The following is a 243,793-nucleotide window of genomic DNA, read 5'->3' as shown; positions in this document are numbered from 1 at the left end:
AAAAAAAAGTTATTCAAAATATATGTATCTATATATTGTACAACATTACAAATTATCACTCCAAAAGGCAAAAGTTTTGAACCCTTTTTAGGTATTGCTTTACAGAGAAGACTTAACTGTAATTTTCATGGAGGGTTTTGTGGCTTCTATCCATGTGCAAAGGCAACAGAGGCTTAGTAAAGATGTATTTTATTTGACCATTAAGTTGGTCAAACCTCAAAGATATTAATTGTTAAAGGGAATGGTGATGGGGGCCAAATTGCAATTTGGCTAATTCTCTAGAAGGAGAGGGAGAGAGAGTAGAGAGAGAAAACAAAGGTGGTCCATGGGTGTGATGGAGTTGAGTCTGCATTCTTCCATTTGATGATAGATGCTTGTGGCAAGTTTAATCTCAAAAACTTTGAAATAGTGGGCTGGCCATTTTCTTAATAGGTTTTAGGGAAAAACATGGTTCTAAGCTGATTTAATACTGCTTTTAGAGCTATATTGCTTCAAATAGTTGTTCTTGGCTGAGAATTAGGAACCTTTTGCAACATTAAAAACCATGTAAAATTAATGCAAGATGGAGAGGAAGTGGGAAAAGGAACCTCTTAATTAATTAAAACACTTGAACTTAGCAGCAAACGATGGCACTAGTCGCAGTCATATTAGTTAGAGCTTATGTGCTTTCTTTATGTACTCGATTTTGAATTTTCTTTCCCGCAGTTTAGATTAGTCTAGAATAAGTAATGCTTGTATAAGAAACACACTTAAACATAGCCCGGTGTGTAGTTATGCTTGTATGATCACTAATTTTTCTTACTTGTATGTAAATAATATATGATAAATGGGGATATGAAAATAGATAGTTGAACTTGATCATTGGATTAATATGATACAAAATAACTCTGTGGAGCTTCAAAAAAGATAAAAAGACAAAAAAGAAGAAAAAAGAAGCCTTTTGGAGTGATAATCCGGATGATGCACTGAAAGTTCGAACATAAATCTGTAAGGAATGAACTATAGAGAGAGAGCTCGATAGAGAGACCAAATCTACTTTACGGGGGTAGGAAATACTAACTAGGGCACATGCATAGGTATTTGTAAAACTAAATAATTAACTGAAAAAAAAAAAAAAAACAATGCAAACACCCACCCAGCCAGATTACTTTGATGCTTGAAAGTTCAAAACAAAAAACTAAGTAGATACAATTCCATCCAATCCAGCGCAAATCAGTTGGATCAAAAATAAAAATCCCACAAGATACATAAAACAACAGAAGATGGATATTATTTGCATAAACAACAGAAATAAAACACCAAAAACGAAACCAAAGAAATATAAAACAAATAAATCAACACACCATCATAACCAGCAGCAAAGTCAGGACCAGGATATGAAACCTTCACAACGAATGGTCGTCTTAGGAGTCCCGTGTCTGCAAATTTTCAAACACCGAAAGAGTTAGCAAAAATTGAAAATTAGGGTTTTCTTTTGGTAACTGAAGAATGGAATTGATTGCTTGAAAAAAGTATAAGATTACAATCAATCATCATATCATCGATCTACAAATATATCTTATCATCGGATCAACGGATAAGAAAGTGGAAGGGCCCAACCCAACAGCAAGCCAGACGACGCCGTTTGTAGGAGTCGGTCGAAGAAAGAACACTATAAATAGAGGGAAGATAGATTGTAAATTGTAATTCGTAAACGAAGAAGGAAGACGACGGTTCGATTTGGAATATCGGAAAGAAGAGAAGGGCAAAGCAAAACAGGTCTGGCCTGGTATCTCTCTCCCTCTTTCAGTTAATTGTTACTTTTCGCACGCAGTTCTCTCGAGCAAATTCCATTCTTCAGCTACCAAAAGAAAACTCTAATTTTCTGAATTTTGTTGGCTCTTGATTTTATGCTTATATGTCGACATAACTGTTAACTACATTGTAGTGTTTGAGAATTGAAGGGAAAATCAAAAACAAAGGATGAGTAAAAGGAAGAACACAGAGAGTTTAGAGAGAGAGAGAAAGTTTTATATATTTGAGGAAAATGACAACTTACTACATTTGTAAGTGGAAGTGCATTATATACTAAACAATACAAGCTTACTTAACCACAAGTAACTAATTAACCAACTAACAAACATTATAACAACTTAGGCTGATGTGGCATTGATTACACAGTAACCAATAATCAAGAGACATCTGTCTTCATCCCCCCTCAATCTCAGCTAGGTTACCAAGCCTGAGATTGCAGCAATGTGAGCATGAGATAAACTGTTGAGTCCTGCAAGTTGAGACATCTGCTTCTTATTGATCTTTGCAATCTCCAAACTGGCCTGCCTTGCACCAGGTCCAGCATATGGCTCCTCTGCTATGCCTGCCAATCATCATCCCTGTAGCCTTTGTATGGGGGAGAGACATCTGAAGGGTAACGCCATTGGCTCATCTGCAACACTCTAATAAAAAGCAATGGATGAATTCCGAATATACTTGAAGGAACTGTGACACCCAACACCTTCTTGGTACGCTTAGTGGTTGTTAAGTCTTATAGAGCCTTGAAGTGTTAGGTCTGGGAGAATCCAATCACCATAAGCGAACGGGCCTGAGTTTCCCAAGAGGCAATCAACAAGACCCCTCACACCCACTTTCTTCCATGTGAGGTTAAAGTGATCAAATCCGAAGTTGTAATAAGCCTTCAGCCAGGGAATGTCAAACCAATCATGTATCAAAGTGTTTGGCACTAATGTTTGCTCATTATCCTTTTGTTTTAATCAGACAACCACAGTGGAGTAGCAGCAAACGGCCTGATCATAACATAACACACACAAGTGTACCCCATAACCTCTTTGTAGCTGTTGACCAAAAAACCTCTGTCTGTCAGTCCAAATTTCTTCCACTGCCTTACAAATAAAGACACCCTGTATGCCTCTGCCTCTATCAGGAGTTTTACACAAGAACAACCTTCTATAAAGTAGTTGTAGCACACCCTCATGCCGGTATAACAACTTCTTACGGGATTACCCTTCGTGGGATTCACCGTCAACAATCTCATTCAACTTGGCTTCGGCCTTTAATATTTACAAAAACAGAAAATTAACAAACTATAGTGTGGCATCGGCCTTAACTATAGCACCACGGGATCGCCCTTTGTGGATTTTACCAAAAACAACTTCTTTGAACAATGGCATTGGCCTTCACAATTTCAACAACTGAAAAATCAACATTTATGTAGGATTACCCTTCGTGGGATTTACCTACTCAAAACACGGGATTACCCTTCGTGGGATTTACCGTTAACAACTTCTTCTACCCTTCGTGTAACCAGACTTACTGTAGATTCATGCTAACAACTGAGTTGGTTAGACTCTGAAATTATAGGCTAAGATAAGGGAAACATACTGCACAAACTCCTCAATAAGCACCTTCACATGAAACTGTTGAGCTGGGCATTTCGACAGACACATGAATTGCGCATAGGTTTAATCTTTCTTTCATAGCAGAGAACAGAGTACAATCAAAGAATCCAATCACACAGTTCTTCAAGCAATTAAAATCTAACTTTCAATTCTTACAGACTTATCAGACATCTTGTTGAACAATTTCAACTTCAAGATTAACAATATTCAACACTGGAATCTTCAGAACATCAATCCATTGGCATCGGCCTTATCATTCAATTAACAAGAACTCATATTTCATCATCTTTCAACATATGACATCGGCCTTCACACTTAATCATGCATAAAATCCCACAATATATGTGTTGACCCTAAAAACTACAAAGCCTACGTGGCGCGCAGGCCGAGTAATCTAAAGGCTAACTACGTCCTTCGGTGATTGCGGGGCGTGCCAACTCGTCGGCCGAGCTCGGCCGAGAAGTAAATTTTTGTTGATGTTGCATTGGGTGCGCGGCTGACTTCTGCGTCTTGCGATTGCGGCCGAGAAAGGAACACGTCTCGGCCTCTTGGGCTCTCGAACCTGAAGACAAGGTTACTATTCTTACGAAGTTCAATATCAAATTCGGCTTTCAATGTGCTGATGAGATGACCTCGACCAATAAGGATTTAGAAACCCTTCTCGACCGAGACTTGGATAGGTAATCAACCGTTCTCGCCGCAGTGTTGTTGATGCCAACGGAAGATACTGCGAGAACGACTAATTCTACGGTGACAGAGCTATCTATGCCGACTTAAGGTATCACCGGTTACTTCCACAGTGTTGTTGATGCCAACGGAAGATGTGTCAGCGAAAAGGAAAAAGAAAAAAAAATCTCAAGTTGTTAAGAGTTTGCGCAGGGCAATTTTGTATTGATTTGCAGGGGTCCTTCTTCCGTTGCCACTACCTCTGTATTTATAGGAGCAAATGTTGTGTGACGCGGCCAAATAATTTTGTAGAGTCCAAATGCAACTCTATTTTGTGGAATTGACCTTGATCCCGTATCAAATATGCCGCGCATATCCTTCAGATAAACCCTGATCCCGTATCAAATACGCCGCACATATCCTTCAGATAAATAAAGCCTACCTAGGCTTTATCACATCTCACTAGAGATCTAACCCACCTAGGCTTCTTATTAAAAAAAACATGAGAAACCTTTAAACCCATATTGCCATCACCATGCAAAACCATCATCTCCATTGTCGCATGCCACGTGCACAAAACCAATCCCAAAAAACCATGCATTAGGATAGAATCTCCATATTGCACAATTCTTTTGCAAATTACACGTTTTGGCATGTTTGGATTTATCCCCTATCACTTCATTATCTTTACATCCCATGCATGCATGTCCAGCAAAACAAACCAACCTGATTCAAAGCTCACGTCCCCATCACAACTCTACTTGCCTCCATCCCATTTATTTTGCATAAAAAACCGAGATAACTTATTAAAAAATAATTATTATGATTAAAAATCATAATATTATCTCTTAACAATAATATCTAAACTTTCTTATCCAACGGTTGAGAACCATGCTTACTCAACGGCCTCGATTGCTTAGGCCGATGTGTAAAATCAGGTCCAAACAATATGTCTAAGACATTTTCACAAACACCATATATGACATCGGCCTTTTGAGACATCACCATATCACAATTCTATCCAGAAATCAAGAACCACTAAATCTTTGCTTCAAACAAACCAGGAAATCAAGAATAAACACATACCACGACTTCAGAGAATAAGCAACATATAGAATCGAGATTCGAGAAATAGAAACAAATTCACCTGAATCACCACACAAGCATCACCAGATCGTCAAATAGCACTGAACTCCAGACGTCCAATCGATAAGCAACCCAGATACCTAATATTCGAGCAACCCAGATTTGCAATTCTGAGCTGGGCAATTCGTCAAGCACTTGGGCTGCACATAGGTCTAAACGTTCTTCCATACTAGGGAACAGAGTAGGGATCAAAATCGTAGAAAATAGCATTCAGAAATCCAAGATCTCAATCAACAGTGCAAAGAATTAGTCCTGCATCGATCTATTTCCCAGAAATCCAAACAACCCATCTCTCCAAGAAACCAGAGGATTCCTCCATTACCAAATCACAACATGAAAGATATGTCACCACACATTCACCATCTCCGCTGACACGGCTCGCTCACGTTCTGGTCCTTCGTCTTCCTCGACATGATCTTGACCTTCTTCTTCCGCTCGCTGTCCTCCAATTCTCTGCCGTTCCAGCCAAGATAAGGGAGGACACGCGAAGATGAAGTACCCACACAGTAAGATTACGGTGCCGGACGTGAAGTCGATCAAGATTCACCACGCAGGTACATAAAACTGGGCCATAATGGACTCGATTCAAGACCCATTGAAGAACTTAGATGAAAATTTGAAAAATAAAATCCCCAATTCAAGAACCGAGAAGTTCCCACTTCTAATTTGGCCCAAAGGATCAAGATTCAAGCTTACAGATGAAAAAATTTCCACAATTCCAAAGACCAAGATATCATATCACTGATGATCTCTGGTAACAACCCAGAACGAAAATTTACCCAGAAATTACAGAGCGAACTAAACAGTTCCGGAAGCATTGAAGAAATTATCGAAATACCTAATGAAGATCGAAGAGAAACTAAACTAGAAAAAGATGAAAAACTAATGAAAATGGAACCACCAGAATCCATGGCGTGAGCCTGGTGGCTCTGATACCATGTTAACTACATTGTAGTGTTTGAGAATTGAAGGGAAAATCAAGAACAAATGATGAGTAAAAGGAAGAACACAGAGAGTTTAGAGAGAGAGAGAGAGAAAGTTTTATATATTTGAGGAAAATGACAACTTACTACATTTGTAAGTGGAAGTGCATTATATACTAAACAATACAAGCTTACTTAACCACAAGTACCTAATTAACCAAATAACAAATCATTTAACCACCTAACAAACATTATAACAACTTAGGCTGATGTGGCATTGATTACACAGTAACCAATAATCAAGAGACATCTGTCTTCAATAACTGATCCGTTGTTTGAATATTTGCAGACATGGAAGGACGAGGAGAGTTCTATTTGGAAATTGACTATCCTGATGGTTTGTTGTTTATTTCTGCATAATATTACCCATGTCTATATAATCTAATTCCCTCCTCGTGAAGAAATTGATCTCAATATTAAGGGGTTCTCTCACCTATGGAACATAAGGTCTTAAACGAGAAGAAGAATTACATTTAATTTCAAAAATGGCTGCTTCAGGTATCATATATAGTCGCACAAATATAATCTGGGATACTTGTTATACTACATCAACAGTATGCATGAGCATATATTACGTTCTACAAACTTGTAAAATTCTAACACAGGAAAGGTGACAAGCACCAGGAGCAGGAGGAAAAGCTTCCGAGTTCTCAAACCATGGGGTTGGAAACCACCACATATTGTAGAACCGACCGACTCGAGTGGTGATCCTTTTGGAAAGGGTGCGGAGGGACAACCGACCCTAGTGATGCTAGGAAATGATCAAAACGCTTGGACGAAGTGCGAGATACCCTAGCGATGCTAGGACATGATCAAAACGCTTGGACGAAGTGCGAGATATATTTTAGACGAGGATCAAGTCCGTGCACGAAAGTCTAGAGTTGACCGTTAGAGCGTAGACTCGTCCTCGTCCTCTTCCTAGTCGCTGCATTAGACCTGAATCCACCGCGAACTGCCGAACCTCAGGGGTGGCGCCTTGTTCCGACGACTAGCTCGAGACTTGTCTGCAATGTAATGGTTTCCCGACGGTTACCAATCAAGGAGGTCAACGGACTGCTCAAAATCTCAGCCGTCCTGATTAGTGAACGACATGTAGCTGCGTCAGAGTTCGCTTGTTTGGCCGCGACTTTCGTCCTCCTCTATTTCTCTTGGGGATTTTAATTTTTGGAGAAAATTTGCCTCGTATTCCGGATGCAGGTGTTCTGGTTGTTAATTTTTTTAAATAAATATCTCATCACTTATATAGTGATATATAATATACTATCATGTGTGTTCCGAATACAATGAAAAAATCTCTGACACTTAAACCAAGCTAAGCTATAATTTGAAAATCCCAACAAAAGCAAACACTAAACCAAGAAACTAGAGGGAGAAAGATAAATTTAGGCACGAGTAGCATATATAGCATAACAAGATGATTTACTTTTAGCATTTTGTTATTTTATATAAAGTTTTTAGTTGAAATAATCAACTTCTTGCATTCAGTTGCTAAAATGATTTAGTTTTAGCCTTGCATTGTATATTATAGTTGTGTTGTTGATGTTATCGATATCGGTGACATATATCAAAAGTGACAAAATATTAAAAGTGAATCATTTTAACTAATTGACATTTATATTATACAAAAGTAATTTTTTTTATTCCCAAATAATGTTTTAATGTTTTATAAAGAAATACATAAATCATAGGTTCTTTTTCATAAAATACTTTCAGGATTTTTCAAGGAAGGAACTTGAATTTATGATAAAATTTTGGAATGCTTCTTGGAAAAATGGGATTTTACATCTCCGCATCGTCAACTTCGATATTGAAACGCTTCTTGGAACGTCTTATGCGATGCAACGAAACTTAGTACGTCAACAAACCTAGAAAAAGAAACTTGCCCAATTATCCTGTTGTAAGAAAAAAAAGATATATTTCACATCCAAAAAACGATTAAAAAAAAAAAAAGTTAATCTCAGTTTACTACTCTAAATTTTTTTGGTTTTCAACATTTCATATATCAAGTTTTTTTTTTTTTTTTTTTTTTTTTTAATTCTAGCCTGATACCTAAAGTCATAATTTTGGGAACCTTCGTACATCTTAAATTTTTCGTTGACTAACGACGTGGTGCCCACGTGGATAATGACTATGCACCACATGTCAAGATGGGTCGGAAAGATAAATATATAACTAAAACGCACGTGACAATAAAAAAACAAAACCGCAATTTGAGCTAAAAGTCGGATTTGTTTGAAGTCCCCCCCCCCTAATCAGGTTTCTGGCTTCTCTTAATTTAGTTTCAGATTCCGCCACTTTTGCGTAGACGACGAGATTTTTCAATGTAAGGAAAACACAATCGATTAGACCATCACATGTCATGATACAAGTTGAGAGACATTGAAAATATTATATCTTCTATACTACTTTTATAATAAGAAACGGAGCTACATAGCCTAGCATAGTCCTAGGCCTATCCTGGCATTTCAGCGATTTGTAAGTTAATTTCTGCAGGTTTTAACAGAAATGAGCATGTGGCTCATTGGTTAGTGGGTTTTTGCAATTCTGAGTGTCCACGGTTCGAGAGTTGCTGGTATGCCAACATTTTTCAGATTTTTTTTAAACTGAAATAATAAAAATGCCCTCATAATTTGCCTTATTTTTTTATCATATTAAAACTAAGGTCTCTTTTTTTGTTATAATGGTCATCTGTTTTACATATAAAAATCATACCCTATTTTTTAGCCAGTTGATATAAAACAAGGGCTTATACAGTCTCGAGCATGATCTTATTTTAAGTAACGATCTTAATTTTTTGTTCGAATATGATGTGTTTATTTTTTTTAATCAAAACTTGTACAGGTTTTGATTTATTATATGATTATTTCAATACTAGGTTTTTAATACAATATATAAGGCTCCACCATTCTTGTTTAATTAAAAACTTTCATGTCAATACAAAAAAATAAAACTTTTAATTTTTCTCCCATTAATTATATTGCAATCTTTCATTTGGCTTAAATGCCTCTTTTAATATAATTTTCTGACTTCTCCATTATATATAATGGCACATAATATTAGAAAATTTACCGGCACATTGAAATTTTTTTGCTGCAAAAGCCCTTTTTACACCAAGTTACATTAAAAAAAAAGAAAAAAAAAAGAGGTAATTTAGACTTAGGACTTGGCCATCACACAACCCCTGCCCTCCCACTGCAGAGGACAGGCAGAGCCTCGGGGTCCCAGCAACTGTACTACTACATTTTGCCCTCATTTTCTCTACCTGTACCTCCACTTTCACCTCTCTCTCTCAGATTGCAAAGAAGCCCAGCGGCGGTGCATTTGGGTTTTACGTTAGTGGGTTCTTTCTCTCAGAAAGCCGGTGGTGGATTATGGGTTTCAGGTTGTTCGGTTCTTTCTCTCCGCCTTCACCTCTCTCCCTATCAGAGTGCAAAGAAAGTCGACTGTGCGTTCTGAATTTTAGGTTAGTGGGTTCTTTCTCTCCACCGCCATCTCTCTCTTGTCAGATTTTAACCCACAGTCATGCCATTTACAATGTATGCTTAGTTAGGCTGCTAGAAATTTTGATGGAATGCAAATTGTTCTCACTCTCTGGCAATTATTTGTATTAAAGTTTTGATGGAATGGGCTTTGTGGTTGAGCAGGTCTTGGGAAATGGAGTTTTTAAATCCTGAAGGAGTTGAACTTCCTCCACCTCCACCTCCACCCATGATTCCTCCTCATGTTGTCATGCTTGTAGCAGAAGAAAAGCCTGTTGAGCTATTTACAAATACATCAACTCCAAAACTTATTCCCATGGCAAGGCCTGCCAATGGAACAAAAGGGGCAAAGGATTCTGACCAACCATTTCAAAGTGGCGGTGAACAAGTCCTATGGAGAGAAAGAATTGCTTACTGTGGCGGTGACCAACCATTTCAGGTACTAACACGTCGTTTATTATGTCATTTTCTTGCTCTTTTATTGAATAAGGACATTGTCTCATTGCTCCTTTTGCACAAATATCTTGGAAGAATGCAAGCCCTGGGAGGGGCTCTGAGCATGTTGGGAGTGAGGGAGACGGGACGAGAGTTGAGAAGCAATTTCATTCCAAAACGTTAAAGCTGCAGGTCAACCTTGAGACTAAAATCCCAATGAAAGCAATTGTGGTTGAGTTTCTTATTAGTTACCTGTTGGTCCTATCTGAATTCCCTTTTCTGTTATTTTTAATATTTTTCTGATGTATTATATTTACATGATCTAGAGTTGCAACCAAAATTGAGCTTTAATCATTCTCCTGTTTCACAGATCAGTTTTGATTCCTCTTCATTGGAGGCAGTGTGGGTTCTTGATATCATCCTAAGGCAGAATGTAGCAAAACAGTGAGTACTTACTGTTGTTCTTTCCTCAGTCAGTCATCAGTCTACTCTATTGCATTTGTTCCTTCTTATATCCATGCCATCTGTAAAGTAGGCTTAAAAGATCATCTCAATTTCTGGTTTCTGATTTAATCGAAGAATTTACCGCAACACATTTATGTCTAGGTTCTTTCTGAAATCAAAACAAGAGCAGTATGGTGATGGAGAAGAAATTACATGTTCTGAATACTTTGCCGTTTATAAAAACCTACCGGTGTGTGAATCAGCAGATTTCCCATGCATCACTGTTGCGAAACTAAAGAAGCTAGCTTACTTTCCGCTTGAGGTGATACTTTAACCTCAACTGTTTGTTGTTAAGGTTTATGTTGTATTTACCTCTGTAGCTTTGCACCCTGATTCCATTGCAACGCTATACCAAAACTTGGCACTCCTCATCTCCTTTGATTGCAATACATTTGACCAACCAGGGTCAGGTTTGTTTGTCTGTTTTCTTCTGTTTTGGCTTTTAATTTGGTTATTGTTTTGGGCTCTGCTGCTTCATCAGGATAATGAGTGTGATTGCATTAGGAATTTGCAGAGGGATGGAGTTGAGCCTCTTCTAAGTATGACTCAGCTTCTCTCTTAAATATAACATGTTGCGTTTCAGATATCATGTTTTAAGCCTCTGTTAGGCAGCCCCATCTGTTCATTTGTTTTACAAATTCAGCATGTGTTCTAGAAATGTTCTGGCTTACATGGTGCATGTCTCTGTTTTTTTATTTTCTTTATTAATAATTCGATTTGTTGTACTAGTCAATCTCTGTCCTTCCCCTGCAAATGCATCCACTACAATGATTGTAAAACATGGCCATGTTTTGGACTTGCTCACTGCTTCCCAGATTGATTGGATGAAGGTAACGCTTGCTTCTTACATTTACATTGGTTTGAGCTTATAGTATTTTGTTCTTATTTCATGATGCTCACAAATCTTCGTGTTTTTTTGTCACTTTCAGTAATGAAAAGTCAAAATAAAAAAGCAGGCAAATGTGCAGGGCCATGGTCAAGGAGGGCCTATGGCCATAGGAGTAGGAGGACGTGTTGGAGGTGGCACACAACTGGGTCCCCGCCGCTGCCGTCCCATTGTATATGGCCAGTGGTGTGGTAATGACATTGATTTGATGAGGGAATATCACGAGGCAGTGGCTGCTGCTAGTTTGAAATATGTCCTCACACTCCCTTTGTAGGATTATGTGAGAGTTAGGTACATGATTTCACACACACGGAGAGTTGTTGATGTCGACGGGAATCATACATTAACTGTGCTGCACCGAATTACCTTTATGATAAGGCGGAATGGCCAGAAAGTCCGATGGATGGTAGAGGAAGCTAGAATAGCTGCGTGGGATGATTTTTGCCGGACTGTCCAATCAGTAGAAGAAATTGCTTTTCGTGTTGTAGGAACAATAGAGGTCAATATCCACGTTCATGTGAGGCAGCTGGCTAGGAGAGAGATTCTCACCTTGACCGAATTGGTAAACCGGATTCGCCTTTGGGGAGCCGTAGATGGTGATTGAGAGAGGTTTGAGGTGCAGATAGCCGAGCAGGTGATGTATTATGACTCCGATGAGATTGAGACTTATAACTACATGGTAGGCTGGGGGACGGCAGTCGTTGCTTTGCGGGGTGTGCGGGTCTCGAGATAGAGATCAGTCTGTAAAGGAAGGAAGGAAGGGGCTAAGGCTGTGACTTTGATTTAACAGTAATACAAGTAAACAATTCAAAAGTATAGGATTGTAGCTGACTTGTCGAACTAAACAATCTTTGCAAGGATAAGAATTTGGATCTAATCTGCTTTTGTTTTCAAAGTGATGAGATTTTTTGTAGTTGACTTGAACAATGTTGTGGTCTGAGGGCAGGCCTTATTTTAAGGGGTCAGGATTGCTCATTTCCAAATTCAGTCAGCTATAAAAAATCTGATCACTTTGAAAACAAAAGCAGATTAGATCCAAATTCTTATCCTTGCAAAGATTGTTTAGTTCGATAAGTCGGCTATAATCCTATACTTTTGAATTGTTTACTTGTATTACCGTTAAATCAAAGTCACAGTCTTAACCCCTTCCTTTATAGAGTGATCTCTACCTTGAGACCCACACACCCCACAGAGCAATGACTGCCCTCCCCCAGCCTACCCTGTAGCTATAAGTCTCAATCTCGTCGGAGTCGTAATTCATCACCTGCCCAGCTATCTGCACCTCAAACCTCTCTCGATCTCCATCTACTGCTGCCCAAAGGCGAATCCGGTTTACCAATTCAGTCAAGGTGGGAATCTCTCTCCTAGCCAGCTGCCTTACATGACCGTGGATTTTGACCCCTACTGTTCCTGCAACACGAAAAACAATTTCTACTGATTGGACAGTCTGGCGGAAATCATCACACACAGCTATTCTAGCTTCCTCTACTGTCCATCGGACTTTCTAGCCATTCTGCCTCATCATAAAGGTAATCCGGTGCAGCACGGTCAATGCCCGATTTCCGTCGACATCAACAACTCTCCGTATGTGCGAAATCATGTCCCCAACACTCACATAATCTTGCAAAAGGAGTGTGAGGACATATTTCAAACTAGCAGCCACCGCCTCATGATATTCCCTCATAAAATCAATGTCATTTCCGCGCCGTTGGCCATATACAATGGGGCGGCAGTGGCGATGACTTAGTTGTCTACCACCTCAGCGTCTTCCTTTCCCTTGGGTATAACCTGCTCCAGGGGCGCCAACCCCCCCCCCCCCTTATTCTCCTCATATGGCCATGGGCCTTCCCAGGCCATGGCCCTGCACATTTGCTTGCTTTTTTATTTTGACTTTCCATGATTGAAAGTGACAAAATATGAAGATTTGTGAGCATCATGAAATAAGAACAAAATACTTTAAGCTCAAACCAATGTAAATGTCAGAAGCAAGTGTTACCTTCATCCAATCAATCTGGGAAGCAGTGACCAAGTCCAAAACATGGTCATGTTTTACAATCATTGTAGTGGATACATGGGGAACAAGGACAGAGATTGACTAGTATAGCAAATCGAATTATTAATAAAGAAAATCATAAAACAGAGACATGCACCATGTAAGCCAGAACATTTCTAAAACACATGCTTAATTTGTAAAACAAATGGGGCTGCCTAACAAAGACTTAAAACATGATATTTGAAACGCAACATGTTTTATCTGAGAGAGAAGCTGAGTCATACTTAGAAGAGGCTCGACTCCATGATGCTCTCTCTGAGTACTCACAAATTTCAGTGCGTGCGGAGGCTTATGTGCCAGAGCTCAAGGAGGAGGGCAGGTAGTTAGTCTGCCAATACCTTTTCATTAATTACTTTAAATTTGTCTTGATTTTTGTTTCTGTCGACAAGGGAATGGATTTGCAACACGATGCATGCTTCCCCTTTCATTTATTCCTACTTTTTTATTTATTTTCAGCCGCATATGGCCCATTCAGGTGTTAGACCCTTGGAATAGTGCATCCTACAGAGGGGCGGTGGTAAGATACACTTTAGCTGAATCATATATGTATGTTTACATCCTTGCAGGGTCAGGAGGAAGACTACTGCTAATAAAGCTGCTGCAAGGAGTGACATAGCTCCTGGCAGGTTCAAGAGGGGGAAGTTAGTTGTCGATTCCCTTGTTCATTAATTATCATATTTTTTTTGCTGCAATGGAAACTAGAATAAAGGTTGTTCCCTTTTCATTTATGCTTGTAGGAAAATCGGGAAGATTCAGATTTCAAGGTGGATTGGTCCGTTGGACCCCTGGAACCATTATGTATACAGGTAGTTAATTTGTTGCCCTTTCCCTTGTGCTTTAGATTATCTTGATTTGTATTTGCTACAATGAAATGGGATTGCTGTTTTTTCATCTATGCTTTGGATATTTGTTCAGGGATTACCCGGGGACGTACACACCAGTGTTTTTAAATGCTTGGGAATTGAGGGCAAGGGAACCGGATCATATAACTGTAAGACTTTCACTTTATTAGCTATGTATGCCTTCGGTGGAGTTAATACGTAGGATGCTCTAATTTGAGCCTTTGTGCAGGTGAGTGTGGAGAAGGATGTAAGCAGTGACATTCCTGATATTGACATGACAAAGTTTGTTTCTGATTCCTTTTTGCTTTGATTATAGTGATTTGACGCTCCCACCCCTCGTTTTTTACATCATATGTTACGAAACCTGTCAGAAACAAATAGGAGGAAATAGAGATGAAATAAGATGTACATGCTTGTGTTGGATGAAGGGTTCTCACATGTATTCTGTCACCTGTCCTATGTTTTTCACTGCAGATACAATGTCCACTGTGATATGCCTCTCAAAGAATTTGTTGATTTTATTCGGTTAAGGATTCAGCATGATTTTCCATGGAAGAAGTCGATGTTTGTCTACTTTAAGAACACCGAACCTCCCATTGGTGAGCATAGCTACATCACATTTTTGTTGTAGGCCGGAAGTAATAATATCCATCATTGTCCCAACATAGGTCCGGATGTAGTCACTCTAATTGTTCCAATGTTGCGCAGGTACTACCTTGATGTCCGAAGTCGATGAGAAAAACAGGGACAAAGACGGGTGGGTTCGAATCACCTACAGTGGAAAAGAGAAAGGAAGCTGGACCCGCTGAAGAGCTCTGAGCCAATTATCTGAGCTGCTTAGATAGTACGTGGTTTGAAGACTTGAAACTGATCTTTGAGAATCAATGGCATTGCGTGAGACTTCAATGTGAAATGTTCTGTTGCCAACTTTTATTAGGTATTTTGTATATATAGTTTTAAGACTTAAAAACTGATCGGGAGATGAATGGCATCATTTGGACTTAAATGCATGGCATTGAAAATTTAATTTGTTGTTTTGGCAGTCGGTTTATGTCTAATTCTTGAACGTAATTCACTTGGATCTCCGGGTTTAAAAACATGAAACGTTTTAAAATCTCTGTATTTATGTCTTGAGAAATGCTAAGGAGACTCTCAAAGTGGACTCCGGACTTTTTGCCACCTCATTTGTTTGGCTGCTTTTGCACATTGTTTTATGAGTTGGCACGAGAATTGTGCCACAAAGATGAGCCGACCGAGAGTTCATGGAATGTCCTACTTTTAAGAGTCTCCTTAGCATTTGCTAGTATATCTTTGTTGACGTTTAGGTTATGGGTGGATCCATGATAGATGAATTTGAGGGATGCGATTGTTGCTCGGACATTCGCTATTGGGCTTTGTAGCTGATATTACAAGAGCTTGTATATTTTTTTTCTTAGCTGGAAAGCTCTCCAATTACGGGTGGTAAATTATTGATCTTCGATGGGAAGATGTAAATAGAAAGGTATATTTGCATCTTTCTTTTACGTTTTTGGAAGTTGGGTTACATCTTTTTCATTGGAGTAGAATTCTCAGAGATGTAAAATAAAGGGAAAATTTGAAAAAGGTTCAATTTTATAGCCCATCTTTTGAAATAGGTCAAATTTTTAATGACTTTTGACTTTTGAAATAGGTCTAATTTTTAGTCCAATTGGACCCATATCAAAAGAAATGTGGGACAACATCACAAACTTGTGGCTCTCTACCCCAGCGCGGGGCCGCCGCCGCTGCCGTCAGGTAGCTCTCCAAGTCCAAATCTTCCCACAAATGTTTGTTTTTTAGATCTTTCTTTCTCGAGTCATCTGAAATAGCAAACCAATGATCAATAACGTATTTAGAACCTCTGGAATGTAACAGAGTTAGAGAGATGTTTGTTCTGCAAGACCTTAGAAACCCCTTACGTTTCATGAAATGTAACATAGTTAGAGAGACGTTTGTAACCTTACCTTCGATAATAAAGCCAAATAGTTTATAATTGCATTGCCATGGTTACTTGCAATTTCACATCCGGAAAACTTTCTTTTGATATTAATGTACAGTGGAACTTTGGAAAGGTTTTTACAAACCCAAGTAGTCACATCGTCATTGTCACATATCTCCACCATATTGCACAATCCCAAATTTGTCTTGTAATGATAAAATACTTCGATTTCACAGTTTCTTGCATCAAAACCTAATCGTTGAAGTATGACATGCACTAACTCTTCATAAGTGACGTTATCTGGCCAACCGTTGATTTCACTTGACCATCAATGTATTTGGTGTCAACCCACCTACCATTGCAATTCAATATAGCACCAAACCTAGTCATTTTCTGAAATAATACAACCAAGATAATCAGTAATAAACAAATTTCATATAACCATCGAATGATTCTAATGACAAATTTTACGTACGTGGAAGGTGGTGACTGCTCGTTGGTGGTCTTGACCAAATGTACCGTCATGTATTTGTTGTAGTCGAAGAGGGAGGAGGAAGGAAAATAGGAGTAAAAGTGTGATCGGCGTGTATTAGGGAGCCATACACAAAAATATAACCAATATTACTTACAATTCTACTTTTTAGGATTAGGATCAATGGACAAATATTATACATCTAATGGTCGAAACTAAAAGTTAAAATGATTATCACTGAATTAATAGGTGATGTGGCAATGACTTCTCTTTTTTTTCTTTTTTAATATATAATATGAAATCGACTCATCAATGAGCCAGCAATAATATGGCAATGACTTTGCAATAAATTAACATAAATCTCAATTAATTAAAAGATTATTTTTCCATTGCAAATAGAGCCTCCATCTTCCTATACACCATTGTCCATCAAATAGAAAAAAATCAGCATTGTTAATGAGTTCAAAATAAACATAAAAAGACGAGAAGATTGTCATTAACTATTTGTTTTATATTTCTTGTTCAGAAAGCTTCCTTGGTCAATGAAGAACATGCTTAAAAAAACTTATGTAAAACCAATTTTTAGGGTTTAAAACCCCAATATTCCATCCTATGCAAATTCTGTATCTCCGGTAAAATTCCTGTAATAGTGACGAAATTAATAGCCTCAATGTTTGGTTACTAAAGTGCCTTTCCACATAAGATCATTCAACTTGTTTGACAATCTAATTGGTTTCATCCTCTTCGTCTTTTTTTCTTTTTTTAGGACTACACATGCTTTTCAAACCACCATCATATATTCTAGTATTTAGTTTCCAAGTGCTTTTCCAAATCAGAAGTTAAGTTTGTCCAACAATCATCCATGGATATTTCGTTCTTACTGTAACTTTAATTTAGAAGGTTTTATTTTGTTGAAATTTACATCGAGGACTATAAGTTGGTGCTCAGCTTGAATAGTGAGTCATGTCAGAGCGGTACGAGTTGAGCGCCTCGTTCGGCCTTGTTTATCCAACCCTACCCAGAGCACCATTCCACTACCTTTACGTCTTGTCCTATGTCTTTGTCACTGAATGGTAGTTGTCATGTGGCGTGATTGGCATCTGAGTACACCTGTCTTTGGGAACTCTGCCAACGTGCTCTTGGCGGGCGTGAGATTCTTGCATCCCCCGGTCGAGCTAGGCTCATGAGCAGTCGGCTACTACGCTCAGATATATCCTCCTGTCAGCTCTTTGAGCATTGGGCTTCTCAAATTTCTCTTGAGCTTTCTAAGACACTCTTCCCAACCCGCATCACTATTCGGGCCTAAAATTGCTCAGCGTTAACAACCGTTATACACTCATAGGTCCACATGTACGAACAATTTATGCTATTGTCGAAATGTACCAACTAAATAGCTAGAATTGGTGAAGTTGTTGCTCCAAATATATAAATTGATTAATTTTGTTAAAATTCCCAAGTCAAAGATTCCATTTGCACATCTATGTTCACACTTCTCGTCCGATCCCAAATATGCCATTCCAAAGTCCCATTCACACGTTGAATTTGAAAATCTAAGTAGCTAAGCTAGCCAGAAGAGATCAAGTATATATAATATAATATTTCCTTCGAACTGCTGCAGGGTTTGACCATTCCAGTTAATCTAGAAATATTTCTCAATTTCGTAGAAGCCATGCAAATCACGAGCCAGCCTGCTCTCGGCTAGTCAGCCAGCTACCTACCCTCCACACGTATACTAGAGATAGGGATTAAACGTGAGAATTGTGATCGATATTTTAAAAATCTCATTTGACATTTTAAATTTTTTATAGTTAAAAAAAAATACATTTATGAGGAATGTAGAATGAAAATTTTAAAGTACTAATAACAGTTTCCTTAAACATATACCATTTTTTCTCTTTTTACACTCTCGTTTGATTTTTTTGGATAATAACAAGAATAAAGTGTAATAAATAATTAAGATGCTAAAATAATGTGTAAAAATCAACTTTGTTAGACATATTAAAGAATGTAAAGAGTAACGTGTTAGAAATTTAACAAAATAAAGGTGCAATATATAATAAACGGCTACTATTAAAATTTTATTAAGATCTTTATGATAAAACTCTAGTAGGTAATACGCATGTTAAGTATGAGTACGAAGGTGATTAGTAATGAGTTGTTGGTTTGTGTGTCTGAAATCTTGACAAGCCACACTAATAAATTAATAACCAATTTGAAGAGATATTTTGTAGATATTGAGAATACGAGTCCCGTGGGCACCATTACACATATTATAGTAGGAGTACATGATTGAAGATTCATATGTTTCACTTTGAAAGTATATTAATAAAAAACATCAAAAGTTAATATGTCTCACTTTTATACTTTTATGGCTCGTTTACTAATCTGTAATTTGAATGAGAATAACTGAATTGAGGAGAATCAAAATCAGATTCCTATTGAAACTGTTCACAATTTTTTTAGGGAGCTTTAACGAAAAGCACCCGGTACTGTTCACTTTAACGAAAAACCACATTTTTACACAAAAAAGTCAATCCTGGTACTATTCACTTTACCCTTTATTTTGTCCTTATCATTAAAACTCAAAGTTTTCAAGCCCTTTTCATTAGTTTTCCTTTTTCTTTAGAAATTGAAGTAGGAATAGTACTGAACCATATAAGTTGTTACTAATTCACATGAATCAGACTGAGTCGTTTACTAATTAACATGAATCAGAATGAAATTCAATGTGATTACGAAAATGCTCATATTCTAATAATCTATTTTATATGCTAATCATTTTTCATTTATTATTTATTTTGGTAAAACTTTATTTTACTATTTAACTTTGTGAGAAAAACTTTGATTTTTTTATTTTGTTGATTTTTTATTTTTTTAGCTAAGAGACCAATTTTGGTGGGTTAATCCGAAGGGTAACCTTGAAATTTTAGAAATAAGTGAGTGTGGGTAATCTTGAAATTTTAGAAATAAGTGAGTGTATAATGGGGAGAAAAAAAAATCATTCCAATTATGTGGGTCCCACTAATTTTTTTATTCTCGAATATTTGGTGAACAACGGAATACTTTATAATCAAAATCCACTTCTGTTTTTTTGTTCTAATTACATTTACGTAAACGTGCCGTTAGAGTATATATATAAGGGGGCACGGTCAAACGTTACTTCAACTTGTAAATTGAGCTTCTAAATTAAGCCGAGCCGCTGACTTTGTCCTCTTCACTACTTTTCTAAATTGAACCAACTAAAAATCGACCTTGAATATAATATTGTTCGTGCATGCAGGTTCCTGGAGGCTGCAAGTGTCATATTATAACAATAATATTGTCAAGGTCTCGACCCAATCCCACCCACCTTTTACAACTTTGCTAGGGCTCCTATATATAACACAAACTTCCCCCATCGTTAAACTCTCTATTCTTTCAGCTCACTTTGAGGGCCTATTTCTCAACAACCCTAATTCTTAAGCTTGTTCGGCTTTATAAGCTACACGTAGCTGGAATGGGAAACTGTTTGAGACGCGATTCGGCGATGGTATGGGCAAGAGACGACGACTGGATTGATGTTTCTGAGCTTGAGCCTGATGCTAAAATGGCACACAGCCCAGAAAGGCATAGGCTTCTTGGCGAGATAAGATCATATTCATCGTCTGCAGCCTCGACACCTTCATTTTCTACTAGCACTAGTAGTACTGGAGGAGATCAAGTGAAGATCAAGATTACTAAGAAGGAGCTGGAGGAGTTGGTAAAAGGAGGAGGAAACATGCAGGGTCTGTCGTCTGTGGAACAGCTATTGGCTCGGCTCAGGATCAACGGCCTTGATGATCATGATCAGTACTATGATGATCGTGATGAGATGGACCATCATCGACCCTGGAGGCCTGTTCTCCAAAGTATTCCGGAGGTTAATTAGTTCATCATTCATATTACCATGCAGGTTTGAACGCCGATCATGATCAGAAATACCTCTAGACGACAGAATTTAGGCCTGAAATTAAAATTCTTTTGTTATGATTTTTTTTAATTCATACTTTCTTGTATCTAGAGATTCAAATTTATCACTATGCGTTTCCATTTTATGGTCTATGTACATGTGAAGGTGAATATTTCTTTTCTTATTTACTTATTTTTATTTTTTTAAGTGCCTAGTGATTTTGGAGAAAATCCTCAATAGGACATCGTAATCACGTCATTAGAAAGGAAACTCTCACAAGTGTTAAGCAGGGTACGAAACCTAAATGCATAGAATCTTGTTTGTTTGTGAGCATTACCTTACAGACGATGTGGTCAAGCAACGTGTTGAAGTTTTCTCTTGATTTTAGGGACTTTTCAAAAAATAAAAATTTATGAGCGGCCAAGTCAATATCTTTGTGGGCTTGATCCCAAGTAATCCTTCACCTGATGTTTGTTTGGTTGGGACATGCCACATCAATTTAAACCAAATTTTGTGAATCATATGACGTAGCTGTTGATGATTGAATTATTACTTACGTGTTAATTAACTTTATTTTCTATTGGTGATACAACATATAGTTTGCAAATGTGATATAAAACGTTGGTCTGCCTAGCATTACTCTACATAAAATATGAGCAAATTTTTCCAAATACTAATATGTTTTGGTTGGAGGGATATTGGAAACTTTATTCCATGCGTTTCGCTTTGTCACTTGGAAGGATATTGTTCATTGGCAGCCTAGTCTACCTCCAAGCTCTAGGAGTCCTCTTGCTTCACCTTTTTTATATTTTATCAACGTTAAATTTCTTAATCATGAAATGCTTACCGTTTAAGACAAGGTGTGGATTCCGTACCTAAACGGCATAATCCACATCATTAGGATTCTCCTTCACATCTATTATACTAATCATTTTTCTTTGCTTTTCCAAACAAACCATAACGGATCATATATCATAATAAAAGTTAAAAATGACCCAATACCATGCTTGAACTTTACTCTAGAAACCCAAATCAACATTTTAAATCAAATTAGTAGTTATGCAATATCAAAGTTTGTATGTAATAATACCATGCACACAAAGTTTTCTTTTTAATACAATGATATATTTACGCTAAAGGAGTGTGAGATATAAATTGATTTCAAACTCGTTATTTACGAGATTTAAAATTAAGATTTCTTACTTATAAATGCAGATACTCTTACGTATAAGTGAAGTAGAATACAACCTAACCGTTTATTAAACAATGTAAAATAAAAAAATCGAAACAATGATGAACATGTAAAAAATTTGACACCATCATAATATCTTTAATAAAAAATATTGATATTTTACAACTTCTCAATTTGATTGCCTACACAAATGAGCACCAGAAATTTTAGAGCAACGGCCACATTAATTATCCCGAACGACTGCCATCATGCACGGAACTTTCACACGTGTCACATGTGCCAAATGGCTGGTGTAGAAAGCAGGTGATGGCCAGTTGTGATTGTTGTGGAGTGGGGAGGGAGAAAAAGGCGATGGATGGCGTTAAATGCGCCAGTGCTCTTCCAACCAGGTATAAAATATCGATAATATAAGAAATATCGGTAGTTTAAAAATACAAAAATTTAGATGAAAATATCAAAATATTATTAATATCGATAAAAATTGAATAAAAACCACGAAAATTGTAAGAAAAACATGGAAATTTTTATTGAAACTTTGCAGGATGTTTATTTAGTCAATTATCTATTAGTTTATCACAAAAAATTGAAAGGAAATGCATTGCATGATAGATATAATTGATTTAGGTTGATTATATAGCGAGCTGGGAAACATTGTGAGTGTAGAAAATATGTAGTAATTAATGAAAGAAGTTTAAACACATCATAATCATTTATATATAATGAATTAGTACAATATTTTATACTTTATATATTGCATGGTAAGATACATGAGTGACTTAGCAAGGTCTAAAATATCAATGATATCGGAAATATCGGTAGTCCAAAAACACGGAAATTTCGATAGAAATATCGGAATATTATGAATATTTTAGACTATGCTTCTAACTGAGTCTTCTGCTCAATGTGGGACCTACTCACGACAGCTATTAATGCCTCTGAGGGCCCCACCCCACTTCCAAGCTCATTCATGGCTTCTCCTACTCTGCTCCCCCTCTCCCTATTTCTCACCTTTTCTTCCTTTTCCCTTCCCACAATGTTTCCTCCTCCATTTCCTCACACCTGCAAAACCCTTCTCTGAACTCCAAGCCTGAAGCTTGAAAACGCTGCGTTTATCTCTCTCTCTCTCTCTCTCTCTCTCTCTCTCTCTCTGTGATGGTTTCACTGTTTGGAGGGTAAGGAAATTGAAGGCAGGAAGGAAATGGCGTCTCTGAAGCTCACTGCCCATGTCTTTATCCTGTTCCTGAGTGAGTTTCTAGCTTATTTTTTTGTTGATTTCTTTACTGGGTTTTGTTTAATTTTGCAAATAGTTTTGAGTTTTGCCTTCTTGGTCATGGTTATAATTGCTTTAGTTGTATTAGTCCAATGTGTTTTATGAAAGATTTGTGCTTTTTTAGCTGGCCAGGGAATTCGTGTTCCTAAAAATGTCATCTTTGGTATGGTGTGCACCTCAGATTTTGTGAAACATTCTTGATGTTGATTTCAGCTTTCAAATAATATATGGTGCATTTGGTATCAGAATATTGAAGTCCTATTGTTGTTCTCAATCTTTGAATCTAATGCTTAATGTAAGGCATAGCGCCGTTTCGAGTAACTGTTTAGAGTGAATTAAGATATCCCAGGTTGTGTTAGGGTCTTGATTGCTGTTTGAGTAGTATAGGCTTGCCCTTATACAACTTTGTAGGACATACATTAGCGCAAAATTGTGGATTGAAGATTTCACCGTAATTGCCATTTTGCTACATTATTGATTCATTGATGCTACTTGTGTTTATGGAGGAACATACTTACTTTTGGCTTAGGGTTTATAATGCACATTGCTAAATAGTTCTAGGATTTATAACTAAAATTCGTTAGTTGCCATTGGTGCCGGACTAGTTTGTCTATGGCTTTAGAACTGCTCCCTAAAATTTATTAGGAAATTATGCATCTAAAACTTTTCCGATTGTGATTTGTGTTATTACTTACCAATGTCCTTTGTTTTTCATTTTATAGGTCTCCATGTATGTTGTTGCAGCACCATAGATTATCCTAAAGATCCAGTCTTGTCGTTTAAACAAAAAGATTCTATGTTACCAATGATCTCTCCTACTGTGACTCCTCAACCCTTTCTTCCCCTTCTTGCTCCTTCACCATTGGCACCATATACTAATACCACCGTCCCAAAATTATCAGGTTCCTCCCTCCCTCCTTATTTGCTCAAGTTAAACTAAATTCGCCTAAGCATTCTGTGGCTTAGTTCACAAGTTCCATACTTTTCTCATTGATCTGTGTGTGCAGGACTCTGTAGGCTAAACTTCAGTGTTGCTGAGAGTTTGATGACTGTGACCTCAATTGATTGCTGGTCCGTTTTTGCACCATTGCTAGCTAATGTTATGTGTTGTCCACAGTTGAAAGCCACTCTCACAATTCTCATTGGTCAATCCAGTAAAGAGACCAATGTTCTGGCTTTAAATGGGACAACTGCTAAACACTGCCTATCGGATATCGAGCAGATTTTGGTGGCCCAGGGTGCAAATGATAGTCTTGCACGATTATGCTCAGTTCATTCATCAAATCTGACTGGTGCATCTTGCCCAGTCATTGGTGTTAATGAGTTTGAGGATACAGTTGATACTTCCAAGTTGCTTGCTGCTTGTGAGAAGATTGACCCTGTGAAGGAATGCTGTGCTCAAACGTGTGAGAATGCTATATTAGAAGCTGCTACAAGGATTGCATCAAAAGCTTCTGATGTTTTGAGCACAGATGGTGCTCATGATCTCTTACCTGATAGATCAAGTAAAGTCAATGGCTGCAAAAGTATTGTCCTCCGATGGCTGGCAAGGAAACTCAGTCCTTCTCGTGCCAAGGAAGTTCTAAGGGGACTGTCTAATTGCAAGATTAACAAGGGTGAGTTTATAGTAAAACATGGTGCTACATAGAAAATGAAAAATTATACTTACTATATTAACAGGTCAAAGCATGGGATATTCATAAATATATTATTTCATATATCTTCTTATAAACCGTCTCTCAAAATTTTTATGATGTTATCAGTCTCATTCTTTCTGTATTGGAAGGGATTTTCTTGGAAATTCTACAGGTGGATTGCCATTTTTATGAATATGGATTATAGTCATATAAGAGATATCATTGGAATTCTAGCTGTATACCTTCCTCGTATTCGGGGCTTACTCCCGTATTGTGAAAGTTGATTATTAAATGATTTTTTTGTGTGAGAGACAGAAAAAGAATGAGAAAGATTAAGAATACTAGTAAATGTTTTTCTCTGTGTGTTATACTTGTTTGATTTTACTTGAAGATGCCACTCTTCGATTGGAGTATCTGATCGTGTATTGCGTCTGGTGTTGACTTCAGCTTGTCCCCTGGTTTTCCCTGACATGAAGCATGTTGCAACGGGTTGTGGGAATGGGATAAGTAACCGGACTGCATGTTGTACTGCCATGGAGAGCTATGTGGCCCACTTGCAAAAGCAGAGTTTAATAACCAACTTGCAAGCTTTGGATTGTGCTGCATCACTGGGAATGAAGTTACGAAAATCAAATATTACCGAAAATGTGTATAGCCTATGTCATATAAGCCTGAAGGATTTCTCGCTTCAAGGTTAGTGCTTTCCTCTTGTCCTGTTTTTTTGTTAGCTAACTATAAGTAACCTATAATGGTACTAATATGTATTGTGTGCTTTATGCATGTCAAAATTATTGGGATGGATTCGTACAACTCAGTTGGAAATCAAGGTAATAAACTTATTTCGTTTGTATTATCCAATTATATTAGTATAATCGAAGAAATTCTTAGCATTATCAAAATGTTTTACTGTATCGAAAGAAAAGGGTACATTTTTTGAATTTATTTTCAAAATAACTACTTTGACTTTGCCAATGGTGGTAGAGTTGTCAATAATTTCATACCAGTGCTTTTGCTCTTTTCTTGTTCTAATCTTGTAAACTGGTCATTCTTTTTACTTTTGCGTGATAGTGTCTGGATGTCTTTTGCCAAGCCTGCCTTCCGATGCCACATTTGACAGTTCAGGTGTCAGCTTCCTTTGTGATCTGAATGATAACATTCCAGCTCCCTGGCCCACCTCTCAAGGGGCAGCTTCATCTTGCAGTAAACGTATGTGCAAGCAAGCTGTTTCTGTTTATTCATTTCCATGGAGTACCCTGCATGTTGCAGTACTTTCTTATGCGGCTGTATTTTTCATTTAGTAGTGCGCTCATGATTTCTGCCTGACTTTGTTGGACTTTCAGGTGTCAAGATTCCTGCACTTCCTGCAGCAGCATCTGCTGAAAGTGGTGAGTAAATTCATTCATTAATTAATCTTCGTCGATGATGATTTAACTTATTTGAGCGGTCCCCAATTGGAGTATGTAAGGCATTCAAAGTTGTGGTTATCCTTAGGAACAAAACTTAGGAACTAGTCGCAGAACAGTTTGAGCATTATGTACATACAAAACCACAGTGTATGCCGACACTTATACCACGCACATTAAAGGCTAAAGCATATGCTCTGATGTTCTCCAGGTCTATACCATGATGGTGTGATGCTTTCTCTACTCCTCGCTTCGGCCATGGTTCTTATGACGCTTCTGTAATTAACTTTTCCCTCGAGGCAAACATGTCAGTCCTTGAAGGAGAATTCGTGAAATGGTTCGTTGTTTATGCAGATCACCCCAAGCTAATCGACACAAGACTGTCGTGAAACTATACCTGCGGCGATCTGACTTCAAGTTTGTGCTTCCAATCCTACAGATTCATGATTCTTGCTTGCTTCTGTAATAAGTTTTTTGTAAAAAAGTTTAGGAAATCGCGCGTGGTTGATCATATTGTAAGTTGTAACCGTCACCATTATAAAGATTGCATGTAAATTTAGATTGCAGCCAAAATATATTCTTGTTTTGCAAGTGATGAACCTACTCCGCCATATATTGTACTCCTTTACCAAATTTAATCTTACCAAATTTGCGTGTATTTCCTCATGTCGTAGTTTTTCATGGTGGATTAAACTTATAGTGGTGGCACCACTAAAAGTACTTCGCAGATGCCCTTCGAGTGCATTTTTGTTCATCATCATTTAGTGTGGTGTATGTTTATCATTTTATTTATCATCGTTAGGTGAGTTGAATTTTGAGATTTGTGCCCATCCATTACATGAATTTTGAAATTCATACTCATCTAACTATAATAAATAGGATGATGAACATACACCATACTGTGAGCAAAAATGCTCCCGATGCCCTTATGCCCCTTACGCAGTACAGAAAGCAAGTCAGGCGGGCTAAGGTCCATTCGAAGTAATGCGACAGGATTTGATGTTGCACCATCTTCAGATCCTTTGGATCTGGAGTTTTTTCGAGAATATGTCCCATCTTCAATATCATGATTGGGTCAATCAGGCCAGATTAAGAGTCAAATATAATCAATAGAAAATCGAAAACGTACATAGCAATTCCAATAGAAATACTTAGAATAATTCCACCACAGAAAATTGGCCATACTATTCAAATTTTAAATTCGTAATTTCTGAAAACTTCAGCTTTTTAATGTCTTCAATATATGACACTTATGTCGTCAATATATGACACTTATGTCGTCAATTTTTGATCTCTACATCGTTGATGTTTAATACTAATTATTTTCTGTGTTCGACCTAAATTAGCAGATTAATAGAGAATGAAAATCAAAAATAAAGAAAATAATTAGTATAAATTAAGAATAAGATGGATGTATGCCATATAAAACAAGAACAAAGAAAAAAAGAAAAAAAAGTAGATGCCTGGTCCGACAATATCTACCATTCTCAACAGGTTCATACACCTACCATTCTCAACGACATTGAACCTGTTTTGTCGGGTAAGTAGAATTTCACGTTAAACACATGGGAACAAATTTTTGGAATGAGGATGCTCTTTATGAGGATTATTAGAATCTTCAAATCGTGTCTGTTCATCGTACATCGTGTGATTAAAAATTATTTTAAATATTTTTATTTTAAATTAAATATAAATAGTATCTGATGAAAACTGACCGTAGGATATACAATGAATGGACACAATTAGAGGATCCTCAGGATCCTTATGGAGAGTATCCGTTTGCATGTCCATTTTCTTATTCTGTACTTTTTCTTTTGTTTACGTACCTTAATTATTATTTAATTTAGAGTAATCTTAGGAAGACTAAATTATAGACAAAATTTGCAAACTAAATAATGTGTCACCGATAGGAAATGAGCACGTTTATCAGAAGTATGATTCTCTCATCTCCTATTCACATCCCCTTCTCCCTCCTCTCACATGTTGCTTTTTATCTTCTTTTGACTATTAAAAAATTAATACAAAACGTTGACGTGACTTAACTGTAACATAACCTTTCAAATAGGAGGGGAGGGAAGGGGAAGGATACTAGGAAGGGAAAAAATCCTACTCTCGTTTATCAATATTTAAGTAATAATCCAATAATTACTTCTATGTCATTTAATTTACAAAAAAAAAAAAAAAAAAAACTTCCTACAAATTTAATCTCTTTAGCATTACTCTTTTAACTTAAGTAATATGCAGCTGATCCTTGCTTGCATGGTTGATTAACTTGATTGGGAGAATCTACACCACAACAATTGACAAATATTCTGTCGGTTTATGTTTATCACTAAAGCAAGACTTATTAATTGAGTACTTATCTTTGTTTGATCGATAATTGACACTTATTACGTACGGAAATATTTTTTCTTTGTAATTGAAAAGTCACAGTTTCGAATTGTGAAATCTTCTTTACAAATTAAAAAAGAATAAAAATGGGTATAATATACGTCCTTTCCTCCATCCTCACAAAATAGAGAACTTTGTTCGCTTGGAATCTCCCTCTTAATTCTTAGCTATTTCTCCCTCTGAAAGAAGGTGGTACCTGATGATGCAAAATCTTGTCCTGTGGCTGCTTAATTACTTAATTAGATGGTACCGATCTTCTCCTACTACTCAGCATCACATGTTGGTGGTACTGGTAGTTGAACATTAAAATCGTACGTGGTCCAAATTAAATTATTTTTTGTCTCTTATACTGTTCAGTTGCAACGAATATCCGTCTTTTCCTTTTGGTGCTTTTTGATTTGATTTAAGAGAATTTCAATGAAAAACTTATAGTACTGTTTATTTTAATGAAAAATCATATTTTTACATTAAAAAATCAATACTGGTACTATTTGATTTACCTTTTATTTTGTTCTTATCGTTTAAACTTAAAATTTTCAAATCATTTTTATTAGTTTTGTTTTGATTTTTAATTCATTTTTGGGATGCAAATAAAGGAGTGGCTGTTGGGTGTGGATCATCGACGGCAAAGCATTTTTGGCATAGTTAACGCGGGATGCCTACTACATCACTGGCTTTCCGGGGTTGAATAAAGCAAAATGGGTCACATCGGTCATTTCTTAAAATAATTTATAACTTATATTAAATAATTTTACTTTTAATAGTATCAATACTTTTGTATAAAAATTTAAAATATCCCACATTGGTTATCTTACAAAATAAATAATAACTTATATTAAATTATTTCACTTGTAATTGCATCATTGCCTTTTATATAAAAACTCGATATTCACTGATTGCACAAATAATTAAGTGGAAGATAGTACCAATACTACTAATGTTGCATAGCTACCCATCTCTTTGAAACTTTAACATGGGTTTGCCTTTAGAGCTCAGGTATACATGTTTGTTTCAACTTTTAATGTCATTTTTTCTTTACCATTTCTCCTCTTGTATCTGTTTTTAGTTACAGTTTATATATTTCTTTTCTCAGGAAATATGGAGTGGGATGATAGGAGGTACTTCTATATAGATTGTTAGGCCATCTCCAACTGAAGGAGGGCCAGAGGGCCCTCAAAAAAATTAATTTTTTAATGAACAGTTGTTTGGGCAAAAAAATACTGGTTTGGGCCGAGTTTAGAATTGTTCTCGGCCCAGAGGCCGTGCTTAGGGGTCGTTGGGGGTTATCCAACTCATGGGACATGCAGTCAAAGATGGCCGTGTCCCATCGGGAATCTGTAGGATGTGGGTGAATCCTATTACGAGAAGGAGTTTCGACAAGATAAGGATGTTGGAGTTTGAGATTGTATGCGGCCTGATAATGAGTTAAGTTCAAAGTCCTAGTAGGAGTAGGATTGGCCAAGATAAAGTTGGATCGGGGAAATGAGTTCTAATCCGAGAATGATTGTGATTCAATGCAGGTTGGCTACTATAAATAGGGGAGGGATGACATCAAAGAAGCGCCCTCCAATTCAACACAAAAACTACCCTGCGCAAACCCTCGCTTTCGCGAAACCTCTCAACGATCTTAAGATTTTTTATTTTCTTCTTTTGCAGACATATCTTCAGTTTGGATAAACAACATTGTGAAGGCAACCGGTGCACATCTTCAGTTTGGATAAACAGCACTGTTGCCTTAGAATCAGGTGACCGCGGAGCACCTTCAGTTTGGATAAACAGTACTGCGTCAAGACCGATTGGTTATCTATCCAAGTCTCGGTCGAGAATGATTTTTGAATCCTTATTGGCAGATGTCATCTCATTAGCCTTCTCGGCGAAGTGAGGTGTTACGAATTATTGAGCTCGGCACATTGAACGCCCAGTTGTTTATGATTGGGTATTCACAAGTAGGTTTTAGAGTTCAGCATTCTGACGGCTGAACCACTTTCACAATCAAGACGTACATTTGTTTTGCGTACTTGTGCCCATATAGTCTGGTGTCGATTCGGCGTGCTTATACTTTAACGAATATAATCACAATGATCGAATCCGGCGTCGACGATTTGTGAACTTCGCAGAACTAGGAGCCTTGTCTTCAGGCTCTAAAACCCGAAGGCCGAGAGTGTTCCTTCCTCGACTGCAGTCACAAGATCGAGAAGTCAGCTGCGCGCTCAACGCAACATCAACACATTTTATACCTCGGCCTACGAGTTGGCACACCCCGCATATTACCGAATGACGTAGTTAGCTCATTAGTTACTCTGCCTGCGTGCCATGTAGGCTTGGTAGTTTTTAGGGTCAACAACAGTGCAGGACCATATTTCTTATAATCTCCAACCAAGAGCCAAAGGGCCATAGGGCTCGTTTTAGCCTTGTCACAAAGAACCATCTCCAACCGAGGGCCAAAGGGTCATAGGGGCAAATATAATTTATTATTTAAATTTAAAAACTACAACAACTTAAATTTATAGGGAAAATGAGATTTTATTTTTAATTTTGGCCAAAAAAAAATTCAAATCCAACGGTAACTAACGTTTAATATTATTTAATGGCTGAGGAAGTTATAGAAAAAAAAAATTGTAAAAAAAAAACTGTAAAAAATAAAATAAAATAACTGTTAGTTGACGTCAACTAGTTACCGTTGGAATTCAAATTTTGGCCGGCCTGAGGTCGACTAGCTGGCTGGTTTGGGCCGGTAGGTTGGTCCTTTGATCATTTTTTGTCAAGTGAGGCCCATGAGCCATTTGACCTGACCCTCAATTGAAAACAATTTTCGACCCTCTGACCCTCTAGACCCTTCGGTTGGAGATGACCTTATCTTATTTTGGGTCACATTTCGAATTGACTGGAGAACAGAGGTTAGCTTAACTAAAAATAATTAACCATCTTGAGTTTAATTGTCAATTAAACTATTAAACCATAGCATATATATGGTGCATTTATGAGCAGAACGGATTCCTGCTCCTAAAGGGCTTCCTATATATATTGGAGTTCACAAATGTGTGTAGTTACGCATGCATGGAGATATGATCATGCATATATTATATAGGCCTAATCAGATAAACGGTTCTCGTGTTAATAATTTAATCAAAAGACTGTTTATGTGGGAATAAAATTAAAATTTAACATTTCGTAACGTAATCTGGTACCAAATTTAGTTCAAAAGTGATTATCATATCAATAATTTTGATAGAAATCGAATTTTATTGGGAGAATGACAGAGTCGGGGCCTTACAGTGGTCGCCCTTCATGGGTGAGTCTTCTTTCACCTGTTCACATAGTAAGTGAAGTACAGTGTACACCTACTTTTCTGATGCTAATTAACATTTCTCATCGTGTCGGTTCAAGTACCATGACCTTAAGAAATTTGTCCGCTCCGACATATTAACTTTAAATCTTTCATAGCCAACGTTCTCTCCACATTTGCTTTGTAAATTTCAATTTTGTATTTACACCTTTGTTTTTTAGGAGACACGAGATTCATATTTAGCGCATTTTCTCTCCCAATAATGAAAAAAGAAATATCTGCACGATTGATTATAAAGTCTTCCTTTGACCTAAAAAACCTAATCAATTACACTCCCTTTTTTTTTTGTCGAATTGGAAAAACTAGAACTCTAATTCTATCATAATTTGCTTACAAAATAAAAAAAGAATACTAATAAATTAATTGAAGCCTAAACACTTGTGTCCACGGAAAAAAGTGTGAGAACATGAAATCGTTATCTAAAGTGGATTATTAATGCCCTCAAAGCATATACTTTCGAAATTCCAAGCACCATTTCTCTCTATGCATCCAACTGTGGCACACTGCTACCCACATACACCACAACGTTTCCCGTCCAGAGATGTCTCAAGGCCAACTCCACCAACCCATCTTAGCCTCCGAACAGGAACCGGCAGCAGAAGCCTCCAGCAATGGAGACCGTGTGGACTTTCTACTCGAGACGGTGCTGTCCGACACCCAATTGCCCCCATTCAAGCGACTCCGCATGGCCACATGGATCGAACTCAAGCTCCTCTTTCGCCTTGCTGCCCCCGCCGTCTCGGTTTATGTCATTAACAACTCCATGTCACTTTCCACTCGTATCTTCGCCGGCCACCTCGGCAATCTTGAGCTGGCCGCCGCCACTCTCGGCAACAGCGGCATCCAACTCTTGGCCTATGGCCTCATGGTACAATTATCAATATAACTTTATGTGCCCTACGGCTTGTGTTATAAATTAGAATGTCAATTATTAAGATTAGAATTCAGTTGATGAACGTTTTCAATCTCCTCGAACGATCACATGCAAAAACATTTTAGATTGACAGTATAACAACATAACATGCGGTCGTGTGTTGTCATTCTTATCTCTTTAATGATTTTTTTGGTTTGGCTCTTGTTTCTTGCAGCTAGGCATGGGAAGTGCAGTGGAGACTCTATGTGGGCAAGCCTACGGTGCCCAAAAGTATGACATGTTAAGCATATACCTTCAAAGAGCAATCATAGTCCTCTCTCTCACTGGCCTCCCACTTCTGGCAGTCTTTCTCCTCGCAAAACCCTTGTTGCTTTTACTCGGCGAACCAACCGCCGTGGCCTCAGCCGCCGCCGTCTTTGTCTACGGTCTCATCCCTCAAATATTTGCCTACGCCATAAACTTCCCCATTCAAAAGTTTCTCCAAGCACAACGAATTGTGGCCCCAAGTGCTTACATATCAGCAGCTACTTTTGGGGTGCATTTATTGCTGAGCTGGGTTGCTGTGTACAAGCTGGGTTTAGGGTTGCTAGGTGCGTCTCTTGTATTGAGTTTGTCGTGGTGGATAATAGTTGGAGCCCAGATTGTTTACATCTTGGCGAGCAGTCAGTGTAAACTGACTTGGCAGGGTTTCAGTGTGCAAGCCTTTTCTGGGTTGTGGGATTTTTTCAAGCTATCGGCTGCATCGGCGGTGATGTTGTGCTTGGAGGTTTGGTACACTCAGGTGCTAGTTTTGATTGCTGGGTTGCTAAAAAATCCTGAGCTTGCACTAAATTCTTTGGCCGTATGGTAAGGGCTAACACCACTCTGTCTTTTAATTAATTATTATCTAATGTTATCCATTTTAATTTAGTGTAATACTAGATAAACTACTTTTTTTAATTAAATTTGTAAATTATATGATGTGTCATCAACAAAAAATAAACACGTAAATCAGCATTTAAGTGATAATACAATCATCAACAAATTATGCTATATAATTTACAAAATTTGATCTAAGAAGTTGATCTCAAGAGGTCAGTTAGCAAGTATTATAGTTTATTGCTATTTTTCAGTCATAAGTAGAAAAATATTAAATTTAATTCTTATAAATTGTGAGTTCGATGTCAAATTGATTTTGCATTGTGTCTTAGCTTTAGGTTTCACGCTACCTAGTGCAAATAAAATCCTTAAATTACACAAAATTACTTTAATTATGGATCAAATTATAATTTCATACCATATTTTTTAAACAGTACAATGCCATATATTCTTTAAATTTTCTATTTAATTATTAAATAATAACGTTGCAGGCCCATTACTTCTCCAACTGAAATATTAAATTAATTAATTATTAATAATTTATTGATTTTTTATTTAACAATTAAAATTAATTAAAAATTAATAACTCTCTTTCTCGCTCACTCTCTCCTCTCACATGTCTCCCTCACTCACTCTCTGCTCTCATTTGTAGGGAAAATATTTAGTTGTAACGGAAATACGGATGATATCATTTGTTTTTATGCAAGTGATGGAAACTTTTAATTTTTAATTTATTAATCTTTTTACACACTTAACCCGTCATTTATATAAGGACATATGGTATATCACTTTGTGTAACCGGAACACTGAAAAATCTCCACTTGTAGAGAAACAATGGCAGCCATGGCTGCCGTGGCCATAGACACCCTTCACTCCCACTCCTTCCACCCAAAACACCATCTTCCACAATCTGCCTCCCTTATACTATTCCAGTTCTACCCCCATCAACCATATGAATTCCACCATGAAACCCTGCACATTCTGCGACTCCATCCAAAACCTCTCTAAATTTCCAATCTTTTCTCTTATTCTTCTCTGCCACTCTCCTCATTTGCTTCACTGAATCCGAACTCCAAACTTCATCACTCATTCTACCCTTCAAAACCCAACAAATTCCATCTGGGTCCCTCCCAAAAGTCCCCGAACAAGCTTCCTTTCCACCACATTGTCACCCGCATAGTCACCGTCCCAGTCGGAATTCGATGGTTATCGACACAGGAAGCGAGCTCTCCTGTCTTCACTGCAACAAAACCCGGAACTATAACACATTCGATCCGATCCGGTCCACCTCCTACCCCCCCGTTCCATGCTCCTCATCCACCTGCACGAACCGGACCCGAGACCTCACCATACCCGCTTCCTGCGACTCCAACAAGCTCTGCCATGCCACGCTCTCCTACGCCGAAGCTCTCCACGCCACGCTCTCCTACGCCGGCTCCACGAACCGGAATTCCGGATTTGGTATTCGGGTGCATGGATTCAACTTATCCGGCGAGATTCCCGCAACGGCGAACCATTTGACCCATCTCTTCACATCTTCAGTTCGAGGCGAACCGTTTTTCCGGTTCGATCTATGGCCACGGCAGCCATGGCTGCCATTGCTTCTCTGCAAATGAGGAGCAGAGAGTGAGTGAGGGAGACAAGTGAGAGGAGAGAGTTTTTTAAAATTAACGTTAATTGTTAAATAAAATATTTCAGTTGGAGAACGAGTGGGCTCTGTTTCTGCTAAGTTATCATTTAACAATTAAATTGATAAAAAATTTAATAAAAATCTGACATTACAATGAATTTATAAATTAAGCTAAGATATTGTAATATTTAAAATATAAAATATAAAATTTTGATTCGATAATTAAAATAATTTTGTATAATTTATTCAAATAAAAAAAGCTTTGTATAATTTATTCAAATAAAAAAAGCAAGCGGACGAATCAAAATTGGGTTTGACTAAGGGAATATAAAAAATAAAAGTAAGTGGACGAAGCGAAATTGGGTTTGCAAACCTGAGGAGAGCGAGTCCACAAGTGAAGGAATATATACATTGTCCCTATCTCAAAAGGACATCTCATTAGTCACTACCAAATTTTTATCAAATAGAAACATTAATCAAACATATATGCTTAAGCCTTTTCGAAACTGCCATATTTAGCTTTTACCAAAAAAAAAAAAAAAAACTGCCATATATAGCTCCAATCGACATAGAGATATCTTCCACCCATCGTATCCTAATATTAATGAAGGAGGAACTTACATGTTGTGTCGTTATTGTCTTTTTTTCATTTTATTAAATAATTATGTGACGAGTGATATAAAGTGAGAATATACACATCTCGTATAAAAGAGAAGCGGAAGAAATATATGCTATGAACTGAGACCCCGTTACATGCAACTATTCCATTCCATCCCACAAATGGAGTATATTTAATTACTTGCCAATCATATAATACAACGTCTACATGAACCTAATTATGATCAACGGCAATAATTTTACTATGCATAAACTAAAAAGAAACAGTTGATCCTAAACTTCCTTTGTTACATTTCATTTCCGACTAACCTTGACTGTTGGATATATATTAGTTCCTTGCCTAACTCCATTTTGAAGTGATGTTTGAAGCTCTTGTGTCCACATGATGCTGCACATTATAAACTTAGGAGTGTGCTATCCACACACCCCTTTTTACTTCTCACAGACCCCTTGTTAATTTATGTTCGTTGATCTTCTTCATTTTATCTGATCTGATGGCCGAAAATTAGAAGGGTGTGTGAGAAGTAAAAAAGGGTGTGTGTGGATATCACACCCCTAAACTTATTACTTAATTTGTATAAAAGAAATAGTAAAGGGGTTTTACTGTAAATATGCAACTATGGTTTCATGATTTAAACAAGACAGCTGACAAACAAGAACATGACTTGGCTGCTAAAAAATCAGCGATAGCCCCTACTGATGATCAATCACAGTTAGACATGTGTTTAAATTGTTAATTTTTCAATTCAACTTAAAAACGTATTCAGTTATCATTGGTCATCAGCAGGTTGCTGCTTATTTTTTCAGAACTTCTTTCCATTATATAATTGTCTGTCGGAAAGAACTTCGTGCTTAAAAAATCTGCAGCTAAAGTTTTTTTTTTTGGTAAAATCTGCAGCTATAGTTTCTTTTATTTTTTTGGTAAAATCTGCAGCTATAGTTTCGTGATGTATACAAGCAGACAAATTATTTTGTCATCATACATTATATAGTGCATGTAATAAGAAAACCACGTGGCCAAATCAAATCCGTACATATGTCATATAGTATACACGTCCCTTTACCTCGTTAAATTTTATCGATTTCAAACCGTTTATTTTCAATCGGTTTATTTTTGAAGTTTCACTTTATAAATTGATAAACATAGTGTTCTAAATATGAAACATTGAAATTACATTGTGATAATCATGTTGGCGAAAGACTTTGGATTAAATTCCTTTGTAAGAACGAACAATCTATTATTGGAGATTTAAAAATAAATAGTTCGTATTGTTGCAAAAGAATGAAAGTTCTTCTCTCATTTGAGACTTAAAAAACATATTAGTTCTTCTCTCATTTGAGATTAGTCATCACCAAAACTTTATATCACACATAGAAACATATATGCTCAATGCTTTTGAGAATTAACAGTTCGGTTTGTTGCAAAAGAATGAAAGCGAACCCCATTTCTTCGATAGGTATAAATGCATGATTAGCTTGTTCGTGGTTTTACTCAACGGTGCATGGTTTCCCCTTGTGCAGCATGTCGTTAAATGGAGTGTTCTTCATGGTTTCAGTCGGGTTCAATGCAGCTGCAAGGTACGTACATATATTGTTTTGTAAAATATTGGTTGGATTAATTAATCTAGCTAATATGTTGAGCCATAATTAATTAAAAAGTTTAATTGATGGATAAGTAGATCTATAATTACAAATTAATTGATGGGGAATTAATCAATAAAATACATGCATGCACGTATGCAGTGTGAGGGTGAGCAATGAGCTAGGTTCTGGGAATCCAAAGTCAGCAGCATTCTCGGTTATAGTAGTAACTTCGGTGTCCTTGGCTTTTGCTGTTGTGGAAGCTGTGGTTGTGCTCTCCCTCCGCGACGTAATCAGTTATGCCTTCACCAGCGGTGAAACTGTGGCCAAGGCAGTCTCGCACCTCACTCCATATTTGGCCGTCACTCTAGTCCTCAATGGGATTCAACCAGTCCTATCCGGTATGTGCTATCACACACACACACACACACACACACACACACACACACACATATTGTTGGAATTTAATATTTGTTATTATATTAAACTTATTAGTTGAATAAAAATTCGAAGCAGTGTCTTTGGGTGGAAAAAACGTGTCTCTCCAAATAAGGAGTTGCAATTATAAAACTTCATGAATAATCACATCAAAAGAGGCATCTCTGTTTCTATAAGTAGGCAAGTCCTACTGAACACATATGATTGCATTACAATAGTATGTAATGTGAGATATGTACATATATATATATATATATATATGTCTTTAATTATATTTGGGATGAGACATGATAATTCTACCATGCTGTCATTGCTATCGCTCTACAAAATAATCATATTAATAGTGCACATATATGATACAAAGAAAGTTGTGGTTGCCTTTAATGTCCTAACTATGAAATCTCGGTAAGTTCAGAGTCTAAAGGCAACAAGTGCTAGAAGTGCTTCTCATAGAAAGGACTAGTCATTAGGCTTCAAAGCAATCACAATGAGGGAATTGTGGGAGTAGATTAGTTATATTTGAGAAACGATCACTTCAAAAGAAGAAAAAAATTGCTTTTAGAAAAAGATAATGTTGTGAATTAGTTTACAAGACGGGTTTCAAATATCTCTTAGAGTGAGTTAGTTTAAGGTATTGAAAGGTTAGCGAACTTTGAAAAATACCTTAAATGTGGGGAAGTTTACCCAAGCATATAGGCAAATTACTTATTAAGTCTCAATATGTGTTTGGAGGTCTTTATGTTAGAGATAAACTGCTCTCGGTGAAATCAATTTTCATGCATGGATATGAAGTTTGTAATGGCTCTAGATTGTAAATAGTCAACCTAGTGGTACCAATTGTAAAGGTTCAACTAGAGATTACGTATGTTGTATCATCAAGGAGAATGAGATAAAATCATAAAAGCCTGTGATTAGAGTAGTCATAGTGAAAACCCAACTAGTTAACTAGAGATCTCAAGATCTAGGTTCAAAAGGGACGACAACTAAATTATGACAACTCGGAGTAGCACAAAGGAGATATACTCTCCTACCCATGTCCCGTGTTGATAACAGTGTTGTCTGGCATTGAGAGTAGGTTGAACTTTGCTTTTAATGATTCTTATAGCTTGGAATACTTAGAAGTCCAAGTGGGTTGTTGCTGGATATTCTTAAAAGAAAGTCACCTATCTTGAACGTAGAATGAGACCATTTTATAGCACTCATGATGAGCCAGAAACTATTCAACGCTGAAATACACACAAGGAGCAACCACGGGGCGTTTGAAAATATGTCGTGTGATTATTATTTAACACTAGTTCTTGTCTGTATGTAATCATTAAACCTGTATTTAAATCATTTTTCATGATAATTGAACTTGTATTTACATAATTATGGATATAACATATATGGTGATCATTGTACTAGGGGTGGCGGTTGGGTGTGGGTGGCAAGCATTTGTGGCATATGTGAATGTGGGATGTTATTACGTAGTTGGAATTCCATGCGGCTGTGTTCTTGGATTTGTGTTCGACCTTGGTGCAGAGGTACAATTTACCAACTCAATTATTGCGGAATACATAATATTTTACAAAATAAGAAGCTAAATGAAGCAAAATATAATCTTGCTCGACAAGGAAACAGGGGCAAGTGAACATCTTCTCTAAAAATGAAAAAGGAATTAATTAGATTTCGATATACATATGTATTATACAGGGAATATGGTCGGGGATGATAGGAGGAACTCTGATGCAGACCTTAATTTTACTGTGGGTAACATTTCGTACAGACTGGGATAAAGAGGTAATTTCAGTAATCACTATGCTCACTTCATTTTGTGTAGGCAGATTTAAGATTAAATATTAAATATAACATTTCTGTTTTGTGTTAGTACTATAAACTTACCTTAAAATCGTGACTACCATGTAAAATTACTATACTTGTACTGTGTACATCTTGAAATTGTGAATGAAACGCAAGATATTGATATGTCAAAACCTGTGATTGGTGTCCTGTATACAAAACAAATGGGCTCGGAGAAAATTTTTATTATATATCAGGAAATTTTATTTGAACCCATTTAACCTCTTTCTACACCCAACTTAAATTTAAATGGTTAATTGTCTATTTTACCCTATTGCTTAATTACTATTAAGTACAAAATGAAATTAATAATAAAACTCAAATTTATCAATAAACCCATTAAACCCTACCATGACTTCTTGTTTATCCTATATTCATTCTGGCTAAAATCCTAATAGGTTTTGTAGAGAAAAACAAGCTTTTTTATTGATGAATGATGATTTTAAGTTTTGAATCCTCCAAATAAGGTATGGCTCAATTTATGAATATTTTGTTCGTTTGATTTCAATATTTTTAAAGTTTAGAATATGAGTATTTGGGTTTCAATTTTTTCATCAATCCTGAATGGTTTGTTAAACTTTCTGCAATTGGAAAATTCTAGGGAAAAACTTCTTACCAATGTTCTTAGATTATAAACTTCCTTGCTTGTTGATAAATATAAGGGGATGAATTGTTTGATTTGTTGCTTATGCATATCAGTAGAAAGGAAAAAGGCAAATATCTAGGTTTGGTAGCAGAAAAAAAAAAAAAAAAGTGGCCATGCTAGTGGGAAGAGGGGGTGGGGCAAGGACGCCATTTTAAAAAAAAAATCAATTACATATGTTATTTTATAAAGGGAATGAGTGTAAAGATAACTTAATCTTTTGAATTGGGTTTGAGATGATAGTTTAGGTAATAAATTTGGATTTAAAGAGATATTAATTTTTCAATAAAAAACAATATGGATGAAGAAAGTAAGTTGAATGAGACGCAAGATATTGATATGTAAAAATCCGTGATTGGTGTCCTGTATGCTAAACAAATGGGCTTGGAGAAATTTTTTATAATATATTTGTGCAGATTATTTAATAAGCCCCCCTAAGCTAGCCTCCTCAATAGTTCATTTACAAATCTTAATTAAGATGTATTTTTGGGGCACTGAGTTATTCAGGTGGACAATGCCAAAAGTCGCGTGGAGAAATGGGATGACAAGGAGCAGCCTCTACTAAAAAGTTGATGGCGTCACAAGTTTTCAACAGGCCACGAGTTTTCAACATACCATAAAAGCCACGAGTATTCAACAGGTCACAATTGCTGGCTCGGCACACCCAATATCATTGGGCGGATTCAAATTGTTTTAATGCATGCTTTTCAACTTCTGATAATATTCATTTTTCCCCTTTCTTGGAGAAAGATGTAGAGTTACAGAAATGGGTAATCTTCATAAACAGATACAAATAGAGAAGAAGAAAATGGGTGTCTTGTTCTTCGATCGAATCTCAGAAGAATACATAACTTTCGGGATTCACTAATTTTAGTCACTAAGAAATTAGGGCTTGACCCATTCGCACATAGAATACATATCATGGAGTGGAGCTTGTTATATTTTAATATGCTATATAAAAGACAAATAGATAGCATATTGCACAAAAACCACACCGAGCGAACCCTTGGCACATTTTTGTACTTCACCCATCCGCTAGAGGTTTTTTTTTTTTTTTTTTGGGGGGGGGGGGGTGGGGGTATTATCAATAGTTACTTCACCCATCCTCTAGAGTCCGCTTTCCCTAATCAATAGTTACTTTATTGGGGACCCTAATCTCTTAAAGTCACTCATAAAGGAATGGGCGTAGTCTACCTGCTTTTTCATAATAGAGCTGTTATTCCCTTTAAATTGAAAACTCTGAATAATTCCCTCTAGCCAGTCGCCCCTATTTACATGAAAATACAATAGATGAATACTTATTCGGGTCATCCAATAGCTCTTCATTGGATTAATCACGTTAATGCTTGTCTAAATGCATGGATGATAAATGCAGAGACTTGGGATTCTCGTGGGTCTGAACAAAATTAGGAGCACCTCGGGTGATCCATGATGCTAAAAGAGATCATCTACTTGAACCATATTTGGATAGTTGGACTCCTCTATTTCATTAAAGGAATAATTCAACCATCAATCTTCACATAATGTGGTCTTTAAAAAAATAATCTAAAAACATGGTCTCCAAGCATTTTCTGGAGCACAAACACAAGTTTCATTAAGAATTGTTACCTACCAAACCTATATGTCATGTTAATTTTAACAGGGGCGCCCCCACCCCCCCCCCCCACCCCCCGGCGGCGCGCGGGGCTAGGATTCGTGTAATTAGTAAATAATTAAAAATCCAAACAAATACATTTCTTTTCTTATTACAAACGATATTATACACTAAATTACAGTAAAGAAAGAGAAGTGTTTTGAACATGAAACACAATGATTTGAAGCGAAAATACCTAACCTACCTGGACAATCCAACTTGTAAATTTAGTTGACTTATTTGTGGACATTTTTTCAGACACTAATTAATTAGGCTAATTGGATTTAGTGGCCACTTCTCCAAGATTATATGAAATAATGGTACTAAAAATGACAGTTAATTAGGACAGCAGTACTACTACTGCAAAGCATCATGGGAACTTGGAATTGGATGTATAATGTGTAAATGCGAGGAGTGTCTTGAGGGGAAGTTGACTTCTTTGCACAAATTATGAATATCTTTCTTGTCGATGGGTTAGTGGACATTAATAAGTTATATATGGCTTAATTTGGTGCTTAACTAATTACTTTGTGCTTTGCATATCATTTCGAAACGTACAAAACGAAGGATAAAGGACCTCCTGAATTGTATTGTTGATTAGTATAACTCCATCATTTTGTATAGGTAAAACTTTAACTTTGTCACTCTTTTAAACTGTATTGCATTTGGGGGTGCAGGATTAGTAGTCAGAGACTCAGACGGTGTTTTCTTGGCTGCGTTCGTCAGAAAGTTGGCCAATGTTTTCTCCCCTTTGCAGGGTGAAGCTATAGCGGTTCATGCGGGGTTAGCTTGGACGGCGGAAAGCGGTTTCCAAAATTTTATCTTTGAGAATGATTCTCTTCAGATCACTTCGCCGTTGCTGGAGCCTTCTCTCAATTCGAGAATGGTTGGTACAATTGTAGAAGATGCTAAGGCCTTGCTTAGGAGAGATTTTTCAGTGTGACCGGTACACGGGGTGGTACACCACGTGTTATTATACAAATTGTGGGATATGTGTGCAAAAAAAGTTAATAACTGAAAAATTAAAATTTTTCACCCCTCCTATTAAAACACATGATGTATCACTTATGTTTCCGTTACAACTAAAAATTTCTCCTTGCTTAGATCAATCACTGGAGTCACACCTTCCCACGTTCGCCGCCAAGCTAATGGAGTGGCCCATCGTCTCGACAGGATTGCTCTTCAGATTGATGAGAGTTGTGTTGGACTAGGGATCCTCCTCTAGTTATATCAGGCCTGATTCTGGAGGAGAGTCTTCCTCATTTCTAACTTTGCCGTTTGGCTTTTGTTAATTAGAATGTGCCGCTTCTTTCAAAAAAAATAAAAAATAAAAAATTTACATGCCCGTTTAATTAATGTACGTTTTTTGGTGATCGCTCGAACACAGATGATTGAATGAAATTAACCCATGAGATCGCTTTAAGTCAAACCAAACTGAGAGTCGTCTCATATGACATTCTCAAGTTGTTCTATATAAGAAAATAAGCAAACTCTATGGTTTTATATTATATATGGGAACAAAAATCAAACGCCGATCGAAATTCCAAGTTGGTATTTATATGAAAAAAGATGGATGAGAAGAAAATAAAGAGACATGATTAAAACTATTTAAATCAGGTAAGCAAAACTGGAAGAGTTGCATTGACAGTTCCCTGATCTCCGCGGCCAAACAAGGTCATGCAAGTTTTTAGTTGATTAAAAACTCGCTTATAAACACAAACCCTGGCGGCAGATATACCTAGAAGCATGCTCTTCCTCAACTTCTTTAATCTCCTCCCAATCTTCACCTTCAGTTTACGTATCCGAATCCTCAAATTCGAAGGCCTTCGCCGCATTTCTGCTTGCAGCAACACTTTGTAGATCAGGAACTGCGCCCGTCGATGATTTACATCTTCAGGATCTTCCTTGTCCAACTTCGAGTAGCCGCCGTACGACTTTCTGATCATCACATCCATTTGCTTCAAAGGAAAAAAATATCTGCTCACTCACTCTGATTGAGAGATGAGAAAGAGGGAGTGAGAGAGAGCGAGAGCGAGAGAGAGAGAGAGAGAGAGGTGTTGTAATATCAGTTATGCTTATGTGAGCTCAGATGGGTTATAATTAAGTGACGTTTTAATTTATAGAGAGCATTGAAGAGTTGGTTTGCTGATGAAGCAATGCATGTGCACTACTAATGTTTGGTGCAAAAATAATGCAGAGAAAAATTGCAGTCACTGAGCTGGCCTTTCTTCATCATCTCATTTGTGTGAATTAATTAAAAAACCCGTTTTTTTGTTTTTTTTAAAGAAATGAGGTAAAACAAGAAACCTTGCGAACAACCAGGTCCGCACCAAACTAACCTTTTAATACCATATAAACATATTCGGAAGAGTAAGACCTATATTAGTAAAACCAGTTAAACTAAACTTTTTTGTTTAATTTATGATCATAAGATTTAAAAAGGGGAAAATGTTAAGTAATTACACTACATGCGAGTGTGCCACTATGATTTAATATTCAAGTGTAATGTCAATCCAAGATTAATGGGGAATCCAAGGATCTGGGCCTTTGGTTTTGGATCAGATGCCAATGGATGCGAGTTAATTAAAAATTAGAAAAAGGAGTACTGTCACTGTGAAATCATGTGGGTTCAATCAATTGGATGATCAAGAAAATCACAGCGATGATTATGGAAACTTGGGGGGACTCATTTCAAAAAAAAAAAAAATTTTAAAAATTAAAGGACATGAAAATTGATGATTGATTTATTATTTAAACGTTGATAAACATGCTCCTTTATATTAACAACATATCATTTAGTTTGTAAATTTAGTCTTCCTAGCATTACGTAGCTTTTCAGAAATTAAGAATTAGTTCATGCATTTACTTAATTAATTAGGCATATAATTTATTGAAAATTGTGTAGTTTACACTTTGAATCAAGATCAAGGAGCTTTTCAGTAGGTACATGAATGTGGAGGATATATGAAGTATTAGGTTAAAGTTAATTTTTTTAGTTGGCAGAGAGTCATTTTTTGGAGAATTCTCTTAACATTTCTCCATGATCAATAACGGAGTCATGAACTCTTATACAATGGGGTCCCGTTGCGATTATTTAAAAAGCTCTCTCATAAATCATAACTTTAGTTTAGTTTTGTGCTTTTGAAATGTCGAAGAGGCATTTTCATCAAATATCTATAAGATCAATATTAAATAGTGAAGTCAAAATTGAATATTAAGATGAAGACTAGTGAAAGAAAAAGAAAACATATTTATTCAAGTTATTGGAACCCATTAACCATGTATTGTTGTCAACTCGTGATAACTGTTCTTAATCAATTAATGTACAAGTCTCTAGTATGGTTAAAAGTAAAATCTAATTAATCAAAAGTTTACGATTATTATTTTATTGAGATGAAGATTAGGAAAACAGAAAACATATTGATTCAAGTCATTTGAACCCATTAACCCGACCTTGTCGTCATCACTACTTATCGATAATGTTCTTGTCCAATTAAGTTACAAGTCCCTTATTCAGTCTCGTAACGTTATCTAATTATAAGTACTATTATATTATCTTATTTTAGAATATAAAATTCAATCATCAGTATAATTATTCATGGCAGACCAGCTCTACAAACATGCAAGTACACCGCCAAAATTAAGAAATGAAAGGGTGATGCAGGCTGGCCGGCATGGGATCCTTAGGGAGGTGAGAGCTCTCAAGTCAAAGGAAGAAAGAGGGAAACATGCAGCTTACCGTGTTTAAAACAGACAAAAACCTCCACCGGCGTCAAGGATCTTTGAAAAATACAAAATAATTGCAATTATAATATGCAGAAAAAAATTTTGGAGAGTCAAAGTAGAGCGAGAAGGGCCAAGAGGGATAAACATGTTGGCTTCCAAGTTGGTTTCGCAGTGGCATTCCATTCAAGTCAACCCTCCACCGGCTTCAGCCTGACAAATGCAAGAGTGCTAGTTTTATGATTTTTAAAGTCGATGATTTGTAGTATTACGATTTAGTCGTATATTTATAGGCTAAGAAGTTTTGACTTGATTTATAAAATAATACGTTTGATATCTAATTATTATGATTGATTATTGTGCAATTTAGATCAAACCTCCACCCTCGATAAAGTAAAATAGCTATGCATAAAAAAGAGTATATCAAAGGGCATCATACTTTTAAGTTCGAATCTCCCTTATTGTAAAATAGCTTAAAGTATCGTCTTATTAAAAAAATCGAAGCTACAAATATATATATATATGCCTATATGCGTCTTCTCAGACTCCAGAAGGATAAATTGCTGTGACAAAATTACCAACTGATCTATTTTTTTATATTTAAAATCGAAGCTATAAATATATTCATATGTGACCAGAAGTCAATGACGTTTTCATCGATTAATTGAGAGTATATTATCAGACCATGCTTGCATTTGGGAATTGACATCACACAGACATTTAACGTAATATTCATGTTCAAATTATTTGGTTCAGTTTCATATGTCACTCCTCCCAATTCATTTTCTCATTCTTTAAATGGATAACACCAAACAATAGGTCAAATATATCAATATCATCAGTTTCGTGTGACCTAAGCATTCAATTATTTCATATAAAAAATTTATTATTTTCTTAAAAAAATTTGGCTGCAATTGTAAAACAATATTTTTTTTTGTTTAAATAACATATTATAGTCATTGTTTAAATTTGTGTTGGAAAAGAATTAAGAAGAATTTGCAAGAATGATCATTTTTTAACATTTGGTTGTATAAATGATCAACTATCTTTATGTCACCGTTATGTGGATGTTGCATGATTAATATTTCATTGTTACTAAAAAATAATCAATTCTACAACCAAATGTAAAAGTGATCATTCTTTGCTAATTGCCAAATAATTAATCAAATTGGGTACTTTCATATATTTTTTACAATGTAATATTCTAGGCTTCTCAATAACCAAGAAAGAGAATTCAAAATTAGGTGCAAAGAGACAGATACAATATCATAAGAACTTATCTAACCTACAATTCGTCGATACCTTATTTTCCAATAGCCTATTCGATAACCATTTCGCTTTTAGTCTTTATTTTCATTTTTTTGAAAATTGAAAACTGAAATCTTGTCTGATAACTACTTTCAGTTTTAAAAAAAACACAAAATGAAAACTAAAAACCAACAACCGAAAAGCATCCTTGAGTTTTCAAAATTTGACACTTTTTTGAAAACTGAAGATAGTTAGAAAACAATGTTTTCATTTTTTTTTAATTAAAAAAAAGTGAAAACTAAAAACGAAAAATTTATCAAACGATTTCTAAATTAATCATGTTTTAATAAGATTTTAAATGTCTAACTTTGTTTCAGGTAAAAGCACAACTCCTCACAAGGGCAAGGCCCTCCCATGCCTTGGTGGCCAGTTGCAGTCCCAGCTCCTCAAGGAAGGGAAGGCACAGACTATCTGGATCCGAGAGATGCCGTTGACAAGGTTTACTCAAACTCTCCTCTTTATTTTTCACGTCGGAAGTGTGTAACCTTGTGGGCGCAATTTTTGTTTCTTCTAGCTTTAGCTGGAATTTCACTTCAATTGGCGTGATAGCCAACTATATATACACAAGAAAATTATACCATTTTAGATAGTAATTACTATTTTTCACAATTGTAGAATTTAGTTATACATCTGTCAATTCTCAATAATCTGGAATTATTACGATGTTGGAGAAAATTAAAATATAATCTTGGACGATACAAATATACGTGAAATAACTCAAAAGAATTATCTGGAATAATCGAAGACATGGACCTAGAAACTTCCAAAGTAACCATGACTATAAAAAAACATTAGGTCGGCCTAGCGTCAAAGTACTAATGTCGAGGCTGAGTTGAACTCGAAGCGGACAAGGGATGAGGAGGGAATTGAAGGAAAATGATGTGAACAATACGGTAGTGGAGAATTCACAAAAAAAAAGTGCATTCTAATTTAAAAATAGTTGTGTATTCAAATGAGGCGTATAGTTGAAAGAAAAGATATCATTAAAGTATTTGGTAGAATTAGAGAAGGTGGATTAATGTTGTGGGTACAAATAACAAAACTTAACATTCATTAGACAAACCTACTTACTAACAATTGGTTTAATATATTTTCTCATCTAATTTTTTTTTTCTCACGATTAATAAAAAAATGTTAGAACTCTTCTATCTCCATCCAAAAGTAAGTATAAAAAACTTTTTTTCTTCTTTCAAAAGTACTTAAAATTTAGAGTTAATTATATTTAGTACACTTTTAATTTTTGTGGCGATTCTCAAAATGAATTATGAAGTTGTAATTTTCTCACATTGCACTTTAATATTTTAAAGTTGTACTAATTTACACCTTCTGTCTTTATGAATTTCAAATTATTTATTAAATTGATGAGTTTTTTTTTTGTCAATGTATTGCAAGTGTAGCTCCCTTTCATAAATTATTTCATAATTAATCAGACCAAAAACACAAATGGATAGAAAATCAATAATCTAAAATATGATATGAAATCAAAACTTTGTCCTCCATTTTGAAAATAACCAACTTAAAATTTAAAAGTTTGACAAAAAAAAAAAAAAAACTTGAAATTTAAAAGAAAATAAAAAACAGAAAAAGCCTCTAAACCTTAGATCCGCTAAATCCCATGGCTACCAAATCAGCGGCCGTCGACCTCTCCTCCTCCGACACCCCATCCAAACCCCCACCCACTCCACTTCCGATCCCCGTCAATCCGGAGACTCCGACCACCGCCACCCCACGCCAAACTGAACCGCGTCCCACCTCTGACGCCTACGTCATCCACGTCCCCAGCTATTCCAGCTGGTTCTCGCCGGACCACATCCACCACTGCGAGGTCCGATTCCTCCCCGAGTTCTTCGACTCTCGATCCCCTTCCAAAAGCCCTAGCCTCTACAAGTACTATCGCAACATCATCGTCAGCCAATCCAGGGCCGTCAACCCTTCTCGGAAGCTCACCTTCACGGAGGCCCGCAAGGCTCTCGTCGGCGACGTCGGCTCCGTTAGGAGGGTTTTTGATTTCCTGGAGGCGTGGGGCTTGATCAATTACACTCCTTCCGCACCCAACAAGCCCCTCAGGTGGGAGGACAAGGACAGCGGCAAGGCCGCCGCTGCGTCCTCTAATGGCGGCGCTGAATCCCCCGCTGGCGGTCCCAAGGACGGGTCTTCGGGGACCAACAAGGAGAGCCCAAAGAAGAGGACTTGCAATGGCTGCAAGTCTGTTTGCAGCATTGCCTGCTTTGTTTCTGAAAAGGTCTATTCTTGTGATTCTTTTGCTACCATTGATTTATTTGAAATTGAATTTGATTAGCTTAATGTAATTGTCACTCTATTTGAAATCACTGTTTCAAAAATCTCTGCGCGCTAGGTGGCTGGTTATCGTTCCGATTAATGTTTAGGCCTTTAAAAATTAAGAAATGGAGCCTAGACCGCCTAGTTACCCATCTGCCCAGACTTGCCATTTGCTTAGGATGCACCTCACTTAGATATAAAATAGATAACTTTTCTTTTGCATTTTATTATTTCCAATAAATTGTAAGAGGCTTATTGAACACTTAAATAAATACACATTATATGTTTGTTCCCCATGTTTTCATTATGTTTCAATACTTCATAATATATATGTTATTCTATTTTATAATTTATGATAAAATTATATATATTTTAAGTGTAAACAGACACTTATTTACACGAAATACAATAGATTTACTTAAATCCGCCTAGACGCCTGTCTAGGCTCCGCCTAAACGCCTGTCTAGGCTCCGCCTAACTGCCTAGGTGCTAGGTAACTAGCTCCTAGCGTCTTTTAGAACTTTGTTTGAAATTCATTCATAGGTTTCGTTTGATCGTGTTTGAATTGACTAATTTAAGGAACATTTGATCTTCTTTGAATTGATTAGCTTCGATTTTGCTTTGCAATCCCATGAAGTGTTTTATTTGATACTATGGTTTGCTGCAACTGATGTTTTTAATTTGTTGTTGGGAACAGAATGACATGACCCTGTGTGCAAGGTGCTATGTTCGCAGCAACTATCAGATCGGCATAAGTTCTTCCGATTTCAGGCGGGTTGAAATCAATGAAGAGATGGGGAGTGGCTGGGCTGATAAAGATACTCTGCATCTTCTAGAAGCCCTTATGCATTATGGCGACGATTGGAGGAAGGTTGCGCAGCATGTCGGGAGAAGTGAGAAGGAATGTGTTGCTCATTTTCTCATGATTCCTTTTGGCGAGGAGTTTACTGGGGATCTGGATTACAAGCAGACCAGTGGAATGAAGGAAGATGCAGCTGATGCTGAATCTGGATTGGAGGGTGATGGTGATGGTACAACACCGTCCTTAAGTAAAAGAATGCGTCTCACGCCTCTTGCGGATGCAAGCAACCCAATTATGGCTCAGGCCGCCTTTCTGTCAGCACTGGCGGGCGTACAGGTTGCAGAGGCTGCTGCTTCTGCTGCCGTAACAACCCTGTGTGAGGCGGATTATGAAACAAGTAAAATGAGTGTTCCATCTCTGGCTTCGAGTGCAAGACAGCATGAAGCCGATGCTGAATTAAATGGAGACAATAAAACTGACCTGGATGCACTGGGGGCAGCTTTTGTAGATTCAAATTCACAGCTTGAGAAGGAATGGCTGGATGTGGGAAGATCAATATCAGGGATTACAGAAGTACAGCTGAGAGAGATCCAGAAGAAGATTATTCGCTTCGAGGCGTTGGATTTGCAGATGGAGAAAGAATGGGAACAACTGGAGCAAATGAGAAGCATGCTCTTCGTCGATCAGATGACGCTTTTGTTCAACAAAAGTTCTGCTCCAAAAACTACAGAACGGGCGGAGGAGAAGAATGTAAAAGCGAATTGATTTTCCATCATTCGCGTATGTTTATCGTTGCCTCAATGCAAGTTCGACACATTTGATAACCTTAAGCTCAATTTATAACAAGCATTTTTAATGTTATGCCTTACGTTACATTGTATATTTTGACAGCAGAGCGTACACATTTACAGCAAATATCTATGTACATATACTTTCCATATTCTAGCCATTTCACAACGTAGCTATCAAGTTAAAACGTCTTTGCAAACTACTCGGATTTTAAACCCGTTTGACAAAAAGATCGAACTTTCATCGACTCAGCTTATTTACCTAAACCAGTGCTGTTTTCTAACCGACTGAATTTTCAAGCTTCAAGCCAATCAACTGGTTCACCTCAGACCCAAACTCGTCAGGGAGCTCGTTGAATACATCCCGGCAAAACCCAGATATCATAGCGGCCATGGCTTTCTCATACTCGATTCCCCTTTGTTGAAAGTAGAATAGCTGGTCTTCACCAATTTTGGAAGTACTTGCTTCGTGTTCGATTCGAGCTGAGGGATTCTTTACCTGTTAAACACAGGTGAGGAACTCATTAACGAATAAACGAGCACTCCATTATAGTTACACATTATACGGGCGCTAAATGGACGAAAACCATTCAACATATTGGAAATGAATTGAAGTGGAAATCAATGCAAAACAGCCAAATCAAGGTTCACACCAGATACAGAAAGTCTTGAATGTACTGAAAATAAATCGATCGCCCACTGCAATAAAGACAGTAAATGATACTACGCAATTCATATTCGATGGAAGCATCATATGAAGTACCAAGGGCAGAGTAACACAAAGTCATATGCAATCCAATGAAGGATCAATCTAAAAAATCATCACACTAAATAACCATCAGGCTAAGGCAAGCATAACAACAACAACAACAACAACAACAACAACAAAGTCTTTTCCCACTAAGTGGGGTCGGCTATATGAATCCTAGAATGCCATTGCGCTCGGTTCTGTGTCATGAGGATTAAAAAACAACGTACGTAATCTCATGCCCAAAAAATAAAAGACAAGATCAAATGAAGTTACCTGGATGTATGGGTAGGTGTTGGCAGCCGCAGTATCTCCAATAAGCATTGAATCACACTGTGAGGAATTTTTAGCATTCTCTGCCTTGGATTGAACCTGCACAAGGCCCCGATAACAGTTCCTTGAATTCCCAGCTGAAATGCCCTTTGAAATAATTCTACTTCTTGTATTTTTGCCCTTGTGTATCATCTTTGTACCTGTGTCTGCCTGCTGATAATTATTAGTCAAAGCGACTGAATAGAACTCGCCCACAGAATCATCGCCCTCCAAAACAACACTCGGATATTTCCAAGTAATTGCAGACCCTGTCTCCACCTGTGTCCAAGATATTTTCGAGCGAGCCCCAGCACAAAGCCCTCGCTTGGTAACGAAATTATAAATCCCACCCTTCCCTTGCTCATCCCCGGCATACCAATTCTGCACTGTGGAGTACTTAATTTCCGCCCCCTCACCACAATACAACTCTACCACTGCAGCATGAAGCTGGTTTGTATCATATGACGGCGCAGTACACCCCTCCAAATACTCCACAAAACTCCTATCATCAGCCACTATCAAAGTCCTCTCAAACTGCCCCGTCTCCAACGCGTTTATCCGAAAGTAAGTTGAAATCTGCATCGGGCATTTAGTGTCCTTTGGTATGTAACAAAATGATCCATCACTAAACACCGCAGAGTTCAAAGCAGCATAATAATTATCCCCAGTAGGCACCACTCTACCCAAATGCTTCCTAACTAAATCCGGGTACTCCCTAATAGCCTCCGATATCGAACAAAAGATCACACCTTTTTCCTCCAAGGCCTTCCTATGTGTGGTGGCTATCGACACACTATCAAGAACTGCGTCCACCGCAACATTAGCCAATCGATTCTGCTCATTCAACGGCACTCCCAACCTATCAAAGTACTTAAGAAGCTCCGGGTCCGCCTCATCGAGGTTCTTCAATGTGGGTTTCTTCTTGGGTGCAGAGTAATAACACATATCTTGGAAATTAATTGCAGGGTATCGATTATCAGACCATTGGGGCTCCTTCATGGTCAAAAACTTCTCAAAAGCATTCAATCTAAATTCAAGCATCCAATCAGGCTCGCCTTTCAGCGTCCAAATCAACCTAATCGTCTCCCTAGAAAGCCCTTTCGGAATCGAAAACGAATCTATATCGATATTGAACCCAAATTTCTTATCGTACTCGCGATTGCGAAGAAATTCCTCAATCGACAGCTTACCTGAGGTGCCCGAATCGGATTCAATCGGTTTTGGGTCGTACCCGACATCTGCTCGAACCCGGAAGACCCTTTTCGGAGCAGGGGTTTTCTGACCCGAAAGCTTCAAAGAATCGAGCTTTGGGTGAACCCCCTTTGGGAACTTGGGCGGTTCTGCGGCGGATTGGGGAGAGAAGCTGGAGATTCCGTTGGCTAGCAGAGACGCCATGGTTGCTGTGGCTCAGGAACTTCAGAGAGAGTTGGAGAAGACGCGACGACAAGAAAGGCAATACGATTATGGCAAATTCGTGGCCATAGATTTTCATAGCTGTCTCGTGTGCAGCACACGTACCTCTCTTTCACTTTGGGCCTCGTAGTTTTCATCGGCCCATAGTACTTGGATGGGCCGGTCAAAGTTCTGGCCCACTTAACCAGTGAATGGTGGGAAAGTATTTCCCGCGTCCAAACATCCGGGAATAGTCGAAAACCTATTCGGGCCCAAAAAACAAGAAAATAAAATAAAATAAACCAACAGAAAAATTGATTTTCCCACCATTGCCGCGGATTTGGATTTCCTTGATTTGATTCCGCCTCTCGTTTCCTCGCCGTCGCCGGCCGCCGTCCGCCGCATGTAAGTGCTTCTTCCTCGTTTGTCGACATTGCGGTGGTTACAATTCCGCCGGCGTTGCATTATTGTTTTTGATTTCATAAAATGCATCGCTGGAGAAATTACTATGATTTGATCGAGGTAGCGTTAGGGTTTTGATCTGAGGAACCAGAGAGAGATTTTTATATGTTTGTACGGGTTGATTCATGACTGAGCTGAAATTACATGATTTTCTTTTTCCTTCTTTTTCTCGAGTGAGATGAGTGATGGAGTGACAATAATGACTGTTTGTTTCCATCAGAAATTGTTTTCTATTTGTTTTATTTTCTCAAAGATTGAATCTTTTTTAATAAACTCTAATCAAGGAGGGGGATTCGAACTTAGGTGTAAGGGTCGGGCCGCGGGCGCACTCTGCTCGGACCAACTCGCATAACCCATATCTGCTAATGCTTTTTGGGTTCATATTTTGTCTAGTTTTGGGTTTATTATTACTACATCAAGGTTTCTGTAGCATGGGGCGCTCTTCACACAACATTGGAATTTAGATGTTTTGTGAATGAGAATGTGCCATGCATAAACGGAGAAACAAGTATGTAGCGGTGAGAACGAAGAAAACATTTTGAGAGAAGGAAATTCTGACATCTTATTTACTTTATTGCAGTGCACAAAATCAAACCATGATAGTATCATTTACTATGTTTGGCTCAACTGTTGTTTTTGCAATAATGTATGAATCTAATTCCACTCATGGGAAAATATTTATCAATAGTTCCGTCATAAGAGAAAAGTGTTAGTTAGTAGGTGTTACATGTGGAAGGTTGGAAATCGGTTTATCATCTGTTATTACATTGTCATTTAGCCTGGGAATTATGGGGTTGTATGTTAATATATGGTAGTTTAATTAGATTATGCCAGTATGTGATCACAACTCTCTTTTATAATGGCGGTATAGCTTTGTGGGAAAATCTGATAAGGTTGTACTATGTATTATGGGTGCATGTGTTTCGGAGGAACACAAAAGCTTTTGCTGCTTAAGGATAGTCATTGCTGGAATTGGGGTCAATTGTTGAGATGGATTTTGATCGGTCAAATTCTTTGGTATATTTAGTTCGTTCCTGTATTTTTTTTTTAATCTCTTGATTGCTGCTTTTGTACTTGGGTAGTGTTTATATTGAATCTAACTTACAAGATAAAATTATTGAACTATGAGCTCCTATAATAGTTTCTTAAACCTCTTTAATGCTTCAGCGTCTTTGGGGATACAATTAAGTAAACTCTTAAATCTTAGCATTATCATGTTGGTAGATTCTTGGGACCAAATAAAGAAATGAAGGACATGGTTATGATTGAAGTTGCTAAGTTGCTCTTTCTATCTCTCTCTTTTCCCGTCTTTCTTTTGCTCTAAACATTTGTTCAGAACATTCTAAACTTTCAATACCTCCCTCAGAACTCAATAGCATCAATGATTTGTATAAAGCTAGCATGGTTCTATACATACTTGAAACCATATATATTATCTCTTGGTCGTATAGTTAAGTAGAGCTTCCAATGCTTTTGCATTGAGCCTGAAGTTTAGGGTGTCCAGGAAGGAAAGTAGATACTACTATGACTGTTGAAGTTTGGGGCGAGGGGAGGTTTGGACTGTGCGTTTAGGAGGACATTCCTGCTCCTGAGGTTTCGATGGATTGGGCTATGATAAGTTTGGAGTAACCGAAATTTGGATTACTTTACGTTTTTCCCTAGCTCTTGGCCCAAATTTATAATTGTTACAATCCTGACATAACGTAAAACTGTTACGGTCCTGACATAACGTTTTTCTCTCTATCCAACGCTTCCCCCTTTCTCCTCTCTATCTATCCATTAAAGATTCCTTTCTTAGCACAAGCGTGAAAGAATCGAGGTCTACTGCTCAATCCTTCATTCCGATCATAGACTTGGTGAGAATTTCAAAACCTTGGCTCTGATTATCCATTGAGCTTTTTTCTTTATTTTACTTTGTACAGAAGCAATGGCAATCTGATGATTCAGAGATTTCTATCTGAGTTTCATTTTCCTTTCAAATTAGACTTTCTTAGCATCGTTCTTTCATTGTGAATTTGATTAGACTAATTGTTGTTTTGTGTGGTTATTGCATAAACTTTAAACTTGATATGCTTGTAATTTGATTGAGGAGTAAGAGTCTAGGTGGAGATCTGAACATCCAGAAGGATCTTTATGTGATCTTTTGCAAATTAGACCTTTTAGCATTTTCTTGATTGTGAATTCAGATTTAATAATGAATTGAATTTAAGCGATATTTGTTTGTTATTGATATTAAATTTAGGGAATTGCTATTAGCACTCCAAAAATCTCATTCTACACTCCTCACAAGTGTATTTTTCTTTCTAATTATAGAAAGTTTGGAGTGCCAAATGAGATTTTTGGAGTGCTAATAACAATTCCCTAAATTTAAACGTCTGTTTCTAAGTTGATTGAGCTAAAACAACTGCATGAACTTTAAACTTTTGATTATTTGTAAATTGATTGAGGTATAATAGTATAGGCTAAGATCGAGAGATCTATCTGTGGTCTTTTGCAATCACACTTTTGTAGCATTTTCTGAGTGTGATTGCAGGTATAAATTAATTGCATTTGACCGTATTTGTTTGTTTTTGTTATTAAATTTAAACCTCTATTTCTAAGTTGATTGACCTAAAACAATTGCATGAACTTTAAGCTTTTGAGGTATTTGTAAATTGATTGAGGTATAACAGTTTAGGTGTTGATCTTAAGATCGAGAGATCTGTCTGTGGTCTTTTGCAATTAGACTTTTGTAGCATTTTCTGAGTGTGATTTCAGAATTCAGATATAAATTTATTAAATTTAAGAGATATTTGTTTGTTACTGTTTTTCAAGTTAAACTTCTATTTCTAAGTTGTTGAGTTAAAAAAAATATCATGCTGATATAAGAACAGCTTTGTCTCTCTGGGTCAGGACTTTATGGTTATCATTGTTACTCATTTCACTTTCTTTTCCTTCCCTTTGTAGTCATATCATATTATAATTTGGTAAAACAATATTTGATAATCATGCTCATCTTATATGGTTTTCAGTTAGCGTGTGCTAGGAAAGATTGTGAAATTACTTTTTCCATTGCAGGGGAAAACTTTAAAACGTGAAATCTGTCATCATGAATCAACAGATTCAGGGAACAGGCTCTCTATCTTCGTCAGACCCCCCTATGAAGCGAAAACGTGGACGTCCACGTAAGGATGAAAACTTGGCTCCTGCAGAGAACCCAACTGTGATCCCAGGACCTGACAGTTCGAAGAAAACCAAACAGAATGCAAGTACAAGTGATGATGTTGAGAATGAAATGGTAGGCCAGGTAGTCACTGGCGTGATTGAGGGGTCATTTGATGCTGGATATCTTCTGAATGTTAGGGTCGGAGACACTGACACTCAGCTGAGGGGTGTTGTGTTTCTACAGGAGAAAATCATTCCCATTACTCCAGCAAATGACATTGCTCCTCATATTATGATGTGCAAAAGAAGAGAAATTCCCATACCGCCTCTCAACCCACAATCTCAGCGTTATGAGTCTGCCCGCCCATCAGAACAAAGTAATAGGCAACCTGTTGAGGTGAAACCCCAAATACCTACTGTTCCTAACCAAATTCAATCCTCTGTCCCTCAGTCTGGAATCCTGGAGTCACTTGAAAACAATCCTTTCTCTTTTGTGACTCCGCCGGTTGTGAACTTGCCGAAGAATGATGCAGTCCCGCCCTTGGGAGGAAAAGTCATGCCACAGCAATTTCCGGAACCTGGAACTGATAACCAATCTGCCCCTACTATGCCCAAGCCAGAGCATAATAACGTTGTTGAACAGGAGAAAGTGCTGGAGGAAGTTGAAGCTGCCACAATAATGGAAGGGCCAAATGGTGTAGAGGCCAATGAGGCATCAAAAACAGAAACAGCAGCTGAACCAATTGCTGCCCTACCAGGTGTTGAACCCGTATGTAAGGCTCCTGAAATTCAAATTCAGGCTGCGGGTTCTGAAAAGAGTGCATCGGCTCCTTATGAAGTAAAGAGATTCAGACTTGAACTCAACCAAATGCCTGTATTCGGTGAACCTAGAGTGACCACTGTCATGCCAGTTGTTGAACTCAACCACACGCCTGTATTTGCTGAATCCGCAAGAATTGCTGCCATGCCAGTCATCGAAACCGAAGGTAAGGATAATCAAATTCAACCTCAGGCTGTGGATTCTGAAAAGAGCGCATTGGTTCATGATGGTGCAAAGAGCCCGAATCTCGAGCTCAACCAAACTCCTGTATTTGCTGAACCTGCCTCTGTTGCTCTTATACCAGGCATTGAAACCGTATGCAAGGATTCTCAAATTCAACCTCCAGATGTCAGTCCTGAAACGAGTTCATTGGTTCATGATGCGGTAAAGAGCGTGGACATAGAACTCAACCAAATTCCTTTTGCTGCTCCGGTTACTATACCATCCGAATCAAAGATTGCTGCAGAAGGATCTATTCTGCTGGGAACTGCCGAACCTCAAATCCCTACTTCTGATGGCATTAGCAACATGGAGTATGACGTCGAAGATGTCATTCCAGCTGCACAATCGTAGATCCATGCGGCAACATCGATCATTTCGGTTTGTCGGTATGAGAACGAGACAGTTAATAGTGTCAGAGGTGGTTTTTTTTTAGTATTCAACATTTGAGGATGTTTTTAGTATCAGTTTATGCATTTCTGCTCTGGTTTTAATTTGTACCTTTCGGATAATGTTGCAACTATTTACAAGTTTCTGCATGTTTTCGTTACTCTTTCCCAAATATTGTTTTTAATCGGTTTTTGAGTATTCCAATGGTAACCTAATGGCAGCATAACATCAGCTAGCTGTGCTAGCTGGCGTCATGTAGACGCTAGGTAGTCGTTGACATTCAAATAGTTTGAGCTAGAAGGTTGGCAAAATGTCAAACTTGATATTTTGGCGCTGAAGGATTGGCAAAATGTCAAGCTTAACATTCTGGCGTTGGAGGGTTGGGTTATAGGGTTGGCTGCTCTTGGCTAGCCCTTTGGCCGGTTCTCCCATTTTTGGCCGGATGGGGACCACGAGCCCTTTGGCCAGATCGGTTGGAAAAGGCACTGCCAAGATGACTTGTGATAGTCTTTTTAGCTAAAATTTAACATACGCTCAAATTTAGGAATATAGTTACAACTCAAATATCTTTGATCTTCTATCAACTTTCAAATGAAACAACAAATCACAAAGAGTTCACCTCTTTGGGCTTTAGTCATCAGTCAGTTAATAAAAAATTGAAGCTGTAGAGATTACAGCCTGCAGATTCTTTGAACATTTACATAAGACAAGGGACCCAAACGAATCGAAATAGCGGGAGAACCATACGATAGTCACGTTGTCTTCAGTCAGGTTTCTTCAGGTTCAAGCAATTTTCTACCGATTGGCCGAACAATTCGCGGACCTCCCTTAATTCTTTCTCTGGCACCAGAATATCATTGAGATTGTTAGTTATCACAGCAGCCAATCTACTTTTATATCAAGTGCAGGGAGTAGTTCTCAAGAGCACAAGCATCACAGAATTAGAAAGGCGGAAGGGAAAGATACACCTGCAGCTTCGAGTTGTCTCTGGAGTTCTTGGCCGACAGCATCATTTTCGGCCTAAAAAGTTTCACCAAAAAATTGGAGGTACCGTATGAACTTATGAAGCCCAGTCAAACGAAGTAACATGAAAATTAAGATTTTGGATGGAGAAACAAATGAACCCCATACCTGCAGTTCTGCAATCCGTTTCAGCTGCCCTTCTTCACCTCCATCGGCTAATGGAAGTGCTGCAACTAATGCATCAAACTGTGCAAGAATCAGGCACTAGTATCTTAGTTGAACAGCACAAGAGCATAGCGAATTGATAAACTAGATATTATTGACACATTCAACTCATATCAGCAAAACATAAGCAATTACGATGCTAATAATTGGACTGCAAACAAGCTTAAACTATCACATTATGCCAAACCCGGTGGAAATGTAAAAGTACACTTTGTATTAAAACAGAAGAATTCATTCAGGAAAAGAGCCATGTGCACGAATGCGCTGTTTAGAATATGGTAACTTGGGTCGCCATAAGTTACAAAATTTTGAATACTTGACATGATTCAAGATAGTAGGGTTATCAAACACGGAAATATGCTGCACCTGCTTAGCAGCCTTAACAAGAGCTGCGCCCATGAGCTTGGGTTGTTGGGCAAAATCAGCAGCATCCTCGGTAGGATTAGCTGGTGGTTCTGGGTAATTTGGTGAAAGTCGGACTGGAGGAGAATCCCTTTGTAGTGTCCCAAAGGTATTGAAGGTAAGAGAAGCAATTGTGTTCACTTGTCCCTGTAATTGGGAGATTATATCCATCGAGCAAGCTCGCCCTGCCACGAAATTTACAGAGATAATAGGTTACCCAACTCTAATACCCCATACATAAACTCATGAAAACCGAATACAACACCGTAATGTGGCTGAAGAAAACAAAGAATCATAGAGCTAGTCACTACTAAATCTCCAACATTACACTTACACCTATCAAATAAGAAGTATCCCAAACACAGGATAAAAGATCGATCCTTCAGCAAGTTACCAACACAAAGGCATCAATCAAGGTTCATATAACAGAGATTTCCGACCACATTGTCAAAACCCACTAACGCCCCCACATGAAAGATAAAATTTAAAAAAAAAAAAAAAAATCTTGACAATGCAGTTATTTTCCACAATGTAGATACTCTCTGTCTGACTAGGGTCAATAAAAAGGAGAACCCACAAATTTTAGAGAATCGAGAAGTAAATAGCAATGAAAAGAGCCTAAATTTCTGTTTGGAAAGAGAGAAAATCGAAGCTCCGATGAACAAAGAGAACACGGCGGAAGTGCAAGTGTATGGCGGCAGCATCGGTGAGTATTTCGAAAATCTTTGGGGGCATATGACACTAAATTATACCAATTGTATCAGAGAAGAGAAGAGAAATTGTACCTGGCTACTGAAACGTCGTCGTTGGAAGAGGTGAGCGTCGTAGCGACGGAGGTCTCTGCAACTCAGAGAGAGAGAGAGGGGCTACTAATTGAGAAGCTGGCGGTAAGTAGTAGATTGTAGAAGCTTCCAAGTCTTTGGGCCAGCCCACAAAAATTAGCGATCAACATTTGAGGGTCTTTGGGCCTGTCATGTAGCCCACAAAGTTGAAAAGAAAGAATGAAAAAAAAAACGACGAGCCGTTTTAGCCCTTGAGGGCGTTTTTGAGAACGCACTAACAATTTCCTGATATGACATCTCCCTGTGACCGTTGGATCTTCGATCGTTTGGTTTTTGGTGCACATCCGACGCTCTATTTGTGAGGTGCATATTGTAACCCAAAGTATAGTAGCATTTTAACATTTTTCTAAGGGATTTGCAATAATATAAGACTTAATTCATCAAAACAAAAGCATAAAGAAAATTGTTCGATTCAATGAAATATGTTTGCTCGCCACCCTTACGTTGTAGAGATCATCACCGCTGCATCGATTATATGAGTTTAAATTTTGAGATTTGTATAACAAGTAGATTAAATCGCACTCATCTACCGTAATCATTGCGGTGGTGATGCTCACCGCACCTGTAAAGGCCGTGGTTCATCAAAAAACAACACACGCAAAACTGCAGAAACCAAAATATTCGAGAAGGCTTTCATGAATGCCATAACCTCAGCAGTACAAAACTACATCCAAAAGTACTTCTCCAAGAAAAAACCAAAAATACTCGGTCTCAATTCAAAAACAGTATCATAATATTATTATCGGTCTCTAGAGTCGAATACGGAAAAAAGCTCAACTCAGCTGTACCCGATTTGCTGCTGCTGCTGCTGCTGCTGTGGCTGCTGGTAATTACCGTACCCGGCAGCAGGATAGCTTCCATAGTACAAGTTAGGGTCTTGGGAAACTTGTGCGTACCCATAGCTATCGGGGGTAGGTGCATATCCATAGTAGCCGCCTCCACCATTCCATTGGCTTGGATCTGCCTGATGCTGAAAAACCCATCGTAAACATCAGTCAAGTTCGAGGGCATCTACAAAGTTAAACAGCTTTATGTTCGAGTAAAGTACGCACCTGCTTGTTTGAAGGACTGCGCCCCCATGAAAGACGGATATTTTGTGCACCCAGCTGAGATCCATTTAGCACACGCAATGCTTCTTCAGCACAGCTTCTGATGACGCATTAGCACAAAACAGAAGGTTTGGTTCAGTGATATCCATGAAAACAATCCCCAAAGAAGACTAGCAGATCCGCTCACCTGTCTGCAAACTGAACAAACCCACATCGCTTGCCCATTGGTATCTTGACATGTACTAGCTCACCGTACTTGCTGAAAACTTGTCTCAAATGGTCATCAGTAACATTACCATCCAGATTACCTACAAATATCTGCAACAAAAATATTCAAAGTCACAAGCATGTGGCTGAAAAAGTAATTTAAAAAATGGAATAAAACACAAAGTACCCACAGTTGTATTGTTCGGATCACTATCATTCTTTGCACCCTGAGAATTTTGATATGAAGCTGCATATGAAAAAGTTCAACTAACAGCTGAGATATGCAGAATAACATTTCACGACCCCCTTATGCTATCAATAAAAGAAACAAAAGCAAGTGTAGACAATCAGACATATTTTCTGGCCATACTTTCTCCCAAAAAGAATTAAATAAAAACAATGTAAACTATTCACTGCCCATATGCGTTCAGACCAGACAAAAAAACAAACCACTGCGGTAATGCAGTAATCTTAAGGCTTATCAACAGAATTAAGAACGTCTAACCACATTGTGCCACATGTTAAGGGACCCAACAAGCATTATGCAAATGTATAGCAGCCATATGCACACATAGTGCCAGCCTTAATCCCTAAACAAACACAATCTGCAAGGTCTAACCAAAATATAGTATGGAAATGCAGATTAATCCTGGTGAGTAATGCCAGTATCAAACCTTACTCAGTAGTTTCCATCAGTGTGGATGACTCTTACACTCACATTACCCTCACATAACAAACAAATATTACTGACAAAAAAAATTTGGTCACAAATACTTCCCTATGCTAAATCCGAAACAAAACAGACAAAACAGAGAGACCATGCTTGGCCTACATGCGAACTGTTTGAGCTGACTGTGCTTTAATTGTAAGAAGTAAAACAAGGAATAAGATTGTTCAAAGGCTTATCGTCATGGTCGTGCCACATTCCTCTGTGCTCCTTGGTCAGAGGTTTGAAATTTAGAATGTACAACATTTGTTGTCAAAGTTGCTTAACTGGTTGGACAGACTGGTCCTTTATCAGTTTCCTAAGTGCCATTGTTATCTACATGGAATTATCAAGTTCACAAATTTAGTCCAATCAATCAATCAACTCGAATTAAGTATATGTGCATAGTTATCCAGTTGAACCAACATCCAGCCCAGTCTGGTTTAAAATATAATGGTAAAACCTAGTCAAATATCATGGAAAGTCTAAATTATGAGGTACTGACAATGATGGCCAGCCAACTAGATAAAGTTCCAGGAAATTCCAATGGGTTGCAACAGGAATTCCTTCCAGAACCCTTCCTCAGGAATTGAAGACAACAGGATTAACCAGCGTCAATCAATATGTGGACCACAAGGAGGAAGTAAAAGTGAACGAAAATGTAAAGGGCAGATGGGGACGATACGTAAGGAATTAAAGATGTAAATATTTTTTAGGGCACTTTTCTAGCCAAATAACAAGATAACTTAACCACCAGTATACAGGTATCATACTCAAGTGAAACTAGAACAATCACAACATGTAACTTCACTGAAAGCTGAACCACCAGAACGGGCTGGAAAAGAAAATTTAAAATTCAAAAATGCAGCATAACAAATGCCACATAAGAATAAAGGCCAGTACGTTAAATTTGAAACTGACCTAGCGAGGCCACGCACTAAGGGGAGACCATTTCAGCTGAAATCAGTATCTGGCCCTTAGATGACAGAGCCTCCTGACACCCTGCTTTGAGACAACGGAGTTCTATAAGTTGTCAAGATTTTAATATCATTTACCTTTGCCCAAATTTTCTATTGAAATTATATGAATCAAATGAATTGGAAAGCACTGCTCATCGTGGAGAGTAAAGCTCAAACGAAGCAAACTTAGCCAACTGAAAAGTAATGTTTCGCACATTGGATACCATATCAGAACCAGAATACACTACCTTACTATGGCATACTAGTAATTCATATTGGGAAAAATACAAAAGGGAACACACCAGTCATACAGAAATAACAACCAATTAAAGTTCTTATACTCTTCTCCCAAAATGCAACACAAAGATATTCGCATGCAGCCACAACCAAAAAGCCATACATACATGAATGAAACCATATAGAACATACCATTTGAATATTGCTGACTGCCCCCGGCGTTTTTGTTTGCTGCTGGTCCAATTCGCATAGGCCTTGTAGAACATAGAACTCCATTCATCTCAGTCATGGCACGCATCTGTTCAGACTCATCTCCAAACTTAACGAACCCGTACCCCTTGGTGCGCCCTGTGAGCCTATCAATGACGACCTTGGCACTCTTACATGATGGATAACGGGCCCTGAATGTCTCTTGTAGCACATAATCCGTCACATCAGCAGCCAAATCTCCAACAAATATCGTATAATCCGGGGTATCATCAGAACGTTTCTCACCGGTAGATGCCCAGTTCAATCTAAAATTCTGGGCACCATTTGGCATTGGAGTACCATTGAATGCCTGAAGCACTCTTTCCGCAGCAGCACGGCTATTGAATTCAATGAACCCGTAACCCTCTGATTGACAAGTTTGCTTATTGCGGATGACTTTCACAGAAACAACCTACAACACATAATTAACAAGAAAATAAATATAAATAAACGCTGACCTCCAATTACATAATTATAATTCCAAGAAAACACTTGTATATCTATATCCTTAAATACACGGAGATAAAAATCAGAGCTTTAAACATATACGTATATGAATGCGTATGTGTATGTATATATATATGTATAATTGGGTGTGATTATAAAGCAAAACAAAAGATCTAACAATGACTAATGAGAGAAGCAAAGAACCTCGCCGGTGTGAAGAAAAATATTGTAGAGATAGTTCTCCTCCATCCAGTACTGCAGGTCGCCGATCCAAAGCGTGCGGACCTCGTCGGCGGAGGCGGGCTGGGGGAGCTGAGGAGCCGGAGGCGCCACATGCGACTGCGGGGCCCACATGGCAGGTGCCTGGGCAGTCGGCGGTGGCATCATCATGTAGGGCTGCGCGGGTTGCTGACCATACTGCTGGGCGGGCTGCTGGCCCAATGCCGACGGAGCCACACCGCCTGCACCCGGTTGCATCATCATGTGAATGTAGAGAGAGAATGGGAGGAGAGAGAGAGAGAGAGAAACCCTAATCGAGAGGACGAAAAGGTCCTGTGAGAGGGAGAGGAAGAGAGAAGGGGACAAAAAGTCAGACGGAGAGATTTTAAATGTAGATTAGGGATTTGGATTTCCTAGGAGCAGACACGTAAGCCGTTCGCGTGGTAATTTTTTAATAATTCGGGCTTGTCGGTTGATGTGGCCCATTATTGTGGACCCTATTTTATACCACGTCGGCAAAAACTGGGACCAATTGAATAAGGCCCCCATTAAATGGACCCATGTTACATGTGTCCGCAATGCATCGGCTCCCATTTTTATGGCTCAAATTAATAACTTTTTCTCTTTTTTTGGTAACAAAAATGTTTAAGAAAAGATTAGTTACTCTCACCACCAGCGTCAGGCAAACCCACAATCTCAAGTCAGAGTGACTTAAGCTTGGCATCGAACAGCTACCATTGACATGGATTTACATATAGATCGCACATCAACAAAAACTGCTGGCAACGCAAATTATACCTTTTTTTTAACAAGTACCCTTTTTTATTTCTTGTCCAAATGGTACAATTAAAACACTAATTTTCTAAGTGATGATTATTTATCTCATCTATTGAGCAATGTTTTGCGTCTTACTATTTCCTACCACGTAATAGTCCACATCAACGTCTTTTAAATTTGTAAGAGACAAAATGAGAGGCCATATATCAATCAACAAAAACATTTAAATAAATCTCTTGTATCCACTAAATCAGTGTCATCTCCATTTGTAGGAAATTACCTAGTGCCCAGTTGGTTTGGCCAATAGTGGGTCAAGAAATATCGAATGATGATCTAACCCGCTTGTTGTCTCATTTAACTACATTTGTTCCTGTAATCCATAGTCTAACAGAACGCAGAACAACATAGCAAGCTAACTAATCAAGAATTATCACAACATACACAAGAGCCGTTAAATTCAATTATCATCTAATCTCGTATAAGTACAACTCGCAATGCACACAGCTCAACGAGTTTGATGAGGGGCTTGACCCACCCTAGTGAATTTGAGAATTCGTCATACTTTGGGCCAATTTTCTATGAGCCCAAAAACCGTGAATACTTGACGAATGAAGACCGTGAAACGACAACACATATCGCTTGCATTGTAAAAAATTTAGAGTAAATTGTAGCAATGGTCCCTCAACTTTAATCAAATTGGAGCAATGGTTCCTCAACTAAAAATTCATTACCATTGGTCTCCCTTAACTTATCAAAATGTGTAGCTATAGTCATTTTCATCAATTTCATCAAAATTTTGTCAAAATAAGTTATGTTGGATTGACCATTTATACAATTAGGGTCTCTCAACTCAACAAAGTTTGTGATTATGATCATTTTCGTCAATTACATCAAAATTTTTGTCAAAACGAGTTATGTTAGAGGACTATTGCTACAATTTGGTTAAAGTTAAGGGACAATTTTTCCAGTTGAATTAAAGTTGAGGGACCAATGGTAATAGATTTTTAGTTGAGGGACCATAGCTGTACATTTTGATGAGTTGAGGGACCAATGGTAATAGATTTTTAGTTAAGGGACTATTGCTCAAATTGAGTTAAAGTTAAAGGATTATAACTACAATTTACTCAAATATTTATGTTAGTTTTCAGCTTTACTCTCTCACTTGCGAGTGTTGCCCACAAAAAAAAAAAAAAAAACTTCAAATGCTGCAATCTTCCGCGATGCTCTGGATCTGAGAACTCGAAAGAGAGAAGTAAAGTCCTCAGCTTTTACTGGTACGGATCACTAATGTTTTCATCCATCAAGTTCTATAAGTTAATTTGATCCCCATTTGCTTAATTTAATTGGGATTTTCATGTAATTTAGTAGCTTTTGAAGTGAGTTATCACGCCTCCCGTACTTTGGATTTTGTAGAGTTTCTGGGTTTTTTTGTCTTGCAAACAATATGTATGAATGAAGAGAAATTTTGGGTTTGACTGGATTTGTTTGATATTTACGTGAAGCAAAGAAAAGGGCAGTCATTTTTTGAATTGGGTTTTTACTGGTGTTATCAAGGAGTTGGTTAGATCTTTGTACTTGGGTCGAAATCGAAAATCGAAATGGATTTGCATTTGAAGAACTTGTTCGGTAGATTCCAGGAGCAATTTGGGTCCGGTCCGGGGCTTGGACCCGGATCAGGGACATGTCTTATGAAGGTGGAAGGCATTGCTCCAAATTTTATCAAGTCCATCTACAAAGCTTCAGCAGCTCTTTATAGGACCGATCCCTGGAAAAGGTTGTGTCCCGGGCATATTTTTGGTGTCCGGGTTGGGAAAGATACCGATTGGTCTGGCAAGAAACAGCCTTTTCCGTGTGTTCAATTCGTTGGAGGGGATGGTGGCGATATAGGGTTTCATATGTTTCGGTCTCAAAGTGATGCAAAGAAGATGACTGGCTCGAGAGAGACAGTTCAGGTGCCAAATGTTGAGCTTTTACGGGTCACATATGAACGCGAGGCATTGATGTTTCCCTCGAATAGGAAAATGATCAAATCCTTGTCACTCGAAGTGTCAGGGAGTGATCGCTTCCCTGTCATTGATGTTGCCAGATGCACTTCATCGGGGAGTCTTAGGTTTAGGCATCCGAGTTCTGAAGAGCTTAGGTTTGTGTATGCATTCATGAAAGCCATAGCTCTGGTGCACCCATTGCTGCAGGAAGACAAAGAAGGCGGTCCAAAGTGGTCAAGGTTAATGCACTTTGAACCCTTTATTGAAACAGTTGATGTTCAGTGGCCACAAGAAATGGCCAAGGGTTATGATCTTGTTGCAGTTACAATTTCGCACCCACCTGGCCAGGCATACGAAGAGAGGGCTAGTGCAACGGCTAGCTCAACGCCAACCAAATATGCAGAACTGTCAAAAGAGGAGAGTTTTGTTGATATAAGAGTCTACTTAAATGGCAGCTTGAAGCAGTGTGCAGCATGTGAGAAAGAAATCCACAGTGAACAGGCTCTCTCTTGTGGACGATGTCGAGCTGTGGTCTACTGTAGTTCTGTCTGCCAGAAGCAGCATACGAAAGAAACACATAAGAGCATGTGCGGTCTTTACAAGGCTATGATGGAAAGGGAAGAAGAGCTTGAGATGAACATCTTCATGTTCGCTTGTGATGCTGATCAACCTTGTAAATGGCTTGAATCATTGGGCATCCATCAGAAGGGCATGTGGAGGAGAAGGTGCAGTTGCTATTCTCATTGCCCTTTCGGTCTTCTTCCTGTTAAAGGCGGACTCTGGGATGCTTGGGGAGGGCTTGATGATGAACAGTTTCCACGCGACTCATCTTTTCAACATCACGTAAGAGATGGTTCGTCAAGTCCAATCCTCCTCTCTGGTTGGTCGGAATACTACAACCTTCGGTCACTGCCATTGTCAAGCCCTGTTGCTGATATCCTCTCTCACCCATTGACTGTTTATTACATATTAACGACTCTAAACATAAGCTCAAAGAACCTACTGCAGAAGGGCAAGGAAGTGATTGTTCACTACCTAGGGCCAGAGGGAGAGTTGGATTGGATGCCGGCATTTGCAGAGGTTGGTCATTTGCTCAATGGATTGGGGAACGTGCAAATTGTTATGGTAGGTTCTGAAGTTCCAACAAATTTGTCGGGGACAACTTCAGGAATCGGTAGTAGGGTGAGGGTGAATCTCGTCAGGGGTGTTTATCAGGAGGAAGCCTCCTACCTACCTCCACCCCATGTCATCGTTGCACTGAACTGTGGCTTGGATAGCTATGCAAATTGGGGTGGAGCTCTTAATTCAATCAAGTCCATGGCCGTCCCAGCATTCTTCACTGATCAATCTGAACTCTCGTGCGCAAACGCTAAACAGGCTCTACGAAGTGCTGGACTGCATATCACACATCCTGTGACTCCAAATCCTTTCCGCTCGCCGGTGAAACATCACGAGCCTTCCAGCAGTCTTCCTTCGTACAGCAATGGTTTTGTGCTTGGAGTAAATACATGAGTTGGCAACCATGAAGTTTCAAAATTCAATCTGAACTCTTTCTTGTCATGATAATTGTATTTTTAGCCTTGCTTTTTTGTCCCATTGAATTGTAGTAGCAACCTCGTTGCATATTTGATACTCGGGAAGATTTTGTAATTTTTCGGTGCCTCATCGTGGTATTACAAATCCGCTCGTGCGACAAACGTGTATCTTTTCGTGTCACATTGCCCATCTATCTTATAACACGTAAATTAACACAATCGATCTATCCTATATGGCAGTCAACATGAATCTTGCTCAAAAACTTGAGGCTTGCCTTTCAGGTATCTATTTTACCAACCCATTATAATAAGTACTTTACAAATAAGTACTCTCCACAAAAGCGGATGATATTCTCTTTAAATTAGCAACTCACAAGATTACAACTTTTCAGCAACTTACCCAAAGAAGGAAGAACAAGTTGCGTCAAAGTTTGAATAATAGCCAATAAAAAATGACGGCTCAAAGTTAACCAACCTCAAGTCCAAGTTGCCCAAAGCCCCAACTTGGCCGCTAGGGTAGGGCCTACAAAAGCTAACCAACGACCACCCTTTTCCTCCCTATGAAGGCACCTCCTACCTCATCCATCCCATTTTAGGATTGCAGATTTTAACTTTCTGCAAAAGCACTTCTTGTTGGCTCAAAAGCACTTCCTTCTGTTGGCTCTTGTAAACTAAAGCAATGGAGATCCCTGCCATCCATCCTTACCAATCTGTCTTCCCTTCTCATCTCATCTATCCATACCATTTGGTCCCAGAAAACTATGTGCACTGGACTGAGACCCCTGAATCTCACATTTTCTCGGCTGACATCCCTGGTAATTTCAACCATCCCTCTTAGTTTCCGAGAGAAACTTACATACAACTGGATGCCGGATTGTGACAGCAATATCTCAAGCAAATCACGCACTGTCACGTTTACCAGTCTAACGTGACAGTTTGAGATTAGCTTGGGATAACGCAACAGGCATCCACTTTTGTATGGAAGGGAAGTTCTTTGTATTTAACAACGTAACAATATTATTAATCGACCCAATTTTTCTTTTCTTTTGTTGGTTTTTCGCTTTTATTGCTTTTTTCATGAAGTGATTTTCGCGCACTTTTTTTAATAGCGGTGAAACTTTGGTTTTGGTGGTTGTTATATATGATTTGAGCAGGTGTGAGGAAAGATGACATAAAAGTAGAAGTGGAGGACTCAGTGTACCTCATAATTCGAACAGAGAGGATCGAGGAGGAGTCCACGGAGCAGCCTAGCAGCAGGACCTTCATGAGGAAGTTCCGGCTTCCGGGCCGGGTCGATATCGAACGGATTTCAGCCGGATATGAAGACGGAGTGTTGACAGTCACGGTGCCGAGATCTCTGAGGAGGGCTTTCTTCATTGAGCCAGCTGATGTGCCAGAAAGGCTTGAAGTTCTTGCAAGGGCTGCTTAGTTTTTAGTTTAAACATGGCAAATTAAAATAAGATTAATTAGATAATAATTAGTTGTACTATTTTTCTTTTCGATTAGTTTAAAATCTCGGTAAGGTTTTTATCGAGACATTCTGTTTGCACCATATTATCATTGATGTACATATTTCATTTGTTATTAACAAATATCGTACTTTTAAAAAAAAAATTAAAAAAAAAAATAGTTGTGGGGATTCTACTTTTGTTAAGCGAAGGATTGGTGGATTGTACTTGATATGAGTTCTCACATTATTGTACGAATGTTTTAAACTATTTTATGTATTCCTCTTTAATTTCTTGCCATTTTAAGTGATGTTTAATGGGTTTATTGGTTTTATAGTGGTTTTTATTACAAATGATTTATTACTAATTAGGGTGTTTGGATTCAAAATGCAGTAAATCAAAGAAGAATAGTCCAACTAATAGAAAAATAGTTACCAATCGATTATTGTAGTTTCAGTGATCATGATTTGACGCATTTAGTTTACTACTACTTACAATTCAATGACGACAACTTAATTAAGTGAATTCTAATAATAATTGGTTTCAACGCGACAGTAATCCAAATTTAAGGTAAAAATCAAATTTAAGTATTAATTATGTTTGAAAATTTCTGAAAATCTATGTCATTCAATTGTAACAATTGAATAAAAACCAAAGTCGAACTTCCCTCAAATACCAATCAAACTTCGTAGCCATTTCAAGTTCATGATCCCTTTGATTATTAAATAGCAATACTCCCAAACTTCTAGATTTAAAAAAATATAAAAAATATAATATATATATATATATATATATTATGAGCATCGCACGGTAAAAATTTTAAAATGTTAATAATAACACTATCAAAATATAATTGATAAAAAAATATTCGATCTCAAACCAAATATCTGACGTTGGTTAGAAGCGTAGTTACCGGCTGTTCTTTTCTCATAAATTAAAAAAGAATGGACAGTATAAAACTTGTTGTGGCCGCAAAAGAGGATAATGCAAGTCACGAGAATAAAAGACGGTTCATGGGATTTTGTGTTGGGGATCAAATAAAGCGATTAATATTTTCAAGGTAGATCCAAAATCTTTTGGGAATGCTATAAAATATTATCAAGATAACTGGAGGACCGCCGGCTGCAGGCTGCAGGCTTAAGGACCACAAAACTCAATAGTTGTCTCTTCCGATCATATAATGTTAAGGAAATATATATCACTCGACATTGCGTTATTTGCATATTGTATGACAAAAAATATTCTCAAAATAATTGAAAAATTATAGTCTAAACAAAATTATACTGTTTTTAATATTAATAAGTGAGGACGAGTTTTGATATAACGAATAAGTTGTTCTTTTGTAACTAAAATGTCACAAGTTCGTAGGGGTGGGCGCGGTTTTGAGTGAAACCAAAACCAAAACCGCAAGTTTTTGCGGTTTGGTTCGGTGCGGTTTTGAAGCCAAAACCAAAATGAAACCAAATCGTTTGGTTAGGTTCGGTGTGGTTTCAAACGTTTCGGTTTGATTTTTAAGAAAAAATGTACAATTTGCAATTTAACATATTAAAAAGCATTTCCCATTAGTAATAGGAAAATGACATATGTTATGTAAACAATTAGCATGTTGCATGTAGTTGTGATGTTAAAACATGTTTGTGCAACGAAAAAGGTGTCCCTTACAATGTTTTTCATAAAACAAATTGAATAAATTTGAATTCATTAAACGTGAGTGAAACTTTCATACTAGAATATGTGATATCATGCTTCAAATGAGTGGACTTCAGTAGATCATTGTTCGACTCTTGATAACAAGATTAGTCCACCCTTATACATATATGTGTGTGTGATGGTATAAAATAACAAAGGTCTTTCAAGTTAATGAACAAAAGAAAGTAATGAATGATGATATTCTAGTGTGGTTGAGTCCATACTAAGTGTATGGATTTTAACAAACGACCAATTAAAATATGAAATCTAATATGGACATTTAATTAAATGTTTATTAATATTTGCGGTGCGGTTCGATTTCAGTGCAGTTTTCTAAAGCCAAAACCGAAACCAAACCATTTTCTATATTGCAGTTCGGTTTCAAAACCGAAACCGTTTCAAAACCGCAAAACCAAACCGTTCGGTGCGGTTCAATTTGGTTCGTGTTTCGGTTTCAGTTTTCGGTTCTAAGTGACCACCCCTACAAGTTCGAATCATGAAACAATTTTTTGCAAAACAAAAATAAAACTGCATACGATAAACATCCATTCTCAACCCTCCCAAAATTAAAAGCCTTGTTGACTTTGAGTGGGTCTTCAGCTTAACGCATAAAAAACGAAAAAATTATCAAATGAAACTCATAGAATTAAGCACTCGATAGAAAATTTACAAAACCACAAGTGGAAAAAAAAAAAACCAAGCATTCAATTTGAGGTGCATCAACCAAATCAAGTTGCCCTGTCCTTCTCACTCCCCCCACCCATTGAACGTGTAAATTCAATGGCAAAATACACACGTCAGCAATACATCATAACTAACCAAGGTAACTTTTTAAACACTCTGGAACTCAACAAGTTACCCTAGTAAATAGTACTAGTACCTCTGTTTTACCATTTTCATAATTTCAACAGCCTCCCTTAATCTCCTTTCCGTAGCTTCTCTAGCAACTGTAACTCGGCCGGCATTCCTGCATTAAGATTAAGATGGTACTAATTAGAGCTTAACGATCGTTTAATTTAAGTTTCCAAAGAAAAAACGAGAGATTCTTTGCTTAAATCTGACCTCTTGTCATTGTTGCCAGCCTTCCTACTAAGTTCCTCAACAAGATTGTGTAGCCTTTTCAAAAGAGCGGGCGATTTACGCACAGCTTCAACGCCTTTACGACTAGCACAAACCTTCTTCAGAAGTTCGGAAGCTGTGAAATAACCCTCTTCCTTGTTCCTGAAGTTAGGGTAAGTTATTAGCCGTTAAACCAAGATAACAAACGTTCATTTTGGCAAATCATATTTGAGAGTATATGGCTTACGAACCTTACAAACTCGCATACAACAGTTTCTACTGATCCCGGACTGTCAATTAGCACTTCTACCAGGTGTGGATAGCGGGCAAGGTTCCTTAGAGTTGAGAGCACGTGTTTTTGAACCTCCTGATCGGGTATACTTCGAGTGGCTGAGCCAAAAATCTTCAGCAATGTTTTAATAGCTCCTTCCTCCACGAGTTTTTCACAACATTTCTGAGAATGTGCAGTGGCCTTGTCTGCAAGTAGGATTATAACGTAAGTACACCATGCTAGGATTACATTTCATGTAGGAATAATGGAAAGACATGAATTTAGAATCATGAACAAACCATGGAAATGTTGTCGAATCTATTCTGAAATGTAAAATTAGCGTAATGCATGCAAACTTGGATCAAGAAATGTTGGAAATGGAGTGTATCATACAATCACTAACAACTTACCCAAAGTAACACAAGTGTGAAGAATGCCGCTGATACTTTTCATTGTTTGTAGCTCCGAAAGTGCTGCTACAAGTCTGTTTATAATCCGCATGCTATCATCTACATTTGTGGCAGACTTTTGCACTCTCAAGCGCAGCTCCAGTAGCTGACCTTCCGTCTCTTTCCTCCTTAGAAGGTAGCCTCTCCAGCATGACTGTCACTCAAAATCGGTTCTGTTAATTTACTGAATTCAGTAATAAGTACAAAACAATGGCGAAAACAATATATTCAAAAATAGCCAAAAATAATTCTACGACTACAGGTTTTTACCCTGTTTGACATTTTGATTCATAACAGAAACCAAAAACAATGGAAGGAACATTAAGTCAAAGTAATACATCAATCGAAGGTCTAGCTGCTAGAGCATTCTTTCGACATTTATGTAACTCCAAGTTTTTCATAAATGCAGTGGACTAATACTTCAGCCACATTTAACTGGTAACATTAGATTTCTACTGAATAAAAGAGACTAATGAGAACAAATGAAACATTAAGGGATATATCTTACTTGTATCGCAACAATACATTGCCTCTCTCTAACAGCTTTTTGCCTAGCAAACCACCCTCGAATATGAGACTGAATAATGACTGCAGAATTCGTTCTAAAGTTTAGTGACATGACACTCCTCCACCACCTTTGCAATTTCAACACGGAGCAAACAACTTTATTTAGTTCAGCACCCATATAAAGGGCTTCTGTTCTATTCAAAGGACAACCATTGCGGACGATTGGGCGTAGGGAAGCAGCACCTGCAACAAACCAAAGCCATAAACATTTGTAACTGTAAGTTTCTATTCAAAGCTAGAACATCCAACACAAATAAATAAAATGGGTAAGAACCAGTCAGGAAAGGTTGTAGTAATATACCTAAGAGCCTATTTCGACTAATCTGCCCCCTGACTATCCGTTGAATTTCCACTGCAGCTTGTCTATGACGATGAAATGATTGACGCCATATCAAGCCTCGAATAGCACTTTGGATCTTTATTGCAGCCTGTCTTTGACACGAGAATTGACTTCTGATCAACCAGCCACGGAAGTATCTCTGAAATCATTTAAGCACACTACTGAGACATGATACTTGCACAATAGAAAAGGGGAGAAAATTAGTCACACATCTAGATAGTATAAAACTACAACAATAGAATTAAGTTGCATACAAAAGATTGCTTTAATATGACAAGGTTTCTATATGCTCAGAAGACATGGAGAAATACTTACTTGGATTGCAACAATGAGAAGCCTATGATTTTCAGCGCCTTTCCTGGCAAAACATCCACGTATATAAGATTGAATGACGGTGGCTGAACCAGCTGCAATTTTGTATTGCTGATAAGCCTTCCAGCATCTTGACATTCGATATACACTTTGGATTTTTATTATTGCTTGCCTTTTAATATGAGACCTCCTCCTCACTAGCCAACCACGAAAATGACTTTGAATTTTAGTTGCAGCGGAAAGCTGATAGAGAAGAGAATGACAGAAAGAAAAATTCTTCCACGCAAGCTGGATTTTAACTGCTGCCCTTACTTGAAGATCACGCGCAACACTTTCTTGGCAGAGATTGGAAGATTTATGTACAAGATCAACCCCATGAATGTATCTCAACCTTGCAAGCCACCCACGAATATATCTTTGGATAACAATGGCAGCTTTGACTAGATCAGGAGCAGATATATCATGAGTTACAATACTTCCTCCCTCATAATTGCTTTTTTCAGTATTTTCTGCCCTTACTTGAAGATCACTCGCAATATTTTCTTGGCACAGATTGCAAGATTTATCTACAAGAGCAACCCCATGAATGTATCTCAACCTTGCAAGCCACCCACGAATATATCTTTGGACAACAATGGCAGCTTTGACTAGATCAGGAGCAGATATATCATGAGTTACAATACTTCCTCCCTCATAATTGCTTTTTTCAGTATTTTCTGCCCTTACTTGAAGATCACGCACAATATTTTCTTGGCACAGATTGCAAGATTTATCTACAAGAGCAACCCCATGAATGTATCTCAACCTTGCAAGCCACCCACGAATATATCTTTGCACAACAATGGCAACTTTGACTAGATCAGGAGCAGATATATCATGAGTTACAATACTTCCTCCCTCATAATTGCTTTTTTCAGTATTTTCTGCCCTTACTTGAAGATCACGCACAACATTTTCTTGGCACCGATTGCAAGATTTATCTACAAGAGCAACCCCATGAATGTATCTCAACCTTGCAAGCCACCCACGAATATATCTTTGGACAACAATGGCAGCTTTAACTAGATCAGGAGTAGATATATCATGAGTTACAATACTTCCTCCCTCATAATTGCCTTTGTCAGTATTTACTGCAAGTATCAGATATGGATTCCTCCATCAGAAAGAGAACAGTATATACCACACTTACGATATCAGGACCAGAAATAAAATGATAGAATAAAATTACAGGTAAGCAATAAACTCTCCTCTGAGTGACGGAATACAAATAAATCAAGAAAATCGGGGAAATAAAAGAAAAGAACTCTGGAGTCAGAGAACTGAGTGAAGAGAGAGGAACTAGCAAGGGGTAACAAGAAATGGCAACACGACAGACATTACTCTAGCATTGAGCTACAGAAGATAATACAATTACCTTTTTCAATATTAATGTTATCCTTATTCGTAGATAGGTTAAGCGAAGTAGGAGAAGTTGGTTTTGCAACAGATTTATGGTTCCTTTCAGCCATATCTTGCCACCAGGCCTGAATAGCCTTAAACTTTCTTACAGAATCTGTTTGTATATACAAACATCACAACAAATGAAAAATACAAATAAAGCAATCAGTTTCAACAAATGAACAAATAAAATTAACCTTGAAGACAGATACAAGAAAACAAGGGAAAGAAACCTTCAATGTGGTGGTCATATGTTTCCTCTTCGACCTGTGTTGCTTCGGGTCTTACATAGCATCCCATACATGTATATTTTCTGTCTGTACTTTGGCAATCACAACCCAAGAGTTTATGGAAATTTAATTGGTCCTGCCAAAGAGATACTCAATGTTAAAGTATTATGACAACAGCTGAATCCATTCTTCCACCATAATAAAATATCAGCTCTTTTTAAACGATAAACATCATTTATTACCATATTTTTCTTGACAATAAGTTGAGATGAAAGGAACACCAATAGTATCACCACACTCCGGTCATTTCGTGCACCGTTGTATTCAAGAATGTCACTAATTTGCAGAACCTGTTGAAATATTTCAAGATGATTGTATATTAAGCTGGCAAAGGTATTCAAATGGTAGGATTTGGCAAAATTTAAGCTAGATGGGAAGTTCACGAAGAAGTGAAAATGAAGAAAAGAAAACCAGCACAAACCTCTGGAAAGTTTCCCAATAACGTCAACAATTTCTGGGATAATAAAAAGTTGTGCACTGCATCTGAATAATCAGTGGCCAACATGATTGATTCTTCGTGACTTGATTTATTACGATCCTGTAACATATAATTTAATGTGAATGAAGAGAGGGAACTAAATCTCTATGTTCACAAAAAATTATAGGAGGTAAATTATACATATAGTACCTTTGATGACCGACCACAAGATAGTTGCTTACGAAAGTAATAGTCCAGCAAGCACCATATGGCTTTTCCATCAACCAATGAAGCAAAACTGTCAACCTTGCAATCATAATTTTCACAAATTGCCTGAAAACCCCCAATAAAAATGATTATCAGGAGCAGAGCAGTGATTTTTTGTGTAACTTAGACAAATTGCAGATTGTGTTTGTTAAATTGCAAAAGAATGCTATTCAAACCCCATAATAAGAATAAGCTGATAAACTTTCGGCTATATATTAGCAGCAATACCTGAATCCATTTTAAAATCATTTCCAATGAAGAGGAATCAAAACTGATCTGTGAAACAGAAGAGAATGATTAAAGGTCAATTTTTAATTGAAACTATAGACCATGTAAACATAATACCACAACAATATATTGACCAACAGGTAAACTAATAAGAAACTTATCCTCATTGAAATGGACATACCACACTGCCACGAATTTTGCAAATTTCCTCAGCTAAGTTTGTTTTCTTGACCAGAAGCGGTAGCTGCAAGTTCAATGACAAAGTTAATGAAGAATGTTACCAACAAGCAGATAACGGTAAACTCATAAAGAATTCTTAACGATAGGAGGGAGAAGAAAGGAACAGGCCTGCAAATCGACAAACACGTTCCAGAGCAAGGAAAGAGTAAGTTCCTTGTCCCCGCCAGCAATATCATCTGCCACAATCATCATTCCGTCTTCATCATGTAAAACAACGCCAGCCTGTTTAAGGTACTGCAGGGCAATGCCACAATTTGCCATGTTCTTCTTAAGCGTATCTGCTGGAACAACCATTTTCTGTTCCCCAATGCAACAGTGAAATCACTAACTAAGATAAACATTCTGTTAAACAATAATTGGACCTGCCTATTTATTCAAAGTATAAAGAAAGAAAAATAACAACCGTGAGGATAGAGGCGTCATCTAGCAAAAGTTGAATGGCTCTGCACAGTCGCACCCCATCTTGAAGATCAGCAAATAAATTTGTAACTCGAAAGTCATATTCAACAAGGGGATGCTGCACAATAACAAATATCAATCGTCGATTAGACAAAGTGAAAATAATTTTGTTGATACTAAATAATGAAACATTATGCCTCATCATCAATGGAAAGGGCCCAATCTTGAACAAATCTTAAAAGACACTTCTTTCGCTCACATCCTGAAAATACACACTTAAACAGAATCCGATGTAAATGAGTGTCACACATAAAATGAGCAATCTACCTGCTGATAGGATACTTTGTATCCTAAAACCACCAGATGTGCTGAAATATTACCTTCTCCAAGCATGACATCAGATGACAGAAAATCTAGTTTTGAACCACAATTAAAGAAAAGTCAACCCTATAGTTCAACCAGGACAGTTACAAAACAATCAACGAGCAACAGAGAAATGGAGCGATGATTACCATGGATCACCTGATGACTCGATTTAATACGAGATTCAACTGTAAACAATAACGGAGAACCCCCATCCACTCCATCAATTCCATACTTAAGAGAAAGACTGCTCTGGCATTTCGCTCTATCAAGGATAAGAGCGAGCATCAGAAATCTCTTCAAAGTGACGTTTCCCAGAGCTTCGTAATAACCCGGTCTGTAAAGACCCTCAACCTTCTTGTTGTAAGCATAATCTTTTGCTAGACCCGAATGTGCAAAAAATTGCTTCTCAATGATCATTTTCAGAAACCTGAGTTCTTCATCAGAATTAGCATCTCTGTCAGACAACAAAGAATCTCCACCAAAAACAATGTACAATCCAATTCGAAGCCAAATTGGGTTATAACTCATGAGGATTCTAGTGGCCTTCTCCTTCAACCCAAAATCCGTAACTAAAGGACAATGTGCCTTCATCTTTAATCTCCCTTCATCAATATTCTGCGTAATAAATAAAACAGTCAACATGTTGGTCAAATACTAAAATTTTCTCTAACTTTCTTAGCAACCAAACAAATGAAAAGAAAATCATACGAAAGATTCTGAGAATTCAAACCTTTGCTACATGAGTCATCGCATCGAAAACCTCCTTGCAACTGCCCATGCTCAGATAGAGTCGCATCCTCTGCGTCAAATCATCAACACTGCACACATGCTCCAACGAAGAACGCAGGTTCGAATACTTGGAGCTCGAAAACGCTACAGCGCTCACGGCCCGCCACGACGAGTCTCTCTGACGCTTGGGGTCCCGCCACGCCGAATCAACCCCAACCGCACTGCCGGGATCGCTATCCCTCTTTCCCTTGGGGAGCGTTCCCGTGCGGTCTCCATCGACGGACAAATTGCAGCCACAGGATGTAGGGTTTTGAAAGAGGAAATTGAGCCAGACGGAGAGAGACTTGGCCAGCGACTTGAGCGATTGTTCTTTCTGAATTTGGGCCTTGCGGGACGACTGCGACTGCTCGAGCTCAAATGCCTTGAGTTTCCGGGACGCCGCCTTTATCCGGCCAGAGTTTGACGGAGCGAGAGACGGCCGGCGGCGAAATGACGAAGAAGTACCAGGGGTTTGTTTCGAGGCAGTGAAGAATTTGGGGCCGGGGGACTGGAAATTGGAGATTCGCGAGGAGGGTTTCGGGGTTTTGAAATTGGTGATGTCTTTGAAGAGAGTGGAGGGGTTTCTGTAAGGCGACGGCGACGGAGAAGGCGGTGGCTCTCGGCCTTCCATTGGGGGCTTCTTGGCTCAGTCTGTGGCTGAGAAACGCGAAGAGGGGTTTGAATTTTGACTTGGTTTGAATTTGAAATGCCCAGAGGGCCAGAAGAGAGAGCGGGGAATGGCGATAGACGACGCTTAATGACCAAAACAACTCCAACGTCTACTTTTATATTTCAAAACCCGAAGTAGGCCTAGTGGGCCTTGAGCCCAACATCATGCGAGCCCAATACTATAAAATTACTATGACACGTCAGCCCAACAACATCGTTAGGTCAATGGTTGGATTGAGGATCCTCTTCGAATTCTCTCTGTGAAGATCTTCTATTTTCTACTACTTATATGAAAACAAATGGTGTTCCATCCATATTCCAGTAAAATAAAATAAAAATTCCAATGTCAGGATCATCACAAAGAAGATTGGGAGAAAATCCTCATTCCAATAGGAAAAGAGAGGATTGGTGTTTTTTTTTTTTTTACTTGGTTTTTACAGAAGAAACTTGCGCAGATATACAAAATTCGACATGAAGAAAAGAAGAAAGGAAGGCAAGGCAATACAGGTGCGTCCGTTAAATCCGATGATAAAATTTATATATATCGATGACATTATCGATTGTGTTCCGTAGATTTGCAAATCATTTATTTACAGTATGGATTTGATTGGACTAGGTTTCCATGGTTTGTTCATGATTCTTGATTGATTGGTTTTGCAGACAATATTCCTACCACACGTTCTGTGCGGCCTCCCACAAAGGCGGCTTGGGTGGTGGAGCCCGAGCTGATGATGGAGGTCTCCTTGGGGCGGGAAAAGGCATAGGACGCCTTTGTCCAAACAAATGAGGCGGTGGGGCTGGGGATGGAGGTAGACGTGCAGGCACGTTCAAACAAAAAATTAAAACTCGCCGCCCCTACCGGAGGGTTCCGTTGTGCAGGCGAGATAAGCCCAATGCTCAAGAAAGGGAATTGCTCATGATGAGGTTATGACAGTACTAGAGCAACGTTGACATTGACAATGACACATTGTAAATGAGGTCCGTGCAGGTTTGGGAGGATGCAGAGTGACGGACAAGGTCGTGTTCAAGGTCAACTGTGGTATGAACCTGCAGGAAATAAGTGCGGCTGCAGTAGACGTGAACGGGGGTATGGAATACCTGGACTCGCATTTAGTCAATAAACAACAACAAAAAACTCAACAAGTGGCGTGATAAGTTCTAAAGAAAATTCATGTATAAAAAGCAAGCAAAAACCACATATATTTAACTAAAATATATTGAAGAAATAGATGTGGATCCAAATAGTCAATTAAAGTATTACTTACCCAAATCCCCAAATCCCCAAAACTCCCCATTCCAAAAAAGATATCCAATTTGCCTACGATTTTCTCCTCGCAAACAGCCGTCCTAACCATCAAGCTATTGTCAACGGAAGATGAGCTATCGTGCTCTAGGATTGCAGTTTGGCTATTGGAAGGGTGGTTTGAAGGATGTATTATAAAAAGGAAAATGATGGATGTGAAAGATATAGAGACCTTACTTTTATAGTGAAAATATAAAAAGTAAAAAAAAAAAGAAAAAAAAAAGATAACAATCCGACGGATGAAATTAAGATAAGAAAATCAATCCAACAGATGCAAAAAGTTGAAATCTTATGGTTTAGGGTTGGTGGAGCTCCTTAATGTGTTATGAAGGTGGTGATATTGGAGATGCTCTTATGGTTTAGGGTTTTAAGTTCGAATATTGTGAATGTCGAATTCGATATAAATTTATTCTTGGACCAGTCATGGATTCAAGTTCCATTTGACTACTAATGTGGAGAGGTGGGTTTGGTGAGTTCATGTCAAGTAGATGATCCTTTTCATGGTGATTTGATCTTAGGAAGCCAACAAATAAAATTGATATGAAAGTAATTTTGGAAACACAAAACGTATGAAATATTACGTACAAACATTATTAGGTAATTTTCCTAGTTGAATTATATTATCAAGTTGTAGCGAAGAAAAAAGACACATAGTTATCAGGTTGTAGTCAATAAAAAAAGACAATGGGCTTAAGACAAAGAGAAACATGAGGTTATCTTAATTTATTTCTTTTGCTAAGATTTTTTTTTTTAACTTTAGGTTATCTTAATTTTATTTTATGAATGTTTTAACCCAAATAAATTTAAATTCCGATAATTTAGAAAACCGAACAAATCACACTAACCAAACTTCAATACACACATCAACCAAACTTTAATAAACAAACCAACAACCAAACTTTAATACACGCACCAACCAAACTTCAATACACAAACAACCAACCAAACTTCAATACATACACCAGCCAAACTTCAATATCTACCAGTGAAAACTACCTAAACAATCACCAAACAACAATAAATTTTCCTTCCTCCCTTTCCTCTGTACAAGGGGAATTTAACAAAATCATAAAACACATCATCCTCGTATCTAGAGTGATACACTTTGTTATTTCAACGGCATTGAGATGTAGTTTATATTCGAGACATAGTTTGGCGATGAAAATAATATTACAATGGGCCTGTCTAAAAAAGTTTATTCTACTAGTTTGACCGTTGGATTTGAAACGGACCATTAGATCAAATTTAAAAGATTGCCGAAAAAAAGATTGTAATATGGATTTGTTGATAACCAACGATCCAAAAATCGAATGGCGCGTAGTTAATCCAGATTACCGTTGGACATACACCCCCCTAACACACGAAGCCAACTATCGACCATTACATCCAAAGTCCCGTGCCCTTAAAAAAAAAAAAAACTAATGAAAATAGCTTGAAAACTTTGAGTTTTAACGATAAGGACAAAATAAATGGTAAAGTGAATAGTACCATGATTGACTTTTTAGTGTAAAAATGTAGTTTTTCGTTAAAATGAACAGCACCGCGAGCTTTTCGTTAAAACTTCCTTAAAAAAAAGGGCGGGCCCCCCAACATTTGGGTCAAGCCCAAATTTGTTGGTTTAGATTTTGTTGTTGGGCGACAATTTGTGGGTTTGGTCTCCTTGTTTGAGTTGGTATTTGCAGGAAGGGTGGTGGGGTTGTGGTTTGTTTTGGGGTTTTCTATACAAAGCTAACACCGGTCATAGCAGGTGGGATGTATTCAAGCTTTCAAAGCAAAATGTTGAAATCGAACTCGTCGAACCTTGACTCCTTGCGAAGGTCGTAGGTCGTATACAACTGAGGACAAATCTTCCCTATCCAATATTGCTCGTCCTTATATAGCTAGGCTTTGTCATGGCTGTCATGACCGGAGAAAGAGGACATTTCTGACATATGCATAATACCAGAGACACGGTATATATTCATGCATATGTCAGGAATGTCATCTTTCCCCACAGTCACTGGTATATATTCTGGTTTCATCTCCCTCGATACCCCAGCTTCCATGAAAGCTTCCTCTTTGAGTGTCGCGTCAAAAACCCGGTAAGCCTTTCAGCGTATGTGTCCCAGCATTGTCTGCGTTCTTCCTCCTACTTCTGTCGATCGTTTCGAGAGTGTTGTAGTCCAAGAATATAAGAAGAAAACAGAAGCAGGTGAGAAAGAAAACCTAGACGTGATTGAGAACACCAGCAATCTGTAAAACACATCTTCACGAAACAAACAACATGGTAACCAAGCAATTGATGAACTTCTCGACCACGGTTGGATTTCACTTCGCGAATGTTCTTTGTTCCTCATATCGCATTTGGTTATGGTGCAAATTTTGCTTCATGAAATAAAATAGCCATACAATCACATGTAGAACAAAGAACTATGTCATCGGTAAAAATCAAGCACTTCTGTGACCCTCTCCACTCGGGTTCGAATCTTCTCGATTCCCTTTTCTCCCCCAAAAGTCAGAACCCAAACTAAACTTTATTTAGTTCAGCACCCATATAAAGGGCTCCTGTGCTATTCAAAGGACAACCATTGCGGACGATTGGGCATAGTGAAGCAGCACCTGCAACAAACCAAAGCCATAAACATTTGTAACTATAAGTTTATATTCAAAGCTAGAACATGCAACACAAATAAATAAAATGTGTAGGAACCAGTCGGGAAAAGTTGTAGTAATATACCTAAGAGCCTATTTCGACTAATCTGCCCCCTGACTATCCGTTGAATTTTCACTGCAGCTTGTCTATGACGATGAAATGATTGACGCCATATCAAGCCTCGAATAGAGCTTTGGATCTTTATTGCAGCCTGTCTTTGACACGAGAATTGACTTCTGATCAACCAACCACGGAAGTATCTCTGAAATCATTTAAGCACACTACTGAGACATGATAATTGCACAATAGAAAAGGGGAGAAAATTATAGTCACTCATCTAGACAGTATAAATACCACTACAATAGAATGAAGTTGCATACAAAAGATTGCTTTAATATGACAAGGTTTCTGCTGCCCTATATGCTCAGAAGACATGGAGAAATACTTACTTGGATTGCAACAATGAGAAGCCTATGATTTTCAGCGCCTTTCCGGGCAAAACATCCACGTATATAAGATTGAATGACGGTGGCTGAACCAGCTGCAATTTTGTACTGCTGATAAGCCTTCCAGCATCTTGACATTCGATAAACACTTTGGATTTTTATTATTGCTTGCCCTTTAATGTGAGACCTCCTCCTCATTAGCCAACCACGAAAATGACTTTGAATTTTAGTTGCAGCGGAAAGCTGATAGAGAAGAGAATGACAGACAGAAAAATTCTTCCACGCAAGCTGGATTTTAACTGCTGCCCTTACTTGAAGATCACGCGCAACACTTTCTTGGCAGAGATTGGAAGATTTATGTACAAGATCAACCCCATGAATGTATCTCAACCTTGCAAGCCACCCACGAATATATCTTTGGATAACAATGGCAGCCTTGACTAGGTCAGGAGCAGATATATCATGAGTTACAATACTTCCTCCCTCATAATTGCTTTTTTCAGGATTTTCTGCCCTTACTTGAAGATCACGCACAACATTTTCTTGGCACAGATTGCAAGATTTATCTACAAGAGCAACCCCATGAATGTATCTCAACCTTGCAAGCCACCCACGAATATATCTTTGGATAACAATGGCAGCCTTGACTAGGTCAGGAGCAGATATATCATGAGTTACAATACTTCCTCCCTCATAATTGCTTTTTTCAGGATTTTCTGCCCTTACTTGAAGATCACGCACAACATTTTCTTGGCACAGATTGCAAGATTTATCTACAAGAGCAACCCCATGAATGTATCTCAACCTTGCAAATTGGTGATGTCTTTGAAGAGAGTGGAGGGGTTTCTGTAAGGCGACGGCGATGAGGGTTTAGGGGTTTTGAAATTGGTGATGTCTTTGAAGAGAGTGGAGGGGTTTCTGTAAGGCGACGGCGACGGAGACGGCGGTGGCTCTCGGCCTTCCATTGGGGGCTTCGCTGGCTCAGTCTGTGGCTGAGAAACGCGAAGAGGGGTTTGAATTTTGACTTGGTTTGAATTTGAAATGCCCAGAAGACAGAGCGGGGAATGGCGATAGACGACGCTTAATGACCTAAACAACCCTAACGTCTTCTTTTATATTTCAAAACCCGAAAGTGGGCCTAGTGGGCCTTGAGCCCAACAACATGCGAGCCCAATACTATAAAATTACTATGACACATCGGCCCAACAACGTCGTTGGGTCAATGCAAAAAATGAGGATCTTCTTCGAATTCTCTCTGTGAGAATCCTTACTTTTTCACTACTTATATAAAAACAAGTGGTATTGCATTCATGTTTTGATAACAATAAAAAATAATTCCAACGTTAGGATCCTCACCAAGAAGATTCGGAGAGAATCCTCATTCCAATAGGAAAAGAGAGGATTGGTGTTTTTTTTTTTTACTTGGTTTTTAGCGGAGAAACGCGCGCAGATATACAAAATTCGACATGAAGAAAAGAAGAAAAGACGGCAAGGCAATACAGGTGCGTCCGTTAAATCAATTCTTCAATTTACCAAAACCCTAATTTTGCGACTTTGTTCTTGATCGGTGTTGTGTTCTTTTTGAGAATTTGTATACCGATGATATAATTGATTAGACATTCAAATGATTGTTTGCCTTGAATATTTCGATTGGTTGTTATTGTTTCTCAACCAAACCGATCAATTCTTCAATTTACCACAACCCTAATTTTGCGACTTTGTTCTTGATCGGTGTTGTGTTGCTTTTTGAAAATTTGCAGACAAGTCGTGAAGTCCTCGAAGAAAGCTTCAGGAAGGAAGGATTTAGTCCTCCTAGGGGTGGGTTTGTTGCTGTATTTGTTTTGCTTTTATCTCTTTTTTCTTCTATACATTTTATGCCTCTACGATCTATCTGTCTGGTGGGAATTCTTATTTTTGTATCCAACTCTCTCTTTTCCGCTAAATTGGATTGTACCAAACTTCTGTGGTGCTCTGTAGTATATGATGTGTGAGGGGTTCCAAGACATGGACTTTGTTTTTTCTGTTCTTTTTTTTTTCTTCCTGCAAACACAAACTCCAACCTTGTGATGTTTCTTTGTCCGATATTTTCAGCATGCTCGAGGCCCCTTGTGGTTTTAGACCCATGGAATTCTTCAATCTACAAGTCAACGGTGGTAAGGATTTAGCCGAACCAAATATGTTTTTACGCAATGCTCGTCCTCCCTATATGCACTAATTGTGATTTCTGACAAGGCTGCCCTTGCGGACGAGAAATCTTTCGCGGAGAAATGTCATCGGTATCCTCAACACTACAATGAGGCGAAGTGAGTTTGTTCTTGTACCCCTTTTTGCTTTTAGTTATCTTTATTTTGCGTTGCTGCAATGGGATTGGATGACTCTTCCTTTTTCATCTATGCGCTTCTGATACAGGTACAGGAGGATTTTGGAGGCAAACAAACCGCGTACTTTAGATGCTTGGAAATTGAGGGACGCTCATCCACTTTGTACACCAGTAAGAATTCTACCCCATCACGCATTCAGCGGAGGCGTAATACCAGGTTCTAATTTCATCCTCCTTACAGGTGATTGTGCAGAAGGATCCAAGCAGCGACATTCCTGACATTACTAATGTGACCCAGTTCGTTTTCCCTTTACTTTTTGCTTTGGTCGTCTTTGATATATATTGCTACAATGGAATAGGATGCCTCCCTAGCTTGCCTTAGGGTTCTCACTTCTCACATGGTTCTGTTGCCTGTCCCCTGCATTGGACTGCAGCTTCCTACTCGAACCTGATATGACTCTCCCAGAATTTGCTGATTGCATTCGGTCATTTCTTTCTGACTTTGAACCAGAATGGCCTATCTATGTCTATTTCAAGAACACAGTCCCCGAAACTGGTGAGCAGTGCTGCAATTCATTCTTGTTTTAGGTCAGCCTGATAATATCCATCTTGATCCCAGATTGTCTACGGTTGCCATGACTCTAATTCTTCCAATGTTGTTACAGGAGCCTTGATGTCTGCTATCGATGAGAAAAACAAGGACGATGATGGATTTCTTCGCGTGACCTACGGTGCAGATTGGAAAAAGGAAGGAGTAGTCTTTCGATCCGGTGATATACCAGTAAGAATTTCAGTGAATCAGACACATGTACTTCCTAGTCATTCAGTGGATATTCCCTGTTGTAATTTGAGCCTTCGTGCAGAGGATTAAAGAGTTAGACGGTAGGAATGCTTTAAAACGCTCATTTGATGAGGTAAGAATTTAAGCTGAATTAAGTAAGTTTACGCCCCACACTTTCAGTGGATACACTCCGTTCTAATTTGAGCCTCTATGCACGTGATTGCGGAGAAGCTTGGAATTTTCAATGATTTTAGAAAGTTAGTTGCCCAGTCCCTCCCTTGCGCTTTAGTTCTCCTCTCTTGATTGGTATTTGCTACAGTGGAATGGGATTGCTGATTTATCATCAATGTTTTTGACAAATGTTCAGGGGTACTTTGGAGGTGCTGGAACGGCGTATTTCAGATGCTAAGAAAATGAGGCAGTGGTATCCGTCTCATGTACCGGTGAGAATTTCACTGCACATCAGTTATGCTTATTAAGACGGGGCATATACCATGTTCTAATACGAGCATCCCTGCAGGTGATTGTGGAGAAGGATGGAAGCAGTGGCCTTCCTGAACTTGATGCAAAGAAGTTAGTTTCCGGTTCCTTTTTGCCTTGGTTATCATGATTTGTATTGCCCCCGTTTTCGTGCATGCTCTTGGTATTTCATATGTTAACGAAATCGAATGAAAAAAGAAGGGAGATATATAAGAGTTGGTCTTATAAGAAGGGGTTCTCATGTAGTTTTATTGTGTCTCCTGTGTTTTTTGACTGCAGATACCAAGTCCACGGTGATGTCACTCTTGAGGAGTTTGTTGGGTATCTTCAGACAAAGGTTGCATCTAAAGATCCTTTGTTTGTCTATTTCAAGAACACTGAACATCGCAATGGTGAGGAGAGCTTCAACTCATTTTTGTTTTATGCCACTTGATAATATCCGTCTTGTGCCCAAATTAGCGGTGGATTTAATACCTCTCAGTAATTCCTCCAATGTTGTTACAGGAACCTTGATGTCTGCAATTGATGAGGAAAACAGGGATGAAGACGGGTTTCTTCGCATGACCTACTGTGGAACAAGACAGAGGCTGGACGCATTGAAGATCTCTGAGTCAGTGGTCTGACGACTCTGGCCTGCTTAGATATTATGTTGAGATGAATGGCGTGGATCGTTGAAATGTTTTATCACTAGACTCTGCTTAGATAAAATGAAAATTCATCTACAGAACATGAGGAATCGATTTACACCTATTTGGAGTTCAAAAGATGACTGGAAGATGTCTGAAATCGACGGGGAAAGTACGGCTCAAACCAAAGTCCACGAACTCGTATCTCTGCTTGAATTTTCACGAAACCAATGACGGTTTCACTTTTTTAGGTTCAAGAAGAACATGATGATGAAGTTTGAAGGGTCCAATTCGCCGGAAAAATGATTTATGTTGGTTTGGTTTTCACGGGGGAGAAGAGAGTGACGAGAGAAGAGAGATGCACGGGGGTGATTAGAGATAGGAGAGAGAAGGTTCCAGAAATGTGGGGAAGGCTCCCCACGCGTCAATATCCAACGGCCAAAAAGATCATGTGCCAAATAATCATAAAATTACTAAAATGCCCTTGACTTCAAAGCTTCGTAGAATCTTCGTTATAGCTCCGAATTACGTTCCGCTTGCGCCCACACGTTCATATCGACGAGTACTACCCAAATATGCCAAGAAATGTGGAAAAATATGAAAGGATCAAGTGTGTCCATAAAGAATTCCGTTTAGTACAATGGGGGAATTTTTGTCTTTTTGCTTATTGAAAAAATTTATGCGCTGTAAATATAAATGCGTCGTAGCCACATACGAAATAATGAATTTAAAATAGTGAAATTCAGGGACGGGGGGATTTAATTATCGGATTAGTATAAGTTTTGTTTGTACCGCGTCTAGCGAGTGATGTGGTATTGCTTGTCAGCGAGGGTTTGATGTGGTCTCGCTTGTTGGTGGTGACATTACATGTGGCTTGTTTAGTATCGTTGCGTCTGCCGCATTTGTAGCGAATGTAACCATGTGTGCTTGTGCTAGTATTGATAGTGCTTGTGGTAGCCAAATATGGCAAATTATTTCCATACCAATGAATTCGTCACTGAAAAATATATTCATATGGTAAGCCTTGTATTTGTTTTTGCTAGTTAATGAAATCACTATCACTTTTGTAAAATTTATATATGCAAAAAATTAGTATTGGACTCGCATGTTGTGGCTGAAGACCCATATTATGCTACTTTTGGGCTTTGAAATTTAGGTGTTAGTGTTGCTTTTGGTCCACTATGTCGAGCATCGCTTAAAAGTTGATAGCCATTCCCCCGCTTGTCCTGCTTATTAAATTCACGTCAAACCGTTGTCAAATTAAAATACAGTAAAAAAATGTCAAGTCCAGTGAAAATTCAAGACCCCATTTTCGCTATTCCTTGCCCAAAAAAACGCGCGAAACAAGGCCAAGAACCACCGCCGTGTCCGTCGCCGTGTACGCCGCCGTCTCCGTCGCTGTACAGAAACCCGTCCACTCTCTTGAAAGACATTTCCGAGTTCAAAACCCCAAAACGGGTTTTTCCCAAAAAAACTCCCGAAACCCTCAATGGAAGGCCTAGAACCACCGCCGTCTCCGTCGCCGTGTACGCAGCCGTCTCCGTCGCCGTACAGAAACTCGTCCACTCTCTTGAAAGACATTTCCGAGTTCAAAACCCCAAAACGGGTTTTTCCCAAAAAACTCCCGAAACCCTCAATGGAAGGCCAAGAACCACCGCCGTCTCCGTCTCCGTGTACGCAGCCGTCTCCGTCGCCGTACAGAAACTTGTCCACTCTCTTGAAAGACATTTCCGAGGTCGAAACCCCAAAACGCCCATCGCGCATCTCGGATTTCTATTCCACTTGCCCCGATTTCTTGAGCTCGAAGCATTACCCCGGAAGTTCTTCGTCATTTCACCGCCGGCCGTCTCTCGCTCCGTCGAACTATGGCCTCACAAAGGCGGCGGCCCGGGAACTCAACGTTTTCAAGCTCGAGCACTCGCAGTGGTCTCGCAAGGCCCAAATCAAGGAAGGCCGTTTGCTCAAATCTCTCTCCGTCTGGCTCAAGTTCCTCTTCCAAAACCCTACCTCCTGCGGCTGCGGTTTGTCCGTGGATGGAGATCGCATTGTAACGCAACACACGCGGAAGAGGGATTGCGACTCGTCGTGGCCGGCCGATGCCGCTGTACACAAGGTCCAGTCCTCTGAATCTTTGTTTCTTTCATGGCAAGAAACGTTATGAAAGTTTATGAAATATTTTGGGTTGTTAATTGTAGCTTTTTTTTTTTTTTTTTTTGTGTTAACAACTGTTCTAATTAGATTTTGTTTTATTGATTTGGTTTGTGGTCTGCATCTTTTAATTTCTTACCGTAAATAAACTGCTTTATTTAGGGAAATTTGCAGCTACCTGTTGGTATTATCTTTACATGATCTAGAGTTGCAAGAGAAATTGGCCTTTAATCGTTCTTTTCTGTTTCACAGATCAGTTGGATCTAAATAATCCAGATGGGTGCCTATTATTTTCTCCGCTTTTATTTTATACTGTGTAAGTATCATGTCTCAGTAGTGTGCTTACAATTTCAGAGATACTGCCGTGGGTGGTTGATCAGAAGTTGCTTATCGTGTCAAAGACGGGCTACAACAACAATCAAAAGTGCTATTCCTCATAGACTCTTAGGTATATTACTACAACCTTTCCCAACTGGTTCTTACCCATTTTGTTTACATATATTGCACGCCCTATTTTTGGATAGAAACCTATACTTACAAATGTTAATGGCATTGGCATTGGTTTGTTGCAGGTGCTTCTTCACTACTCCCAGTCGTCTGCAATGGTTGTCCTTTGAATAGCACGGGATCCCTTTATATGGTTGTGCAAAGATATATTCGTGGGTGGCTTGCAAGGTTGAGATACATTCATGGGGTTGCTCTTGTAGATAAATCTTGCAATCTGTGCCAAGAAAATGTTGTGCGTGATCTTCAAGTAAGGGCAGAAAATACTGAAAAAAGCAATTATGAGGGAGGAAGTATTGTAACTCATGATATATCTGCTCCTGATCTAGTCAAAGCTGCCATTGTTGTCCAAAGATATATTCGTGGGTGGCTTGTAAGGTTGAGATACATTCATGGGGTTGCTATTGTGGATAAATCTTGCAATCTCTGCCAAGAAAGTGTTGAGCGTGATCTTCAAGTAAGAGCAGCAGTTAAAATTCAGCTTGCGTGAAAGAATTTTTCTGTCTGTCGTTCTCCTCTATCAGCTTTCTGCTGCAACTAAAATTCAAAGTCATTTTCGTGGTTGGCTATTGAGGACAGAAGCATGAAATCCACCGGGAGACTTGTCAGACTATGGACCGGCTGATGGACCACATCCGCTATATCACACGGTTTGTTTGTCAGTTTGACGGAAAAATCCTCTATTTTTCACTACTTATATAAAAACAAGTGGTATTGCATTTATGTTCCGATAACAATAAAAAAAAATTCCAACGTCAGGATCCTCACAAAAAAGATTCGAAGAGAATCCTCATTCCAATAGGAAAAGAGAGGATTGGTGTTTTTTTTTTTTACTTGGTTTTTACCGAAGAAACGCGTGCAGATATACAAAATTCGACATGAAGAAAAGAAGAAGAGACGGCAAGGCAATACAGGTGCGTCCGTTAAATCAATTCTTCAATTTACCAAAACCCTAATTTTGCGACTTTGTTCTTGATCGGTGTTGTGTTGCTTTTTGAGAATTTATATACCGATGATATTATTGATTAGACATTCAAATGATTGTTTGCCTTGAATATTTCGATTAATTGTTTTTGTTTCTCAACCAAACCAATCAATTCTTCAATTTACCACAACCCTAATTTTGCGACTTTGTTCTTGATCGGTGTTGTGTTGCTTTTTGAGAATTTATATACCGATGATATTATTGATTAGACATTCAAATGATTGTTTGCCTTGAATATTTCGATTAATTGTTTTTGTTTCTCAACCAAACCAATCAATTCTTCAATTTACCACAACCCTAATTTTGCGACTTTGTTCTTGATCGGTGTTGTGTTGCTTTTTGAAAATTTGCAGACAAGTCGTGAAGTCCTCGAAGAAAGCTTCAGGAAGCAAGGATTTAGTCCTCCTAGGGGTGGGTTTGTTGCTTTATTTGTTTTGCTTTTATTTCTTTTATCTTCTATACATTTTATGCCTCTATGATCTATCTGTCTGGTGGGAATTTTTATCTTCTATACTTCTGTGGTGCTCTGTAGTATATGATGTTTGAGGGGTTCCACGACATGGACTTTGTTTGTCTGATATTTTCCTTTTCATTTTTTCCTGCAAACGCAAATTCCAACCGTGTGATGTTTCTTTGTCTGATATTTTCAGCATGCTCAAGGCCCCTTGTGTTTTTAGACCCTTGGAATTCTTCAATCTACAAGTCTACGGTGGTAAGGATTTAGGCGAACCAAATATGTTTTTACCAATGCCCGTTCTCTGGCTTGACCTCCCTATATGCACTAATTGTGATTTCTGACAAGGCTGCCCTTGCGAACGAGGAATCTTTCGCAGAGAAATGTCGTCGGTATCCTCAACACTACAATGAGGCGGAGTGAGTTTGTTCTTGTCCCCCTTTTTGCTTTTAGTTATCTTTATTTTGCGTTGCTGCAATAGGATTGGATGTCTCTTCCTTTTTCATCAATGCGCTTCTGATACAGGTACAGGAGGATTTTGGAGGCAAACAAACCGCGTACTTTAGATGCTTGGAAATTGAGGGACGCTCATCCACTTTGTACACCAGTAAGAATTCTACCCCATCATATCTGTTCACTTCCTCCAATGCACGCATTCAGCGGAGGCGTAATACCAGGTTCTAATTTCATCCTCCTTACAGGTGATTGTGCAGAAGGATCCAAGCAGCGACATTCCTGACATTACTAATGTGACCCAGTTCGTTTTCCCTTTACTTTTTGCTTTGGTCGTCTTTGATATATATTGCTACAATGGAATAGGATGCCTCCCTAGCTTGCCTTAGGGTTCTCACTTCTCACATGGTTCTGTTGCCTGTCCCCTGCATTGGACTGCAGCTTCCTACTCGAACCTGATATGACTCTCCCAGAATTTGCTGATTGCATTCGGTCATTTCTTTCTGACTTTGAACCAGAATGGCCTATCTATGTCTATTTCAAGAACACAGTCCCCGAAACTGGTGAGCGGTGCTGCAATTCATTCTTGTTTTAGGTCAGCCTGATAATATCCATCTTGATCCCAGATTGTCTACGGTTGCCATGACTCTAATTCTTCCAATGTTGTTACAGGAGCCTTGATGTCTGCTATCGATGAGAAAAACAAGGACGATGATGGATTTCTTCGCGTGACCTACAGTGCAGATTGGAAAAAGGAAGGAGTAGTCTTTCGATCCGGTGATATACCAGTAAGAATTTCAGTGAATCAGACACATGTACTTCCTAGTCATTCAGTGGATATTCCCTGTTGTAATTTGAGCCTTCTTGCAGAGGATTAAAGAGTTAGACGGTAGGAATGCTTTAAAACGCTCATTTGATGAGGTAACAATTTAAACTGAATTAAGTAAGTTTACGCCCCACACTTTCAGTGGATACACTCCGTTCTAATTTGAGCCTCTATGCACGTGATCGCGGAGAAGCTTGGAATTTTCAATGATTTTACAAAGTTAGTTGCCCAGTCCCTCCCTTGCGCTTTAGTTCTCCTCTCTTGATTGGTATTTGCTACAGTGGAATGGGATTGCTGATTTATCATCAATGTTTTTGACAAATGTTCAGGGGTACTTTGGAGGTGCTGGAACGGCGTATTTCAGATGCTAAGAAAATGAGGCAGTGGTATCCGTCTCATGTACCGGTGAGAATTTCACTGCACATCAGTTATGCTTATTAAGACGGGGCTATACCATGTTCTAATACGAGCATCCCTGCAGGTGATTGTGGAGAAGGATGGAAGCAGTGGCCTTCCTGAACTTGATGCAAAGAAGTTAGTTTCCGGTTCCTTTTTGCCTTGGTTATCATGATTTGTATTGCCCCCGTTTTCGTGCATGCTCTTGGTATTTCATATGTTAACGAAATCGAATGAAAAAAGAAGGGAGATATATAAGAGTTGGTCTTATAAGAAGGGGTTCTCATGTAGTTTTATTGTGTCTCCTGTGTTTTTTGACTGCAGATACCAAGTCCACGGTGATGTCACTCTTGAGGAGTTTGTTGGGTATCTTCAGACAAAGGTTGCATCTAAAGATCCTTTGTTTGTCTATTTCAAGAACACTGAACATCCCAATGGTGAGGAGAGTTTCAACTCATTTTTGTTTTATGCCACTTGATAATATCCGTCTTGTGCCCAAATTAGTGGTGGATTTAATACCTCTCAGTAATTCCTCCAATGTTGTTACAGGAACCTTGATGTCTGCGATTGATGAGAAAAACAGGGATGAAGACGGATTTCTTCGCATGACCTACTGTGGAACAAGAGAGAGGCTGGACGCATTGAAGATCTCTGGGTCAGTGGTCTGATGACTCTGGCCTGCTTAGATATTATGTTGAGATGAATGGCGTGGATCGTTGAATTGTTTTAACACTACTATTGACTCTGCTTAGATATGATATGGTTTTAAGACTTCAAACAAAAAAAAAAAAACTTGCTCTTCAGATCAAGGGCATCGCATTGGACTTTCAATGCAATGCCCGAAACTTTTTTATTAGCTAGAACTTGATTGTACTGGGTTCGATCAGTGTTCGGATTTTGCAAAAACTTTAGTGGTGTTTGGATAGAGTCGTATATCTGGCAGGGATGGATGGAACTCACGTTCCTTAGCAAACTAAAGGCTCGAAAGGTTGTTCTTGGTGGAAAGGAGAGGAGATGAGGGCGGTGGCATCGGCCATCGGTGATGAGATTCGTTTAAAGCCGACACTACATAAAATGTTGGACATAGTGTAATATGAAAATAGTGTGTAAAGGGTGCTATTATAAAAAATTTGCCATTTACTACCACTTCCTCAATTCATTCCGTACCCAGGCGACCCCTTTTCGTCCACTTAGGAAAATCTTTAACATGTTGACGTTGGTTCGGGAGTGAATTAGTTTTTCGTAATTCTCAAAAGGGCGTTATTGTTGATACTCAAAATTCTCATTATTTACTTATATTTCACTTTCTTGATGAAAGGTTTACAGTGCCAATATCAACAACCATTCTAGTGGCATGTCTAAGTCTTTATTATCTTCAAGACTTCAACCAAAAGAAAACCCATGGAATGTGAAACATGGAGAAATACAAGGAGAGTGGAACTTGGAGTCCAAGCATTTTATCTGGTGATGTGTGTTTGTTTAATCCAAGGTTCTAAAAAAACTTTAGGCGCTAGTCGGGCGGCTAGGCAGGGTCTAGACAGATTTAGGTAAATTTCTTGTATATCTTGTAAATAAGTGCATATTGACACTTACAAAAAAAGTATACTTGTATAAAATTCATGGATAAGAGATAATAAAAGAATGATAAAATGCAAAAAAAAGTATCCAACAAGTCTAAAATTTTAAAACACATTAAGCATACATGCTATAAAATCATAATGAGTAGTATTGCACGATGACACGCAAGAAAAATATACTCGGAAAAAAGAATGAAAAAGAAACACAAAACAGTCGCCGTGAAAAATTGAACTCGTGACCTGAAAACTAATGAAGGCGCGCTGACCAACACGTACAAGGCCACACCTGTGTCATTTGCAACAACCACAATATACGTTAGTGCAGCAGCATCATTTGACATTTGAAAAACCCTAATAGTTACACCCACTCTCATTTCAGCTATTATGACCTCAAGCCCAGAGCCCAAACCCTCTCTCTAATTCAGACCGTTGCTCCTCGGATAGCACAGAAGCTTAGGATGCTCACACGTGTCGTGCATCAGGAAAATGAGCTCCCTAGGATTCCAATTGAAAGGCTACTCTTATATCTGAATGCCCTTCTCTCATTTCTGAGTAAATTGAGAAACCCTAGGTCTCTCTCTCATCTCTCTAAAAGATGAGAGATGTCTCTCAAGAAAATTAGAAGCCTCTCTCTAGAAACCAAAATAATTCTCTCATTTATCTCCACCCTCTCTCACATCAACACAAACCGCAGACCTGATTAATTGTTATTGTTTCTCAACCAAACCAATCAATTCTTCAATTTACCACAACCCTAATTTTGCGACTTTGTTTTTTTATCGGTGTCGTGTTGCTTTTTGAAAATTTGCAGACACGTTGTGAAGTCCTCGAAAGGGTTTAGGGTTCATCCTTATCTCTTCCCTCTTCCTCTGTACCGATTACAACTGTTGAATTGATTTTCTTATTTTAATCTCATCTGTCAAATTGTTATCTATTTATTTATTTATTTTTTAACTATAAAAGTGAGGTCTCTATATCTTTCGCATCCATTTTTTTTTTTAATACATCCTTCAAACTACCCTTCAAATAGCCAAACTGTAGCATGATAGCTCCGTTGACGACAACCAAGCTATGATGGTTAGGACAGCGATGAGAAAATCGTAGGCAAATTGGATATCATTTTTGGAATTAGGAGTTTTTGGGATTTGGGTAAGTAATACTTTAACTGACTATTTGGATCCACACAAATTCATATGCTATTTCTTGAATAGATTTTAGTTCAATATATGTGGTTTTTATACATGAATAAAATCTATTTAACAAGCTTCGTGATAAGTTTGAAAAGAGCAAGCAAAAACCACATATATTTAACTAAAATCTGTTGAAGAAATAGCAGATGAATTGGTGTGGATCCAAATAATCAGTTAAAGTATTACTTATTCAAATCCCAAAAACTCTTAATTCCAAAAATGATATCCAATTTGCCTATGATTTTCTTATCGCAATCGGCGTCTTAACCATCATAGCTTAGATGTCGTCAACGGAAGATGAGCTATCATGTTATAGCATTGCAGTTTGGCTATTTGAAGGGTAGTTTGAAGAATGTATTAAAAAATGATGGATGTGAAAAATATAGAGACCCCACTTTTATAGTGAAAAAAGAAGATAACAATCCGACATATGAGATTAAGATAAGAAAATCAATCCAACAGTTGCAAAAAGTTGAAATCTTATCTTGATCGGAAATTATTAACGATGACATAAGTCGTTAATGATGCCATTCTATTTACGTTTATTTTTTAAGAAAAAAAAATTCGTGTCGGAATTAGAATTCTTTTTCTTAATGTTCATAAAAATATTTTACGAAAACGTAATATTAAATTAAATCAAAAAATGTGCACGTCAAATTATCATATGGTTTAGGGTTGGTGGAGCATCATAAAAATATTTTACGACAACGTAATATTAAATTAAATAAAAAAATGTGCACGTCAAATTATCGTATGGTTTAGGGTTGGTGGAGCGTAATGTGTTTTGAAGGTGGTGATCTTGGAGATGCTCTTATGGTTTAGGGTTGGTGTTTAGGATTTTAGGTTCAAATATTGTAAATGTCGAACTTCATATCAATTTATGGAAATTGATCCCTTCCTCTAATCCGGGCCCTTAAAATTTGATCAAACAGCTAAAGTTATTATAAATTTTAAAGAGGCCTCCTATTTTTAGTCGTTAGATCAAATTTGAAGGGTTCAAATTGGTGGAAGGGATCCGGAGAGGATCCCCTTCCATCAATTTATTCTTTGACAAGTCATGGATTCAAGTTCCATTTGACTACTACTGTGGGTTTGGTGAGTTCATGTCGAGTAGATGATCTTTTTCATGGTGATTTGATCTTAGGAAGCCAACAAATAAAATTGATTTGAAGGTAATTTTGGTAATACAAAACGTATGAAATATTACATACAAACATAATTAGGTAATTTTCCTCGTTGAATTATATTATCAAGTTGTAGCGAAGAAAAAAGACACACAATTATCAGGTTACAGATAAGAAAAAAAGACAACGGACTTAAGACAAAAAGAAACATGAGGTTATGTTAATTTATTTATTTTTTGGTAAGAATTCTTTTTTAATACTTTGAGTTAGGTTATCTTAATTTAATTTTATGAATGTTTTAATCTAAATAAATCTAAATTCCGACAAATTTTAGAAAACCGAACAAATCACATCAACCAAACTTCAATACACACATCAACCAAAATTTAATATACAACCAAACTTTGATACACACACAACCAAACTTCAATATACAAACAACCAAACTTCAATACATATACCAACTAAACTTCAATATCCAGCAATGAAAACTAACTAAACAATCACCGAACAACAATAAATTTTCTTTCCTCGCTTTCCTTTGTATAAGGGGAATTTAACAAAATCATACAACACATCATCCTCGTATCTAGAGCGATACACTTTGTTATTTCAACGGCTTTGAGATGTAGTTTATACAAGGACATAAAAGTAGAAGTGGAGGACTCAGTGTACCTCATAATATGATCGAGGAGGAGTCCACGGAGCAGCCTAGCAGCCAGGACCTTCATGAGGAAGTTCCGGCTTCCGGGCCGGGTCGATATCGAACGGATTTCAGCCGGATATGAAGACGGAGTGTTGACAGTCACGGTGCCGAGATCTCTGAGGAGGGCTTTCTTCATTGAGCCAGCTGATGTGCCAGAAAGGCTTGAAGTTCTTGCAAGGGCTGCTTAGTTTTAGTTTAAACATGGCAAATTAAAATAAGATTAATTAGATAATAAAATTTAGTTGTGGCGATTCTATTTTTTTTTTATTCCAAGCATTGGTGGATTGTACTTGATTTGAGTTCTCACAATATTGTACAAATGTTTTAAACTACTTTATGTATTCCTCTCTAATTTATTGCCATTTTAAGTGATGTTTAATGAGTTTATTGGTTTTATCGTGGTTTTTATTACAAATAATTTTATTACTAATTAGGGTGCTTGAATTCAAAATACGGTAAATCGGAGAAGAATAGTCTAACTACTACAAAAATAGTTACCTATTGATTATTGTAGTTTCATTTGTCATGATTTGACACATTTAGTTTACTATTACTTACAATTCAATGACGACAACTTAATTAAGTGAATTATAATAATAATTGGTTTTCAACGAGAAAGTATTCCAAATTTAAGGGAAATATCATATTTAAGTATTAATTATGTTTGAAAATTTCTGAAAATCTACGTCATTCAATTGTAACAATTGAAACTATAAGAACCAAAGTCGAACTTCCCTCAAATACCAACCAAACTTCGTAGCCAGTTCAAGTTCATGAACCCTTTGATTATTAAATAGCAATACTCCCAAACTTCTAAAAAAAAAATCGTACCCAGTGCACAAGGCTCCCGCTTTACGCAAGGTCTGGGAGAGATGAATGTCGGCTAGCCTTACCCCCATTTTATGGAGAGGCTGCTCCCAAGTCTCGAACCCGAGACCTACCGCTCATGGGCGAAGGCACTTGCCATCGCACCAAGTGCGACCTCTACTCTCAAACTTCTAGATTAAAAAAAAAAAAAAATATATATATATATATATATATATATATATATATATATATATATATATATTACGAGCATCGGACGATAAAAAGGACTGTATAAAACTTGTTGTGGCCGCAAAGAAGATAAAATGTGCAAGTCACGAGAATAAAAGACGGTTCATGGGGTTTTGTGTTGGGGATCTAAGAACGTCCACAACCTCTGGTTCGAGCTCTCCGAAGGCGAAAGCTCTTTAGCCGATTCATCCCCTCCGGTTCGAACGGTTCAGGTTGTGATGGTACGGATCATATGCTTATTGATTATAAAGGAGACTAATGTCTAAGTAATTGATGTATAAAAAGCGATGTTGTATATTTTTGCTGTTATATGTTTTCTTTTTCGTTTCGTTTTCTTCTTCTATATTGTTGCTAAGAATTCTGTGTTGTTTATCTAACCACAGTGGTTTCAGCAATTCCCAGAGTTTCAACCAAACCCGTTGTATATTTCGGGAGTCTTATGCTGGAGTCTATGTGCCAACTCTTGCTTCTCAAATTGCAGAAGGTATCTAATTCGTTAATTGGTGTTTACATAATGACAACATTACTCTAACTGCATATGTATGTATGTATGTATTGGATTTAACTTCTGGTCTGTAACAAAAGATATCTAATTAATTAATTGGTGTTTACATAATTACAACATTACACTGCTTTGGTATTCATTTGATCTTCTTTCCAGTTTGTAGTAGCTGCATGCATTGTACGAGAGCCCGTGGTGGACCGCCGCCAAAAACCCATACAAATCTGCTCTGAGTCAGCTCATAGCAGTTGAGTACGACTCACGCGACATCTACCGCCACCGCCTCCAGCTCATTGGCTCCACACTTTCTCAGGTATTCATGTTTTTTTTTTTTTTCCTGATGAGAATGCAGGTTTTGGATTTAGCATTTGATTTTCTTTGATAGGATTTTTTTGAATTTATTGTGTGGAAATTGGGTTTCATCTGAAAAATCTAAATGTTTTAGGGTTTTTGTTTGCTGATTATTGTTTGTTTTATTTGTATTTTTTTAGTTATATTTAATTTATGTTTATATTGGGACGTGTCTTTAAGGTTTAATACATTAAAGTAACAACGCAATGGTGGTGGGAATAAGCGTTCTCAGGTATATATGGATGTGATATGAATTAGGTGGATGATGTTGAAGCATCAGTCAATAAAAACCAAATAGGAACTCATATATTTCACATTAATCCATACATTATTGCTTGAAAGATTAGCTGCTGAAACAAGACCAACACACTTTTTTTGCTTTTTTGTTTAGCTGTTAAAACACGTGCCTGGCCTGCAGGACATATATTTTGCTATCTTAACTTGAAGGGCAATATAAGTGTTAAATGCATGTTGCTTCTGTATCTTAGGAAACAGAGCATTTTTTTTGCAATTGTATCTTTTGTAATCAGTTCGGTTGAATGTATATAAAAACCGAACTGCTCATCTTACCGACATCTTTCGCTCATCTTACCGACACCTTTCACTCATCTATCCCTTTTGTTTGTTCATGATTGTGTTGAATTTTTTTTTTCAGGTTAAATGTCTTATTCATGTGGTTAAAGCTGGTGCATTCAAGTCCAGCAACGCGCGGCCATTTTTGCTAGTAAATACTAAACTGAGTAATATCCGACTGGGGCTGTTGGTCCTTCAACTGGTACAAAAGGCTTCTCTGGTTCTGGTGGTGGCGGTGGAGTGGCAAAGCACCAAGGCCGGTAGTGGCATAGAGTAGCGGGGACTTCGGTCAGGCAACTCGAAAAGCTCATACGCGGAAGTGTTTTGGTGAATAACTTGAGAGAGATGGATTTTTATCCCTTTGAAGCTTGTTTTGCATATAGGAGGGGAATTTGCAGACAAGGGTTGTGCCTTTGTTGTTTCTCTTAAGCAATGTCTGAAGATATATCATGTATTTAATGAATAAAAGCAGATGATACCAACTAAGATTCCTATTTAAATTTGTAGAGTTCCGTTACAACAAAAGTGATTTCCGCACACTGACCTTCTCTGCACTCTTATTTTTACATCTCTTGAATTGAATGAATCACCAAAAGAATCAAAGGATACTCGAGGGTTACGAACAAGGAGACGGATGCAGAAGGGGAAACCAGGCGTGAAATCACCACCCGTGTAGCATTCCAATAGTTTACTTCCAAGACTGAGAGTAAATTGTAGCAATAGTCCCTTAACTTTAACATAATCGATGGCCAATTAAAAATCTATTACTATTGATTCCTCAACTCATCAAAACGTGCAGTTATGATCCCTAAACTAAAAATCCATTACCATTGGTCTCTCAACTTTAATCCAACTGGAGAAATGATTCATCAACTTTAACCAACTTTAACCTAATTGAAGCAATGATCCCTCAACTTTAACCCAATTGTAGCAATGGTCTTTCCAATATAACTTATTTTGACAAAATTATAATTAAGGTGACGAAAATAACCGTAACTATAAATTTTGATGAGTTGAGAGACCAATAGTAATGAATTTTTAGTTAAGGAACCACTGCTCCAATTTGATTAAAGTTGGTTAACCATTGCTACAATTTACTCTGCACCAAATGTCAAAAACCAGTTACATGAAACAAGGGTAGCTGTTTCATGGAACTGAGATAGGCAAGTTTTTGACAGAAGTCAAGGACCTCAAGCAGAGAGGAAATAGATTTAAACCCAACAGAATAAGTCTATGAACAAAAACTACTGTTCTTAAATTTGACCACACATTAAAATCATCCAGAAAAGAATGGCATGGAAATGTTTTCAACCAAAATTTCACGACAGCAAACGAATCCATCAAATGCTAGCACCAGTTTAAAATCAGATGTTTTCATGATCAACGCAACACAAGAACCACGTAATTATAAGTAACATCCAAAAACGAGCAACAACTTCTATTCACGACTGTTAACTCACAAATCTAAACATTTTGACATGAGATGATTAGGGCATCTACCACTAAACCAAGAAACTCGACAGTCAACATAGAGACCACAGACAACAAAAATCCCTAAACAAAGAGAGATAAAGCGTTTTACAAAAGCAGCAATCTGCAAAACTTCCAATCACCAGCCATCAGTTGAAGATTCAATTCAACACATCATACTGAAAGATAAACAAAGTCTATCAATTGAAAATTCAACACATCATACTATTTCTATTAACTAGCACTAAAGTTGACAAACAAGATGCCTCACAACAGACAATTTGTTCACGATCGAACCTAAACACTGGAAAATCCAAATGCACGACACTTGGACAATTCCATAAAACAAAAATGCATCAGTGAACAATAAGCAAAATATTAATCCACTGAATCGAACTTAAATCGAAACATTACACGCATCACAGCTGCTCAATAGCCTACAACTCTAGAAACCCGATTCCTAATTATCCAAATTGAAACAGAATAAATACACAAATGATAAGCGTAAAGTAACTGCAGGAAAGACTCATGTCAAACAACACAGAAGAACAATGTTGATATAAAATCGCAGGAAAATTAAGCAAAATCCAGAAATACCCAAAATAATACAAAATCTAATCATTTTAGCTAAAAATTAGTCCACTAAATCCATAAAACCGTTCATTTCATTTCAAAATTCAATGAAACTCGAAAAAACATAAACCCAAAATCAGACAGACCCCATTTACGATGCGGCGCCGTATGGAAAGGTCCTCAGAACCTGAGCTTGGTGAAGAACCACCTGTTCTTCCCCGTTTTAAACCGCTCCTCGAACCGCTTCTTGACCTCCTTCAATGCAGTGACCTTCTTGTCCTTTGTCTGCAAGCACTCGACGTTGACGACGTCCTTGAGATCCACATCCAGGGTGTAGCGCGTGGGCATCAGGTGCTGGTAGTTCACGAGCTTGATGAAGGCCTTCACTCTGGATTTCTTCGCCGTCTTCTTGGCGGAGTCCTTGCGGATGACCTTGCCTGGGTACTTCTTAATCCCTGCAACCAAACAGTGGCCATAGGGACGGTCGCGGGTGCCATCGTCGAAGGCGCGCACGATGACGGCCTTGCGCCCAGCGTAGCGGCCCTGGAGGTTGATCACCGCCTTGTTTGGCTTCAGAAACTTCACCATGGCTGGTTTCTCTCTCTTCTCTCTCACTCTCTCTCTGTTGATCGGTTTCGGCAAAGGGTGGGGAGGAAAAACCCTAGGAGAGATATTTATAGTAACGGCGGCTCACTGAAACCCTAGGTTTTTTAGATATGGGCTGAACTATTGAGATTTTGTATTGGGCTTGGACTGGGCCGAGTTACTATTTTTTTCCAATCTGGTGCTTAATCGGGTAAAATAAATTCAACGGTCCAAATTTAAATCTAATGGTTAAAATAATTAAAAAAATTATTTAACTCAAAATTCATCCAAATTTAGTGATTTTTCAATATTTATCGGAATTTAAATATTTTTGGGTTAAAATGTTCATAAAATTAAATTATGATAGTGTACATAATTTTTTTTTAAATTACTTTAAAAGAAAAAATTAGCCTAAATTTATTATTTAATAATCTCAGGCTAAAAAATTTAGGCCAGAAAGGTTGGAGCAGAAAAACTATTTCTGGACTAAAACCTAAATTTTGTAGGCTAATAATTTTATATTTTAACTCAAGAATTAGAGATGGTCTCAAAAGTCAGAACCCAAACTAAATATTGACAAAATAAAAATCCAACTAAAACACAGATGATTCCAATGTATGCAGCCCATGGGCCTGAGAGCCCAAAAACTCAATAGTCACAAAACAGTAGCGATCAACGTCTACGTGTCCAACACGAGAGGAACAACATGGTTGGTCCGTGATAATCACTCGCATTCTGATTGGCCCTTGATTTGTCATCCCAGTACAGGTGAGACACACAAGAGCAATACCCGTCTCTCGTGACTATCGTCTCTTCTCTTCCTTTTGAATCCCTTGCATCTCAAAAATCTCATCTATTTTTTTCTGCAAAATTTCCAAACCCTGAAAAAATTTGGTCGGATTTTGCTTCGAGCTGTAAATTGATTGCATAATCATGGCTCAGGCAGTCGAAGAATGGTACAAGCAGATGCCCGTCATCACCCGCTCGTACCTCACCGCAGCTGTTCTCACCAACATCGGTTGCACCCTCGACGTATGCCTCTCTCTCTCTCTCTCATCGAAAATTTTCAATCTTTCTCGCTCTAGAATCGTCCCTATTAGCTCTGTGCAAATGGGTTTCTCTGATTTTGTCTAATTTCAATTGGGTTTTGACTGAACTTTAGAAATTTGTTTTTTCTAGCTTTGATTTTTACTTGGGCAGCTGAATGTTATGGCTTTTGTATAAATTTGTTTGGGAATGATCATTTTCAAAATTTGTGCTTTTATGTAAATATGTTTAATTGTTTATTACTGTTATCTTGTACTTTAATGGAGCTTAAAATCTGGCAGCTGGATCAAATTCTAGCAGCTGGGATTAAATTTTAGCATTAATTTTATTTTTTTTCTCTAATTTGTTCTGGATTTAGTAGTTATTAGTGTTAACTTATCTCATACTTCACGGCCAAGACATAATCAGTTAAGCCATTGAACTACAACCAACATAAAATAATATACAACCCCAGTAAACCTTAAAACGAATAAAGAAAACATACTTGCTGTCGAAGACATCATGCATGGATATTAGGTTTAGCCTTCTCTTCTCTGGTGTTTGATACAATACAACCTTCAATGGGACTGATTTTCTTTTGGAATCACACCGAGAAAAGAGACCAAGAACCTCTCTGTTATTTACATGAAAAAACAATAAGTGCTACCCCCCATTAGGGTTTCGGTTATTGCCAGTAACTTAGAGTTGTTAACCAACTCTAATTCAAACATTATAACTTAATGTTTTTCCCTCCCTCCATTTATCTATGTGGCCATATAATCTCTTATCTTGATGTCGGCATATATATAAATACACTAAGGTTTGATTACACTCACCCTATAAAATCTTACAATTAGTTGATTCTGTGTTGAAATTTTCATGCTTCATAGGATTTGTTGGAAGTTTGGAAGGTTTTAGGTAGTTCTTGTACTTACTTCTTTCTCTTTGTTTACTGATTGTTTTCGTCGTTTAACGGGGAACTTTCGCAGATAATTTCTCCTCACAATCTGTACTTGAACCCTAATCTAGTGGTCAAGCAGTATCAATTCTGGCGGCTCGTTACTAATTTCCTTTACTTCCGGAAAATGGGTAATTGCTACTATCTACTTTTAAAATACTTTCATTTGTTGGGAGCGAAATTCTTGTCGGTTAGTTGTAACTGGTTGTTTTTTTTCTTCTTGAAATGGTTTTATATTTGGCATTGCCAGACTTGGATTTCATGTTCCACATGTTCTTTCTTGCTCGGTACTGCAAGCTTCTTGAAGAGAACTCTTTTCGAGGACGGACTGCGGATTTCTTTTATATGCTCTTATTTGGTGCCACTATGTTGACTGGGATAGTTCTGGTTGGAGGGATGATACCTCATTTGTCTGCGTCGTTTGCAAAGATTATATTCCTCAGCAACTCACTAACGTTCATGATGGTTCGATACATTTTCTTTGTTGAGTTTCAATGGATTTGTTCCAAAGTTTGGTATGTTCGTATTGTTTTTAGAGGACTCTTATGCATCCTGTTTTACAGGTCTATGTGTGGAGCAAGCAAAATCCTTTCATTCATATGAGCTTCTTGGGCCTCTTTACCTTCACAGCAGCTTACCTACCTTGGGTCAGTAATCTTGAATTGTTTTCTTGATTTCTGTTGTTGAACGTATATCTCTTTGGAATTAATCTTACACGAGTTATCCTGAAACAATTCTTTCGTTTTTCCACCAGGTTCTTCTGACATTCTCCGTCTTTGTCGGAGCTAGCCCTTGGGTGGATCTTTTGGTGCGTTATCTTTTCTAGGACTCTGCACTGTTATTGATATTTCAATTTAGTATTCTGGTAGTTTCAAAATCGGTTGTGTTACTGTTAATTCACACATAAATCGTTCATGAATCTGCACAATGCTTTAAGGTTTCGAGGTTTTCATGTGCTAATCCATTTTCTTTTTGTTTAATCAGGGAATGATTGCCGGTCATGCCTATTACTTTCTAGAAGATGTTTACCCACGAATGACAGGTCGCCGGCCCTTGAGAACCCCTTCACTTATCAAAGCACTATTTGCCGATGACCCTGTTGTGGTGGCACGACCGAATGTGAGATTTGCACCACCACCCGTGGAGGAACTTCACCAAGATTAATCAGATCTCGAGGAAAGCCAGGTTGATGAGGGTTATAGCTTTTGGTATATTTATCTGGCATTTAGTATGGATTTTCGGCTTTGTAATATATAGAAAGATCTCCACTGATATGTATTGTTTTTGAGTGGTGCTACACACCCCTTTTTTTCCTTCCCCACACCTTTTTTTCCGCCGTCAAATCGAATGAATTAAAGAAGATCAAATGATAGAAATTAATAGGGAGTGTGGATAGCACCACACTTGTTTTTTCTTGCACATTTTGTTACAGTTGAAAGCTCGTAATGCTCAAATTTTCCGTTTTACTCGCTGAGACGTCTTTTAGGGTAGCTATAAGCAGGTCGAAATTCTTGTTAAAAAGTCCCATGTGCTTCGAAAAAAAGCACTTGGAAGTGCTCAATGTGATTGCTTTTCCACAAAGCACTTTTCCTATCCATAAACACTTAAAACTCTGTCAAAATGCCGACCCGTAAGCATTTTTATTTGACAGAAAACACTTATCGCAAACATAGGCTTAAAACTAAAGCATGAAAAAATTAAAAATGATCTGCTTACATTATTTCACATCAATTGTCTACTGAGGGAAAAGAGAACAAATCGCTTCAGCTTCAACATAACCATCCATGATGTGGAACTCAGAACAAATAGAAACAACACCTGCAACGGTAAAATTACACGAACATTTCCTTTCGTCGCAACAACGTCGATCGAATGAACCGTAACTGTCAAAATAACCGTGGAATTGATTCAACCATCTTCCCTTGGCTAGCTCTACAGAGCTGTGTAATATACATGCATCTTAAAAAAATGCCGGCAGCATGAGCCACGCCAGAATTCTACATCTGGACTTTTTTCTCTCGCTTTTCGTCTTGTCGATCAGTTTCATTTGCACCAAACTCCCTATCCGTAAAGAATAATCCTAGGGGGGCAAAATTAACATAAAGAATAAAAATGGATCATACTAACGGATCGGATGATACTGAGCCGATACTCTCTTGGGGGGCAATTTGCGCAAGATGTAAAGGACTAGTGCTGAAGGCAGGATCTCAACCAGCTGCAGAGGACAGATTTCGAATTTTAAAGGGGAAAAGTAAAAGAGTTGAAGAACAAGAACGGAAAATTATCCTTAGAAATAGACAAGCTTAGTAGATTACCATGTAGTAGATAACGTTCAAAACCGGGTGATCCAAAACATCAAGTGACAAGTCTGTATCGAAAGCTGATATGACAACCTACATTTTTCAATCGAGTTAATGAAACTCCGAGCAAACTGAATATATGCGGATAAAAGCAAGACCTCACAAAGCAAATCAAGAAAGTAGTGCAACTAATGAAGAAATATTATTGCTCTTTTGGGTTTTCGTTTAATTTATGTACATCTTATTTTGGAAGTAAGGTGTGTAAGACAGGCACAAATATAACTTTCTTCAACTGGAATGTTAACTGTTCTTCTATAAGAATGCAATATAAGGGTTCTTCAAATCACTACTGCATTAGAATGGTTGGAACCTTACCACCAAGCATCTTATGAGAAAGCAGGTGAAACATATGCCTGTAACGGATCCGACCTGCAATGTCAACAACTTGTTAGTCAATATAACTAGTTTTAACCGAACAATTTGTTCGCCCATGTTTTCTCTTGCTTTCAGAACCCAGAAACTTGATCTACATGAAACTCACAACTCGCAAAAAGAGATTTTATGATGGAATTACTTCAAGATAGTACAAAATCCTCCCATTTAAATGCTTTGTACGTGTGTTTTAACTGAATAAGGTTTATTATACTGCCTTAAGCATGCACATATATAATTGTATTCTGAAGAGTAAACTTTGATAAACAAAATTTCACAATAAAGAAACTAATAAATCTAGCCAAGAAGATCCTATGCCATCAGTCTAGCAATAAGGTCTTCTAATCTGATGACGAAATGTATACGCAAGACACAAACCTCATGAAGTTTCTTCCTTCTCCCCTTAGATTCAATGGGGAAGCGCCTCAGCATGAAAAATAACCTGACCAAATTGTTGATAATAATCCACCCATTAGACATGCACAGGCAGTAGCACAAACACAGAATGGACAAAGCTCCATATACTTTAAATACGATACAGAACACTGACCTTCCTCCGTATATCAAGAAGCCTAGTGCAGCCACAAATGACATGGCTGGAACAAAGTAGGCACCATATAATGAGTATTATTATTATACAAGAGAAGCATGGACCAGTATGCATGCCCGAACAAGTCATTTTCAATAATTGGATCCTTGTGAAATCTATAGCATGTCTCGAAACAGGCCTTACCTGCAACAAATATCTTTCCAATCAACTCCACAATACTGTTGTCGTCTATCCAGAGGTATACCCAGATGCAAACCTGAAGACAAAACCACACTATTCATGAGGTAAACTAAAATCTGTGTCTAGTACAAGAAGTTAAATATGAACAAACATGTGCCAATCCACGTTAGAAAACACAACAATTGTGTATTAAACAGGAAAACTATATAAGTTTATCTTTTTTCTATGTAAGTTAGCTACAAAATGGGTGAAAAAGAAACAACCTAGGAGGGTCAACCATACTCTTTTAACAGTTGTAGAACTTTTCCCACCAACCTTCTTGAGAAAAAACATGCGGGATGAAGCTAATAATTTTACAGTTCAAAGAAACCTAAGATCAAGAAGATTAGCACAGAATGAATGACTGGAAGGTGAGCCAGCTGCTTACGTAAGTAATACTCCCAGTAATGGCAAGGTTTTATAAACAAAAAAATTACACTAAAGCTATCAATGCCCATGTAGACAAAGAAAAATTAGCTACACAATACAAGTTATGTTATCTAGAGAAACCACGTGATGAATGAAGCATGCTAAGAAAGGGAAAATGGAGTGCACCTGTATAAAGTACATAACAGCATTGACCGATATATAAACAATCCTCAGCTTATCTGTTGGTAAACTTCTCGCCTGTTCAATGATAGTAAGAAAGAAGTCAGAAATCTTCATTCGTTGAAAGAAACAACGGCATTCAAAATTTGTACATCCCAGTAGAATTGAAGTCTGGTTTGAACCACTACTTCAGCAAAAATATGCACTTACCTGGTGATATATCTCCGCCCAAAAGAGGACAAGAAGCGTGTATGTAGAGAAAAATAGCAGTCCAGGAAGATCCAACAAGACCAATATTAGTACCTGGTTCAAGATGCAGCTGCCCAATTTTAGTATACAGCCCCGAGGATGTTCCTTTCATTTTGTATTACAGTCTTTTCCATAAACCAGCCTTAATATCCCTTAAACCGCAACCACCCCACAAGTAAAACGGGCAGTGAACAAGATGTAAGTTCATACGTTTTACAATTATACATTTCAAAAGCTACTACAAGTGTCGAGTATCATACAAGGGTAGGTTTAAGATGTGAACTAATTTAAGCTACACAAGACTAACCTTGGGGTGCAAACTAAACACTTGGCCGTGAAATCCGAAAACAACTGCTCGTACTGCAATATCAACACCAAAACATTTCAAACTCACAATCAAAGGGCAAAATACTAAAAAGAGACTCTGAATGGCAGTAAGTCACCGGGAATCACCTCCGTTAACGATGAAGTTCATAAGATGAAAAACCTTCTGCGTCGTCCACCCGTATTCTGGCACTCTCAATTCAATCCTTATTAGTTGAATCTGTGCAATCACAAACACAACCACTCAACTTAGCTAGCACCATTTCACAACTTTCTATATGAAAACAGGTGGAATTTTAGTAACTTGTGAAGTGAACGGATCCTGCTACTTTCGTACATCAACAGCGACAGTTTTCGCAATCGATTTATCCAAAATTTGAACTACCAATATAATACAAAATAAAAAAGTGGTTGTAATCAACAACTGTTTGATGTAATTTTTAGGATAATTATATAAATTTCAGTTTACTGAGAGCTTCGATCTTGAAACATTACTCGAATTCATGGAAAATCAGCTACTAATTAACCAAATAAGAAGCATGAAATCGAATCATATGCACTAAATATATGAAGTTAGAGAGAGAGACCAGAGCGACGGAGGAGACGAGCGCGTAGGCGGCGCTGAGAGCGTAGAAGATGCCGTCCTGCCACCGGGAGGACTCGTTGATCTCGTCCCACCAGCCGAAGAACATGGAGACGACCTCCATGGGTGCAGAGCTCAATAATGGCAGTGGCATTCTCGTCATTTCGCGACGGAGCGCGAGAAGCTCAGCGAGCGAGCCAAGGTCAAAACGCTTGAGAAGCGGAGAGCAGAAGAAACCCAACTCGTCAAACTCCACGGCTCAGCTCCGAGAGAGAGAGAGAGAGAGAGAGAGAGAGAGAGAGAGAGAGTGGTGAGAGAGAGGCAGGTGGAGGCAGGGGTAGTCTACCAGTACTGCCCCCACCAGACGGTCCAAGAGAGACGGAGAGGGCGAGGGCTCTTTGGGGATTTTGGTGCCTCTCACCTAAGCTTCTACGCTGACGACTTACACTGGGAGTGGTGCGGTTGTAAAGTTTCTCTCTCTCTCTCTCTCTCTCTCTCTCTCTCATTAAGTATAACCGTCCTCTTATCCTCTTTCTTTCTATTATTAGTATAACCGCCCCTTTGATCCCCTCTCTCCCTCTTTCTGCGCTTTTTTTGTAATTTCCATTTTTGTTGTCGGGTATCGTTTACTTAACTCATTTTTACTTATTAGCTCCTTTTAATTTTTGGCGTTAGCGAATTGGATAAATTATATTATCGAGAGTGGGTAAAAGATAAAAAAGAGAGTGTTACACTTTCTTTTCTATTTTTTGACGGACGCTTACTTGTCTCTTGCTTGATTTTCTTTGTTGCAAATCAAGTGAATTGGACGGAGATGTAGATTAGATCGGTTAATTAAGTTAGTGAAGAAATTGACTTTTTTTTATTGATTTGTTATAATTTTAGATATTATTGTTTTTTGTTAAGATTTATTTTGAATATGAACTTACAAACCACTCTACATTATTTACTTTTTTTGTAAATCTTTTTTTTTTTTTTTAATGGGAAAAGGGCAATTTGGGTGCTATGAAAGTTTCACACGGTTTACATTCTCCCTTTATACAGATACAAGTTCAGATGTCTCTCTCTATGGAGAACGATAGTTTAGTTATTTTACTTTGCTCATGAACGTATGAGTTAATGGTTTTTGCACATATTAGTTACGTCAATCAGTCAGAGTAATACGTCTATCACCTTACAACTAGATTTGATTCATTTCATTTCTTGTAAGTTAGAATGATTTAGAACTTAATAACTCGTTTAGACTATTTGTTCTTTTAAAAAATACTTTTCAAATTTCCAAAACATGTCAACAGAAAAGACAACATATACAACCAGTTCCAAATAGTTTGCCATTTTTCTCTAATTACTAATCTATCTGAAGGCTATCATCTGGATTTTTATAATAAAATTGACGAATTACGCTAACAAAATTATATATTATAACCTCCATATGAAGATGATAGAAATTAGAATAGAACGTCGATAAAACAAAATATCGGCCTTTAATCTAATTTGATTTCTTTTAAGACCTAAACACATAATCAAACTGGCCCGGTTGGTAATGACCTAGATTGTAACCAATCGAATGAGATCGGTTCGATTTGGTTTACTAAGACTATTTAAAAAAAATTGTTAAATTATAACAGTCAAATTTCAATTGCTGGCTAATGTGACAATCTAATGTAACATCCCACATCATCCCACATCGTTCAAGAGAGTGGATCATGTAAGCTTTATATGTATATTCTCATCTCTATCTAGCATGAGGCCTTTTGGGAGCTCACTGGCTTCCGATTTCATCGGAACTCCAAAGTTAAGTGAGTTCGGGCAATAGCAATCCTAGGAGTGGTGACCCAATCGGAACTCCAAAGTTAAGCGAGTTCGGGCAATAGCAATCCTAGAAGTGGTGACCCACTGGAAATTTCTCGTATGAGTTCCCATAAACAAAACGTTGAGGGCGTGGTCAGGGCCCAAAGCGGACAATATCGTGCTACGGCAGAGTCGAGTCCGAGATGTGACATCTGAAGTCTTATGTCAAATTTTTTACTTCTCTAAACGAATTGTCAAATGATATTTTATTATTAATACAGAGTTTTAAATGGTTGTATTTATTGGTTGAAATGTTACTGAAATAAATGACTCACCATTAAAAATAAAAGGTCAAATTTGACTTCTGATCACAAATACTTTAAATTCAGTCAACAAATAACACTTTGGTTGAGTTTAATGTCAAGATGCTCTAAAACATTTTTCATTATAAAAAAAATATCTATTTGGTTTTGTTAGTTTCAAAAACATTTTTCATATTTTCAGAAACTAATAATATGGCAAATCTCAATAAAATGGTCAAATTATTAGTTGAGAATTAGGCGCCAAAAGAAGTTGGCAGGGGGCGCCTAAACCTGGGAATTGGTTTAAAATTTTGGAAACCTGGCTGGGGCCGATAACCACGTGATGAAAGTGGGGAGATGCGATACCAGATTCGCTGATGCCGTGGGGTCCCCCACCTAGCATTCCAGACAACCGTTGATTGGGCAGCTGAATAATACTAATTTAACATGAAGGTGACGCGAAGTTTCTTGCCTGGATTACGTGGCGTGGCCGGTTTGGCGGTGTGGTTTGCGCCAAATTTCCTAATTTTGTAAAGGCTTAAATGTTACTAGCATATGGGCACACACAAAGTGTGTGAGAAATTTTTTTTTTTTTTTTTGAAATAGAATGAGAGAGGAAGGGAGTGATAGAGAGAATATGGGAGTGGAAATTTTTTTTTTATTTTTTATAATTAGAGATATGTTAGGATCACATGTAGGTGATGTTTTGAAAAAAAATGTGACATCCCACGTTGACCAGGGAAGTGGATCCTGTAAGCCTTATATGTATATTCCCATATCTACCTAACACGTGGCCTTTTGGGAGCTCACTAGCTTCGAGTTCCATCAGAACTTCAAAATTAAGCAAGTTCGTGTGAGAGCAATCTCATAATAGGTGACCCATTGGGAAGTTCTCGTGTGAATTCCCGAAAACAAAATCGTGAGGGCGTGGTTGGGCCCAAAGCGGACAATATCGTGCTACGGTGGAGTCGAACCCGAGATGTGGTGGGGGCTCGGGCCAGGATTTGACAATTTCGGGATGTGACAAAAAAAAAAAAAAGCAAAATTTGGTTGTGTGAAATTACATTTCTGCCACATATTTTTTATTCATGTTTTTTTTTAATTATAGGGTTAAACTGGTAATTTCATAGAATTTTGGTTGACAATGAGCGTTTTATTAATTAGTAGAGATAATGGTCCCTGTGTTTTAGTCATTTTGACATTTAAAATGGAAGTTGTTGATTTGATTATTACTTAAGTATTGATCAACATGCTTTTATCTTATTTGTGACATATCATTTAGTTTGTAAATTTATAGTTTACCTAGCATTACTCTTTCCAAATTTCATAAAACTCACCACAAAACTAATCTAATTTACTTACATCCGTAGCAAATCTTGCCTTTGTTTAGGCATGTTATTAAGTTAACCAGAGTGAGTTGAAACACATATACATAAAAGAAAAATATTATGGCCAATTAGTTGGTTAATTGGAGTTTTAATATATATATATATATATATTAGCGTTTTTGTATTTGATGAGCCTCCTATTTTGTTTAAACCAGCCATCATAAATGATGTTGCTGGAGTACCTCGAACCCAATTTGTGTTAGCTCTTTAGGTTGTATTCTCCGTTCTTCACAAAAAATAAAAATAAAAACATTGTTATGTGTAACTAGCTTTATGGTTAAGAGAAAAACTGCTTGAGTTGTTTTTACTATGCATGACTAATTTTGAGGTTTATTATTATTTTTTTTAATAAACGATATTATCTACATTATAGGTGAGGGATTGACTAAGTCTCACATTAGGCTAGTAAAAATGTGATTCAATTTGCCTTTAACGATAATCGAATGTAAGATCTCTTATTTACAAGTGAATAAGATACTATTAAACTGTAATACTAAGTAGCCTAATTATTTTTTCTTGTATATATACTTTATTTATATAATAAAACGCGCAAAACATTATCAATCAATGGTCAAAGATGACATTGTGGATTTGAGTCCCACCCATCAACGGTCAAAATGTCAAATAACTCTTCTTCGTGCCGAATTTGAGACGTGTGGTACTTCAACAAGAAAAACCGATGCGCAGACGTCGACAAAACTCAAAAGTTCCTCGCCAATATTTGGCTTGCTTTAATGACTTTGACATGCATAAGACGCATATAACTCATATACTTGGATACCAATCATGCCACCACACCAACTTATATGTTGCTCCTTCGACATGCGCCCTACCACCTAACCTTATTTCTTAGTAGTTGGGTCAATGACACTCAATATTTCTTACTTTAAATTCCACTTACAATTATAGTATCTTTTGTAAGTTTTATTAGAGCCGCATACTTGTTTTTGCACATGCTTAAAGTCTTGAGATCTTAAGAGATTAGGGTTAATCAGAGTCTTTAAGGGAATACATTCTTATTTTTTTTAAGAAATGAGGATTAATTGCGAGACCCACATCATATTGAACTTCAACGATCCGATCCGTTTATCGTACATTATGCGGCTAAAAAATCATTTTAAATATTTTTGTTTAAAATTAATAATGAATAATACTTGAAGAAAATTGATCACACGATGTACGATGAACGGACATGATATGAGGATCTCCAAGATCCTCATTCTTTGAATTAGACCTAGCTAGTTGTTTGGGTACGAAATAGACAATCATTCTTGAATACAATACAAGGTTGAAATTAGGTCTGGCAACCTAATTTAAATGCGAAACAAACATACTTACTTTCTCATTTATTATGTGTAAACAAACACATGACATGATACCAACTAAAATGGAGAGATTTTAAGTGTGCCATAAACACGACTTAGTACACCAAGTGTAATAACACAATTAGTTGGAAACTTAAAAAAAAATTCAACAAATTGTATCATGACACTTAATTTAGCGAGCCGTATTTGCAGTATACTGAAAAACTTCTCTAAAAAATGATGCTCGCATATCTAAACTTGCCTTAATCTAACTTAATCCTAGAACATTTCTCAAGTAGCCATCACCACTTTAGCAAACTCGAGGGCTTAATGTGATTTGGTTTAACTAAACACACGTGAAATGTGGCTGCCATTTTTCTTGCAATATTTTATCAAATACAAAAAATGTAAATTGTTCATTTAAATGCTGTCACTTTCCGAAGACCTACTATATAAAAGTTAGATTTAGAGGCCCCATGTGTTCATGTGATATTTATAGAAATATACACTGTCTAGTGGTGTCGGGCATGTCGACTATGACCTAATTTTTTTGTGATTTTATTTTGTTTGGTCTTACACCTTGTGTCTTGTGAGTCCCTACTTTTATTAATACCACAATCTAAATCACATATTAATAAAATTTTATTTATCAACTAAAATTTTAATAAATTATCATTTTAAATCTCTCATCATAGCTAAATAAATATAAAAAAACATGGACAATTTAGTAAGTATACCTAACACAAATTTTATTGTTTTTATACTAATATCACAGCTATATAAATATAGCATATCTTATTTTAAAATTTTAAAATAAATAAATAAAATCCACTTTTTCTCATCTTCTTCCTCTCTATACATTCCCCTCTTTTTTTTCTTCCCTTTGTATATTTGTCTTTTTCTTTTTTTGAGTTGTCATCCGTGCTCATTAATAATAAGTCATAGTAAAATAAAAAACAAATTTAGTTGCACACGTGGAGCGTGTGTGCTGATTGCTAGTCAATAATTAATATAACACAATTAAATTAACAAATAAATTGCTTAGTATGACGGTCTAATGATATTTTTTTTCATTTTAAAATGAGAGATCTTAAATTCAAATTTTTATTTCAAAAATGAATTCGAACTAAATTATTATGGCTAATCAATTTCGACACTTTATATAAGTTCGTTGGAACAAAGGAAATGCGTTCGTACGTCGGGTTTGTGTCGACAATAATAAGATACAAACAGAACTAGAGTTAACCTGAACGTGAAACAAATATTGCATTGCTATAAGTAATAACATGATTAAACCACTTAATATTCATAAGCAAAAAAAATTGCCCATTTTACGAGTAATGTTATTCATATCATATTTTTGTACCATATTTTCATACTATTTTAAGTGGTATTGGATGTGGACAACCACATCATTTGATTTAATCAGATTTTTAAATTTAGTAAATTATTTAATAAATTAATAATTAAGAAAAACTAGTTAATTAAATGATAATTGTGGTATAAGAGGAGTCTTTCTTCTTCATTTCCTTGGGTTTTGCAAATTTTTTAAATGATGTGGCTGTCCACATCATATGTCACCCAAGTTGGTATAGAAATATAGTATAAAATATGGTATGAATAGCCGTCTTTAAACAAATGAACGAGTTAAATTTGTCCTTTCACATTGAATTTATATCATTTTGTACGGAGTAAGAGTCGTATGCGACTTAACAGCTTACATGGTTATACTTGTTTTACTGACCATGCTGACTGGGTCAACAAATTGAATTATAACACAAATTATGACCAAACGGAATTTTTTTTTGTGTTGCTTTCAACTGGACTCATCTATACTACCATATAAAGCAAGAAGCTTATTTGGTTAACGGGCTTTACAAAAAATAATGGGACAACGATGCTCTTCAAACAAAAAAATTTAAAAGCAGCTCAAAATAATGAATAAAATAATATAGGAGTGTTTTTTAATAATTAGTTTTTTTTGTACAATGTGTTTTTTTTTTAATTAGTACTTCATAATAGGTTAACAATAATGTGATTCAATCAGTTGTTTATTAAATATTATTTTCTCTATTTTTAAACACATTCAAAACATCTCAAGAAGCGCGTAGTGCTGGTTATAAATTTTTTTTTCGCACGCGCATAATAATGTGATTCAATTAGTTGTCAAATGATTTTTTTTTTGAACAAACGATAGGAGAGAAGGTGGGTTTAGCCTCACAATAGACTAATAATAATGTGATTTAAAAAATGTGTAATTGCACTCCGTGATTCAAAAAATGCGTTGTGCATGAAGGCTAGTTTATGTAAATACGACGACACGTCGGAAACAATCAACCGGGGATCCGTGGCGCAATGGTAGCGCGTCTGACTCCAGATCAGAAGGTTGCGTGTTCGATTCACGTCGGGTTCAAAACCCAACCCCGTTTTCTTTTTTATTTATTTTTTATTTTTCCATGACGGAGAGTCGGAGACGGACTCACCAACGTCACTCACACAGGATCACAAACCCAAAACATTTTTCTGTCACTGTCCCTACCCCCTTCCCCTAATCCCTCTGCAAAACCCTAAACCCAGCCTCCATTTCTCTCTCTCTCTCTCTCTGAAAGCCATGCCTCTTCTATCTCGCCTTCGCCACGCCGCCCTCACCCGCCACGCCCGCCACCTCTCCACGGCGGCCCCACCCTCCTCCATGGACAAAACTAGGACCGCCATCGCCCTCCTCAAATCCGAGAAAGACCCCTCCAAAATCCTTGAAATCTGCAAATCCGCGTCCCTAACTCCCGAATCCCACCTCGATCGCATTGCCTTCTCCGTTGCCATCAACCGCCTCCGTGACGACAACCACTACGACTTCATCCGCCAGTTCCTCGACGACCTCTTCGCCTCCCGCCCCGATCTCAAAACGCAGCGATTTGCCTCCCACGCCATCATCCTCTACGGCCAGGCCGGCATGCCCGACCACGCCGTCCGCACCTTCGAGCGCTGCCACGAATTAGGGATTCCTCGGAACGTCAAGACGCTCAACGCGTTGCTGCTGGCCTGTATATTCTCCAGGAATTACAAGGAGGTGAACCGGGTTTTTCTCGAGTTCCCGAAGATTTACGGGATCCAGCCCGATTTGGAGACTTACAATTACGTGATCAAGGCGTTTTCGGAGGCGGGCACCACCAGCTCCGCCTACTCGGTGCTGGCGGAGATGGAGAGGAAGAATGTGAAGGCGGATGCCAACACTTTCGGGCATTTGCTCACCGGGTTTTACACCGAGATGAAGTTTGAAGACGTTGGGAAGGTGACGAATTTGATGGATAAGCACGGGTTTCAGCCAGGGCTTTCTACTTACAACATTAGGATCAAGAGTTTGTGTAAATTGAGGAGGTCTTCCGAGGCGAAAGCGTTGTTGGACGGGATGCTTTCGAGGGGGATGAAGCCGAATGCGGTCACGTTTTGCCATTTGATTCATGGGTTTTGCAAGGAAGGGAATTTAAGCCGGATGCAAACTGCTACTTCACTCTTGTGTATTTCCTGTCCAAAGGTGGGGAGTTTGAGAGTGCATTGCAGTTTGCTAAGGAGAGCATTGAGAAGAATTGGGTTCCGAATTTCGGAACAATGAAGTTGCTTGTGGACGGGCTGGTGAAGGCTTCGAAGGTGGCGGAGGCAAGGGAGGTCATCGGGCAGATGAAGGAGAAGTTTTCGGCGAATCAAGATCAGTGGAATGAAGTTGAAGCTGGATTGCCGCAGTGATAAGTCAGTGAGGAAGATGATGGTTTACTTCTTGTTATGATTTTCTTGTTTCTTGCTCGAAATACAATCTTCTGTTTCAGTGTTTTTTGGTTGAAGAAATGTTTGAACAACCATACATTGTGCCTTGGCATTCAGTTCTCCGGTCGACTTTTGTGTCGATAAATCCTGCACAGAAGGTTAACTTTGTCGACATTATTCCGACCAATGACGTTATCAATACAAAATCCGTCGTCTTAATGGATCAATGGCAAAATGTCGTACCAATGACATTATCAATACAAAATCCGTCATTATTCAAATTGCTGGTACAAAATCCATCCATCCATTTTGTTGAATAAATCATAGCAATGGTCATTCAACTTTAATCAAATTCGAGCAAAGATCTCTCAATTAAAAATTCATTACCATTGGTCCCTTAACTCATTAAAATGTGTAGCTATAGTCATTTTCATCAACTTCGTTAGAATTTTGTCAAAATAAGTTATGTTGAAAGGACCATTGCTACAATTAGGGTCTCTCAACTCATCAAAACATGTAGATATGGTCATTTTCGTATACTTCGTCAGAATTTTGTCAAAATGAGTTATGTTGGAATAACCATCGTTACAATTAGGTTAAAGTTAAGAGACAATTTCCCCAGTTGGATTAAAGTTGAGGGACCAATAGTAATGGATTTTTAATTGAAAGACCATGACTGAACGTTTTTTATGGATTGAGGAACCAATGACAATTGATTTTTAGTTAAGAGACCATTGCTATAATTTCCTTTATACTTACACACACAGAATTTCTACGTTGTCACGGTTCAATGCATGACGAGTGCATTACATATGTAACAAATATATGCATTCGATCGGCTTGGAGTTGACCCTTACCTAGGGTAAAGGTAAATACAGATTTACAGTAATGTCGATCAAATTAAATATTTACACTGAAGCTAAAATCTATGATCTGATCTGACAAAAGAAAATTGTGATGCTCCATAAAAAATTCTTCTGTAAAACTTGGCCCAAAAAACCACTTTGGTTAGTCTGATAAGTTAGTATTTTACATATGCATGAAACTTCGGCCAGCTTTGCGAAGTAAAAAGCGCAGGACTACGGGGCAGCTGATCCTGTCTATGCCGAGTCCTTTTGAGACGGGGGGTACAGCAAGATTCGCGTCGTTAGAAGAGTTGAACCCGAAAAAGCAAGTTAGCAAACTGCAATCTGAAGAAGGGTAAAAGATCATTTTCCGGCTTCTCCACACAATAAGCTACTCGATCAAAACTTTCGTAATTCAATCTCCGAGCAACTCGATCCTTGCTTCATGTTTTAGCCCTCTTGTTCTGCCTAACCTCGTCCTCGTTCAAGGCTGCCTCCGCCACCTAAAAAGAGTCGTGAATAGTGGAAGTATTATATATATGCACACATATTCAACTTAGTTAACACTCATTCAGAAAGAGCGAGTGCCAGAGAAAACAGAATTACGTACCATTTTAGGATTGTCGAGCAAAGACTTGATACCGCTGGGAATCGTAACTAGATCCTGAACTGTATTAACCAGCTCTTGAACAACTGCAGTAACATGACCCAATTCAGCATTTGCACTTGCGATTAATCTGTTGTGGAGTTTTCTCAGAACATAGACATTCTTTGCTCGTTCTTTCTCTTTACGGTACATCAATCTCAAATCCCTTAAGTATACTAATTGGTTCATATTTTGTTCATCCAATGAATGTCCACAATTTGCCCAGCTGTAGGACAATTGGTTTGTCTGCACCGAGGCTTCAATATATATGATCGACAACTCATTTAAACCGTTCTTCGCAAGCTTCTCAAACAGCAGCGGAACCAAGTTCTCTTCAAGCCACATCCTTATTCTCTCTCCACCTATCTGTTACAATAATAGCAGCAATCAATATCGTACACCACAGCACAATTACTATCAGAAAAAATGCTTATCGTCATGCGTTCAATCAACGTTGCATATAATTTGTAAAACATCTGTTAAGGAAAAGTAAAGAGTACTAATTTCTGTTGACTTACTCGAAATGACTTTTCTCATATAATGTTTATTATAATTTTCTTGGAAAGCATTATTTGTTCGTATTTACAAAGAAGTAAGCTTTATTCAGTGTTAATATGGGTATGAGAAATCTAGAAGATTGGGGGACAATAGCTCCTTTCCAGCTCTCCACAATACATCTGAACTAGTTTACTTGGTTAACCTAGCTGTTTGTTTCCTTTTTTCTGATATAAATAGTTAATTTTTACTCCAGTTTTTCACAGTTCCAGTAGAAAAGATCGTCATTTATGAAAAACGTACGATTCTATCTCCAAGCCAAGTTGACCTCTGGACAATAATATCTAATGCAGCTTCAGATGGGTGTATAATGAGGCCCTTCTGCGTCATGCAGCTGGCAATGTCCCTTAGCTGCAGTCTAGCAACTGCCTTCAACTGCTGAACAGATAGAGACCTAATTCCAATCACATCATCCACATATTCAAGCAACTGAGGTCTGAAATGCTGTTTTGCCTGCAAAAGAGAAGATCCAAAGGTGATTTGGGTAAATATGACAATGGTTTCCTTTCAACAAAATAATATAGATATGAATTTCCCAACATTTACCTCCCTCAGAAGAGAAAGGTAACATAAATTGTGTTTTGTTTCCCATTCATCATCATATAATCCTTCTTTGAAGGGGAACTTCTGAACTTCATCTGCACATTTGCAATTCCATGGCCAGTATTTATCACGTCCAACATTCGTTGTCATGATTATCAATGTTTTAGTGAAGTCAACAATGTTCCCCTGACCATCTATTAGATGACCAAAACCTATAATCTCGGTCAGAATGTCAATAACAGATTCATGAGCCTTGTCAACATTGTCAAACAAAATGACACCTATAGGCCTCTTCTTAACAGCCTCTGAGCACTCCCTCTTCATGCCCGGCTCCACATGACTACAGGAGCAAAAGTCCAGAAATAATGTAAAAATAAACTTACTAAAAATTTCAGCCTGAAAAAAAAAATTGTTGGAAAGCATCACTCAATTGACAAATTACCTAGAAAGAAGTCCAACGAGGCGTGAGAAAGAATTTGGACCTGAGTATTTTGCCAGGTCAAACTCTGCTATCATGTCTTTGTTATCAAAAAGTAGTCCGGCTAAAGATTTGGCCATTTCTGTCCTCCCATAACCGGAGCCGCACATGAAGAGGAAGGACCCAATAGGGCGTCGCTCAGGCCTCTGCTTTGATAGAGCAGCAGTTATTGCAAGTAGAACATGTTCTTGCCCAATTACCCTCTTAGCAATTCTTTGTTCAAGGTTCTTAGGCAGTGTAGGTTCAGAAAGCAACAATGGTGGTGGAGCATCAATCAAGGGGCTTGCCGCCTACATATGATGCAAAAACTATTGAGACCACAAAAGTGAATCACTTTTCAATTTCTAATAAGAATAAAAAAGGCCAGTCACCTAGAGTGTCATGTCATATGTCAGTAAAGGAAGCAAAAGTCTAGCACAGGAGTAAGTAAAAAATATATCCACCTTCACAACAATGTGCGGGCTAACGGTTAGCTCATGCTTAAAATCTTTGCGAGTTGTATATAAAAGCTCAGTCACATGGTCATCAATCCATTGCAACATCCCAGAGAAACTGTTCACCATATTTAGTCTTGCCTCATTTATACCAAAGACCAACCTTTCATGCATCCTTTCCAACAAAAGCGCCTCTCGAGCTCTGATGTCATATCTCTGCCGTGAAGTTTTTACTTGCATCCAGTTCATCTCCAACTGGTTCCACATAACCTTCAATTCTTCATGTTCCTTTGTCAACTGAATGACATGAACCCAACATTGCATATTTCTTAGGAAAACAGTGACTACCGAAAAAGAAAAAGAGAAAAAATACCAATAACTAATAAGTGTAGCTTACACGATCGCTCCACTTTTGTGTGGATGGATCTCTTTCTTTCTTGATTTCGTTTAACTCAACTAGTGTGCGACGCAACTGGTACTCACCGGCATCTAGATCATCCTCTTCTTGTCTAGAATACTCAAATCTATGCCTCAATTTTACACAAGCTTCCTCTAAAAGCTCAACAACCTTATTTTGCAAAATTTCCTTCCAGGTGTCATCGAATTCACCTCCACTACTATTGAACTGAAAAACTGAACAACAAAAAAATGACAAAACCTTAACTAACATGGCATTTTCACACTAAAGATTGAGAAAAGAATAGCGGTACCAATCAACTAACCATCGGGGTATTGCATGATGATGCGGGAAGCAACTAACACTGCCTCTGCTTCGATTTCAACACCATAAGCCAGCTCCAACTTCTCCTGATCTTCAACTTGGAGCTTCTTAACAAACTCCCCCATCCATTGCTCTGTACCCATCTCTGCCACACCTACAACTGCATCACAATTTCTCTGTCAGAAACACAAAAGTTCGGATTTTCGGTTATTTAATCAAAACCCATAATTGAAAACACACTAATTATGCAAAAAATCCAGAACCCTTCAAACCTAATTTACAATTTTGTTGGGCAGCCCCAAATTAATTTGATTTTTGTTTAATTAAATAAAGAACAAAGATTAAACACAGTATAATTTCCTACTGCAATACGAAGTATTCCTGAAACTATCTTCTCCAATAAAAAAAAATTCAATTCCAATTGAACTAGACTTACAGTGGAAGTGGGCTAAAATCGAATTTACTTAATTTTCAGGGACTGTCGTGGAAACCCCAAACCACCATTGTCCCCGACAATTAACGTGCGATTGCGTTACATTGGAAATTCAGAAGCTTCAAGTTCCTACCTTTTCTCGGCCACGAAACGAAATTTCAAACTAATCCGACAGAAATTACGCAGATGGACGTTTCAATTTTGGTTAATGAACCAAGGAAGAGGAGAGGGACGAAGGGAAGAGAAAGCCCTAATTTTACGTAACAACGTTAAAATCTCAAAAACCCTAACCTGGTTTTTCGCAGTGTCGGAGAGTTGATGTCTCACCCGCGAGAGATCGCTTAGAGCCTTTTAATTGTTTTTTTTTTTTTTTTTTTTTGGGGTAAAAGAGCGCAAATGAGGAGGGAGGGAGGGAGCGAGGGAGTGAGGTTTTAACTGCCAATTGCTAACCGACCTCACCCGGTCTTTCGAACCGGCTGAGACGAAACGACCGAGACCGAGACCGATGTGGTCATTTGGGTCCTACAAAGCGCATAGGCCCGCAGTTTAAATAAGATTAAAAAAAATTCGGTAAAACATCCGACCACGTCATTTTAAAATAAGTTTCACAAAAATATAAATTTTTACCATCTCAACCATTAGATCTTTGATTAAAAACACAAAAATGTATGTTTTATGTACTTTAGTCCCAACCGTTAGATCTTTGACTAAAACACAAAAGTATTATTTAAGGTTTATGAGTTTGTAGTATCGTACACTCTGTAAAAACACAAGTCTTATGTTCTATGGGAGAGTGGATTCTCGTCGGATTCTCTTTGTGAGGATCCCGAGAATCTTCTAATCACATCCGTTCATCGTATATCGTGCGGGCAGTTTTTGTCAGGTATTGTTTATATTCAATTTTAAATAAAAAAAATTTACAATGATTTCTGATCACACAATGTACGATGAACGGATATGATTGGAGGATTCCCAGGATCCTCAAAAAAAGGATCTAGCGAGGATCCTCCTGGGTTCTATGGTACTTTCGACATCACACTAATCCTATTTGGCGTGGGAGAAGCTTGTTTAGAGCGACCTCTCCAGAGATCGTACTGCTTATTGATTGATTTAGAATACCATCAAAGCCACTTTGGTTTTTTGTTACTTTTCAAAATTTAGGAAGCTGCTATAAGCCTATAAGCCATCGGAAAAGTCATCACACACTACCGGAAGGGTAATTTCTCATTTATACCGTTACAAGTTCTGGAGGGACAATAAAAGTTCCCACAAAACCAATTATTCAAGGAACATTGCCACCATATGTAGGCTCAGTGTTAGCAGAACCACATCGGTGGGAATAAAGAAAAGCAATAACTTTAAATAAGATTATCCCACTCTAACTAATACTGAGACATTTTGTGGTAAAACCTACACATGAGGGATTGACCATATAGTAAAATTAGTGACAGTATCGATGTCGTTAGAGTGAAACCCCCGGCCCGTCAATCTAAAAAATTTCAACACTCAGAGGCTTGAATACATGATGGCATGGCAAGCAGTGTTCTGAACCTGAAAAGGTTTTGAAAAGCTACAAAGTTTGGACGTCAAACTTTAATCCGGCATCAGTATATCTGTTACATTTCTCTTTTCCAAAATTTCTTTAGGGCTATACAGGTGAGGAATCTCTCATTGCGACTGTTCACATCTTCACCAAGTTGACATCCCGTTGCAATTTTCTTTTACGCAATCCGCGTCTGTAGCTCGCAAAAAATGCGGGCGTGATCGGTTTCCCAAGTGTGAAACGAGTAGGCTTGTTTGTCAAAATTCTTATTTATGCTGCGCATTGGAACTCCATGATGTTGCAGGCTGAAAGCGTTGCAGCGTTACTTAAATTAGGATTTCCGAGCGGTCAATGCAGATCTCCCCAAGTGTTGTGCCCCGTAAGCTGCTGTGGAAGCCACTGTTGTTGATGCAACTAACCAACTGCACCAATTCGAGATGAACAATGAGCTCTCTGAACATATATTATACCAAAGAAAACAAGTTACAAGACAGCTGATTTCTGCGTCAGATCACCTCAAGTATGTAATGTATGACTGGGTTTCTTGCGTTCCAAACTCTGGTTGAAGGAGAACTGCCGCCACTAAAATCAACTGGAAGACCGTGTTAAGCTGTAAACGTCCATAGTATTATTTGTTAGGAAACAGAGAAGGCGCCTTAATCACAACCAAACAACAAGCGCAAGCACCACAGAAATTTTATCTCAATCTCTAGCCCTGAGCACTGTGTGATACTTGGTAGAGAATAAAGCTTACCTTGCTAATAAAGAGTGGTTCGACCTTCTCGGGACGGGTTCCATCAAGGTTGAAAAAGTCGGACATACTATTCCACTGAAAAAGTTCAACAATGTCAAATCAGATTTTGGCAACATGAGTAACCAAATTATTTGGGCCAAGACGTTGATAAGAAAAATGAACAAAAGATCTCACCTTCCACCCCAAGCTACTAGCTCTTTGATAAACTGCACCACCAACAAGGCCAACATCCCGGAACACAATGAGTCCAACCAGTCCGGCTTCAGAATCCCAAAATCAAACGCAATTAGTTCCAACAGCAAACTAGTTTCCCAACACACAATTCTTCAGAGTAAACCAATAAGGGCTTCAGATACCAAAGATAAACTAAGAAACTAACTGAAAAAAGCAAACATAGGCAAAGTATTTACTCAGATAGGTAGGCCGAGAATGTGGCTGTGAACGAAATTTCTTTGTGTATAGTTGCAATCTAAATACAGTCTCTGAATCAATGTGCATGTGTGGAGCCTGTGTTTGTATTAACGACAATAGCTTAATCATCGATGTGATATGAAAATCAAATATGTAGACGGACTATTTGGTACTTACGGTGAAGAAGACCCTTATGCACCAAGGCCAAAGCAACGCATCCTATGAGAACCTGTATCACAAGGAATCACAAAGCAACACACATTGGCACATCAACAACCCAACCCAAACCACAAGTAACTAGGAATTCAAAGGCACCACTTTTGAAAGAATCGAAAACTGAAAAGCACTTATACCTTATCAGCAAGGGGATCCAGATAGGACCCAACAACAGAATTGATCTTCATCCTCCTAGCCATGTATCCATCCAACTATACAATCAAAGCACAAGTAAAATCAAATCTCACAAAAACTAGAAACCGTGTCCAGCTTAAAATTCCTGTCTCCGAAAACGGCTTCGAAATAACTTACCCAGTCACTTGCCCCAGAGATTGCCAATCCCACCATTGCAGAAGAGTACCATTCATTTGTGATCATCCTGCATACCAGTTCCAAATTACAAATTAATTAAACTAAAAACACACACCCACATAATAAAATAGAGGAATTGTGAAAGAAAAAAAAAGTTTTACCATCCAAGCAAAGGACCCGAAATCAACCGACTCATGGAGATCATATTGGGCAAATTGACAAAATCGTCACTGACATCTTTCAACCCGACACCGCGATCCACCACCGTCGGAGCCGGCGAGAGTGACCCAACCTCCAATGGGAGCGGGAAGCTCGGTATCCTCCTTAGCAGGTTCAAGTGCAATGAAGCTTCGATCTTTCTGAGGACGACGCCGTTTCCGCCGAGGTAGAGCGGAGTGGAGGACTGCGAGAGCTTCCATGGAGGGCGGGAGAGGAAGAGAGGTCCGTGAAAAGGAACGATCCAATTGGAGAGCGGAGAGAGGAAGGTCCTGGAAATCTGAGACGGCAATCGGAAGAGGGGGTAAGAGAGAGGGTAGGAGAGAGGAGAGTAGTGAAGAGGGGCGGAGATGGAGGAGGTGGAAGCGGTGACGGTGAGGAAGGTTCTGGATGATTTTTTAGGGTTTTGGATTAGGGCTTTCAGGGACCGGAAGATCGCCATGGCTGGATTGAAGCATTCTGGGGAAGGAAAAAAGATTGGCGGAAAACTCAACTGTAAAATTTGGGTTTTGCAAGGGCTTAGGCCATCTCCAACTTCAAGATAGTCAAAAATAGCCTGAAAATCACTTCTAACCGAAGATCAAGCTAAAGGGCTCGTAGGTCTCACTGAACCAAAAAAAAGCCAAATGCTAACCGGCTGGCCCAAACCAACCAGCCAGCTCCGGACGAGGCCGCATGCTGATGTCATATTTAAAATTTTCTTTTTTACAAGTTTTTTTTTGGGGGGTCAAAATTTTCCAAAAAATATTTAATTATGGGTTTAGATTTTTGGGCCAAGAAAGGTGATTTGGTCAAAGTTGGGGTGCTCATTTTATAAGTATGTTTCCTCTTATTCATCTCACACGGCTGATGTGAGGCAATTATAATGAGTGTAGTTATAGTTATAGTTCATTTTATAAGCATGTTCATTTCACAATTTATTTTAAATATTTAATTTGTTTGGGCCTATGGCCATTTGGTCCTCGATTGGAGAAGAGTTTTTGTGATAGGGCTAAAACGAACTCTATGACCCTTTGACTCTCGGTTAAAGATGGTAAGAAATATGAGCCTACACTGTTTATTAAAAAAATTAATTTCTTGTTAATTTATCAATACCATCAAAGTATTATAGTCAAATCTCGAAAGTTTCGTCAAATTGAGGGTGAAGTGTAGAAGTTTGTTGACATAATTAAACAACATTAGCAAAACTGTGTTCTAGAGAACGCGTCTGTTGTATTATACAGCTCTGACTCAATGGTTCTAATTTTGTCCGAAAACATAAAAACTCAATGGTCTTTACCGATGTTGGTTTCAAACTTTCAACTTCAAACCTTTTTCTTCAAATTTGTTGCTGCCAATTCCTGACGTAGTTTTTATGCTTGCCATTGGCATTCATTGAGAGTTCGCAGAACCAATGACGGCTCTGCCAGCGGAAGAGGCGCCGGGGAGGGAGGAGAGCAGGATGACTTGCTTCTCATGTTGCAGGGTGGATGTCGACGAGCCTGAAGAGTCTGTGAGGAGGGCCAGAATAAGAAGGCCATACTGTAGTGGTGGTGGGATGAGATTGAACTCGCTTTTAGCAACTTTTTCGGTTAAGTCAGGTCGAGAAAACGTTTCTGATTTCTCATTTTGTTTTAGTTTTAATGCAATGCAATGCAGATTTTGGTAGGTGAAGATGTTTGCTAACTGGAATTTATGTAAAATGATGCAGGGTTGGTTAAATTGCTGGAATTTATAGACTAGGTTTCGATTTCCGACCATATTTTTGCATTGAAACATACACATTATGCATGAAAAGAAAACTGTAGTTGGGGAAATATGATGTTTACATAGGCAATGTGATCAATGTGCAGGCAGCAGCCAATGCAGGAATTTACAGAAGGAGATACTAAAGACAGGACACGCGAAGAAATCTGCGCAGCTTTTTACATACGAGGAACTGGCTGCTGCAACTGATAACTTCAATCCTGATTCTCTGCTGGGAGAAGGTGGATTTGGGAAGGTGTACAAAGGTTACTTGGACAGCATTAAACAGGTATGTTTCTCTCCCCATCTCTTACGCGTGTGTGCGCACTTCTGCGCTCACACGCTTTGATGGTAGTCATAAGAAGATCTTGCTGTTCATGTTTTCAATTACATTCATTTCAGATTGTGGCGGTAAAGAAACTCGACAGGAAAGGGTTGCAAGGGAGCAGAGAGTTCTGCTCTGAAGTTATCATGTTGAGTTTGGTTCAACACGCGAACCTCGTCAATCTTATTGGCTATTGTGCAGAAGGAGATCAGAGAATTTTAGTGTATGAATTTATGGTCAATGGATCTTTGGAGAATCACCTTCTAGGTATGCAGAAACACAATGTGTCACCCGAAGATTTTCGCTCTTCTATGCCACAAAAGTAACCACATTTTCTCTGTCTTTAGATATATATCCAAATAGGGAGCCTCTTGATTGGTACACAAGGATGAAAATAGCTGAAGGAGCAGCAAAAGGGCTCGAGTACTTGCACGAAACTGCCAATCCGCCAGTAATTTACCGTGATTTGAAAGCTTCAAACATTTTACTAGACGAAAAGTTATGTCCAAAGCTCTCTGATTTTGGACTTGCTAAGTTAGGTCCAACCGGAGACAAGGACCATGTGACTACTAGGGTGATGGGGACTTTCGGCTACTGTGCACCGGAGTATGCTTCAACAGGACAGCTGACAATAATGTCCGATGTCTACAGCTTCGGAGTTGTGTTTCTCGAGTTAATCACAGGAAGGAGAGCTATTGATGATCAAAGACCGGTTGGGGAGCAGATCCTAGTCAGTTGGGTATGCTAACAATCCTGGAGTAGTTAAACTACTTGTAATTGGAAACTTGAAAATCTTTTTACCTCTTACCATCTTTTTACTTTCATCCTATAGTAGTCCGACTTTGTACGAGGCGTCCTGTCTTTCTTAAAGATATGACGTTTTGAGAAAACCTCACTTTTACTAGTAGAAGAAAATTGAAAGAAGTGAGGTTTTCTCAACGCATTCCTATCTCTAAGAAAGACTAGACGTGTTGCACAAAGAATTTCTCATCATACAAGACTATATGGTCCTTGCAACCCTAATACTGGTCCTCTTTCCCATCATGCAGGCGAAGCCAAAGCTAAAGGACAGAAAGAGATACGCATCGATGGTTGACCCGTTACTTCGAGGGAGATATCCGGCGAAGGGTCTGAACCAAGCCGTTGCAATTGCAGCAATGTGTCTGAACGAGGAAGCTGATTACCGGCCTGCGATGGGTGACGTTGTGACTGCTCTCAGGCACCTATCGTTGCCAGTATACGACAGAAAAGGTGCCAAGGGTGCATTGGGAAACAGAGGCGCGCACGTTGAGTCAGTAAGCAGAGGAAGTTTCGGAGGAGACAAAGAGCTATAGCAATAGGATCAATGTGCAAGCTGAAGAATGTGCCTTGCAGCTATTCAAGCTATATCTAACTGTAATGGAAGAAGGGGATCTTTTATTTATAATTTTCCTTACAAAGTATAAGAATTTGGCAATCACGCACTATCATGCATTTTAAATTTCCTCGCACAGCAATGATTGATTGGCTAAGGATATTGTCACATTCTGCATTGCCATCCATGAAAAACTATTAACAGGGTGACCCTGGCTAGAGAGTCTTGAGTTTCATTGAACGTAAGCAGTCCTATAACAAAATTGTACAAAAAAGCTCAATAAATTTTTAAAAAAAAAAAAAAAACAATTTCAAAAGCGCTTTTGAGAATTTGCCTTAAGTTAAATGCTCAAGTTGTTCATGTCATCCTTGAGGATCTTGTAACTAAACCCGGGAACCCCATTTCGCCGATTGGTTTCCGCAACTTCTGCAGCAAAACACATACTTGACAAGAACCCTCTGCCGCTGCTGCTGCCGCTGCCGCTGCCGCCTCTCCTCTTCCTCCTCCTCCATGCCATTAACAATAGCCGGAAACCAGACTTGCCGCAATGACTACCACTACCGCCAGAAGTCAAGCCGAGTATCTGTCCCAGAGGCTTTATTGAGCTTGAGCTACCATGCCGGTCGAGCTCAAGCTTGCTGAAGTACTCGATCTCCTTCCTGACAAGCGATCCAACCGTGCCTCGCGTGCCTATAGCGATCGGAGCTGTTGCCGCAGCCATGGGATTTGTTTTAGGGAAGCTGGTTTCTGTTGCGCTGCCGGCTTTATACTGCATGATTTATTTTATTTTCGTAAAAAGGTGTGGAGAGTGATGTAAGAAGAAGCTTGTGGGTGAAGAAAAGTTGAGGGGAAGGAAGGAAGGATTGCTTTAAAATTAGGGCATCTTCTGCTTTCATGCTTATAAAACTCTTGATGCAGTGTGCTTTAGGTAAAGTGGACAGCCTGCGATTCTGCATAATTGGCGCATCGGTTAAGACACATCATATGCTCCGGGTGGTTGCAGTAAAAGCATGCATAATCTCCGGATTAATTTTTTGCCCTTTTGACTGTGGAACTCCCATTCACTTTCATGGTATGGTTGGTTGATCAAAATAGGGAGTGATTTTTCAGTCTGACTGTTACACCGGCATGCGTTGTTTAGAAAAAAAACTAGTTTAACGCATAAATATGTGAGTTAACCAAGTTATGGTAACACAATTGGTTAATTAAAAGAGAGTTTTGGTAATTTTTGCAACGAAGAGTAGAAAACTTCGCATTGAGATTCTCTTTGAATATCACATTTTGCAGCCCGCAGATCGATCAATCCAAACTGTTTTGAGGGAGAGATACATGAGTGCTGGACAAAGAGATTGTGTGTGAGGTGAGCCACTAAAATGAACTAATGCAGACCGTATGATTTAAATTGAACAATCCAAATTGTTTGATCTGCGGGCTCCGGAGGAAGAGTGTCAATCCGAAAAACCACCATCTTTATACTTTCCTTGCAATCTATGCAAGGTTCTACGTTCCTTCGATCTAACCAATGAATGGGGGTAATAAGAAGAGAAATATTATAATATTTACTTCTTATCATCTGTTTTTTGTGTTTGTTATTTATTTTGGATGAGAAGTAAAATGATGAAAATTTGCTTTTTGTATTTTATTTGGACGGCGTTATAAATTTATAACTTTAATCTAAATTATAAAGAAACGAGTTAAACTTAGATGTATATCAGAGATATACTCTTCAAACCAACTTGATTACGCTCGGGTCTGCAATAATGCAATTGTTAAATGCTGATAACTTTTCATATAAAATGTTTGAGTTCAGGCATGCGATTGATTGATTTTGTCCCTGAGCCTCACCTGCATAGGCATGAATGGAGGGTGCCTAAAGGACATATGCAATTGATTAAACTCACAAAAGCTTTAGTGACAAACATCATTTCTTTCAGTTAATAATTAAATAGGAGGCCTTGTGAATTTTTTATAATAATTGATTAGTTTTTTCTTTCTTTCCGAGATTGGTGGTCGGTCCAATTGCATTTTTATGGGGTTTTTTAATCAAAATGGTTCCTGAGATTTTTATAACACATAACTTTGATTTTTGAGATTTAAAATCAATAGAAGTGGTCATTGAGATTGTCTACCATCTATTATTTTGGTCATTCTATTAAAAAACTCCGTTAAAGGGTCCTTGAGCTTTTCAACGAAATAACCAAAATAATGAATGATGGACAATCTCATGGATCATTTCTATTGATTTTAAATCTCAAGGACCAAAATTATGTGTTTTACAAATCTTAGGGACCAAATTTATGTTTTATACCCTCAACTTAACGGAGTTTTTTAATAGAATGACCAAAATAATTGATGGTAGACAATCTCAGGGACCAAAGTTATGTGTTATGCAAATTTCAATGACCATTTTGACTAAAAAACCTTTTTATGGAGAAAAGTTAAAAGGACAGATGAAGGCACTTATGGTTGTGCTCCAATTAGGTTTTTTTTGTAACACTACCGAAGATTTGCGGATGCTCTGGTTAGAGATACAATTATAAAACAAAGGCTCAGACAAAAAGAGATGATCTAAGAGGACTTCGAAAGAGGCTCTAAGAACATACATGAAGTACTTGGAGCTAACATAAGACTTGACACAAAACTGAGCATAATCGCGTTTTAGAATTCATACAGCAAACCCCCTTTAGCGAAATAAAACTTTGTTGTTGTTGTTAGGTTTCTCTTTTTCAGGTACAGTTTGTGAAAAGAGCCCCTAAACCCTTAAACTGGAATGCGATGATGGCTGTATCTCAAGCAAGCACTGCGCTGTGTTTTAACTTCCATGCACAAGTGTGCGAATGAATTTAGATAACGACGTTGTGGCATCCAAGCGCATGGAAGTTCTTCTCCGAAGGTTGAGTTGTGTAAACGATAAATAGACGATACAACGAAATTAACCTTTTTATTAATGAAGCAGAGGTGATGGCTAACAAGTCAACAACATTGGAAAAAATAAGAACATCTAAGCTCATATATATAATACCATAAACGTTACAACATTTCACTCTAGTTTTCTGTTTGTAAGCCTCAAAAATGGAAGTTTCCTCTTATTTCCTCATTTCTCATTTCTATTTTCCTATCATTTTTATTTCAATTTTCCTATCATTTTTATTTCAATTTTCTTTATTTTCCTGTGTGAGATCTAGTTAACAATCTAGTGTACACTGGGAAGATGGCATGAATACCTCAACTTCCGATGCGAGGCAAGAGCTTGTCGTAGAGCAGCATCCACGCTCGCGCCCTCTCGAAACAGTGACTCGTATAAATGACAAACAAATTGCGACACCTCTTCCTCATCGTCATCCCAAAAACCTGTAGACGGGTCCCCGTTTTCACTATCTTCCCAGTCACTCAGCGGACTGCTAGGCTCAGCCTCCTCATCTTCGATTTCATCTTCAGCGTCTTCCTCGCCAATCTCAAACTTCCCGTTTTCAAAAGCACTGAACTCTGCAGATCCGTGGAGTGCTGTCAGCTGTGTTTCCGGGGGCTGAGCTAAAGAACTTATAACAGCTTTAGCGCCAGAGTCTAAAAATGCTTTAATCAGTGGTGGCGTAGGTCCATATGTCCCTGTGCAAACAATGATCCTATCTCTCCAAGCTCCGACCTATAGTTATCGAAGATAAAAAGCATCAGTTTGATCACTAAAATCATGCGCCCATATGCATATTTAACTTAACAAACGTCAAGGTGATGGTGTACCATCCAGCGAACATCATCGGGTGTTAAATGGATAGAAGGGACAGTTCTACGAAACAAATATGCTCCAATTTCTTGGCCGTCGTCCATAACCTTCAAAAAATTCCATCATCCAACAAATCAGAGTTAGTATTTTGGCAACAATCCAATAAGTAGCAAAAAATAAATGGTTTCAATGCTAAAGTAACATACTTGAGTTTGGCGTCCCATATAACGGTGAACGATGCCTCCAAGTTGGAAGTATGGTCTACATGCAACCAAATCAGAAATAGTTGAAATATTGGCGAACGATGAATCAGCCTTCCTGCGGCGGTTTCGCATTGCTGATATCAAACTCAGTTTCACACTCTGAAGAAAATTATCTGCAAGCTCTCCGGGTTCAGCAACCACAAATACATCATTCTGCCAACTACAGAAACAAACAGCTGGTAAATTAGGACTAAAGCTGAAATAACATTAACTTGCAATTATAAAAGATCACTCCAGCAACACTGACCTTAATATCGAGCCAAGTGAGTCATTTTGAAGGGCTAAATGTACAATGCCCACTTGGGGCGAGTTCTGTAACTTCTCGTGCAATGACTGGACGGGTAAAGAAAGCTGTCTAGGTCCTAAAGGAGACTCAGGTGGTGACACAGCTCCTTTTCCAGACTGCGCATCTAAGCTTAAAGGTGGGACCATATCGATTCGGCCAACCCTCTGTGGGCCAAAATCAGGACTGTAGAAAAGTGGACTTGATGGGATGCTTGGAGGAAATAAAGGTGATGCAAATGGCGTTGGGAATGTTGTTGCTGGTACTGTTTTCAAAAATCCTGATATGCCTTGCATTAGCGATAATCGTATTCCATTACGAGCACAAAATGACTCAAGTGCATGAGCATGGTTCTGAGTGCGACCAGAATTGGGGCTATGTGAAGCTTCAACAAGTAGTACATTACGCCTCCAACCTAGAGATGGGCCTTTTTCCCCTGTTACAGAAAAGTATCAACAAAAAATGAGTAAAAACTAAAATTCACAGAGGCAAATTAAGAAAGATGTCAGCATCAATACCGTCACTTGATGCCTTTGACTTAGGGACATGTTGAGATCTTAAATTCTCGGACCACTTCTCATCATGTTGGAATGGCATAAGTAGTCTCTCACAGGCATCCTTAAGTACAAGAGAATTTTTCTGAATATATTCCTCAACTGCATCTTCCAATTTCATCCAGACTGCAGGATCAGTCTCATCCAGTTCCATATCACAGCGTTCATCAACTGCAGGAGAAAAGACAGAAGTGTGCTGTTGAGAATAGTACTTGAAATAAAACACCACATCAGAGAAAAAATCAATGCATGGAAGCAAAAATAGTCGGTTAGAAAAATGTTAAGACTTTATCCAAATTGGTTTTGCATGCAGTGGGTTGAAATTCTTGACATTTCATGCTCATGCACATATTACTTCACACTTAATGCATACCTGGATTAAACCGAAAATATTGTATTCCAGGGAGCATGGGTAGCAGTGTGCTCAAAGCTTCCTCCACCCGTTCCACAGAGCATGCACTTTCTATCAATACCTGACCAGTATCTAGATAACGCCAACCACCTTTTCGCACCTACACTAGCAGATTTTGAGTGAACCCATAAAGTGGAGCAACCACTCTCTAATATTGCACATGTATTATAAAATATTACATAATTGACTCTTCAAAAACATAGGAGATGTTATGTTTTTACCTTCGTTGGAACAGAACCACAGCCAATGGAAACTAAGCAGTCAATTTTTGTGTCTGGCCATAAAAGTTGTGCTTCTCTAATGGAAAAGATTGTAGGATTGTTTGCCACTATTGCACCATCTTGCCAACGATTCACATCTGTAGACATTGTAGGATAGAAACATTTACAAACAAATTAAAACCAATGAAGAGGTAATATGCATGCTCAATTTAATCCCTAAAAGCCTACTGATGAGATTTCCAAAAGAACATAAGAGAGTACCATCTGAGAAATCATCAAGATAATACGGAGCAGCAGATGATGCTCTTATAGCTTGCCATACTTGATGCTTACAGGTTCCTATAAAGGCACTGCGCTTATAGCCTTCAGCACATCCAGGAGGTGGTCCAGTTATGCCAGAACTCTCTGAAATTGCAGGAGGCACTTCTAGTGTTCCCGCAGGATACTAGAAATGAAGTACAAAATACCAAGTTAAAGTGTAAACAGTAAATTGATGACGTTTCAACAAAGGAACAAGTGGTCTCAAACCTGATAATTTCGGAATAGGAAAGGCTGAGCTGGCATCACGCTCACCAAAGTTGATACAACAAAAACTTTGGGAATGTTTTTCACTGCAGAGTCTATTAACAGATCCCCATCCTCATCGGCACACATTTCCTTCAACAATCTCTCAAACTGATCTGCACTATGCTGCAAGACAATATGTCACACCTATCGTTTAGAACTCAAAGCAACAGGGCAGCAAAATATAAATAAATAAGAGGACAGGCAAAAATGATTCCAGTAAAAATCAGAAACCTCCTGAATTAGATACAGGAAGGACAAAGAGGAGGAGAGAGGAAGAGAAGGGGGGGGGGGGAGAGAATCTTTTCCTCCCTCTCAAAATATTCTTGCGTGAAGAACATAAATTTACATATCAATCTTGAAATCCAAAATAAGTAAGGGAAAATGAAAGATATATAAAGTTACGAACAAAACAAATATAAAGCATAGAGAACATACTTTAGATCCATGTACAACAACTCTAAAACTCTGGGACGAACTTTTATAGAGCTGATCCAACTTCTCTCTCCAAGTTGCAGCTTCATTATCCTTTGGAGCAGGTTCAGCAAAGACATGTTTTCCTACGAATCATGATATTAGACATGTAAAGAAGAAAAGAAAAAAAAAACATGATCGATGAGCAAGCTTTGTGCACACTCATTCCTAATACAGCATACTCACCAAGATTTTTGTATATTTCTTCACATTTGTCTAATGACATTAGCTTAATGCCAAGTGCAACAGCAAGCATTCCACCAGTTGATGTGCCGCATATGAGGTCAAACAACTCATGTATCTGTTTTCCAGTTCCCTTCTCAATTGCTTTAAGAATTTGTACAGTTGCCAGACCTTTCATACCACCACCATCCATTGAAAGTATGCGCAGTCCTTGCTTTGGCACTGGTCTCCCCCTTATGGCACGTCGCAGGAGTCCATTCTCCCCTGCAAAAGGCATGGCATTGAACAAAGCTTATAAGGCTTGGAATCTAAAGACTAAACACCCGAAAACAAATTAAACTTAAGAGACAAACCGAGAATCGCCAAAGCACGAGCCGCAGCTTTATGCACACGGGCCTCAGGTGCAGCCGTCAAGCGCATTAGAAGTTCGCACAAGCTTTCAGAAGTAACCATAATACGGCGATTCTCCAAACAGAAGGCCAAATTACCTACTGCCAACAAAGCTAATCTTTGTACCTAATGAAAGGTCAACTTTAATTACATGACAATACTAACAAGAAGAGTACGATAACCAGTGCCTTATGGAAAAAGTAAAGAACTTGCCTCAGTGGTTTTGTGGGCACACAATAATTTCAAAGATTTCAATACATCCTTGGTCAGCATCTTCTGAGCTACAGCATCAGATGCAAAAGCCAGCTTCACCACAACTTGCAACACAGAAATTACTTCCCCCTGGGGCATAGACTTCAACACTGTCTCGATTGGTTGCATAATGTCGGATTTCATCAACTGCATGGCAATTGAAACATCTGCAGCAAGAGATGAAAGAGCAGAACATGCTTGTTCAACCTGCCAGAAGTCGGAACTCTTAAACCATATGCAGCAGAAGAGTGATAAGCAGTGAAATCTTTGTCAGGACAGCTAACCAACATACCACATGACGGTTGTCACTGCTTATCATACTTATAAGCTGCCTCACTGCATTCTCATCTTTGCCAACGACTGCGCGATTTCCTTGGTCTTGCATAATCTTTGCAAGTGCAGATGCTAGTAAAGGGTGATGACAAGAAGAAAACCGAAATATAAGAGAGAAAAAGGCGCTTAGCTTATGCCTAGACGCACCAAAATAGGAACTATTTTCCATCTGCAATTACCAACAAATATTTTTCAATGTAAAGTCTGAGATTATAAATTGTAACGAACAAAAACTTCTATAGAAATTGCATTAATCACCACCTCTATTTGCACATTCACTGATCTCAAGTTATCATCTGCCACAATCCTGATATTCGCAAGAGACAAGTGATGAAGTTTGTGGAGAGGCAGGATTTCAGGAAGAAATTCAAGAGGGTTTCCAAATAGCCTAAGAACTCGTAGCTCAGCCATAGCCCTGCCATAAATTTGGACAGAACCATTAGACCCTAGAGAAAATCATGCCTTACAAAACTTAGAAAAATATATACAGACAATTAACTATGTCCAAATGCTGATGAAATGACCTGAAATCAAGCAAAGGCCGTACAAGCTTGTTGTGTTCCAATGAAAGTTCCACTAATCCAACACACTGTCTTAGCTCTACTGTTACAAGTCCAACAGAAATAATAAATGAATATGAAAGATTTGACCTCCAAAATATGAACTTCATGCTGTTTAGGTTTACAAAGGGAATCCAAACTTACAAGGTACTGAAACCAGCATGTTGTAGTCTACCCTGAGGACTTTTAAGCTTTTCAGTTCGCCAAGCTCAGAAGGCAAAATTGACAACTTATTGTTATCAAGGTACAGCTTTTCGAGAAGAGGCAGTTGAGTTAGCTCTACTGGTAAAACCTGCAAGTAGTATGCAAGATATAGAGATATAAACTCAAACTTCTGGTTTTGCTAAAAAATTAAGAAAACTACACCAAGAATAGTCATTTCTTTCAAAGACTACACAGCAATCAATCAAAGTCTAATAGATCGATTACATATTTATACAGACAATCAGAAATACAATAAATGAACAAAAAGATTAAAAGAAAGACTCACCGACAACCCACAACCACTCAGATTGACGATGGTGACGCACTGCCAATGCACACCGCAGGCCGCCTCGCCGTCGGCAACCGCAGGCATTGTCGAAGCGAAATTGGAGCGCAACAAACGAGTCAAGACTCCAGTGCCATCGCTTTGCTGGCTGGAGCCGACCGTCTTGGTCATGGTCACGGCTCTCAAAGGCTCTCTGCGCCTCACGACTCTCATGTCCACACCCACATTAGCCTCCTCAGCTTCCTCGATCCTCAATTCAACCACCACCGTGTCCTGAGGCATCGGCAACGCCACCATTAGCTGCGACTTGAGCCTCAGAGCCACCTGCTCCTCATCATCTCCAGCCTGCCAATCCAAGTCGATCCGAAACCCTAATTCCTGATCCTGATTCGCCACGGAAGACAAGGACGACGAGGACGAGGACGAAGCCGAAGACGTACGGTCGAAGGTCTCCGGCGGACCCTCGGTGCCGTAATTGAGCATGAGATGGAAGATCTCCGAGGGCCGCTTCCATCCCAGTCCCCAAGACATTGTGATCAGCCGCAAATAGGGTTCAAATTCAACGGCGATCTTGATCGGACGGGTGGGAGTTCAGCTGAAGTGGCATTTGGAAATCCCCAGCGCGATTGCAATCACGCCGGCGAGAGAGGCAATTGTGGGCCTGACTGAAGTTGGAGGTTGGATTTGGGGAGAGAAATGTGAGGGTTGAGGGTTAGGGTTTTATGAGGAAGTAGAATTGGGATTAATGGCGGGAGAAAAATGCAGGCGGTCTCTGTATGTCTTGAGCTTTGGAGTTTCCGGAGAGACACCAAACCTGAAAGTCGGAAACGAACTGAAGGAATATGTAATATTCTTCTTCATTGTCAAACGACGTCGTACCTTGCCTGGTTTCTTGTTTCTTTCTTTTTTTTTTTTAGAAATTTTAACGAAAAGTCTTCGATACTGTTTATTTTAACGAAAAATCATATTTTTACACTAAAAAGTTAATTCATTTTACCCTTTATTTTGTTCTTGTTGTCAAAACTCAAAATTTTTAAGTCATTTTCATTAGTTTTTTCTTTAATTTTTTTAATCTATTTTAAATAGAGAGTTGTTAAAATTCAAAATTTTCAAACCATTTTCATTAGTTTTTTTTTTAATTTTTTTAATCTATTTTAAATAGGAAGTTATAACGAAAAATCCGTGGTACTGTTCACTTTAACGAAAAACTACATTTTTATACTAAAAAGTTAATCCTGATACTATTCACCCTACCATCTATTTTCAAACTCAAAGTTTTCAAGTTTTTTTCATTAGTTTTCCATTTTAAATATCCGATGAGGTGAGAATTTGAAATTTTGAACTTGGTTGTAAACGGGAGAGAACACTGCTCGGCACTCGTTTTTTGTAAGTATATAGAACAATACTTTCTATAGTCGTTCACATGATGAATTGATCGTAACTATTCGGTCGACGTGCTTGTATGCAATTGATCCTGTCGCTCCTCGTTGCTTTCTTATTTGACTAAAGACGTGACTTGAGTTTTTCATGCACCTAAATGTTGCTTTCTTGAGGGAGAAAAAAATGTCCACATGGTAAAATGGAAAAAGCACCATACACTCACCTTCTCTTCAATTCATTTCCCATGGCTGATGGCTCTGCAATTTTTGTTCCTATGGCGACCCGAAACGCCATTTTCAAACATGAGAAACAAATTCACTTATACGAAAGTTCCGTCGCGAAATTCGTTATATTCAATCAAGATTGTAAATTTATTCAAAGCAAAGATGAACCATTGAAAATCTACCAGCTACTTCTGACTACACTAGGACATTCTAATAACTTGATGAGAAATCTGCAGTGTTGAATTCCAGCACATCAGTTGGTGTCCGGCTGCAGTTGAGAAACGAATTTTGCCGGCGGAAATGAGTAGCTCTGGGGACTGCCAGCAACTATACTACGTGCAGTTACGCATGCCTTATAACTGCAATGGTAAATCATAGATCTAGCTTATTTTCAGCGGAATTGACGATTTCCTTCAATTCTCTCTTCACTCCATCATCAGCAAATACAAAGTCGATTGAATTTCTTGCTAGCTGAAATAGTTCCCTCTTTCCAAGTCCTAATAAGTCAAGAAAACAAACAAGCAGCCGTTATCAGCCATTAGTTTAATTCACGTTACAAGATCCAATGAAATCAGACCTACCAAACGCAGCAGCAGCGAGGTTGTACTCGTTGGAAAGACTAGTAGAGAACACCCCGGAATCATCTGTGCAGATGACTAAAGGATGTTTTGCATTATACAGATCAGCTGCATCACCAAACAAAAGATGTTTGTTTAGGAAAAGGAAAATTTAACAATATTTTTAAAGTATCTCTGATTTCAGATAATTAAGCCACGATAAATGGAAGCAGAAAGTCTAACCAAAGTGATGTACGTCAAGTGACGGAATTGTATTAGTCCTAATGTTGGACGTCAAACAAATCTCAACCTGAAACACAAACAATGATGACAATACAAAGAAGTTAGCTATTCTAACGTACTAAAAATCTCAAACTGTACAACAATTTTAAGGAAACAATGTAAAAGTTACAACAACGAACATAAAAAACGAGAAAACTATAAGTCTTATCTACATTTTCTGCTCATGTGTTTATAAGCAAAGATGGAACTGACCAAAAACTCAGTACCCTATTTGGAAATAAGAACTTGGCATTGATGTCTAAATCCCAATTATGAATCGTCATAAGGATATTCTGATCGAACTGCCAGAAACACCAGACCGAATCATATTTTGGACGTCTCCTTGGCACCCATCCTATGGCAGTCAGAAAGACTAATATCTAGAATTCCGTGGTAAGGAAAGTTATATAAAAGTTACAACATAATGATTGCACTAAGATCTCACCGGAATACTTAAAGATTTCAAAGTCTTCCATTCCTCTTCCTCGAAGCAACAGGCATGGCCAATCCTCTGTGGTTGAAAATCTAGCATTGCTTGTATCTCCTTTGGATTAGGCACCTACAAGCACTTGAAGAAATAAACTAGTCAGGTTGATCACAAGGGCACAAGCTGCAGGTGTAAGAAGAACAAACGCACCTCTCCACAATGAAGGGTTATATAAAGACCCTGCTCTCTAGCAAATTTTAAGGCTGGAAAAAATGTAAGCCTGCCACAGATACAATATAACATGCATATAAAAATATGTACCACAGTCGGGTGAAACGAAACAGTCTTCTGCAACAAACTCAGGATAGTGATTAAGTACCATTCTCCCACAATCGGGTTTCCAGAAAGGTCAATACCAACCACCCCAAAATCTCTCATTTCCAGAGCAAGCTTCACCTACAGTAATGACAAAGCTAGTCAAACGCTTTGTCCCTCGAAAAACTTAGTAAAATGCATGTGCTCAAATATTTCTTCATAATACATTTCATCGCATACAGTTTCCATAGCAGCCTCTGTGGTTTCCCGGCGGTCAATGCTCAAAAGAAGCCTAACATAAATCTTTTTTCTTGCACTTCCGCTACATGTATGGTTTATAAGCGAAGAATTCTTCTGACTGCCAACGTCAGAACTGTGAGGCCTAAAAGCGACATCAACTGCAGTGACTGCCTTTATACCCTCCAGTACTGCTTCCAAGTAAGAGTGCTTGCTCATTCCTATCGACGCATTATTCTACATAGAATGAAACACATCACTATCGTATCAATGAAATGTATAATAGACGTCATTTCAGTATGAATAATTCACGCAGTTGGCTAATTTTAGAAAACCACCTTGGGAGTTGTTCTTAGCTCCAGATACACAACATTCTCAGAAGCAAAATCTTCAATAACCTGTGTCGGGGGAAAATGTAGTATCAAGTATCGACATGGAATTGTTGGAAGTAAAGACAAACCAAATTCGAAAGTTATCATACTTCTTTCGTAATTCTTGTGATAACTTTGTGGTCAGTGGTAAGAATGTGGATCAAGTCAAACAACCTGAACACTTCGGTTAAAGAACGGTCATCTGAGTGCAAGAACAGACATATTTCCAATGTTAGGATTCAAGAAAGAATTGAAATTACATTGTTCAAAAAACACATGTCCTAGTACAAATGAACTGAAAAAATTTCAAACTACGCTGATCGACGGGAATTATTCTAAACTACAGTAAGAGAGATTCGAACTCAGGTGCAAGCGAGCGGGAATCCTTGCCCAACTGACCTAACCCGAGTTTGCTAAAATCACTATAAAAACATTAATTGACATGCAATGGGGACATTTTGGTTGAGGATTTAGAAATACCAGGCAAGAAAAATGTAAAATTTAAGATGGGTAAGAATCGTAAGACTAAATTTTCCTTCTTGACCCTACATTTTCCCAGCAACCAAACAGAAAGCAAGCAAGAAAGAGAAAAGGGGCATACTTTTCCGAATAACGTGCTCCACATCTGAGAAAACTATGACACCCTTCTCACCATAAACACTAGCAAGTTCTCTGCACACAAAACAAAACACCAGAGATTAGATTGTGTTTCCTGAAAACAAAGCGAGAGGGAGAGAGAGAGAGAGAGAGAGAGAGAGAGAGAAGTAACAGTAAAGTGGAGTCTCTGACGGATCCGTTGAGGTGAGCGTGAAGTTCCACCTTTGGCATTGACAGCCAGTCCTCCATTGTTAACTCTGTTTCCTTTTGTTCTTATCTTGCTTTTAGCTTCCTGGACCTGTATGGCTTCAAGCAGTAGAAATTCTCCATCTGAGCTGTGTCAATGACATGATAAGCAAGCCAGGTCAATGCTGATTGCTGACGGTAGAAAGAAGACAAAGCCTATAATGTTTTCTGTTTTGATAAGTTTTCAATTATCCGGACTCATTCAGTTTTACATTTATTTTTCGGGTAACGGTAGAAATATTAAATTTATAAATTAAATATAGTGGTTGTAAATTAATAGATTATTAATTAAGTGATTGATTAATGTGTTTGTTTTTTATCGGTAACACGTTACTTAGTTTTTAAATTTGATTTTTCTAACATTATCCTTATTATTTTAGTGCATATACATGACCGCACACAAGAACTTCTCAACATAGAGTTCATTTGAAAGTACTTTTAAAATTGCACTATCAAATATTTTTTATATTTATTGTTCGGATAATGGCAGAGAGATTAAATTTATAAATTAAATAATGTGATTGTAGATTAATATATTATTAATTAAGTATCGATTAACGTGTTCATTTTTTATCGGTGACATATTACTTAGTTTTAAAATTTGGTTTTTCTAACATTATCTTTATTATTTTAGTGCATACACATGACCGCACACAAGAACTTCTCAACATAGAGTTCAATTGGAAGTACTTTTAAAATGGCTAAAAGCGTTTTCGATGAAAATAATTTTAAAATAAATCGTTAGTTTAACTGCAAGCATATCCTTGAAAAACCCTTGAAAGACTTCGTGGTGCTTTTTGCTAGAATAGCTTAAAATACTTTTAAACTCCAAATATATTTTCACTAAAAGCACTTTCAATTATTTTAAATACACTTCCAAACAAGGTCTTAGAGGGTAGAAAAAGGCAACTTTAACAAAAAGCTATCGGTACAATTCACTTTAACGAAAATCATATTTGTACACTAAAAAGTCAATCATGGTATTATTCACTTTATCCTTTATTTTGTTCTTATTGTTAAAATTCAAAATTTTCAAACATTTTTCATTAGTTTTCTTTAAAAAAAAAAGCCTAAGAACTTCATCGGGCCCAACTCAAGGGTAGTTGGGTAACAGAGGCCCAATCACTAGTGGACTCGATCGAGCTTAGATAATGCTTTTGGATGCGGTCCATTACTCTGTAAAAACCCGACCCATTACCCGGCTTTAAGAAATCAAAATGTCAGTTAAACTCGCCTCAAAAATTATATCATATATACTAAAACCCGTAAGGGCTGGGTACTGTGGATGACCAGTGGGCGGACGGTTTTGCCCCTGCATTTTTCCTCCGTTTGCCTTGCTGTTTCCTCCTTTGTACAGTCAAATGGCTAATTTGCCCATTCAATCCACGCGTCCATCATCGACCGACCCTCTATTTCGACCGCATCTTCTCGATTTTTCTTCCTGTTTCCACGTCTCTCTCACAAATCTCTGTTCTGTCGTCACCCTCTCTCGCTCTCAGTTCTCTCAAGCTTGGTTCTGGTCCTCAACTCGCTGTCCAGAAGACCAAGTTCTTGAGGTTCGGAGTTTCCTTCTCGACCTTTTCCTTCATGCTCGACTTGGATTCGAACGAAAAGCTGCTTCAGAAATCGATTTCCTCCCTCTCACCGATTATTTCTGTCTTTCATGCATACTGGTTTATTATTTTATTAATTTTGGTTGTGTAATTAGTGATTTTTGTTCTTCACTCTACTAAGATTTTGAGCTTTTCTTTCTGTTGTTTTTAGGTTTTTCTGAGCTGCTACTGTTGATTAAATTGCTTGCAATTATTTTGTAATTATGAAAATTAAACTGGGGTAAATTGGCTTTCTGTTCTCCAAAATCCTTAGAAATTGCATTTGCTTAAATTTTGTGAATTTCTTTTGATCTATCTAGCAAATTTTTGTGGTTGAAGTTTGCGTTGAGAAAGGTAACACTTTTCAATTTTTATTTTTATTTGTGTGTGTTTGTGTTGAATTTTTGGGTTATTTTTGTGGATATTATTATTATATGATTGAATGAAAAATTGTGGTTTTTCAATTTTTTGGTTTGTAGGATTTAGCTAATAGGCAATCAGCTGTGAGGTAGAAGGAGAGGAACATGAGGTATACGAATGAGCTGGAGAGAAAGCTGCAGACGCTTCAAACCGAGGCAACCACCCTCTCAGCACAAGTCACTCTTTTACAGGTATATACCCGTTATTTATTGTTTTTCCTTCTTTGTTAATTGGAATCAAATTGTGGTTCCTCTTGGGTCTTCGTTGGAGCAGTGCAAATTGGTTTTCGGACCCCATATCACATTTTTCAGTAACTTGACTGGTAATTTTTTGGATAACCCATTTGAAAATTTTATTTGTTTTTGTTTTTGGTTATGTTTATTTGTCAAAGTAATGACTTTGGTTTCATGGTTATGGATTCATGAGTGTGACCATGGTGGTTCAAAAGCTAGGGAGCCTGAAGGGCAATTAGAATTAAAGTCATAAGACATAGTAAGTTTTTTTTTTTTATTTATTTCAGTTGCAAAGTTTTAGAATCTCTTTTTTTTTATACACCGAATTCATTTTGAAAAGAGTAGGTTGGTTATATACAAGTTTTCCATAGGAATTACAGAGCTTAGGTAGTATTGATGTGGGTATGTTTGCCTTATGTTACAGGAGTAAAGAAACCAGCTGGAACAGCTGAAGAGATCCAGAAGCATTTTGGTTGTAGGTGGGTTTGACATTCAATGTGGGTGAGTTTGGTTAATTTCTCTAGATTATTAAATGTTTTAATATGTGTACCAGGCTGTAGATCACTGGAGAGTTCAAAGAAAGCTTTCAGGTGTTACTCAGAAGTTAAAGTAGAATATGCCTTCTTTTCCTTCTTTTGCTTCCATGTTGACAGGTATGGAGTTTCTTTACAAATGTTTTAATCTGAAGATTATTCTTTTCGGAGCTCTGCAGATAACTTCACTGAATGATATGTGCAAACGATCGCAAGAATACATTGCAAGCTTGCAATAGTACAGTAGTAAACATCACAACTTTTTAACAGTTGATGAAAACTTTAAGCGCATGGAGGAGGAAAAAGTTAATATGGTGGAGAACCTGTGCATGTTAAGGAGTCAACTTTCAGTCTCCAGAGTGAGCTTCTTATTTGGAATTGGTGCTAATTACATAAGGAATTTCTCTTATTATGTACCTATAAATCTTCTGTGTTTTCCTGAGCAGGGCAAGCTTGCAACAGTACAATAGCAAACTGCACAATGACTTCTAAAAAGTTGAGGAATAATTTAAGTGCGTGGAGAAGAAAAAGTTAATATGGTGGAGAACCTGAGTATGTTAAAGGGTCAACTTTCAGTGTCTAGAGTGAGCTTCTCCTCTGGAATTGTTTCTAATGCATAATGAATTTCTCTTATTATGTATCTATCTGACTTCCATGTTCTCCTGAGTAGACATGTATTGAAAATTCTATACAGGGTGGTACTCATAGTATGTTGTATGACCCACATTAAGATCACATATACTTAAAAAGGTTCATATCGTGTTCTGTAGTCCTGACTTTTGTTTCTTCAGTGCATTTTAAATGGGTAAGGAGTAGGCCAAATAATATGAAATTTAAAGTTGGTTTCCCTTCATGTGTTCTCTTTCAGATTTTTGTTTTTGAAAATGAATTGCTTCAAAACTTTTATTGGCAAAGTTCATTTGACCTTTTTTGGGTTAGCCACTCACTTTTTTGTTTCTCATTTGAACTTCTATTGGCAAAGTTCACTAGAATGTCCAAAAAATAAAAAAAATCAGGCATTGCACTGTTCGGGATGATAATTTTCCTTCTTGACCCTACATTTTCCCAGCAACCAAACAGAAAGCAAGCAAGAAAGAGAAAAGGGGCATACTTTTCCGAATAACGTGCTCCACATCTGAGAAAACTATGACACCCTTCTCACCATAAACACTAGCAAGTTCTCTGCACACAAAACAAAACACCAGAGATTAGATTGTGTTTCCTGAAAACAAAGCGAGAGGGAGAGAGAGAGAGAGAGAGAGAGAGAAGTAACAGTAAAGTGGAGTCTCTGACGGATCCGTTGAGGTGAGCGTGAAGTTCCACCTTTGGCATTGACAGCCAGTCCTCCATTGTTAACTCTGTTTCTTTTTGTTCTTATCTTGCTTTTAGCTGCCTGGACCTGTATATAGCTTCAAGCAGTAGAAATTCTCCATCTGAGCTGTGTCAATGACATGGTAGGGGTGGGTTCAAATAACCGAAAACCGAAAACCAAACCGAACCGAGGCCGAAAAAAACCGAACCGAAACTGCCAAACCGAACTGAACTGAATCTGGCTGGTTCGGTTTCGGTTTTTAAGGTTCGGAAACCGAACCAAACCGAACCGAACAGATATATATTTAATTTTTTTTCAATATTATAAATAATTTAGTGATACAATCATAACAAGACATAACCTGTTACCAAGTTGGTTTGCTTGAAACTTTTCAAGCCCCTGCGCATGGGTTCGAATCCTCATGCCTCCAGGGTTTCAGAAAAGTTTTTTTGAGCAATCAACAAACCTTTTAACTTAAAATTAAATATAAATACTTAAAACCTGCTGTTGTGAGGAATCAAACCCCTTCCGTCCAGGGGGGATAATTCCTTCAAGCCAACTTGACTGTAGGCTTTTTGTTGCCATATCTGTACCAGTATATAATTTATAGGTATTCTAATCGCTAATGCTTTATAAAATTTGTTAAGTTTACAAACCCTAGCAGCTGTCACTCATTTTTGAGTTTTCATTCTCAAACACTCTCGCTCCTTCCTCAGTCTCTCTCTCCCTCATCCGCTGCTCTCTCTCCCTCATTCCTCAGTCTCTCTCTCCCTCCTTCCTCTCTTCCTCTCTTTCTCTCTTCAACTCTCCTTCCTCTCTTCCTCTTTCCAACGTGCCAAGTCCATGGTTGTAACATGGATCTTTAGCTCTCCTTCCTCCGGATTTCTTTAACAGTAAGTATTCAATTTCTTGAAGGTTTATTTGATTTTTTTGTGTTGGAAGACTTGAAGTGTGATTGTGTGGAAGACTTGAACTGTGATTGTGTTAGAGATGTTAAAATTTAAGTTTCAAAATTTTTATTTTTTTTGGGAAAAAAAAACCGAAAAAAACCAAACCGAAAAAAAACCGAAAAAAAATGAGCCGAACCGAACCGAACCGAAATTTCGGTTTGGTTTCGGTTTTGTCAAAAAACCGAACCGATTTGAACCGAACCCAGCCCTACATGATAAGCAAGCCAAGTCAATGCTGATTGCTGACAGTAGAAAGAAGACAAAGCCTATAATGTTTTCTGTTTTGATAAGTTTTCATTAATCCGGACTAATTCAATTTTATATTTATTGATCGAGTAATGGTAGAGAAATTAAATTTATAAATGAAATAACGTGATTGTAGATTAATAGATTATTAATTAATTGACGATTAACGTGTTTGTTTTTTATCGTAACACATTACTTAGTTTTAAAATTTGATTTTCTTAACATTATCCTTATTATTTTAGTGCATACACATGACCGCACACAAGAACTTCTCATCATATAGTTCATTTGGAAGTACTTTTAAAATAGAACTATCAAATGTCTTTTATATTTATTGTTCGGATAATGGCAGAGAGATTAAATTTATAAATTAAATAATCTGATCGTAGATTAATATATTATTAATTAAGTATCGATTAACGTGTTTATTTTTTATCGGCGACACATTACTTAGTTTTAAAATTTGGTTTTCCTAACATTATCTTTATTATTTTAGTGCATACACATGGCCGCACACAAGAAATTCTCAACATAGAGTTCATTTAGAAGTACTTTTAAAATGGTTAAAATCGTTTTCGGTGAAAATATTTTTAGAATAAATCGTTAGTTTAACTGCAAGTAAATCCTGAAAAAGCCCTTGAAGGACTTCGTGGTGCTTTTTGCTAGAATCGCTTAAAATACTTTTACCCCAAATATATTTTCACTAAAAGCGCATTCAATTATTTTAAATACACTTCCAAACGAGCTCTTAGAGGGTATAAAAAAGGGAACTTTAACTAAAAGCTTTCGGTACTGTTCACTTTAACAGAAAACCATATTTTGACACTAAAAAGTCAATCCTGATACTATTCATTTTATCATTTATTTTGTTTTTATCGTTAAAACTCAAAATTTTCAAGTCATTTTCATTAATTTTTTTTAGAAAAAAAGCCTAAGAACTTCATCTGGCCCAACTCAAGGGTAGTTGGGTAACAGAGGCCCAATAACTAGTGGACTCGATCGAGCTTGGATAATGCTTTTGGACGCGGTCCATTAATCTGTAAAAACCCGACCCACAACCCGGCTTTAAGAAATCAAAATCTCAGTTAAAATCAACTCAAAGCTTCAGCCTCCGGAGGAAGAAGATGGGGCCGGTGAGCTTCTCTCAATGTTGGCCAACGGCTGCCTGAGTTTCAGTGCGCCGGCGGCCCTTGTACGCACGTTAGCACTCACCCACGTTGCTCTCAGTGAACACTCCAACAGCTACAGGCACGTTAAGGTGGCATGGTTTTCTCGGAGTTCGAATAAACGAAAATCTGCACGTCAGTCCCTTAAACAAGACGTTTCGCAGCCAACTGCCGTTTCTTCTGCAAATAGGTACCTTAAATTTTCCGACTTTGATGCTTTTTTGTTTGTTTTTGTTTTTCGGTTTCTGAGATTTTGGCTTAATTGTTGGTATTTATTTGTTGAAAGTGAGAGTTCGAATGAAGGTCGAACTTGGAAGCAGTTTGTTTGGTAACCGAGAAAATGATCAGAGATTAAGAGTGTGGAATGGAAATTTTGAATCTTTATCGTTTTAGAATACCATATTCTTTCTTTGTAATGGAAATGGAAGCTCTGAGATTTTGGCTTAATTGTTAGTATCCATTTATTGAAAGTGAGGTTTGGATTAAACTGATCGAATTCGGAAGCACTTTGTTTGGTTACTGAGAAAATGAGCAGAGCAAAAGAATCTGGAAATGAAAATTTGAATCTCTATCGTTTTAGAGTTTTATAATTTTGATCATTGTGATGGATAATGTGTCGATATAATTGTCGCCAACAACAAAATGTTACATAGAGTTTCTGCCATTTTGTGTTCTATGGTTTGCCGACTTTGATATCATATCTTCTTTCAGCTACCCTGAATATACTCGGTTGCTTCTAGGCCTGGCATTTTGGACCCAACCCGTTAACCCGACCCGACCCAACCCGTTAATATTTGTATTTGGGTGGATGTTTAACGGGTCGGGTCGCTAACGGATGAACCCGTTAACAACCTGTTAAATAACGGGTCACTTTGGGTCAACCCGTTAGACCCGTTAGGACCCGTTAACACCCGTTAGCACCCGTTAGTTGATGATATTTTAGTAATTTTAGTAAAGTCTTAAGAACAAAAAATAAACTTTATGCAAAAAAAAAATAATAATAATTGTTAACGGGTGTTAAAGGGTGAAACGGGTGACCCGTTAACTTAACGGGTCGGGTTCGGGTGACCCATTAGCTTAACGGGTTGGGTTCGGGTGACCCGTTAACTTAACGGGTAGGGTTCAACCCGACCCAAACCCAATAAACCCGACCCGTTTACAGGTCTACTTGCTTCCATGTCCCTCAGACAATGGACCGCCAAGAATCGAGCACTTGGTTGTTTCAGAAGGGGGGCCTGTACTAGAATACATCTGCAAAGTTCTGGATCTTCCTCTTCAGTGAGTTCCGTCATTACCAAGTTCGAGTTGATAAATTGAAAAAAATTTCATTCTTTGAAGGTTTGTTGCAGATCTCATCCATTTCGGAGCTGTATATTATGCCCTTGTCTGTCCACGGCCTCCTCCAACTGCAACCCCAGAGCAGATGAGGGTATTTAAAGAAGTTACAGCACCATCAGTACTAAAAGATAGAGCTTCCATCAAAGGAAAAACTGTAAGAGAAGCACAGAAGACTTTCCGCATAACACATCCAGACCAATTTGTTGAAACTGGAACCTACTTACGTGTTCATGTACACCCAAAGCGTTTTCCTAGGTAAAACACAATGTTTTACGCGTCCTTATTATAATTTTTACTAGTGTTATTCTTGTTCACATCAAATTTTGATCAGGTGCTATGAAATTGACTGGAAATCAAGAATTGTAGCTGTAACTGATGAATTCGTGGTTTTGGACAAACCTGCTGGTACAACAGTACGTATCATTACAGACGCATTTCGATATCTGTTATCTGGCACTATCAAATGTTTTTTTATTAGTTAATTAGTTGCTTACATCAACTATGATTCAATAACAATTTTTGTCCAGGTAGGAGGAACTACAGACAACATCGAAGAAAGTTGTGCAACCTTTGCCACTCGTGCCTTGGGACTAACAACACCCCTGATGACTACACATCAGATAGATAATTGTACAGAAGGATGGTATGTTCTATTATACTAGTTTGTTGTCTTTCTTGTTGGTGAGACTTGAGACAGAGGGTAATGCTACTCACTCACTTGCAGTGTTGTCTTAGCTAGAACCAAGGAGTATTGCTCAGTTTTTTCACGGAAAAATCAGAGTAAGTTTTTATGCTTTGGCATACATAATTTTGATAGCCTTAATTACTGGGAGGGGGAGGGCAGAGTGTGATAACTCAGAAGCTGAGGGGTTCCTTATTACTTACCTCCAACACACAGTTTGTTTTCTTTAGGTCATTAAGTTTATTTATCCTTTCTTTCACGCAGGAGAAAAAGGTGAAGAAGCATTATCTTGCTCTTGCCGCTGCCCCTGTGCCAATTGGAACAATTACTCACTACATGCGTCCAATTAACATGGCTCCAAGACTCATTTCAGAAGGTAATAGTCTATGTCAAGCACTGCATAGAAACTAGTTTGGTGTTTGAAGAGTTGCACTTTGAATGTGTCAAGTGCCTTGTGGGATTTACATCCTCACCACATTGTTTTGCCAATATCTTTCCTTTCTGTTTTCCTATTTGGAGCTGAAATGACACCTTCAGTGTGTGCTGCTTGTATGTAGAACTAAAAACCATTATTTCTCCCGACAGGCATTTGGTGGGATGATTCAAATAGACAGGACATGACCGTTGTTTGAAGCAATTTCAGGATTATAATCTTGTTCTTTCGGTTTTTATAAATGTTTTAAAAGCCAATTTGAAGTTTTAATGAATTGAAGCCCACCCATAGAAAGCTTTCCTTAACTTGATGTAACATCTTCACAACCACAGTTGAAGAAAGAAACTTCGTGAATAGAAATATACTTTGTGAATTTTTCACACTTAGTAGTAAACTCCTTCTGTATGAAGCTAAACAATTATTGGCAACGCAGATTTCATGAAACGGTGGAGTTTGTGTCAACTTGAAGTCATGGAATGCAAGGAGATTCCCTGGCCAAGTTCTGTTGTTGAACAGAAATATTGTGTTGAAGACTCTGGGTGGCCTTCAAAAGAATATGCATATGAGTGTAAAATCAACCTTCTGACTGGGCGGACTCATCAGGTTAGGAGCAAAAATCTATACTGGTACATGAATTCAATTAGTTTTATTTTCTTTTCGGACTCTAATTTGGAGTGAGATGGTGATCATTTTCTCAATTTGTTGTTTTTCCGAGATCTCTGAGATATGGTCTTATTAATATTGGCTTTAAATTGGCTCAAATAAAAGGATACGTCCTGCTGCTTCAAGCATATAATATTTCAAAAGGAATAAGATTTTCAGTAGTTTAGAATTCAAGATTTTGGGAAGATGAGTTATAACTAAATATTGGGAATGAAGATATCCGAGGTAAAGGAGGAGTAGCCAAAATTGAAGGAAATATGAGAGAAAATTGGTTCCGGTGGTTTGGACATGTGCAAAGAAGGCCTACTGACGCTCCGGTTCGAAAATGTGACTACGGGACAGAGGTTCAGGGCCGAAGGGGTAGAGGAAGACCTAGGAAAACTTTGGAAGAGACCCTAAGAAAAGACTTGAGTACTTGGATCTAACAGAGGACATGACACAAAACCGAGCGCAATGACGTTCTAGGATTCATATAGCCGACCCCACTTAGTGGGAAAAGGCTTTGTTGTTGTTGTTGTTGTTGAGTTATAACTAAATATCTAAAAACTGTGACTTCTCGTTCTTTGGCACAAGGAAAGTATTACTTGAATCTTACATGGTTACTGTATTCTGTTTCCGTTAGTTATGTCATTGGATTCTAAGGAACTAGGAGTTAAAAGAATATTTACGATTCTCTTAATAGTTTGTGTTGCAGGTAAGGTCAGATAATGATAATTTCTTTGGAAAGAACTACATTGATGATGCAGGTTCGAGCACAACCGGCAGCGCTTGGTGCACCAATAGTTGGCGATTCCATGTACACGCCAGCTGCAGGAAGTAGTTTTCAGTTTTTCGTTTTTCGTTTTCAATGTTACCAAACAAAATTTTAGTTTTCGGAAAAGTGAAAATAAAAATTGAAAATTGAAAACAATATGGTTATCAAACGCTCTTATATATCTTAAATTGTTGGGATGCAGCATAGCAGCAGTAATGTGTACTAGTAAATAAGTCTTTTATTTCTCAAAGAAAAGTACACTTGATTAACGCACAAAGCGGTCTACAACATTGGAGAGAAATTCGAAATATGCATATCGCCATGACCTGCTCAAAGCTAAAGGGCCACAAACTCCCCAAAACCCTACAATGAAACCAAGAGACACTGAAATTTGAAGCCATGGAATTCCATTCCCAGAGTCATGTACATCTTCCTGGTCCTTAGTTGTATCACTATCTCCTGGACTCTTCTTCTGGCACTCATTTGGAAGCGGGGAGCCGCAAAGTCCTGGGTTACCCTCAAAGGCAGTAGCATCGAAGCTTTGCAGCTGAGTGCCTAATGGTATTTGGCCTTGGAGGTTATTGTAGGCAACACGAAATGAAGACAAGAAATTAAGACCTGATAGTGATGCTGGGATTTCACCAGAAAGATGGTTTCTTGAGAGGTCTAATAACTCCAAGTTGCGGAGGTTCGAGATTTGGTGTGGAATGTTGCCAGAGAATTTGTTAAAACTAATATCCAGTTCTTGGAGAAGTTGCAATTGCCCAATATCGCGGGGTATATTGCCACTTAGACTGTTGTTCCCGAGGTTGATTACTCTCCCAAAGCTGGACAAATACTTGACCTGTACCATAGCTCCAGACCCATTAAAGCTGTTGAAGTAGACGGGCAACTCTAAATCGTCGTGACCTGTTTGAGTTGCAGCCTTTTCCGAACTGAGAGCTTGTAGTCTGCAAAGCTCCTTTGGAAATTCACCTGAAATGAAGTTATTATCCAAGTTTATATAGGATAGACTTGGAAGAGTCCCCAACCAACCAGGTATTGGTCCCGTGAGTCTGTTAAAAGACAGATCCAACACCTTCAATTTCTCGAGCTTCGACAGCCATACAGGTACTTTTCCTGTCAATTGGCAGCCTGACAAACCGATAATGGAGATATTTTGGAACCCAGATGAATCAACCATGAGATCACCATCTGGTATTTCTTCACCCAGAAAATTATTTCCAAAAATGAGTACCCTTAAACTTTTGCAATCCTTCAATATCTTCATTGCCCCTGTGACATTGGTCAGTCTGTTATGAGAAAGCGAAAGGAATGACAAGGATTTTAAAGAAAGAATTTCATGTTGTAATTGTCCCTCTAGATAATTTGCGCTCAGTCGGAGTGCTGTCAAGGACTTGCATGAGTAAACGCTTATTGGCAAGGGACCAGTGAAGCGATTATTCACTAGGTCAAGTTTAATAAGTTGACTAAGATTGGAGAAATTAAGCATGGAGAGATCTCCTTCCAATTGGTTGTATCCTAGATTCAGTTCTGTAAGGCTTGAGCAATTCATCAAAGACGGAGGCAGCAAACTCTCTAGATTGTTGAAATGGAGGATTATGAGCTTCAATCTGGAGAGCTTCCCAATATGAAGAGGTAGTGCGCCGCTCAGCTGATTAAAGTTGAGATCCAAGATTGCGAGGTTGGTAAGATTGGCAATGTTCTCACCAATGGCCCCGGAAAGCTTATTGGAAGGCAACGAAATTTCTTCAAGTGCTCGAGCGTTGTGAATATCACATGGAAGTGTCCCCAAAAGGCTATTGAAACCTGCACGAAAGAGCTCCAATTTTGAACAGTTACCAAGTCCAAGGGGAATTATGCCACTGAAATCATTGTGGGAAAAATCCAGGCTTCTAACAAAAGGAGAATAAGAACAGTTGAAAGATGGTATTTGGCCCTTAAGGAGATTGTTGCTGACATTTAAGTTGCTCAAATTCCATGCACGCTGGAGGAACGATGATGGAGTTGTTCCGTTGAATTGATTGCTGGACAAATCCACTATTCGGATACAACTTGGTGGTGGAGATAGCGGTAGTTCTCCAGAGAGAAGGTTGTAGCTCAAATCAAGGATTTGAAGGCGACCCAAGGACAGAAAGAATCCAGCTTCCAGGTGACCAGAAAGTATATTATGGGAGAGATTGAGGTGGGTGAGATGCGTGAGATTTCTAAGAGATGGAGAAATGACTCCTTTGAGGTGTTTGGAGGGCAACAACAGATGGGTGACTCTACCAGCCATATCACAAGTGATGCCCTCCCATCGACAACAATCGTTGGAAGACCAGTTTAAACTAGAAGAAGCGATATCAAATGAAGAAAAAAGAGACTGTTGGTCCATTTTGCTGCAAGCAGCATGGGTTGTAGAAATACCGCTTGTGATAAACAAGATGAAAAGTGGGAGGACATATGATTTAGTTAGATGATTAGGCTGCACTGCCATGGTTCCTGTGGAAAGTGGCATACAAGTATATTAGATTGCTCAAAAGGCGTATACTGCTTTTATAGACAAAAAGATGTAGAAACAGCATCGGAACACAGAATTATGCGTGTTGGAAGGTGCATATTTGTAGAAATTGCAAACATATCACATCGTTGTATGTGCGCGGCCATTTCTGCAGGTTGTTAGCTATCCCACATCGGTGGGGGCAAAGAAAATAATGGTTTTAAATATGATTACCCTACTTTAATTATTATTAAGGATTATTTTAGAGGCTGTAGTGATTGATAGCTGAAATCATCAGAAAAGCCGAAGCAGCTAAATACTGCTTTGGAAAACTGGTTTTTTTCCAAAGCACTTGGAGCTATATTGCATCTTTAATGAAACTTTATAAAGTCCAATAACACCCTCGTCCTCGTCATTTTGCAAATGACAGGCCTTGTCCTTAATACTCAAACTAGAATCTCTCAGACTCGTTCTGGAAGCATGCATCAAATTGAAACGGCTCTGCCACCTGTGGAGCCAAAAATAATCAAGAGGCGACACGTGGATTTTTGGGTAAAAAGGACAAAATTACCCTCGAGGCACATCGAGATTCCTACGCCCGAGCAGTGGACAATCATCCCACAATCAAGTCAAAAATGCCCAAAATAGGTAACAAATTCAAAGTTATTTCATCAATCCTCATCCTATATTTTCCACACGGTAATTATTTCATAACCTTCAAAACATTCCATATAAATTGAGTTAATTGGCTAATTAATGGATTTATTTCTAATTAATCCATTAATTACCAATTAAATCACCCATTCACACAAAAATACCCCAAAGGGCCAGCCACCTTTTCTCAAACCCTGCTCTATATATTGAACCCCATTTTCTCTAAAAACCTAAGTCCACATTCTTGCAAAACTCCGAAATCTCTCTAAACATTTTTTTCTCTAAATTCTAACTTTGGCATCGGAGGTTCTTCGGCTAAAGCCCCCCCTCATTCATCGTGGGCGCGTGAGACTTTTGGCCTTAACTAAATGTGTTAATTGTTTTGTAGGTGCAATTTTGTCCAAGATCAATGAGGAAGAAATTTGCATTCACACCACCTTCTCTAATCACCAAACCGGAAATGGCTTTGCAGATCTCCATCGTCCCTCGAACCCAACCCCTTCTTTGCTTGAAATTGATTTCTCTCTCTCCTTCAAGACCTGCTGGATTTGTCTCCATCATCCGACTCATGAACCCACAACTTCTTATTCGAAAGATTTGGAGTTCGTCTGAATTTGGATTTGAGTTTTAGAAAGGCATCTTTTGGTATCTGACATGATGGGACATAAAGGTTTATGGATTGGAATTGGAGGCATTGGAGGTGGAGTTTTTGTCGGGTAAAAAGAGGTTGAAGGGGGAAGGACGACGGAGTGAGATTGAAGCTCGTCGAAGAAGCCAACGCAAGAAACTAAAGCTTGCACTTCATTTTTCTTGACCGCCAAAGCTGCTTGATTTTGGGTTCTTGAGAGAGAAGAGTTTGAGAAAGGGATAACTTTGGGCATATCAACAAATACATTTTCATAACTAATTAAATTTTTAAAAGTTGAAATAACTACAACGAAGGGATAACTTTGTCATACTAATTAATATTTAAGATAAAGTTTATAAATATTTTCCTTTTAAAAATAAAGTATGTTTAGTAATTTACCTTTATTTGTTAAGAAAATTAAATTAACGGCACATCTAGTATTATACTTTTTTTTGTCATTTCACACAGTCACAGCTGTTGTACATAAAAGATTACAAAACACTATCAAACTTTTTATTTATTTATTTATTGTTACAAAAGCTTACAAAAAAGTTTACCAAACAATCTGCTGCTTTATTTTACAGCTGTTTATTCTCACAGCACAACATAAGTAGTTTTTTTTTAAAACACAGCAATACCAAACTAACCCTAAATACAAGGCACAATCAGCTGCCATAAATCAAAGGGGAATAGGTGGTATTCACAACTCATCACAAGACAAGGGATGGGGAATAGGGATTTGGATTCTCTTTGTGAGGATCTATTTTATCTGTTCATCGTACATTATGCGGTTATAAATTATTTTGAATTTTTTATTTAAAATTAAATACACAAAGTACATAACGAACAATAACCACACGATGTACGATGAACAGATAAGATGTTATTGTAGATATATATATATATATACACACACACACACACTTGAATATTCAATAGCTGGTCAGATCATTGTATGCAAAAATAAATAATGACAATAATTGACGACTTGATAGCGAAACTGGGATTCTGCATGACTGATAGATTTCTGCAGACATGTCCAATCTCTCCAATCTCGCGAGGTTTGATATCTTGGTTTGGAATGTTAGAAGTTGGTGACACTAATATCCAAATCTTCAAAATGTTTCAGTTGGCCAATCTCAGTATGTACGTATATTGCGGTTCAGACTGCTTTTTTTCAGAGTTAAATTTCTTGTGGCACGTTGGACATAAACTTTCACTGTAAAGTAAAGCAATTAAATTGCATGTGGAATGTTTTTTTTTTGTTTTGGGTCAATTGCCTGTGGAATGTTTGAGTTGCAGCCTTTTGCGATATTAGCCCTCGTAGTATGGAGAGCTTGGAGGAATAAATTAGTTACGGACTCATCATTTCTTATATTTGAACTTAACATCTTATTTACAAATGAAATAATATCAATAAATTGTAATACTAAGTAACTTTAATTTTAGATATTTTGTCAGCCAAACATATGTTGTAATATAATGTTTATAATTCATTGGAATGTGGACTGCACATCTTCAAGTAAAAATCATATCATTAATAGGAGAGATTTTTTAATGTGTTCGGAACACGAAGTGATACATTACGTATCACTAGTGCAAGTAGTAAGATACTTGTGTTAAAAAATTAACAACTTAAAAAATAAAACTTCCTTTCATTTATAATGACACATGGTATGATACTTGTATTTGATGAGTCCATATTATATTATATATTTTACTCTATTCTTAGTTATAGTTTTTTTGGTAGAATTTTGATATTTTGTTATGTATTTTCAATGTAGGACATTCGACTTCCTTTGGAGTAAAAAGTGATCAAACGGACGAATTTTGGAGTGATTCTAATTGGAGGATGTTCGTGAGTCTTTCAAGATGATTGTGTCAAAATTCCATATTTTTCTACCAAGCCGTTTGACTGTGGTGATGAAATAAAGACCCAGTGTGCAATTTTTCTAAATTGACGTTTTTGGACATTTTGGGTAGTTTGAAGGTCAAGATGGTGTATTATGACGAAGATTCCTTTTGAGGATTTGTAGGGAACGTCTTCAGTTTTCAAAAGAGACATTTTGGGACCAAATCAGAGTTGATTTGGTTAGTCAAAAGTTTGATTTTCTGAAAAAATCTGAATTTTAGTTCAAATAGGAAACCTTTTATTTTCTGTTTTATTATTTTATTATGTTTCCTAGTTTTATTCTAAGACCTTTTAGGATGCGTTTGTTGCACTGGACTGTCTCGGACTGGACTAGATTCTGGGACTAAGCTGGACTGGCTTAGACTAGACTAAGCTGGACTAGTTTAGTGAAGCGTTTGGTGCAGTGTCGGACTAAAAAACAGGATAATTAATAACTATAATATTATATTATATAATACACATCTAATAATATTTTATTATTAATTCAATAATATTTTATAATACACATCACTTTTCTTCCTCTTGTTTCGTCCACAGCCAGACACTCCACTGCTCTCTCTGGAGAGTTCTTCCCTTTTCTTCCTCTTGTTTCGTCCCCCATCACTTCTTTTCTCCGTCTTTTTTCCTGCAAGACAACATCCTTCAAATCATTTTTCTTGCAAATCGTCCCCCGTGCTACTCTCCCCTCCCTCTCTGTCTCTCTATTTATCTTTGTCCCAAAGCTACTCTCTCCCCTTCTCTATCCATTCTTCCCGAAATTTTCTGGGGCAAAGGAAAAAAATTTGGAAATTTTCTAGGAATATTCGGGAATAAGGAAGAATTTGCTATTGGGATTGTTGTTGTTATCGTTTTGCATATGTGTTTTTGAATTTTGGTGTTGAGATTTAGGCAGTGGGTAAGGCTGTGTTTTAGATCTAGACATGGGTTGGCAAACGGAGTCGCCCATAAGCATTCTTGCAGATTTGTAGTTCACAAGACTTGCTGCATGCGATCGTCCTATGCAAGTTCTGGAGACGGGATTAGCAATCTCATGGTTTTTGGGGAGCTTAGCAAAGACCGGCTAGGCCCTGTTTTAGTCGGGACGAGTGAGAGCTAGTCTCATTAACTCTAAGCCCTATGGGAAACAAACACGGGACTGGACTAACCCTTAGTCCAGTCCAGTCCAGTGAACTTTAGTGAGGAAAAACAAACACCCCCTTAGGGTTTTATTTTGTAGTAGTATAAATAATGATATTTAGCCATTAGGGTTTGGGAGAAACAGACAGAGAGAGGGATGAGACTACTTTAGGCCGTGTTTACGTAACCGGAATGGAATACGAAGAAACGGATTTGCACTTTTTTCAAGGCATTCAACCATTTACCAAACATTTCAGTAATTGGAAACAAGGTGGGGCTCACACAAAATTTGGAATTGAACTCCTGAATCTCCTGGAATTGGATCCCCTTCATGGAGGTGGTATTTGGATTCCGAGGAGAAGCCTCCATCAGGAATCCAACTTTTCTACCCAAACTACCCATGTCCTTATGCCTTTTAGCAGAGTGCTGACACCAGCTCAATCCCGTCCACTGACGATGACGGGGCTCAAGCTGATTGGTTCAGGATGGGTTTCGAAGATGTAGTTGGTGAAGAATAGGTTGTCGTTGGCGACAACTGGGGTTGTAACTCATTCGGTGCACATCGGCATTGAATCGACAGGGAAGAAGATGGGAAGAAGACGGAGAAAAGAAAAGAAAAAAGATAAGGAAGCTAAAAGAATTGGGGGATGGTAAGAAGAGTATGAGGGAGCAAGGATGACGGGGAAGAACTTCATCAGGAATCTGATTCTGATTCTACCTCATTTTAATTTCTCCTCAATTCAATTCATCTCAATTTGATTACGGATTAGTAAATGCACCAGAGAATTCGGCTTAAAGAGCCTTTGGCTATTTTCAAGGTGTTTTCTGTCCTTGTTTTTAATAATAATTTGTTTTATAATTGTTCGTAACTAATCTCTTTTGCTAGGGCGATGCCACGAGCCTTAGCAAGAATATGTAGTTTTTTTTTTCAATTTGCTTATGATATTATGCATGCAGGTTTGAATTACTAATCACTGGTTTAAACTATCTAATTGTCTTAACACTTAGCTACTATTAGGATATTTAGAAAAGTAATTTGATGCAATTTTGGTTGGAGGTCGGTCTTTGAAATTGAGGATGGCTTCTTGTGGTTAATATGAGCAAGTTCACTTAGGATGAATACCACTTCTTAAGGGTTGTATGGTTTTTCAAAAGATTTCACAAAGCTTAATGAGTCTTACATGTTTATAATTAATTTGAATACCATAGACGAGTTGCATTTTTTATATACGCTCTATGTTGGGGGTCCAAGTAGGCATACTTTATGAAAACCTAACCTTCAAAATATGCATGTGTAATTCATAAGTAATTGGAAGAATTATATATGATTGTTAAGGTAGTGGCGGAAGCCTAGGCTTTTACAATTCTTTACTTAATTATTTTCTATTAAATTCGTTTTTATTATTTGAAATCACCAAATCAACTTTTTTTTCCAAAACTTTGTTTTAAGTAATTAATTAACATTTGATTTAACATAAATTATTCATCCAATTCCTGTGGAAAACGACCTTACTTGTGTTGCTATACTACGATTACCTTGTACTCTTGCAAATATTTTAAGTGTTTTTATCCTTAATTTTGCAGGTGGTAAAAATACCCATCAGTATTCTAGGCACAATGAAAATTTTCTTCTCAATAGCTTTTTTTTTTCATAATAATTTGGCATATCAAATCTTAATTATCCGTGTTAATAAAATTGATATGGTTTTGTAGATTAGAATTTTTAAGCGACAAAATCAAACTGCAAATTCAGTTCAGGTATGAATGCTTCTGCTGATTTAGATTGTTCAGTTTAATAAAACTAATTTGGTTTTGTAGATTAAGATTTTTAAGCGAGAATCAAGTTCAAAATTCAATTGAGGTATGAATGTTTTTGCTTATATGGGTTGTTGAATTCTTCCTTGCCTTTACTGCATTTTTTTTACTGTTGTTTGGTGCATTATGGTATTGATTTCATTGTAATTTTATGGATTTTAAGTGGTTATTTGGATTTTGGAGTGTGAGAAGGATCTAGTGGGTTTTCAAGATAATCAAATAAGTTTGGGATTTTTACCACTTCTGCGAGATCCCACATCGTCCAGGGGAATGGATCATGTATGTCTTATATGTACATTCTCACCTCCAATTAGCACGAGGCATTTTGGGAGCTCACTAGTTTCGGGTTCCTTAGGAACTCCGAAGTTAAGCGAGATTGCGCAAGAGCAATCCCAAGATGGGTGACCCATTGGGAAGTTCTCATGTGAGTTCTCAGAAACAAAATTGTGAGGGCATGGTCGGGGGCCAAAGCGGACAATATCGTGCTACGGCGAAGTCGAGCCAGGGATGTGGTGGAGCCCAGGTCGGGATGTGACAGATGGGTATCAGAGTCAATCCCTGGCTGGAAGTGTGCTGACTAGAACGTTAGGCCCCTAAGGGGGGTGGATTGTGAGATCTTACATCGTCTAGGGGAGTGGATCCTCTATGCCTTATATGTACATTCCCACCTCCAATTAGCATGTGGCATTTTGGGAGCTCACTGGCTTCGGGTTCCTTAGGAACTCTGAAGTTAAGCGAGATCGCGCGAGAGCAATCCCAGAATGGGTGACCCATTGAGAAGTTCTCGTGTGAGTTCCCAGAAACAAAATCGTGAAGACGTGGTCGGGACCCAAAACAGATAATATCGTGTTACGGCAGAGTCGAGCCCAAGATGTGACAACTTCTCTCTGCATGCTTCTAGCTGTTATATATATATATATATTATTCAGTTTTTTTACTCAATTGTTTTACTTTTTCTCCATGTGTTGCTTCATGCATGTTTCTCAGTTGTTTGAATTTACTCTTTATCTTCAGTTTTTACTGAATTTATTGACTGTATGTGCATATGTTAATCTATTTGCTATACGTCATGGTTAAATGTTTGGTTTCTTTCTTTTTTCTTTTTATCAATCCTATCTTTTACAATTTAAGTTGAATTACCATGGGATGTACAACAAAGAAGGCTAAAAAGCAGTCTAGCCCCAGGAAAAGGCCATAAACAAAGCAAGGAAAAAGACCAGTGGTTAAAAAGGCTAAGTAGTCCGTAAGAGATTTATAACAAGATATAAAACACAACTTTCGTCCAAATCCTAGACATCCCACTAACCCAGAAAAGTACAAAATGACAGCTAGCTACTTCAAAACGGACAATATCATGCTACGGCAGAGCCAAGACTGGGATGTGACAGAATGGTATCAGAGCCACTCTGCTGTGTGCCGACGAGAATGTCGGGCCCCTAAGGAGGGTGGATTGTAACATCCCATATCGACCAACGGAAAGGGGGTGATGCGCCTTATATGTACATGCCTACCTCCATATAGCACGAGGCCCTTTAAGAGTTCATTGGTTTTGGGTTTCATTGGAACTCCGAAGTTAAACAAGTTCGGGCGGGAGCATTCGCAGGATGGGTGACCTATTGAAAAGTTCTCATGTGAGTTCCCAAAACAAAATCGTGAGGGCGTTACCGGGACCGAAAATGGATAATATCGTGCTACGGCGGAGCCGAAACTGGGATGTGACAATCACAGTCACAGATTACAAACGTACAAAAGAGGTTTATATAAAATATAAAAAATTGCACGAAAAAAGGATGGTTTTGAAAAAGGACACGGAGCTATCTCTAACATAACTTGATGAACAATTCTAACAACAATAAAAAAAAAAACTAATGAAAATGGTTTGAAAACTTTGAGTTTTAACGATAATGACAAAATAAAGGGTAAAGTGAATAGTATCAGGATTAACTTTTTAGTGTAAAAATGTAGTTTTTCGTTAAAATTAACAATACCGAGAGTTTTTCGTTAAAGTTTTCTGAAAAAAATGCCAAAACGTTGAAATTGATGAGAAGATGGATGCTGTTTGTAATCTTCAATTACTGCCACTTATATTGTTTTTATTTTTTAATGTTGTAAATATGGCGGATGCCCTAAATAAAGAGTTCGAAAGATAATTGCAATATCACTGTGCACATGAAGACTTTGAAGTCTGATAATTGAAATCTTTGTTTACATGAAGACTTTGTAAATAAGGTTAGTTTGCTTTTTGTAATTGTAGCATGAATGCAATTCATTTTTCTTTTTCTGTTTTTGTCTATTTTTCAAAATTGTAACGTATTTTTTGTTTCATGTGTGTGTCGTACGAGTTTGAGGATTTTTTTTGCTTTTAAATTTACTTTGTATAGATTGATGGGGCATATGCCAATTCGTCTTTTGTTACCATACAAGCTAACAAGAACTACAAATTAGGATATGCAGAATTTAGGTGACAAAAAATATTGGAGCTGATTATCAACGTGCAAGTTTGGAGGTTGTCTTTGTTGACCAAGAGGTTAAATCTTTACACTTTTTTCATTATTAAATAGGAACAGTTTTATATCTGTCAAAATGCATCTATCATACTTTTAGTATGAAATCAATTTTAATATTCAAAAGAAAACAGCTGGCCAGATTATTGTATCACTACTATTGCTAATCTAGAGCCAAAAGAAGACTGCAGGTAAAAATGATTGTAGTCTTGGTCTGTTGTGGTAGCGGCATTTCAAGCTTTCGGAACTTTAATTTCAAAAGAAAACATGACGGGATGGTTAGGTAGCATTTTAATGTTCAAAAGAAAACTACTGGCCAGATTATTGTATGCAACAGTAAATGATGACAAGAAATGACGACTTGATAGCGAAACTAGGATGCTGGAAGACTGATAGATTTCTGGAGAGAGGTCCAATGTCTGCAATCTTGCGAGGTTTGATATTTTGGTCTGGAATGTTAGAAGTTGTTGACACTAGGATCCAACTCTTAAAAAAGTTTCAGTTGGCCAATCTCAGTAGTTACATATATTGCTGTTCAGACTGTTGAGTCGGAGTTAAATTTCTTGTGGCATGTTGGATAGAAACTTGTACTGTAAAGCAGTTAGATTGCTTGTGGAATGTTTGAGTTGCAGCCTTTTGCGATACCAGCTCTCGTTGTCTGCAAAGCTAAATTTGGAAGTTCACCTGAAACCTAGTTACTACTGAAAGCTTGTACCGAACGACGGAGCTTTGGAAACCCCAAATCAATCACGCCATCTCAGTTGAGACCAAAACAGTCATTACACGTTGCAGCCTTGCTCGGACTTTGTGCTACAAGCAAAAGAATGAAAAGGGAAAGTTGAAACCAAGGAGAGCATGCCATTGTAGGACAAACAAAATGATGGAATGAGAGCTAGCTAGCTTGCTGTAGATTATCATTGCATGAAGATACACTTAAATGGTAATTAGCGTAGTCCCTCGAGCATTCATTATTTCTTTAACTTCACTTAAGCATGCCCCTTCTTTCCGAACGGTCTAATTTTAAGTCTCTATCTATAGATCATTCTTGCATTAAAATTAATTCAATCTCAAATCATTTAATCATTTAATTATTTAATTAGTAATATTACCCTGAACCCTAAACCCCAACAGCTACTCCTTTTTAATAGAAACACCCTTAAAAAGTCAAATTCAAGAGAAATCTCACTTAATTCTTAGTGTGTGATGAAATTCTTTTTGTGACATTCCTCAGTGAAAAGAGGATTGTTTCCTGAGAAAAAAATCCATAATACTTTTGGGCGGATGTTTTAGTTTATGGTGGTGTTATCCACACACCCGTCTTTTACTTTCTACACATATCTTGTTTATTTCTTTTCTTTAATGTTCTTCAATTCATCAATCTAAAGGACAAAAAAAAAAAGTATGTGAGATGAAAAAATAATGTGTGGAGAAAACCACTCTCAATTTAATGTTTAGAATTATATTTTGTTCGACAACAAAAAAAAAAAAAAGAAGGGAAAATTAATTAAAAGAACTTAAAAACTTTGAGTTTTAATCAAAATGACAAAAAATTGTTGTAAGTTAATAGTATCAGGAGTGACTTTTTACAGTAAAAATGTTATTTTCATTAAAAGTGAACAGTATAGAGAGTGTTTTGTTAAAACTTCCAAAAAAGAATTGTATTTTGTGGGTGGTTGGATTTAAGAGAAAAGGATCCGGCAAGGATCCTTTTTCTGGGGATCTAGAAATTATATCCGTTCATCGCATATCGTGCAATCATAAATCATTTAAAATTAAATATAAATAGTATCTAATGAAAACTAACCGCACAATATACGATGAACGAACATAATTTCTAGATCCCCTAGATCACCAGGAAAAGGATTCCTTTTCCGGATTTAAGGACTCAGATCGGAATGTCTGTTCACTTTGCTTTTAAGTTTTGACTAGATGGTTTGACACTTTCACTTCCTGCCGGGAAGTTGGGGGCATAACTTTTTTTTCTTTTCAGAAGTTTTAGTTTAATACCCATAAAATGGTTATAGTCATTGTCCCGTCGTCGCCGTTATAGTCTGAGTCATCGCCTTGAGGTGCTGCATATTTTTCAACTTATATGTGACTTTATCTTGTCGGTTGCTCTGTTGGCTCTGTCTCTCCAGATTGACTAGAATTCCATACAAGATTGTACATATTGCAATCTTGTTACAATCTTGTATTATACTGTTTAAAATTGACGAGGAGCTCCTCTTTATTTCATTTAGTGACTGACTTATAAAATTTTGTGCTCCTGAATCGTTCATATTATGAATTTCTATATAGTGATCATCTCTATAAAAATCAATTAAAACTAAAATGTGCAGATGATGTCGTTCTAAATATGTGTGACACGCCCCGATCTCGATATTCCTCGAATACCAAGATAGGCACGTGCTGACCGACACCCACGGGTGACGAAAGCCATTTATTGAATGCAAAAGCTAAGAATAAGGAATAGATAAGACCTAGAAATATAAAAGAATCAAGAATATACATTTAAGGAACGTGTTCAGAGCACACATCTATAACACTAAACGAATTAATATAAAAATTGAATTAACAAAGGAGTGGGTCCTACATCGAGAGGACTCGAAGATGCCGATGCGGAAGTGCCTGGACGCCGGGATTGTATGCCTCGATTTTAAACCCTGAAGGGTGCGCAAAACAAACATGAGTGGACCATATATATATATATATATAGTAAAACAGTTATCAACGTACTAATCCCTAGGTTTTATGAAAACACATATATATATCATAAGTTTTCAGAAACCTAGCATGCCGGACAATAATGAAACCAAACAGAAAGCAAGCAGGAAAGAGAAAAGGGGCATACTTTTCCGAATAACGTGCTCCACATCTGAGAAAACTATGACACCCTTATCAAAGATTAGATTGTTTTTCCTGAAAACAAAGAGAGAGAGAGAGAGAGAGAGAGAGAGAGAGAAGTAACGGTAAAGTGGAGTCTTTGACGGATCCGTTAAGGTGAGCGTGAAGTTCCACCTTTGGCATTGATAGCCAGTCCTCCATTGTTAACTCTGTTTCTTTTTGTTCTTATCTTGCTTTTAGCTGCCTGGACCTGTATAGCTTCGAGCAGTAGAAATTCTCCATCTGAGCTGTGTCTATGACATGATAAGCAAGCCAAGTCAATGCTGGTTGCTGACGGTAGAAAGAAGACAAAGCCCATAATGTTTTTTGTTTCGGTAACTTTTTAATGGTCCGGACTAATTCAGTTTTGTATTTATTGTTTGGATAATTTTAGATGATCAATTTTTTTTAACTAAATTTACTAACCAAATAATGTCGTCGTAGATTATTGGATTATTAATTAAGTGTCAATTAACGTGTTTGCTTCTTATTGGTGACACATCATTTGGTTTGCAAATTTGGGCTCCCTAACATTGTTCTTATTGTTTTAGTGCATACAGTGGACCGCACACAAGAACTTCTCAATCTAGAGCTCGTTGGAAGTACTTTTAAAATGCCTAAAAGTGTTTTTGGTGAAAATATTTTTAGAACCAATCATTAGTTAAACTGCAAATGAATCTTGGAAAAGCACTTGAAGGGCTTTATGGTGCTTTTTGCTGGAAATGCTTCAAATACTTTTAGACCCTAAAGATATTTTCACTAAAAACACTTTCAGTTATTTTAAGTACACTTCTAAACGAGATCTTAGAGGGTAGAAAAAAAGCCTAAGAACTTCATCGGGCCCAACTCAAGGGTAGTTGGGTAACAGAGGCCCAATCAATAGTGGACTCCATCAAGCTTGGATAATGCTTTCGGACGCGGTCCATTACTCTGTAAAAACCCGACCCACAACCCGGCTTTCAGAAATCAAAATCTCAGTTAAACCTCACCTCAAAAATCAACTCAAATAGCAGGTTGTACTATCCAGCTTCAGCCTCCGGAGGAAGAAGATGGGGCCGGTGAGCTTCTCCTCAATGTTGGCCAACGGCTGCCGGAGTTTCAGTGTGCCGGCGGCCCTTGTGCGCACCTTAGCACTCACCCACGTTGCTCTCAGTGAACACTCCAACAGCTACAGGCACGTTAAGGTGGCATGGTTTTCTCGGAGTTCGAATAAACGAAAATCTGCACGTCAGTCCCTTAAACACGACGTTTCGCAGCCAACTGCCGTTTCTTCTGCCAATGGGTACCTTAAATTTTCCGACTTTGATGCTTTTTTGTTTGTTTTTGTTTTTGGGTTTCTGAGATTTTGGCTTAATTGTTGGTATTTATTTGTTGAAAGTGAGAGTTCGAATGAAGGTCGAACTTGGAAGCAGTTTGTTTGGTAACCGAGAAAATGATCAGGGATTAAGAATGTGGAATGGAAATTTTGAATCTTTATCGTTTTAGAATACCAAATTCTTTCTTTGTAATGGAAATGGAAGCTCTGAGATTTTGGCTTAATTGTTAGTATCTATTTGTTGAAAGTGAGGTTTGGATTAAACTGGTCTAATTCGGAAGCACTTTGTTTGGTTACTGAGAAAATGAGCAGAGCAAAAGAATCTGGAAATGAAAATTTGAATCTCTATCGTTTTAGAGTTTTATAATTTTGATCATTGTGATGGATGATGTGTCGATATAATTGTCGCCAACAACAAAATGTTACATAGACTTTCTGCCATTTTGTGTTCTATGGTTTGCCGACTTTGATATCATATCTTCTTTCAGCTACCCTGAATATACTCGGTTGCTTCCATATCCCTCAGACAATGGACCGCCGAGAATCGAGCACTTGGTTGTTTCAGAAGGGGGGCCTGTACTAGAATATATCTGCAAAGTTCTGGATCTTCCTCTTCAGTGAGTTCTGCTCCTTTTGTCTTCTAATTGTTTTTTTGTTGATGTATGGCATATGATTTCCGTCATTATCAAGTTCGAGTTGATAAATAGAAAAAAAAATTCATTCTTTGAAGGTTTGTTGCAGATCTCATCCATTTCGGAGCTGTATATTATGCTCTTGTCTGTCCACGGCCTCCTCCAACTGCAACCCCAGAGCAGATGAGGGTATTTAAAGAAGTTACAGCACCATCAGTACTAAAAGATAGAGCTTCCATCAAAGGAAAAACTGTAAGAGAAGCACAGAAGACTTTCCGCATAACACATCCAGACCAATTTGTTGAAACTGGAACCTACTTACGTGTTCATGTACACCCAAAGCGTTTTCCTAGGTAAAACACAATGTTTTACGCGTCCTTATTATAATTTTTACTAGTGTTATTCTTGTTCACATCAAATTTTGATCAGGTGCTATGAAATTGACTGGAAATCAAGAATTGTAGCTGTAACTGATGAATTCGTGGTTTGGACAAACCTGCTGGTACAACAGTACGTATCATTACGGACACATTTCGATATCTGTTATCTGGCACTATCAAATGTTTTTTTTTGAGTAGTTAATTAGTTGTTTACATCAACTATGATTTGATAACAATTTTTGTCCAGGTAGGAGGAACTGCAGACAACATCGAAGAAAGTTGTGCAACCTTTGCCACTCGTGCCTTGGGACTAACAACGACCCTGATGACTACACTTCAGATTGATAATTGTACAGAAGGATGGTATGTTCTATTATACTAGTTTGTTGTCTTTCTTGTTGTTGAGACTCGAGACAGAGAGGGTAATGCTACTCACTCACTTGTTGTCTTAGCTAGAGCCAAGGAGTATTGCTCAGTTTTTCACGGAAAAATCAGAGTAAGTTTTGCAATTTCATGCTTTGGCATACATAATTTTGATAGCCTTAATTACTGGGAGGGGGAGGGCGGAGTGCAATAACTCAGAAGCTGAGGGGTTCCTTATTAATTCCCTCCAACACGGAGTTTGTTTTCTTTAGGTCATTAAGTTTATTTATCTTTTCTTTCACCCAGGAGAAAAAGGTGAAGAAGCATTATCTTGCTCTTGCCGCTGCCCCTGTGCCAACTGGAACAATTACTCACTACATGCGTCCAATTAACATGGCTCCAAGACTCATTTCAGAAGGTAATAGTCTATGTCAAGCACTGCATAGAAACTAGTTTGGTGTTTGAGGAGTTGCACTTTGAATGTATCAAGTGCCTTGAGGGATTTACATCATCACCACATTGTTTTGCCAATGTCTTTCCTTTCTGTTTTCCTATTTGGAGCTGAAATGACACCTCCAGTGTGTGCTGCTTGTGTGTAGAACTAAAAACCATTATTTCTCACAACAGGTATTTGGTGGGATGATTCAAATAGACAGGCCATGACCGTTCTTTCGGTTTTTATAAATGTTTTTAAAAGCCAATTTAAAGTTTTAATTAATTGCAGCCCACCCATAGAAAGCTTTCTTTAACTTGATGTAACATCTTCACAACCACAGTTTAAGAAACAAACTTTGTGAATAGAAATATACTTTGTGAAATTTTTACACTTAGTGGTAAACTCCTTCTGTATGAAGCTAAACAATTATTGGCAACGCAGATTTCATGGAACGCTGGAGCTTGTGTCAACTTGAAGTCATGGAATGCGAGGTTCCCTGGCCAAGTTCTGTTGTTGAACAGAAATGTTGTGTTGAAGACTCTGTGTGGCCTTCAAAAGAATATGCATATGAGTGTAAAATCAACCTTCTCCTTTTGGTGGAGTTAGGGTGTCTGCCTGCATCATATGCTTGATTTCTATAATTACAAGGTACAATGTAGGCATAATTTAGCTTATAAGTTCAGTTATGCCTGCCCTTGTATTTTGGTAATCTCTCTCTCTCTCTCTCTCTCTCTCTCAAACCTCATTCATCGTATGGCGCAGCAGGCCAGATCAAATCTTATGCACCCATAATGGGTGTGGCCTATCTGTGGCCCCAACTATTACCTAACAAGTGTTTATAAACTCATTTTGAGTACAAAAGATTTGATCTCGTAGCAGGACGAGTACAATACTCTCCGCAAACATATAGACCTCGCACCGCTCCTTCCAAATCACCCAACAGCGAATGCCCCATGAACCTAACGAACTGAGCTTCATGAGTGGTGGAAAACTCCCACAAAACCCTAGCAAATCTCAAAATGATTAAAACTTGGTATTACGTCGGAATGGAAACGGACTATCAGGCTACCGAATCGGATCATTATTAGATCATATTTGCACTAAGAGATACTAGATTTGAATCATTAACGAACTGTCGGATTGAAGTCTCAAATCTATATCCTATTAATTGCACTGGATTCGGATCAAAAATCCAATTAAAGTGAAGGTGTAAAACCAAGGAGAAGAAGAACAAAGATAAATCATATCATGTAATACAAGTCATGACAGCTGCAAATAACTAAGAGGGTTGTGATTTTCACACACCCTTAACTACTTTTCCCACACCCCTCCCTATTTTTTAGTACTTAATTGGTATCCTACTATTTAATCTTCGATATATACCCCTCCCTATTTAATATTTCATTAATTATCATAAAAAAGTAGGAAGGGTATATATCGAAGATTAAATAGTATGTTACCAATTAAGTATTAAAAAATAGGAAGGGGCGTGGGAAAAGTTGTTAAGGGTGTGAAAATCACAATCCAAATAAGAAACAAAAGACCTATGACTTGAGAAATTAAATAACTTGCCTTTAAAAGTGAAATCTTGTTTGGAACTGAAAGCCAAAAAGTAAAAACTCAATGTCAAATTTTGAAAACTCAAGGAAGTAGTTTTTATTTTTTAATGTTACCAAACAAAATTTTAGTTTTCAAAAAAGTGAAAACAAAAACTGAAAGCTAAAAACAAAATGGTTATCAAACGCTCATATATATCTTAGATTGTTGCGATGCAGCATAACAGCAGCAATGTGTACTAGTTAATAAGTCTTTTATTTCTCAAAGAAAAGTACACTTGATTAACGCACAAAGCGATCTACAACATTGGAGAAAAATTCGAAATATGCATATCGCCATGACCTGCTTAAAGCTAAAGGGCCACAAACTCCCCAAAACCCTACAATGAAACCAAGAGACACTGAAATTTGAAGCCATGGAATTCCATTCCCAGAGTCATGTACATCTTCCTGGTCCTTAGTCGTATCACTATCACCTGGACTCTTCTTCTGGCACTCATTTGGAAGCGGGGAACCGCAAAGTCCTGGGTTACCCTCAAAGGCAGTAGCATCGAAGCTTTGGAGCTGAGTGCCTAATGGTATTTGGCCATGGAGGTTATTGTAGGCAACACTAAACTTAGACAAGAAATTAAGACTTGATAGTGATGCTGGGATTTCACCCGAAAGATTGTTTCTTGAGAGGTCTAATTTATCCAAGTTTCGGAGGTTCGAGATTTGGTGTGGAATGTTGCCAGACAATTTGTTAAAACCAATATCCAGTTGTTGGAGAAGTTGCAATTGCCCAATATCGCGGGGTATATTGCCACTTAGACTGTTGTTCCTGAGGTTGATTGCTGTCCTTAAGTTGGACAAATACTTGACCTGTAACAAAACAGCAGACTCATTAAAGCTTCTGAAGTAGACGGGCAACTCTAAATCGCCTTGACCTGTTTGAGTTGCAGCCTTTTCCGACCTGAGAGCTTGTAGTCTGCAAAGCTCCTTTGGAAATTCACCTGAAATGAAGTTATTATCCAAGTATATAGAGGAGAGACTTAGAAGAGTCCCCAACCAACCAGGTATTGGTCCCGTGAGTCTATTAGAAGACAGATCCAGTTGTACCATTTTCTCGAGCTTCGACAGCCATACAGGTATTTTTCCTGTCAATTGGCTGTTTGACAAACTGAGAATGGAGATATTTTGGAACCCGGATGAATCAACCATGAGATCACCATCTGGTATTTCTTCGCCTAGAAAATTATTTGCAAAAAAGAGTACCCTTAAACTTTTGCAATCCTTCAATATCTTCATTGCCCCTGTGACATTGGTCAATCTGTTATAAGCAAGCGAAAGGAATGACAAGGACTTTAAAGAAAGAATTTCATGTTGCAATTGTCCCTCTAGATCATTCCAGCTCAGTCGGAGTGCTATCAAGGACTTGCATGAGTAAACGCTTATTGGCAAGGGACCGGTGAAGTGATTATTCACTAGGTCAAGTTTAATAAGTTGAGTAAGCTTGGAGAAATTAAGCACGGAGAGATCTCCTTCCAATTGGTTGAATCCTAGATTCAGTTCTGTAAGGCTTGAGCAATTCATCAGAGACGGAGGCAGAAAACTCTCTAGATTGTTGAAATGGAGGATTATGAGCTTCAATCTGGAGAGCTTCCCAATATGAAGAGGAAGTGCGCCGCTCAGCTGATTAGAGTTGAGATCCAGGACTGCGAGGTTGGTAAGATTGGCAATGTTCTCACCAATGGCCCCGGAAAGCTTATTGGAAGGCAACGAAATTTCTTCTAGTGCTCGAGCCTTGTGAATATCACCTGGAAGTGTCCCCAAAAGGTTATTGAAGCCTGCACGAAAGAGCTCCAATTTTGAACAGTTACCAAGTCCAAGGGGAATTATGCCACTGAAATCATTGTGGGAGAAATCCAAGCTTCTAACAAAAGGAGAATAAGAATAGTTGAAAGATGGTATTTGGCCCTCAAGGAGATTGTTGCTGACATTTAAGTTGCTCAAATTCCATGCACTCTGGAGGAACGATGATGGAGTTGTTCCGTTGAATTGATTGCTGGACAAATCCACTATTCGGATACAACTTGGCGGTGGAGATAGCGGTAGTTCTCCAGAGAGAAGGTTGTAGCTCAAATCAAGGATCTGAAGGCGACCCAAGGACAGAAAGAATCCAGCTTCCAGTTGACCATAAAGTATATTATGGGAGAGATTGAGGTGGGTGAGATGCGTGAGATTTCCAAGAGATGGAGAAATGACTCCTTTGAGGCGTTTGGAGGGCAACAACAGATGGGTGACTCTACCAGCCATATCACAAGTGATGCCCTCCCATCGACAACAATCGTGGGAAGACCAGTTTAAACTAGAAGAAGCGATATCAAATGAAGAAAAAAGAGACTGTTGGTCCATTTTGCTGCAAGCAGCATGGGTTGCAGAAATACCGCTTGTGATAAACAAGATGAAAAGTGGGAGGACATATGATTTGGTTAGATGATTAGGCTGCACCGCCATGGTTCTTGTTGAAAGTGGCATACAAGTATATTAGATTGCTCAAAGGTGTATACTGCTTTTATAGACAAAAAGATGTAGAAACAGCATCGGAACACATAATTATGCGTCCTGGAAGGTGCATATTTGTAGAGATTGCAAACATACCACATCGTTGTTTATGCACGGCCGTTTCTGCAGGTTGTTAGCTATCCCATATCGGTGGGGGCAAAGAAAATAATGGGTTTAAATATTATTACCCTACTCTAATTAATATCGATGTTTTTTGTGATAAAACCACACTTGACAAATTTAGTAATTGGTAATTACCAAGTTGGAGACTCTATTGGTCTCGTTATGGTGGGGCCCTCGGGCTCGTGGATCTAAAAATTCCAACATAGTATCAAACCACATGGTTACAGGCCCATGTAAACCAAAGGCTTGTCACCGAGAAGTGTCCTGAAAAGAGGCTTTGGTCATCATGAAGTGTGGGTCCGGCATCTAAGTTCTTAAGAAGCACTTCCTGAAAAGATTTAAAACAAGTCCGAATTCTATTGGATAGACCTCTAAGTGGGCCCCGGGGGACCCGTAGATCTACAAATTCCACAATTTTAGTCTTGGTCTATGGTAACGTATTTTTCAAGCGAATATGATTAAGAGGGAGGGCATGAACTGCCGGACAACACACCTCAGCTTCTCCTCATATCAAGGGAAAGAAATACTAAGCCCTGCTTTGTATTGAGGTGCTTAAAAAAAAAGTTGCTTATTTTTGAAGTTTTTATGTTGAAGGTTTGGTAAACTCAAAAAAAAAAAAAAAAGGATTATTTTGGAGGTTGTGGTGATTGACAGCTGAAATCATTAGAAAAGCCGAAGTAGCTAAATGCTGCTTTGGAAAACTGGCTTTTTTTCCAAAGTACGCGGAGCTAGATTGCATCTTTAATGAAATTTTATAAAGTCCAATAGCACCCTCATCATTTTTACAAAATGACAAGCCTTGTCCTTAATACTCAAACTGGAATCTCTCAGACTCGTTTTGGAAGCATGCGTCAAATTGAAACGGCTCTGCCATCCGTGGAGCCAAAAATAATCAAGAGGCGACATGTGGATTTTTGGGTAAAAATGACAAAATTAGCCTCGAGGCACATTGGGATTCCTACGCCCGAGCAGTGGACAGTCATCCCTTAATCAAGTAAAAAATGCCCAAAATAGGTAACAAATTCAAAGTTATTTCACTCATCCTCATCCTATATTTTCCACAAGGTAATTATTTCATAACCTTCAAAACATTCCATATAAATTGAGTTAATTGGCTAATTAATGGATTTATTCCTAATTAATCCATTAATTACCAATTAAATCACCAATTTCACACAAAAATACCCCAAAGGGTCGGCCACCTTCTCTCAAAAGGGGGACTGGCCATGCTCTATATATTGAACCCTATTTTATCTAAAAACCTAAGTTCACACCCTTGCAAAACTCCAAAAACTCTCTAAACACTTTTCTCTCTAAATTCTAACTTTGGCATCGGATGTTCTTCGGCCAAAGCCCCACAAAACCCCCTCATTCATCGTGGGCGTGTGAGGCTTTTGGCCTTAACCAAATGTGTTAATTGTTTTGCAGGTGCAATTTTGTCCAAGATCAAGGAGGAAGAAATTTGCATCCACAAATTACTGCTTTCATTGAGAGAAGAGTCCCACACTCGTAGAAGACTCCCGCATCAAAAGGTTTTTTCTATTTTCATGTCCATTTGTAGATGGGAAATTTTATTTGAACCCATATTTTGTATCTCAACACTCAGCTTACTTTTTATACCCATATTGTATTTGAAATATTTGTCATTATCTCTTTACACCCAACGTTATTTTCAAAACCGCCCTTACTTATCAAAACTCAACTCAATCAAACTTCTTTTTACACCTAACTCAATCTACTTAAAAATAAAAAATAAAACCCTAACCAGTCCATCATCTCCATGGAGCAAAGTCCATTCTCTCTCTCTTTAAAAAATCCTTCCATCTCCCATGGTTGTCATTCTACACCCCCATCTACTCCTCCGTAGTCATCCAAACCTCTTCCTCTTCCTTTTCTTCATCATTTGACATCTCTAAATTTCTAGAGCACTAATTAGCTTAATAATTGGTATGTGTTCGATCGATTGGTTCAATTTTTACGTATTGATTCTTTTTTCTTTTCAATTAAATGAGTTTATGGTTAGAGTGTTTAATAAATTTGGTATGTTTCAATTACATGAGAATATTCTAGACTCTATATTCCTATATGTGGTAGAAAAATGGGTACGTCCATGATAACTTTTGGTAGATCAATGAATATTTTTAAGCATGGATATATATTTGTCGAAACTGTGGATATTTATTAGATACAAAAGTTGTGGACAACAATTTACATTACATTGAACTGTGGTTAAAAAGTATATCACCTTTGCACGTTTTAAAGGCGAACTCATAGCTAAGCAGTTTTTATTATGGAGCAAAACTTCAGGAATTGATGTAACCTGGATGTGTAATTGAGTTTATGCATTTTAATTATTAAACTGATAAATATTTCAACCACCTATGGATTTAATATCGTAGTATCTTTTAGCCTCTATATGCCACAAAAGTTGCGGACAAAAATTCACAATACATAGAATTGTGGTAAAAAAGTGTATCGCCTTTGCACGTTTTATAGGTGAACTCATAGGTAAGCAATTTTTATTGTTGACCAAAACTTCGGGAATTGATCGAACTTGAATGAATAATTGAGCTTATGCATTTTAATGATTAAATTCATAAATATCTCGACCGCGTATGAATTTAACATCGTAGTGTCTTTTAGCCTTTATATTGGTATATGTGGCAAAAAAATGGGTATCTCCATGAGAAAATTTTGTAGATTGGTGAATATTTCAATCTGAGTATTTATTAGATACCAAAAATTATAAGTCTATTCGCGAAAGTCTAATTCAATGCCACGTACAATATTTGTTATGATATATTTAGGGAACTGTTATATATTAGCATTCCAAAAATCTCATTCTATACTTTGCACATGTGTATTTTTCTTTCTAATTATAGAAAGTTTGGAGTGCCAAATGAGATTTTTGGAGTGCTAATAACAATTTTCTCTATTTATATACATTTTATTTTAGTTTGGAAGTCGACTTCTTTTTTTTTTTTCTTTCTTTATCAAGTTGGGAGTATCACTGACTGTAACCATGTGCAACTAGTTGTTGATTCGTTTTGAATAATCAACATTATTTATTACAATGTCTTGGACGTATGAATAATAGAAAGAAAACGGTCATTATACAAGCTGAATACGAGTAGTACTAATTAGTAAACAACTTGTGCATGATGTTTGCTTATAACCAAGTGGCATGAAGGGACAAATATGTATGTTTCATGCATGACTTGGAATAATATTAGTAAAGTCACCTAGGCCAATCAACTTGTTGGTGAGTGACCATTTACCACAGTGGTGAAAAAGTGTTGTGCTCTTGCATGACGACGTGGATTCGAATTGTGACGGTGATTAATCTAACATATAACTTACAAATGCTATCGCTCGACTAAAAAAAAAAATCGAAATGTATGTTGTGGATAAACACAATCTCAAAATTTAATTAAACTCACATAACAACGATAAATAAAGGCATTATCACAACTTAGGGGTGGTGAGCAATCCCATTAAAATAGAACTTAATATATACATATTAAAAACAAAAAAAAATTGATGCAAAATCTCCCGATGACTAATACTATTCCAAGTCATGCATGAAACATACACATTTGTCCCTTCATGCCACTTGGTTATAAGCAAACATCATGCATTTACTAATACTATTTCAAGTCATGCATGAAACATACACATTTGTCCCTTGATGCCACTTGGTTATAAGCAAACATCATGCATTTACTAATACTATTCCAAGTCATGCATGAAACCTATACATTTGTCCTTTCATGCCACTTGGTTATAAGCAAACATCATGCACAAGTTGTTTACTAATTAGTATTACTACTATTAGCTTGTATCATGACCGTTTTCTTTCTGTTATTCATATGCCCAAGACATTGTAAGAAATAATTTTGATTATTCAAAACAAATCAACAACTAGTTGCACAGGGTCACAGTCAGTGTTACTCCCAACTTGATAAAGAAAAAAAAAAGGAAGTCGACTTCCAAACTAAAATAAAATGTATATAAATATAGAAAATTGTTATTAGCATTCCAAAAATCGCATTTGGCACTCCAAATTTTCTATAATTAGAAAGAAAAATACACTTGTGCGGAGTGTAGAATGAGATTTTTGTAGTGCTAATAACAGTTCCCTAAATATGTCTTAACAAATATTGTACGTGGCATTGACTTAGACTTTCACGAATAGACTTATAATTTCTGGTATCTAATAAATATCCAGATTGAAAATATTCATCGATTTACAAAATTTTCTCATGAAGGTACCCATTTTTTTGCCACATATACCAATATATAGGTTAAAAGACAATACGATATTAAATTCATATGTGGTTGAGATATTTATGTATTTAATCATTAAAATGCATAAGCTCAATTATACATTCAAGTTAGATCAATTCCCGAAGTTTTGGTCAACAATAAACTGCTTACCTATGAGTTCACCTATAAAATGTGCAAATGCGATATACTTTTTAACTATAGTTCTATGTATTGTGAATTTTTGTCCACAATTTTTGTGTCATATTGAGACTAGAATATACTACGATATTAAAGTCATATATGGTCAAAATATTTATCAGTTTAATCATTAAAATGCATAAACTAAATTACACATCCAGGTTAGATCAATTCCCGAAGTTTTAATCCACAATAAAAACTGCTTAGTTATGAGTTCACCTATAAAACGTGCAAAGGCGATATACTTTTTAGCCATAATTCAATGTAATGTGAATTGTTGTCCGCAACTTTTGTATCTAATAAATATCCACGGTTAAAAATATTCATTGATCTACTAAAAGTTATAATGGACATACCCATTTTCTACCATATATAGGAATATATAGGCTAGAAGATTCTCATTTAATTGAAACATACCAAACTCATTACACTCTAACCAGAAGTTCATACCGATTATTAAGCTAATTAGTGCTCTAGAAATTTAGAGATGTCAAATGATGAAGAAAGGGAAGAGGAAGAGGTTTGGATGACTATGGAGGAGTAGACGGGGGTGCAGAATGACAACCATGGGAGATGGAAGGATTTTTTAAAGAGAGAAGGGCATGGAGATGATGGACTGGTTAGCATTTTATTTTTTATTTTTAAGTAGATTGAGTTGGGTGTAAAAAGAAGTTTGATTGAGTTGAGTTTTGATAAGTAAGGGTAGTTTCGGAAATAATGTTGGGTGTAAACAGATAATCATAGATAAATCAAATACAATGTGGATATAAAAAGTAAGCTGGGTGTTGAGATACAAAATATGGGTTCAAATAAAATTTCCCTTTGTAGATTTTTCGCACGTTCTTATTATTAGAATTTTTTATTTGCAAAGATTCTTTGATAAAACGTAAAAGAGAAATACAATGGCTAGAAATTTAGAAAATTCCACAAGTGAAAATTCCAATATTCAAGAAATGAGACCACAGTGATCCACGAGGCTAAATGTGATCATAGGAGTGGCACCATCGCTATAGGGCTCCACCATGGCAACCATCGCGGTGGCCATCACGATCACCACTACCCGCGGCGAGGTCCATGGCACCAAAGCCACGACCCAAGCCTCGCACTCGCATGCATCACGCACTGAGCAACCTACTCCCGTGGCCAAAGAAAAGTACACTTGATTAACGCACAAAGCGATCTACGACATTGGAGAAAAATTCGAAATATGCATATCGCCATGACCTGCTTAAAGCTAAAGGCCCACAAACTCCCCAAAACCCTACAATGAAACCAAGAGACACTGAAATTTGAAGCCATGGAATTCCATTCCCAGAGTCATGTACATCTTCCTGGTCCTTAGTCGTATCACTATCACCTAGACTCTTTTTCGGGCACTCATTTGGAAGCGGGGAACCGCAAAGTCCTCGGTTACCCTCAAAGGCAGTAGCATCCAAGCTTTGAAGCTGAGTGCCTAATGGTATTTGGCCTTGGAGGTTATTGTAGGCAACACCAAACGAAGACAAGAAATTAAGACTTGATAGTGATGTTGGGATTTCACCAGAAAGATGGTTTCTTGAGAGGTCTAATATCTCCAATTTTCGGAGGTTTGAGATTTGGTGTGGAATGTTGCCAGAGAATTTGTTAAAACTAATATTCAGTTCTTGGAAAAGTTGCAATTGCCCAATATCGCGGGGTATATTGCCACTTAGACTGTTGTTCCTGAGGTTGATTGTTGTCTGTATGTTGGACAAATACTTGACCTGTAACATAGATTCAGACCCATGAACGCCTCGGTAGTAGACGGGCAACTCTAAATCGCCGTGACCTGTTTGAGTTGCACCATTTTCCGATCTGAGCGCTTGTAGTCTGCAAAGCTCCTTTGGAAATTCACGTGAAATTAAGTTACTATCCAAGTCTACAAAAGAAAGACTTGGAAGAGTCCCCAACCAACCAGGTATTGGTCCCGTGAGTCTGTTAAAAGACAGATCCAACACCTTCATTTTCTCGAGCTTCAACAGCCATACAGGTACTTTTCCCATCTGAGCTGTGTCAATGACATGATAAGCAAGCCAAGTCAATGCTGATGGCTGATGGTAGAAAGAAGACAAAGCCCATAATGTATTCTGTTTCGATAAGTTTTCAATAGTTCGGACTAATTCAGTTTTATATTTATTGTTCGGATAATGACATAAAGATTAAATTTATAAATTAAATAATATGGTTGTAGATTAATAGATTATTAATTAAGTGTCGATTAACATGTTTGTTTCTTATTGGTGACATATTACTTAAGATTAACTGCAAGTAAATCCTGAAAAAACCCTTCAAGAACTTTGTGGTGCTTTTTGCTAGAATAGCTTAGAGTACTTTTAAAACTCCAAATATATTTTCATTAAAAGTTCTTTCAATTATTTTAAATACACTTCCAACACAAGCACTTAGAGGGTAGAAAAAATGGAATTTTAACGAAAAGCTACCGGTACTGTTCACTTTAACAAAAACTGCATTTTTACACAAAAAGTCAATCATTGTACTATTCACTTTTACCATTTATTTTGTTCTTATTGTTAAAACTAAAAATTTTCATGTTTTTTTCATTTGTTTTTTTTAGAAAAAAGGCTAAGAACTCCATCGGGCCCAACTCAAGGGTAGTTGGGTAACAGAGGCCCAATAACTAGTAGACTGGATCGAGCTTGGATAATGCTTTTGGACGCGGTCCATTACTCTGTAAAAACCCGACCCACAACCCGGCTTTAAGAAATCAAAATCTCAGTTAAACCTCACCTCAAAAATCAACTCGAATAGCAGTTTCTACTATCCAGCTTCAGCCTCCGGAGGAAGAAGATGGGGCCGGTGAGCTTCTCCTCAATGTTGGCCAACGGGTGCCGTGGTTTCAGTGGGCCGGCGGCCCTTGTGCGCACGTTAGCACTCACCCACGTTGCTCTCAGTGAACACTCCAACAGCTACAGGCACGTTAAGGTGGCATGGTTTTCTCGGAGTTCGAATAAACGAAAATCTGCACGTCAGTCCCTTAAACAAGACGTTTCGCAGCCAACTTCCGTTTCTTCTGCAAATGGGTACCTTAAATTTTCCGACTTTGATGCTTTTTTGTTTGTTTTTGTTTTTGGGTTTCTGAGATTTTGGCTTAATGGTTGGTATTTATTTGTTGAAAGTGAGAGTTCGAATGAAGGTCGAACTTGGAAGCAGTTTGTTTGGTAACCGAGAAAATGATCAGAGATTAAGAATGTGGAATGGAAATTTTGAATCTTTATCGTTTTAGAATACCAAATTCTTTCTTTGTAATGGAAATGGAAGCTCTGAGATTTTGGCTTAATTGTTAGTATCTGTTTGTTGAAAGTGAGGTTTGGATTAAACTGGTCTAATTCGGAAGCACTTTGTTTGGTTACTGAGAAAATGAGCAGAGCAAAAGAATCTGGAAATGAAACTTTGAATCTCTATCGTTTTAGAGTTTTATAATTTTGATCATTGTGATGGATAATGTGTCGATATATTGTCGCCAACAACAAAATGTTACGTAGAGTTTCAGCCATTTTGTGTTCCATGGTTTGCCGACTTTGATATCATATCTTCTTTCAGCTACCCTGAATATACTCGGTTGCTTCCATGTCCCTCAGACAATGGACCGCCAAGAATCGAGCACTTGGTTGTTTCAGAAGGGGGGCCTGTACTAGAATATATCTGCAAAGTTCTGGATCTTCCTCTTCAGTGAGTGCTGCTCCTTTTGTCTTCTAATTGTTTTTCTGTTGATTTATGGCATATGATTTCCGTCATTATCAAGTTCGAGTTGATAGGTCCTACCCAGTGCACAAGGCTCCCGCTTTACGCAGGGTCTGGGAGAGGTGAATGTCGGCTAGCCTTACCCCCATTTTATAGAGAGGCTGCTCCCAAGTCTCGAACCCGAGACCTACCGCTCATGGGCGAAGGCACTTGCCATCGCATCAAGTTCGAGTTGATAAATAGAAAAAAAAATTTCATTCTTTGAAGGTTTGTTGCAGATCTCATCCATTTTGGAGCTGTATATTATGCCCTTGTCTGTCCACGGCCTCCTCCAAATGCAACCCCAGAGCAGATGAGGGTATTTAAAGAAGTTACAGCACCATCAGTGCTAAAAGATAGAGCTTCCATCAATGGAAAAACTGTAAGAGAAGCACAGAAGACTTTCCGCATAACACATCCAGACCAATTTGTTGAAACTGGAACCTACTTACGTGTTCATGTACACCCAAAGCGTTTTCCTAGTTAAAACACAATGTTTTACGCGTCCTTATTATAATTTTTACTAGTGTTATTCTTGTTCACATCAAATTTTGATCAGGTGCTATGAAATTGACTGGAAATCAAGAATTGTAGCTGTAACTGATGAATTCGTGGTTTTGGACAAACCTGCTGGTACAACAGTACGTATCATTACAGACACATTTCGATATCTGTTATCTGGCACTATCAAATGGTTTTTTGAGTAGTTAATTAGTTGCTTACATCCACTATGATTCGATAACAATTTTTGTCCAGGTAGGAGGAACTACAGACAACATCGAAGAAAGTTGTGCAACCTTTGCCACTCGTGCCTTGGGACTAACAACACCCCTGATGACTACACATCAGATTGATAATTGTACAGAAGGATGGTATGTTCTATTATAATAGTTTGTTGTCTTTCTTGTTGTTGAGACTCGAGACAGAGAGGGTAATGCTACTCACTCACTTGCAGTGTTGTCTTAGCTAGAACCAAGGAGTATTGCTCAGTGTTTTACGGAAAAATCAGAGTAAGTTTTGCAATTTCATGGGTTGGCATACATAATTTTGATAGCCATAATTACTGGGAGGGGGAGGGCAGAGTGTGATAACTCAGAAGCTGAGGGGTTCCTTATTACTTCCCTCCAACACGGAGTTTGTTTTCTTTAGGTCATTAAGTTTATTTATCTTTTCTTTCACCCAGGAGAAAAAGGTGAAGAAGCATTATCTTGCTCTTGCCGCTGCCCCTGTGCCAACAGGAACAATTACTCACTACATGCGTCCAATTAACATGGCTCCAAGATTCATTTCAGAAGGTAATAGTATATGTCAAGCACTGCATAGAAACTAGTTTGGTGTTTGAGGAATTGCACTTTGAATGTGTCAAGTGCCTTGAGGGATTTACTTCCTCACCACATTGTTTTGCTAATATCTTTCCCTTCTGTTTCCTATTTGGAGCTGAAATGACACCTTCAGTGTGTGCTGCACTTTGAATGTGTCAAGTGCCTTGAGGGATTTACTTCCTCACCACATTGTTTTGCCAATATCTTTCCCTTCTGTTTTCCTATTTGGAGCTGAAATGACACCTTCAGTGTGTGCTGCTTGTGTGCAGAACTAAAAACCATTATTACAAGGCACAATGTACTTTTGCTTGTAAGTTGTTATTTGGATATGCCTGCGGCCTGCCCTTGTATTTTGGTAATCTCTCTCTCTCTCTCTCTCTGTAATCGTCTGCATTCAAAATGGGTGTGGCCTCAATTATTGATTGACACTTGTTTATAAACTCATTTTGGGTGCAAAAGATTTGATCTCGCAGCAGGACGAGGACAATACTCTCTCCAAACATATATAACATTGCATCGCTCCTTCCAAATCACCCAACAGCAAATGCCCATGAACCTAAGGAATTGAGCTTCACGAGTGGTGGAAAACTCCCACAAAACCCTAGCTAATCGCAAAATGATTAAAACATGGTATTACGTCGGAATGAAAACGGACTATCTGGTTACCAAATCCGATTATTATCAAATCATATTTGCTATAAAAGACAGCAGATTTGAATCATTAACGAACTGTCGGATTGAAGTCTCAAATCTATATCCTATTAATACATTGGATTCGGATCGAAATCCAATTAAAGTATAGGTGTAAAACCAAGAAGAAGAAGAACAAAGATAAATCATATCGTGTAATACAAGTCATGATAGCTGCAAATAACTAATTCAAAGTCGTATTTATTGCGTTGTTTAATGTCTTGGTCTTCTTTGTATTCGAAATGGCACCGAGAGTAAAATAAGAAACAAAAGACCTATGATTTAAGAAATGAAATAACTTGCCTTTAAAAGTGAAATCTTGTTTGGAACTGAAAGTCAAAAAGGAAAAGCTCAAGGTCAAATTTTGAAAACTCAAGGAAGAAGTAGTTTTCAGTTTTTCGTTTTTAGTTTTCAATGTTACCAACCCAAATTTCAGTTTTCAGAAAAGTGAAAACAAAAACTGAAAGTTGAAAACAAATTGATTATCAAACGCTCTTGTATATCAAGATTGTTGTGATGCAACATTGCAGCAGTAATGTGTACTAGTAAATAAGTCTTTTATTTCTCGAAGAAAAGTACACTATATTAACGGACAAAGCTATCTACAACATTGGAGAAAAATTTGAAATATGCATATCTCCATGACCTGCTCAAAGCTAAAGAGCCACAAACTCCCCAAAACCCTACAATGAAACCAAGAGACACTGAAATTTGAAGCCATGGAATTTCATTCCCAGAGTCATGTACATCTTCCCGGTCCTTTGTCGTATCACTATCACCTGGACTTTTCTTCGGGCACTCATTTGGAAGCGGGGAACCACAAAGTCCCAGGTTACCCTCAAAGGCAGTAGCATTGAAGCCTTGGAGCTGAGTGCCTAATGGTATTTGGCCTTGGAGGTTATTGTAGGCAACACCAAATGAAGACAAGAAATCAAGACTTGATAGTGACGCTGGGATTTCACCAGAAAGATCGTTTCTTGAGAGGTCTAATAACTCCAAGTTTCGGAGGTTCGAGATTTGGTGTGGAATGTTGCCAGAGAATTTGTTAAAACTAAGATCCAGTTTTTGGAGAAGTTGCAATTGCCCAATATCGCGGGGTATATTGCCACTTAGACTGTTGTTCCTGAGGTTGATTCTTGCCTCCATGTTGGACAAATACTTGTACTGTAATATAGTTGCAGACCCATTAAAATGTTGGTAGTAGACAGGCAACTCAAAATCGCCGTGACCTGTTTGAGTTGCAGCCTTTTCCGATCTGAGTGCTTGTAGTCTGCAAAGCTCATTTGGAAGTTCACCTGAAATGAAGTTACTTTCCAAGTTTATAAAGGAAAGACTTGGAAGAGTCCCCAACCAACCAGGTAACGGTCCCGTGAGTCTGTTAAAAGACAGATTCAACCCCTTCATTTTCTTGAGCTTCGACAGCCATACAGGTACTTTTCCTGTCAATTGGCACCTTGCCAAACAGATAAGGTAGAGATTTTGGAACCCAGATGAATCAACCATGAGATCACCATCTGGCATTTCTTCACCCAGAAAACTATTTGTAAAAAAGAGTACCCTTAAACTTTTGCAATCCTTCAATATCTTCATTGCCCCTGTGACATTGGTCAATCTGTTATAAGCAAGCGAAAGGAATGACAAGGATTTTAAAGAAAGAATTTCATGCTGTAATTGTCCCTCTAGATCATTTGAGCACAGTCGGAGTGCTATCAAGGACTTGCATGAGTAAACACTTATTGGCAAGGGACCGGTGAAGTGATTACTCACTAGGTCAAGTTTAATAAGTTGAGTAAGTTTGGAGAAATTAAGCACGGAGAGATCTCCTTCCAATTGGTTGAATCCTAGATTCAGTTCTGTAAGGCTTGAGCAATTCATCAGAGACGGAGGCAGAAAACTCTCTAGATTGTTGAAATGGAGGATTATGAGCTTCAATCTGGAGAGCTTCCCAATATGAAGAGGAAGTGTGCCGCTCAGCTGATTAGAGTTGAGATCCAAGATTGCGAGGTTGGTAAGATTGGCAATGTTCTCACCAATGGCCCCGGAAAGCTTATTGGAAGGCAACGAAATTTCTTCAAGTGCTCGAGCGTTGTGAATATCACATGGAAGTGTCCCCAAAAGGCTATTGAAACCTGCACGAAAGAGCTCCAATTTTGAACAGTTACCAAGTCCAAGGGGAATTATGCCACTGAAATCATTATGGGAGAAATCCAAGCTTATAACAAAAGGAGAATAAGAACAGTTGAAAGATGGTATTTGGCCCTTAATGAGATTGTTGCTGACGTTTAAGTTGCTCAAATTCCATGCACGCTGGAGGAAAGATGATGGAGTTGTTCCGTTGAATAGATTGCTGGACAAATCCACTATTCGGATAGAACTTGGCGGTGGAGATAGCGGTAGTTCTCCAGAGAGAAGGTTGTAGCTCAAATCAAGGATCTGAAGGCGACCCAAGGACAGAAAGAATCCAGCTTCCAGGTGACCAGAAAGTATATTATGGGAGAGATTGAGGTAGGAGAGATGGGTGAGATTTCCAAGAGATGGAGAAATGACTCCTTTGAGGCGTTTGGAGGGCAACAACAGATGGGTGACCCTACCAGCCATATCACAAGTGATGCCCTCCCATCGACAACAATCGTTGGAAGACCAGTTTAAACTAGAAGAAGCGATGTCAAATGAAGCAAAAAGAGACTGTTGGTCCATTTTGCAGCAAGCAGCATGGGTTGTAGAAATACCGCTTGTGATAAACAAGATGTAAAGTGGGAGGACATATGATTTAGTTAGATGATTAGGCTGCACTGCCATGGTTCTTGTTGAAAGTGGCATGCAAGTATATTAGATTGCTCAAAGGTGTATACTGCTTTTATAGACAAAAGGATGTAGAAACAACATCGGAACACATAATTATGCGTGCTGGAAGGTCCATATTTGTAGAAATTGCAAACATACCACATCCTTGTATATAAACGGCCGTTTTTGCATGTTGTTAGCTATCCCATATCGGTGGGGGTAAAGAAAATATTGGGTTTAAATTTTACTCTAATTAATATTGATGTTTTTTGTGATATAACCACACACTTGACGAATTTGGTAAGTGGTAATTACCAAGTTGGAGACTCTATTGGTCTTGTTAGAGCGGGGCCCTCGGGCTCGTCGATCTAAAAATTCCAACATGGTATCAAACCGCACGGTTACAGGCCCGTGTAAACCAAAGGCTTGTCATCGAGAGGTGTCCTGAAAAGAGGCTTTGGTCACCAGGAAGTGTGGGTCCGGCATCTAAGTTCTTAAGAAGCACTTTCTGAAAAGATTGAAAACAAGTCCGAATTCTATTGGATAGACCTTTAAGTGGGCCCTGGGGGACCCGTAGATCTAAAAATTCCACGATTTTAGTCTTAGTCTATGGTAACGTTTTTTTCAAGCGAATGGGATTGAGAGGGAGGGCATGAACTGTCGAACAACACACCTCACCTTCTCCTCAAATCAAGGGAAAGAAATACTAAGCCCTGGTTTGGCATTGAGGTGCTTAAAAAAACAAGCTGCTTATTTTTGAAGTTTTTATGTTGAAGGTGTTTGGTAAGCTCAAAAAAAAAAAAAGGATTATTTTAGAGGCTGTGGTGATTGATAGCTGAAATCATCAGAAAAGCCGAAGCAGCTAAATGCTGCTTTGGAAAACTGGTTTTTTTCCAAAGCACGTGGAGCTACATTGCATCTTTAATGAAACTTTATAAAGTCCAATAACACCCTCGTCCTCGTCATTTTTGCAAAATGACAGGCCTTGTCCTTAATACTCAAACTGGAATCTCTCAGACTCGTTCTGGAAGCATGCGTCAAATTGAAACGGCTCTGCCACCTGTGGAGCCAAAAATAATCAAGAGGTGACACGTGGATTTTTGGGTAAAAAGGACAAAATTACCCTCGAGACACATCGGGATTCCTACGCCCGAGCAGTGGACAATCATCCCACAATCAAGTCAAAAATGCCCAAAATAGGTAACAAATTCAAAGTTATTTCATCCATCCTCATCCTATATTTTCCACAAGGTAATTATTTCATAACCTTCAAAACATTCCATATAAATTGAGTTAATTGGCTAATTAATGGATTTATTTCTAATTAATCCATTAATTACCAATTAAATCACCCATTCACACAAAAATACCCCATAGGGCCGGCCACCTTTTCTCAAACCCTGCTCTATATATTGAACCCCATTTTCTCTAAAAACCTAAGTCCACATTCTTGCAAAACTCCGAAAACTCTCTAAACACTTTTTTCTCTAAATTCTAACTTTGGCATCGGAGGTTCTTCGGCTAAAACCCCCCTCATTCATCGTGGGCGCGTGAGACTTTTGGCCTTAACCAAAGGTGTTAATTGTTTTGTAGGTGCAATTTTGTCCAAGATCAAGGAGGAATAAATTTGCATCCACACCACCTTCTCTAATCACCAAACCGGAAATGGCTTTGCAGATCTCCATCGTCCCTCGAACCCAACCCCATCTTTGCTTCAAATTGATTTCTCTCTCTCCTTCAAAACCTGTTGGATTTGTCTCCATCATCCGACTCATGAACCCACAACTTCTTATTCGAAAGATTTGGAGTTCGTATGAATTTGGATTTGAGTTTTAGAAAGGCATCTTTTGGTATCTGACATGATGGGACATAAAGGTTTATGGATTGGAATTGGAGGCATTGGAGGTGGAGTTTTTGTCGGGTAAAAAGAGGTTGAAGGGGGAAGGACGGCGGAGTGAGATTGAAGCTCGTCGAAGAAGCCAACGCAAGAAACTAAAGCTTGCACTTCATTTTTCTTGACCGCCAAAGCTGCTTGATTTTGGGTTCTTGAGAGAGAAGAGTTTGAGAAAGGGATAACTTTGGGCATATCAACAAATACATTTTCATAACTAATTAAATTTTTAAAAGTTGAAATAACTACAACGAAGGGATAACTTTGTCATACTAATTAATATTTAAAGTTTATAAATATTTTCCTTTTAAAAATAAAGTATGTTTAGTAATTTACCTTTATTTGTTAAGAAAATTAAATTAATGGCACATCTAGTATTACATTTTTTTTTGTCATTTCACACAGTCATAGCTGTTGTACATAAAAGATTACAAAACACTATCAAACTTTTTATTTATTTATTTATTGTTACAAAAGCTTACAAAAAAGTTTACCAAACAATTTGCTGCTTTATTTTACAGCTGTTTATTCTCACAGCACAACATAAGTAGTTTTTTTTTTAAAACACAGCAATACCAAACTAGCCCTAAATACAAGGCACAATCAACTGCCATAAATCAAAGGGGAATAGGTGGTATTCACAACTCATCACAAGACAAGGGATGGGGAATTGGGATTTGGATTCTCTTTGTGAGGATCTATTTTATCTGTTCATCGTACATTATGCGGTTATAAATTATTATGAATTTTTTATTTAAAATTAAATACACAAAGTACATAACGAACGATAACCACATGATGTACGATGAACAGATAAGATGTAATTGTAGATATATATATTTATATATATACACACACACACACTTGAATATTCAATAGCTGGTCAGATCATTGTATGCAATAATAAATAATGACAAGAATTGACGACTTGATAGCGAAACTGGGATTCTGCATGACTGATAGATTCCTGCAGACAGGTCCAATCTCTCCAATCTTGCGAGGTTTGATATCTTGGTTTGGAATGTTAGAAGTTGGTGACACTAAGATCCAAATCTTCAAAATGTTTCAGTTGGCCAATCTCAGTATGTACGTATATTGCGGTTCAGACTGTTTTTTTTCAGAGTTAAATTTTTTGTGGCACGTTGGACATAAACTTTCACTGTAAAGTAAAGCAATTAAATTGCATGTGGAATGTTTTTTTTTGTTTTGGGTCAATTTCCTGTGGAATGTTTGAGTTGCAGCCTTTTGCAATATTAGCCCTCGTAGTATGGAGAGCATGGAGGAATAAATTAGTTACGGATTCATCATTTCTTATATTTGAACTTAACATCTTATTTACAAATGAAATAATATTAATAAATTGTAATACTAAGTAATTTTAATTTTAGATATTTTGTCAGCCAGACATACGTTGTTATATAATGTTTATAATTCATTGGAATGTGGACTGCACATCTTCAAGTAAAAATAATATCATTAATAGAAGAGATTTTTTAATGTGTCCGGAACACGAAGTGATACATTACGTATCACTAGTGCAAGTAGTAAGATACTTGTGTTAAAAAATTAACAACTTAAAAAATAAAACTTCCTTTCATTTATAATGACACATGGTATGATACTTATATTTGATGAGTCCATATTATATTATATATTTTACTCTATTCTTAGTTATAGTTTTTTTGGTAGAATTTTGATATTTTGTTATGTATTTTCAATGTAGGACATTCGACTTCATCTGGAGTAAAAAGTGATCAAACGGATGAATTTTGGAGTAATTCTAATTGGAGGGTGTTCGTGAGTCTTTCAAGATGATTGTGTAAAAATTTCATATTTTTCTACCAAGCCGTTTGACTGTGGTGATGAAATAAAGACCCAGTGTGCAATTTTTCTAAATTGACGTTTTTGGACATTTTGGGTAGTTTGAAGGTCAAGATGGTGTATTATGACGAAGATTCCTTTTGAGGATTTGTAGGGAACGTCTTCAGTTTTCAAAAGAGACATTTTGGGACCAAATCAAAGTTGATTTGGTTAGTCAAAAGTTTGATTTTCTGAAAAAATCTGAATTTTAGTTCAAATAGGAAACCTTTTATTTTCTGTTTTATTATTTTATTATGTTTCCTAGTTTTATTCTAAGACCTTTTAGGGTTTTATTTTGTAGTAGTATAAATAATGATATTTAGCCATTAGGGTTTGGGAGAAACAGACAGAGAGAGGGATGAGACTACTTTAGGCCGTGTTTACGTAACCGGAATGGAATACGAAGAAACAGATTTGCACTTTTTTCAAGGCATTCAACCATTTACCAAACATTTCAGTAATTGGAAACAAGGTGGGGCTCACACAAAATTAGGAATTGAACTCCTGAATCTCCTGGAATTAGATCCCCTTCATAGAGGTGGTATTTGGATTCTGAGGAGAAGCCTTCATCAGGAATCCAACTTTTCTACCCAAACTACCCATGTCTTTATGCCTTTTAGCAGAATGCTAACACCAGCTAAATCCCGTCCACCGACGATGACGGGGCCCAAGCTGATTGGTTCAGGATGGGTTTCGAAGATGTAGTTGGTGAAGAATAGGTTGTCGTTGGCGACAACTGGGTTTGTAACTCATTCGGTGCGCATCGGCATTGAATCGACAGGGAAGAAGATGGGAAGAAGACGGAGAAAAGAAAAGAAAAAAGATAAGGAAGCTAAAAGAATTGGGGGATGGTAAGAAGAGTATGAGGGAGCAAGGATGACAGGGAAGAACTTCATCAGGAATCTGAATCTGATTTTAATTCTGATTCTACCTCATTTTAATTTCTCCTCAATTCAATTCATCTCAATTTGATTACGGATTAGTAAACGCACCAGAGAATTCGGCTTAAAGAGCCTTTGGCTATTTTCAAGGTGTTTTCTGTCCTTGTTTTTAATAATAATTTGTTTTATAATTGTTCGTAACTAATCTCTTTTGCTAGGGCGATGCCACGAGCCTTAGCAAGAATATGTAGTTTTTTTTTCAATTTGCTTATGATATTATGCATGCAGGTTTGAATTACTAATCACTGGTTTAAACTATCTAATTGTCTTAACGCTTAGCTACTATTAGGATATTTAGAAAAGTAATTTGATGCAATTTTGGTTGGAGGTCGGTCCTTGAAATTGAGGATGGCTTCTTGTGGTTAATATGAGCAAGTTCACTTAGGATGAATACCACTTCTTAAGGGTTGTATGATTTTTCAAAAGATTTCACAAAGCTTAATGAGTCTTACATGTTTATAATTAATCTGAATATCACAGACGAGTTGCATTTTTTATATACGCTCTATGTTGGGGGTCCAAGTAGGCATACTTTAGGAAAACCTAACCTTCAAAATATGCATGTGTAATTCATAAGTAATTGGAAGAATTACATATGATTGTTAAGGTAGTGGCGGAACCCTAGGCTTTTACAATTCTTTACTTAATTATTTTCTATTAAATTCGTTTTTATTATTTGAAATCACCAAATCAACTTTTTTTTTCCAAAACTTTGTTTTAAGTAATTAATTAACATTTGATTTAACATAAATTATTCATCCAATTCCTGTGGAAAACGACCTTACTTGAGTTGCTATACTACGATTACCTTGTACTCTTGTAAATATTTTAAGTGTTTTTATCCTTAATTTTGCACGTGGTAAAAATACCCATCAGTATTCTAGGCACAATGAAAAATTTCTTCATCAATAGCTTTTTTTTCATAATAATTTGGCATATCAAATCTTAATTATCCGTGTTAATAAAATTGATATGGTTTGTAGATTAGAATTTTTAAGCGACAAAATCAAACTGCAAATTCAGTTCAGGTATGAATGCTTCTGCTGATTTAGATTGTTCAGTTTAATAAAACTAATTTGGTTTTGTAGATTAAGATTTTTAAGCAAGAATCAAGTTCAAAATTCAATTGAGGTATGAATGTTTTTGCTTATATGGGTTGTTGAATTCTTCCTTGCCTTTACTGCATTTTTTTTACTGTTGTTTGGTGCATTCTGGTATTGATTTCATTGTAATTTTATGGATTTTAAGTGGTTATTTGGATTTTGGAGTGTGAGAAGGATCTGGTGGGTTTTCAAGATAATCAAATAAGTTTGGGATTTTTACCACTTCTGCGAGATCCCACATCGTCCAGGGGGAATGGATCATGTATGTCTTATATGTACATTGTCACCTCCAATTAGCACGAGGCCTTTTAGGAGCTCACTGGCTTTGGGTTCCTTAGGAACTCCGAAGTTAAGCGAGATTGCGCAAGAGCAATCCCAGGATGGGTGACCCATTGGGAAGTTCTCATGTGAGTTCTCAGAAACAAAATTGTGAGGGCATGGTCGGGGGCCAAAACGGACAATATCGTGCTACGGCGAAGTCGAGCCAGGGATGTGGTGGAGCCTAGGTCGGGATGTGACAGATGGGTATCAGAGTCAATCCCTGGCTGGAAGTGTGCTGACGAGGACGTCAGGCCCCTAAGGGGGGTGGATTGTGAGATTTTACATCGTCTAGGGGAGTGGATCCTCTATGCCTTATATGTACATTCCCACCTCCAATTAGCACGGGGCATTTTGGGAGCTCAGTGGCTTCGGGTTCCTTAGGAACTCTGAAGTTAAGCGAGATCGTGCGAGAGCAATCTCAGAATGGGTGACCCATTGATAAGTTCTCATGTGAGTTCCCAGAAACAAAATCGTGAAGACATGGTCGGGACCCAAAGCAAATAATATCGTGTTACGGCGGAGTCGAGCCCAAGATGTGACAACTTCTCTCTGCATGCTTCTAGCTGTTATATATATATATATATTATTCAATTTTTTTACTCAATTGTTTTACTTTTTCTCCATGTGTTGCTTCATGTATGTTTCTCAGTTGTTTGAATTTACTCTTTATCTTCAGTTTTTACTGAATTTATTGACTGTATGTGCATAGGTTAATCTATTTGCTATATGTCATGGTTAAATGTTTGGTTTCTTTCTTTTTTTCTTTTTATCAATCCTCCCTTTTACAATTTAAGTTGAATTACCATGGGATGTACAACAAAGAAGGCTAAAAAACAGTCTAGCCCCAAGAAAAGGCCATAAACAAAGCAAGGAAAAAGACCAGTGGTTAAAAAGGCTAAGTAGTCCGTAAGAGATTTATAACAAGATATAAAACACAACTTTCGTCCAAATCCTAGACATCCCACTAACCCAGAAAAGTACAAAATGACAGCTAGCTACTTCAAAACGGACAATATCGTGCTACGGCAGAGCCAAGACTGTGATGTGACAGAATGGTATCAGAGCCACTCTGCTGTGTGCCGACGAGAATGTCGGGCCCCTAAGGAGGGTGGATTGTAACATCCCATATCGACCAACGGAAATGGGTGATGCGCCTTATATGTACATGCCTACCTCTATATAGCACGAGGCCTTTTGAGAGTTCATTGGTTTTGGGTTCCATTGGAACTCCGAAGTTAAACAAGTTCGGGTGGGAGCATTCGCAGGATGGGTGACCCATTGAAAAGTTCTCATGTGAGTTCCCAAAACAAAATCGTGAGGGCGTTACCGGGACCGAAAATGGATAATATCGTGCTACGGCGGAGCCGAAACTGGGATGTGACAATCACAGTCACAGATTACAAACGTACAAAAGACGTTTATATAAAATAAAAAAAATTGCACGAAAAAGGATGGTTTTGAAAAAGGACACGGAGCTATCTCTAACATAACTTGATGAACAATTCTAACAACAATAAAAAAAAAATAATGAAAATGGTTTGAAAACTTTGAGTTTTAACGATAAGGACAAAATAAAGGGTAAAATGAATAGTATCAGGATTAATTTTTTAGTGTAAAAATGTAGTTTTTCATTAAAATGAACAATACCGAAAGCTTTTCGTTAAAGTTTTCTGAAAAAAATGCCAAAACGTTGAAATTGATGAGAAGATGGATGCTGTTTGTACTCTTCAATTGCTGCCACTTATATTGTTTTTATTTTTTAATGTTGTAAATATGGTGGATGCCCTAAATAAAGAATTCGAAAAATAATTGCAATATCACTGTGCACATGAAGACTTTGAAGTCTGATAATTGAAATCTTTGTTTACATGAAGACTTTGTAAATAAGGTTAGTTTGCTTTTTGTAATTGTAGCATGAATGCAATTCATTTTTCTTTTTCTTTTTTTGCCTATTTTTCAAAATTGTAACGTATTCTTTGTTTCATGTGTGTGTCGTACGAGTTTGAGGATTTTTTTTGCTTTTAAATTTACTTTGTATAGATTGATGGGGCATTTTTGTTATCATACAAGCTAACAAGGAAACTACAAATTAGGATATGCAGAATTTAGGTGACAAAAAATATTGGAGCTGATTATCAACCTGCAAGTTTGGACGTTGTCTTTGTTGACCAAGAGGTTAAATCTTTACACTTTTTTCATTATTAAATAGGAACAGTTTTATATCTGTCAAAATGCATCTATCATACTTTTAGTATTAAATCAATTTTAATATTCAAAAGAAAACAGCTGGCCAGATTATTGTATCACTACTATTGCTAATCTAGAGCCAAAAGAAGGCTGCAGGTAAAAATGATTTTAGTCTTGGTCTGTTGTGGTAGCGGCATTTCAAGCTTTCGGAACTTTAATTTCAAAAGAAAACATGACGGGAGGGTTAGGTAGCATTTTAATATTCAAAAGAAAACAGCTGGCCAGATTATTGTATCACTACTATTGCTAACCTAGAGCCAAAAGAAGACTGCAGGTAAAAATGATTTTAGTCTTGGTCTGTTGTGGTAGCGGCATTTCAAGCTTTCGGAACTTTAATTTCAAAAGAAAACATGACGGGATGGTTAGGTAGCATTTTAATATTCAAAAGAAAACTGCTGGCCAGATTATTGTATGCAACAGTAAATGATGACAAGAAATGACGACTTGATAGCGAAACTAGGATGCTGGAAGACTGATAGATTTCTGGAGAGAGGTCCAATGTCTGCAATCTTGCGAGGTTTGATATTTTGGTCTGGAATGTTAGAAGTTGTTGACACTAGGATCCAACTCTTAAAAAAGTTTCAGTTGGCCAATCTCAGTAGTTACATATATTGCTGTTCAGACTGTTGAGTCGGAGTTAAATTTCTTGTGGCATGTTGGATAGAAACTTGTACTGTAAAGCAGTTAGATTGCTTGTGGAATGTTTGAGTTGCAGCCTTTTGCGATACCAGCTCTCGTTGTCTGCAAACCTAAATTTGGAAGTTCACCTGAAACCTAGTTACTACTGAAAGCTTGTACCGAACGACGGAGCTTTGGAAACCCCAAATCAATCACGCCATCTCAGTTGAGACCAAAACAGTCATTACACGTTGCAGCCTTGCTCGGACTTTGTGCTACAAGCAAAAGAATGAAAAGGGAAAGTTGAAACCAAGGAGAGTATGCCATTGTAGGACAAACAAAATGATGGAATGAGAGCTAGCTAGCTTGCTGTAGATTATCATTGCATGAAGATACACTTAAATGGTAATTAGCGTAGTCCCTCAAGCATTCATTATTTCTTTAACTTCACTTAAGCATGCCCCTTCTTTCCGAACGGTCTAATTTTAAGTCTCTATCTATAGATCATTCTTGCATTAAAATTAATTCAATCTCAAATCATTTAATCATTTAATTATTTAATTAGTAATATTACCCTGAACCCTAAACCCCAACAGCTACTCCTTTTTAATAGAAACACCCTTAAAAAGTCAAATTCAAGAGAAATCTCACTTAATTCTTAGTGTGTGATGAAATTCTTTTTGTGACATTCCTCAGTGAAAAGAGGATTGTTTCCTGAGAAAAAAATCCATAATACTTTTGGGCGGATGTTTTAGTTTATGGTGGTGTTATCCACACACCCGTCTTTTACTTTCTACACATATCTTGTTTATTTCTTTTCTTTAATGTTCTTCAATTCATCAATCTAAAGGACAAAAAAAAAAAAGAAAGTATGTGAGATGAAAAAATAATGTGTGGAGAAAACCACTCTCAATTTAATGTTTAGAATTATATTTTGTTCGACAACAAAAAAAAAAAAAAAGGAAAATTAATGAAAAGAGCTTAAAAACTTTGAGTTTTAATCAAAATGACAAAAAATTGTTGTAAGTTAATAGTATCAGGAGTGACTTTTTATAGTAAAAATGTTATTTTCATTAAAAGTGAACAGTATAGAGAGTGTTTTGTTAAAACTTCCAAAAAAGAATTGTATTTTGTGGGTGGTTGGATTTAAGAGAAAAGGATCCGGCAAGGATCCTTTTTCTGGGGATCTAGAAATTATATCCATTCATCGCACATCGTGCAATCAGAAATCATTTAAAATTAAATATAAATAGTATCTAATGAAAACTAACCGCACAATATACGATGAACGAACATAATTTATAGATCCCCTAGATCACCAGGAAAAGGATTCCTTTTCCGGATTTAAGGACTCAGATCGGAATGTCTGTTCACTTTGCTTTTAAGTTTTGACTAGATGGTTTGACACTTTCACTTCCTCCCGGGAAGTTGGGGGCATAACTTTTTTTTCTTTTCAGAAGTTTTAGTTTAATACCCATAAAATGGTTATAGTCATTGTCCCGTCGTCGCCGTTATAGTCTGAGTCATCGCCTTGAGGTGCTGCATATTTTTCAACTTATATGTGACTTATCTTGTCGGTTGCTCTGTTGGCTCTGTCTCTCCAGATTGACTAGAATTCCATACAAGATTGTACATATTGCAATCTTGTTACAATCTTGTATTATACTGTTTAAAATTGACGAGGAGTTCCTCTTTATTTCATTTAGTGACTGACTTATAAAATTTTGTGCTCCTGAATCGTTCATATTATGAATTTCTATATAGTGATCATCTCTATAAAAATCAATTAAAACTAAAATGTGCAGATGATGTCGTTCTAAATATGTGTGACACGCCCCGATCTCGATATTCCTCGAATACCAAGATAGGCACGTGCTGACCGACACCTGCGGGTGACGAAAGCCATTTATTGAATGCAAAAGCTAAAAATAAGGAATAGAAAAGACCTAGAAATATAAAAGAATCAAGAATATACATTTAAGGAACGTGTTCAGAGCACACATCTATAACACTAAACGAATTAATATAAAAATTGAATTAACAAAGGAGTGGGTCCTACACCGAGAGGACTCGAAGATGCCGATGCGAAAGTGCCTGGACGCCGGGATTATATGCCTCGATTCTAAACCCTGAAGGGTGCGCAAAACAAACATGAGTGGACCATATATATATATATATATATAGTAAAACAGTTATCAACGTACTAATCCCTAGGTTTTATGAAAACACATATATATATATATCATAAGTTTTCAGAAACCTAGCATGCCGGACAATAATGAAACCAAACAGAAAGCAAGCAAGAAAGAGAAAAGGGGCATACTTTTCCGAATAACGTGCTCCACATCTGAGAAAACTATGACACCCTTATCAAAGATTAGATTGTGTTTCCTGAAAACAAAGAGAGAGAGAGAGAGAGAGAGAGAGAGAGAGAGAGAGAGAGAGAAGTAATGGTAAAGTGGAGTCTTTGACGGATCCGTTAAGGTGAGCGTGAAGTTCCACCTTTGGCATTGATAGCCAGTCCTCCATTGTTAACTCTGTTTCTTTTTGTTCTTATCTTGCTTTTAGCTGCCTGGACCTGTATAGCTTCGAGCAGTAGAAATTCTCCACCTGAGCTGTGTCTATGACATGATAAGCAAGCCAAGCCAATGCTGATTGCTGACGGTAGAAAGAAGACAAAGCCCATAATGTTTTTTGTTTCGGTAACTTTTTAATGGTCCGGACTAATTCAATTTTGTATTTATTGTTTGGATAATTTTAGGTGATCAATTTTTTTTAACTAAATTTACTAACCAAATAATGTCGTCGTAGATTATTGGATTATTAATTAAGTGTCAATTAACGTGTTTGCTTCTTATTGGTGACACATCATTTGGTTTGCAAATTTGGGCTCCCTAACATTGTTCTTATTGTTTTAGTGCATACAGTGGACCGCACACAAGAACTTCTCAATCTAGAGCTCGTTTGGAAGTACTTTTAAAATGCCTAAAAGTGTTTTTGGTGAAAATATTTTTAGAACCAATCGTTAGTTAAACTGCAAATGAATATTGGAAAAGCACTTGAAGGACTTTATGGTGCTTTTTGCTGGAAATGCTTCAAATACTTTTAGACCCTAAAGATATTTTCACTAAAAACACTTTCGGTTATTTTAAGTACACTTCTAAACAAGATCTTAGAGGGTAGAAAAAAAGCCTAAGAACTTCATCGGGCCCAACTCAAGGGTAGTTGGGTAACAGAGGCCCAATCACTAGTGGACTCCATCAAGCTTGGATAATGCTTTCGGACGCGGTCCATTACTCTGTAAAAACCCGACCCACAACCCGGCTTTCAGAAATCAAAATCTCAGTTAAACCTCACCTCAAAAATCAACTCAAATAGCAGGTTGTACTATCCAGCTTCAGCCTCCGGAGGAAGAAGATGGGGCCGGTGAGCTTCTCCTCAATGTTGGCCAACGGCTGCCGGAGTTTCAGTGTGCCGGCGGCCCTTGTGCGCACCTTAGCACTCACCCACGTTGCTCTCAGTGAACACTCCAACAGCTACAGGCACGTTAAGGTGGCATGGTTTTCTCGGAGTTCGAATAAACGAAAATCTGCACGTCAGTCCCTTAAACACGACGTTTCGCAGCCAACTGCCGTTTCTTCTGCCAATGGGTACCTTAAATTTTCCGACTTTGATGCTTTTTTGTTTGTTTTTGTTTTTGGGTTTCTGAGATTTTGGCTTAATTGTTGGTATTTATTTGTTGAAAGTGAGAGTTCGAATGAAGGTCGAACTTGGAAGCAGTTTGTTTGGTAACCGAGAAAATGATCAGGGATTAAGAATGTGGAATGGAAATTTTGAATCTTTATCGTTTTAGAATACCAAATTCTTTCTTTGTAATGGAAATGGAAGCTCTGAGATTTTGGCTTAATTGTTAGTATCTATTTGTTGAAAGTGAGGTTTGGATTAAACTGGTCTAATTCGGAAGCACTTTGTTTGGTTACTGAGAAAATGAGCAGAGCAAAAGAATCTGGAAATGAAAATTTGAATCTCTATCGTTTTAGAGTTTTATAATTTTGATCATTGTGATGGATAATGTGTCGATATAATTGTCGCCAACAACAAAATGTTACATAGACTTTCTGCCATTTTGTGTTCTAGGTAAAACACAATGTTTTACGCGTCCTTATTATAATTTTTACTAGTGTTATTCTTGTTCACATCAAATTTTGATCAGGTGCTATGAAATTGACTGGAAATCAAGAATTGTAGCTGTAACTGATGATTTCGTGGTTTGGACAAACCTGCTGGTACAACAGTACGTATCATTACGGACACATTTCGATATCTGTTATCTGGCACTATCAAATGTTTTTTTTGAGTAGTTAATTAGTTGTTTACATCAACTATGATTCAATAACAATTTTTGTCCAGGTAGGAGGAACTACAGACAACATCGAAGAAAGTTGTGCAACCTTTGCCACTCGTGCCTTGGGACTAACAACGACCCTGATGACTACACTTCAGATTGATAATTGTACAGAAGGATGGTATGTTCTATTATACTAGTTTGTTGTCTTTCTTGTTGTTGAGACTCGAGACAGAGAGGGTAATGCTACTCACTCACTTGCGTTGTTTAAAACGACCTATGTCTTGTTCTTATCTTGCTTTTAGCTGCCTGGACCTGTTTAGCTTCAAGCAGTGGAAATTCCCCATCTGAGCTGTGTCAATGACATGATAAGCAAGCCAAGTCAATGCTGATTGCTGACGGTAGAAAGAAGACAAAGCCCATAATGTATTCTGTTTCGATAAGTTTTCAATAGTTCGGACTAATTTAGTTTTATATTTATTGTTCGGATAATGGCAGAAAGATTAAATTTATAAATTAAATAATGTGGTTGTAGATTAATAGATTATTAATTAAGTGTCGATTAACGTGTTTGTTTCTTATTGGTGATATATTACTTAGTTTTAAAATTTGGTTTTCCTAACATTATCTTTATTATTTTAGTGCATATACATGACCGCACATAAGAACTTCTTAACACAGAGTTCATTTGGAAGCACTTTTAAAATGGCTAAAAGCGTTTTCGGTGAAAATATTTTTATAATAAATTGTTAGTTTAACTTCAAGTGAATCATGAAAAAACCCTTGAAGGACTTCATGGTGCTTTTTGCTAGAATCACTTAAAATACTTTTAAACCCCAAATATATTTTCACTAAAAGTGCTTTCAATTATTTTAAATACACTTCCAAACGAGCTCTTAGAGGGTAGAAAAATGGGAGCTTTAAAGAAAAGCTTCCGGTACTATTCATTTCAATAAAAAACCATATTTTTACACTAAAAAGTCAATCATAGTACTATTCACTTTACCCTTTATTTCGTCATTATCGTTAAAATTCAAAGTTTTCAAGTCATTTTCATTAGTTTTCTTTAGAAAAAAGCCTAAGAACTTCATCGGGCCCAACTCAAGGGTAGTTGGGTAACACAGGCCCAATCACTAGTGGACTCGATCGAGCTTGGATTGAAGTCTCAAATCTATATCCTATTAATTGCACTGGATTCGGATCAAAAATCCAATTAAAGTGAAGGTGTAAAACCAAGGAGAAGAACAAAGGTAAATGACAGCTGCAAATAACTATTTCAAAGTCGTGTTTATTGCGTTGTTTAATGTCTTGGTCTTCTTTGCATTCGAAATGGCACCGAGAGTAGATTAAGAAACAAACGACCTATGACTTAAGAGATTAAATAACTTGCCTTTAAAAGTGAAATCTTGTTTGGAACTAAAAGTCAAAAAGTAAAAACTCAAGGAAGTAGTTTTTAGTTTTCAATGTTGCCAAACAAAATTTTTGTTTTAAAAAAAGTGAAAACAAAAACTGAAAGCTAAAAACAATATGGTTATTAAACGCTCTTATATATCTTAGATTGTTGCGATGCAGCATAGCAGTAGTAATGTGTACTAGTCAATAAGTTTTTTATTTCTCAAAGAAAAGTACACTTGATTAACGTACAAAGCGATCTACAACATTGGAGAAAAATTCGAAATATGCATATCGCCATGACCTGCTCAAAGCTAAAGGGCCACAAACTCCCCAAAACCCTACAATGAAACCAAGAGACACTGAAATTTGAAGCCATGGAATTCCATTCCCAGAGTCATGTACATCTTCCTGGTCCTTAGTCGTATCACTATCTCCTGGGCTCTTCTTTTGGCACTCATTTGGAAGCGGGGAGCCGCAAAGTCCTGGGTTACCCTCAAAGGCAGTAGCATCGAAGCTTTGGAGCTGAGTGCCTAATGGTATTTGGCCTTGGAGGTTATTGTAGGCAACACTAAATGAAGACAAGAAATTAAGACCTGATAGTGATGCTGGGATTTCACCCGAAAGATTGTTTCTTGAGAGGTCTAATTTATCCAAGTTTCGGAGGTTCGAGATTTGGTGTGGAATGTTGCCAGACAATTTGTTCAAACTAATATCCAGTTGTTGGAGAAGTTGCAATTGCCCAATATCGCGGGGTATATTGCCACTTAGACTGTTGTTCCCGAGGTTGATTGCTGTCCTTAAGTTGGACAAATACTTGACCTGTAACAAAACTGCAGACCCATTAGAGCTGCTGAAGTAGATGGGCAACTCTAAATCGTCGTGACCTGTTTGAGTTGCAGCCTTTTCCGACCTGAGAGCTTGTAGTCTGCAAAGCTCCTTTGGAAATTCACCTGAAATGAAGTTATTATCCAAGTATATAGAGGAGAGACTTGGAAGAGTCCCCAACCAACCAGGTATTGGTCCCGTGAGTCTATTAGAAGACAGATCCAACATTTTCATTTTCTCAAGCTTCGACAGCCATACAGGTACTTTTCCTGTCAATTGGCACATTCCCAAACCGATAGCGTGGAGATTTTGGAACCCAGATGAATCAACCATGAGATCACCATCTGGCATTTCTTCACCTAGAAAATTATTTGTCAAAACGAGTACCCTTAAACTTTTGCAATCCTTCAATATCTTCATTGCCCCTGTGACATTGGTCAATCTGTTATGAGAAAGCGAAAGGAATGATAAGGACTTTAAAGAAAGAATTTCATGTTGTAATTGTCCCTCAAGATCATTTATGCTCAGTCGGAGTGCTATCAAGGACTTGCATGAGTAAACGCTTATTGGCAAGGGACCGGTGAAGTGATTACTCACTAGGTCAAGTTTAATAAGTTGAGTAAGTTTGGAGAAATTAAGCACAGAGAGATCTCCTTCCAATTGGTTGTATCCTAGATTCAGTTCTGTAAGGCTTGAGCAATTCATCAGAGACGGAGGCAGAAAACTCTCTAGATTGTTGAAATGGAGGATTATGAGCTTCAATCTGGAGAGCTTCCCAATATGAAGAGGAAGTGCGCCGCTCAGCTGATTAAAGTTGAGATCCAGGATTGCGAGGTTGGTAAGATTGGCAATGTTCTCACCAATGGCCCCAGAAAGCTTATTGGAAGGCAACGAAATTTCTTCAAGTGCTCGAGCCTTGTGAATATCACCTGGAAGTGTCCCCAAAAGGTTATTGAAGCCTGCACGAAAGAGCTCCAATTTTGAACAGTTACCAAGTCCAAGGGGAATTATGCCACTGAAATCATTGTGGGAAAAATCCAAGCTTCTAACAAAAGGAGAATAAGAACAGTTGAAAGATGGCATTTGGCCCTCAAGGAGATTGTTGCTGACATTTAAGTTGCTCAAATTCCATGCACGCTGGAGGAACGATGATGGAGTTGTTCCGTTGAATTGATTGCTGGACAAATCCACTATTCGGATACAACTTGGCGGTGGAGATAGCGGTAGTTCTCCAGAGAGAAGGTTGTAGCTCAAATCAAGGATCTGAAGGCGACCCAAGGACAGAAAGAATCCAGCTTCCAGTTGACCATAAAGTATATTATGGGAGAGATTGAGGTGGGTGAGATGCGTGAGATTTCCAAGAGATGGAGAAATGACTCCTTTGAGGCGTTTGGAGGGCAACAACAGATGGGTGACTCTACCAGCCATATCACAAGTGATGCCCTCCCATCGACAACAATCGTGGGAAGACCAGTTTAAACTAGAAGAAGCGATATCAAATGAAGAAAAAAGAGACTGTTGGTCCATTTTGCTGCAAGCAGCATGGGTTGCAGAAATACCGCTTGTGATAAACAAGATGAAAAGTGGGAGGACATATGATTTGGTTAGATGATTAGGCTGCACCGCCATGGTTCTTGTTGAAAGTGGCATACAAGTATATTAGATTGCTCAAAGGTGTATACTGCTTTTATAGACAAAAAGATGTAGAAACAGCATCGGAACACATAATTATGCGTGCTGGAAGGTGCATAGTTGTAGAAATTGCAAACATATCACATCGTTGTATATGCACGGCTGTTTCTGTAGGTTGTTAGCTATCCCACATCGGTGGGGGCCAAGAAAATAATGGGTTTAAATATGATTACCCTATTCCAATTATTACTGAGGTTTTTTGTGGTTAAACCTCACATCTAACGAATTGGGCACTTGGTAAGTACCAAGTTAGGGACAGTATCAATCTCGGTAGAGTGGGTCCCGCAGATCTAAAAATTCCACAATTTTAGTCTTGGTCTATGGTAGCGTTTTTTCAAATTTTCATTATGAAGTGCACTGAATTTATGTTTGAACTATGTGTATATTTCATGATAAGATCTTTACAAGATTACAAAGTCATATGTAAGATAATGGGATTGAAAGGGAGGGCATGGATTGTCAGACAACACACCTCACCTTCATAATAGAGGCTTTGATCATTAGGACGTGTGGGTTCGGCCTCTGAGTTCTTAAGAAGCACTTTCTAAAAAGTAGGAAGTGTCAGTCTCGTTAGAGTGTGGGGCCCAGGGCTCGTCGATCTAAAAAATGCCAACATGGTATCAAACCACACAGCTACGGGCCCGTGCAAGCCTCACAAGGAAGTGTGGGTTTGGAAATAAGCACTTCTTGAAAAGAGGCTTTTGGTTACCAGGAAGTGTGGGTTCGGCCTTAGAGTTCTTAAGAAGCACTTCCTGAAAAGATTGAAAACAAGTCCGGACTCCACTGAACAGACCTCTAAGTGGGGCAAGTCCGAACTCCATTTAATAGACCTTTAAGTGGGGTCCCGAGGGACCTGTAGATCTAAAAATTCCACAATTTTAGTCTTGGTCAATGGTAACCTTCTTTCAAGCTTTCATTATGAAGTGTTGATTTTATGTTTCAACTTTGTGTATATTTCATGATAAGATCTTTACAAGATTACAAAGGCAAAATAATGGGATTGAGAAGGAGGGCATAGACTACCAGACAACACACCTCACCTTCATAATAGAGGCTTTGGTCATGAGGAAGTGTGGGTCCAGCCTCTGAGTTCTTAAGAAACACTTTCTAAAAAGCAGGAAGTGTCGGCCTCGTTGGAGTGTGGGGCCCAAGGCCCGTCAATCTAAAAAATTCCAACATGGTATCAAACCACCTGGTTACGGTTCCGTGCAAGCCTCACTAGGAAGTGTGGGTTTGGAAATAAGCACTTCTTGAAAAAAGGCTTTGGTCACCAGGAAATGTGGGTTCGGCCTTAGAGTTCTTAAGAAGCATTTCCTGAAAAGATTGAAAACAAGTCCGGACTCCATTGAACAGACCTCTAAGTGGGGCCCCAAGGGACCCGTAGATCTAAAAATTCTACAATTTTAGTCTTGGTCTATGGTAACCTTTTTTCAAGCTTTCATTATGAAGTGTTGATTTTATGTTTCAACTATGTGTATATTTCATGATAAGATCTTTACAAGATTGCAAAGGCATAAGAATGGGATTGAGAGGAAGGGCATGGACTACCAGACAACACACCTCACCTTCACAATAGAGGCTTTGCTAATGAGGAAGTGTGGATCCAGCCTCTGAGTTCTTAAGAAGCACTTCCTAAAAAGCAGGAAGTGTCGGTCTCTTTAGGGTGTGGGGCCCAGGGCCCGTCGATCTAAAAAATTTCAACATGGTATCAAACCACACGGTTACAGGCCCGTGCAAGCCTCACCAGGAAGTGTGGGTTTGGAAATAAGCACTTCAGAGTTCTTAAGAAGCACTTCTTGAAAATACTAAAATCAAGTCCGAACTCCATTGAATAGACCATTAGGTGGGACAAGTCCGGACTCCATTGAACAGACCTCCATAGATCTAAAAATTCCACAATTCTAGTCTTGGTCTATGGTAACATTTTTTCAAGCTTTCATTATGAAGTGTTGATTTTATGTTTCAACTATGTGTATATTTCATGATAAGATCTTTACAAGATTACAAAGGCATATGTAAGAGAATGGGATTGAGAGGGAGGGCATGAACTGCCAGACAACACACCTCACCTGTCACGCCTCGATCCCGACATACGTCCAAGATTGACACGTGACGTCACTAAATGCCCGTAACTCAACGTACCCTGCCTTTTGGATATGTACAAAATATAATTCAAGATCCAGATGTATAATAATTTTACGTATACTTTATGGCTGCATCTAACCTCTTCGTTAGACTGCCTACGTACCCTCAATAGGGATCAAGCCATTCGTAGTTCAACTTTTCACTACACTCGAATATTCATCACATAAACTGTTATATTTCAACATAATGCACAATTCAGAGCGTGCAACATCTCAAGGAACAATCGACGAGGTGCAATAATAATCTATAGTCATATTGGTCAACGGTATATCATAATCATAACAATTACATCCAACAACATCCAATAATCACACCAAATAATAACCCATACAACACACTGACATGCAGGGCTAGAGTGACATAGTTCGGTAGAAACCTACATCTCTGAAGCTGAAATCAAATCAAAGGAATCAAGTCACCAAAGGGATTCCGGACCACTCAACGGATTCAAACTCAGAATACGATTCCGGACCATCACTTAACGGAATCGCGGAGTAGAAGGGATTCCGGACCATCACTTAACAGAATCCGAGCCAAGGTACGATTCCGGACCATCACTCAACGGAATCGCAGAATCAAAGGGATTCTGGACCACACCTCACCTGTCAGACAAAGGCATATGTAAGAGAATGGGATTGAGAGGGAGGGCATGAACTGCCAGACAACACACCTCACCTGTCACGCCTCGATCCCGACATACGTCCAAGATTGACACGTGACGTCACTAAATGCCCGTAACTCAACGTACCCTGCCTTTTGGATATGTACAAAATATAATTCAAGATCCAGATGTATAATAATTTTACGTATACTTTATGGCTGCATCTAACCTCTTCGTTAGACTGCCTACGTACCCTCAATAGGGATCAAGCCATTCGTAGTTCAACTTTTCACTACACTCGAATATTCATCACATAAACTGTCATATTTCAACATAATGCACAATTCAGAGCGTGCAACATCTCAAGGAACAATCGACGAGGTGCAATAATAATCTATAGTCATATTGGTCAACGGTATATCATAATCATAACAATTACATCCAACAACATCCAATAATCACACCAAATAATAACCCATACAACACACTGGCATGCAGGGCTAGAGCGACATAGTTCGGTAGAAACCTACATCTCTGAAGCTGAAATCAAATCAAAGGAATCAAGTCACCAAAGGGATTCCGGACCACTCAACGGATTCAAACTCATAATACGATTCCGGACCATCACTTAACGGAATCGCGGAGTAGAAGGGATTCCGGACCATCACTTAACAGAATCCGAGCCAAGGTACGATTCCGGACCATCACTCAACGGAATCGCAGAATCAAAGGGATTCTGGACCATCACTCAACGGAATCGAGTGGAAGACCAAGGAATACAACAACAGCTTGAAGAAACAATACAAGAACCAAACACTTAATTTAGAAGGGCTGAATGACACAAAAAGTGAAATAAGGAAACAAGATGTGAAACAAGTGCCTAAGTAACAAACCCCATGACAATAGGTTAACGGTCCACTACTAGCCCTCACATTTCATCACATCAATCCAATCATACAATACAAACCATATTTCCAAAGCACAAGTCAAATCATACTTAATGAAAATAGATCGATGGCCAGAAATAAAAATAACGCTTCAATAGAATTCACATTCAATAAACATAGGTCTATGGTATGTGTGTGTGTGTGTGTGTGTGTGTGTGTGTGTGTATAATTCACATTTCAATAAAATTTCATTTATAACCCATATCATATTCACAAATGATATTAATATAAGCAATCAAGGTAATAGCTATATCACATATATTCAAGTCACTCTCAAACCAATGTGGTCCCACTAGGCTTCACTTAGTACCCTGTGGTACTAGATTTAGTATTTAGAACGTTTCGAGACATGTTGACCAAAAGTCAATTCTTGATCAACAATAGGATCCACAATGCTACATCATTTGATCCAGTAGATTTGCACATTGGATTCTGGATCTATAACTTCCTAAGGTTCACATTATGCTCAAAGAACAACATACTAAAATCTCATCGTGATCCGATGGTTGGATCTCTGCCAATTACTAGAATTAGGTGGCGGTTAACAATTAATTTTACCAACTTAGAAATCCAATTCAGGAAGATCCATATGTCGGATTCCGTATCCATCAGTTCCAGCTATCCTCAAATATTACGTTCTCTAATGCATTAAAGTTTGGTGACGATCCAACGGTCGGATCGTCAATTCAAATGTTGATCAAGTGATGTATCATAATGAAACTAAGTTCAAACAATCAAACCACTTCATACGGATATCAATTATAAATTCAGGGCATCTAATTGGACTTAGAAAGTCATCGTCGGACCACTGGCCACCCACCGCAGCATGCGCCGCCGCGGGTGGCGGTCGGCCACTCCGACTCGCCGGAAAATTCAACTAATTCAAAAAATTACCAAATTTTACAGGTATGTAGATCTCAATGAGTGGAACAAGTTTCATACCTGTGGCCAAGTCTAATTTGGCCTGGAAATGCCCCAATTTCACTCGAACCGTCGGAAACCCTAAAATGGGTGCGCTTCGATTCGACTTCCTCGATGTTCCAACGTCCCTACAACTGATTGGGTCTTGTTCGTGGGTCCAAGGGGAGTTTACTAAGGATGGTGGTGGGTGGTGAGACTCGCCGGAACGGCGAAATTGCCGTCAAAACTCCATGGGTAACCCACACGATTTTACATGGTTTTTGGACCTAAAAACCCTCAATTTTGGGTGGGAATGGAAGATGGTAGAAGAGGTTGCAGGTGAGAGATAGTTGAACTTTGCCTGAAAAAATGGTGGAAGTGGCCGGAAACCACTCTGGGTTGGCGCGGGTAAAGGGTCCACGGTTGGACCTTCCTTTCTTCCTTTTGTCTCGCCACTCCGTGGCTTCTTTTTTTTTCTTTCAGCCACTCCCGTGGCTTTCTTTCCCTCCCTTTTTTTTTTTTTTTTTTTTTGCAACAACTTCAAACGTTTGTAACTATATCGTTTATAATACGGACTCGCAAACGGCTTTCGCCTATGCGTTCGTGATCTCAATATCTATTCAACAATATAAATTGTGACCTCGAATGATCTACGGATTTTAAATAATTAATTTTCCAAAAAAATAATATAAAATCTCTATAATACCAATACGTAGATTATAATAATGAAATCCAAGAACGAGATTTCACATCACCTTCTCCTCAAATCAAGGGAAAGGAACACTAAATACAAGGCACAAACAGCTGCCATAAATCAAGGGGAATAAGTGGTAATCACAACTCATCACAAGACAAGGGATGGGGAATAGAGATTTGGATTTTTTTTGTGAGGATCCATTATATATGTTCATCGTAAATTATACGGCCAAAAATTATTATGAATTTTTTATTTAAAATTAAATACACAAAGTACATAACAAACGATGATCGTACGATGTACAATGAACATATGAGATGTAATTGTATATATATATACACACACTCTTGAATATTCAACAGCTGGTCAGATCATTGTATGCAATAGTAAATGATGACAAGAAATGATGACTTGATAGCGAAACTACGATTTTGCATGACTAATAGATTTTTGCAGAGAGGTCCAATCTCTCCAACCTTGCGAGGTTTGATAGTTTGGTTTGGAATGTTAGAAGTTGGTGACACTAAGATCCAAATCTTGAAAAAGTTTCAGTTGGCCAATCTCAGTATGTACGTATATTCGTTTCAGACTCTTGTTTCAGAGTTAAATTTCTTGTGGCATGTTGGACATAAACTTTTACTCTAAAGTAAAGTTGCATGTGGAATGTTTAAGTTGCAACCTTTTGCGATACTAGCCCTCGTAGTATGGAGAGGACGTAGGAATAAATTGGTTACAAACTTATTATTTTTGAGACTCGAACTTAAAATATCTCACTTATAAGTGAAAAAATATCATAAGATCGTAATACTAAGTGATTCTAATTTTAGATATTTTGCTAGCTAGACATACATTTTTAGATAATGTTTATAATTCATGGGATGTGGATCGCGCGTCTTCAAGTAAAAATCATATCATTAATAGGAGAGATCTTTTAATGTGCCCAAAACATAGAGTGGTACATCACGTGCAACTAACGATGCAAGTGGTGAGATACTTATATTATAAAATTAACAACTTAAAAAATAAAACTTCTTTTCATTTATGTAATGACACGTGATATGCTACTTGTATTCTAAGCACAATGAAAAATTTCTCCATCAATAGCGTTTTTCATAATAATTTGGCAGCACAAATATATATAGCGGCAACTTTTTGTATTGTACGCAATAACTTAGAATGTCAACAAGAAAAATATAATACGATGATCACATTAAGGAGTTCTGATATTGAACCTCTTATTCAAGCATACATATATACATATATATTCCCATTTGCAAAAGAAAACATTAATTCACTTGAACTCCTGAGTCATATATTTGTCCAACTTTCCAGTGTCGCGGTATGTTATACAGTTATTGTGAGGAAGAACCCAAGTCTCATCACATCACCATCATCATTACTATATAACATTCTTATTTGCAAGGGTCCACTTGGGGGCAAGGTTGTTGTCCAAACTGCTCCATAACTCCTGTCTAATACTTTGCATACAAAGTTGTTTGTCTGCAAAGTTTTTATATTATTTCAATTAATATGTTAAGATGAGTGTGGATGCAAATTTCCTCCTTCTTATTCTTAGATGAAAATGTACTTGCAAAACAATTAATATCTTTAGTCAAAGCCAAGAGCCTCACGCACCCACAATGAATGGGGGGCTTTGGTCGAAGAACCTCTGATGCCAAAGTTAGAATTTGAGGGAAAAATGTTTAGAGAAATTTGGAGAGTTTAGCAAGAGAATTGAACATAGGTTTTTAGAGAAATGTGAGGGTATATATAGGGGTGTGGCCAGCCCTATTTGGAGAAATGGGGACCGGCCACTTATGGTGGTAATTAGCAATAAATCAATTAATTAGGCAATCAATATTAATTGGGTAATTAATCAATTAATTTGCTAATTAATCCCAATTTGAAAATAGTAATTCGGAGTTACCTTGTGTGAAGGATTTGATGATGATTGATGAGATAGGTCTTGAATAAATACCTGTTTTGATCCTTTTTAACCTTGATTTAGCTATCATCGTCTGCTTCTTGCGCGTGGGAGCTCTGGTGTGCCTCAAGGGTAATTTTGTCTTTTTACCCAAGAATCTACGTGTCACCTCCATATTTTTCTCGATTATTTTTGGCTCCACAATGAGGTTAACATAAGAATAAAGCAAATAAATTCAACAGATACAGGAACAAGAGTTTAGCTAAAAGATAACAACTTGACTGAATTCATATGCAGCTCTTTATTATATATTTTCTTTGGTGTATAACTAAAAGTCTAAATTAACTGTTGTTTCCTTTTGAAGAAAAAACAAGTGCTTGCAAAAAGCTGAGTAGTGAAAGAGGCGAGCACACTATCATGACTAACTAGCTAGAGTAACGCACATTTCTGGATTGGTGTCACTATCAACGATACCAAGAGAAAACAGAGAAGCAGCTGCATTAGTAGTTTTAGCCATCCGACCAAAGGACAAGGATTGTCTGCCATCCCGTGCCTTCCTGTTTGTGTGGTCACGGTTAAACCACGTTAACATTTTATATTACTATTCATTTTAGTCTTATTATCTCTATAAAAAAAACAATATAAAATGTTGACGTGGCTTAACCGTGATCACACAAAACAGGAGGGCATGGGAGGGCACCGAAAGTGGGAGGGCAGACAATCCTTGTCCCCGACCAAATGTTCGTTTGCTCAGGATGAAATCTGTGCGGTCACTGGAGCCTTGGTCAGTTATAACTACAGTTAGAGCAACTTCACCGTTGGAGTTTGCTCGGGGGACAGGCAAGGAAAAAGGGCCCTAGAGGCCGGGCTGTGGACTCCAGCGTGGGGGAGCCCGAAGGATTGTGGAGGCCCGAGCAGCGAGCCTATGAGGAATTGCCAACCCGAGAGCCCAAGTGGATCTGACGCAGGGCTGACGTCAGGACGACGTCAGTCATAATATAAAATTAATAAAAATATAAAATATTAATAAATAAAAAAGTAAAAAAAAAATTTAAAAAAATTGTAAAACCTAGCTTCGAACTCAACGGCTCTCGCCGGAGTTCGTCGCCGAGGTGATGAACACCCACAGACAAATGGCAGAAATGGGTGGCTGAGGTGTGGTAGCTACTGAGCTTGAAAAATGGCACAGAAAAATGGCAGAGATGGGTCACCAGAGATCGGGTGGCTGAGCTTGAAAAATGGCACAGAAAAATGGCAGAAAAATGGTGAAGATGGAGGAAGAGAGGCGAGGGGGTTCGTTGGGGGGTGGGGGGGGGGGGGGTTGGAGGAAGATGAAGGACTTTTGGAATGGTGCTTTGGCACCATCTGAAAAGAAGAAGAAAAAGAAGGGCTTTTGGATTGGTGCGTTGGCACCATCTGAAAAGAAGAAGAAATAGAAGTGGTGTGTTGGCACACTCTGAAAACAAGAAAAAAAATGTTTGCAAAAAAAAAAAAAACAAAAAAAAGAAGAAGAAGAAATAATAATAATAATAATAAAAAGTAATATTTTATTACGAATTGCTAAGGGGAGGGTTAAGATGCAAAAGGAAGTTACTGTTCATTATGGCAGTTACTGTTCACATGATGGATTAAATAGTGGATTGCCTGGGAAATGGCTTCAAGGGTGGAGTTACTCTTACTGTAACAATCTGTCCCGATAATTTTTTACGAATTTTATAATGATGACATTTTGAACTTTTCACAGGTGAAAGATATTTCGGAGATTGTTTTTGGACATAAATTGGTGAGCCGGGCGGGGCCCACCTCCCCTTTTGGCCCCCCGGCCCTGCTTTCTTCTTGGCTGCCACGTCGACCCCTCTCCTCTTTTCCCTCACTTTCTCTTCTCTCTTCTCTCCCCCGAGTTCACTCTCTCTCTTTCTCACTGTCGGACCTCTCCCTCTCGCAACTCACCCTCGTTCTCTCTCTTTCCCCGAGGACACACCCACCCACACCACGCCGGCGACGACACCCCCCGCCATCACCCTCACTCCGTGCTCTCTCTCCCCTTCTCCGTGAAGCGCAGAGCACACCCACCGGAACCCAGCACACCCAACCCTCTCCTCGAGTCCGACGGCTTCAAGCCCATTCTCCAGCCACTTCCCGGCAACGGCGAAGGACCACGAAGGTACGGGTTGTTATCATACTTCTTTCGTAATTCTTGTGATAATTTTGTGGTCAGTTGTAAGAATGTGGATCAAGTCAAACAACCTGAACACTTCGGTTAAAGAACGGTCATCTGAGTGCAAGAACAGACATATTTCCAATGTTAGGATTCAAGAAAGAATTGAAATTACATTGTTCAAAAAACAAATTTCCTAGTACAAATGAACTGAAAAAATTTCAAACTACTCTGATCGACGGGAATTATTCTAAACTACAGTAAGAGAGATTCGAACTCAGGTGCAAGCGAGCGGGGATCCTTGCCCAACTGACCTAACCCACGTTTGCAAAAATCACCAAAAAAATCATTAATTGAAATGCAATGGGGACATTTCGGTTGAGGATTTAGAAATACCAGGCAAGAAAAATGTAAAATTTAAGATGGGTAAGAATCGTAAGACTAAATTTTCCTTCTTCATCCTACATTTTCCCAGCAACCAAACAGAAAGCAAGCAAGAAAGAGAAAAGGGGCGTACTTTTCCGAATAACGTGCTCCACATCTGAGAAAACTATGAACCCTTATCACCCAAAACACTAGCAAGTTCTCTGCACACAAAACAAAACACCGGAGATTAGATTGTGTTTCCTGAAAACAAAGCGAGAGAGAGAGAGAGAGAGAGAGAGAGAGGTAACAGTAAAGTGGAGTCTCTGACGGATCCGTTGAGGTGAGCGTGAAGTTCCACATTTGGCATTGACAGCCAGTCCTCCATTGTTAACTCTGTTTCTTTTTGTTCTTATCTTGCTTTTAGCTGCCTGGACCTGTTTAGCTTCAAGCAATAGAAATTCTCCATCTGAGCTGTGTCAATGACATGATAAGCAAGCCAAGTCAATGCTGATTGCTGACGGTAGAAAGAAGACAAAGCCAAGTCAATTGTCCGACTAATTCAGTTTTATATTTATTGTTGGGGGGTAATGGTGTGGAGATTAAATTTATAAATTAAATAATGTGATTGTAGATTAATAGGTTATTAATTAAGTGTTGATTAACGTGTTTATTTCTTATCGGTGACATATTACTTAGTTTTAAAATTTGGTTTTCCTAACATTATTTTTATTATTTTAGTGCATACACATGACCGCACACAAGAACTTCTCAACATAGAGTTCATTTGGAAGTACTTTTAAAATGGCACTACCAAATGTTTTTTATATTTATTGTTCGGATAATGTCAGAGAGATTAAATTTATAAATTAAATAATATGATTGTAGATTAATATATTATTAATTAAGTATAGATTAACGTGTTTATTTTTTATCGGCGACACATTACTTAGTTTTAAAATTTGGTTTTCCTAACATTATCTTTATTATTTTAGTGCATACACATGACCGCACACAAGAATTTCTCAACATAGAGTTCAATTGGAAGTACTTTTAAAATGGCTAAAAGCGTTTTCGATGAAAATATTTTTAAAATAAATCATTTGTTTAACTGCAAGTAAATCCTGGAAAAACTCTTGAAGGACTTCGTGGTGCTTCTTGCTAGAATAGCTTAAAATACATTTAAACTCCAAATATATTTTCACTAAAAGCGTTTTCAATTATTTTAAATACACTTCCAAACAAGCTCTAGGGTAGAAAAAAGGGAACTTTAATTAAAAGTTACTGGTACTGTTTACTTTAACGAAAATCATATTTTTACACTACAAAGTCAATCCCGATATTATTCACTTTATCCTTTATTTTGTTCTTATTGTTAAAACTTAAAATTTTTAAGTTTTTTCCATTAGTTTTCTTAAGAAAAAAGCCAAAGAACTTCATCGGGCCCAACTCAAGGGTAGTTGGGTAACAGAGGCCCAATCACTAGTGAACTCGATCGAGCTTGGATAATGCTTTTGGACGCGGGCCATTACTCTGTAAAAACCCGACCCACAACCCGGCTTTAAGAAATCAAAATCTCAGTTAAACCTCGCCTAAAAAATCAACTCGAATAGCAGTTTCTACTATCCAGCTTCAGCCTCCGGAGGAAGAAGATGGGGCCGGTGAGCTTCTCCTCAATGTTGGCCAATGGCTGCCGGAGTTTCAGTGCGCCGGCGGCCCTTGTGCGCCCGTTAGCACTCACCCACGTTGCTCTCAGTGAACACTCCAACAGCTACAGGCAAGTCAAGGTGGCATGGTTTTCTCGGAGTTCGAATAAACGAAAATCTGCACGCCAGTCCCTTAAACAAGACGTTTCGCAGCCAACTACCGTTTCTTCTGCAAATGGGTACCTTAAATTTTCCGACTTTGATGCTTTTTTGTTTGTTTTTGTTTTTGGGTTTCTGAGATTTTGGCTTAATTGTTGGTATTTATTTGTTGGACGTGAGAGTTCGAATGAAGGTCGAACTTGGAAGCAGTTTGTTTGGTAACCGAGAAAATGATCAGAGATTAAGAATATGGAATGGAAATTTTGAATCTATATCGTTTTACAATACCAATTTTTTTCTCTGTAATGGTAATAGAAGCTCTGAGATTTTGGCTTAATTGTTAGTATCTATTTGTTGAAGGTGAAGCTTGGATTAAACTGGTCGAATTCGGAAGCACTTTGTTTGGTTACTGAGAAAATGAGCACAGCAAAAGAATCTGGAAATGAAAATTTGAATCTCTGTCGTTTTAGAGTTTTATAATTTTGATCATAGTGATGGATAATGTGTCGATATAATTGTCGCCCAACAAAATGTTACATAGAGTTTGTTCCATTTTGTGTTCTATGGTTTACCGACTTTGATATCATGTCTTCTCTCAGCTACCCTGAATATACTCGGTTGCTTCCATGTCCCTCAGACAATGGACCACCAAGAATCGAGCACTTGGTTGTTTCAGAAGGGGGGCCTGTACTAGAATATATATGCAAAGTTCTGGATCTTCCTCTTCAGTGAGTGCTGCTCCTTTTGTCTTCTAATTGTTTTTTTGTTGATTTATGGCATATGATTTCCGTCGTTATCAAGTTCGAGTTGATAAATAGAAAAAAAAAAAATCATTCTTTGAAGGTTTGTTGCAGATCTCATCCATTTTGGAGCTGTATATTATGCCCTTGTCTGTCCACTGCCTCCTCCAACTGCAACCCCAGAGCAGATGAGGGTATTTAAAGAAGTTACAGCACCATCAGTACTAAAAGATAGAGCTTCCATCAAAGGAAAAACTGTAAGAGAAGCACAGAAGACTTTCCGCATAACACATCCAGACCAATTTGTTGAAACCGGAACCTACTTACGTGTTCATGTACACCCAAAGCGTTTTCCTAGGTAAAACACAATGTTTTACGCGTCCTTATTATAATTTTTACTAGTGTTATTCTTGTTCACATCAAATTTTGATCAGGTGCTATGAAATTGACTGGAAATCAAGAATTGTAGCTGTAACTGATGAATTCGTGGTTTTGGACAAACCTGCTGGTACAACAGTACGTATCATTACAGACACATTTCGATATCTGTTATCTGGCACTATCAAATGTTTTTTTATTAGTTAATTAGTTGCTTACATCAACTATGATTCGATAACAATTTTTGTCCAGGTAGGAGGAACTACAGACAACATCGAAGAAAGTTGTGCAACCTTTGCCACTCGTGCCTTGGGACTAACAACACCCCTGATGACTACACATCAGATAGATAATTGTACAGAAGGATGGTATGTTCTATTATACTAGTTTGTTGTCTTTCTTGTTGTTGGGACTCGAGACAGAGAGGGTAATGCTACTCACTGACTTGCAGTGTTGTCTTAGCTAGAACCAAGGAGTATTGCTCAGTTTTTCACGGAAAAATCAGAGTAAGTTTTGCAATTTCATGCGTTGGCATACATAATTTTGATAGCCATAATTACTGGGAGGGGGAGGGCAGAGTGTGATAACTCAGAAGCTGAGGGGTTCCTTATTACGTCCCTCCAACACGGAGTTTGTTTTCTTTAGGTCATTAAGTTTTCTTTCACCCAGGAGAAAAAGGTGAAGAAGCATTATCTTGCTCTTGCCGCTGCCCCTGTGCCAATTGGAACAATTACTCACTACATGCGTCCAATTAACATGGCTCCAAGACTCATTTCAGAAGGTAATGGTGTATGTCAAGCACTGCATAGAAACTAGTTTGGTGTTTGAGGAGCTGCACTTTGAATGTGTCAAGTGCCTTGAGGGATTTAAATCCTCACCACATTGTTTTGCCAATATCTTACCCTTCTGTTTTCCTATTTGGAGCTGAAATGACACCTTCAGTGTGTGCTGCTTGTGTGTAGAACTAAAAACCATTATTTCTCACGACAGGCATTTGGTGGGATGATTCAAATAGACAGGACATGACCGTTGTTTAAAGCAATTTCAGGATTATGTTTTGTTCTTTCGGTTTTTATAAACGTTTTAAAAGCCAATTTAAAGTTTTAATGAATTGAAGCCCACCCATAGAAAGCTTTCTTTAACTAGATGTAACATCTTCACAACCACAGTTGAAGAAATAAACTTCGTGAATAGAAATATACTTTGTGAAATTTTTACACTTAGTAGTAAACTCCTTCCGTATGAAGCTAAATTTGGCAACGCAGATTTCATGGAACGGTGGAGTTTGTGTCAACTTGAAGTCATGGAATGCAAGGAGGTTCCCTGGCCAAGTTCTGTTGTTGAACAGAAATATTGTGTTGAACACTGTGGGTGGCCTTCAAAAGAATATGCATATGAGTGTAAAATCAACCTTCTGACTGGGCGGACTCATCAGGTTAGGAGCAAAAATCTATACTGATACATGAATTCAATTAGTTTCATTTTCTTTTCAGACTCTGATTTGGAGCGAGATGGTGATCATTTTCTCAATTTGTTTTTTTCTTTCTGAGATCTTTGAGATATGGTCTTATTAATATTGGCTTTAAATTGGCTCAAATAAAAAGGGACGTCCTGCTGCTTCAAGCATATAATATTTCAAAAGGAATAAGATTTTCCGTAGTTTAGAATTCAAGATTTTGGGAAGATGAGTTATAACTAAATATCTAAAAACTTTGACTTCTCGTTCTTTGGCACAAGGAATGTATCACTTGAATCTTACATGGTTACTGTATTCTGTTTCCGTTAGTTATGTCATTCGATTCTACGGAACTAGGAGTTAAAAGAATATCGACGATTCTTTTAATAGTTTGTGTTGCAAGTAAGGTCAGATAATGATAATTTCTTTGGAAATAACTACATTGATGATGCAGGTTCGAGCACAACTGGCTGCGCTTGATGCACCAATAGTTGGTGATTCCATGTACATGCCAGCTGCAGTTGCAGAAATGGCAAGTCGTGGGCTGAACCCGTTTGGCAAATATAAGAAGCATTATACTCATGTAACTGATAAAGAAGTAGCGATCGAAGAGTGGAGTGCACAGCATGGGAAGGAACCTGGCGTTGCTATTGGTCTTCAAGCATGTCAGATATCATGGGATGATGGGAAGTACACTTTTGAGGCTGGAGTTCCTTGGTGGAGGTGCCAATAAAATTAGAAGAGGTGGATGCGGATCGATTGCATGGTACGGTATTCTCCTTTTGGTGGAGTTAGGGTGTCTGCCTGGATCATATGCTTGATTTCTATCATTACAAGGCACAATGTAGACATACTTTTGTTTATGAGTTCATATTTGGCTATGCCTGCTGGCCTGCCCTTGTATTTTGGTGATCTCTCTCTTTCTCTCTCTCTTTCTCTCTTATCGTCTGCATTCAAAATAGTTGTGGCCTCAATTATTGATTGACACTTATTTATAAACTCATTTGGGTGCAAAAGATTTGATCTCGCAGCAGGACGAGGACAATACTCTCCAAACATACATAACATTGCATCGCTCCTTCCAAATCACCCAACAGCGAATGCCCATGAACCTAAGGAATTGAGCTTCATGAGTGGTGAAAAACTCCCACAAAACCCTAGCTAATCGCAAAATGATTAAAACATGGTATTAAGTCGGAATGAAAACGGACTATCGGGTTACCGAATCCGATTATTATCAGATCATATTTGCTGTAAAACACACCAGATTTGAATCATTAACGAACTGTCGGATTGAAGTCTCATATCTATATCCTATTAATACATTGGATTCGGATCGAAATCCAATTAAATTATAGGTGTAAAACCAAGAAGAAGAAGAACAAAGATAAATAAGAAACAAAAGACCTATGACTTAAGAAATTAAATAACTTGCCTTTAAAAGTGAAATCTTGTTTGGAACTGAAGCCAAAAAGTAAAAACTCAAGGTCAAAATTTGAAAACTCAAGGAAGTAGTTTTCAGTTTTCAATGTTGCCAAACAAAATTTCAGTTTTCGGAAAAGTGAAAACAAAAATTGAAAGCTGAAAACAAAATGGTTATCAAACGCTCTTGTATATCTTAGATTGTTGCGATGCAGCATAGCAGCAGTAATGTGGACTAGTAAATAAGTCTTTTATTTCTCAAAGAAAAGTACACTTTGATTAACGCACAAAGCGATCTACAACATTGGAGAAAAATTCGAAATATGCATATCGTCATGACCTGCTCAAAGCTAAAGGGCCACAAACTCCCCAAAACCCTACAATGAAACCAAGTGACACTGAAATTTGAAGCCATGGAATTCCATTCCCAGAGTCATGTACATCTTCCCGGTCCTTAGTCGTATCACTATCACCTGGACTCTTCTTCGGGCACTCATTTGGAAGCGGGGAACCGCAAAGTCCCGGGTTACCCTCAAAGGCACTAGCATTGAAGGTTTGGAGCTGAGTGCCTGATGGTATTTGGCCTTGGAGGTTATTGTAGGCAACACTAAATGAAGACAAGAAATTAAGACTTGATAGTGATGCTGGGATTTCACCAGAAAGATGGTTTCTTGAGAGGTCTAATATCTCCAACTTTCGGAGGTTCGAGATTTGGTGTGGAATGTTGCCAGAGAATTTGTTAAAACCAATATTCAGTTCTTGGAGAAGTTGCAATTGCCCAATATCGCGGGGTATATTGCCACTTAGACTGTTGTTCCTGAGGCTGATTCTTGCCTTCATGTTGGACAAATTCTTGTACTGTAACATAGTTGCCCCATTAAAGTTGTAGTAGACAGGCAACTCTAAATCGCAGTGACTTGTTTGAGTTGCAGCCTTTTCCGATCTGAATGCTTGTAGTCGGCAAAGCTCCTTTGGAATTTCACCTGAAATGAAGTTACTTTCCAAGTTTATAAGGTAAAGGCTTGGAAGAGTCCCCAACCAATCAGGTATTGGTCCCGTGAGTCTGTTAAAAGACAGATTCAACCGTTCCATTTTCTTGAGCTTCGACAGCCATACAGGTACTTTTCCTGTCAATTGGCACCCTGACAAACTGATAATGCAGAGATTTTGGAACCCAGATGAATCAACCATGAGATCGCCATCTGGCATTTCTTCACCTAGAAAACTATTTGTAAAAAGGAGTATCCTTAAACTTTTGCAATCCTTCAATATCTTTATTGCCCCAGTGACATTGGTCAATCTATTATAAGCAAGCGAAAGGAATGACAAGGATTTTAAAGAAAGAATTTCATGTTGTAATTGTCCCTCTAGATGATTGGAGCTCAGTCGGAGTGCTATCAAGGACTTGCATGAGTAAACGCTTATTGGCAAGGGACCGGTGAAGTGATTATTCACTAGGTCAAGTTTAATAAGTTGAGTAAGTTTGGAGAAATTAAGCACAGAGAGATCTCCTTCCAATTGGTTAAATCCTAGATTCAGTTCCGTAAGGCTTGAGCAATTCATCAAAGACGGAGGCAGAAAACTCTCTAGATTGTTGAAATGGAGGATTATGAGCTTCAATCTGGAGAGCTTCCCAATATGAAGAGGAAGTGTGCCACTCAGCTGATTAGAGTAGAGATCCAAGATTGCGAGGTTGGTAAGATTGGCAATGTTCTCACCAATGGCCCCGGAAAGCTTATTGGAAGGCAACGAAATTTCTTCAAGTGCTCGAGCGTTGTGAATATCACTTGGAAGTGTCCCCAAAAGGTTATTGAAGCCTGCACGAAAGAGCTCCAATTTTGAACAGTTACCAAGTCCAAGGGGAATTATGCCACTGAAATCATTGTGGGAAAAATCCAAGCTTCTAACAAAAGGAGAATAAGAACAGTTGAAAGATGGTATTTGGCCCTTAAGGAGATTGTTGCTGACATTTAAGTTGCTCAAATTCCATGCACGCTGGAGGAACGAAGATGGAGTTGTTCCGTTGAATAGATTGCTGGACAAATCCACTATTTGGATATAACTTGGCTGTGGCAATAGCGGTAGTTCTCCAGAGAGAAGGTTGTAGCTCAAATCAAGGATCCGAAGGCGACCCAAGGACAGAAAGAATCCAGCTTCCAGGTGACCAGAAAGTATATTATGGGAGAGATTGAGGTAGGAGAGATGCGTGAGATTTCCAAGAGATGGAGAAATGACTCCTTTGAGGCGTTTGGAGGGCAACAACAGATGGGTGACCCTACCAGCCATATCACAAATGATGCCCTCCCATCGACAACAATCGTTGGAAGACCAGTTTAAACTAGAAGAGGCGATATCAAATGAAGAAAAAAGAGACTGTTGGTCCATTTTGCTGCAAGCAGCATGGGTTGTAGAAATACCGCTTGTGATAAACAAGATGAAAAGTGGGAGGACATATGATTTAGTTAGATGATTAGGCTGCACTGCCATGGTTCTTGTTGAAAGTGGCATGCAAGTATATTAGATTGCTCAAAGGTGTATACTGCTTTTATAGACATAAAGATGTAGAAACAGCATTGGAACACATAATTATGCGTGCTGGAAGGTGCATATTTGTAGAAATTGCAAACATACCACATCGTTGTATATGCACGGCCGTTTCTGCAAGTTGTTAGCGATCCCATATCGGTGGGGGCAAAGAAAATAATGGGTTTAAATATGATTACTCTACTCTTATTAATATTGATATTTTTTGTGATAAAACCACACACTTGACGAATTTGGTAAGTAGTAATTACCAAGTTGGAGACTCTATTGGTCTCGTTATAGTGGGGCCCTCGGGCTCGTCGATCTAAAAATTCCAACATGGTATCAAACCACACGGTTAGAGGCCCGTGTAAACCAAAGGCTTGTCACCGAGAAGTGTCCTTAAAAGAGGCTTTGGTCACCAGGAAGTGTGGGTCCGGCATCTAAGTTCTTAAGAAGCACTTCCTGAAAAGATTGAAAACAAGTCCGAATTCTATTGGATAGACCTCTAAGTGGGCCCCGGGGGACTAAAAATTCCACGATTTTAGTCTTGGTCTATGGTAACATTTTTTTCAAGCGAATGGGATTGAGAGGGAGGGCATGAACTGCTGGACAACACACCTCACCTTTACCTCAAATCAAGGGAAAGAAATACTAAGCCCTGGTTTGGCATTGAGGTGCTTAAAAAAAAATGCTGCTTATTTTTGAAGTTTTTATGTTGAAGGTGTTTGGTAAACTAAAAAAAAAAAAAAGATTATTTTGGAGGCTATGGTGATTGACAGCTGAAATCATCAGAAAAGCCAAAGTAGAGTGAGGTAATTAATCCATTAATTACCAATTAAATCACCAATTTCACACAAAAATACCCTAAAAAGGGCCGGCCACCATTTAACCCTGCTCTATATATTGAACCTCATTTTCTCTAAAAACCTAAGTCCACACTCTTGCAAAACTCCAAAAACTCTCTAAACACTTTTCTCTCTAAATTCTAACTTTGGCATTGGAGGTTCTTCGGCCAAAGCCCCCCTCATTCATCTTGAGTGCATGAGGCTTTTGGCCTTAACCAAATGTGTTAATTATTTTGTAGGTGCAATTTTGTCCAAGATCAAGGAGGAAGAAATTTGCATCCACACCACCTTCTCTAATCACCAAACCGGAAACGGCTTCGCCGATCTCCATCGTCCCTCGAACCCAACCCCTTCTTTGCTTCAAATTGATTTCTCTCTCTCCTATGAGACCTGATGGATCTGTCTCCATCATCCGACGTATGAACCCATAACTTCTTATTCGAAAGATTTGGAGTTCGTCTAAATTTGGATTTGAGTTTTAGAAAGGCGTCTTTTGGTATCTGACATGATGGGGCAGAAAGGTTTATGGATTGGAATTGAAGGGATTGGAGGTGGAGTTTTTGTCGGGTAAAAAGAGGTTGAAGGGGAAGGACGGCAGAGTGGGATTGAAGCTCGTCGAAAAGGCCAATGCAAGAACCTAAAGCCTACACTTCATTTTTCTTGACCCCCAAAGTTGCTTGATTTTGGGTTCTTGAGAGAGAAGATTTTGAGAAAGGGATAACTTTGGGCATATCAACAAATACATTTTCATAACTGTTGATGCACAAAATCAGCGAGGACTTTGGTACAACAGAAAGTGTCAGGTTTTATGACCTTCGCTTGGTTGTTTCGGTCACTAGTGAGGATAAGTACGTAAATGAATAGAGACAGAGAAGCAAACACAGGATGTACGTGGTTCACCCAGATTGGCTACGTCCACGGAGTAGAGGAGTTCTTATTAGTAGTGAAGGGCTTACACAAGTACAAAGGATCAAGCTCTCAATTTAGTGAGTTCTTGTGAATGATTTAACACAAATGGCATTAGGCAATATTGTGGGGGGATGACCCCTATTTATAGAAAAACTTGTAGCTTTGTCACATTGACATGTGTCATGTTATGATTGGTTCTTGATGTTGACACGTGCTGCGCTCTGATTGGCTTCTAATCTTGACACGTGTCGAGTAGTGATTGGCCTCCTGGTCGGAGGGGAACTCTTCTGGGTCCTTGACAGTATAGCGTTGGCCGGTGCTCGGTAGTTTCGGGATTGGTCAAGTATGGTACAAACAGTGCTCCCCTAAGTTCCCGAGTGAGGGAAACTCCTCGGTTGGGGACTTGCAAGATCCAATCCCTTGAGTAATCACGAAACTTCTAAGTACCGAAGTGTGGTCTGATCTTCATCTGCCCTTCTCTGGAAGTACCTTTCCTCCATCCGGGAATGGTGTATTTAGCTGATGTTGACGCACAAGGTAATGTATCAATTTCACTTGAAGCTTAGTTGTAGTTTCGGGCTTAGTCAAGTGTGATACAAACCCTATAGTAGGAGTCCCCCAAGTCGCCGAGCTAGGAGATCTGCCGAAAGAGGTGACAGACAAGGTAAGCAGTCAAACTTCCAAGTAAGCAACCCAGGATCAGAGGTTTGACTTCGGCTTCCGGTTGATTGTTCTCCTTCTCCTTGTCTCTCATTCAACTGCCAGGATAAGGAGAAGCAAATGGATAAGAGATGATATGAGATACTTTTGCTTTTGAAGAAGTAACTTTCCACAGGCTTATTCTTGAACTGTGCTGGAGGGTTTTCTGGTGCCCTTCAGAGTATAAGGTCGACTCAAAAATTTGAGGGTCAAAACAAGTCCATCAAATCTAGAGTATGTTCGACCTTGATGATATGGGATACTTTTGCTGTTGACGGAATAATGAATGTGGTATGGAAAGGTGTCGTGCTGTAGTGATCTGTTTCAGCTCACCGTTGAACCTTCTGCTTCAATCTTTTGCATGGCAGAAGTGGTGTGCAACCTTTGCATTTAAATGGTCCTTCAGAACATTCCTTCATAGTGACTCATCCACGCTTGGCAGCTTCAGTGTAAAGAGCCAATATCTGATCAACTGTCATGAGGTATTTGCCGGTGGAATTCGTGACCTTGACAGCAGTTGAGGATGAGTACTCGAGAGCAATGCTAAGTAAGCAACCAGGCAAAGGCTCCAGGCAGTCAGTTCCAAATTGGAGGTTTGATTTCAGGTTCCGACTGACTGCTCTCTTTCTCCTTGTCCTGCAGGTGTGGACAAGGACAAAGACAAAGACAGGGAGAAAGCATGATATGGGATACTCTTGCTTTCGACCCTGATGATATGAGATACTCTTGTTCTTGGTGTGGCTTATTTGCTGAGGCATTATCGGGGGGAAATAAAGCTGAGTATTTCGAGAGGTTATGTTGAGGGTGCCTTTTCGAATGCGAGAAAGGGTTGAGCATTTTTGCAGGTTTTTCTGTCCGTTGAGGAGGGAGGTCAATGTATATAGGGATTTCCCAATAACAAGTAGTAATGCTATTCCTTTACCCTTCTTGGTCACAGCAATGTAGTGGGAGTTGCCAGCTTCACGTGTTTTAATTTTGTCAGAGCACTTTGAAAAAGTGGTATGTGGTATCTGGAAAGCTGATGTTACGTGTGAAGATTACAGACAAGCTTTATCTAAGGAAATCTGGCTCTCGAAGTTCTGAGAGTTGTGCCTCTTCGGTTTTCGAACAAGCAATCCCGTCGAGGATCTGACTCTCGAGATTCGGAAAGCGGTGCTACTCCGGTTTTTTAGAAAGTAATTATGTTGGGAGTCTTTTCTCGAATGTGAGTAAAGGTTGGACGTTCTTGCCAACCTGTCTTGCCGCAAAACACGGAGGTCGACACACATAGGGACTTTCCAGTTGTCAAGCAGTGGTGCTGTTCCTTTACCCTTATGGGTAATAGTAGGGTAGCTGGAACTTCGAAATTCTCGTGCCTAAACTTTGTCAGAGATCTTTGACAAAGTTATATGTGGTACCCGAGGAGTTGATGGTGCATATGGAGAGCGGTGATTGAACAGTAAGATTCACGTGCTTTCTACTTCACCAGAAATCTTCGACAGAGTGCCCGTAATTTCCGCAAAGCTGATTGTGCATGTGACAGGTGCTGACGAGGCTGAAAAAGCAGGTGCTTCTTCGATTTCTGAGATCGGCCCTCGTGGTCTCTGAGCAGCCCAGCTTTTGAGAAAGCAAACGCCTCTTCGATTTCTGAGATCGGCCCTCGTGGTCTCTGAGCAGCCCAGCTTTTGAGAAAGCAAACGCCTCTTCGATTTCTGAAGCTCCGTCGAGTGCAGATTTTTATAGAGGCTGACATTAAGTTCCACAGCACACTTGAATCTCTACCAGTAGAAGCTCATTTCTTGCACTTCTAAGATCTTGATTTGTCTGACCTCTTCCCTCTTCAACACATTTGAAAATGTCTGAACCCTCCGACCGTCGTTTTGACTTGAACCTTGGAGAAGAGACAGCCACGCCTTCTCCAGACAACATATGGCGCCCATCCTTCATATCCCCTACTGGTCCTCTTACCGTTGGGGATTCTGTGATGAAGAATGATATGATCGCTGCAGTGGTGGCCAGGAACCTTCTCACTCCCAAAGATAATAGACTACTTTCCAAACGGTCTGATGAGTTGGCTGTTAAGGACTCTCTGGCTCTTAGTGTTCAGTGTGCAGGTTCTGTGTCTAATATGGCCCAACGCCTATTTGCTAGAACCCGCCAAGTTGAATCATTGGCTGCTGAAGTGATGAGTCTCAAACAGGAGATTAGAGGGCTCAAGCATGAGAATAAGCAGTTGCACCGGCTCGCCCATGACTATGCTACAAACATGAAGAGGAAGCTTGACCAGATGAAGGAATCTGATGGTAAGGTTTTACTTGATCATCAGCGGTTTGTGGGTTTGTTCCAAAGGCATTTATTGCCTTCGTCCTCTGGGGCTGTACCTGGTAATGAAGCTTCAAATGATGAACCTCCAATGCCTCCTCCTTCTGGGGTTTTGTCAAGTACTGAGGCTCCGGATAACCACCCTCCGGTGCTTTCTCTTTCTGGGGCTCTACCGACTGCTGAGACTTCCCCTAAGCAACCTTTGTGAAGGCTCCCTTTTGTTTGTTTATTTTGACTCATGTATATGTACATATTTGTGGCTTATCGAAAATATTAATAAATAAGCTTTGCTTCATTTCAACATATTGTGTTAAATACACCAAAGCCTTCTTCATAAAGTTCTTTGAATTTTTGCTTTTGTTGAAACCTGTATTGTTGAAGCTTTGTGAGTGAAGCATGTAGTTTGAGGTAGTGTTCCCTTAATTTCCCGAGTGAGGAAAACTTCTCGGTTGGAGACTTGAAAAATCCAAGTCACTGAGTGGTTGTGAGACTGCCGAGTATCAAGGTGCAGTAGCATATGGTGGGAGTCCCCCAAGTCTTCAGGCGAAGAGAGTTGCCGAATGAGGTGTCTCGCGTGTTACTAATTTGTCAAAGTAACGAATTCTTGTTTCGATGTCACACATTCGTATATGCTTTATCTAAAAATATTTCCAACTTTTGTGTGTTTGATGCTGCATGCTATTGACTAGACAAGATCAAGTGCAATTAGTAGCTTTTCTCTCTTTTTCATCTTTTCTTTGGTGGAATTGCTTTTCGTTTCCACTAATCAACCTGAGTGGATGCAAGATAACACCTTTCTCTATAGCTCAGATTGCAAGGTCGTCTTCATGAAAGTTTTTCCTTATCTTGTGAACTACAACATATCCAAATTTGAGATCCATCGGAGTAGTACAACTTCAGAAATTCAAGTATGATGAGTAACTGTTCATCAATGTTCTGTTAATCCGTCAGACTTGTTGTGAGCTTCGAAACTCCATTTTCTCTTGTTCAGATCAACATACTTTCTTCATCGAAGTTGTTCCCTAACTTGTGAACTACAACATATCCAAATTTAAGGTCCATCGGAGTAGTATGACTCCAGAAATCCAGGTATGATGAATGACTGGTTATTATTTGTCTGTCAACCCGTCAGATTTGTTGTGAGCTTCGAAACTCCATTTTCTCTTGTTCAGATCGGTATGCTTTCTTCATTGAAGTTGTTCCTCATCGACTCTTTCATAACATATCAAAAATTCAGGATGAACTAACGGTTAAATATTTCCAGATCTTTGAAACATCACAACAGCTTCGAAATCTGCAAGAAGCCGACTATCATGTTTGGAGCTTCAACACTTTAATTTCCGTCGCTCAAACAGAAATGGTTCCTTCTTGAAAGTTGTTCATATGCTCAAGAACTATAGGGTGTCCAAAATTCAGCTCCATTGGAGAAGAGCAGAGGTTGCAGAAATTTGATAGATGAAAGGAGGCGGAAGAGGGAGAGAGAGAAAAAGTCTCTTGGGTTGGATTTCTATTTTGGGGCAGATTCCAATTTTTGTAGCACCTTCATTATTGATGAATTGCCTGTACTTTTGTCCATTATGAAACTTGGGACTTTGGCTTGTTGTTGGATCTATTATAATATGTTTGGGAACATATATAAGTGAATAAATAAGAAGGAAAATTTTGGGCCCTTGTGGGTGTAAAACAAAAAATGTTTATGTTTACCCAAGTGTTTTTGTACAAGTTCAAGGGCATCTTGGGTTTTGTGAACAAAATTTGTTTATTTGGAGCAAGGTTTTGTGTTGAAGCTTTGTAGGTGAAGCTTTGGTGTTGAAGCTTTCTAGGTGAAGCTTTGATGGTGAAGCTTTGTAGATGAAGCTTTCTAGGTGAAGCTTTGATGGTGAAGCTTTGTAGATGAAGCTTTCTAGGTGAAGCTTTGATGGTGAAGCTTTGATGGTGAAAGTATGTAGAGGGAGCTTTCTAGGTGAAGATTTTTTAGGTGAAGCTTTGTAGGTGAAGCTTTTTTAAGTGAAGCTTTTCGGGTGAAGTTTTTTTTTTGGGTGAAGCTTTGTGGGTGAAGCTTTTTAGGTGAAGCTTTGTGGGTGAAGCTTTGGAGGTGAAGCTTTTCGGATGAAGCTTGTTGGGTGAAGCTTTTTAGGTGAAGCTTTGTGGGTGAAGCTTTTTAGGTGAAGCTTTGTGGGTGAAGCTTTGGAGGTGAAGCTTTTCGGGTGAAGCTTTTTGGGTGAAGCTTTTTAGGTGAAGCTTTGTGGGTGAAGCTTTGGAGGTGAAGCTTTTCGGGTGAAGCTTTTTGGATGAAGCTGTTTTTTTTTTTTTTTTTTTTTTGGCGCTTGACACGGTCTTCATTTGCTTGTTTTGTAGTGACTGTGGAAGACGGATTGCTTTCTGATTGAGAAGTGTTCTGGCATCGCTTGCTATGAATGTAAAAGAGTGAGGGCTGAGTTGGCTAAATTACCTCTTTATTGAATTCATTGCCAAATGGCCTTCATTACATAGGATGTCGAACGGCTATAGCTCAACACTTGTACATCGTGAGTCTATTTGTAGTAGTACTTCAAGTGATCAGCGTTCCATGGATGGCCAAGGGTCTTGCCATCAGAGCTTCTAAGTGTGTAAGAGCCAGGGCGACTGATGCCAATGACTTCATACGGTCCATCCCAGTTTGGACTAAGTGTGCCTTCACTCGGGACTCTGTCGCAGAGTAATCTTTTCTTTAAGACCCAGTCTCCTATTTTGAAAGAACGAGGCTTGACCCTAGAGTCATAATAGTTGGAGATGCGCTGCTTGTAGGCGACATTCCTCAAGTGAGCTTGGTTTCTGTGTTCCTCGACTAAATCCAAGTTGAGGGTGAGTTGTTTGTCATTTTCACTTTGAATGTAGTTCTGGACTCGGAATGTTGCTTGCTCGAGCTCAACAGGGACAACTGCCTCTGTGCCAAAGGCAAGTGAGAATGGAGTTTCTCCTGTTGAAGTCCGATATGAAGTGCGATATGACCAAAGAACTTGGGGTACAAATTCTGGCCAACAGCCTTTAGCTTTGTCCAAGCTGGTTTTCAAAGTGCGCTTGATTATTTTGTTGATGGCCTCAACTTGTCCATTAGACTGGGGATGAGCTGGAGAGGCAAAGCATAAGTTGATGTTGAACTTAGAGCAGAACAACCTGAACTTCTTGTTGTCAAACTGTCGCCCATTGTCAGTGACTATCGCATTGGGAATGCCGAATCTACAAAGGATGTTCTTCCACACGAAGTCTTCTATCTTTGCCTCAGTAATGGTTGCCAAGGGTTCTACTTCGGCCCACTTTGTGAAGTAGTCCACTGCAACGACTGCGTAACAGACTTTGCCCTTCCCTGCCGGCATTGGGCCGATCAAATCAAGTCCCCACTGGGCGAAGGGCCAAGGGCTGATCATAGGAGTAAGAGGCTCTGGAGGGGAATGAGGAATAGTTGCATATCGTTGACATTTGTCACATGAGCGGGATACTTTGATGGCATCCTGGTGGAGTGTTGGCCAGTAATATCCTTGGCGAAAAGTCTTGTGTGCTAGGGACCGAGATCCAGCATGATCTCCACAGACTCCCTCATGTATTTCCCGAAGGACGATTTCCGCCTCGGCAGGCGTAAGACACCTTAAGTATGGCAGGCTAAAACCTCGCTATTGTGGCGATACCCTTGACGCGGGTTTGACCCACTGCATTGACTGCCTGGGGGCGAGCGCTATTGTGGCGATACCCTTGGTTATCGGGATAGTGTCCCTTACTCTTTTTACTGAAAGGAGAGTGGTGAGGATGGAAATCCTTCCTCTTGCCTTGAAATTGATATGTCTGTTGATTCGGCGAAGCATTATGCAAGGCATGGGGAGGTGCCACTGCTGTTTGGAAAGTCGAGGTCTTCTCATTTAGGTGAGTCTGGCTTCCACCTCCCACTTGTTGATAAAGGATGGTTGTAGGGGGTTTCTCCTGATATGTCTTTGCCTCGGCGGAGGCATGGTTATAAGCCTGCGCCATCACCTCAGAGTAAGTCTTCCAAGTATTGGCATTGATCATGTATTTAAAGAAACAATCACGTAGGCCTGCCGTGAAGGCTTTGAGGGCAGTCTTGTCGTCTGCCTCGGCACACCGGGAGTATTCATGGCTGAAGCGGCCAGCATACATACGTAATGACTCGTCTGGCTTCTGGCGGATAGTGTACAAGTCATCTGCAGAGTGCAAGCGATCGGTTTGGAAAATGTGTTGGGAAACAAATAGTTTCCTCAATTCCTCAAATGAGTCTACCGTCTCAGGTGTAAGACGACAATACCAATTTAGAGCTCCACCAGAGAGGGTGGAGGGGAAGAGAAGACATCGCTCTTCGTCGGTGTGCATCCGGTATGCCATGGTGGACTTAAAGAGGTTAAGGTGCTCAATCGGGTCCTCTTTTCCAGTATAAAGTTGCAAGCCAAGCTTTTGCTTTGTCTTTGCTTGAAGGGGGGTGTTGAGGATCCTCCTTGTAAGAGGGCCAGGCCTGGGTTGGTTCCAGTCAGGTATTTCAGCCTGACGTTCAGCCTTCAACTTGTTTACTTCCTCAAGAAGTTGTAGGACAAGGGGGTCCTGAGCGGAGTTATGTGTCACTGGAGCTTTCTTTCGTAAATCTCCATCTCCTCTTGGAATTAGGAAGGTTTGATCAAGGGCATGTGATTTTTCCCTGGACTCGCTGTACTGGCTTCCAAGGTATGTCTGTCGGAACACCTCTGAGTCCCCTGTACCCTCATGTCTCTCTAGGACTTGTTGCCCCTTCCCCAAATTGGTGGCCGGCTTGGGCCGTGGCAGGGGACCGAGTCTCTCAGAAATCCTTGGGTCATTAATCTTTGAGCTTATATGGATGGAATTCTCTCGACGTTGCTTCAGGAAATCCCGACAATCGCGAAAGACGGCTTTCGATCCTTCTGCCCCTTCAGCAAAGAGGTGTCTCCCTCCACTTCTCATGGTTCGGGTCGAAGCAACTGGGTTAAGAGAAGCCTCATGTTGATTATCAAGTCGAGGGGTAATCTGTTCCCTATCAGGGATATCTATGTCGAATGCATGTGACCCTCCATGTTTGAGGGCACCCAGTTGATGGTTGACTTCCACGGGGGCAACAAGCTCGCGTGTCTGAGCTTGCCTAGCTTCGTGGAGTGTCTCGAAGAGCTTCTCATATTGCTCCTGGAGGACCTCATTCCTCATTGCTATCTTGTTGTTCTGAGCTTCCAACTCATCGACTTTAGCTTGAAGAAGAACTCGTTTTCCTTCCTTCTTTCGTTGTTTCGCACTATGTGCAAGGGGGGTGTCATTCTGTGTGCTGTGGCTTCCTTCGCTTCCCATGTTGGAGAGGGATGCCTGGTCAAAAGAAAGTGTACGAATGATAGAAACCAGCTTGACACAGCTGAAGAGAGTAGGAATAAGTGTCGTTTCCCACAGACGGCGCCAAATGTTGATGCACAAAATCAGCGAGGACTTTGGTACAACATAAAGTGTCAGGTTTTATGACCTTCGCTTGGTTGCTTCGGTCACTAGTGAGGATAAGTACGTAAATGAATAGAGACAGAGAAGCAAACACAGGATGTACGTGGTTCACCCAGATTGGCTACGTCCACGGAGTAGAGGAGTTCTTATTAGTAGTGAAGGGCTTACACAAGTACAAAGGATCAAGCTCTCAATTTAGTGAGTTCTTGTGAATGATTTAACACAAATGGCATTAGGCAATATTGTGGGGGGATGACCCCTATTTATAGAAAAACTTGTAGCTTTGTCACATTGACATGTGTCATGTTATGATTGGTTCTTGATGTTGACACGTGCTGCGCTCTGATTGGCTTCTAATCTTGACACGTGTCGAGTAGTGATTGGCCTCCTGGTCGGAGGGGAACTCTTCTGGGTCCTTGACAGTATAGCGTTGGCCGGTGCTCGGCAGTTTCGGGATTGGTCAAGTATGGTACAAACAATAACTAATTAAAATTTTAAAAGTTGAAATAACTACAAACAAAGGGATAACTTTGTCATACTAATTAATAATTGAGATAAAGTTTATAAATATTTTCCTTTTAAAAATAAAGTATGTTTAGTAATTTACCTTTATTTGTTAAGAAAATTAAATTAATGGCACATCTAGTATTATACCTTTTTTTTTTTCATTTCACACGGTCACAACTATTTTACATAAAAGATTACAAAACACTATTATACTTTTTTTTTTTGCAAAAGCATTTTTACAAAAAAGTTTACCAAACAATCAGCTACTTTATTTTACAGCTGTTTATTCTCACAGCAAAGCAAAAACAGTTTTTTTTCAAAGCATAACAATACCAAACCAGCCCTAAATACAAGGTACAATCAGCTGCCATAAATCAAGGGGAATAGGTGGTATTCACAACTCATCACAAGACAAGGGATGGGGAATAGGGATTTGGATTCTCTTTGTGAGGATCTATTCTATCCGTTCATCGTACATTATGCGACTCAAAGTTATTATGAATTTTTTATTTAAAATTAAATACACAAAGTACATAACGAACGATGACCATGATGTACAATGAACAAGATGTAATTGTAGATATATATATATTTATACACACACCACACACTTGAATATTCAATAGCTGGTCAGATAATTGTATGCAATAGTAAATGATGACAAGAAATGACGACTTGATAGCGAAACTGCGATTCTGCATGACGGATAGATTTCTGCAGACAGGTCCAATCTCTCCAATCTTGCGAGGTTTGATTTTGGTTTGGAATGTTAGAAGTTGGTGACACTAAGATACAAATCTTCAAAATGTTTCAGTTGGCCAATCTCATTATGTACGTATATTGCGGTTCAGACTTTTTTTTCAGAGTTAAATTTCTTGTGGCACGTTGGACATAAACTTTCACTGTAAAGTAAAGCAGTTAAATTGCATGCGGAATGTGTTTTTTTTTTTTGGGTCAATTGCCTGTGGAATGTTTGAGTTGTAGCCTTTTGCGATACTAGCCCTCGTAGTATGGAGAGTATGGAGAAATAAATTAGTTACGGACTTATCATTTTTGATATTCGAACTTAACACATCTTATTTACAAATGAAATAATACCAATAAATCATAATACTAAGTGACTTTAATTTTAGATATTTGTCAGCCAGACACACGTTGTTAGATAATGTTTATAATTCATTGGAATGTGGACTGCACATCTTCAAGTAAAAATCATATTATTAATAAGAGAAATTTTTCAATGTGTCCGGAACACGAAGTGATACACTACGTATCACTAGTGCAAGTAGTAAGATACTTGTGTTAAAAAATTAACAACTTAAAAAATAAAACTTCCTTTCATTTATATAATGACACATGGTATGATACTTGTATTTGATGAGTCCATATTATATTATATATTTTACTCTATTCTTAATTATATTTTATTGGTTATTTTGGTAGAATTTTGATATTTTATTATGTATTTTCAATGTAGGGCATTCGACTTCTTCTAGAGCAAAAAGTGATCAAACAGACGAATTTTGGAGTGATTCTAATTGAAGGATGTTCGTGAGTCTTTCAAAATGATTATGTCAAAATTCCATATTTTTCTACCAAGCCGTTTGATCGTGGCGATGAAATAAAGACCCAGAGCGCAGTTTTTCTAAATTGACGTTTTTGGACATTTTGGGTATTTTGAAGGTCAATATGGCGAATTGTGAGGAAGATTCCTTCTGAGGATTTGTAGGGAACATCTTCAGCTTTCAAAAGAGATATTTTGGGACCAAATCAGAGTTGATTTGGTTAGTCAAAAGTTTGATTTTCTGAGAAGTCTGAATTTTAGTTCAAATAGGAAACCTTTTATTTTCTGTTTTATTATTTTATTATGTTTCCTAGTTTTATTCTAAGACCTTTTAGGGTTTTATTTTGTAGTAGTATAAATAATGATATTTAGCCATTAGGGTTTGGGAGAGACAGACAGAGAGAGGGATGAGACTACTTTAGGTCATGTTTACGTAACCGGAATGGAATACGAAGAAACGGATTTGCACTTTTTTCGAGGCATTGAACCGTTTAACAAACATTTCAGTAATTGGAAACAAGGTGGGGCTCACACAAAATCAGGAATTGAACTCCTGAATCTCCCGGAATTGGATCCCTTCCATAGAGGTGGTATTTGGATTCCGGGGAGAAGCCTCCATCAGGAATCTGACTTTTCTACCCAAACTACCCCTGTCCTTATGCCTTTCAACAGCGTGTTGATTCTAGCTCAATCCCGTCCACCGGAGATGACGGGGCTCAAGCTGATTGGTTCAGGATGATTTTGTCAGGATGGGTTTCGAAGATGTAGTTGGTGAAGAATAGGTTGTCGTTGCCGCCAACTGGGCTTGTAACTCGTTCGGTGCGCATCGGCATTGAATCAACATGGAAGAAGATGGAGAAAAGAAAAGAAAAAAGATAAGGAAGCTAAAAGAATTGGGGGATGGTAAGAAGAGTATCAGGGAGCAAGGATGACGGGGAATAATTTCATCAGGAATCTGATTCTGATTCTACCTCATTTTAATTCCTCCTCAATTCAAATCTTCTCAATTTGATTACGGATTAGTAAACGAGCTAGAGAATTCGGCTTAAAGAGCCTTTGGCTATTTTCAAGGTGTTTTCTATCCTTATTTTTAATAATAATTTGTTTTATGATTGTTCGTAACTAATCTCTTTTGCTAAGGCGATGCCACAAGCCTTAGCAAGAATATGTAGTTTCTTTTCAATTTGCTTATGATATTATGCATCCAAGTTTGAATTACTAATCACTGGTTTAAACTATCTAATTGTCTTAACGCTTAGCTACTATTAGGATATTTAGAAAAGTAATTTGATGCAATTTTGGTCGGAGGTCGGCCCTTGAAATTGACGAAGGCTTCTTGAGGTTAATATGAGCAAGTTCACTTAGGATGAATACCACTTCTTAAGGGTTGTATGGTTTTTCAAAAGGTTTCACAAAGCTTAATGAGTCTTGCATGTTTAGATTTGATCTGAATACTACAGACGAGTTGCATTTTTTATATACGCTCTATGTTGGGGGTTCAAGTAGGCATACTTTAGGAAAACCTAACATTCAAAATATGCATGTGTAATTCATAAGTAATTGGAAGAACTACATATGATTGTTAAGGTAGCGGCGGAACCCTAGGCTTTTACAATTTAATTTTTAAAATTGTTTTCTTTTAGTTTATTTTATTTTGTCACTTTACTTAATTATTTTCTATTAAATTCGTTTTTATTATTTGAAATCACCAAATCAACTTTTTTTTTTTCCAAAACTTTGTTTTAAGTAATTAATTAACATTTGATTTAACATAAATTATTCATCCAATTCCTATGGAGAACGACCTTACTTGAGTTGCTATACTACGATTACCTTGTACTCTTGCAAATATTTTAAGTGTTTTTATCCTTAATTTTGCAAGTGGTAAAAATACCCATCAGTACTCTAGGCATAATGAAAATTTTTTTATCAATAACTTTTTTCATAATAATTTGGCATATCAAATCTTAAATTATCCGTGTTAATAAAATTGATATGGTTTTGTAGATCAGAATTTTTAAGCGAAAAAATCAACCTGCAAATTCAGTTCAGGTATGAATGCTTCTGCTTATTTAGATTGTTCAATTTAATAAAACTAATTTGGTTTTGTAGATTAATATTTTTAAGCGAGAATCAAGTTCAAAATTCAATTGAGGTATGAATGTTTTTGCTTATATGGGCTGTTGAATTCATCCTTGCCTTTACTGCATCTTTTTTACTGTTGTTTGGTGCATTCTGATATTGATTTCATTGTAATTTTATGGATTTTAAGTGGTTATTTGGATTTTGGAGTGTGAGAACGATCTAGTGGGTTTTCAAGATAATCAAATAAGCTTGGGATTTTTACCATTTCTCTGAAATCCCACATCGTCCAGGGGAGTAGATCCTCTATGCCTTATATGTACATTTCCACCTCCAATTAGCACGAGGCCTTTTGGGAGCTCACTGGCTTCGGGTTCGGGTTCCTTAGGAACTTCGAAATTAAGCGAGATCGCGCGAGAGCAATCCCAGGATGGGTGACCCATTGGGAAGTTCTCGTGTAAGTTCCCAGAAACAAAATTGTGAGGGCATGGTCGGGGTCCAAAGTAGACAATATCGTGCTATGACGGAATCGTACCCGGGATGTGACAACTTCTCTCTGCATGCTTCTAGCTGTTATATATATATATTATTCAATTTTTTTTACTTTTTCTCCATGTGTTGCTTCATGTATGTTTCTCAATTGTTTGAATTTACTCTTTATCTTTAGTTTTTACTGAATTTATTGACTTTATGTGCATAGGTTAATCTATTTGCTATATGTCATGGTTAAATGTTTGGTTTCTTTCTTTTTTCTTTTTATCAATCCTCCCTACAATTTAAGTTGAATTACCATGGGATGTACAACAAAGAGGGCTAAAAAGCAGTCTAGCCCCAGGAAAAGGCCATAAACAAAGCAAGGAAAAAGACCAGTGGTTAAAAAGGCTAAGTAGTCCGTAAGAGATTTATAACAAGACATAAAGCGCAACTTTCGTCCAAATCCTAGACATCCCACTAACCCAGAAAAATACAAAATGACAGCTAGCTACTCCAAAGAGGACAATATCGTGCTACGGCAGAGTCGAGACTAGGATGTGACAGAATGGTATCAGAGCCACTCTACCGTGTGGTGTGAGTGTGCCGACGAGGACGTCGGGCCCCTAAGGATGGTGGATTGTAACATCTCATATCTACCAACGGAAAATGGATGATGTGTCTTATATGTACATGCCTATCTCTATATAGCACGAGGCCTTTTGAGAGCTCACTGGCTTCGGGTTCTATCGGAACTCCGAAGTTAAGCGAGTTCGGGCAAGAGCATTCACATGATGGGTGACCTATTGGGAAGTTCTCATGTGAGTTCCTAAAATCAAAACCGTGAGGGCGTGACCGAGATCCAAAACTGATAATATCGTGCTAGGCGAGATTGGGATGTGACAATCACAGTCACATATTACAAACGTACAAAAGAGGTTTATATAAAATAAAAAAATTGCACGAAAAAAGGATGGTTTTGAAAAAGGACACAGAGCTATCTCTAACATAACTTGATGAACAATTCTAACAACAATAAAAAAAAAAGTCAAAACGTTGAAATTGATGAGAAGGTGGATGCTGTTTGTACTCTTCAATGACTGCCACTTATATTGTTTTTATTTTTTAATGTTGTAAATATGGTGGATGCCCTAAATAAAGAACTCGAAAGATAATTGCAATATCACTGTGCACATGAAGACTTTGAAGTTTGATAATTGAAATCTTTACTGTTTACATGAAGACTTTGTAAATAAGGTTGGTTTGCTTTTTGTAATTGTAGCATGAATGCAATTCATTTTTCTTTTTCTGTTTTTGTCTATTTTTCAAAATTGTAATGTATTCTTTGTTTCATGTGTGTGTCGTACGATTTTGAGGATTTTTTTTGCTTTTAAATTTACTTTGTATAGATTGATGGAGAATATGCCAATTCATCTTTTGTTACCATACAAGCTAACAAGGAAACTACAAATTAGGATATGCAGAATCCAGGTGACAAAGAATATTGGAGCTGATTGCCAACCTGCAAGTTTGGACGGTGTCTTTGTTGACCAAGAGGTTAAATCTTTACACTTTTTTCATTATTAAATAGGAACTGTTTTATATATGTCGAAATGCATCTATCATACTTTTAGTATTAAATCAATTTTTCTGTCTGAGTAGTTTGAAATGTTATTGTTTGTGTGTGTGTTTTCAGTATGTGTTTCAATGGAGGTTGTCTTCAAAGATGGAGAGAGTTTCAGAGAGAAGAAGCTGCAAAATGTCTCTTCGAATTTCATTAACATTTCACACAATACAATCTAACCGTTATGTGAAGAAGGAAGGGAGATCCTTCACTCTTCAACATACAATACAATCTTAGCCATTCATTGCTATCATCCTATGGGATGATGCCACTTGGCTTATTCTATTACTTAAGCTAGATACAAGATTAAAGTGCCATGTGGACTATGATCCAATGGCTCACATTTAAACAGAAACAAAACATAGAAACCTGATTCTTGCTGCCAAGCTTCAGCTAAAGGATTATACACCAACACTCCCTTCTAATCATTTGGCTGATTTAACTCCAAGTAGCTCCCTTAGATACACAAATCGATCTTTAGGTAAAGCCTTAGTAAGTATATCTGCAATCTGCTCCTCTGTCCTGCAGTACACTAACTCAATCTCTTTGGCTTGAATTGCTTCTCGGATGAAGTGGAACTTCCTGTTGATGTGTCTTGTCTTTTGATGAAAGACTGGATTCTTTGCCATAGCAATGGCTGATGTATTATCACACAAGATCTGAGTTCCTTCCACGTGTTCTTCTCCAAAGTCTTCTAGAACAAATCTCAGCCACTTTGCTTGTGATGTAGCCTCTGCTGCACTAACATATTCTGCTTCTGCAGTAGACAGTGCCACAGTGTTTTGTTTGATTGAAGCCCATGAGAACATACCAGATCCTAGTGTGAATGCATACCCTGAAGTACTTCTCATATCATCCTCACTTCCAGCCCAATCACTATCACAGTAGCCGATTAGGGTAGTAGCTTTTCCCCTTTCAAAGTCAATACCAAAATCGATTGTTCCCTGGATGTATCTCAGTACCCTCTTAGCTGTTCCTATATGTTTCTTAGTGGGATTATGCATGAACCTTGCCAACATACTTGCTGCAAACATCACATCAGGTCTAGTTGCAGTTAAATAGAGCAGACTTCCAACAAGTTGCCTATATTCTCCTTCATCCGCAGGTTCACTTCCATCAACTTTGCTCAACCTCTCATTCATTGCAAGTGGAGTAGCAACTGATTTGCATTCTTTCCGACCAAATTTCTTAATTAGTTTCTGTGCATATTTCTTTTGGTGTATAAAAATGCTGTTCTCAGTTTGCAGCACACCCATTCCAAGGAAATGATGTAATAAGCCCAAGTTAGTCATCTCATAGTGTTTCATCATGTCATTTCTAAATTTCTCAAGCATTTGTGGACTACTACCAGTATATACAATGTCATCCACGTATAGAGAGACAATAATGATACCTGAGTCCTTACTTGTCTTAACATACAAAGTTGCCTCACTTGAACTTTTCTCAAACCCTGCACTATTGAAGTATGCATTAATCTCGTCATACCAGGCTCTTGGTGCTTGTTTCAAGCCGTATAGAGCCTTGTTCAACTTGTACACCTTTGTTTCTTCACTTTCCTTCACAAAGCCTTAAGGTTGCTCAACATACACTTCTTCTTTCAGTACCCCATTGAGAAATGCAGACTTTACATCTAATTGATACAAGTTCCATTTCTTCTGTGCAGCAAGGGCAATTAAAGTTCTAATCGTATCCAACCTTGCCACAGGGGCAAAAGTTTCATTATAGTCGATTCCGGGCTTTTGTGAATAGCCTTTAGCCACCAGCCGAGCTTTATTCTTCTGCACCGTGCCATCTAGATTAAGTTTGGTCTTATAAACCCATTTAACACCAATAACAGGCTTGTCATATGGTCTCTCAACAAGCTGCCATGTGTTGTTCTTCTCAATCATGTCCAATTCAGTTTTCATTGCACTCCTCCATGAATCATCTTTGGCTGCATCCTCATAACTTTCTGGTTCAATAACACACATGTTGCATTGAGCCATGATTTCATTGATACTTCTCCATTTCTTCGGTGTATCATCATAAGTTGGAGATCTCTCAAGCACATGCTCACTTTGAGAAACATTGTATTCTTCAAACTGAGAATTTTCATCAACCTCACAGATTTCATTAGCATTCTTATGTTCAGTGATAACTGGACATGTTACTCCAGTATCTATATTGCAGTTCCAATCCCAA

At 38.2% G+C, this 243,793-nt stretch overlaps 33 protein-coding genes, 6 long non-coding RNA genes, 1 other non-coding gene and 3 pseudogenes across 70 annotated transcripts; 26 read left to right on the top strand and 17 right to left on the bottom strand.

Annotated features, from left to right (window-relative positions):
- The first annotated feature begins 6,449 nt into the window (after positions 1–6,449).
- Positions 6,450–15,416, top strand: LOC126587319 (uncharacterized). Of its 2 annotated transcripts, none has more exons than XM_050252357.1 (8): positions 6,450–6,527; positions 13,824–13,866; positions 14,114–14,188; positions 14,285–14,353; positions 14,463–14,538; positions 14,619–14,671; positions 14,864–14,988; positions 15,098–15,416. In XM_050252357.1, the coding sequence occupies exons 1-8, from the start codon at positions 6,482–6,484 to the stop codon at positions 15,196–15,198; spliced, it is 588 nt and encodes a 195-aa protein (XP_050108314.1). In that variant the 5' UTR covers positions 6,450–6,481; the 3' UTR covers positions 15,199–15,416. The 2 variants fall into 2 exon arrangements, with proteins under 2 accessions (XP_050108314.1, XP_050108313.1); XM_050252356.1 differs by lacking the exon at positions 6,450–6,527 and adding an exon at positions 14,004–14,022 and having other exon boundaries at positions 13,654–13,866.
- On the top strand, positions 9,370–13,525 carry LOC126587318 (uncharacterized). 3 transcript variants are annotated; one of them, XR_007611030.1, is made up of 8 exons: positions 9,370–9,653; positions 9,835–10,108; positions 10,201–10,335; positions 10,475–10,548; positions 10,711–10,870; positions 11,090–11,147; positions 11,338–12,652; positions 12,728–13,525. XR_007611030.1 is itself a non-coding variant. In XM_050252355.1 (8 exons), the coding sequence occupies exons 1-8, from the start codon at positions 9,562–9,564 to the stop codon at positions 11,538–11,540; spliced, it is 897 nt and encodes a 298-aa protein (XP_050108312.1). In that variant the 5' UTR covers positions 9,371–9,561; the 3' UTR covers positions 11,541–13,525. The 3 variants fall into 3 exon arrangements, 2 of the variants coding, with proteins under 2 accessions (XP_050108311.1, XP_050108312.1); XM_050252355.1 differs by having other exon boundaries at positions 9,371–9,653; positions 11,338–11,438; positions 11,538–13,525; XM_050252354.1 differs by having other exon boundaries at positions 11,338–13,525.
- A 4,792-nt stretch (positions 15,417–20,208) lies between the features above and the next one.
- Positions 20,209–20,953, top strand: LOC126586974 (uncharacterized). Its single transcript, XM_050251937.1, has one exon. It carries the CDS (start codon positions 20,315–20,317, stop codon positions 20,723–20,725), a length of 411 nt encoding a protein of 136 aa, XP_050107894.1. The 5' UTR covers positions 20,209–20,314; the 3' UTR covers positions 20,726–20,953.
- A 1,942-nt stretch (positions 20,954–22,895) lies between these two features.
- On the top strand, positions 22,896–26,906 carry LOC126587129 (uncharacterized GPI-anchored protein At1g61900-like). 3 transcript variants are annotated; one of them, XR_007610993.1, is made up of 8 exons: positions 22,896–23,182; positions 23,931–24,110; positions 24,216–24,824; positions 25,293–25,538; positions 25,661–25,769; positions 25,914–26,051; positions 26,186–26,230; positions 26,460–26,906. XR_007610993.1 is itself a non-coding variant. In XM_050252105.1 (8 exons), the coding sequence occupies exons 1-8, from the start codon at positions 23,137–23,139 to the stop codon at positions 26,528–26,530; spliced, it is 1,347 nt and encodes a 448-aa protein (XP_050108062.1). In that variant the 5' UTR covers positions 22,898–23,136; the 3' UTR covers positions 26,531–26,906. The 3 variants fall into 3 exon arrangements, 2 of the variants coding, with proteins under 2 accessions (XP_050108062.1, XP_050108061.1); XM_050252105.1 differs by having other exon boundaries at positions 22,898–23,182; positions 25,661–25,672; XM_050252104.1 differs by having other exon boundaries at positions 22,898–23,182; positions 25,628–25,672.
- Positions 26,907–32,297: 5,391 nt separating this feature from the next.
- On the top strand, positions 32,298–41,379 carry LOC126587015 (protein DETOXIFICATION 40-like). The gene is made up of 7 exons (XM_050251985.1): positions 32,298–32,853; positions 33,074–33,705; positions 37,487–37,543; positions 37,709–37,947; positions 39,389–39,507; positions 39,677–39,763; positions 40,974–41,379. The coding sequence occupies exons 1-7, from the start codon at positions 32,527–32,529 to the stop codon at positions 41,037–41,039; spliced, it is 1,527 nt and encodes a 508-aa protein (XP_050107942.1). The 5' UTR covers positions 32,298–32,526; the 3' UTR covers positions 41,040–41,379.
- A 2,111-nt stretch (positions 41,380–43,490) lies between these two features.
- On the bottom strand, positions 43,491–44,180 carry LOC126587016 (uncharacterized). Its single transcript, XM_050251986.1, has one exon. It carries the CDS (start codon positions 44,052–44,054, stop codon positions 43,713–43,715), a length of 342 nt encoding a protein of 113 aa, XP_050107943.1. The 5' UTR covers positions 44,055–44,180; the 3' UTR covers positions 43,491–43,712.
- Positions 44,181–48,709: 4,529 nt separating this feature from the next.
- On the top strand, positions 48,710–51,073 carry LOC126585122 (SWI/SNF complex subunit SWI3B-like). Its single transcript, XM_050249516.1, has 2 exons — positions 48,710–49,372; positions 50,108–51,073. The coding sequence occupies exons 1-2, from the start codon at positions 48,746–48,748 to the stop codon at positions 50,975–50,977; spliced, it is 1,497 nt and encodes a 498-aa protein (XP_050105473.1). The 5' UTR covers positions 48,710–48,745; the 3' UTR covers positions 50,978–51,073.
- On the bottom strand, positions 49,923–50,157 carry LOC126585127 (uncharacterized). Its single transcript, XR_007610323.1, has 2 exons — positions 50,063–50,157; positions 49,923–50,003 (listed from the first exon to the last, which is right to left on the bottom strand). It is a non-coding gene; the product is annotated as an uncharacterized LOC126585127 (long non-coding RNA).
- On the bottom strand, positions 51,029–53,529 carry LOC126585121 (UPF0051 protein ABCI8, chloroplastic-like). The gene is made up of 2 exons (XM_050249515.1): positions 52,025–53,529; positions 51,029–51,499 (listed from the first exon to the last, which is right to left on the bottom strand). Exons 1-2 carry the CDS (start codon positions 53,453–53,455, stop codon positions 51,281–51,283), a joined length of 1,650 nt encoding a protein of 549 aa, XP_050105472.1. The 5' UTR covers positions 53,456–53,529; the 3' UTR covers positions 51,029–51,280.
- A 169-nt stretch (positions 53,530–53,698) lies between these two features.
- Positions 53,699–58,647, top strand: LOC126585123 (uncharacterized). 3 transcript variants are annotated; one of them, XM_050249519.1, is made up of 3 exons: positions 53,699–53,857; positions 56,972–58,044; positions 58,183–58,647. In XM_050249519.1, exons 2-3 carry the CDS (start codon positions 57,003–57,005, stop codon positions 58,449–58,451), a joined length of 1,311 nt encoding a protein of 436 aa, XP_050105476.1. In that variant the 5' UTR covers positions 53,699–53,857; positions 56,972–57,002; the 3' UTR covers positions 58,452–58,647. The 3 variants fall into 3 exon arrangements, with proteins under 3 accessions (XP_050105476.1, XP_050105474.1, XP_050105475.1); XM_050249518.1 differs by adding an exon at positions 55,700–55,770 and having other exon boundaries at positions 53,734–53,857; positions 56,972–58,647; XM_050249517.1 differs by having other exon boundaries at positions 56,972–58,647.
- A 349-nt stretch (positions 58,648–58,996) lies between these two features.
- LOC126585126 (mediator of RNA polymerase II transcription subunit 21) lies at positions 58,997–61,141 on the bottom strand. Its single transcript, XM_050249523.1, has 5 exons — positions 60,863–61,141; positions 60,042–60,262; positions 59,619–59,696; positions 59,456–59,507; positions 58,997–59,327 (listed from the first exon to the last, which is right to left on the bottom strand). The coding sequence occupies exons 2-5, from the start codon at positions 60,246–60,248 to the stop codon at positions 59,251–59,253; spliced, it is 414 nt and encodes a 137-aa protein (XP_050105480.1). The 5' UTR covers positions 60,249–60,262; positions 60,863–61,141; the 3' UTR covers positions 58,997–59,250.
- Positions 61,142–61,523: 382 nt separating this feature from the next.
- Positions 61,524–65,369, bottom strand: LOC126585124 (polyadenylate-binding protein RBP45B-like). 4 transcript variants are annotated; one of them, XM_050249520.1, is made up of 6 exons: positions 64,978–65,364; positions 64,270–64,738; positions 62,367–62,422; positions 62,156–62,286; positions 61,972–62,068; positions 61,524–61,889 (listed from the first exon to the last, which is right to left on the bottom strand). In XM_050249520.1, the coding sequence occupies exons 1-6, from the start codon at positions 65,254–65,256 to the stop codon at positions 61,698–61,700; spliced, it is 1,224 nt and encodes a 407-aa protein (XP_050105477.1). In that variant the 5' UTR covers positions 65,257–65,364; the 3' UTR covers positions 61,524–61,697. The 4 variants fall into 4 exon arrangements, 3 of the variants coding, with proteins under 3 accessions (XP_050105477.1, XP_050105478.1, XP_050105479.1); XR_007610322.1 differs by lacking the exons at positions 61,524–61,889; positions 61,972–62,068 and adding an exon at positions 63,803–63,883 and having other exon boundaries at positions 62,196–62,286; positions 64,978–65,368; XM_050249521.1 differs by lacking the exons at positions 61,524–61,889; positions 61,972–62,068 and having other exon boundaries at positions 62,152–62,286; positions 64,978–65,366.
- A 1,563-nt stretch (positions 65,370–66,932) lies between these two features.
- Positions 66,933–69,451, top strand: LOC126587553 (uncharacterized). The gene has a single exon (XM_050252628.1). It carries the CDS (start codon positions 67,368–67,370, stop codon positions 69,264–69,266), a length of 1,899 nt encoding a protein of 632 aa, XP_050108585.1. The 5' UTR covers positions 66,933–67,367; the 3' UTR covers positions 69,267–69,451.
- Positions 69,452–69,841: 390 nt separating this feature from the next.
- Positions 69,842–71,037, top strand: LOC126587554 (15.4 kDa class V heat shock protein-like). The gene is made up of 2 exons (XM_050252630.1): positions 69,842–70,104; positions 70,444–71,037. Exons 1-2 carry the CDS (start codon positions 69,969–69,971, stop codon positions 70,716–70,718), a joined length of 411 nt encoding a protein of 136 aa, XP_050108587.1. The 5' UTR covers positions 69,842–69,968; the 3' UTR covers positions 70,719–71,037.
- A 2,013-nt stretch (positions 71,038–73,050) lies between these two features.
- LOC126586238 (uncharacterized) lies at positions 73,051–80,581 on the bottom strand. Of its 4 annotated transcripts, none has more exons than XM_050251016.1 (20): positions 79,800–80,581; positions 79,216–79,684; positions 79,031–79,116; positions 78,708–78,821; positions 78,413–78,601; positions 78,246–78,308; positions 78,065–78,112; positions 77,780–77,902; positions 77,573–77,689; positions 77,334–77,441; positions 77,095–77,227; positions 76,839–76,976; positions 76,230–76,554; positions 75,428–76,022; positions 75,074–75,251; positions 74,714–74,955; positions 74,167–74,359; positions 73,737–73,962; positions 73,489–73,647; positions 73,051–73,393 (listed from the first exon to the last, which is right to left on the bottom strand). In XM_050251016.1, exons 1-20 carry the CDS (start codon positions 80,466–80,468, stop codon positions 73,300–73,302), a joined length of 4,269 nt encoding a protein of 1,422 aa, XP_050106973.1. In that variant the 5' UTR covers positions 80,469–80,581; the 3' UTR covers positions 73,051–73,299. The 4 variants fall into 4 exon arrangements, with proteins under 4 accessions (XP_050106973.1, XP_050106974.1, XP_050106975.1 ...); XM_050251017.1 differs by having other exon boundaries at positions 75,428–76,229; positions 76,437–76,554; XM_050251018.1 differs by having other exon boundaries at positions 76,437–76,554.
- A 5,630-nt stretch (positions 80,582–86,211) lies between these two features.
- LOC126586241 (uncharacterized) lies at positions 86,212–89,384 on the top strand. The gene is made up of 14 exons (XM_050251022.1): positions 86,212–86,389; positions 86,648–86,705; positions 86,979–87,040; positions 87,120–87,190; positions 87,297–87,378; positions 87,449–87,504; positions 87,642–87,763; positions 87,873–87,988; positions 88,071–88,121; positions 88,217–88,245; positions 88,356–88,431; positions 88,509–88,561; positions 88,748–88,860; positions 88,973–89,384. The coding sequence occupies exons 1-14, from the start codon at positions 86,354–86,356 to the stop codon at positions 89,089–89,091; spliced, it is 1,044 nt and encodes a 347-aa protein (XP_050106979.1). The 5' UTR covers positions 86,212–86,353; the 3' UTR covers positions 89,092–89,384.
- Positions 89,385–90,577: 1,193 nt separating this feature from the next.
- On the top strand, positions 90,578–92,243 carry LOC126586239 (uncharacterized). Its single transcript, XM_050251020.1, has 3 exons — positions 90,578–91,207; positions 91,597–91,690; positions 91,815–92,243. Exons 1-3 carry the CDS (start codon positions 90,584–90,586, stop codon positions 92,234–92,236), a joined length of 1,140 nt encoding a protein of 379 aa, XP_050106977.1. The 5' UTR covers positions 90,578–90,583; the 3' UTR covers positions 92,237–92,243.
- A 100-nt stretch (positions 92,244–92,343) lies between these two features.
- On the top strand, positions 92,344–95,787 carry LOC126586240 (uncharacterized). Its single transcript, XM_050251021.1, has 15 exons — positions 92,344–92,396; positions 92,609–92,660; positions 93,085–93,142; positions 93,382–93,443; positions 93,534–93,604; positions 93,711–93,792; positions 93,887–93,942; positions 94,080–94,201; positions 94,311–94,426; positions 94,509–94,559; positions 94,655–94,683; positions 94,794–94,869; positions 94,946–94,998; positions 95,185–95,297; positions 95,410–95,787. The coding sequence occupies exons 1-15, from the start codon at positions 92,359–92,361 to the stop codon at positions 95,526–95,528; spliced, it is 1,098 nt and encodes a 365-aa protein (XP_050106978.1). The 5' UTR covers positions 92,344–92,358; the 3' UTR covers positions 95,529–95,787.
- A 4,803-nt stretch (positions 95,788–100,590) lies between these two features.
- Positions 100,591–102,478, top strand: LOC126585723 (uncharacterized). The gene is given in 4 exon segments (XM_050250216.1): positions 100,591–100,734; positions 100,897–100,997; positions 101,175–101,328; positions 102,022–102,478. Coding segments are annotated over 4 exon segments (453 nt in total). The 5' UTR covers positions 100,591–100,731; the 3' UTR covers positions 102,217–102,478.
- Positions 102,479–103,940: 1,462 nt separating this feature from the next.
- On the bottom strand, positions 103,941–104,836 carry LOC126585724 (60S ribosomal protein L27-like). Its single transcript, XM_050250218.1, has one exon. It carries the CDS (start codon positions 104,568–104,570, stop codon positions 104,163–104,165), a length of 408 nt encoding a protein of 135 aa, XP_050106175.1. The 5' UTR covers positions 104,571–104,836; the 3' UTR covers positions 103,941–104,162.
- Positions 104,837–105,382: 546 nt separating this feature from the next.
- Positions 105,383–107,931, top strand: LOC126585722 (derlin-2.2-like). The gene is made up of 6 exons (XM_050250215.1): positions 105,383–105,599; positions 106,583–106,682; positions 106,802–107,016; positions 107,115–107,198; positions 107,306–107,359; positions 107,536–107,931. The coding sequence occupies exons 1-6, from the start codon at positions 105,501–105,503 to the stop codon at positions 107,713–107,715; spliced, it is 732 nt and encodes a 243-aa protein (XP_050106172.1). The 5' UTR covers positions 105,383–105,500; the 3' UTR covers positions 107,716–107,931.
- Positions 107,932–108,248: 317 nt separating this feature from the next.
- LOC126585721 (tobamovirus multiplication protein 1-like) lies at positions 108,249–112,233 on the bottom strand. The gene is made up of 11 exons (XM_050250214.1): positions 111,762–112,233; positions 111,304–111,394; positions 111,158–111,210; positions 110,812–110,904; positions 110,608–110,679; positions 110,017–110,089; positions 109,834–109,879; positions 109,662–109,725; positions 109,227–109,280; positions 108,867–108,944; positions 108,249–108,766 (listed from the first exon to the last, which is right to left on the bottom strand). Exons 1-11 carry the CDS (start codon positions 111,918–111,920, stop codon positions 108,674–108,676), a joined length of 876 nt encoding a protein of 291 aa, XP_050106171.1. The 5' UTR covers positions 111,921–112,233; the 3' UTR covers positions 108,249–108,673.
- A 6,650-nt stretch (positions 112,234–118,883) lies between these two features.
- Positions 118,884–118,955, top strand: TRNAW-CCA (transfer RNA tryptophan (anticodon CCA)). The gene has a single exon. It is a non-coding gene; the product is annotated as a tRNA-Trp (tRNA).
- A 70-nt stretch (positions 118,956–119,025) lies between these two features.
- On the top strand, positions 119,026–120,531 carry LOC126587828 (pentatricopeptide repeat-containing protein At1g61870, mitochondrial-like; annotated as a pseudogene).
- Positions 120,532–121,115: 584 nt separating this feature from the next.
- Positions 121,116–125,386, bottom strand: LOC126586207 (chaperone protein ClpB1-like). 3 transcript variants are annotated; one of them, XM_050250931.1, is made up of 9 exons: positions 125,251–125,386; positions 124,528–124,686; positions 124,203–124,438; positions 123,815–124,102; positions 123,336–123,661; positions 122,897–123,233; positions 122,594–122,803; positions 121,760–122,161; positions 121,116–121,652 (listed from the first exon to the last, which is right to left on the bottom strand). In XM_050250931.1, exons 2-9 carry the CDS (start codon positions 124,667–124,669, stop codon positions 121,593–121,595), a joined length of 2,001 nt encoding a protein of 666 aa, XP_050106888.1. In that variant the 5' UTR covers positions 124,670–124,686; positions 125,251–125,386; the 3' UTR covers positions 121,116–121,592. The 3 variants fall into 3 exon arrangements, with proteins under 3 accessions (XP_050106888.1, XP_050106889.1, XP_050106890.1); XM_050250932.1 differs by having other exon boundaries at positions 124,963–125,353; XM_050250933.1 differs by having other exon boundaries at positions 125,093–125,353.
- Positions 125,387–126,443: 1,057 nt separating this feature from the next.
- On the bottom strand, positions 126,444–128,995 carry LOC126586209 (cardiolipin synthase (CMP-forming), mitochondrial). Its single transcript, XM_050250936.1, has 8 exons — positions 128,357–128,995; positions 128,196–128,262; positions 128,021–128,095; positions 127,845–127,896; positions 127,431–127,516; positions 127,257–127,331; positions 127,018–127,112; positions 126,444–126,924 (listed from the first exon to the last, which is right to left on the bottom strand). The coding sequence occupies exons 1-8, from the start codon at positions 128,851–128,853 to the stop codon at positions 126,834–126,836; spliced, it is 1,038 nt and encodes a 345-aa protein (XP_050106893.1). The 5' UTR covers positions 128,854–128,995; the 3' UTR covers positions 126,444–126,833.
- A 680-nt stretch (positions 128,996–129,675) lies between these two features.
- On the top strand, positions 129,676–132,101 carry LOC126586208 (probable serine/threonine-protein kinase PBL23). Its single transcript, XM_050250934.1, has 5 exons — positions 129,676–129,991; positions 130,244–130,425; positions 130,539–130,728; positions 130,809–131,200; positions 131,511–132,101. The coding sequence occupies exons 1-5, from the start codon at positions 129,805–129,807 to the stop codon at positions 131,793–131,795; spliced, it is 1,236 nt and encodes a 411-aa protein (XP_050106891.1). The 5' UTR covers positions 129,676–129,804; the 3' UTR covers positions 131,796–132,101.
- LOC126586210 (uncharacterized) lies at positions 132,008–132,675 on the bottom strand. Its single transcript, XM_050250937.1, has one exon. The coding sequence runs from the start codon at positions 132,588–132,590 to the stop codon at positions 132,156–132,158; it is 435 nt and encodes a 144-aa protein (XP_050106894.1). The 5' UTR covers positions 132,591–132,675; the 3' UTR covers positions 132,008–132,155.
- A 2,062-nt stretch (positions 132,676–134,737) lies between these two features.
- On the bottom strand, positions 134,738–141,347 carry LOC126587994 (phospholipase A I-like). Of its 3 annotated transcripts, none has more exons than XM_050253110.1 (18): positions 140,516–141,347; positions 140,170–140,317; positions 139,990–140,068; positions 139,727–139,880; positions 139,425–139,634; positions 139,094–139,339; positions 138,844–139,006; positions 138,494–138,754; positions 138,272–138,393; positions 137,798–137,959; positions 137,531–137,714; positions 137,270–137,406; positions 137,010–137,148; positions 136,601–136,807; positions 136,047–136,518; positions 135,743–135,959; positions 135,554–135,643; positions 134,738–135,458 (listed from the first exon to the last, which is right to left on the bottom strand). In XM_050253110.1, the coding sequence occupies exons 1-18, from the start codon at positions 141,044–141,046 to the stop codon at positions 135,009–135,011; spliced, it is 3,972 nt and encodes a 1,323-aa protein (XP_050109067.1). In that variant the 5' UTR covers positions 141,047–141,347; the 3' UTR covers positions 134,738–135,008. The 3 variants fall into 3 exon arrangements, with proteins under 3 accessions (XP_050109067.1, XP_050109068.1, XP_050109069.1); XM_050253111.1 differs by having other exon boundaries at positions 136,607–136,807; XM_050253112.1 differs by lacking the exon at positions 140,516–141,347 and having other exon boundaries at positions 139,990–140,065; positions 140,170–140,202.
- Positions 141,348–142,230: 883 nt separating this feature from the next.
- Positions 142,231–217,268, bottom strand: LOC126587999 (N6-mAMP deaminase). 7 transcript variants are annotated; one of them, XM_050253125.1, is made up of 12 exons: positions 201,395–201,471; positions 149,203–149,328; positions 149,041–149,111; positions 144,419–144,510; positions 144,276–144,335; positions 143,941–144,174; positions 143,765–143,841; positions 143,596–143,665; positions 143,404–143,517; positions 142,920–142,986; positions 142,701–142,805; positions 142,231–142,616 (listed from the first exon to the last, which is right to left on the bottom strand). In XM_050253125.1, exons 2-12 carry the CDS (start codon positions 149,277–149,279, stop codon positions 142,492–142,494), a joined length of 1,092 nt encoding a protein of 363 aa, XP_050109082.1. In that variant the 5' UTR covers positions 149,280–149,328; positions 201,395–201,471; the 3' UTR covers positions 142,231–142,491. The 7 variants fall into 7 exon arrangements, with proteins under 7 accessions (XP_050109082.1, XP_050109081.1, XP_050109079.1 ...); XM_050253124.1 differs by lacking the exon at positions 149,041–149,111 and adding an exon at positions 144,910–144,980; XM_050253122.1 differs by lacking the exon at positions 201,395–201,471 and adding an exon at positions 169,679–169,755.
- Positions 146,454–148,684, top strand: LOC126588006 (uncharacterized). Of its 3 annotated transcripts, none has more exons than XR_007611293.1 (6): positions 146,454–146,707; positions 147,223–147,655; positions 147,821–147,875; positions 147,950–147,986; positions 148,109–148,288; positions 148,376–148,684. It is a non-coding gene; the product is annotated as an uncharacterized LOC126588006 (long non-coding RNA). The 3 variants fall into 3 exon arrangements; XR_007611294.1 differs by having other exon boundaries at positions 146,476–147,354; positions 147,590–147,655; XR_007611292.1 differs by having other exon boundaries at positions 146,544–147,655.
- Positions 151,545–155,682, top strand: LOC126587998 (RNA pseudouridine synthase 6, chloroplastic-like; annotated as a pseudogene).
- On the bottom strand, positions 155,694–158,016 carry LOC126587996 (receptor-like protein 3). Its single transcript, XM_050253117.1, has one exon. The coding sequence runs from the start codon at positions 157,971–157,973 to the stop codon at positions 155,739–155,741; it is 2,235 nt and encodes a 744-aa protein (XP_050109074.1). The 5' UTR covers positions 157,974–158,016; the 3' UTR covers positions 155,694–155,738.
- On the top strand, positions 163,974–164,305 carry LOC126588008 (uncharacterized). The gene is made up of 3 exons (XR_007611296.1): positions 163,974–164,023; positions 164,084–164,126; positions 164,273–164,305. It is a non-coding gene; the product is annotated as an uncharacterized LOC126588008 (long non-coding RNA).
- LOC126588009 (uncharacterized) lies at positions 169,042–169,590 on the bottom strand. The gene is made up of 2 exons (XR_007611297.1): positions 169,436–169,590; positions 169,042–169,247 (listed from the first exon to the last, which is right to left on the bottom strand). It is a non-coding gene; the product is annotated as an uncharacterized LOC126588009 (long non-coding RNA).
- Positions 170,379–173,498, top strand: LOC126588004 (RNA pseudouridine synthase 6, chloroplastic-like; annotated as a pseudogene).
- Positions 174,385–207,139, bottom strand: LOC126587995 (receptor-like protein 2). 4 transcript variants are annotated; one of them, XM_050253116.1, is made up of 3 exons: positions 205,441–207,138; positions 183,023–183,087; positions 174,385–175,010 (listed from the first exon to the last, which is right to left on the bottom strand). In XM_050253116.1, the coding sequence occupies exons 1-3, from the start codon at positions 207,029–207,031 to the stop codon at positions 174,432–174,434; spliced, it is 2,235 nt and encodes a 744-aa protein (XP_050109073.1). In that variant the 5' UTR covers positions 207,032–207,138; the 3' UTR covers positions 174,385–174,431. The 4 variants fall into 4 exon arrangements, with proteins under 4 accessions (XP_050109073.1, XP_050109070.1, XP_050109072.1 ...); XM_050253113.1 differs by lacking the exon at positions 183,023–183,087 and having other exon boundaries at positions 174,385–174,492; positions 204,858–207,139; XM_050253115.1 differs by lacking the exon at positions 183,023–183,087 and having other exon boundaries at positions 205,376–207,137.
- On the top strand, positions 174,545–223,419 carry LOC126588007 (uncharacterized). The gene is made up of 3 exons (XR_007611295.1): positions 174,545–174,677; positions 187,883–187,948; positions 223,201–223,419. It is a non-coding gene; the product is annotated as an uncharacterized LOC126588007 (long non-coding RNA).
- Positions 184,022–186,805, top strand: LOC126588005 (RNA pseudouridine synthase 6, chloroplastic-like). Its single transcript, XM_050253132.1, has 8 exons — positions 184,022–184,339; positions 184,860–184,988; positions 185,268–185,519; positions 185,596–185,680; positions 185,796–185,911; positions 185,995–186,049; positions 186,223–186,334; positions 186,631–186,805. Exons 1-8 carry the CDS (start codon positions 184,107–184,109, stop codon positions 186,798–186,800), a joined length of 1,152 nt encoding a protein of 383 aa, XP_050109089.1. The 5' UTR covers positions 184,022–184,106; the 3' UTR covers positions 186,801–186,805.
- On the top strand, positions 202,107–222,090 carry LOC126587997 (RNA pseudouridine synthase 6, chloroplastic-like). 2 transcript variants are annotated; one of them, XM_050253120.1, is made up of 10 exons: positions 202,107–202,197; positions 218,425–218,693; positions 219,213–219,341; positions 219,457–219,711; positions 219,788–219,869; positions 219,984–220,099; positions 220,183–220,237; positions 220,401–220,512; positions 220,997–221,166; positions 221,642–222,090. In XM_050253120.1, exons 2-10 carry the CDS (start codon positions 218,461–218,463, stop codon positions 221,918–221,920), a joined length of 1,431 nt encoding a protein of 476 aa, XP_050109077.1. In that variant the 5' UTR covers positions 202,107–202,197; positions 218,425–218,460; the 3' UTR covers positions 221,921–222,090. The 2 variants fall into 2 exon arrangements, with proteins under 2 accessions (XP_050109077.1, XP_050109076.1); XM_050253119.1 differs by having other exon boundaries at positions 202,109–202,197; positions 220,377–220,512.
- On the top strand, positions 202,176–203,342 carry LOC126588003 (uncharacterized). Of its 2 annotated transcripts, none has more exons than XM_050253130.1 (3): positions 202,176–202,466; positions 203,030–203,110; positions 203,231–203,342. In XM_050253130.1, exons 1-3 carry the CDS (start codon positions 202,234–202,236, stop codon positions 203,322–203,324), a joined length of 408 nt encoding a protein of 135 aa, XP_050109087.1. In that variant the 5' UTR covers positions 202,176–202,233; the 3' UTR covers positions 203,325–203,342. The 2 variants fall into 2 exon arrangements, with proteins under 2 accessions (XP_050109087.1, XP_050109088.1); XM_050253131.1 differs by having other exon boundaries at positions 202,181–202,466; positions 203,227–203,342.
- A 92-nt stretch (positions 223,420–223,511) lies between the features above and the next one.
- Positions 223,512–224,895, bottom strand: LOC126584588 (receptor-like protein 3). Its single transcript, XM_050248914.1, has 2 exons — positions 223,726–224,895; positions 223,512–223,592 (listed from the first exon to the last, which is right to left on the bottom strand). Exons 1-2 carry the CDS (start codon positions 224,893–224,895, stop codon positions 223,512–223,514), a joined length of 1,251 nt encoding a protein of 416 aa, XP_050104871.1.
- Positions 224,896–231,067: 6,172 nt separating this feature from the next.
- On the top strand, positions 231,068–232,309 carry LOC126588010 (uncharacterized). The gene is made up of 3 exons (XR_007611298.1): positions 231,068–231,754; positions 231,797–231,984; positions 232,083–232,309. It is a non-coding gene; the product is annotated as an uncharacterized LOC126588010 (long non-coding RNA).
- Positions 232,310–243,793: the final 11,484 nt, after the last annotated feature.

Source organism: Malus sylvestris, chromosome 10, assembly GCF_916048215.2.
Source record: "Malus sylvestris chromosome 10, drMalSylv7.2, whole genome shotgun sequence".
Lineage (NCBI taxonomy): Eukaryota > Viridiplantae > Streptophyta > Magnoliopsida > Rosales > Rosaceae > Malus > Malus sylvestris.
Note: the sequence above shows the minus strand (reverse complement) of the source record. Positions and strands in the feature narration are given on the sequence as shown.

Bases quoted from the DNA above. Each gene is read 5' to 3' on its own strand.
- LOC126587318 (XM_050252354.1), top strand. From the start codon at position 9,562: ATGGGTTTCAGGTTGTTCGGTTCTTTCTCTCCGCCTTCACCTCTCTCC. The intron at 10,871-11,089 runs GTGATACTTTAA...CTGCTTCATCAG, and splicing joins TAGCTTACTTTCCGCTTGAG to GATAATGAGTGTGATTGCAT. The intron at 11,148-11,337 runs GTATGACTCAGC...TTGTTGTACTAG, and splicing joins TGGAGTTGAGCCTCTTCTAA to TCAATCTCTGTCCTTCCCCT.
- LOC126587319 (XM_050252356.1), top strand. From the start codon at position 13,791: ATGATGCTCTCTCTGAGTACTCACAAATTTCAGTGCGTGCGGAGGCTT. The intron at 14,354-14,462 runs GTAGTTAATTTG...ATATTTGTTCAG, and splicing joins TGGAACCATTATGTATACAG to GGATTACCCGGGGACGTACA. The intron at 14,989-15,097 runs GTGAGCATAGCT...AATGTTGCGCAG, and splicing joins GAACACCGAACCTCCCATTG to GTACTACCTTGATGTCCGAA.
- LOC126586974 (XM_050251937.1), top strand. From the start codon at position 20,315: ATGGGAAACTGTTTGAGACGCGATTCGGCGATGGTATGGGCAAGAGAC.
- LOC126587129 (XM_050252104.1), top strand. From the start codon at position 23,137: ATGGCGTCTCTGAAGCTCACTGCCCATGTCTTTATCCTGTTCCTGA. The intron at 23,183-23,930 runs GTGAGTTTCTAG...TTCATTTTATAG, and splicing joins TGTCTTTATCCTGTTCCTGA to GTCTCCATGTATGTTGTTGC. The intron at 25,673-25,913 runs GTAATAAACTTA...TTTGCGTGATAG, and splicing joins CAACTCAGTTGGAAATCAAG to TGTCTGGATGTCTTTTGCCA.
- LOC126587015 (XM_050251985.1), top strand. From the start codon at position 32,527: ATGTCTCAAGGCCAACTCCACCAACCCATCTTAGCCTCCGAACAGGAA. The intron at 32,854-33,073 runs GTACAATTATCA...TGTTTCTTGCAG, and splicing joins TCTTGGCCTATGGCCTCATG to CTAGGCATGGGAAGTGCAGT. The intron at 33,706-37,486 runs GTAAGGGCTAAC...CCCCTTGTGCAG, and splicing joins CTAAATTCTTTGGCCGTATG to CATGTCGTTAAATGGAGTGT.
- LOC126587016 (XM_050251986.1), bottom strand. From the start codon at position 44,054: ATGGATGTGATGATCAGAAAGTCGTACGGCGGCTACTCGAAGTTGGAC.
- LOC126585122 (XM_050249516.1), top strand. From the start codon at position 48,746: ATGGCTACCAAATCAGCGGCCGTCGACCTCTCCTCCTCCGACACCCCA. The intron at 49,373-50,107 runs GTCTATTCTTGT...TGTTGGGAACAG, and splicing joins CCTGCTTTGTTTCTGAAAAG to AATGACATGACCCTGTGTGC.
- LOC126585121 (XM_050249515.1), bottom strand. From the start codon at position 53,455: ATGGCGTCTCTGCTAGCCAACGGAATCTCCAGCTTCTCTCCCCAATCC. The intron at 51,500-52,024 runs GTAACTTCATTT...TGTGTTTAACAG, and splicing joins ACACCTACCCATACATCCAG to GTAAAGAATCCCTCAGCTCG.
- LOC126585123 (XM_050249517.1), top strand. From the start codon at position 57,003: ATGAATCAACAGATTCAGGGAACAGGCTCTCTATCTTCGTCAGACCCC.
- LOC126585126 (XM_050249523.1), bottom strand. From the start codon at position 60,248: ATGGATATAATCTCCCAATTACAGGGACAAGTGAACACAATTGCTTCT. The intron at 59,697-60,041 runs GTGCAGCATATT...ATTCTTGCACAG, and splicing joins TTGTTAAGGCTGCTAAGCAG to TTTGATGCATTAGTTGCAGC. The intron at 59,508-59,618 runs GTATGGGGTTCA...GAAACTTTTTAG, and splicing joins AACGGATTGCAGAACTGCAG to GCCGAAAATGATGCTGTCGG.
- LOC126585124 (XM_050249520.1), bottom strand. From the start codon at position 65,256: ATGATGATGCAACCGGGTGCAGGCGGTGTGGCTCCGTCGGCATTGGGC. The intron at 62,287-62,366 runs GTGGGTACTTTG...TTTTTGTTGCAG, and splicing joins GTGATCCGAACAATACAACT to ATATTTGTAGGTAATCTGGA. The intron at 62,069-62,155 runs GTGAGCGGATCT...ATGCGTCATCAG, and splicing joins TTTGTTCAGTTTGCAGACAG to AAGCTGTGCTGAAGAAGCAT.
- LOC126587553 (XM_050252628.1), top strand. From the start codon at position 67,368: ATGGATTTGCATTTGAAGAACTTGTTCGGTAGATTCCAGGAGCAATTT.
- LOC126587554 (XM_050252630.1), top strand. From the start codon at position 69,969: ATGGAGATCCCTGCCATCCATCCTTACCAATCTGTCTTCCCTTCTCAT. The intron at 70,105-70,443 runs GTAATTTCAACC...TGATTTGAGCAG, and splicing joins TTTCTCGGCTGACATCCCTG to GTGTGAGGAAAGATGACATA.
- LOC126586238 (XM_050251015.1), bottom strand. From the start codon at position 80,468: ATGGAAGGCCGAGAGCCACCGCCTTCTCCGTCGCCGTCGCCTTACAGA. The intron at 74,956-75,073 runs GTATATTACTAC...GGTTTGTTGCAG, and splicing joins TAGTCGAAATAGGCTCTTAG to GTGCTGCTTCCCTACGCCCA. The intron at 73,394-73,488 runs GTCAGATTTAAG...ATCTTAATGCAG, and splicing joins GCTGGCAACAATGACAAGAG to GAATGCCGGCCGAGTTACAG.
- LOC126586241 (XM_050251022.1), top strand. From the start codon at position 86,354: ATGAAGAAAAGAAGAAAAGACGGCAAGGCAATACAG. The intron at 88,432-88,508 runs GTGAGAATTTCA...GCATCCCTGCAG, and splicing joins GGTATCCGTCTCATGTACCG to GTGATTGTGGAGAAGGATGG. The intron at 88,861-88,972 runs GTGAGGAGAGCT...ATGTTGTTACAG, and splicing joins GAACACTGAACATCGCAATG to GAACCTTGATGTCTGCAATT.
- LOC126586239 (XM_050251020.1), top strand. From the start codon at position 90,584: ATGGAAGGCCTAGAACCACCGCCGTCTCCGTCGCCGTGTACGCAGCCG. The intron at 91,208-91,596 runs GTCCAGTCCTCT...TTACAATTTCAG, and splicing joins CCGATGCCGCTGTACACAAG to AGATACTGCCGTGGGTGGTT. The intron at 91,691-91,814 runs GTATATTACTAC...GGTTTGTTGCAG, and splicing joins TATTCCTCATAGACTCTTAG to GTGCTTCTTCACTACTCCCA.
- LOC126586240 (XM_050251021.1), top strand. From the start codon at position 92,359: ATGGACCGGCTGATGGACCACATCCGCTATATCACACG. The intron at 93,793-93,886 runs GTAAGAATTCTA...TCCTCCTTACAG, and splicing joins CTCATCCACTTTGTACACCA to GTGATTGTGCAGAAGGATCC. The intron at 94,560-94,654 runs GTAACAATTTAA...GTGATCGCGGAG, and splicing joins TAAAACGCTCATTTGATGAG to AAGCTTGGAATTTTCAATGA.
- LOC126585724 (XM_050250218.1), bottom strand. From the start codon at position 104,570: ATGGTGAAGTTTCTGAAGCCAAACAAGGCGGTGATCAACCTCCAGGGC.
- LOC126585722 (XM_050250215.1), top strand. From the start codon at position 105,501: ATGGCTCAGGCAGTCGAAGAATGGTACAAGCAGATGCCCGTCATCACC. The intron at 107,199-107,305 runs GTCAGTAATCTT...TTTTTCCACCAG, and splicing joins CAGCAGCTTACCTACCTTGG to GTTCTTCTGACATTCTCCGT. The intron at 107,360-107,535 runs GTGCGTTATCTT...TTGTTTAATCAG, and splicing joins GCCCTTGGGTGGATCTTTTG to GGAATGATTGCCGGTCATGC.
- LOC126585721 (XM_050250214.1), bottom strand. From the start codon at position 111,920: ATGACGAGAATGCCACTGCCATTATTGAGCTCTGCACCCATGGAGGTC. The intron at 111,395-111,761 runs GTCTCTCTCTCT...GTGATTGCACAG, and splicing joins TCGTCTCCTCCGTCGCTCTG to ATTCAACTAATAAGGATTGA. The intron at 109,880-110,016 runs GTAAGGCCTGTT...ACTTTGTTCCAG, and splicing joins TGGAAAGATATTTGTTGCAG to CCATGTCATTTGTGGCTGCA.
- LOC126586207 (XM_050250931.1), bottom strand. From the start codon at position 124,669: ATGGGTACAGAGCAATGGATGGGGGAGTTTGTTAAGAAGCTCCAAGTT. The intron at 123,662-123,814 runs GTGGATATATTT...CATCATATGTAG, and splicing joins GCCCGCACATTGTTGTGAAG to GCGGCAAGCCCCTTGATTGA. The intron at 121,653-121,759 runs GTACGTAATTCT...GACTCTTTTTAG, and splicing joins TGCTCGACAATCCTAAAATG to GTGGCGGAGGCAGCCTTGAA.
- LOC126586209 (XM_050250936.1), bottom strand. From the start codon at position 128,853: ATGGCGATCTTCCGGTCCCTGAAAGCCCTAATCCAAAACCCTAAAAAA. The intron at 127,517-127,844 runs GTAAGTACCAAA...GGGATTCTGAAG, and splicing joins GCATAAGGGTCTTCTTCACC to CCGGACTGGTTGGACTCATT. The intron at 126,925-127,017 runs GTGATCTGACGC...GAATTGGTGCAG, and splicing joins TCATACATTACATACTTGAG to TTGGTTAGTTGCATCAACAA.
- LOC126586208 (XM_050250934.1), top strand. From the start codon at position 129,805: ATGACGGCTCTGCCAGCGGAAGAGGCGCCGGGGAGGGAGGAGAGCAGG. The intron at 129,992-130,243 runs GTCGAGAAAACG...ATCAATGTGCAG, and splicing joins AACTTTTTCGGTTAAGTCAG to GCAGCAGCCAATGCAGGAAT. The intron at 130,426-130,538 runs GTATGTTTCTCT...CATTCATTTCAG, and splicing joins ACTTGGACAGCATTAAACAG to ATTGTGGCGGTAAAGAAACT.
- LOC126586210 (XM_050250937.1), bottom strand. From the start codon at position 132,590: ATGCAGTATAAAGCCGGCAGCGCAACAGAAACCAGCTTCCCTAAAACA.
- LOC126587994 (XM_050253110.1), bottom strand. From the start codon at position 141,046: ATGTCTTGGGGACTGGGATGGAAGCGGCCCTCGGAGATCTTCCATCTC. The intron at 139,340-139,424 runs GTATGTTGGTTA...GACTTCTGGCAG, and splicing joins GCAGTGACAACCGTCATGTG to GTTGAACAAGCATGTTCTGC. The intron at 135,960-136,046 runs GTCAGTGTTGCT...TTGTTTCTGTAG, and splicing joins TCACTTGGCTCGATATTAAG to TTGGCAGAATGATGTATTTG.
- LOC126587996 (XM_050253117.1), bottom strand. From the start codon at position 157,973: ATGCCACTTTCCACAGGAACCATGGCAGTGCAGCCTAATCATCTAACT.
- LOC126588005 (XM_050253132.1), top strand. From the start codon at position 184,107: ATGGGGCCGGTGAGCTTCTCCTCAATGTTGGCCAACGGGTGCCGTGGT. The intron at 184,340-184,859 runs GTACCTTAAATT...ATCTTCTTTCAG, and splicing joins TCCGTTTCTTCTGCAAATGG to CTACCCTGAATATACTCGGT. The intron at 185,681-185,795 runs GTACGTATCATT...ATTTTTGTCCAG, and splicing joins ACAAACCTGCTGGTACAACA to GTAGGAGGAACTACAGACAA.
- LOC126588003 (XM_050253130.1), top strand. From the start codon at position 202,234: ATGGGGCCGGTGAGCTTCTCCTCAATGTTGGCCAACGGCTGCCGGAGT. The intron at 202,467-203,029 runs GTACCTTAAATT...AATTTTGATCAG, and splicing joins GCCGTTTCTTCTGCCAATGG to GTGCTATGAAATTGACTGGA. The intron at 203,111-203,230 runs GTACGTATCATT...TTGTCCAGGTAG, and splicing joins ACAAACCTGCTGGTACAACA to GAGGAACTACAGACAACATC.
- LOC126587995 (XM_050253113.1), bottom strand. From the start codon at position 207,031: ATGCCACTTTCAACAAGAACCATGGCGGTGCAGCCTAATCATCTAACC. The intron at 174,493-204,857 runs GTCATGGCGATA...AGCTTTAAGCAG, and splicing joins GGCCCTTTAGCTTTGAGCAG to GTCATGGCGATATGCATATT.
- LOC126587999 (XM_050253127.1), bottom strand. From the start codon at position 217,196: ATGGAGGACTGGCTGTCAATGCCAAATGTGGAACTTCACGCTCACCTC. The intron at 149,112-217,119 runs GTTACCTCTCTC...TTTTGTGTGCAG, and splicing joins GTCAGAGACTCCACTTTACT to AGAACTTGCTAGTGTTTATG. The intron at 142,987-143,403 runs GTGAGATCTTAG...TTTGTGTTTCAG, and splicing joins TGAAATCTTTAAGTATTCCG to GTTGAGATTTGTTTGACGTC.
- LOC126587997 (XM_050253119.1), top strand. From the start codon at position 218,461: ATGGGGCCGGTGAGCTTCTCCTCAATGTTGGCCAATGGCTGCCGGAGT. The intron at 219,870-219,983 runs GTACGTATCATT...ATTTTTGTCCAG, and splicing joins ACAAACCTGCTGGTACAACA to GTAGGAGGAACTACAGACAA. The intron at 220,238-220,376 runs GTAAGTTTTGCA...TGTTTTCTTTAG, and splicing joins TTTTTCACGGAAAAATCAGA to GTCATTAAGTTTTCTTTCAC.
- LOC126584588 (XM_050248914.1), bottom strand. From the start codon at position 224,895: ATGGCTGGTAGGGTCACCCATCTGTTGTTGCCCTCCAAACGCCTCAAA. The intron at 223,593-223,725 runs GTATGGCTGTCG...ACTTCATTTCAG, and splicing joins AATTGACAGGAAAAGTACCT to GTGAAATTCCAAAGGAGCTT.